Consider the following 288358-nt stretch of genomic DNA (forward strand, 5'->3'; position numbering starts at 1 on the left):
CAAGGAGTACCTACACGGTCCACAGCTCAAGTTGGGATGAGGATGATTCCTGTACAAATACACATCAACAATTCTCTAAAACCCAAGAATTCTCCCAGCTGCTCAAATGTGCCTTTGGTGCTGTATGCAAGATCTGCTCTCCAACACCATCTAGTGAAGGAAAACAATATTCCTATCAAGTGGATCTTATTGACTGAGAATTTGTAGTGTAGACAAAGAACAGCTAAAAGAATTCTAGAGCTCCATCTTACAGTTGAGTGTTAACAAATCTAAACAAGATAATGAAGACAGCAAATCTAAATCTCACTGATTTTACACATGGGAGCTCTCCTTAAGAATTACAGAGCTAGCCGGGCGGTGGTGGCACACACCTGTGATCCCAGCACTCTGGGAGGCAGAGGCAGGTGGATTTCTGAGTTCAAGGCCAGCCTGATGTACAGAGTGAACTCTAGGACAGCCAGGCTATACAGAGAAACCCTGTCTCGAAAAAACCAAATCCAAAAAACCAAAAAAAAAAAAAAAAAAAAAAGAAGAAGAAGAAAAAGAAGAATTACAGAGCTAGCCCACATCATTCACTTATAACTCATTAATTTCCTCATCATTATTCCATCATTTATGAACAAGAGCAATCTTTCCCTTCTTCAAAGAGCTAATTAATCATTAATAGATTGTTACTAAGTCCTTATGATATGCAAAGAATATGATATAATCAGGTAATGTAATTACCAAAATAGACTTTAAAAACAAAGACTGGTAGGGCGGGGCCGTGGTGAAGAGCATGGATCTATCTCACCGCATGCAGTGTGTCAGCACTTGTCTTGATCCACAGGAGTAAAATCAGATGCAACACGCCAAGCAAACCATCTTTGCCTTTTAACAGCAACATATGTGTAGAAGAATATGACTAAACAAGTCCCTAAATTAGACATATTTTTTTTTCTACTGCACGAATTCATTTGGTCAAAGACACAGTAGTCTGCTAGTGAGGGTGAATGCCAAACATTTAGGGAAAAGTTACAGGGAAATCCTAAGTCCTGTGAATGACCGCTTCAAAATGCTAATTTCAGAAATATTGTAGCATAAAAAAAAAACCCACACAGAAACAGCATCTTTTTGATATTTGCATTTTTAGTACCTACTTCCAACTTTACCTGGAAGATGCAACCACAGTATATTAGAGGACTCCGTGGCTTTGGGAAGGCGTGGGCTGAGCCTTAGAAGAAGGCAGCTGACACCTAGATGATCAAGATGCTGAGCAGGAGATATAAAAAGGCATGAAGCGCTATAAAAACTTAGCTGATGTTCATAAGGCATAGCCTATGCTTGTGTCCTGACACATACTATATCAAAGATAAGCCCTATTACTTGGGACACTAAAAAGGATGCTGAGAACAAAAGGTAAGACTGAGTCAAGACAGGGTCCGGCCTCAGGAGCTGCATGCCATTTGTGTCACTTCTCAATCTCAGGTGACCTACATATCATGTAATGGTTTTCCCTATAGAGGTCTATGTAGAACCCGAGGTATTTAATGATTCAAAATATGCTTTATATATAGAAGGCTATAGAATTATGTTCACAATGGCAAGTATATTATCTTCTAAATAATATAAGATAGTAAAAACAATTTTGCCACAAGAGAGCAAGATCTATCTCCTGGAGCCAGTAGAATTTATTTTCCTTCTGATTTGTTACGGGTCACCCAGCTCAGCAGTCTGCCACCCAGTAAGACCATGATGCCCAAGTAAAAGTTTGTTTCTTTTCTCCTAATGCAGTATGCCTAACTCAAGTACAAGTCTCCGCCAGAGCAAGGCAGGAGAAGTTTGCCTTCCCTTCTGTCCCTCAACCTGCAATGCACATAACCAAGCACGAGAGGAGAACACACAAGCAGGATGGCTGGGCTTATATCTGCAAGCTTGTGTTATGCCAGTCTGACCCTAGCTTGAGTCGTCTGAGACGTGAGGACCTCAATTGAGAAAATGCTCCATAAGATCCTGCCGTAAACAAGCCTATAGAGGATTAGTTAGTGACTGATGAAAGAGGGCTCAGATCACTGGGAGCGGGGCCACGCCTTGGGCTGGTGCTCCAGGGTACTAACAAGAAAGCTGAATGAGCAAGACATAGAGCAAGTCAGTAAGTAGCACTCCTTCGTGGCCGCTGCATCAGCTCCTGCCTCTAGGCTCCAGCCTATTTATTATTTCCCTGAATCCCGCAGTGGTGGACTATTTGTTACCTACAAGTGTAAGCAAAATCAACTCTTTTCTCTCCAAGTTGCTTTTGGTCATGGCGATTCAGTATAGCAGTAGAAACCCTAACCAAGACAACCATTAAAGGGAAATTTGAGAGGGATACCTCTTAGTCATACTTCCTGTGTTTATAGGTAGGTGTTAAGCTATTATAACAGTGATAATAGCTTCTTTAGGCATCCCTGAAAAAAAGAACACAAGAAAAAAATATGGGCCAGTGAGTGATGGAAAGTACGGAATGGACTGTAAAGATAAAGAGAAGGTGTACACACAGAGGCATCACAGCTCATCTGAAGGGGTGGATGTAATACGAAAGGAGACTGGACCATTCCCACCCAACTTCTCCAACCTGGAAAGCACAGCCCTTGTTATTGAGATATAGCTACGGTGTGGACTTTGGTACTTATCCCTGATGAATTTAGTATCAAAGAGTGTTGTTTCATTTTAAAAGTAAAAATTGAACCTAAATGCTCAAAACTAGTCTTCCTCCCTAGATTTGCCAGTAAACTTTGCAGTTTATTCAGTATAACCTCAGTAACTTATTTATTCACTTTTTAAAAAAAGCTTTACAGGACTACATTTCTATGTTCCACTTTCATGAGTGACTTTAGAAGAAAAAAATAGTAATAACTAAAACTGGCATTTGTGGGTTTTTTTTTAAAAAAGAATTTATTTTATAAGGGCTGACTTGTTGTTTTGGCATATACCAAATATGAGGTAAAAACAATCTATCAAAACTAGTAATAAAAATAATTTTTCAGTACTACAATTACATAAACTCTTAAATTAGTTTAGTTTCTTTTAAATAATCATTTAAAAAATAGATTACATTGGAAGCATTTTTTTTTTTTCTATATAAATTCCAACACTCCTGGCTTTGGTTCTCTGAGTGGATAACTGGAGAACATACTTGAGAAAGAAGCGGCGGACATTCTCACACCCACCCATCTAGCCATTTTATTCTCAAAATTGCAATTAGAGCAAGTTCTTCTGCATATGTATTAATATTCTTAAGCTGAACTGCAATATACATTTTCAATTTTTAAAGACACTGCCTAGGTAGCAACTGAACTGAGATCAGTAAATACGTGAGCCAATCTCGAGAGAGAAACGAGAAGCCCAGGCGTGGACGGAGAGTCGTGGGTCAAAGAGGGAAGAAAGAATTAAGACACTGCTTAGCAGGAAGGAACTATACAATTATCTTATACCCAAAGGAATGCCGGCTCTTAACAAAATAAATAAAACAAAAGGTTTCTTATAGACTTTTAAGCTATAGATGAAGAATACAGTTAGCCAGTCAGTTCATGCAACTATGGCGTTGAGAAAGAAAAGCAATATTGCACTAAAGGGAATTTCTTAGGATGAATCCACCTCTTTCACTGACTCAAAGTCACCAGCCATTTCCTGTATGCATTGGCATACCTGGCTTGCTCTACATTCCGACAAGTGGACAATACTTGATCAATAAACCTGTGCTCCATCTCTAGGCCTAGGGAGTCTGGAGCTGGGGTCCGCTTCAGGCGCTTGGTTTCCTGGGAATAGCCTGGCTTGCTAGCGTCGCTCAGTCCGTCCACTTCCATTGCCTGAGATAGTTGAGGGCTTGTTGGGATCTGGTGCAAGTCATTCAAAGCTCCCCCAGAGCAGTCTGCAGGTGACCGGGGAGTCAAGCAGGGAGGAGACCTGCCATTTAAGTGATGTTGAAGGTAGAAAATGTGCCGCCTGCGATGGGGGAGGGGAGTGGGAAAAAAATCATGAGAAAACTCAAAATTCTCAGGTGAAAGACGGTGATTACTAATGTACAGTACTAGCTCACACCCATTTTATAATCCACACAAGTGTCTAGGGTAAAAGAAACTGACAGAGATCTCAGGGTTTCACCCCTTGTCCTGCCTGGTGCGTGAGAAAATTGCATTGCTCTAAGACTTTTCAATAAATGTTTACTTGGATCACACTGAGTTTTCAGTTCTAACTCTAACATGAATTAGAAACAGTCAAAGATCAGTATTCACCATAAATTATCATATAAAACAAAATACAAACTTGATATAGAATCTTACAAGCAATTAAAAAACAAGGTACAGTAAATAGTCCTTCCAGACTACAGATGCAGGTCATGGCCTCTACGTAGTCCTTTCTGAGGATATCTCTATTGCATTTGTTTGTTTATGCAGGAGCACGTGTGTGTGTGTGTGTGTGTGTGTGTGTGTGTGTAGAGAGAGAGATGTGTGTGGATATAGAAGGCAGTTCTCTCTTCCACCATGTTCCTTGTCTAGTTCAGGGAGCAGAGGTCATGGCATCAGGCTAGCTGACAAGCACCTTTACCTGCTGAGCTGGCCCGTCAGTCCCTAGTCTTTTTTTAAAATTAGAATACACCCAAGGTGTCTTATTTAAGATTTCTCCTAAACTTCCACTTTAGTCTTACATATCAGTATCCAGCAGAGGTGTGCTGGGTTCTGAGCAAAGCACATAAAAGATACTATTCCTATTTTCAATCGCGGAACAGCCTGGAATTGCTTATTAAAATGAAAAATTGCTCTGCATAATACCCAGTTTTCCCAGGGTGCACACCTACTACACAAACTGTGACCTGACATATGACAGGTCCTAAGCTGTTACACCCCATCATTCATTCAAGGCTAAGGCTTCAAATATCCACATTTTAAGTCCCCAAGGCCTTGCTGTTGCGATGAGGAGATAAAACACAACAGCAAAGTCTCTAAACAAGAGTCTCACGTCCTGTCTTTCCTAAAACCGTACAATCAGAATGCTTTGCTCTGGAAAGAAAAGGCCACTGTCTACTCTTGAATGCTCTAAAAAATGAAAGATAACTTCTGCCTTCTGAATGTACTTAGTGTGGATGGGCAGCTAACAGACTAAGCAGCCATGAGAAAGATTAGACTGGAGAAAGGTGTGAGGACTCAGTTGACTTAGAAAATACACTTTTTACAATCTTTATTCTTGACTAGCAAAGACAAGTCTTTTGTTTTAAACAGAATCCTATGACTAAAGCAGGCTTTGGACTTGTAAAGATAGAGATACTTCCAAATAAAGACCCAAAATAACTGAAGCAATGCGTTAGCTCACCTGGACTTCATTCCAACATGAACTTTATAATGTCAAATGACTCAAAATCCAGGTTAATAAAATTGATGGCCTATTTGTTATTATACTTAATTAATTTGAAGATCACTAGAGTAGGGGCAAAGATAAAGCTTACTTATATCCCATGATCTAATCATTAGTTTTGATCCTGCCTATATTAAAATGATCTGGAACGTTTTACTTTTCTTAGAAACACATGGTAGGTAGCATTCTATCCAGGATATGCTAATGTCAGGATCCTCAAAAAGTTATGAAACATTTTTATGTTTTCTATTGTTTCTATTCTGTGTTGGAAGTAACACAAGTCATTCTGTTGTGTAGTTATGGGTGAACCTAAACCACAGGCAGAGATGTGAGAACCTCGTGTTAACAAGGACAATGGTGGTGATGATGAACAAAGCCCTTCCTCACTCAGCCAGGAAAAGTCTACAATCAGATGACCACATTCACACACACAGACAGAAGGCAGATACATCAGGTTCCACAGCCTCACATGGACACAGCCAGCTAATTACAAGAAATGGGTTTCCTCTTTCTTACCTGTGACACCAAAGGGTTTCATGTCCTGGATAGGAATCAATAAGATCTGTGCAGAATCCCACTTCCTCTTCTAGGAGCCGGGGGAGACTCACACTGGGCTCCTCTGCTGAAGCTGCTGCAGCTTCATCTTTTGCGTCACTTTTCAAAGAGCTGCGCTGCGGCACAGCACTGTCTGTCGTAGTCTGGCTAATCAACGACTTCAGCAAGAACTGGCGGTAGTGAAATCCACTGTGGTCTGAAACATGCATGGACGCCCAGTGTTTAGTAGAAGATAGTTCATCAAGAAGGATCTTGTAGGAAGAAAAAGGGAAGTGAGAAGAACATTCACAAAGGCTTTTCCTTTTTCACCAGCAGTGTTCAGCATCCTGCATGATGCTCTCCTGGAAGCAGAGTGCAGCTAGCCAGCTCACTTCCCTCTTTATAAGGCAAAAAGGACTTTTTTTTTGAGCACAGAGTTTACAGACTCACTATTCTTTCCCGTCACCTTACCACACTGTGGATAACCATCACCACAACCACTACCACCAAAAACCAAAAACAACAAAACCCAAACAAACAAACAAAAACAAATTCCAAATTAATGAATTTTTAGGTATTTATTTACAAATAATACTGTTGCAGAAGGCAAAATACATAATATAAATTCAGAGGTGGTTTTTAATTCTTTTTTTTGTCTTTGTTCTTTTTTTTTATTCGATATAATTTTCTATTTACATTTCAAATGATTTCCCCTTTTCTAGCCCCCCACTCCCCAAAAGTCCCATAAGTCCCTTTCTCTTCCCCTGTCCTCCCACCCACCCCTTCCCACTTCCCCGTTTTGGTTTTGCCGAATACTGCTTCACTGAGTCTTTCCAGAACAAGGGGCCACTCCTCCTTTCTTCTTGTACCTCATTTGATGTGTGGATTATGTTTTGGGTATTCCAGTTTTCTAGGTTAATATCCACTTATTAGTGAGTGCATACCATGATTCACCTTTTGAGTCTGGGTTACCTCACTTAGTAAGATGTTCTCTAGCTCCATCCATTTGCCTAAGAATTTCATGAATTCATTGTTTCTAATGGCTGAATAGTACTCCATTGTGTAGATATACCACATTTTTTGCATCCACTCTTCTGTTGAGGGATACCTGGGTTCTTTCCAGCATCTGTTTTAATTCTTATTACATTTAATACTTCTTATATTCAACTTGTACAAATATGCACTATACTTTCAGTAAGAGACTCAAAGTAACTACTTTTCACAATAAATGCCATAAAGGCAGAGACTGTTTGGTCCCACCTGATAAATCTAAAGGTACGCACAAACTGATGCACAAACAAAAGAACTGCCCAGAGCTCACAACTGTCATTGTTTGCTTCAAACTCCTCTCAATGGTGATGATAATGATCCTGTAAGATCCACTTCAGTTCTAAAGTATTTAAAACATTATATTACAAAGCAATGCATTAAATGAATAATGCATTAATGAATATGTTGAGACAGGGTCTCACTCTGTAGTTTAGACTTCTGGAACTCTCTATGTAGCCCAGAGTGGCCCCAACCTGCAGGGTCCTCCCTCCTCGGCTTCATAAGTGGTGACAGGTGAGTCAGTTGAGAGCCATCACGCCTGGCTTCTAGAACAAGGTACTCAGCTGAGCTAAGGAGAGGACCACACACCCGTGAGCAGAGACCACTATAGACCACGCCATCCCAAATGACTTGACCCGCTTCAGGATTCCAGGCACCGGTTTTCCAGCACTGACTGATTCCCACACCTCACTTATCTTTTCCGTTGCATACGTAATCTTTCCCTCGGAACCTCATAGTACTTGTACATATCACATAAACAACAGTTGCAGCTGTCTTCATTATCACAGAATTTTAAGAATGTTTCAGTTTTTAATATAACAACAAATTGGTACAGGATACTTATCCAGCCCAACTGATGCTTCCATTCTCTTCTGTCCATTAACATCAGAGTAGATTACAAATATTTGGTGTATGAATTAGAAATTTAATGAAGCTGGGGGCAAGTATAAAAGACGAAGATTACTGGCCTATATGGGAAAAGTATACATTTAAATGTTTTTTGTATCTTCTTTAAGGTTTTATTTACTCTTTTAAATTTTACTTTTGTTGAGACAGGACCAGTCTGGTGCCATAGTCCAGCCTGGTCTGGAACACAGATCTTTCTGCCTTAGCCTTCGGGGGCTGGATCTTTAAGTTCTGAGGGGTTCAATCATCGCCACTATATTCATTTACAAAGCTATAGCTGATAAGTCTCCAAGAAAAACATTGGGTAAACCTACAGCCATTTCTACTTGAACCTCTATCTTAAAAATATCATTAAGATTATTATTATTTTTAGGAATCAGCCCACTGTCTATAGGACAGTTATTTGTCTTTAGAGGCTTTTTTCTTTTAGTGTGGCTTCTCAATATAGACTGCTAATACCACAGCTATCTAAACTGAATGTATATAATGTGGAAAACTTTTAGATTATTTCTGACTACATATTTTTCTATATTAAAAAAGATTTAATTTATTGCTTAATTTGAGGCAAATACAACACATAGATGAAAGTTTTTCAGTAAGACCAATTTAGTTATTTTAAAACCATTCTTAACTGGGCTGGAGATGGCTCGGTTGGTGAAGTACTTGCCACACAAGCATGAAGACCTAAGCACAGACCCCAGACAGGGAGGTAAAGGCAGGGGATCACAGAGGTTTGCTGGCCAGTTAAGACTAGACACTTGAGGTCCAGTGTGAGCCTTATCTCAAAAAAGTAGGGGCTGGGTAGATGTCTCAATGGAAAAGCATTTGTTCCATGAGCATGATGACCTGAATTCAAACTCCCAGTGTCTGTGGAGAAAGCCAGGCATGGCTACATATGCCTGTAATAGGTAGATGCCAAGAACTTACTGGCTGGCCAGTTAGCCAGGAGGGTGAGTTTCTGGTCCAGTGGGAGATCCTGTGTTGTGATCATAAAAAGAGAAAGAGGTTTGAGAGAATGTGGTATATGGAGTTACTCCCATCCTCTGCCCTGAATAAATTCTATTCTATACCATGTTGGTCTGGTCCCTTGGGGGCAGGTATGCCTCGGCACGGGTCCGCTGGGGCACCCCCTTCCCCCACACCACCATATACCATATTCTCTAAACCTCTTTCTCTTCTCTTTTTATGATCACAACATTCTGTAGTAAGGTAATTGAGAGAAAGATCAACAGACAAAGCTGCTTACCTGTTTGCTCTGGTGTACACAGGCAAGCATGCACATATCATGGGGGTGGTGGAAAGACCCCCAAATCAACCTCTGGCCTCTACATACACATATATGCATGAATGTTTCCCAGCTTAAGACTTCTTAAGGAAACACAACCTATGCTATTCTTTTTTCTATGTGTAAGGATACATATTAAGTAATATAACAAACCAGAAATTTCAGAGCATTTTCTTATTTTAGGGTATTTTTTTTTTTACTAGAATAAAATGGTATATAGGCAATGATTTAACAGCAAAGACAGGAATTACTTGTAGATGACTTTAAAAACACAGAGGAATGGCTTCAAGGTCAGGTGCTGACAAGATGAGCGCCTTTGTAGAATACACATTAAGTGTCCCTACTCTTTTCCAACTTCCATGTAAAAAGAAGAACACATAAACATAGCAGCAGGCTATAGAACAGAGGAGTTGATTGGTCTAGAACAAAGTATGACAACACCCATGCCAGCAGTTGTATACTTTTCTAGAAACCTTTTCTCTGATTATAGAAGTGATTATCCTGGTTAGGTTCTTGTCAACATGATACAAACTAGAGTCATTTAAGAAGAATGAATCTTAATTAAGGAAATTCCTCCATAATACTGGCCCATAGACAAATGGGCCCTTGTCTTGGTTAATGATTGATGTGGCAGTCCCATCCTATGGGAGCAGTAGTCCCATCCCATGGGGGCAGTAGTCCCATCCCATGGGGGCAGTAGTCCCATCCCATGGGGGCAGTAGTCCCATCCCATGGGGGCAGAGCCTTTGGATGGTGTAAGAGGACAGGCTGAATAGCAGTGTTCCTGTACAGCGTCTGCCTGAGTCCCTGCCCTGACTTCATATGGTGATAGAGTATGACCTGAGAGTTTTAAGGTAAAATAAACTGAACTTTAACTAAGACAGTGGTAAAAAATGATCATTATAGAAACAGTAATGATATGGAAGAATGAAAAAAAAAACCCATATTGCACATTAATCCACTGGGAGATAACTTTTGAACCAATTCTATTCTGCTTAAATTTTAAGTGCGCTAGTGATGGCTAATCTTCAGTGTTAACTTAGCTGGATCTGCAATCAATGTGGAGTAGACTTCTGGGTATATCTATGTGGGTCTTTCTACAATTATTTAACTAAGGGCAGACCATCCTCAATGCTGAAAAGCGGCATTCACCTTGCTCTACGGCTGACTGAGGACTCAATGTAGCCAGCTGCCTCATGCTCCTTCTGCCATGATGGACCATGTCCCCTCAAAGCTGTAAGTCAAACCCCTCCTCCCACATGTTTCTTCTTATAGGGGTCTGGTCACAGTAACAAGAGACACTGGTCAATAGGACACTGCTCCTGAAATAACATTCTGCGACGGCACCTTTCACTATCACCCGGCAGTTCATCCTCAAGACGAGCATCTATCTAACTATTCCCTTATTTGTACTCACATACAAGTCACCATGTGCAAATCCAACTTCCTATTCAGGAAGCTAAATGGTACAGCCTTTCAAGAGGGCATGTTATAATATTTGTCATCAGTCTTACAAAGTTATCTTTGTTGCCAGAGTCCAGCCTGGCACCAGTACTTTGAGGAAGGCAGCGATAGGGTATGGAGTCTGTGGAGAGGCCAACATTTATTTATCTTTGGCAATTCTTCTGTCTACAACTCTGCTATTCTAAGACTAGTGGATGATGCTTTTGCATTGGTTCATCTTTCAAATCTCTCCTGGTCTTCACTGGGCTTTGCCTATGCTGGTCTTTGCTGACTACACTCTTGCATTGTTCACCTTACTTTCTTCACTCATCTTTGTTTGTTGTGACTTTGTATAGAGAAGCATAGCAAAGAACATCTGGTGGTATCCCAGCTACTTCATGTAGCTTCCATGGACTCCTGTGCTGATCAGCAGAGCCTCCCCGTTGCTTCTGGATGAGCTGCTGCTACTGATTTGTGTTTGGTGATTGCTGAGTGGACTAGACTGCCACTGCTGATTTGTGTTTGGTGTTTTGCTAGTGGACTGGACTCTTGACAAAGAAGATTGGAATCACCCCAAAGAACTAGTTTTAAATTGGCCCACAACCTCCATATTTTATTAACATTTCTTTACCCCTACTTCTGGTAGGCAGGAGTCTAGAAGAGAGGCTGGAGTGCTAAAGTAGCATAATTAAAGTAGGCTTTGAAAACTCTAAGCCTACAAGTAATTGATTAAAAATGTATACACTTGTGATATACAATGTAATCATAAGCATGTATACATTGAGGGATTATAAAAACCAAGCTAATTATCTCACAGAGTTATCTCTTTTGTTTGTTTGTTTTTTGTTTTGTTTTGTGTTTCGAGACAGGGTTTCTCTGTGTAGCCCTGGCTGTCCTGGAACTCACTCTGTAGACCAGGCTATCCTCAAACTCAGAAAGCTACCCGCCTCTGCCTCCCAAGTGCTGGGATTAAAGGGGTGCACCACCACTGCCCGGCAAGTTATTATTTTTTTTAAATCATGAGATTATTTAAGATATCCCTGCAGCAAGTTTTATATATATGAATGATACTTTTCTTTTAAAATGTATTGATTTTTGTGTCTGAGTGTTTTGTTTGCATGTATGAATCTTGTGCCTGTGGAAGTCAGAAGAGGATGTCAGATCCCTAGGAATTGGTGTTAAAGGCCAATTGGTGTTAATGAGCCACTACGTGGGTACTGAGAAACAAACTCCAGTCCTGTTAGAGCAGTGAGCGCTCTTCACCCCTGAGCGATCACTAAGCAATTGCTTCTTACCCTACATAAGATATTATTATTCTGGACACTAAGCTGTCTGAGGTCTTTAGGGCCTATTCATTCCACCTAAGTAAACTCCCCTTTCTTTATCACTTCCTCAACTTTTCCAACTATCATTCTACTTGGTTCCCAGTGAATTCAATCTATCTTAGATTCCACATAAAGTGAGATTATACAACATTTACATGGTTTATTTTTACCTAGCATACCATGCTCAAGGTCTCTATTTTATTCTCAGATTTTTATAAATCTATTTTAGTTCAGTTTATTCCTAAAAAAAATAAAAAAATCTAACTTAATTATTTTCTAAAAAGTCAGTCCAAATTTTATTAGTTATCACAAACTGAGCAAAAATTCTTTTTTTTCTATGTAGCATGTCATATTTAGCATTAATGGAAACTTCACATAATTATATATACTAAGAATTATTTCTGGAGTTTATATATTTTTATCATTACCCAGTTTATTTTTTTTAAAAAGTCCTGTATTTTAATTACTTAACATAATTAAATATCTAATGCCACAGTGTCTGCTTAATTTTTTAGCTGTTTTGTAAGCTTTTCTTTTCTAATCAAAGTTATACATTTTTTGCATATTCAGAACCGTGTTAGCATTACTTGCTGATTTCAAGTGTTTTTTTACATACACACACCTGCAAAAAAGGCCCCCATTACCAGGGGAATAATTTCCCATCCCCCAACTAGTCTTGGGCATTCAATAATCTTTGACTATCTGAACTTATCAAGGAAATGATCATATGGTCTGATCTTGAATCTGGTTACTTTTAATCAGGTTTTCAGATTCACTTACATCACATAGAGTTCCAGTATTTCATTCTTTATTACAGTCAGCAGTCCACTGAGCTGTCCGTCACCTTGGGCTTTCCTTTTCTCATTCAATATGCATCTGAGCTGTCATTAGTCTGGGGCTATGAACACCCTCACTCACACATGGTGTAGTAGGAACAACCTATGGTTCTCCAGAGGCATAAAGAACCATTCTTTTTCTACCAAGAGTACAATCTACTAGTTTTAGCTATACCTGATCCCTCCCATATACTGTAATTCTACGATTTTCTCTTTTTTAATGCTAAGCTGTTTTCCATAGTTGATGGCACCAGATTATATTCCTACAAGCCATATTAAGGACCCCCTTTCTAAATCCTCACTGACACTTGCTACTATCTGCCATTACTATAGCCATTCTAGTTGGTTTGAAGCAATGTTTCACTCGCTGTGGCCATGATTTGCATGTCTCTCCTTTGTTAACGATGACAATGTCTTTTGTGTCTTTATTAGACATTTGTTCATTTCTATTTTTTTCAAATGGAATGATAGTCAATCTTTAGTTGGCTAGTCACAATAAATTTTGCTTTATCTGGATCATTTTCCTCAACAATAATTTGTAACATTTACAAAAATGTTTATTTAAACAAAATAATGTTATTAAAACAAAAATGTTTTAAACATAAAACATAAAATGCCGTGTTTCTACTCCATAGCACCATTACTCATCATTATTCTTTCATCTTTCTTCATGACTAAAAAACTATTATATTTATTATTAAAAAGAAACACATAAAGCAAACCATAATGGCACAATGTATGTATATAAACACATGGTGGCCATTTACAACAGCCCAGCCACTGTCCAACCATTCAAAAGAATCTGTTGTCTCATTAAAACGTTAATGTACTAAAGCTGTGTAAAGTCTACACTATATTTAGTTTTATTCCAATAACCTACTATAAACATTTTTCTTTAAATTGTCTAATAAAGAATGATCCTCCGTAGATTAAAACACTCCAGTTTGTGATGGACTATAATGTTAACGAATCCCTCACTTCAGAGGGCAAGTCTTTCTAATGTTTTACAATAGTAAATGCTACTTTACTATATCAAACCTTCTATTTAATAGCCAGCACTGAGTACCAAGTAAGAACACTATGACAATCAGTAGTTCATGGGACTGCTGTTGAGGAATTAACATTACACTCTTTTCAGGGGCAGGAAAATAAGGGTGAGGGAAGCTGGGGAGGTTTCTCGAGGCTACACAGCAAATTGGAAGACCAGCTAGAATACAAATTAGGTCTGCATGCCCACAGAGAGGCACCTTAACTATGCCATACACATTGTCTCTGTCATTGTTTTATTAAATGAGATGAAGTTCATGAACAGAAATTCTCTGACTCATTCTCTCACTAGCACGGCAAGATACTATTAACTTTCTACACTTGCAGTGTTGCTAGCTTGTGTGTATGTCCTTTGTTGGTAAATGTCTATTTCTTTTTTTGCAGTTCTGGTGTTTGAATCCAGTGCTGTACTACTCAGCCATGTCTTCTCTGATCTACTCACTTCTACTTTGAGATGATACTTCACTAAGTTGCCCATCCACAGTGGCTCTGAGTTCACTCTGTAGCCCAAATTCCATTCCCTTGCTGGTCCTCCTGCCTCCCATTGAGGAGCTGTGAACCCAAGTGTATACCAGCACACTCTGAGTGAAATACACTTCTAAGTTGGTCCAGACAACAGGTATTTTTGTTAACTACAACTTCTCAGAGATAAAGTACAAAGTCTGGAGGCTTAGAACAACAGAAACAGGCTTTAAAAAATTTCAGTACATTTTACTGAAACAAATAAAGAGCAAGCAATGCTAGAGGAGCGGTGTCAGTGACGGGAGGCTCAGCAAGTCCTCCTAAGACAGCTCAGGGAAGCAGACAAGATGTGAGCACAGCAGTAGACCCAGAGAGCTGAGTCAAAATCTCATCAATTAGCTATGTATTTTAATATAAGATGGCCTCAGATAACCAAGACCTTCTCCTTGGTGCATTACTTCTGATGTTATGAGAATGTGCTCTGAAAGGGTCCAGGACTAGCAGGCAAGTTTCCTGTCACATGTCATCTCACTGACCTTTCATTCCCAAGTCCCAGGCTTCCACCGCACTATCATTCTGCAGAGCAGAGATGAAGACCTGCAGTAGTCAGTATCCCTGACATTAACCACACGACCTGTACATCTCTGCTCTCAGAAGCTATTTCTACCAAACCACTTCTGGTGCTTCCACTGGACTTGGAGCTCCCCAGACTCTCCAAGAGTTATGCTACTTTCTAACTGGTGGTTGGCTCTCTCAAATAGAGCTCATCTGGTAGAAAGTACCAGTCTAGCACCAGCAGCTGGGAATGACAGCCCAGGAGCATTTCTCATAAGGGCTAAGCTGATGAAGGTGGCTGCAGCTCATTTCGCCTAATCTTTTTATTGGTAGGACAGAGAAAGAAACCTGTGTGAAAGAAACCCAGGTTAGCCGGGCGGGGGTGGCGCACGCCTGTAATCCCAGCACTTGGGAGGCAGAGGCAGGCAGATTTCTGAGTTCGAGGCCAGCCTGGTCTACAGAGTGAGTTCCAGGACAGCCAGGGCTATACAGAGAAACCCTGTCTTGAAAAAACCAAAAAAAAAAAAAAAAAAAAGGAAAGAAACCCAGAATGTTCAGCACAGTGACTCAGGCAATCCTCACACTAACATCAAGATAGTCTTCACTTTAAAACTAAAATCTCAAAGGACTACTTACCACTTAGGGGTCAATATGAACCAGGCTGATGCAATGCTAAGTGTGTCCGCCATGTCTGCCCCTTTGGGTAGCTCCCTCCTAAACTCAGAGCCATGAATAGAGATAGAGAGGTCTACTCTCCTCTGTCGGCTTAAATTCCCTTGGAAGTAAAAACTACAATTACCCTGAAAGACTAGGAAACTAGGAAGAGGGAACTTTGAAGAGTGGCCATAGCTGGTGAAGCACGGCAGGCCGCTCTCTTGGAATGCGCTGACCTTCAACATCACCTCTTTCAATTGCCCCAACCCCAGGAAGCTTTTAGAAAAGAACCATACATTGTTATGGAATCCTAACACCATACACAACAAAGGAAAAATGGAGATGATTTTGTAACAGAAAAAGGAACATAGGGGCTCTCGCTCTGACTGATAAGTACTAAATGTTCCGAATGATCCAAGTATAGCTATGTCTAAGTCTCAAAATTCACCAGAAACTTCCATCTTTCCATTTCTAAAGGGAAAAAAAATGCTGTGAGAGGGGAAAGCCACACTGACCTATGGAAATGTCACCTGAGTCTGACCTGCAGAGACCTTGGGAACCCAGGTGATTTATAGGCTTTTTTCCAAGTCTGTCCCTGCCCTCTCCTTTCCTGGGAACAAAGGATATGAATCTGAACCTGCTATTTCAGTTCGTCGACATGTGTCCAGAGAATACCATGAGATAATTTCAATTCTCAGTAGTTTAGTAATCTTAGTGAGTTGTACTGACCCTTTATATTGGGTTCTTTATGCCTTTGGTCTACCAACATATTTCCTTTACCAATGTCTCAAGCTGTACCAGTGGGAGATGCAAACCCTTCTGTAATTATGAGGATTTCTCGGGAAACCACAACTGCCTTGATCCTCTGGGGCTGCTGGAACATTACTTTCAGGATTAAATTACTCCCGAGATTTAAAGGGTAGATGGGCAGCACTGGCCATGGGCAATGAATAATATTCCTACCTTCAGATCCAGCTTGGCCACATTCTGTAAAACCCAGATGCGATGAGACCAGGCATTATAGTTGCTGGGATATCTCCCTGCTGCTTCACTGCAGACTTCCATCTCTTCCTGTATTATCCGCTGCGTCCTCTCTGCAGGAACTGCACTTAAGCTTCCTTTGGCCACAGAGGAAGGCAGGGACGTTTCCTGACTTAGCTGCTGCAGCACCCAGCGTCTATTAATATAGCACAGGGGAAAGAAGAGGGAAGAACATGGGTGAGAGAGGAAAACTAGTTTCCATGTACAGGTAGTACAGAACCAATCTATAAGCTCGAATACGGGGATATCTAGGGGCTTCTGCTGCTGTGCTCTGGAATATAAGTCAACTTAACAGTGTAGGCCAGAAGAGGGGCATGAGAATGACAGACAGAAAAGGGAAACTTTTCTAAAACTTAAAATCTGTCAAAAAGAAGTCATCAGTTCCAAAATGTCAACTTCCAAACTCCACTGGACCAAGAAATATAGAGGGAGCCAGTGTGGCTGTGTGCGTGTGTGCACCTGTGCATGTGTGTGTGTGTGTGTGTGTTGGGCACAGGGCTGAGGGTACAGTGAGGAGGCAGCTAACTCATGTGTCCGTTATGTGTGCACGCCTCTCCTGCATTTGTTTGCAAACAAAGGGCTCTGTTTTGATAGCTTCCATTAAGCAAAATTTCTATATTTCAGCATAAAATGTAAAAAAAATATATAGTGAAGCATCAAGGTTTGCAATGTGCTTAACCACAGATTTTCCTTTTGTCTATGTATATTTTGCATCAGCATACATTTCAGTCAAAAGCAACAGAAAAGGTTTCAAATCAGTCTATAATTTTATGGAAGCATACTTTTCGACTGAAAAATTTCAAACCTATAGGTACAGAAAAATGAGTAAGAAAATTCATGTCACTGTTAAACAATGAAGTTTCATAACAAAACAGTTTTGCTTTTAAGCTACAGATCTCCTCCCCAGTCACTGAGATGTGTATTTAATAGTTTCCTTAGGCACCACCCCTCCTCCCCTCTTCACCCCAACACTAGCACATGGCTCTCTAAGGCACACCATCCAATTTTTGGTAAGGAAGAAAATACAACTAACTGTGTTTTGGTAAGAGACCACTCACAATGCTAGCCCAAGGTTACAGCTGTGATGCTTCAAACCTGCCCAAGAACCCAACAGTGTTCATGACAGAAATGTCTGAGGTGTAAGGAGGACAAACTGACTGAGAATGACTTCTCCAAACCTGCAGGCCACACTACTGTAGTTTATCGAAGAGAGAGGAGTTACATGAGACCTCAGAAAAGCGTGTTTCCCAATTAACACACTTTCAGAGTCTTTCCTTGTATCCTGGCTGTCTCCGAGCCCCACCCTAAAGAAGCTCTTTGCATTTATGCGTTTAATAGCTTTTCATTTAGTCCAAATGCCAATCACCTCAGTTATCTTTAGCGTCTTTAAAATTTATTTTTAATCATCTCACCCACTAGACCACCATGCTTACCAGGAACTCAAGCTTATAGGGGGTTGGTCTGTTGCTGGGTATGCAAATCCTGAATTCTAAAATCTAAAGATCTGGTTGTCATCCAGCAGGGCACACACACCCTCACATGCAGTGGTCTTTGTTGTGTGGACCTTGCTTCCCAGTGTAAAGCGTTGGTGAATAAAAGGCTAAAGCCTGTGACTTGGCAGCAGAGAGAGATTTTTCAGGTAGGACCTGAGAAATCAAGTGAGGGGTCCTGGGAGAGACCATGGGAAGAAGGAGAGAGAAGATGGAGACAGCAGGAGGTCTCCATTAGACAGGGCGGACCAGGAGCATGTGGCTGAGAGAAACGCCCCCTTCGGACAGACTGATGGAGCAAACCAGCCTGGACAAGACTCAAGCAGCAAGTAACAAGAGGACTATGGTTTGGCTACAGATGAGAACAGCATAGAATCTGCTGAATCTAGGCTTACAGTTTATAAATAACATACCAAGATTTCTGTCTTTCGTACGAACTAGCTAGAATATATAATTCATTTACACAAGCCCATGTATTATATTATAGTTAAGTATTAAATGCAATCTCCCAAACTGTTACAGATGGCTGAAAGCAGCCAGCATCAGCGAGCTTTTATTATGTGCCAGGCACTGTATCAGTGCTTGTCTTCAGGATTTCAAGAGCACTGAACTATGAACTCAATGAGACAAGATTGAGTATTGCTCATGTTTTGTGAACATGAAGACTCAGACTTGGAAGAACTTGCTACCATGGGCACTCAGGTAGCAAGTGATAATCCTTAGAATCAAATGTATGTAATGTGACTTTAGAATTCAAATTCTAAACAAACCACCATGTTTCATAAGCTATGATCTTAAATACTGCACAGGAATACAAAACTATCAACCACACCTGTGAATCCATGTCTCTGGACTCTTGGGAAACTTAGTTAAGGCCAATTTCCCCAGATGTAGATCCTTAATTGGACTTAAAGTGCCAGAGAGGATGAGCTCTTTCCTGTAACAAAAAGAAAACTGTTACTTTTCTATTCAAGCATTCCTTATTGCTTTTAATAAAATTCATGGTGAATCACCAAAAATTATTAAAGAACAGACATCAAAAAAGAGAGGCCTAGGAAAGGGTTCAGTCGGCAAAGTGCTTCCTGTGTGAGTGTGAGGGCTTGAGCTTGATCCCCAGAACCTCCATAAAGATCAGGCCACAGCAGGAGCCTGTAATCTCAAGTGCTAAGAGCGGGGGAGATCTGGGGTTGTGTCCCCACATAGGCATCCTCTGTAACACAATAGATATACAGTTAGCTATGTCTCATTCCAGAGAAACTAAACCAGAAATGATATGAGTAAACCATATTAAAGTTTAAAAATTATTGCTTCAGATATATCATGTGGGGTAGATTATTTGGCAACTTGGCAAAAGCTACGGTCATCTGGGAAGAGGTTTCAAAAGTGAGAAAAAAAGTCAGCAGTAAACTGGTGGATGGGCAAATTCGTGGGGCATTTTGCTTTGTTTTGTTTTGATTAATGATATGGGAGGGCCAGCCTCCTGTGGGCTGTGGTACCCTTGGTCCTGAGTTATATATGAGAGTGGGCTGAGCAAGCACGGGAAGCAAGCCAGGAAGCTGTGCTCTTCCACTTCTTCAGCTTCAATTCCTGCCTCCAGGTTCCTTCCTTGAGCTCCTGCCCTGACTTCCCTCACTGAAGTGTATGTGACCCGAGACTTCTAAGCAGATAAAAATCCTTTTCTCTCTGAGTTGATTTGGGCCATGTGACCTGAGACTTCTAAGCTGAGATAAGCCCTTTTGTCTCTGAGTTGATTTGGGTCATGAGTTTTATCACAGCAATAAAAACTTGACTAAGACAAGAGTCAACCATGGTTTGGACATTTTAAATGGTAAATTTTAGAAATAATCCCTAAATGTTAAATGCTAGGTGGCCCCGAGCACCTGATGAAATCTCATACTATATGATTCATGCTGTATACAGACAGGAGTTATGGGGTAGGTCTGAAGGTACGGGGGGGGGGGGGGGGGGGGGGGGGGCCCTCGGGGCATATCTTCCTAGGACAAATAGGGACCACTGTATGTATTTTTCTTCTCAAATCCTTCTAGCTTTTGCTTCCAGAAGTTCTCTCAGCCTGTTCCTCCACCCTTTAGCAACCCCTACTGTATTTTATTTTATTTTTCATAGTTCACTTTGTTGTACATTCTGGCTCTAACACTCTCAGGCCCACCCTGCATACTTCCTGCCTTGGTCTTTGAGTCCGTCATTTCTCCAGTAGGTCCAGTTCCTATTACTGAAAACATAAGTGCCAGATCCAACTGGTTCTGATAGGCTAAAAAAGGGTTTCATATGGGTCAACCAAATATCTACATTTTACAGATGTGAAAAAATGAAGTGTGGAGGCTCAGGAACTTACTCAAAGTGGCAGAACCATCGTTCTTATTTAGACATCTCAGAAATGTCAATAATAGATGTTACTAAACTCTTAAAAATCAGTCATAAATACAAAACTCAATAAACAGAAATTTAAGTAATATATAATTTAAGTAATCTCTAATCATAAAGAATTATAATTTGTATGGCTCTGTCCTGTTGGAAAATTTTAAATTCAGAAAAATATTCAACAGACTTCACTTTTACTTATCATTCATATTCTTTCTTTTAAAAAATTTTCTTTGAGTCTAATGAAATACCAGTTGATTTAAACCAATATACACATTTTTGTTCTTTAGCTGAAAAACAAAACAAAACTTCAATAAAAATGTTTTTCGTCTGAATTGAATGCCATCTCTCAACCCCAACATGTCAGATATTTCAAGTGCTCACAGTATCACAATGGTTATGGCTAGATGAATACTAAAGGCCTGTGGCCTAAATGATCTTCCCATACATTCTCCCGGCACTCCAGTGCAGTTAACCTACCAAGCCATGCCTAGTGATCCAGGCACTCATACGAAGTGCCTGTCCTCCCCAAACAAGGGAAGACAAGAAGAAGGCATCAAATAATATATTGTAATTCAGCTGGACAATCTATATTTTAGGTGAAAAATGCTTATAGAAAATAGACAGTTACAAGGGGCATAGTACATGTATTAGAACTGTCATGGAGATATTATAAAAAATTTGTCTAAGTAAATACAGGATGCTATGGGCAATTGGTTTTTCAAGCAGCCAAAACTCACAGGGTTATGTCTTCAGAAATGTGGACAAACTTTATTTTACCACTGAAGAAAACAACATACCTCACATTCCACGCAGTGGTGAAGTCTGGGTTGAGAAGCAGCAGGGTGCAGGTGACATCTATTAGTTCTACAATAAAGAGAGGCATATAAGAACACAGACCTGCCCATCAAAGCCCAGTTTCTTTGGAGGTCTTCTTCCCTCTCTTTCATTACAACCTATATCTCAGGCCATATACATTTTAATAACAGGCATATCTTTGTAAGATGTCAGGGTCATGACTGTTATCCGCAGAATTTTCTTTTATTTGTGATATGTATAATTCTTTTAAAAGTTAACATGTTTACAATATGCTCATAAGGATAATTCATCTTCCATTCTTTTAGTAGATTTGGCAATTTACACTAAATAACAATTTTGAAACCACCATTCCTATAATTCCACCACTTTCTCAAACACTAATTTTCAAAGAGAGGTGAGGAAAAAAAAATATCACCTATAATCTAGTTTACATTCTGCTGCAAAAAAATTTCCTTCAACACATTTTACATAGTCATAGCAATGATAAAAGTACAGTAATCATTTTAAAAAGACTTTTAATGGTCTACTTTCTTTGGATATACTTCCTGAAAGAGAATCACCAGGGCAAAACAATATAAAATCAAATACAAAAATCAGTGCGACTCCTACTGTGTTACAGATTGTCCTCTAAATGGACTGTGACTATTTTATATTGCTAGAGAGTTATGTGACTACTTGTCCTGATTCTAACCTATTATACTTTAAAACATCAATGTGATGACTTAGAAGAAAAACAATATTCTACTATGTTTTAATCTTACATGTTTAACCTTCAACTGTACATCACTTTTCCTTTTTGCTTACTATTTGCAGTTCACTTAGGACATGCTATTCCTAGACACCAGTTACTTTTCATGGTTTAACAAGATGTTCATGGGTACAAGTAAACTCCATACATCTGCTGTTAAAAGAACAAAATTGGCTAATTCTGGGCATTTTTTGTTTCTAAAACTGAAGATCACTTTAGGATTGCTATTGTTAATCTAGAGGCATAACACTAGAGTAGGTAAGGGCAATGAAACACCAAGTGTATACAGTGTAGAAGTGGCTGATACACTTTACATGGCCCTGCTAGGCCAGCACAGTCTAAAGCTATAGTCCATCATATTAGTTCACTTCAACTTCAGTGAGCCAAGCTACTTTGAAACGTGAGTTCTTCTGTAAACTTGAGTTCTTAAACATTATTTTATGTATATGGATGCCTTGTCTATATTATGTATCACTTATGAATGTATGTATGCATGTATGCTTAGTGCCAGGTCTTTGGGAGCCGTGGAACTGGAGTTACAGACATTTGTGTGCCACCATGTAGGTGCAGGGAATTGAACCCAGGTCCTGTATTAGAGCAGCACTCTTAATGCACTGAGGCATCTCTCCAGCCCTGAGATTTAGAGTTTTCATCAATTAGTTCATGACAAGGTTAACCCTGATACTTTTGGCATGTCACGTGTACTGCAATTAAAATGCCTGTCTATAACAGATAAATAAAATGTTTTCAGTGCTTAGCACAGGATAAACTTCAAACACTAGAGCAAACACTTAAGTATCTCATGCAACCACTTAAAATAGTTCAGTTAACTTGATTATTCTCACATAATGTCAATGAAAAGATTACAATTGTTCAGCACCCATGATTCCACTGTTACTGATCACTCTGGACACTCACACCTTGAGAAGCTGGAACTGTGACTTGTGACCTACATTTCCCCATTGCAAGTTCCTACATGCAAACATGCTAGACAAATAAATATAATTTAATTCATCTCTGTTTCCTTTCATTTTTTAATAGTTTTTGACATTAGTTTAATGTTTATCAAGGAAACTAATATGATGTTCTATATCACTATTAACTCAGTTCCACAAAGATTCTAAGTATCAACAATGAGTAAAGATTAAACAGAATCACTTGAAGAATGGGCATAATTCTAATAAGACCTGGTTTTATGCTTCATAAGGTTATCTTCTTGCTGGGAAGGGCAAAAAAAGGACATATACTACATTTGGGGCCTTCCAAAAAAAAAAAAAAAAAAAAAAGCTATGCCTAATTCTTTTTTTTAACATAATATATTCATTGATTCTTTGAAAATTTCACACCATGCACCCCTATCACAGTCATTTTCCAGTCTTCCCATGTCTGTCCCCTACCCTTGTGACCTCCCCCATAAAAGAAAATAAAAAGTAAAAAAAGTAAAAGAGAAAGAAAAGAAAAAAGGAAGGAAGAAGAAAGAAAAAAGAAAGGAGAGAGAAACAAGAAAGACAGGAAGGAAGGAAGGAAGGAAGGAAGGAAGAACAAAAGAAAGAAAGAAAGGAAGGAAGGAAGAAAAAGAGAGAGAGAGAAAGAGAGAGAGAGAGAGAGAGAGAGAGAGAACAAGTTGTGGCCAACCTCTCAGTGGCCAGCCTCTTTAACAGATCTGAGTCTTCCTCACACACCTCTACCAGACGCCATCAGTTGTGAAGAGCTGCTCTTCCACATCCCTATCACACTTTTTTAGAGTTCTCTTTGATTGCTTCCTGTTTAGGCTGCTACTTTGGGAATAAGGGTTGGGGAGACGGAGTTTGGGGGAGAGGTTTTCGCCACAGCCTTCTGTGTCCCTCTTCCTCAACTGTGCATCTATAGTCACCGATCTTATCGTAAACGTAGCTTCCTTGTTCCCTACAGTCAGCATGGAGTGTGGGCATCCACATGGGTTCTGGGGATGGCACAGATCACAAACGTAGGCCCCAACGCAGGAGAACTACAGATGCAGACAAGGCCCTCAGAGGCATCCCGGGCCACTCATGTTAATATGGCCTCTAGAGTCGGCACAACACAGGGACATCACTATGGCTTCAGGCGGCAGCACAGAGCACTGACATACACATGGCCTTTGGTGGTAACATAGGCCATGAACGTCAACACAGATACAGGCTGCTACTAGTAGGACCTTGGACCCAGACAAGGCCCTCAGGGGAAGCATGACCCTGGGCATCATCGTGGCCTCAGGTGGCAGCACAGGCCACTCACATCAGCCTGGTTCTCCGCATAGGACATGTACTGCTCAGTTTTTCCAACTTTCCCATCTCCATCACACATTCGTTCATCACAGTGCTGGAGGTGGGTGAGGGGCTGGCTTTAGCCCTGCTAGTTCTTACTAGTGGACCCATGGGGACTAAGAATGAGTGCAATGGGAAAAGCACTGCAGACCGCAGCAAACATGGGAAGGCCAAAGGACTACAGAGCACAGACAGCTACAGCAGAAGAGGCAAATCATGTGACACCTAAACTGGCTAAAACCTTACCCTGAAAAACCAGTTATCAGTACCCGGCCCCAGCATGCCCTCATGGCACAGGAAAGGCTTCTACGTGATAAGGAAGCTGTGGAGTTTCTTTGATGCTTGCAACTGTTCCAAAAGCTGTTCTCTGAGTACATTGGCTCTCGGCCCCTGTGATTCTTTCTACATTACAGAAAATGCACGAGAGTTACTTCTGTTTGTGTGTTTAGTGCAACTCCTACTCCCTACAAGTGAGAAAAATGCTTCTGTACAGCAGCATAGGCAGAGCTAATACACATACTGAATCTGAATTTCTCAGTATTCATGTTGCTCTTTACAGTCAGTGGGAGTGCGGATCCTGGCCCATGAAGCCATGTTGCTATCTAGGGGCCATGCTAATCTGAGTGGCCTGTACCTCCTCCTGAGGCCATGGTGATGTTCATGGTCTGCCTCCTAGGGCCTTTTCTGGGCCCATGTTAAAGGTCTGTGCTGTCACTGGAACCATAAAGTGAACACCAAAGCCCCCATGCTTCAGCCACAGGTTTAGAAGAAGACTCGTCAATGTTGTGCTTCCTCTGCTAGTGACCGCAGCTGCTAGGACCACAGTCCTCCTCCACCCCTCATGGGGAGTTATGGGCGGAACAAACACAGAAGTAAACCACTTCATCTCACTGTGCTTTATCTTCTCATAAACAAAACTCACAACAGAACTACCTCCTAGAAGTGTTAAATGATTAAAACCACGAAGTATCAGGACTATCGTGTTTTATAAAAATAAGGAGAGAAGTAATATGTTTGGTGGAGGTGTGGTAAGGTGTGGGAGAAGGGGGTGCTTCTGCGGGCCCATGCTGAGGCATCCCTTCTTCCTGAGGGATCAGCCATAGGATAACAGTATAGTATAGAATACAGTTTATTCAGGGCATGGGAAGGTAGTAGAGACAGAGAAAAGCAGAGGGGGGGGGGGGGGAGAAGGAGGAGGAGGAGGAGGAGGAGGAGCAGCCAGCCATGAACACATGGAGAGAGAGGGGAAGGGGAATGGGGAGAGATGGGGAGCAGGAGCAAGAAGACAGAACAAGAGCAAGCGAGTGAGGAGGGGAAAGCAGGCCCTTTTATAGCGAGTCAGGCACACCTGGCTATCGGCAGGTAACTGTGGCTCAGAGCCTAGACTAAATGCCAACAAGGTCAATGCTTGACATAGAGTGAACACTGAGTTCTGGATGATACTTTTCATTACAAAGTATTCATTTGCAAACTCTTAGTTCCACAAGAGCTACTAAGAATGGATGCCTAGGAGGAAGCGAAAGCGACAAGCTTGGCAGTGGTTACTGTGCAGAGGGATACCTAAAAACATCTAAGAACCTTGGGATTTAAAACCCCAGAAGCGTAGACTACCATCAGTGGTGCCTAGTAATTAAGTACAAGCAGGGTTTACCCCTCCTCAAGATCTTCTCATCTTTCCTGATTCTGAAGTCAGTTCCGAGGCAAGTGGGGGTGGCATATAATGTAAGAAACAGGAACGGGCCAACCATGACAAAGGAAGAAAGAGATTAAGTAATTTAACCTCAGACTGCAGGTCTATCTTCTGGCAAAGCCAATGCAGGCACACTTTTGGCAAATGCTTTATCCTGTACAGGAAGGACAAACCAAGTTCTAAACATAAACATGTGTAAATAACAGTTGACTGTAATGATTTTATACTTTAAATTTCACTGGCTACAGACCATTTCTTCTACAGCCTTACACAAAAGACAAGAGCTTTCAAGAAAGTCCTACAGACTCTTGAAATCAAGCAGGTCTCTCTCCAAATCTAAAACACAGGCCAATAAATACATGCTTACTATACACATTAGAGTGTCTGACTAACCCAACATCACCTTGCAGGCAGAAAGTGAATTTGGGCAAATCACTCACAGGAAGTAGCTGAATTATAGCTGGGACAAGAAAAGCACATTCAGATACTACAGAAGTCAGAGGTCAAATCAACACACTTTGTTTGCTGCACTTTGTTCTGGCGCTAGTCCTGGTTTTACTACTATCTCTGACAGAGAATGGTTTCTATGCATCTAAAAACTAAATAAATTCAAGATAATACACTGGTTAACCTTCTTCTAAAACACATTCAAGGACCATATAAAGAGAAGCTTAAGGTAAAGCTATTTATGACAGTACACAGACCCTGAACAATGGACTGAGCTAAGAATTCTTTCTAGTCACCTGACAAGGGCCACTTTGGCACTTAACAGTATTGAGTAACAAGCTATGATACACTGTGGAGAGTGACAGCTACCCGAGTAAAGGACCCCCTAGAGTGCAGAGATGGCTGGGTCTTCTCAGGGAAGAGGGTAAAGCCAGCTGCTAATGCAGATCCAGGCTGCAGATGACAACACAAAGGGAGACTCACAGTGATGCCAGGATGCAGTGAAGACTGTGGCTGGACTAAGGTTAAATACTGTAAATGCAAATGGGGTAGGGGTCAAATAGGAGTCAAAACATCAGCAAAACAATGGTTGGCAGCAAGTGGCACTATTCCCAGAGTCTAACTGCACGAAGAAAGTATAGTCCGCTAGAAGCTCTGCTCAGTTAAGAAAATAAGAAATACTGTTGCTGTGTAGAAATTTAAACACTCAAGCCAACCAAATTTTTCAAGTAAGGACAGAAATTCAAATGTCCATCCTGATCTTAAATACTTATTCAACTAGTTAAGGACAGTTTTTGAAACATATAAGCCAAAATGAAATGGGTCTGTAGATAAGTATCAGACGAGGGGCCAAGAACCTGCAATCTCTGATGCCAAATAATGGAATGGAGACAACACTGGCAATGAGGCTTTGAATACATGGTTAAAGGCCTTGAAATGCATCTAAAGAATTTCAATACTTCATTAGCTCTGTTCATTGGCTCTGAGAGAATAACATGGTGTGAGTATAATAATGTAACAGGATATAGTATACTCATGCATGTACATATCACAATAAAAATCAGAGGAAGAGGCCATTAAGTTTGAGAAAAGATTAGGACATACATGGAGAAACTAGAAGGACATGGGAGGGGATGATGGGAGAAAAAGGAAGCAGGAAGTGGTAGAATTATATTTTAAATTTAAAATAAAAATCGAGGGAGGAAGATGTTGAAAAGTGTTATTTGAAGTGGTTGGTTAGTGCCATGAAGGATGTAAATTACAGAAAAGTCTGCAATGGGATCAATCAGCTATGAGGGATTATTATTTTCCGAGCTGAGAAATAGAGGTCAGGTCAGAAAAATAAAAGAGAGAGAAAAAGAAAAACAAAACACAGAAGGTACACTTAAATATATTGAGTGTTTCGGACAGAGCTCTGCCCTTGTGGGGCTATTCATGCTGTTGTGCTGGCTAATTGTCAATTTAACACAAGCTAGAGTCATTTGGGAAGAGGGACTCTCATTTGGAAAAAATGTTTCCATAATTTACCTGTGGGAAAGTCTGTAGTGAACCTTGCTAATTAGTCCTTGATGTAGGAAGACCTGGCTCACTGTAGGCAGTGCCTGCCATTTGTGGGCAGGTGGCCCTGGGTGTATAAGAAAGCAGCTGGGCAAGGCATGAGGAGCAAGCCGTAAGTAGCACCCCTCCATGGCCTCTTCTTCAGCTCCCGCCTCCAGGTCCTGCTGTGAGTTCCTTTGAAGATGGACTGTGATGTAGAAGTGTAAGCAGAATTAACCTAACCTCCCTCAGCTGCTCTTGGTCAAGGTGTCCATCACAGTGACAGAGACCCTAGACAGCTGTTCCATTTTTTCTTGTCTTCTTTTTGTTTGATTGGCTGGGTGGGTGGTTGGTTTTGGTAGGTCAATCAGAATTATAATATCATTCTTCTGCCAAACCAAACATAGCTATTACTATATTAGGCTTTTAAATACCACTCCCTAACTAAACAAGAGATCTTTCAGATATCTTCGATATTTGATCATTGATGATACAAGATATAAACTTGGGTGAAAAAAAATCTATTCTGATGATAAAAGTCACCAAGCTGTAACTCTATTGCAGGATTCTGGCCCAACCAGGTAGATATGGAAACACTTAATTAAAGAATCAACTTTCTACCTTTGGCTTTTCTAATATACAGAGTACTTCCTACCAAAGGGGGACAAAAGTTTCAAAGAAATGGCATTTTTAAAAAAACTTTTGAATATATCTTTCTTTAGCAAGATTCAGCTGTGTTCTAAGTGTTTTGGTTTATAACGTGGTGTGCAATGTTTGTGTTAGCATTCCAGACATCAAGACAGGTTCACTTCTTTTCCTGACAATGAAACATAAGCACGGGCTGAGTAGGCGGTGGCACTGTACTGAGGCCTCCCCTCCTACACAAGCCTTAGGTTATCATATGACTCCCTCTTCTCCAGACCACTGAAGATAAATCAAAACCTGCCTCCGCTGTCCTCCAGATAGTGTCCTGTGCGGCTATCAAGACCGAAATCTTATGAATAAGACAGCCAAGTCTGCAGTGTGACACCTACAAGAACCTGAAATGCAGAGGAGGATTTGGATGGCACAGGACAGAGGTGGGTAAAGCTTGGGCACGCGAATGGGCAGAGTCTAATGCTATCAGACAGCTTAGACCTGATCTTCAAAATCTGTTCCTTCCGTATGAGACAGTTGTTCTGCCCCATCAGTGTGCACTGGCTCAGTTCCACCAGGTTAAAAACAATACAGCTTCATTTGGCAAAACATAACTTGATAGAGTCTCATGGCTCTTTGAACTCCATGCTATGGTGACAGAGTAAAGAAGGTCTAACAAAAACCAAAATGGCCTTACATTTGTCTGAATTGTGTGCCCCAAGTCAGGTCATTCTGTTAACATCACACCAGGTTTAGATAGCACTTGTGACTTAGAAATACGAGTCAGAGGACTGATCCAATGAAAGTAGTCGCAGAGAAAATCAAAACCACTTCTCATTTAAAAAGTCAGACTACTTCATAGTTCACATAGGAAAAAGTATTATTAACCTATTTTGACAGTCTTTTAAGGATAGTACTAAGAAAAATTCAGGGAAATCAGATGCAATACATCTGCAACATACCTTTCCCCCAAAAGAGGCTGTCTGGATCTCAACTCAAAACTTCTTAAAGGAAACATGCACTACGCATCTTGTATACCCTCTGTCCTCAGAGAAGCTGCTGGTAGGAGAAGCCCCCCCCCCCCAATGACTACTGAACTGATAATTAAACTTACTTAAAAAACAAGTTCTTACTCAATTGGAATCCTCCTCCCGGCACATTGGGCACTCTGTAGCTGCTGCTGTATAAGGAAGAGGAAGGACTTACCAAAGGAGGGAGGATGTGGTCTTACATGAGCATGGCCCAGAAGTGACACCTGAGGTCATGTAGAATTTGTGCACTCAGAGGCTTGGTCTGAGGGAACCCCGGAAAGAGAGGCCAGGTGGTGTACTTAGGGATGATTGGTGATGGAGACAGTTGTCACAGAACAATGGAAGAAGTAAAAGCCAACATTTTCTTTCTTAATTTTCACTCTCTCTTTTCGGCACATAAGACTCAGAAGGCTTGATCTCAACTGGGACTCAACGCCCATGGGGGTGGGGGTGGGGGTGGGGCGTCACTGCAGCTAGGAGAGCCCGGACCTATCTCTGAATTGTTATTGAAGAAAGTTCTGCTGGCTAAGGAGTCAGAAATCAGTTGCTTATAGGATCTAGAGGCCTCTTTGATGATGGTCAAACTTGCTTTTATTTGTTTGTTTGTTTTTTAAACTAAACTAAAGGATGCTATCCTTAAATAAAATATATATGAGGTTATAAATGACCTCAGCATATTAACACATAAATCACTGTGGTGACAGCAGGTGGCTCGCCTCCTGCCTGAGACACTTCCATTACAATCACTGTGGTTACAAACAGGAACACTGATGATCAAGTCTAAGCTCCTCCCTTGACGGAGAGGACAAACACCTGCTCAGGCAGTGCAGAGGAGAGCCAAAACTGGAGTCCAGGAATGCCAACCCCAGCCAGGGCTCCTCCCAGAGGAAGCAGACCGGTCCGGTGCATACTCACCATCTTTGTTTAGCCATTGTTTTCTCGTCCTGTACAAAAGGAGCTTGTTGTGGACATATGGTAATAAGAACTTGACACACCAGCTCTCCACACCAAGTTTGTTCTCAACCAGGACAATGGGACTCCGGTTATATCTTGCTTCGGGGCATGGGATCAGGCCAATTTCATCTCTAAATATCAAAGACATAAAAAGAAATTGAAGATATTACTGGCTTTTAATTCTTTTTTCTAGTCCCACAAAGCATTTTAAAAACCTCACATATTTAATTCTCTTAAGAACAGAACTAAGCTCATCTGCATGCTGCATTACAGGCCAGCCAGGGTTACACACAGTGAGACCCTGTCTCAAACAAACCTAAAATTAGCACAAGCAAATGAAAACAACAACCCCTAGATTTACTCACTCAGGAGACTGTGTGCTTTGAGGTCTAATAACTGTTTGCAGCACTTTAAGGAACCCCGGGAGCTAAAAACATAAATGCTACATTAGCTGGAATAAAGGAATCCCAGCTTCCAGACACACTGTTTGGGGGTAGGTTTTTAAAATTTAAATTCACAATGTTAAAAACAAGTTTTGTTCACTGTGATGGCTATTCCTGGTTGTCAACTTGAGTATATCTGGAATGAACTACAATCCAGAATTGGAGGGCTCACTGGGGATCCAGATCTTGAGGCTGGAAGACACAAGTTTCTGACCTGGATCTTGGCATGGAGATCTTGAGGCAGAGTGGCTATGAAACCTTAGGCCCAGGCAGGGTAATTACAGGAGACTGCTGAGTTCAAGGTCAGCCTGGGACAAAACTAGTCCCAGATGCAGGCGTGGTGGTACACACCTTAAATCTGAGCTACAACTTCTGCTGGAGGCCTACATAAAGACAATAGCAGAAGAAAGATTTGCTCTTCTTCAATGCTTGCATTTACTTGACAGCACATCTGCTGGAATCTTCTACAGAACACCAGCTGAAACAACTAGTTTTGTGGGACTGAGCAACTACTAGATTCTTAGAGTTCTAGCTGACCATTGTTAGGGAGTTCAACTATAGACTGTAAGTCATCCTAACAATTTCCTTCAATATAGAAAGATATTACATACGTTCTGTGACTCTAGAGAACCCAGACTAATATACTCACTATAGTTGTACTAGAAATAAAATATCTAAGTGCTAATTTAGTACCTAAATTATAGGACAAGCTGCAGAATTAAAAAACACACTCCTGTGACTGATTACCCTTCCAAGAAACTTTAAAAAACAGAATCTTGTGGACAGCTTGTGTTCAGTAACTGCATCTGAATGGATGGCCACCCTTGCTCCTTGGTGACATTCACCCGGCTTCCAAAGGTCACTCTAAGAGAATGTTACCTCCTCTCTCTGCAGCGCACTGTGCTGCATGGGCCATCTATCAGTCACCTTTAGCTTTGACAGATTTTTTCCCATCTGTAGGAGGGGTAGAGCTGTATTCTATCCCTGATAAAGAAAATGAGCTAGAGTGCACGCAGCTTTCCACGTAAAGAGAATGAGTCATAAGAATGTAAACCTTTGAAGAACTAAAGAAAAAAAAACATCACAAATGAAAAGAGATGCACTGTATAGACAAGCTCTTGATAAGAGTTCCTGGACTAAATGATTTCCTTCCTACCATTAATGGCCAGTGTGGTATGTTAAGTGCTAATCCTCTGGACTGCTCATCTGAATACAGAAATGGTATCTTCCCTGTTAGGTAAAGCAAAGGTGAGGAAGTGGCAAATGGTGAAGTGCTAGGCAAGGATAAACGGTATCCGTTCGTTGAACAGCAAGCGGCCAGTGTCAAGCTTTTGGTTCGTAGACGATGGATAGCTGAAGCAAAGAATGTCAATCATTTGGCAAGTTATTTTGCCCTAAGAAAATGGCATTTTGTTACTTCCAAAAAAAATTAACAGCATTTTCTTTAGAAAGAGATGTTGTCTTTAAGCTTCCAAATAACAGAATATTTCAATTTAGATTTCTCTATCTATTCCTTTAGATCACCGTCTAATTTTTCCAGGCAACTTTGGATTCCAAAATCATTTAAAAAATGACAAAAACTCATTCTTCTTGAGTCTCCTTTTATCGCTGAAGTCCACTGAGCTTAAGGGGAAATACAAACTAAAAGCCCATTTCTACTGTTACTAACATTTGGTACACATCTTTTTGCCATTCTTAAGTATTTTTTTACAGAAAGTGAGATCACACTGGGCATAAGCTTTTGACAATACTCAACATGAACTCTGTAAAGTGTCACAACAGACAAAAAACAGCCCAGGTTCCAGAAATTGTATAAATACCTTTATTGAATAGTTATTTTTGTCTTATAAGTTATAATTCTTTCTAGAATAATTGAAAAGGAAACAGTAAAATATCCATAGGAACTGACGCTTGCATATTAATATTAAACCCCTAACTGGTAGTGATGCTATTGCAGAGACCTAATAGGCCTCCTCATTAATTTTAAAGATAACTAACTTTGTATACCACTGAAACTATATTACTGACATTATTTAGAAAAAAACAGAAATTGCTGTTTCTTGTATGCCACAGTCTGTGTTTACTCTAAGCAAAAATCTACAGTAAAAATCTTCACCCCATTTTACAGATAAGAGAGTCTTATCTAAGTCTATTGGGCTAAAAATAAAACAAGATTCAAATCTAGGACTCAAATTCTAAACAAGAACTTTAAAAACTATACTATCACTAAACTACAGTAAATTACATGTGTAAGAGCATTATATTCTTAGCTTCATATTCATCAGCCTGCAGACAACTTTAAACTGTGTTTTATTATTACGCCCTTACTTAGTAGCCCTCCCATGGATTAAAAGTGTCTCAGTTCAATGCTAGTCTGAAAGAACTATCTTGATCTTGTGAGTCAAATAAAGTCTCCTGGGTATCACTATTCCTGATGTCTTTCTTACCTTGCTGCCTACTTTCACATGTTGTATGTTCATTGGTTTGAAGTTCCAGTAAGGACAGGGCCCTTTTCTCAACTATGTGCTGCTCTACATGCTGAGCTCCTGCCAGGATTATCCCCAGATAAGCATCTGGCCTGTCAAATGTGAGGGGTTTTGCTACACACACGAATGCAACAATTAGGCCAGAGAGTCAAGAACTTCTATCACCCACTTCTGTGTGATACTTACAATCACATCTTGCTGCTTTTGATCCATATAATGCCCCCAGTTTCTTATGACACTGTTAGTCCCCCAGACTTTGATGTTCATGTTAAATGTTGCCCCCCCATGGGATACACCCAGCCTCCCTTCTCTTCCAATAGACATAACACAACATGGCTGACGGATCTTCACTAGGAACTTACATTGTAGGGTTAATACACTGTTCATACAGGTTATGTCTTAACAACACAGTACTTACTTCTCATATGATCATGCTTGAAATCAAAAGTTCAGTTCTCATTCATATTAAGAACATTCCGAGTGTCCAAAAGCTACATATGGCTGGTATAGTGCATGTACAATTTAACCACACCAAAAATTTGGCTTCAGTACAAACTATATTTTGTACTTCTTGTCTCACATAGTGATTATGCACCTCAAATCAATGTAGATATTTGTGGAGGTTTGTACAAGCTTGATCTAGTAGGAGGTGTGGCCTTGGAGTGGGTGTGTCACTATGGCTTGGGTTTAAGACCCTCATCCCAGCTGCCCAGAAGCCAGACTCCTAGTAGCCTTCAGATGAAGATGTAGAACCCTCAGCTCCTCCTGGACCATGGCTGCCTGGATGCTGCCATGCTCCTATCTTGATGATAATGGACTGAAACTCTGAACCTGTAAGCCAGCCCCGATTAAATATTGTCCTTATAAGAGTTGCCTTGTTTACAGTGGCTGTTCATAGCAGTAAAGCCCTAACTAAGACAATATTCAATCAAAAAAGAAGAATTTTCTGGATATGAGAATATTGACATGATGACCTAATTAGGCTGTACAGTAGACAGCTGCCTTCCACATTAAGGCACAGTCTATATACCTCATGGTAATAAATATTCCTGGGTCAAGCCACTAGTTGAAGAAAATCCAAAAGGATTCCTAGTCACCCATGCAAACTGTATTTATGATGCGTTTTCCTCTTTGCAGCGTGTTCTGGCAAGGAGTGGAGGGTCAAGTTAACTCTGGGGCTCTGAATTCTCATTAGCCTTTCAAGATCAAGAGGGCACTGAGCCTGGGAGGAGTCAGTCATACCTGACAGAAACATCATTCCTATGTCACTGAGCCTTTGGCTGCTTCAGGTAGATACTTCTACAGAAACAAAGTTAATATATTCAAGAGAGGAGATGTTAACAAATAAAATGGCAACCTATCCTAAGTTGGAGAAAATGGGAAACAAAGGTAAATAATGAAAAACTTTTATAATACTGTTTTTAGATAATAACTTTAAAGATAGATAATATCTGTTTTTTAAAACTAGAAATACAGCCTTCTTGAGTCTAAAAAGGCTAGATTACGCAAAGACATACTGGCACTTCTGAAAAGTCCAACACACATTTTAAAAGAAGGATAGAAGATACTCCTACTGTATGGAATGTATACTAAAACACAGCTGCTGACAAATACTAAATAATGAATTGAGTGATTTAAATGTTTATAGCTTACATAACTTAGTTCAAATACCCAACTTCTCTCAAGCCTTCATATTTCACATGACCCAAATACTTACGAATAGTCATAAATTATATGTTCAGAGTATACATTAGTGAGACCGCAAAGTAAAATCATGATGAAGAGAGAGGCACTGAAGCCCTTTAAGAGTTTTTGGTGATCCAGAAAAAGAGACCTGCTCCACACTCCACTGGGTCAACCTGCCAAACTAATTAATCTTAATTTCCCCAAATATAGTATTTTTAGTCTACCTCAAAGACTAGAAACTGGAGTGGTCACTATATTAAATGTCTAACCTTTGCTACAATGTTTCAGGAAACAACACCAATGATAAAAAATAAGCCTTTCACTTGCCCAACTTTTTTTTCCCCTCTAAAGGATGTGTCTCTTACTTGCACTGCAGCTGGAATTCTCAAAAAGGGCCTCAAAGACAGACACACAAGACATCAAAGCATTCCTTAAAAGGCCCGGCAGCCACTATGGCTACTGCCAGGAAATCACTCCAAACACTCATTCTGAAAAAAGTCAGCAGTGAAAAGAGGAAAGGAGGAGGACTTAGGGGCTGTCAGAGCTGGCAGGTCTGTTTAGAGGCCAGTAGTCTTTTGTCTTGAATGAAGTACAGTTTTAAGTCCTTAATTGACACGAGGGAGCAGGCCATCTGAGGACTTCTAAATTCTTTTATGAGATCACCTTGGAGGAAAAGAACACTTTGTTAAAATGTACATTTGGCCTTTCATTTAGTCAGAAAAGCTAAGGAGGCTAGAATGCTTAAAAACAATTCATGTGTTTTAGATAAAAAATTAAAATATTAAAAATAAATTGTATAACCAATGAGAAAATTATACAAAACCAAACTTCATGTTTGCTTCCCAGGGGGACAAGAAGAACTGGGCTACATTCTGGCTTCTTATTCTTTTGTATACTGGTGTAGGTAACTCTTTAGTAGCTTCCTTTTCATTCGTTAAAGGGAGAGTACCAGAAAAAAAAATCTTGAGAGTATCTTCCTAGAGATTCACACACAAAATGGAAAGGGAGGAGAAAGAGATAATATAGGTGTCAGTTTAATAGTGAACTTATAGAAGGCAACAATGCTAGGTAAGAATGCCTTAAGAGGCTCCTCTGTAACTTCTGACCAGCTACTGATAAAAAAAAGTATCCAGTTTGCAACAGCTTTCTGAGATCCACCCAGGTCACCTTCAAAAACTGTTACATCCGATTCGCTTTGCAATTTTGTGACAAGCGAGTGGAAAAGTCAAAGGCAGCCTCCAATCCCTTTTAGTTAACCCGAAAGAGGGGCTAGGGAGTCTGATGGGGTCGATAAGCCTCTACAGCCACGCACTGGATGCAATCGAGAGTCGCCTCCAAGGCACAGAGACCCACAGCCTTGGCCCGCGGGGCAAGCGCACCCCGGCGGAGGGCGGCCAGGAGAAGAGTTGCCACAACTCCCGGGACGCGCCGGGCAGGGCAGAAAACTCCACGCTCGGACGTGGCTCTCGGAGGTCGCTCCCCAGCACTGACCCGCCACGCGTCCTGGTAACGGCCAGCTGGCCGGGCGCGACAGTCCTAGCCGTGCTCCGCCTGTCGGAAGCGCGCATGGGCCCCGAGCGGCCGCGGCGAGTGGACTAGAGCGCGGCCCCGACCCGCCCCAGACGACCCCGGCGGGGCAGGGCACGCAACTCACATGTGCGGGTTCCTTCGGAAGGCGTTGGTGATGTCCTTCACCACCCTCTGCACCAGCACTGCCACCTCCTCGTTCGTCTCGGCCATGTTGGCGGCCGCCGCGATCGGGCGCGCCTCCGGGAGAACCCAGCCGCCGGCGGGAGTTCCGCGGAGGCGCGCGCGCGCGCTGGCCCAGGCGCGTTCTCGCAGAGGCCGCCGAGCACTTCCGGGTCAGGGAGGGCCGCAGAGCTGCTGGGTTGGGCCGCCTCTTCAAGTTCCAAGTCTCTGATTGAATTTGGTTCACTAGGCATGGAGGAAGGAGGGTTCCCCCCGCACTTCTCTGAGCAGGCTTGTCCCGGAATGGCCTTTACCCGGGGACCTCCGGACCGCAGCGCCATGCCCGTTTCACCGGCCCACCCCGGGAGGAGGCTGGTTGCTGACCACCTTTTGCACTCTTGTGCTACTTTGTGCCTCAAGTTTAAAGTAGCCCTTTCAATTAGATCGTGTAATGCATTAAGCAAAGGAAAGAAAGTACAGGAGAAACAACCCTTCAGATCTAGGGGAAAAGGTTTTAAAAAGTACTGTACTTTTAGCATTTTTGATACGTTTGGTTATCACTGCGTTAATTTGGAGTATAAAAGAAAAATAAAAGAAACAATGCTTTGACAATTTGTTCCTGGCGTCTATTGCTCCACAAACTATAAGATTGCTATGTTCCATTTGGATTTTATCTTTTTTTATATATCAAAGGTTTATTGTCCCTTCTAAGAACAAAATTCTGACTGCCTTAAACTGGTGATGGTTCCTCCTCCTTCCCCTCTTCTCCCTCCTTCCCTTCTTCTCCCTCCTCCCCTTTCTCCTCCCTCTCCCCCCTCTTCTCCCACTTCCCATGCTTGAAGTCTGTATCTTTTTAAATTTTGGTGTTTCTCCCTGGCCAGGTAGTGTACAACTGTGATCTTGGGAGGTGAAAACAGGCTTGACGTTCAAGGTTATCTTTGGCTGGCCTATTTGAAACTTGGATCTCTAAAAACCAAAAGTTTTGCAAAGCACACTATGGTTGGTCCTGGTCCTGGTGAAGAAACAAGAGAAAGTCTACAAACCTGTAGAAAGCCAGACAAATCTGATTATGACACTGTAAAATCTTAAGACTCTTGACAAACCCTAGGATGAAGCAATGAAACAAACAGGGTATGTTACATCCCTAGACCAAGAACACGTTCAAGAGTCCTGTTGGGTGATACTGGAGGCTGGAGATAAGAAAGCTTAGCAATGAAGAACACTTGTTTTTAGTACCCACAACCACCTGTAACTCCAGCTCCAAATGATCCAATATCCTTTACTAGCCTCCATGGGAACACACACACGCGCGCACACACACATACACACACACACATACACACATTTTTTATATTTTTATAAAAATAGTATGTACAGGAGATTCCTCAGAAAATTGGAAATAGATCTCCCTGAAGACCCAGCTATACCACTCTTGGGTATATACCCAAAAGATGCCCCACCGTGCCATAGGGGCACATGTTCCACTATGTTCATAGCAGCCTTATTCATGATAACCAGAAGCTGGAAAACAACCCAGATGTCCCACAATGGAAGAATGGATACAGAAAATGTGGTTCATTTACACAATGGAATACTACTCAGCTATTAAGAATGAGGACATCCTGAGTTTTGCAGGCAAACGGATGGAACTAGAAAATATCATCCTGAGTGAGGTAACTCAGGCTCAAAAGGACATGCATCATGGTGTGTACTCACTAAGTGGCCATATGCCAAAATAGTACAGAATACCCAGGACACAATCCACAGAACTCAAGAACGTTAACAAGCCGAGGGACCCAAAGGAGAATGCCTTAATCCTACTTGGGAGGGAGAAGAAAGCAATTATGGGGGTGGGGGTGGGCAGAGGGATGGAGTAACCTGGGTGGGAGAGGGGACAGGGAAGGAAAAGGGGGAACATGATCAGGTATTGGGGGGTGGGGTGGGGACAGGACAGAAGCCCTGAGGGCCAGCAGAAAGAACGGGAACAGGTAGGAGGTCAGGAGGTGGGGGACCCTCTAGAATATACCAGAGACCTGGAATGTGAGAGACTAGAAGGACTCAAAGGGAGGGACCTTAGATGAAATGCCCTACAGTGGGGAGAGGAAACTTGTAGAGCCACCTCCAGCAGAAAGACAAGGAAGGCATCAAGTGGAGGGATGGGGTTGCCATCCCACAGTCAAAAACTCTGACCCAGAATTGTTCCTGCCTAATAGAACTACAGGGACACAAATGGAGAAGAGTCTGAGGGAAAGGAGGTCCAGTGACAGACCCAGATTGGGATCCAGCTCAAGGGGAGGCTCCAAGGCCTGACACTGCTATTGATGCTATGATGTGCTTACAGACAGGAACCTAGCATGGCTGCCCTCTGAGACCACCACCCCCATCCCCCAGGCAGCTGAAAGAGTCAAATGCAGATGCTTATACTCAACCAATGGACAGAAGTCAGGGACCCCTGTGGTTGAATTAGGAAAAAGCTGGAAGAAGCTAATAAGGAGGGCTTCCCCATAGGAAGACCAACAGTCTCAATTAACCTGGATCCCTGTGATCTCTCAGACACTGAGCCATCAACTAGGCAGTATACACTATTTGGTGCAAGGCCCCAGACACATATACAGCAGAGAACTGCCTGATCTGGCCTCTGAGAGAAGATGCAACTAACCCTTGGGATAAAGCCTTTCTCAACCCTAACTTGAGGCCCCAGGGGGTGGGGAGGTCTGGTGGGGGAAGGGGCAGGTGGAGGAGGCATGGGATGAGGAAGAATTGGAGGGCAGATCACCTGGAGGAGAATAACAACTGGATTGTAAAAAAAGATTAAATACTACTACTACTACTACTGCTGCTGCTGCTGCTGCTGCTGCTGCTGCTACTACTACCAATACCAATAATCATAATAAAATAATAATAAATTGATATAATGAAATAAAGGATTTTTTTGTGCAAAGTGGAAAAAACTATGCTACAATCCTTCCATGGCTTCAAGTAACTGGCAAGTCTGGTCAGAACCGCTTCCCCTTCCCTTCGTGACACTAGGGAAGAGCCCCCAGTTCTGAGAGCGGAACTGAAGGAGGACACTGAGAAATAGAAGTGTTTTCAAAGCCTTTCTTTTTAATCTTAAAAATTAGATTTTTTTTAACAAAAATGTTTCCAGGATGCTACAGTTTAACAAGAAAAATCCAAGCTTGATCCTCAAATCTCAAAATAAAACTGATTCAGAAAGATAATATCTCAGTGCAGTTCTGTATTTGGCCTCCCTCCACTCTCTGTACTGATGTGAAAGCTGTGAATTATATGCCTCACCGTCCTAAGTGTTAGAAATGGTCTCACCCAGTAGTTACAGGTCTAATAAGTATAGACCTTAAATGTTTAGAGCTGAATGTTTTAGAATGTTGGTCCAACTCACTTTTATAAATAAGGGCTAAAATCCTAAGAAGGTTAGAATTGAAGTTCATGAGTCCTAACTAGTGATATCTGAATAGTATGGAGCTAAATTTAAGAGAATTTTGTTTTAAGACTAGAAGATCTTTATTGAGGGTCCTAAAAATATGTAGTAATGAAATATAAAGCAAAGAGTTCAAATGACCAAAGATGGAAGATTGATTGAATTATTGCAAGGAGCCAGGGGGATGACTCAGCAAGTAAAAATGCTAACCTGAAGACCTGAGTTCTGTCCCTGAATCTGACAGTAGAGGGGGAAAAATCCAGTAGGTTGTCCTCTGGGCTGAACTCACAGATGTATCACAATCACATACATATCATTATCATGATCATCATCGTCATCATTGTCATCTTCCTAAATTGTGGTTAAGCTTTGTAAGAAAATATTACTGCATCATTGAATTATAACTCAAGAACTATGCAGTTGAAACTCTGTATCTACAAATTCTACCCATGGCTAGGTGAATCCAAAATAAGTAACTGTATTTGAAAAAAATAGTACCTCTGCACCAAACTTGTACATATTTATTTTATTTACAACTGAGTAGAAGTCTATAAACTAAAAAGGTTGCTAATGATTATCTCTGTTTGATAGAATTAATGGATATAATTGGACCTCTAAATAAACATCCTAGGAGCTGGAATACTTTAAACTATTTGAGTGCCATGTGGGTATTGTACTCTGCATGTAGATCCAGTACTGGATGGTGAAGGCAGAAGATTCTTTAAGTACACTGGCCAACTAGACTATCCAAGTTGGCTAGCTCTGGGTTTGAGGGAGAGACCTTGCATCAAAGCATACAACGGAAGAGTAATTTAAGAATATTCCTGGCTGGGCAGTGGTGGCACACACCTTTAATCCCAGCACTTGAGAGGCAGAGGCAAGCGGATCTCTGAGTTCGAGGCCAGCCTGGTCTACAGAGTGAGTTCCAGGACAGCCGGAGCTACACAGAGAAACCCTGTTTCCAAAAACAAAAACAAATCAAAAACAAAAAACAAAAAACAACAAAAAAGAATATTCCCAGTATTAATTGGGGACCTCCATATGCATTCTTAAACAAGCATATGTGAACACATACATAGCACATCACATATGTACCTCAAACAAATAAAAAGAAAAAATATGTATGCATACATACATGTTCTAAGCCTTACTGGATACTCCAAACACAAAGAAACAAAAATCCTAATGTATATGTCAGGTCCTAGAAGGAACAAGGCTGGATAGTGGACTAGATTTAATGACCTGTGAAAAGAAGAGGCTTTGGATTCTGGTCATGTCTTTACTCTTTGTATTAATCTACTTACTTTGTATATGTATTTCACCTATTTTTATTTGAAGTCTACCTTGTGATAACATTAAACAAGGTTCATATGCTCTTATAATATTTGCTAGATATGTTTACTAACATAGGAAGCTCATTTCATCACCTCAGCAAGGTGGCCCAACTGTGCATCTCCACGCTGTAAAGGGGAAGGACTGGAGAATTGTGAGTTCAAGCCCACAATGGACTACATAATAAGTTCCAGTCTACCTTGTGTTACACAGTGAGTCCTTGTCTAAAAATCCAATAAAGAAAGTGTTGGCTCAAAATATTACTCATTGAGACAGTGCCTGCCTAGCATGTGTAAGACCTTAGCATTGGCCTCACACCTAAAAACAAATATTCAATTTTAAGTACTTGGTTATGATATTGTGATTAAATAAAGGTATGCAATGAGTGTGGGAATCTTGGTAAATACCTTGGTTTGAGTATATTGCTTTATTTCCACTAACACAAGACTTCATGTATAAGGGCTACTTTTAAAAAGCCACAAAATTGCTGGAGAATGCTAATGTCATCTATTGTTATCTTTAGTTGACACATCTAGCATTTCATTAGACTAATTGTTGGAATACAGTTAAGAGAGCCGTGTTAGCATCTTTAAGCTGGGGGGGGCGGGGCGGCACTGGCCTGATGGTTGCTTATGTCTGTGAATAAGGGAAGCAGTATTGCTCATCAATCGGCATAAAAAGAACAATAGTAAATGGAGAGCTAGGTAAAACACTATCGAACTGAAATAGGCTTACCATGTGCAAAGAGCATTAAACCACAGTGTAAGCAATCTCATAGAGCATGAACTGCTTTTAACCTGAACAAGTAGGTGAATGCTACCAAAAGACCAATTTATGCTACTGTTAGGATTCATGAAGATACTAGTCACGTGAATGGCTTTGCTGCTAAGAGATGACTCTTTTCATTAGTATTTTATGGTTCCAAATGATCCCGTTCCTTTACTTTGTTTTCTTTGCCACTGAGGCCCAGGAGACCCCTGATGTAATCATTAGGAAAGAACAGGGGAAAATGGCTAGAGAGAAAAAGCCAACCCAGGACTTGCGCATGGAAACAGCAGAGGGAAAGTTTCCTCTCCTAGGGCAACCCAATACATACTTCTCATGTGTGAAAGATTCCAAATGGTCATAGGATATTTCTTAGTATTATGCCTTTTAAAAGGATGAATAGCAGGGCGGTGGTAGCACACACCTGTAATCTCAGTACTGTGGGAGGCAGAGGCAGGAGGATTTCTGAGTTTGAGGCCAGCCTGGTCTACAGAGTGAGCTCCAGGACAGCCAGGGCTATACAAAGAAACCCTGTCTCCAAAAAACCAAATCCAAAAAACCAAAACAAACAAACAAACAAAGAAAAAGGATGAATAAATAATTTTAAACAAAACTGACAGATGAAAACATTAAGTTATAGCCAAAATTGTAAAGGTAAGTAGAAGTTTAATTGTATTTCTCTTAGTTACTGTGATGGTTTGTAGATGCTCAGCCCAGGGAGTGACACTATTAGAAAGTATGGCCCTGTTGGAGTAGGTGTAGCCTTGTTGGAGTAGGTGTGTCACTATGGGTGTGGGCTTTAAGAGCTTCACCTTAGCTACCTGCAAATCAATATCCTGCTAGCAGCTTTCAGATGAAAATGTAGAACTGATGTCAGCTCCTCCTTCACTGTGCCTGCCTGGATGCTTCCATGTTCCTGCTTTGATGATAATGGACTCTGAACCTGTAAGTCAGCCCCAATTAAATGTTGTCCTTTATAAGACTTGCCTTGGTCATGGTGGCTGTTCACAGTAGTAAAACCCTAAGACCAGACCTTTACTTTTTCTGTTGCTGAGATAAAATGCTGTGACCAAAGGGAAGTTAGGGAAGAGAGAATATATTTTGGTTTAGGGTTAGGGGCGGATAAGATAACAAGGGGGGTAAGATAAGCAAAGCAACGGGACCAGGAGATGATGATGGCTCACATCTGGGAACAAGGAGAGGGAAACTGAGGTGTAACAGAAGTGGTGTGAGGCTATTCATCTCAAAGCCGGTCTCCAAGGCTGCACAAACTAAACCTCCCCAAACACCACCACACAACTGAAACCAAATACCGAAGACTATGGGGGACAGTTTGCATTCAAACCACTATGGTCTTTGTATAATTCCTCTTTCCAAAAAATTTAAGAAATATTGTAATAAAAATACCTTATTTCTCAGTTTCCTCCTTTTTCCATGTTTTAAACCACCTCTGAGACCCATCAACATTAATATTAGGCTAAATTAGCTATAAAAATGATGAATTTTCCCTGGGAAATGTTGAATTATCCTCTTGACTTGCAGTATAACCTTCATAGAGATGTATCGTCTGAGATTTAGGAAGGTATGCCAAAGACTAGTTCCTTACTTGATGTCTACTGATTGTAAGAACTATTCTTCCTGTGGTCCCAGCTTCCAAGTCATCAGAACAAGAAAAAAAAAAACAGCATCAGCAACAACAACAGCAACAACAATGGCAAAGATGAGATATGGGAATATGGATAGGAAGGTCTTAAAAAATCATCTCTGAGATGACAAGGCCTAAACCAGTTTTACTTAGTTATTCTACAGGTTTTAATAAGCGTATTCTTGAGTCTAAAGCATTGTGGTAGATGCTGGGTATCAGATGATGAGAGAAAATGGTGGTCAGCCTGTAATGTAGAGCTTACATTATCATGAAGAGACAGAGACAAGAGACAGGTTTGTAAATAAAAATTCTAATATATGACACAAAGGCAGAACCCAAGTTATATACAGCACCAGCGTGAGTCAATGAGTCAATGTGTATACAGCTTTAGACAGTGTTGTCAGAAAAGCCTGCTTGGTGATACCATTGAAGCTTAAACCTGAAGAAGGAGAGAGGACCTGGCTTATCAGACGCAGGGGAGGAGCTTTCATGACTGATGGGAAGACCGACTCAGTGACGCTGGAGAAAAGGAGCTTACTGAGCATGTCTCTAGAATCAGAAGAAGCCAAAATGAGTCAGTCCACTCACAGAGCATTCATAAAGCGATTTCAGGTTCAGGGTGGTTGGCACCTGGCTGCCAAAAAGAAGCATAGTTGCCTAGCTTCCACCCTTTCTTCCTCTCTGTGCCCTTTGCATTCTTTTCTTTTTTCTTTTTTTTTCTTTCTTTCTTTTTTTTTTTTTTTTTTTTTTTTTTTTTTTTTTGCTACAAGGAACAGTTCTTGGGAGTAATTATTAGTTGGGTATATTGGAGGAATTAAAAAAAATAATTGCAGGAGAGGGGACCTGTAGATATGGCTTAGAAGGAAAGTATCTTCCACAGAAGCATGAGAACCTGAGTTGGATCTTCAGCACCCACAAAAATCTGGGCACTGTGCCTCTCATTTGTAACCCTGGCAGTGGGAAGGGTTGCATGTGGTAAGATCTGAGAGGTGGAGCTTATTGGACAGCCAGGCTGATTCAGTGAGAGACCATGCCTCAAAAAAATAAGCTGGAGGGCAACTGAGGAAGACACCCAACATCGACCTCTGACCTCTTTACATACATGCACATGTGCATACATATACACAACATACATGCAACCCCACTCCATCACATACACACACACTCATGAGTCCTAGATATATTGGTTAAGGTCCTCTTAAGGAAACAGAATTCACTTTGCATTTTAAGGAAGAATAGTCTAAGACTCGTCATCTGAGGTTTACAAATTACTAGGAAACTAAAAGTGGCAAGAGTCAGGAAACCTATCAGCAACTCTCAGCTTACAGCAACAAAGTCTGTGACTATAATCTGTTCAAAAGATACTGCAAATTTCAAACTCGGTGAGGCTCCCAGCAACCCCCTCTGAAGCACCGATCAGGTGTACCCCGTAAAACTCAGGCTTCTCTTTGCAGTGGCCTCCTGGAGAGTAATGGTCTCTTTTCCCGAATTACAGAATTGCGTGTTCTTGCTAGCAGGCCTAACTGTTTTTCAAAGGAGAGTTTTAAAATGGCCAGTGCTGCTGACTATGTGGTAATAGTCCCTGGTTGGCAAGAGATGATCCGAAGCAGATCATCTTTCTTTCTTTGGCGAGAAAAAAGTGAGTTTTCCATTACAAGTACTGGAAAACAAACAAACAAAAACAAAAAACAAAAAACAAAATCCCCTGTTGGTCCTTAGATATGTAACAGTTGGTTATGGAAAAATGGCATTGTGCATTGGTTGGTGCTTTGGACTTTCTATCATGGAGTGTAACACCACAAAGCCACACGGTGCTGTCCCATCTCACAGTCTTTGAGTCCCCAGTAGGTTCACTGTTTTATTAAGCTAACTGCCTCAAAGGACAGGTGTATATTACCATCAACGACTCCTATTGATGTGAAGCCTATTCTCCTGGTCCTTTTGTTGTTAAAAATGAGAGCTTTAATAATAATAATAATAATTAATAAATAAATAAAAACTATAGACTGTAACATCTCTCTCTCTCTCTTTCTCTCTCTCTCTCTCTCTCTTACACACACACACATACACACACACACACACACACACACACACACACACACACACACACACAGAGTCTTAATTAGAGTTTCCATTGCTGTGAAAAGACATAATGATCATGGCTACTCTTATAAAGGAAAACACTTAATCAAGGCTGCCTTACAGTTCAGAGGTTTAGTCCATGTAGAGAAGGATGCTGGCATAACTAACTAGAGCACCATGGGGTGGGGTATGGCCCATGTTTTGAAGATAGGTATAATATTTTTATTCACTTTCTTCATGAGCCCATGGAATAATTATCATCCACTATGGCTGTAGTCATAAGGGCAGCATTTTTTTTTGTAGTTGTTTTTTGGTTTTATTGTTGTTGTTGTTGTTGTTGTTGTTGTTGTTGTTTTTTGGAGACAGCATTGTCCTGGAACTCATTCTGTAGACCAGGCTAGCCTTGAAATCAGAAATCTGCCTGCCTCTGCCTCCCAAGTGCTAGGATTAAAGGCCTGTGCCACCACCACCCAGCAAGGGCGGCATTTTGTTTGGTGATTATTAGTAACTTTTTTCTGAAATGGATGTTCTTTGGTCAGCATTCATATAAACTAGCCACCAGAGTCTGTGCCTACGCAAAAATATTTTTCATCATCTCTTGAATTAAATTACATACTTTTCTATTGCTGTGACAAGACACCATGACCCAGGCAACTTATAGAGGAAAGAGTTTATCTTACAGTCTCAGAGGTTTAGAGTCCTTGACTATCCTGGCAGGGAGCATGGTAACGGGCAGCAGTGTGGTGCTGAAGGAGGGGCTGAAAGCTTACACTTTGATCCATAGGCACAAGGCAGAGAGGAGGAGGAGGAGAGAAAGAGAGACAGGAGGACTATGGCAAGCACTTCCTGAAACCCCAAAGCCCACCTCAGTGACATAACTCCTTCCATAAAGCCACACCCCCTAATCCTCCCCAGTCAGTTCCACCAACTGGGGGCCAAGTATTCAATCATCTGAGCTTATGGAGACCATTCCCATTCAAACCATGACATCCTTCTTCATCCCAAATTATCAATTCCTAAATTTTACTAATTCCTATATAATTTTTCATACATTTACCAAAGTCCGGGCTAACCAAGCTACTTGCTGCTATCCATAGAGCACTTTAGATCACTCTTCTGGTCATGCTTTCTTCCAATCTGAGTGGACAACTAGACACCCAATCTAATGTTCACACAGAGAATCTCCTTTTTACTTGGTTCCTTAAGGCCACAAGTAGGCTAAAATGCTAAAACACAGTGCCAACAGAGTATGAAAAGCTATTTGGAACCTAGACATGTTCAGTCATGTGTGTTGGGGGAATTCTCCATGCTGCTCTAGGGCATAGCTCAGAGAAAGGCATGTCACTGCAGCATAGGTAAGTGGTAAGGATGTCTGAGTCACACATGCTATTTGTGTCTTTGGAGACCAATTAAACTGATCTTGTATACCCTACTTATAACACTGTGGCTATGTGAGCCAAAGAAGCATCTTAGATCACTTGGTGTCTCATGTCTTCAGTCCCAAGGACTCAAGAGCAAGGTTAGAACTCTCTTCCAAACAATAATACTTAGCAACAGAAGATTGACTTCTCCAAACACATGAGAACATTTTTTATTTGCTGCTGTGTGAGCATTCTGATCTGCTGTTTCAAATAGCATTTGGCATTCTGTGTTGTATGGTCCAGATCAGCTTTCACGGAAGCTTACATCTGCTTCAGAGTCTCCAACTTCTCTGGAAACCACCCAGAACTATGGGTATTCAATAGGCAACTCCAAGAACTCAATTTAAGGATGCTACACCCAAGATCCAAACAGACTCACATGTCTCAGTGATAAGAGTCTGTAAAGTGAAGCAACTTGCCCTTCCCTTCAGTGGAGTGAAAGGGGGTGCGCCTCGGAACATCGTCAAGCTGGCAAGGCCCTGGATGTCTCTCCTCGTCCATCCTCTGTGACACATGTGATAAGGCAAGGGTACTTGCTATTTGCCGTACACAAAATCAAACCCTTTATAAAAATGAAGAGCTAAATATCCTCATTGCACACACATAAGCATTTGTACATATAATGAATAGAATTGTGTAGTTGTCCATGCTGGTCTACAACTTTGCACTTGAGAATGTAAACACAAAAGTCAGAACCCCATTAGACTGTGTGGTACTGTGTTCTCCATTTCTTTCTCTGCAGGTAGAATCCTTCTTCAACTGATGCTTAAGTGAAGAGCATCTTCCATGAAGAGATGGAAGAAGTGATGAGGTTAACTGGTGAGCATAAGACAGCCAACATGAAGCATATAAATGAATTACATGAAAATGTAATAGTGGAGCATTTAGGAAGTCCCCTAGGAACTCAACCAGATGCCTGATCACAAGGACTCCAAAGGCCATATTTTGTCAGTTGAGTTTTTTCTAAAAGATTGTCCATAGATATTAACATGTTTGTGTATTTTATTGAAATGTACTCACCCTTTGGGGTTCCCATCACTTTATATACTTAACATTGGCCACGCACACAAATGTATGTACACATTAATAAATGCACACATAAGTTTATTCTCATATCCACACTCTCAAGCTTTATCAGAGAGTGAGATGAGTGACCATTTGATCTGAATTTTGATCTGATTTTTCTCTCCAAGCATCTGGCACAGACTTGAATGTAGCAAGCACTTTCAATATTTGCCAAATAAACAAAATAAAGGCTCAACTAAAATGCCAGCTTAAAAATTCCACCTTAAAAACACCACTTAAAAAAAGTCACCTTTAGCATGAAGCCTTCTTGGAACACTGTAGTTGGAAGTGTTCTCCTGCAACCCTGAGCTTCATTGTACTCAGTAAGCTTTGGAACTTTCTCACGCTGTCATATTTTACAACTATCCCATTATGTTTTACGAAGTTAGGATGGTTGTCAAATTCATTTTTTGCATCACCAAAAGTAGTGTATTTTCTTATATGAGGAGAATATTAAGGGAATATTTATTGAGAAAAAACATGATTATTCTCTTATTGTTAGTGTTATGTATGGCAAAGACAAGAAAAGAATCATAATTGTGAAAATCAATCATTCATTTGTTATAAATATGTAAGTTGGTTGCAATGAATTATTTATTGTTATTTTTATCAGTATAGGAACTATACAAAGTATAGGAAAAACTATCAATAATTATATGTCTTTTAAGTTAACTGAGGGAATCATAAACAAAATTTTCACCCTTTTAATGTAAATAGTTAGCTTAGTGTTTTCTTGTGTATTTATGAGCTGGGCTATATAACAATCACCATCTAATTCCAGAATAGCGTGATTCCTCCCCCAACCATGTGGCTCTGATGTTTGCTATGCTTCTTCGGATTTATTTAATTTTATATATTTATTGGTGTTTAGTTTTGCTTTTGCTTTTTTCCTTTATAATTTTTAATTATAAAGCATGCTTTATAATTTTTTATGGAAAGCTGAGTATGGTATCTGGTATGACAACATAAATTTCTCACATTTCTGCAAGCAAAAGAAATAAAGGTTTCTTGCTTGCAGGCAGCTGCCTACTTACTCTACCTTCAGTTCGAGCCTTCTCTCTGCACACACACACACACACACACACACACACACACCAGCATCCGTGTTTCTTCTTGACGTGAGAGCATAAGTCATGTTGGCTTAGAGTGTGCAGTACTGTGATTTGAATTTACTGACCTCTTTAAAGGTCCTATCTCCAAGCCAGTGAAATTCTGATTTACTGAGAGTTGTGTGCATGGATAGGTATAATCCAAAGTTCACTATATATCAACTGTCCTCTTTCAACTGTGTTAGTTGTCATTACCCCAGAGTGTAAAGATAACCATCCTCAAACAACCAAAGCTCCTCCCCAAAGGACATTCTTCAGCTTTGAGGGTGTTTAGTCTAAGTTCTTCAAAGCAATGCATTGTCGTTCCTCCTCATGGTGTCTTGAGACATTGCTATTATTTATTTCTCTTATCTATGAATGATAGTTTGTAACTGCCCGCAGTTACATCAACTGGATTACCTGGAAGGGAAGCTGGTGATGTATGGGAAGGTGGCAAAAAAGAGATGGAGACCAAGATAACACCTGGTCTTCAAGGACTCAAAGTTTAATGACAAACTCCCAATATATACAGGTGTGTGTGGGGGGGAATATGGAAGCTTCTCAGCAGAATAAGTTCAGTTGCTCCACAGGTGGCTAGTGTTTTTCAGGAAACTGCAGGTCCTGGAAGAACAATAGGCTTCACCTTGGTTTGAGCACTCCACCCTAGGTAGAGGGATTATGGCTGATACAGGAGTTCCCACTCAAAGGCTGGGAGAGAAACTTCACATATGGTCAAAACCAAGTTCCCACCAGGTGGCATGGCACCTCAATAAGGCTCTTTACAATGGTTATCAAATACAATACTGGCATTATTGTCTTGAATATACTTTTCTTTCAGATAACTATAAGAATGTGATTCATTTTAATTTTGTATTTTCTTTCTCCATGATCCATCCGTTCTTTGTACAAACCCAAATTCTCAGTCTGTGTAACTTTATTGCCCCCTAAAGAGCATTCATAATAACAAATTGCCCCAATTTTCTTTGTCTGAGGACGTTTTTATTTCTAAAGGATTACTTCACTGGTACTGAGTTCCATGAGTTAATTGTATCTTCATTAACTATCTTGTTTTCTTGTAGCATCACTTCTGAAGAGCTGTGTGACCCACTTCTGCAGTGTGACCTACTTTTTATCCTCCTACCTCCCACAGGGAAGGCATTCCACACACTTTCAAGTTGCCCTGCTGTTTATTTTCTATAGTTTGAATAGGAAATATAGTGTGTGCGTGTGTGTGTGTGTGTGTGTGAGAGAGAGAGAGAGAGAGAGAGAGAGAGTGAATGCCTCTGTGTGTGTGTGTGTGTGTGTGTGTGTGTGTCCATCCTCTTATTTAGGCTTTGCTGAGCTTCTTGGCTTTATGGCCTTTTGTCTGTCATCAATTTTGAGACAATCTTAGTCATCATTATGCCAACCATGTTCTCTCTCTTTCTCTCCTTTTCTCCTCTTTTTCCCTTCCTGCCTTCTTCTCTTTCTCCCCCTCTCATTTTCTCTCTTTCCCCTCCCTCTATTCCTCCCAGTTCTTCCCTTCCTCACCTCTTATCCAGATCTACTCCATTTATGTCTTTCATTAGAAAACAAATAGGCTTCTAGGGGATAATAATAAAATAAGATAATATAAAACAAAAACAAACACATTGGAGTTGGACAAGACAAAGATCAGAAGGAAAAGAGCTCAAGAGAAGGCCTAGAGTCGGAGACCCACTTGTTCACATATTCAGGAATCCTATAAGAACACTAAACTAGAAGCCATAGCATATATGCAGAGAGTTGATGCAGACTCATGCAGGCCTGTGCATGCAGCCCCACTCTCTGTGAGTTCATATGCATTTTGATAATATTGTTTTAGGTGACCTCTTTTCTTGGGGTCCTCCATCTCCTCCGGTTCTTACACTCCTTCTGCTTCCTCTTTCATGGGTTTCCTGAGCTCTGAGGCAAGGGATGTGATAGAGACATCCCATTTAGGGCTGGGTGTTCCAACATCTATCAGTCTCTGCATAATGTCTGACTTAGCTCTCTGTATGCATTTCCATCTGCTACAGGAAGAATCTTCTCTGATGATGGCTGAGTAAGGCATGATCTATGATTATATTGGAATGTCATTCAGAGTCATTTCATTGCTACTTTTTAAAAACAGTAGTGTTCAGTTTTATCCTATGCCTCTGGCAAATATAGTTTCCGGTTCTTGGTTATCCAAGCAACATTAGGTATGTGTTCCATCTCTTTGAATGAGCTTTAAGTTAAATCAGATATTAGTTAGTTATACAACATTAGGGCCACCGGTGTCCTAGCACATCTTGAATCAGTCCACCATTGTAGATAAAAGGTTTGTGGCTGGGTGTTTATATTTCTCTTTTGATAACATGCAGAGTACCTTCCTATACCAAAGATACTAGAATGTCAGGGTGAAGGCTCTATGTAGGCACCAGCTTAACTCCCCCAAGTTCAACAAGTTATGAAGGTGTTGTCTTCAGCAATGGCGCCTTGCTGGAGTACAAGCATGAGTACCTGATGTTGGACCCACAACACCCATGGGAAAGGGCAGAAGTGTCAGCATGTGTCCCCAGTCCCAGTGCTGGAGAGGCAGGAATATGCGGCTCCTTTGAGATTGCTGCTGGCCGGTGAGTCTAGCCAAGCACTGAGCTTCAAGTTCAGTGAGAGACTGTAGTGGCTATTCCTGGTTGTCAACTTGACTATATCTGGAATGAACTACAATGAAGAATTGGAAGGCTCACCTATGATCCTCATCTGGAGGCTCAGAGATACAAGTTTCTGACCTGGATCTTGGCATGGAGATCTTGAAGAACTAGTTTTGATTTGGATTTTCCTAATGACTTAGGGTGATGAACATTGCTTTGAAGTTTTTCTCAGCCATTTGAATTTTCTCTCTTGGGGTGGAGAGAAACCTATAGTTTCAGCAGCAGCCTTGGGTATGTAGAGAGTTTCCATGGTATCCCTTTGACCAACAAACAACTCAGATATAACTCAGTCCTGGTACTAGAATCTTCATTTTGGTGACAAGAATTGTCCAGTTGGGGATCTGCCTCCTCCATTGTTTGGCAATTTCAGTTAGATTGCCTTCATATGTGAATATATTTTGTGAATCCTCTACTCTGTTAGGTTTCTACACTACCCCTCAAATGACCCTCAACTTTAGCTGTCTCTCCCTATATCCTGTCCCTCATCCTCTCTGTCCCTCCTACCCTCATTGGATCCTCCTATACTAGTATCCACCCCCATGTCCCCATCTATCCATAGCCATTCTATTTCCCTTTCCTACGAAGATCTGTCTGTCCTCCAGTCCCTTACTCTATATTTAACTTCTGTGGCTAAATGGACCGTAACTTGGTTATCACCGAATTAATAGCTAATATCCACATAAAAGCAAATGCATACCATGCATGTCTTTCTGGTGCTGAGTTACCTCATTCAGGATTTTTTTCTCATTCCATCCATTAACCCCAAAATTTTATAATTTTAATGGTTGAGTAAAAATCCACTTTATAAATGAATCACATTTTATTTATCCATTCTTCTGTTGGGGACTATCTCAGTTGTTTCCAATTTCTGGCTATTACTTATTTTTTATTTTATGTGCATTGGTGTTTTGCCTACATGAATATCTGTGTGAGAATGTGGGGGAATCCCTCATACAGGAATGAGAGCCACAGACAGTTATGAGCTGCCATGTGGGTGGTGGGAATTGAACCCAGCTCCTCAGGAAGAGCAACTGGTGCTCATAACTAGTGATTCATCTTTCAAGACCCTGCCCCATTTCTGGCTATTATGAATAGAGCAGTGGTGAATGTGGTTGAACAAATGTCTCTGTGGTAGAATAAGGTGTCTTTTGGGTATGTGCCCAAGTGTGGTATGGCTAGATCATGGGGTACATTGATTCCTATTTTCCTTACAAACCACCACATTGACGTCCACAGTAGCTGTGCAAGTTTGCAGTCCCCATTCACCTCACTCCACATTCTCTCCATCATGAGCTGTCAGTTGTTTTATTGATCTTAGCCATTCTAACAAGTGTAAGATGAAATCTCAAACTAGTTTTGATTTGGATTTTCCTAATGACTTAGGGTGATGAACATTGCTTTGAAGTTTTTCTCAGCCATTCGAATTTTCTCTTTTGAGAATTCTCTGCTTAGATCTGTACCCCCATTTTAAATTGAGTTATTTGGTTCCTTGATACCTAGCTTTTTTTTCCCTCTGAGTTCTTTATATATTTTGACTATTAGTCCTCTCTTGGATGTGGAGTTAGAAAAAAATTTTTTTCCCATTCTATTGGCTGCCAAAATGACAAGAAAACATATTTTCTCAAGAACAAAGAAAAGTCAGGAGATAGATTGAGGAAACTTAGTTCAACTTCATTGATTCATCCAGTCATTCACTCATTTGCTATGCAGCTGTAAAAGATTTTTGTCTGTGGGAATTTATATGTGTATGAATATCTATGTGTGTTTCTGTGTACACATGTGTGTGCAGGCATGTATACATCCATGTGTGCATGTAGAGTCAAGACGTTGATATTAAGTCTCTTCCTTGAGTGGGCCCTGCCTGATTTTTAAAATTTCATTTGTTTCTATTTTATGTACATGTGTGGCTCATTGTGCATGTGTAGCACATGCATACAGGTGCCAACAGAGGCCAAAAAAGGGTGTTGAATTTCCTGAAACTGGAGTTACAAGTGGCTGTGAGCAACTGTATGGGTTCTAGGAACCAAACCTGAGTCCTCGGAAAGAGCAGTACACACTCTTAACCAGTGAGCCATCTCTCCAATCCCTCTACCTGACTTTTTGAGTGGGTCTCTGTATTAGTCAGGGTTCTCTAGAGTCACAGAATGTATGGGAAGTCTCTATATAGTTAGGAAATTTGTCGATGATTTACAACTTGAAGTCCAACTCCCCAACAATGGTCAGCAGCAGCTGTGGATGGAAGTCCAAGGATCTAGCATTTTCTCAGTCCCTCGAGGCAAGCAGGTAAGGAAGATTGAATCTTCTTCCCAATGCCCTTATATAGGTCTCCAGCAGAGGGTGTGGCCCAGATTAAAGGCGTGTGCCTCCATGCCTTTAATCCCAGATGACCTTGAACTCGGAGATCTCCTTGTCTTAATCTTCTGGAATTCATAGCCACTATGCTTCAAGATCTCCGTGCCAAGATCCAGGTCAGAAACTTGTATCTCTGAGCCTCCACATGAGGATCATAGGTGAGCCTTCCAATTCTTCATTGTAGTTCATTCCAGATATAGTCAAGTTGACAACCAGGAATAGCCACTACAGTCTCTCACTGAACTTGAAGCTCAGTGCTTGGCTAGACTCACCGGCCAGCAGCAATCTCAAAGGAGCCGCATATTCCTGCCTCTCCAGCACTGGGACTGGGGACACATGCTGACACTTCTGCCCTTTCCCATGGGTGTTGTGGGTCCAACATCAGGTACTCATGCTTGTAGATCAAGCAAGTTACTGGCTGAGCCATCTCCTGCTTCCTTAATGTGTAATCTGAGGGATTGCCTACTTTGCCTTGGTTCTCCAAATGTCAGTTTATATATAAATTATGTCCTTTGAGCATTTCTCAGCAGTGACAATTTCACCACACTGGTAATGAACCAGGAAGTAATAATTCAGCCTTTCACTGTTCATTTCCAGGTCTTAATAGAAATCAATTGGATGAAAAATAACATCGAAGCCTGCTAGGAGATTCTCAGCTTTTCCATAGAAAAAATAGATACATAATTGCTGAAATTATTATTTACTATGACTTCATGTTGCCTTTGAAGGAAAAGTGGCTGTGTGGTCATGAAAATCTATTGAACAGTAAAAAGTACCTATAAATGAACAACTTTTGTAGGTTACACATAATTTGTCATGATGAACACATGTAGAGAGGGGGAAATATGTTTACATGTCTTAATTCTTTACCATTAAAAGGAAAAGCTTAGGGCTAAAAGTATAGCTCAGTCCTTTCCTGCAACACACAAGGCCCTAGGTTCAATCCAGAAAAATGAAAAGGAAGAAAGAGAAAAGAAAACATCACAATTTACAAGAAGGAACCAGGAATCACCACAGATGGCTTCACTTTCCTCCTGAACATGATTCTTTTCACCATATGGAGTCACACATAAACAGTGGCCTGTTCTTCAGTCTGAACTAGTCCTTCAGAAAAGGAAGTCTTAACAGAAACGACATGTATTAATAACAAATACAAATACAGAACAGTTTTTGACTTATTGATTCCAAATCGTATAAATGGAAAAGCCTTCCATATCTGTAAATATTCTTGTCTGCTGAAAAGTTAGATAGTGTGCCCAAGGATGACTCTTTGTGACCAGGAAAGGTGACTTAATTTTCTAATGTGTTGCAGTTTGCAAAGGAGCAGCTGGACTTATGTAAGAGTATCTTACCTTAGCTTAGGTCAGAGCCTTAGGCAAAGCCGGTGGCATGTCACTCAGGCATCCTACTGAACTGAGTCTCAGAGGAAAGCTGAGACAACTTGTAATGAATTCTGGAATTACTAGCTCTCTCTCTCTCTCTCTCTCTCTCTCTCTCTCTCTCTCTCTCTCTCTCTCTGGCAGTCTTTATTTTTTAAATTATTCACACTATGCAAAGACCGAGGTGCTCTGTGTTGCTGAGTTGCTGATAGAGGTTCGTATCCCTAGGGTGAAAGAGTCTGTGTTTGCTGTTCTAAAGAATTAAGGCTTTAGAAGCAGATGCTTTGGCTTCAACTAAAGGCTCCACAATTCTGTGATCTCTTCTAAAAATTGCTTCAGTTTCTTCTTGTATAAAATGAGTGTAGTATTTCAAGGCTTTATTGTACTTATTAGCTAAGATAATACCAGAAATGCTTCCAACAATGCCTGTCTTAATATAGACTAATGGTTACACAATCCAAAGTAAAAAATTACAAAAAGCATTATCCTGTTGATAATTATTAATATAAGTAAAATTGATTTGACTTTATTTTTTTTTTATATATATTTTGGAAGAGTACACAGAACTTTATTGATGGCATTCAAGAAAGTAGTGTTCCCTAAGCCACTTTCTTTCTTCTGGGGATCTGGGATGGAAACTCTGAAGAGAGATGCTTAGTGTGGGGGGCTGAGTTGGGACGGAAACTCCTCAGCAGCTGAGGGTCTCTCTTTTCTTCTCATGTTGTTGCTGGGGTGGGTGGTGCAGGAATTATTACTCCTTGGAGGCCATGGAGGCCATGAGGTCCATCCTCATGGTTGATATAGCTGAGCTGTATCTGTTGTCATACCAGGAAATGGTATTTACAATACTGTCATCAAAAGTGATGCCAACCCCAGCAGTAGAGCTGGAAGAATCACAGGAGACAATCTGATCCCCGTTGTAGTCCAGAATGCCCTTTAGTGGACTCTCTGATAACTGCTTCATCACCTCCTTAATATCATCATACTTAGCAGCTTTCTCCAGGCAGCATGTCAGATCCACTATGAATACATTGGGGATAGACACACAGAGGCTGGACCAGTGAGCTTCCCATTCAGTTCTGCAATGACCTTGTCTACAGCCTTGGTAGCACCCGTGAATGCAGGGATGAAATCCTTGGCAGCCCCCTTGGCTATCAGGCCATAGCTTTCCAGAGGGGCTGTCCACAGTCTTCTGGCTATCAATGATGGCATGGACTATGGTCCTGAGTCCTTCCACAATGCCAAAGTTGTCATGGATGACCTTGGCCAGGGGGGCTAAGCAGTTGTTGGAAACATTGCTGATAATCTTGAGCAAGTTGTCATACTTCTCATGGTTCACACCCATCACAAGCATGGGGATGTCAGCAGAAGGTACAGAGATGATGACCCTTTGACCCCACCCTTCGAGTGGGCCCCAGTCTTCTTCATGGTGGTGAAGATACCAGTAGACTCCACAGTATACTTGGCACCAACATGACCCCATTTGTGGTTGGTGGGATCTTGCTCCCATTGATGACACGTTCCTCATTCTCATCCTTGACTGCCATGGACCTTGACATGGGTAGAGCTATCCATGGGATAGCTATCTCTATATATAGAACATATAGATCATGTAGTTGAGGTTAACAAAGGGGTCACTGGTGGCAACAATTTCAGCTTTTCCAGAGTTGAATGTAGTCTTGGTAATCAGGTTCATAATATAGCTGAATCCATTCACTCCAATCTTCAGCATCCTGTCTCAGGGATGATGCTGGCACTGAATGAGGAGGTGTGGCTGTCTCTGGAGTAGGGTGGTTGCAGACTTTTATTATATGTCAAAAGCAATAAATAGCAATGTCATATATGGGACCTTGAAAGGCAGTCTATGTTCTGGTTGAGTGAGGCTTAACCTCTGGAAACCCAGTAGATATTCTACAAGGAAAGGACCTTTGGCAATGCTCCCAGACACTGGGCTTCTGACACGAGGCCCTCAACTCCATAATCCTTCTGCCATCAGTCACATAGGGCAACACCCCAAACCCCTAGCATTCTGTCTGGACTCTACCTCCACAGTCACCTGGCAACAGCCAGGTATGCTCGTCCCCCATGGTTACCTGCTACAGCCAAGTAGGCCCAGCCCACTATAAAAGGGGATTCTTGGCCCCTCCTCCCTCTCTTGCTTCTCTCTCTTTTTTTCTCTCTTGTTCTTTCTCTTGTCCCCTTGCTCCCTTTCTCTCCACATTCCCTTCCTTCCTCTATGACCATGACCAGCCTCTACTTCTCTACCTTCTCCCTCTCTCTACTTCTCTATAATAAACGCTAAAACCATGGACTGTTTCTTCTCATCTGGACCTGCCGTACTGGAACAGTGGGGCAGGTCTTCCCCTGAAGAACCACATCTAGTCTCCTGCTAGAAGGCCTCCCAACATCCCCAGCCTCAGCTGCTACCAACCCAAGCAGTCCCCTGACCAAGCCAAGGACACTCTCAGCCAGTGCTCTCTCCTGCCCCGTCCCCTAGGGCCCCGACCCAGTTCTCAGCTCTCCTACTACATCCAGTGGTGTCTGGGATGTCCAAGACTGAGAACCCCAAGACTGTACCTTCACTACCCCCAGAGCGAGGTCACAAGGCCTCCTGAAGCCTGACACTCACCCAGCAGTTCCATGGGGATCCCTCGCAGGCAAACTCCCAGTGTCCACCTGCCCATTGGCCCTAGCCCTGACAGGACTAAGGTCCTTCCCTCCAAACCCACAGTCAGATGCTAAATCAAGCGCATTAGCATAGAAAAGTTTGAATTAAAAGTAAAGTATTATGCTACTTCATGGATAAACTTTGAAAATATTTTACTAAGTAAAAAGGATATTTATAAAGACGTCTATATGGTGATTCTATGTCAGGAGGCCAGAATATATAAATCTATTTAAACAAAAAGTTGAATAGAAGTTACACAGAGTTGGGACTATACAGGAAGTTGGAGGGCAGAGGCTAAGGGAAGAGGGGGAATTATTTTTTAATGAAGTAAATATTCTGAATTCACTACAACTGACAACTGTAGCGGAATGGTTGATTTGTCTATTTTGAAGGGCACATGATGTTTAATATGTGACATGTGACTCAAACTATTTTCCAAAACTTTTTATTGTTTGTACATGGCCTTAGGCCATGTAGGTGTGGCACCTTCGGAGGTGACAAAAGGGTGCCAGATCCCCAGGAGCTGGAGTTACTGGCATACATGCCACTACTGGGAACCAAACTTCAGTCCTCTGAGATAGCAAAATGCTCTTGACCAGTAAGCCTTCTCTTCAGCTCCTCAATATATTTCTTTTAAATGCAAAGTCTACCACTGCATACTCTGTTCCCAGCCCTGGGCTACTCCTCATAGCTACCCTTTGGTCCTTCTGAAGGGTTTTGCTTACCAACTTTGGACTGTTGTTTCAAATTCGGTGATGGTTAATACTCTGTAGGATCTGGGACTACCTGCTAGACAGGCACATCTGTGATGTATTACTTAGATTCTTTTGACCATGAAGGATTTTGTTGATTGGATTATCTGAGATGGGAAGCTCTACCCTACAGGAGGGTAGTGCTGATCTCTGGTCTTGGATTGTATACAAAAGGGAATGTGAGTGTCCACGAAGACTTGGGAGCCAGATACTGGGCGGAAGGCCTGCTAGCTCAGAGAGGCAGAGAAAGTACCCAACTGACCTTCCTCCTTAGCTAGTGAATGCCTTAAAAGGAAAAGGAAGTTCTCCTGCTCCACAGAGTCTCAAAATCCCTCAAATTGAGTATCCCTCCATTTTACTGTCTCTATCTGTCCTCCGGACTCCCTCTTGTTACATACGGTTTTTCCTTATTTTCATTCCTTGTCAACTGGCTGCTTGCTCCACCTTTTGACCTATAGTTGACTTTGTTTAATCCTGTTTACAACAAATAGAAGGCTCTTAGATTAAAGGTGTGTGCTAAGGCTGAGCCACACCACAACTAGAAACAGATTTGTCCAGTATATAACACAATCTTTGGGTTCACAGTGTGATCAACACCCTCCTGCAACATTCTCCATACTACATACACCCTTGAACTGTGACTTAAAGTAAACTCTTGAAGTGGCTTTTGTCAGGGCAATTTTTTTTTAATCCTAGTAGCATGAAAAGTTATTAGTGGAAACCCCCATGAAAGCTCTTTCTTACAGATCTAGTTCTGACCGTCACCCCTCCTTCCATAATATCTTCAAGTCTTTTACTTATTTTCAAGTCTTAGTTTTCTAACCTCCCCCCCATATATATCACATTAGACTAAATGGCTGAAAGGATACATACATACCAAAATGTAAATCATGTCTCTTTCTTAGAGGTAGGACATGGATAATTGATTCTCCTACTTTGCTTTCTCCATCTTTTCATTTTTCATTAATTGTACATGTTAATTATGTAATTGAACACAAATGTTAATCATATTTAATGGACTATTTGATGCTCATCATCTTTAATAGGCATAATTCAAATCTTACTTTTTCTTTTCTTGATAATTTTGATTATATACATTGTACCTCCAAGTTCCTCTTAATGTCTATACAACTTTCAAGATGACTTTTCTAATATAGGAAAACGACTAGACTTTAAAACTTCTAGTTGCTATGTATCACTGACTTAAATAAAAACCTGTTCTTGACCAAGAGACTTTTCATGATGCAATCTGAGCTAGTTTTCAGAGTCATTTACTAATGTAGGTGCCTTGCATGGCTATGAAGAAGGCAATGAGGAATGGTTGTATAGAGATGTCACAGATTTCAGACAGGTTCCTTGCTTAGCCTCTGAAATGCTCTGAGTATCACATAGAGCTGGAGTCACCATGGTTCAGAACCCTGGGTAATTAAGTACAATGAATGAATGAAGGTTTCTCATCTCTTACCTATGTCAGTCAAAGTAAGGAAGCCTATAGCTGTAATGTGTATGTGGAAAGTGGGCCTTGAAAAATAGTGGTGGTGACAGCAGTGGCAGTGGTGGCTATTGAAATAACAGTATGGCCACACCTTTGTAGTTGGAATAATTACATGGATCTGTGGAGTGTCAGAGTCTATAGAGGGCTTGTGGGGTATGTGTGTGTGTGTGTGTGTGTGTATGTGTGTGTGTATGTTTACATGAAAATACTGTCTTGTAGCCTCCCATTTTATTTAGCCCACAAAACACCTATGAATATTGATACATTCAATTCAGAGGTAAGGAATGGGTCTACAGAGATTAAATTGCTAATTGGAAATCATACAGCAAATTGAAGTCTGACTTCCTTTGTCTCAAAGGTCTGTGATTTACTCTATGATCCAAGAGCAAGGACACAGAAGGAAGAGACTCCAGTCTCTGGAATGGAAAGACATAGAAGCATCTCTTGGAACTGTCTCACTCCTGCTTCTCACTGTGATGAAAACCACCGTGAGAGATCACAGTGCTTAGCATGTGTCCAGCATGGCACCAAATCTCCCTCCACACCACTAACAATCATCCTTAGCAGTGCTGAGTGCTGGTTGCCTTATTTCCTTTATTTTTATTTTCTAGAGGAGGGAATCAAGGTCTAGGAAGCAGCTTTGCCTCACCGGCAGAACAATGGATTGTCCGAGATGGGACTTGAATTTGTAAGAGCCTACTGTCTTCCACTGGGCTCTGAAACCTTCTGCATGCCTCCCAGGATGCAAATGGCTGGCTTTTGGTTTTGTTTGTAATCTAGGATAGCTTCTTCTAGCATCTAAGTGTCACACATGAGTTTTGTTTTGCACCTGTCTTCTCTTTTTATGCCTGAAAGCCAGATGAAATAGAAGGATTATGACACCACGCCTGTGGTTTTTCTCATGTCAGTCTTACTTGCTTCATGCTCCACTGTTACCAAATCATTGTAGACATCTGTAGCCAACTGATTAATTATCCTCAGTATCAAAACCCTAGACACTGATAACTTGATAGAACACAAAATAAACGGAAGACAAATCAGAGTTAGGATCCCAAAGCCTTATATCTGGTTCCAATTATGCCCTTTTCTAGCTGCGTGCCCTTGGTCAAGCTGGCATTGATTTTCTGAAGTGTCACATCTTATTTTCTTACCTTATCCCTGGGAAGATTCCCTTTTGCCCTTTCTCACAGAACACCCAGAAAATCTGAATCCAAGCATTTTATTGTATTGTTTGTCCAAAACAAAGCAACCTCAAAAACATGCATCCTTAATTCTAGATCAATTTCTTTTTGTTTTTACATTTTATATTTTCTTATTTTTTGATCCATTTTTTATTAAATATTTGCTTTATTTACATTTCAAATGGTATCCCCTTTCCGAGTTTCCTCTCCAAAAATCCCTTATCCTCCCCCTCTCCCTACCCAGTTTCCTGACTTGCATTCCCCTATTTTGGGGAATCTAGCTTTCACAGCACCAATGGTCTCTCCTCTCATTGATGTCTGAAATGATCATCTTCTACTACATATGTAGCTGGAGCCATGGGTCCTTCCATGTGTACTCTTTGGTTGGTGGTTTAGTCCCTGGGAGCTTTGGGGGTACTTATTGGTACATATTATTATTCCTCCTGCAGGACTGCAAACCTCTTCAGCTTCTTGGGTCTTTTCTATAGCTGCTCCATTGGGGGACTCTATGTTCATCCTATTGGTTGGCTGTGAGACATGGGTATTTTGATCCACTTTTCTATAAGGATCAAAGTATTCCCACTTTGGTCTTCCTTCTTCTTGAGCTTCATGTGGTCTGTGAGTTGCATCTTGGGTATTCCAAGTTTTTGGGCTAATATCCACTTTTCAGCGAATGCATACCATGTGTGTTCTTTTGTGATTGGGTTACCTCACTGAGGATGATATTTTCTAGCTCCATCCATTTGCTTAAGAATTTCATGAATTCATTGTTTTTAATAGCTGAGTAGTACTCCATTGTGTAAATGTACCACATTTTCTGTATCCAGGACATCTGGGTTCTTTCCAGCTTCTGGCTATTATAAATAAGGCTGCTATGAACATAGTGGTGCATGAGTCCTTATTACATGTTGGAGTATCTTCTGGGTATATGCCCAGGAGTGGTATAGCTGGGTCCTCAGGAAGTGCTATGTCCAATTTTCTGAGGTACCATCAAATTGATTTCCAGAGTGGTTTTACCAGCTTGGAATCCCACCAGAAATAGAGGAGTGCTACTCTTTCTCCACATCCTCTCCAGCATTTGCTGTCCCCTGAGTTCTTGATTTTGGCCGTTCTGACTAGTGTGAGGTGGAATCTCAGGATTGTTTTGATTTGCATTTCCCTGATGATTAAGGATGTTGAACATTTCTTTAGGTGTTTCTCAGTCATCTGGTATTTACATTTCAAATGCTATCCTCTTTCTTCATTTCCCTGCAGAAAATCCCCTATCCCCCCCCCCCCCCCCCCCCCCCCCCCCCCCCCCCCCCCCGTCACTAATCCACCAACTCCTGCTTCCATTAACCTGGCATTCCCCTACCCTGGGGCAATGAGCCTTCACTGGTCCAAGGGCCTCTCCTCTTATTAATGCTGACCAGGCCATCCTCTGCTACCCATGTGGCTGGAGCCATGGGTCCCTCCATGTGAACTCTTTGGATGATAGTTAAGTCCCTGGGAGCTCTAGGGGATCTGGTTGGTATATATTGTTGTTCCTCCTGTAGGGCTATAAACCTCTTCAGCTCCTTGGGTTCTTCCTCTAGCTCCTCTGTTGGGGACCCTGTGCTGTGCTCAGTTCAATGGTTGGCTGAGAACATCCTCCTCTGTATTTGTTAGGTACTGACAAGGCCTCTCTGGAAACAGCTATATCAGGCTCCTGTCATCAAGCACTAAATCAAATTTTAAATCAATTTCTAAATCAATTTCTTAAAAAAATACTATGTAAGAATATTACATTTATTTTCATTAACTGTTTTTGAAAATTGAGACTAGCTGATTCTTTTTAATTTATGTTTTATAGTTACACATTTTATATTTTAATCAAAGATAATGTTTTCTCTTTTACATAATTTATTTTTTTTATGTGCATTGGTGTTTTTCCTGGATGTATGTCTGTGTGAGGGTGTCAGATCTGGGAATTACAGATAGTTGTGAGCTTACCTTGTGAGGGCTGGAAATTGAACGTGGATCATCTGGAAAAGCAGTCAGTCACTTAACCAACCACAGCCCCAAAGTTATATTTTTTTTATGTACTGTATTTTAGTTGCCTTTCTATTGCTGTGGCAAAATACTATGACCAAGGCAACTTATAAAAGAAAGCATTTAAATTGGGGCTCATAGTTCTAGAAGGTAGTAGAGCTCATACCATTACAGTGGGGAACATGGCAGCAGACAGGCAGGTGTGATTCTGGAGCCATAGCTGAGAGCTTACATCTTGATCCATGAGCCTGAGACGGACAAAGACACTGGGAATGGCCAGCATAACTGAAATTTCAAAGCCCACCACAAGTGACATACCTCCTCCAGCAAGGCCACAACTCCTGGTCCTTCACAAACAGTTCCACCAGCTGGGACCAAGTATTCAAACACAGTGAGGGCATTCTCATTCAAACTGCCACACTTAGAAAAAAAAGAGTACTAGTCTTTGGGGGAGAGGGAGAAACAGATATTTTAGGTAAACTTACATGTAAATCACTTTGAATACGGTTTTTCTCCCATCCAGTTCATAAATTACAATTATGACAGTTAAGTGTTTCTATTTTAATTGTTATGAGAACCCTAAAAGCTGATTTCCCTACTGGTGCATATTTTGAGAACGAACAATGAAAACTGTTAATTTTCTGGCAATATCTGTGTTTCATGAACCTGCTAGTGCTTAATGCTAGGATCACTCTGACCTGGTCCAGGGCATAAGAAAGTCAATGAAATGAAGACTGCACATCTATGGTAAAGGGCCAATGCACCAATGAAGGGAGCTTAAAAAGAGAGAAGGGGGGTTTAGAGAATGTGACACGGTGGTGTGGGGGAAGGGGGGGCTTAGGCAGGCTCGTGCCCAGGCACCTCTTCTCCTGAGGGACCACACGCACACAGGCATGGTATAGAATAGAGTTTCTTCAGGGCAGAGAATGGGTGTTGATGGTATAGTGGAAGTAGAGAAAGGCAGAGAGAGGAATAGAGAATAGAGAAGTGGAGGCCGGCCATGACCATGTGGAGAGAGGGGGAGGGGAGCCCAAGGGGCAGAGAGATGAGAGAGCAAAGAGCAAAGAGAGAGGAGGGGCAAGTAGCCCCTCTTATAGAGAAGTGGAGTGGAGGCCATGTGGAGAGAAGGGGAGGGGAGGAGAGCCCAAGGGGCAGAGAGGTGAGAGTGCCAAGAGGTGAGAGCAATGAGAGAGAGGAGGGGCAAGTAGCCCCTTTTATAGTGGGCCAGGTCTATGGGGTGGGGCATACCTGGCTGTTGCCAGGTAAGTCTGGGGTGGAGTTTAGACAGAACACCAACACTTGGCACTTCTCCATGCAATGTTCCCCCTCATGTATGCTCCCTCTGACTTACTGTTCCTCTTAGACTTCTCATGGGCTTGAGATTTCTTGCACATGTTGGAATGGACATCTGTATCTGGTGGCTGCTTCTGTGACTGTGTTAGCTGTAAGTGATGAGGGCAATGTTTGGCTGGAGTGGACCAGTATGAAGGAGACCTAGCAAAGCACTATAGGAAGCCATCATTGCTCATGCTGATTTTGATGTGAATCAAGTAAATTTCTATATAGCACTCACAAAGTTTTCATCAGCTAAATGTTAAAATGTACACATAAATAAATCCTACATTCACCTAAAATTAGGTTTGGGATTCTTTGTGGAAAATTGTGGATATTTATAATTGATCTCAGTGGATGGGAGAGTCTTTCTAAACATGTCACCAAAATCTAAAATGTAAGACTATTGATAGAATATCTATTTATCTTTCACTCATGTTAATAAAGTCCAAAGTACTAGCATAAAATAAGGGAAAGACTTGGGGATACCCGTGACATATAATCAGAATTTTAATATATGAACAGTTCCTATATTAATAAATAAGTGGTCAACCAACCAGTAAAAAAGCCAATGAATACTATTGTTTGAGGGAGATATTTTTAAAGAGAAAAATTAACTTCTTAGTTATTACAATGAAAGTGATTAATTGACAATAAGAAGGAAAATGTCATTAGGAAACACATCAAGGAGAAATTGCAAAATATAGTCCAACTGGATTAAAATATTGACATACATTATCAGTGGTATCAACCATATCTCAAATTAATGACTTTAATTAAAATGCATAATCAAGCAAATCAAACATCAACAAGCTAGAGACAAGCATTTTGTTTCCTTCAAAGAAAGATATGGTGGTGATTTGGTAAGTAGTCTGGGACATAGACTACAACACCACACCAAACGAGAAGGTTCCAGAGTTTTCATACAACTTAAGAAATTTATTGTTGATTTGCAGTCTTCTGGTTTCTCTTGATATAACTGTCCAGCAGCCTCGGGCAAACTGGGTTTACATGAAAGGGAGGCTGGAATTAAGGTGGGGGGATGGTGTTGAGAGAAGAATGGAGCCAAGACAAAAGTTCTGATCAAGGCTCAAGGTTTAATTTTCAGTTCTGTGTTGATATAGGTAAAGACCCATCCTTAGTTTCAGCTGTGGTCTTGTTTTAAAACAAGCTTCAGCAGGCTGTCTTGTTTTTGCAGAAATACTGTGGATGTGGTAAACAAAGGACTTCCACCTGGTCAGAAGAATCCAGTCCAGGTGGGCTAGGCAACTATGGCAAACAAGGTCTGATTAGCCTGCTCAAGGCTGGGGGAAGAGTAAAATTCCCTCCTTTTTATTTATTTATTTTTTAATTTATCTGGACTGGGGCATAAGATTTACTTATGCTCCATGATCCTACCTCGGAATTATGGTGGCTGGTGGTCGTGGCTGGCTTAGGTTTGAGTCTATACTCTGTTACTCGTCTCTGAGGACATGCATGGTTTGTGTTTATTTGCACAAACACAGCCTTTTGGTGTTTAATATGAACAAGCATGGCCTTTTGACACATGCCTCTGTCTTAGGTTGATAAGAGTCAAAGAACATCAGTGGTCCATTGACTACTGGTCCTCATAGCACACCCTTATTCCATTCAGACCAAAGCGACGAAGGACTTATCAAAGCTGCAGGCTGCATATGCACTTAGTGCATTTATACATAACGATGAACAGCTGCCATCGTGAATAGCTGAGCTTGCTGAAAGCAATCTTGTATGGAAGCAAACAACCTGTTTAAAATACAAGGTCCAAAAATTAAAAGCAACAAAATTATAATTAATGGTCCAAGCAATGTAGAAATTAAAGTTGTAAGCCATGGAGAAGTGGAAAACCAAGATTCAAACCATCCCTGATTCTGTTTCCTTTCTGCGAGTCCTCCTCAAACTTTAGCCTAAGAATCCTTTATTATTCTTGAATGATCTATGTAAAAACAACATTCTTCATGGAAAGCTACATACTGTCCCCCCTGTTGAAGGAATAAAAGATCAAGCCCCCTCCTATTCTGAAGAACTACCTCAGATAAGGATGTTAGAGACTGTTGCAAATAAATAGAAGTTTCTATCCTTTCTATCCTGTATCTATTGCTGTTCTAAGAAGCTCATATTTTTTTTCCTTGCAAAACTAGGGCAGAAGCACCTGTAGCTGCTCCTCCCACAAAAGCATATGGAGTCACTAGTTCCCAATCCTTGGTAATTAATTTCTCTGTTGATAGTGAAATTTCCTCCAGCAGGCATATCCATCAACCTAGTGTTGTTTACCATTACCACAACTTCTAGGCCTTCCCATACTGTTGGATATTAAAAAAAAAAAAGGTGGATCATGAAGAACATAGGCCCAATATCCCTATCATCATTGTCAGGACACTCTACAAACTCATGACCAACAACATTCTTTGTCTCAGAATCAGCATGTCTCATTAACCAGTCTGGCAGCTAGCATGTTCCTTCAGCATCCTGCAGAAAAACAAACAAACAAACAAACAAAAACAGAAAACACAAACATACCCTCTTCCCCACACTCAGAGAGTTCCTTGGCATCAAAATTGTAAATCTTTTGTGGTGTACGGGGATGTGATTCCCCCCTTGATTACTCTTTTTTGTTTTGTTTTGTTTTGTTTTAAAGCCAGTTTTTCAGAGTGATATTCACGTTCAACAATTCCTTGTTCTATTATAAGGAATTCTAGTTTTATGTTCAATTCCAACATCTTTACAAAATCGTATTTTGGCATCAGCTTCATGGTCCCAGAAGCTGCTTGCTGTGGATGTCTAGGGGCCTGAGGCTGACCCCTCTGCCTGTTTCCTGACAAGGATGGCCCTAGTTACCTGTTTTAGATTTACAATCCCTGGCCCAGTGAGTATCCTTATTGCACTGACAAATGCCTATGGCATGATCTGATTGTCCAAGCATACCTCTGTTTCTTTTAATTTATTTTTTATTACATATATTCTTTATTTACATTTCAAATGTTGTCCCCTTTCCTTGTTCCCCGCCTCCCCTGAAAATCCCATAAGCCATCTCCCCTTCTCCAATCAACCCTCCCCCACTTCCCTGTCTTGGTATTCCTCTACACTATGGCATCAAGTCTTTCCAGGACCAAGAGCTTCTCCTCCTTTGGGTGTCTAACAAGACCATCCTTTGCCACCTATATGTTTGGAGCCATGGGTAACTCCATGTGTACTCTTTGGTTGATGGTTTTGTCACTGGAGCTCTGGGGGTACTGGGTGACTCATATTGTTGTTCTTCCTATGACACTGAAAACTCCTTCAGCTCCTTGGGTCCTTTCTCTAGCTCCTTCATTCATACCTCTGTTTCTAGGATAATCATTCTTAAAGTGAACCTGACCTCCACATTTAAAACATCCTTTATTCCCTCATCTCTGTGAAAACATTGCCTGTACAGTGGTCCTCTGTAAGGCAGCAGTCATAGCTAGACCTTGATTGTATGAAGGTCCAATTTCTGCACAAAAACGAATGTATCCAGATAAGTCTGTCTTTGCGTTGTATGGCCTAATAGTGTCATGACATGCTACATTAGCATTCTCATAAGCCAATTGTGTAACAAAAGGAACTTCTGCCTGGGCATCTCCAAAAATTCTACCAGCTGCTTTTAATAGTCTATCTACAAATTTCTGATATGGCTCATTAGGACCTTGCTTGATGCAATTCAGAACTCCAAAGTAAATAATCCACCTTGACAAAGTAGCCTTACATGTTGTTTTCCAGTCTTGAGTTAAATTTGTTTCCATTACAGTATCCAATAAAGCTTGTGTAAAAGGAGCAGCAGGCCCATACTGGCCACAGCTGTTTTTAACTTTTATCACTCTTGAAATCATCCTAATTACAAACTATGGGTGAGTTAAGAATCATGAGCCTGGGATCGAACTGTAAGCTGCAGTCAATGGAACATTGGCAGCTTAACCACAATTCTTAAGTTTCTTTTGCAATATTAGAGCATAACCACAACTTTGGAAAACAAAACCCAATTTTAAACAATCTAATCTCTTTAAAATCAATGCCAAAGCATTACTTTCACATTACAAAGTTTCACATTACAAAGTTTGACTGCCAGTTCTTATACATGAATGCAACTTATATAAATGACAGTGCAACTTTTAATACGTCATTAAAGAAACACTATTTTACATCTTACCCCTTCTAAGCCTAGTTTCTAAGATAAGAATTACATAATATATTATCCCAATTTAGAGGAATCTTTTGAGGCCTGATTTCCTGGGCTGCTTCATGCCACATCTTGTTGTTTAAAATGATTCCAACCCTGAGTTACCAATTTTAAGCTAACTTTCTTTACCGACATTATACATTTTAATCATACCGAATGACTTATAAACCAATACTCTATAACCAAGACATGCAGGACATATTTATACCTTTAAGACCAATCAGAAACAAAATGAAGCAGCTACACAAATCTTATACATTTAAACCAAACAAAATTTTTAATTTTTCTAACTGTAATCTCAATAGAGGAGATCCTTGTTACCTGCTGAACCCAATAATCACAGTCACAGAGATTTTTGGAGGCTAAACAGACACCAGTTCCCTTACCATAGAGGCCGAGAAGCTTCTGGCCCCTTTAAGATGGCTTGTACAGAGAAGTTCCTGGAAGGGCTTCTCAGCTGTGCTAGACTCTTAACTACAGGTACAGGGCTTCAAAGGCCAATTTAGACTTCCATTTATTTTCTCTCTCTCTTTTTTTGCCTCTTTTGAAATAAGTTAAAACTAAATCAAAGGGTGAACAACCAGAAGATAAAGTTTTTAACATTTTTTCTTTCCACATGAAACATGGAACATTCAATCAAACCACAAAACGGAAAACACAGACTTAAAACAGTCAGTTTTAAGGTGTACAGAGCCATATTGGGGCAGTCTTGCACTTGGTCAGAGTTTGACTTTGGTCAAGGTTAACTTCTCCCAGTTAGCCAGGATCCTGCTCCACCTAGGGTGGAGTGCACGTAGTAAAGGTCAAGTTCATTGTTCCTCCAGGTATAGGGATTCCTGAATTAAACAGGTGACCCACCCAGCTGCCGGAGCAGTCAAGACGAAGACCTCCAAGAGAAGCTAGACAACTTCCACCGGAACTCAGCCTGGAGTCTGGGGGGAAGGGTTTGCCCGAACTGTTATAAGGTCTGGCGCCATTAAAGTTTACGGCTTTGATCAGTGAACATTGACTTGGCCGTACTTTCTTTTCGCTGCTCTTCCCTATGACCCCAAAATTCTCTCAACAGGTAACCCGGTTTACATGTAGCTGCTGGCGGCTACATAGTGGCGCCTGAACGTGGGAAGACCTGGCACGAGAGAATTCCTGAGGTGGCCCTATCCAGCGAAGCTTCGCAGAAAAAGGTGAAAATTAATGGTGTCCGCACGGTAAGCAACATAGAGGGCAAAACTAGCGCTAGTGAATTCGTGTCTATGGTTGTGAGTGCAAGGAATGGATACAGTTTTTCAAGCATACTGCGTGGACCCAGCGCAGGACTGCTTGGGTTGATAAGATAGGGAAATATGGGGAAGGAATTTGGTAGGCATTTGCCCAAAGCTCGTAAGAGCTGATTTCGGCGAAAAGAAAGGGGTTTTTAAAAATAGGCATATGTCCACAGCTTCTAAGAGCTGTTTAAAGAGGAAAATGGATGCAATTGCTTAACAAGCACGCTTAACTTTCTGTGTATCTTTCCGTGTTTGTCCCGGTGCACCGTCTGTCTATGTGTATGTTTATGTCCTCTCTGTGTCTTTGTGTGAATGACTGTTTCATGTTAAAAAGAAAAAATTGGTAAAGATTACATCTGCTGGTAACCTCTTGAGCTAGCCACAGTTTGTGTGGGGATTGATTCAAAGCCACGCTGCAGCAGCGTAGCTCACTCACCCAAGACAGAAACGTGGCTGGGGAAAAAGCCGCTCTTAAAGCCCAGAAACCTCGAGATTTGGGAAGACTTTGGTTTGGCTTGTGAAATTCATGTAGTCGCTTTATACTTGTTTTTAATTGGTTTTAATGATATAAGGCTTTACATTTCTTGACTAAAGAGTTATAAATTAATTGGTTATTATGTAAAAGGTATAGTGTTATTAAGAAAAGGTTAGTTTAAAACTGGTGATTCAGTGTTAGAGCTATCTTAACTAACTACACGTGGCCTAACGCCACTCATGCCTTGTTCTTGTTTATAATTGGATTTAAAGGTATATTTTGCATGACTCGACTATAGAGTATTGGCTTAAGTCACTGGACATGATTTAAAAGGTATTATGTTATTAACAAATGTTAGGTGAAAGCTGGTAGTTTAGGGTAGTCGCCATTTTGAACACGTGGCATGATGGTTAAGGCTGGTAGTTTAGGGTAGTCGCCATTTTGAACACGTGGCATGACGATTAAGGCTGGTAGTTTAGGGTAGTCGCCATTTTGAACACCACGTGGCATGACGCAATCCAGGAAATACAGGCCTTTGGGACACTCCTAAATTGGCATGGTGTTTCATGTGAATCTTGGCCTGGAGATTAGACTTAATGAAGATTAAGATTTAAATTATTGTCTCTTTAATAAGTTACACTGTTATACACTTGAACATAAGAACTGGCATACAAACCTTGTGCTGTAAATATGTGTTTGCCATTAATTTTAAAGAAAATAGATTGTTTAAAATTGAGATTTGCTTCCAAAATTACAATTGTGCTCTAATATTGCTAGAAAACATTGAGTTACAATAAAAATCAGTGTGTCATTGGCTACAGTTTTCAGTTTGCAGGCTCGTAATTAACATTTTGTAATTAAGATAATTTTGAGAGTGATGCAGCTATGGGTTTTAGAGGCCCATTGCCTCTTTTCCACAAGTTTATAGGCTACAATGGTAGGAGCAAAATTTAACCCTCCAAGATTAAAAAGGAGATCTCTGTAGAAATGTATTTGATATCAAGTAGGTTCCTTTGACCATGAAATTACAGGTTTCTTTTGTTTAATCCTGAAAACGTCCTAGCAGGTTTGGGTCTGGTCTTAGTTAAAAGGCTCAGGTCTAGTCCTTGCCAAGGACTAAAGGTGGATCCTAGGGCAAATAAAAAAAAAAAAAAAAAAGAAAAATGTGTTTTGTCTCTGTTTCAATACTAGAAGTTAAGATCTTAAAATTTTCAGTGTATAATGTTCATAGAATGTTTGTTACAGGCCCTTGCTCCTATAGACTTTTAGAATTTTTAGGTAAATGGCTTTCAAAGGTTAAGATATATTAATTGGCTTTATCTTATATTTACCTCATTTTAAGCTTGCCACAGAAGGTCTTAAACCTCTGTTTTCAAGGTAGGAAACGTTTGTTCCTTGCTTCAAGCAACAATCAAATTTATTATTAATGGTTGGTCTATTACATGGCAAGCATTTTTAGGCAAAATTAATAATTGTTATCCAAAAGATAATTTGTACTATCAGATCACATGTTTATTCCTTTAAGTTTCTCCCTGCTTCAACACAGATACCTGAATTGGGTGCTATAGCAGCTATTTTTAAGATGTTAAAGATCAAGCTTTTAATAATAGTAGATATACATAGCTCATGGTCTATAATTGCTTAAAATTGGTCCATTTTTAATACTGCTAATTCTTAATATTTACAGTTTGTACAAATGTGATTCAAATTTCTAAGAACAAAGGATATGTTCTCTAAATGACTGTCCTTTAGGTATTTGAAATAATTTTATATTTTGTGCACATCAAATTATAAAGATTTGTTCTTGATGTCCTCAATTTCTACCTCTACCACGTAATGGTGTTAATCCTAGAGGACTTAGTTATTACAGATAATGATATTCATATTTCTAATTTAAAAGATTAAAAAAAAATATGTACATGTGACTAATGATTCATTTTTAGGCTGTCTAGTTGCAACTGCTCTAACAGAAAAAGCAACTATATTTTATATAATTACATAGTTATTGCCTATGTTATGGTTTATACTTTGTGTTCCAACTTAAATTAATAAAACAATATCTTCTTGGAAGAAAGAAGAGAGGGGAAATTGTGTCCCTGTGCATATAATTTAAATTATGCTTGCATGTTTTTAAGAAAATTTTAAAATTTAGATGCCAAGAAACTCCTTGCTAAATGTATATGACATCTTGTAATTAGACATATTGATGTCTAGGTGAAATGAAGGAATTCACTTACTAACATATGCCATGATCCTGATTTAATATTGGGGGAGAAGGCATGTCCTCTGTTTTTTCCACAGAATGCGGCAGAAGATATGCTGACTGTGCTTGCTGAATGCCCAGACCATGGTAACATAAGAGCTATATTGGATATATGTTCTTGACTTACCTCAATTGTTAAATGTCCCAGGTTAGATAAATTGCCTAGCTTCAAGCTTTTAGACTTTGTGGGACAGAACATGGAGACTGTTATGCTAGCTTAGGAAAAATTAATTAGAAGAGTTAAAATGACTCTTCTCCTTATTGTGCTCAGCTGACTCAACCATAGACTGGTCTAGAAATAATTCCAATTTTGAAGATTCCAATTTTGAAGATGGCTAACAATCTTCAGCCAGCTGTGTTAATTTAACATATAGTCTCCACTTTTCCTGAGAAGTAACAGCATATCTCTTGATTCACAAGGCTACCTCTCCCACCTCAGAGGCCAAGCTTTGTGTCCTTAAAGTTGTTAATTTACAACTGAATTGGATACTTCTGGGACAAGTTAATCCTATTCCACCTTTAACTCTTGACCTTGTCTGTTAAGCAGACTGGCTGTCTCCACCCAGGCTCACCTGGATGGAGAGATTACATGTCTGTTAAAGACACTTGCAGACCCCCCTGGCTTCAAAACTTACACAAGTGGATCTCCAAAGAGGGAGCCACATAGAACTCAGATCTATGTGTGTTTGTTTTTGAACAAACATGGGTACCAGCGAGACGTGCGAGGCAAAGCACTGCATGGGGAGGTGAATTTCTGCTTCTGAGTCCCCAGGAAGTACACCTAATTGCATAGGGGTTAACGTCGAGAGGCTGTCCTTAAAATAATAAGGGAGCCTATTACCCCTCCTCTGAAAAAGACGTTATACAATATTTAAGAGGAATTACGGTCAATGCTTCCCCTCCTGGTTAAGGCCCGCCTTCTTATGAAGGATATTTATCCACTTGTTTTCTACCTCCTCGTGTTCAAATTAATAAAAAAAGGGAGGACATGTACAGAGCCATATTGGGGCAGTCTTGCACTTGGTCAGAGTTTGACTTTGGTCAAGGTTAACTTCTCCCAGTTAGCCAGGATCCTGCTCCACCTAGGGTGGAGTGCACGTAGTAAAGGTCAAGTTCATTGTTCCTCCAGGTATAGGGATTCCTGAATTAAACAGGTGACCCACCCAGCTGCCGGAGCAGTCAAGACGAAGACCTCCAAGAGAAGCTAGACAACTTCCACCGGAACTCAGCCTGGAGTCTGGGGGGAAGGGTTTGCCCGAACTGTTATAAGGTCTGGCGCCATTAAAGTTTACGGCTTTGATCAGTGAACATTGACTTGGCCGTACTTTCTTTTCGCTGCTCTTCCCTATGACCCCAAAATTCTCTCAACAGGTAACCCGGTTTACATGTAGCTGCTGGCGGCTACATTAAGGGATATGGACAGATTGGCGCACCAAGGACAGACAATAGACAGAGAGAGAAGAGAACTAGAGGTCCCTAAGGGACCCAGAACCAAGCATTCCTCCAGTAGGAGCCAGAGGAGGCAGGATGTCTCCTGACTTCCTCCTGCCCCTGGGAGAGCTCTGAAATAGCTTATATCCATTTTCCTTCTCTTGCTAAAATGTCCCGGACAACTGCTTTTCTGAAACCTATTTTCTCTCTCTCTCTCTCTCTCTCTCTCTCTCTCTCTCTCTCTCTCTCTCTCTCTCTCTCTTGTTCAAGATCTTACTCTTCATCTCCTTCTTCTTCTGGGGATTCTGCCAGAGAAGTGAGAGGAGGCACAGTGGTAGCTACTGATAGTTGCTCCCCAGAGCCCTGCTTTTCTAACTTCCCCAATTCCTCTTCAACACTTCTAATTCTTTCATTTATATATTTACCATTCTTACTTCTGGGAATTAAAGACAACATAAATGTACATGAGCTAAGAATCTTTCTAACATTTGTTTTTTTACGTTTTATTTTATTTTATTTTAAACCCTACTCCTCTCGCCTAGAGCAGCTCTTGGCTGCAGACAATGCCTTCGCCCAATGCAGTTCTTAAGGACTGCAGACAATTGCCTGAATTCCTCAGCCCCATTCATTACATTGCCACACCTAGGTGAAGTCAGTGTCCGGCCAACACTTCTTCAGCCTAGCTTGTATCCCTCTGAATGCACCTTTTTACTGCAACAGTTTCAAATGATAAGCACTAGCATTGATTCTGTATGTTGCTTACTGTGCTTCTTGGATACTTTGGCTTTTCTTCTGTTTTCTGTGGAGCTCAACCCAAGACTGTTTCTCAGTAGTTCCTGCCCCGCCCTGTTTTTCAGGCTCCACTTTGGGTGCCACCTGTCACTGTCCAGCAGCCACGGGCAAACTGGGTTACATGAAAGGGAGGCTGGAATTAAGGTGGGGGGAATGAGAGAAGAATGGAGCCAAGACAAAAGTTCTGATCAAGGCTCAAAGTTTAATTTTCAGTTCTGTGTTGATACAGGTAAAGACCCATCCTTAGTTTCCGTGGTGTTCTTGTTTTAAAACAAGCTTCAGCAGGCCATCTTGTTTTTGCAGGAATACTGTGGACGTGGTAAACAGGAGACTTCCACCTGGTCGGGAAGACTCCACTCCAGGTAGGCTAGGCAACTATGGCAAACAAGTCTGATTAGCCTGCTCAAGGCTGGGGAAGGGTACATCTTGATAGTAAAGCTTTGAGTCTGGCAAATAATGTTCTGTGAGTCTTCCTTAAGAAGGTTACGTAACACCTACCAGGCATATTGTTATTGTGTACAGCATTAAGACTACTCTTTGCATTATTCTTTTTATTATTTGAATGTTGATGTCTATGTCCCCATGTCTGGTTGTAATCCTTACTCCGATAATCTCCTATTTCAATTTATCTAAACATTGCTCCCCAATTGTCCCCTGCTCAGTGATTGGCTGATCAGCTTCTTCCCAAAAGTTCTGATGTGGGAAATATCCAGCTTTTATCACAAATTCTAATATTAATTATAACTAGTTAGTTGTAAGCAAGCTGGTTTATTCCTCTTACCTGAAATGTTATATCATTTGAGTAACATTTTTCCAACTCTCTACTCATACTGTATACTCCTGGTGACCATGCTTCACCTTTGAAGATAACACATATATAATAAGAGGTTTAGGAACTTCATTATTCTGTTTTCTGTTGCTATAACAAAATGGCCGACACTGTGTACTTTATAAATATATTTGTTTAGCTCACAGTTCTAGAGGCTCTACATGGTACCCATGTCCCTGCTCAGCTCTGGTGAAGAAAGATCTTCAGGTTAAACGACAACATTATAGATGTATATGAAGAGGAAAGTTACATTGTAAGATAGGAAGCTGGAATGAATTTGCAGTCGGGCTTGTTCCATTATATATCTCATTTTTACAGGAATTAATTTACTCTATGAGTCCAGCATTAGTGCTTCTGATAGTTATAAACCTCTCATTTGTCTTGTATTTGGTTCCATCTCTTAAAGACTCTGCTATCTGTCAACATTATTACAACAACAGTGGCACATGGACCTTTGGGGACACTCTTAATCCATATTGTCAGTATTGCAACATCTAGGTCGAATCGTGATACCCTAAAGAGGCTGCAGAACACTGGCTTCTCTCTTCTACGGGGCATCTGTCACTATACATTGAGTTTTTTTTTCCAGTAAAACATTTAAGATATCTTGCTTATTTTCTCCATTGTCACCAGAGTTTTCTCTATGATGATTCCTGTGTAAGTCATCTGTGTATCCTGAAGAGACTACATCAGTTATGTCATTCCCATGACAGGGGAATTGCCACTAGAGGTTGTATGCAACCTCCTACAAGGCTGACTTATAATAGGTTGCTTTGTCCAGGCTAGCAGATTTTGTGAGCATATTGTTACAGATTGTGGGCCAGAGTTCTACTGTTATATGTGATCTGGTTGTTCATTTGCATTCCCGGTGTCTCAATACAGCAATACAGTTGCAAGGGTACTGTAAACCCAGGAATGGCCAGTCCCGTTTGTTGCCTTTAATCGTCCAGACTGCTGCATTCTAGCACAAATGTATTTTTAAACTTAGCCCTGTAGAGACAGAATAAATATTTCTTCAAAGCCTCTGGGAATCACATGACTAAAATTTTAGGTCTTCTGTAAAGATTTCTGCAACTGGAGAAATAGAATGAGCCAGAAACACAAACAATTGGCCACCATTATTTCCCAAACTACCTTCATGAGCATCAATTTTATCTCTACACACTAATCTTTGAGGCTGCCCTCACTGTGCTTAGGTTTAGGATTGTATCATCTGAATAAAACTGTTGCTGCTGCTGCAGTAATGAGTTGGGCATCCTACTGAAGGGCTTGACGATGTTTTCCTATAGCCAATCTGCCCTTGGAAAGGACACCATGTGCAGGGCTCAGAGGTAATTCTAGGATTTAAAAGATGCTGAAGTCCCTTGAAGGAAAATAAACAAGTCATTCTCCTTTGGGGTTTGTTAGAACAGGAAGAGAGATAACTGTCAATACTGAATTAATTTTTACACATAGATTGAAATCATCCCACTTTGATGGGTCTCAGCAACTTTCTCTTGAATAATAAATAAGGAAGGAAACTTTCAGTCTTGTCTTTCCATTCAGGTAGAAACAGTTCTGCTTTCATTATCTGGGGCCATTTCTTTTCTTTTAGAGATGCCTGAGATATTATATGAATTTCACGTCTCAACTAATTTCAAATGGGATTGAAGACAAACTAGTTTTATCTCAGTCTAATCGGATAAGTGTCTATTGGTGGCACAGCTTCATCTCAGCCCTGTCATTTTCCATAATGTCAAGGATAACATTTCATTCTTGATCTGGATAGAGAACTGCAGGCTAAAGAGAATGCTCAAAGAACTTCACAAGAGCTACTAAGGAAACAAAAGGAGTTTTTATTGATGGGGAATGGGCATGTACCATAAACTAGGCTGAAATGAGAAGACATCAGGAAAACATTATAAGAGGAGAAAAATGATTTCATTATATAAAACATGAATTGTGATCATCAAAATGAGCAGTTTAAATGATTTTATAAAGAGAAAGTGTTCACCACATTCTTTTTGTGAGTTTAGCTCATGCTAAATGAATGTAGAAAGCTAAGTGCAAACAGGTTAAGCCAAAGTATGGGATGGGTGTGTGTACCTGCAGTCCTGGCACTAGGGAGACTGAGGCAGGAGGCCTGAGAATGAGACCAGCCTGGACTGCAGGGCAAGAACCTGTCTGAAAAAGCAAACAAGTCAACAGCAAAAGATGCTCCCCAATTCAATTGTAGATATTACAGTATTAATGTCAAAGAAGAACACTCAGGGCCAAAAGAATTAAAATGGAAGAAAAGATATCATTTGAAATAAATATATTTCCTGACAAAGAAGATAAAAAGACTCATTCACACAGTCAGAGAGAATGTACTAGTAGGTTCTTCTGGCCCTCCTCTACTATGTCAGTCACAAGAAGGTTGCCTAGTAACATACTCCATCCTCCTCTCTTTCCAGTGTGGTTTCTGCCCACTATGCATGGCTCCTACACTACATCTTCAGGGATTGCTTTTCTTAAATGATGCTTTCTAAAATGTTACTTCTTTTAATTCAATTGCTGCCAAACACATTACTACAGATGCAGTGAGCTTCACATGAACGTGTATTAATTTAAATTTTCGAAAGACAGAAGTCTGGCTGCACTTGGATAAATTACTAAGGTCTTATAAATCTCAAATCAAGGTGTCAGCTGAATCACCTTCTAATCTGGATGCTATGGAGAGGGAATTCACATATAAGGGTAGAATTCAGTTCTCCAAGGCTGTAGAACTGATGCCTGCATTCTTCTGCTAGTGGTCGGCTGCGCTCTACTCTTCGCCTCTGGATCCACCCTTCAGACTTTGAATAACCCTTTTATCGTCTATGCTGGCAAACGCACCTCATACCCCTCCAAAGTTTTCTTCTGCCACAGCCAGTGAAAATGTCCTCATGAAAAGAATCTGTATAATCTCTTCTGATTAACCCAAAGTCAAGTAGCTGGACCTTTTAATCAGAAAAACCTTTTTTGTGTTGTGAAGTGATCTAACCACAGGGTCAACATTGCATCTGCTTCCTGTTTCTTTGGATTGGGCCAGGAAACCTAGAAATGGCTCTAGATTTTTAGGATCCTCACTGCTTCACCAGTCAGAGGCTGAAAGGGAGAAATGTCCTGAAGCCATCAGGCCTGGGAGTCTCATGTGTTTACAACCTCAGTATGGAATGCTGAGCTGCATACTGAGTTACAAGAGTCCAAGGATACCTGCTTGACCTAAGGAGTTTGAATGACTCAGTTCTCTGTCATTTGTTATCAAAAATGTGCCTGTTCAGTCACTGCCATAAAGGAACTTTATCTAGAAATCACTGACGTTTCTTGGGGAATTCCTAGACCTAACATTAAAGCAATTGCGAAAAGATTCCCCTGCCCCTCTGGGTTTTTCTTTCTCAATCAGGACCAGTAAGCCTCTCAGCTTCATACCTGAGCCCCTCAATCCCATGGGCAATATGGAGGCAGCCCTTTTTCTTAATAAATAGCCAAGAACTGGCTGGACTCATCAGATCCTCTGTCTGTTCCTTACCCACCATGCCCCTGAGCATCTATGGGCAGGGCTTACTGGGAAAAGAAAAAACTGTCCACCTTCACCAGTAGCAAATAGGTATCAGATTCTTCCCTCTCCACTTGAGCTGCTTCTTCTATGGGAGATGCGAGTCCTTTATCCAGATTGAAAAGCATGAAGAACAAAAAAGTTTCAAAAATGTTGACCTGAACTTCTTGGTAGTTAAGTCGTCTCCTCCTTGCTACTGGCAAGAACTTCCAGAAATCAAAGTCATACTGGAGGAAAAAAAAAGAAATGAAAGGCTCCTTAGTCTGCTGGTGACAGCGGATATTTAGACCTTAAATAATTAAGGCTATACCATTTGTACAATATTAAGGAAGGCTCTAATCTACACTTACATTAGAGCATGTCATTACTATTCTACAAAATTAAATTTTTATCATTACAGTTAGGGACATTTCTGCCAAGGAATTTTACTTATCGGCTAGATTAGATATTAAAATAAGGGAAATGATAAATTATATAATACTAGATGTTGAATATTTAATAAATCAATCCCATGTTGCCAATGAAAGTTTCTGGGAAAAAAATGCCTGTTGCTTTCTAACACGTAATCAATACTAGTTAATGACACCAGCCTGAGGGCAAGCAGAGTCTGAACTGGTTCACAGTCCAAACTAGAAGCACAGAGGAATCACACTCAGATTTAAATTTGTTCTAAAACAGGCAGTTGGAATTGAACTGTTGGTAATTTTCTGGAAGTTAGAGGAAAAGAACTAAGATTGATGCCTTTGTCAGAGTTGATTTTGTCAGTAGTTCCTGGATCATAAAATTAGGCTCCAGCTTATAGTACTGTGTTGATAGGTCCAGCTCTTTTTCTTTCAGACTTTTATATAACTTTGAAATGTGCCAGTTTCCTCCTCCTTTTCCTCCTCCTCTTCTTCCTCTTCTTCTCCTCTTCCTCTCCTCTTTTCTTCATTCTGAGAAATGATTTGGACTCTCAAATTCATACTACCTCTAATCATAAAAAGAAGAGGGTAAGAAATAAATGAATTTAATAAAATAAGGGCTGAAAAAAACAAGCAACAGGACTTTGAAAAGTAAGAAACAAAAGAAGAAAAGGTCACAAAAGGATGAAGGAGAGGGAAAAGAAGAGGGAGGTTGATGATAGAGAGGCTCAGAATAAATAAGAATATATTATTTGATATGACATGTGGGCTCCAACACTTGTATGTCTGTGATGAGAGGTCCTGTTGGTGGAGAACAATAACTATGCCATCCTTGATTAATTCTTAATTCTTCAATTATAAATATGACACAATTTAAGTACAGTTCTAAGTCTACTTAAACTGAATTGGCATAAAGATAATACAAATGAATTTTCAGCCATCCTAAATTTTTTGCCTCTTAGCTTGATAGAGCAATCTTTGGTAGATGCTGGAGAGACAGCTGAGCAGCTAAGAGCACTGAATCTTCTTCCAGAGGACTTGGGTTCATCAGTCTCCAGTACCCACATGGCAGCTCACAGCTCTCCATAGCTCCAATTTGAGGGGATCTAATACACTCAGATAGACGCACGTGTGGGCAAAACACCAACTCTGGGATTATGGATGTGATGCACATGAAATAAAGATAAATCAGTAAAAAATTAAAAGAAATGTAGGCAATTCTAAAAGAAAAAAATAGATGGATAGAAAGGAAGGAAGAAAAGAAGGAAGGAAGAAACAAAGAAAAAGACTTGGTGAAGAAAAGTAATTTTAGTAACTGGGTGAGTGCATGCTGCTGTTGATTTGGAAGGTCCTGAGATAGGACCCCCCCCCCCCACCATGATAAGCAATAAAGGAAACCATCAACAACAGATGATTGATGCAAATGTTTTTAAATGTTGGGTCCAAGTTCCAGCCCCATTAAGCACCAGAACTTGGTAGTTTCAGCAGAGTGATTCTGGCTTTAGAGTCAAGAATACAAGAAAAAGGGTTATGGAATCTCCCTCCTTGACTAAGAAGGCCAGGTAGGTTTTAAGGATATCCTTGCCTAGGGGCCCAGAGAGGTCACTGGGTGAAACTGTGAAGGTGAAGACTGGACTGTGTTGAGACCTCAAGATGTTGGAGATGCCAGAGTCATGGGATACCTGCTGAGGAGAGCTGCAAACTGTGTGGAACCAGCTCAAGAAACAAGCATGCTTCAGGCAGCCAAGCTGAAAGGAACTGGAGATCTGAAGAGCTCGTTGATATCAGACATGGAGATGCAGTGTAATTTGCCCAGCTGGTTTTAAGTCTCGCTTTGGTCCAGTATTTCCTCACCATGCTCCCCTTTCTCCCTTTTAGAATGGTAATATATTATGTAGTATTGCATGTTAGAAGCACATGAACTACTTTTTAATTTTGATTTTATAATAGGTTACAGTTAAAGAGATTGTCATGACTTTCAGAAGAGACTTTGAACTTTTAAATAGTGTTGATATTGTTATGCATTATGGGGACTTTTAAAGTTGGACTGAATGCATTTTAAATTATGAGATGATCACAAGCCTATGGGTGCCAAGGGAGTATAACATGGTGGTTTTCATAAGAAGGCCCTCACGGGCTCATATATTTGAATGTTTTTTAGCAGGGAGTAGGTATTTGAGAAGGGTAGAAGGTACAGATTTGGAATAGTTGTAGCCTTGTTGGAGGAAGTGTATCACAGGGGATAGGCTTTGAGGTCTTAAAAACCCTTGCTAGGCCCAAATTCACTCTTGCTTACTCTTTCTGCTTAGGGGTCAGGATGTAGAACTCTCAGCTCCTCCTCCAATACCATGTCTCCCTGCACCCCCCCCCCCACACACACACACCATTTTCATTAATGGACAAACCTCTGAAACTATAAGCAAGCCTCCAATTAAATGCTGTCTTAGTTAGGGTTTTACTACTGTGAACAGACACCATAGCCAAGAACTGTAATAAGGGCAATATTTATTTGGGGATGACTTATAGGTTCAGAGATTCAGTCCATTATCATCAAGACAGGAACATGGCAGCATCCAGGCAGGCATAGCGCAGGAGGAGCTGAGAGTTCTACAACTTCATCTGAAGGTTGCTAGCAGAATACTGCTTCTTGGCAGCTAGGATGAGAGTCTTAGCCCATGGTCCACAGTGACACACCTACTCCAACAGGGCCACACCTACTAATCAGACTGCTCCCTGGGCTGAGCATATACAAACCATCACAAACGCATTCTTTTATTTATAAGAGTTGCTTTGATCATGGTGTCTCTTCACAGCAATAGAGCACTGACAAACACATATAGGGAATGTGGTTATGGTCTTGTTTTGTTTGGTTTTCTGCAGGAGCACTATTCTCTGCCTTGATTGGATAGACTTGAATATATGGTTTTCATGAACCCGTCTACAGGTCATTTCTGTTCCTCCTTTTATCAAAAGGGAAAGGCTGAAATAGCAGCAGTTGGCACTCTATTGACATTTAGCTGAGAAGTGGAGACTGTATATTTGATTTTGGGTAGTATGGATTGGCATCTTAGCTTACCTCAGGGCCCCACACCATGACCAAAAGGCCATGGAAAAGCACTTGGAAGATGTGTGTAGTCAAATTTGCTAAATAAGATCCAGAATTACTCAATATAGAACATCAATATAATAATCTTTTATAAGTGAATCAATTTGTAATGTGAATTGTTACTTTACATGTTTTCAGTATGAATTTTTCTGTGGTTAAAAAATATACTCATTTTAATTTTTTCCAGATTGTATATTTGAATCAGGAACCAAATAAGTTCTTCTATTCTAATTGGTTGATATGGGCTTTAAGTCTTCTTTAAAAATAGTCATTCGATGATGCCCGTGTGTATCTCAGTCTCCCCACCTTAGACTCCTGAGTGCTAGTGATGTCTGTCATGCCTCGTCAGACAAGCATCAGTACCTTCTGGCTTCACTGGAAGTCTGAATAAACGGTGGTCAATAACATATTCATTTGTGCATTTCACACAGGGGAGACCATGTACTGGGTATAAGCACTACAATAATGACACAAATTAATGTTACAAAGCGTCAGATGTTATAATGAAGAGATTTTGGAGTTGATTACCGGTCTGAAACTGCCGAGAGGTAGTTTGGCCTCCCTGATCTGAAGACAGACTAAGAGCACCTCCAACACTCCCACCCTTCCCCCGCCCCCGCACAGTTCCTAGCCTGGCCTGTTTGTCAGAGGAAGAAGACAAGGCTTAAACAAGGTCATCTGGGACAGGAGCAGAACCTTTGACGGCTCCAGCTCTTCAGCTGCTTTGCTTAATGCCTCTTTAGGCAATTGAACTGCACAGAGAAATCATACTCTAGGGCTGGGGTTTTCTTTTGCTCTCTGTTAGTCAAACTCAACTGTGAGTGGAGGTGTGATGGTAACAGAAGATGGGCTGTCAAAACAACTGCTACAGGTTCAGTTCCAATCTCAGGCTTGGAGCTGTGCTATTGCTCCTTAACAGATTCTCTGCGTCACCTGCCTTTATTTTCCCTTGCTTAGGTTAGGTAGGTGAGCCCAGGTAACTACAAATCCTAGTATGTGGTCCTCTTTCAAAAATCTTCGAACCCTGTCTCTCTCACTGTATTCTGGGAAATGTAGTTTAACCAGTACTCAAAAGACAGGCAATCAGGATAGTAAGGCTGGAGAAACCCCACCTTCCACTGACCCCGCCCCTTCTTTTGACCCCTCCCAGGTTGCTTAGGAGACAAGAGACGCGGAATCTTGGTCCGTGTAACGGTAGGGCTGGACTAGCGTTGCCGGGAAGACCAGTCTGGCTTCTCAACTGCAGGCAGGCATGGGGACCTTTGATAGCTCATGTCACGAGTGTTTCGAGCATAAAGAGCGGTGGTATGAGATTGGACCCACGGATTTGCTGGAGCGCAAAGGCTCCCTAACTCTCCGCTCTCATGACAAGAAATACTCGGAGCCAGTGTTGGTGTATTCCTGGTGAGCCAAATACTTGCAGTTCTTGGGTCCTAGGGAAGGAGGAGGAGAGAAGGATATGACAGGAAAAGGGAAACAAAATAACAGCATAAACAATAGCGGGGAAGAAAGAACGGGGAAGAGGAGAAGAAAATCAAAGAAAAGGAGGGCAAAGAGATCAAAAGAACAAGAGAGAAGAAAGAGGGGGAACCGATCTTTCACAGAGCAGTGGTCATATCAAAGTGAACTAGGAGAGCTTTCCAGGACTGTTCCCCAGTACACACCAAGACCTGGACCGGCCAGGGCTTTGGCCAGAGGAACTTAAGCTCATCTACACAGGACTGGGAGTCACTTAATCAGTTGGAAATCGCCTCCCTGAGGCAATGCATACTTGTAAAAGAAGTCCTGTTAGAAAGTTCTCTCACTGGCAAGAGGCAAGGTCCATGCAGAGCACTGGGCTGTCACTGTTTGGGGAGGGGGGCACATTGAAAGCAGTTCCTCAGCACCCTGAAGGCTATCTATTATTCCTGAAGACCCTCCTACTAGAGGTAGTGTAGTTTAGCCTCTCTTTGGATAAGGCAGTGCGCTTGTTTGACATGTTCTCTGTTCTATTTAATCTTTTCAATTACTTAAAATCCAAACAAAGATCCAGGATTATGTGTTCTTTTGGAACACTGAAAGACCTGGAGGGCTTTGTTCTAAGTTCGTCCTCTTCTGAAGACGGGACTCTCAAGACCCCAGGAAGCCTTTGGCCTACTTTTGTGAATTGGGAATTGTGCTTAGAATTCACTTTTCTGTCTTGGTTTCTGTTTCTGTCTCTGTCTATTTCTCTGTGTCTCTCTCTGTCTCTCTGTCGTGGTCAATAGTTGTGATGTCAACACTAGAGAAAACTAGACACTTTTAAGAGCGTGTGTGCCAAATTTATTGCAATAATTACTTATAAAATATTTGTAACACTGGGGCAGGGGAAGTGAGAAGACAGAAATGAAGTCACAAGCCTTGACTTTATGCTGCTGTTGCCTTTGAAGAAAGACGAATGATTTTGACTTTAGGCCTGCTTGCACATAACCATTCCTGGACTGTTTGTGATGCCTTTGCTTTTCTGCAGACTTTTAACAGCCTGTCGGCTCCATATATTCCCAAGGCCTATTCCTCCTGCCTTCATTTCTCATCCCAAATTGTGCTCTCTGCCCATGCTAAACTCAGCTCGAGAGCTTGAATAGTCACAAAATCTAAAGCGACACAGGGAAACAGACTCTTTTTCAACAATAAAATTTATTTTGGAAACCGACTTCACATTAATGGTTTACTTGCTTGGGCAGGGGTGGAGTCCCAAGCAACCTGTTTTGGCTTTATACATACAGATCTTATTTAGTGGCTCTTATGCAAATATACTTGCTCTTCTGTGGACCTGTTATGCCGTAAGGATTTGGGTCATAATAGAAATTACTTCTGTAAGTTGTTAATGAGAAAGGGTTTCCAAAGGGACAGCACTTCTGTTCCCTTCTGCATTACTGTCACTTTGAAGTTAACTTGTAAGCAGCATGGATATCAGTAACAGAGAAGAAATTTGAACAGTGTGGGGTCTGGTAAGAAAGAAGGGTAGGGAGGACTGTAAGCCACTTCAGCCATTCCCAAACATGTATGAGGCTTTTATTTTATTTACAAGTTCAACCCAACACGTATTTATATGCCATGCATTTTGGAACATATTAGGGACACAGAAATAGAAAAAAATCATTGATATTTTTATAAGGCAGTTTGTTCTAGTTAGAGTTTCTATTGCTGTGATGAGAAATCATGATCAAACCAAGTTGGGATGAAAAGGGTTTTTTGGCTTACATTCCATATGTCTATCATTTTAGGAAGTCAGGATTGGAACTCACACAGAGCAGGAATCTGGAGGCAGAAGCTGATGAAGTAGCCATGGAGGGGTGCTGCTTACTGGCTTGCTCCCCATGGCTTGCTCAGCTTGCTTTGCTATAGAATCCAGAACCACCAGCCCAGGGATGACTCCACCCACAATGAACTGAGCCCTCATACATCAACCACTAATTAAGAACTTGTCCTTACATGCTTGCATACAGCCTGATCCTATGAAGTGGCTGTGAATGTGTGTGTGTGTGTGTGTGTTTCAGTAGGCTCTTAAAAAAGAATAGGAATTCCAAAGATAGGCAAGGAACTTAATAGTAACAACTCAAGGATTAGAAGGAGTCCCTTCTTCATGCAGGAAATACAGTTGACGCTTTTTACGGATTTCTTGTGTAAATTCACCTATTTGGTGACGATTACTTGCAAATCACAATCAATACTTGAGATAAATTTTCTCCATTGCACACATGTGTAGAGAGGCAAAAAGGCTCAATGCCTGCCCCCCAGGTGCATGTTCAAAATTAAGGTTAAATAAGGCAAAAGTCTACCTTCTTCTCTTCCTCTTATAGATGTCATTTCTGTGGTCTGCTTCATGTTACTTGCTCTCTGGCATTTTTGTGCTTTGTGTTGCTGGTGTTATTGTTAGCATGCCCACAGGCACCATGATGAAGTATTGCCTGATGACTCTAAGCATGAGAAAGTCATGTGGATGTATGTATTGTATGAAAAAAACCATGTGTTAGACAAATTTTTGTTCAGGTGTGAGGTCTAGTGTTGTCAGTGATAAGTTCAGTATTAATGAAACACACACTTATATCAAATAAGATGTCTTTAAGCAGGTGCACACCTGGGCTGGGGGTGTCATCTAGTTAGTAGAGTGCTTGTCTGGGAAATGGGAGGCCCCAGCTTCCATCCATTTACTTCACAAGAAAACAAAGAGGAGCACCTAGACAAGGTTATACACTGATTGATTCATGGAAACATGGCCAGGAGGTCACAGGGACCTAGACCTGTTTCCTCGGGAAGAGGTTGTTTCAGTGCTCTTGAGTGTTTACAACACCTCCATAGAAAGGCACTATAAGAATCTGCTGTGAAGTTTCAGAAGCAGCAGCATCTTCTGAAGCTGGCGACATCCTTCTCTCCTTTCTCCAAACCAACCAGTCGTTAACATCTATGCTAACCAGTGTAAAGTTGAGTGTGTGCACTTATGAAAGAATAGTCAGCAAACCGATGATTGTTAGCCTCTGTTTGCCTTATCTTGTGGCTCATTTAAATGGTTCTTGAATTATATTTATTAGCGATTTTTAAATTCAATTGTTTAGGTCTAGGCTTACCATTGTGGTGTCTGCTTCAATTGAGTATTTCATCAGGGACCTTTTACGTTTGCAGATACATACGCAGTGTGTAACTAGGAGAAATTCTGATTTACTCTTCATGGTTGTTTAAACATGGATTTTTCCTGCGTCTCTCTACCTGGCATGCAATGGAAGTCTGTTTGACTTCACTGCATATATCCAAATCAGCTTTGTAAGGTAGACGTGACAAAGGATGGAGGTTAAGGGATAACTCTGGACCATTTTTAATCTATGACATCACCTGAGACCCACATCCTCCTTGCAGCTAGGATGTTAATGAGACAGAGCCTATTACCCTTGTCATAGCCTGCTGCTTTCGAGTTAGAAATACCTTTCCCAAAATTCATCATTGTCCACTCCTTTCTGTAGCATTTATGGAACTACATCATAAGCCATTTCCATTAGAAATTCTGAGGCAGAGAAAATTATTTCCTGGGGTATTTGTCCACTCATTGGAATAATCAGAAACAGAACAACTTATACTTACTTTAATAAATTCTCTCATGAGAGAAGAGTTTGTTCATTCATTCTTTCGTTTGTTCATTTGTTCATTCATTTTCATCTGTTCCTTGGCCGATCTGACACCTGGTAACAAATTATAATAATTTAAAGAAAAAAATTCCTCCATATCTCCATGGAGACATCTTCTCATCTCCATGGCAATATCTCGTTTTAAGGACTCAGATTAATTTTACAAATTTGTAATTTTAATTGTTTTTCTTCTTCGCCTCAGCTACAGAGTAAAGACCTTGAGTGTTACACTTTCCCCACGCCATCCTCCTACCTCAGAAGAAGAGGAAAACGAAAAACAAAAGGGAAGAAGGGAGTTAGATGTCATCAGTGTGGGGGCAGGGAGCCCCATTGTTTCAAAGATTTTTATGAAAAAAAGGGGAAATTACTGTTTCTGTGAGACCCTCACGTCTCTGCGTGGCTGTCATCCTGGCAGGGAGTACACGTGTATTTAGGGCCTTTCTCTGGAGATGGAAAGCCATTGCAAGGCACAGGCCTATCTTTGTGTCCTTAAGTAGAAAACAGAGGGTCTAGATAATTTGATCTGTCACTCTTATTGTGTTTTTGTGGGTACTGACTAAAGTATTTAGAGTCTCTATCTAACCAGTCGTTAACATCTATGCTAACATCTCTGAGGGCCAGACTACAGTTATGTAAAGCTCTACTGGTCAGCCATCTTCCTGACCCCCCAACCCCCTGCATCTCCATTACATCCTAGGATTAAAAGACAGAGAAAAAGCCCTTCCTAACCATGTGCTCCAGCTTGTACAACACTGAAATCCGTGATGGCTTCCTCTTTTTTCATGCCTTTAACTTTAACATAGCAACTCAAGAGAAATCTTATTAACCTTTTACTGAACATTTGGAAAAGACTCAGTTATTTGATCTCCATACATTGAAGCATTTAGTTTGAATTCAAGATAGGAAAAATTAAAAGGGCCTTTTTTTTTTTTTTTTTTTTTTGGTCACTGTCACAGAGTGAGAAGACTGGGGCCTGGGATATGGGATAAGAACTCAGTGAGAGATGAGTAAATGTTTATCACATAAATGAAAAGGTGTTTTGAAGCGTTCAATGGAGAAGACTAATCGGATGTGGGTTTAAGCCAACAGAAAGTCTTTATTAGTCAGCCAGTTACTACACCGGGTGTTCAGAACCCAAAGTGTGCAGTCTGAACCTTTTTGAATGGTGAATTTTTAAGTACAAAATCCACATCCTAGTTTGACACATCTCAGTTAGCAAGAACAGATAGCTAGAAGTGAAACTACAGAAACCTAAAAGCAAGGTTAGGACATTAGAAACTTTCCCAGAACTGTGGACTTGGGTGGATTAGGTCTTAGTTCTCATTTTGACAGGTGTTGCTTCCTATGTGCTACCAAGACCTGACTTGAACTTCCATCATGACGTCAGTTGTGCTAAGGTCTGGGGACCTGTTACAGAAGGAACAAGTAGAGAGGAGACAGAAATGCAAAAAACACAGAGCTCCAGTTCTGTGGTGGCACAACTACGAATGGCCCTTATAGGCTTATATATTTGAATATTTAGTTCCAAGAAATGTTTGAAAAGGACTAGGAAGTATGGCCTTGTTGAAAAAGGGGTGTCACTGGGGGTGGGTTTTAAGGTTTCAAAAGCCCACACAAGGCCCAGGCTGCTCTCTCTGCTGCATGTTCATGGATAAGATGTAAGTTCTTAGCTACTGCTTCAGTGCCAGGCCTACCTGCCTGATGCCATGTCTCTGGTCATGATGGTCATGGACTCATTTTCTGAAAGTGTAAGCAAGCTCCCTTTTAAATGCTCGCTTTTCTAAGTTGCCTTGGTCAGGGTGTTTCTTCACAGCAATAGAAGAGTAACTAACACAAGTCATATCTCATTGCTGTAGCTTTTCATGCATACCTCTTCTAAAACTCCAATTAAAAAAAAATCTCCAGAATATCATTCTTCCTGAAATAAAGAATAATACTCAAATTGTTAATAAATAGCTCCTGACTATTGTTGGAATTTTAGACTGCTGAATCAGATATTTTCCTAAGAGCCTAAAGAAAGAGCTATACTATAGCACAAATCCTTAATAAAACTAGTGTTGATTTTCATAGCTAATCTAGTTCAATAGGATAAGATTTGAAACATGTTGGTTGCCCTCTGTGTAAGTGAATTTAGAACACAATGTGTGATTAATCATCTAATTATGATTTAATCTAGAATGAGCTATGAAGAATGCCACAGAGTAGACTTGCCTCTGAGGGCTTTTCCAGAGAGGTTTAACTAAGTGGGGGAAGACATACCCTGACTCTGAGCCACACCATTCCACAGGCCATGCATGGCACTGAAGATGAATGAACTGAGTGACATGCTGGCATCCCCTCTTTGTCTTTGACTGCTGCACCAGGACTAGGTGTCCCAGTGTTTGTGGCTATGCCTTCCCCTCCATGATGGTCTGTGTCTTCACTGTAGATACCAAAATAAATGTTTCCTGCTGTAAGCTGCCTTTTGTCAGGTCTTTGGGCACATAGAACAGTAAGTAATGAATTGGAGAAGAATTTAAAAACAGGGCTGCACTTGTGCGAATCTTTATGTACATGACACACCATCAGTGACTGGTGGATCACAAGGGGATTTTGAGTTAAGGGAAGTGCAGGTACTCATACTGTAAAGAGCTATTTTTTATTTCTTATAAATGTGCAAATTATAATGCCACATGTGCATTTATTACAATGTAAAGTCAATTGAGGACATGGAAATATATTCACTATCTAATGTGGGTAGCAAAATTCAGCATTTGCATACTGGTGGGCTTGGTGGCGCACGCCTGCAATCCTGGCACCTGGTATTCTGAGGTGGGAAGATTGCCATGAGTTCATGGTCTTTCTGGGCTACATATAGAGATGAATGTGTTTCAAAAAAGAAAGTAAAAATTTGTATACAGTCCAAATGCATATAATAAGATTTATTTTCTACAACTGATCCCCATAACTGTCTAACTATTGGCTACTTCAGAAGAATTTGAACGTACCAGTTCTACCTTGCCTACTTTAAATGGCTTGTTTTAGATTAAAATAGTTGACTTCAGAGCAGTTGTACTCTTTCTAGGTCCATCTTCCTCTGCATTCTCCTTCCTTCAGATCCATTTGTGTATCTCATGGGAGCAGGGTTATGTGACGGTCAGTAGTGGGGGTGAGTTTACCTTCCAGAACTGTGTAGGCATCCTTGTCCAGATTCGTATTCTTGTCCCGGTATCCTGCCTGCTGCTGGTGGTGAATTTATTCCCTTTTGAACACTTGAGATGTCTGCTGGCAGATTTATTCCTGACTTGGCTTTTGCTGGTTCTTCAGATACCTGCCGGCTCATTCTTTCCAGTCTCTGAATTAGACTCATCATTCCATAGTCACTGGTGGGATACGCTATCCCTCAGTGTCGTGGTCTGAAGCTCACTGACTGCTCTGATTCCATCTAAGTGAACTGAATATGCTGTATTGTGTCAGCTTTTCTTATCATGGTCACCAAACTTGAGACAGATGGAAATTAGGGAAAGAAAGATTCTTTTTGGTCAGAATGGATCAGAATGTTGGCCATGATGGGGAAGGCATAGTGGCTTCAGACTTGAACCTTGAGGAACAGTTTGTATACATTTGAGGAAGCCTACTCCCACCACACACACAATGATCTACTTCCTCCAGCTTTGCCTCACCTAAAGTTCCCAAAGCTCTCTACAACTTCTCCAGCAGCTGGAGACCACTTGCTGGAAAACCACAAGTCTGTGGGAGACCTTTCACATTCAAGCTATAACATCTGCCCAGGGTAGCTCCCTCCTGTTGGCCTACGTATATATCACAGCCTCTTATTCAGTTCTGTAGTGTTTTTCTTCAGAAGGCAAAATATAAGATCACTCTACCTGAGAACTTCCAGCTTAAAGAAATTGTTTATTTCTCACCAATGGTGGCTTTTAAGTATCTCACTCAGGACTAAAATTCTTAATTTTATTTTCTCAGAAATTAATCAGCAATGCTTTATCGCTTATTTTATTTCTTGGAAATTAATCCTAATTTGTAGCAAAGCAGATGTAGAGGCCTCTGAGTCATCAGAGTAGAAGTTATTTTAAAGGGAACCCAGAAATATATGAAGACTAGTGCCTGGCAATACAAGGTCTTTATAAGAAAGTTTTAATGTTATAATGTTTGGATGGAGCTAGAGATGTTACAGTGTCATGATAAATAAGCCAGACTCAAAAAGGAAATTCTGAACAATCTCACATTTGTGGAATGTCCTTAATAAAGAATTGAAAGCAGAGGGAGAGATAATTGGAAACAGGAAGGAGATCTGTGGGAAGGAAGGAATGTCCCGAGAAAGAGATAGGGGTGCAATGTGACCAAAGAATATGACATACAGGGATGAAAATGTCACGATCAAAATCCATTACACTGTACAACACATGCCTACTAATTAAATAAGTGAAACACATGTGCTTTATAACCTTTTCATTTAAAATAAACATGAGACTTTGTCAGAAGGATATTAGGTACCTATGACAACAACATACGTATTGCAGATAGTTTGGTCTCTTCTTTCTTTCTCCTTGCTACTTCTACATCTTCCATAAAGAATATATATTGTTATTGTAGTAAAAACAAGTCAAAATCGTTTTTTTTCCCAGAGCTTTCCCTATAAAGCACACATTCTCTAAGTGATCAGAATGTAGGGATGATACTTTATCTTTTTCAGAATCCGACTCACTCCAAATGGCTTATTACGAAGCTTTAAAAATATCCTTTTAATTGCTAGTGTTTGCTGGGTAAGAACCATGGCGCACATTCATCCTGCTCTGCTCCCCTTCCATTCTCGTCTGCGCGCCACAGCAGCTCCTACGCCATGGCTATTTTAAATCTAGTCTACGCTTGCTTTGGTTCCTCAATAGACTCACGCTGCCTCCAACTGCTTTTTGAATGAAGTAGTTTGGGGAGTGAAGCACTTTCTTTATTTTTTCTTTTTTAAATAAAATTCGGGAGGCTTTGTCTTCTTCATCCTGGCTCCTATCTCCCATCCTCTGTGTGATGGGATTCCAATCAAATCCTTTCTCGGGAAGCTAATGGCTATGGAGCTTTGAAGGTACCGCCTGCATGAAAGTCTGCTTTGTTGCCCTGGCATTTGTGAAAACATCAGTTTTGTGGGAAAGATCACTGTGGTTTCAGTGTGAAATTGTCTGCCCAGATTTCCGCACCTCAGTTTAAACAGCTGGTGCTATGTGGGGTGTGTGTGTGGGGGGAGGTTTCTGATACTCCATGTAAGACCTACCTGGAGGAAGTGGGTCCCTGGTGGCTGGCCCTTGGGGGGATATCTTGTCCCTGTCCCCTCCTGTCCCCCTTTGTTTCCTGCTGGCAATTAGGTGAAGAAGCCCGTTCACACATGGACTCTTCCTTGCCATAGTGTCTTGCCTGAGCACGGGTGTGGGGGGTAGGGGTGGGGGTGGGGTGGGTAGGGTGGTGGGGTAGGGTAGGGGATGTGGGGTGGGGTGGGGGTAAAGCAACATAGATTGTAGCCTGTGGAACTGTGAGTAGAACATGTAATCCCTCCTCCTTGAGTTGCTTATGTCAAGGATTCTGGTATAAGGGCATAAAACCAATGACAAAGCCTTGTGCCATGTGCATACACATGTAATTATAAAGATTATTGCTGTGTAGGGAGAGACCTCTGCCTCCAGCCAACTCCTTATCCTCATGATATCCTAGCTGAACTGATTGGGAGATCCACCAGGGTCCCCTCATCATCATTATGCTGATATTAATCTTTCAGAGTCTGATGAGCACTTAGATTTGTGGTTCTCAACCCTTCTGGGGGTCAAATGACCCTTCCATGAGGGTCACACATCACATATCCTGCATATCAGATATTTACATTACAATTCATAACCATAGCAAAATTACAGTTATGAAGTAACAATGGAATAGTTTTATATTTGGGGGATCATCACAATATGAGGAACTATATTAAAGGGTCACAGCATTAGGAAGGTTGAGAACCACTGTTCTAGATGAAGATATTAGGGCAGAGGAAGGGGTGAAAAGAATGTGGAGTTTAGTGATCATTTGATACTGAGAGCTTTAGGCTATGGACACACACACACACACACACACACACACACACACACACACACACTAAAATCCAGGCTCAGACTTTTGAGATATAGTCTCACTATGGAGCTCTGGCTGTCCTGAAACTCTGCAGACCAGGTTAGACTGCAACACAGAGATCCGCTCCCCTCGCCCTTTGGTGTGCTGAGATTAAAGGTGTGTGCCATCATTCCAGGCTCCTCACACCTTTCTCTTTCTTTCCTTCTTTCCTTCTTTCCTTCTTTCCTTCTTTCCTTCTTTCCTTCCTTCCTTCCTTCCTTCCTTCCTTCTTTCTTTCTTTCCTTCTTTCCTTCCTTCCTTCTTTCCTTCCTTCCTCCCTCCCTCCTTCCCTCCCTCCCTTCTTTCTTTCTTTTCTTCCTTCCTTCCTTCCTTCCTTCTTTCTTTTCTTTTCTTTTCTTTTCTTTTCTTTTCTTTTCTTTTCTTTTCTTTTCTTTTCTTTTCTTTTCTTTTCTTTCTGTCAACAGCACTAGAAGAGCTACTATTAAAGAAATATCTCTGCAAGTCCCTCGTCCTTGGCACCATCTCATGGGTTCCTCAGTCAGATCCCTCTTGGTTACATTTGTCAGATAGCTTGCACGAACTTACACACAAGATGAATGGAATAACCCATGACATCAAGTGTAAGACTCCAGACAGCCTTGGATTTCCGGGGACCCCCTGAGTAAACAAGATGGAGGCAAGAGGAATTTATTATTCCAACGCATGTTGGGGTCATCCTGCACCTGAAGGAGAAATGGAGACACCCCCCCCAGCCTGCTTGATCAGTCTTTATACAGTTTGTCCTGTGGAATGTGATTACCTGATCCAGACCTCCCCCACCCCTGGAGACCATGTTTACTGGCTCCAGACCTTTCCTTTCCAGAAAGAGGGGGGAGGTCTCTTTAGGGTCACTCCTCTGCAGCCACCTGGGGATGGTTCCTGAACCCCTTTGCTTACACCCTGCCAGTTCCCAAACCTCAGATGCTTCAGTCCCTTATGTAAACTATCCTAGTATTTGCATGTAGCCAACACACGTCCTGATGCACACATATATGATCTCTAAATAGCTCTCTTCACAGATATGGTTGGCTACTGGAGTTTAGGGACAATGGGGACACAGGGCACTAGTTCCTAACTCATTTCTCTACTTTCATTTTTTTTTTAAAAAAAATAACTGTTTAGTGGTTCTTTGTGAATTTCACATCATGTGCCCCTCTTCCCACTAATTTCCCCCTCCCCTCATATCCACCCTTCACCCTGGGAACACCCCCCAACAGAGAAAAAATATCTCATTGTGGAAGCTGTAGTGCATTGTCACAGTGTGTCCCACAGTATACCCTTTTGTCCACACTTTGTTGTTTACAGATATTCATGGCAATGACTCCTTGGTCTGGTACAAGGTCTCTGGTTTCTGCTACATTATCAGTACCAGAACCTCACTGGGACTTCTCTCAGATATCCTGTTGTTGCCCTGTGCCATGGAGATCCTGTGGTTTTGGATCTGTAGGACCAGCCCCTTTATGCATTTTAGCATGGGGTAGATGATGGGGTGGGCCAAAGCCCTAGACCTGGGTCTGAGATTTGAGCTGCTCAGCCCACAGGATCTCCCACTCTCATGCCCTCAGGGTTGTCTCACATGCAGCTTCTACAACCAAGGCTAACACAACCTGATGCCCAGGCAAGGTGTAGGACACGCAGTCCCAAGTGATGCAGCTAGTGAGGGACAGGGCCACTTCTCCCTCTCTCATGACCCTGGGACCAGCTCTCCCATCTACCATAGTTGGTGAGGGAGGAGAGAGGAAGAGGACATCTCTTCCCTCATCCAAGCCACTGTCCAGCAGACAGGAGGCAGGACCTGCTCTCCTGTGCTCAGGTCCTTGGGGTAGCTCACCTGCAACCCTCACATTCAGGGCCAGCTCTACAGTGCTGCCCAGGCAAGGTGCAGGGCCCGCTCTCTCCCCACCATGGTCCCAGGTGGCATCAACAGCTTACTCACATCAGGCTGTTCCTCACTACCCTCAAAACCCTGTTCCTGTCTTCCTTGTGCCCATATCCTTCTGTTTCTCTTTCTCTTCCATTTCTCCACCACTTGCTCCTCTTAGCGTGCCCACGTCTCTGAGTGTCTGGGGTCGTCTCAGAAGAGGTCTCTGGAGTACAATATGGTGCTGGGCAGGGTCAGCTTGGGCATGGTCCGCCCCTCCTCTCTGCCACCTACTGACACAACACAACAGCTATACCTCTGATGCCTCTAAAGGCAGGTCATTTCTCTTGATGACTATTACTCATCTTCTTGTGGAATACTGGGGACACATTCTGCTGTAGTAGAAATTAAAAAGTTAACCTCTATCTCAAAAAGAAAGTCTGGCTTTAAGATATTTTCATCTCCAAATGTAAAGATCCTATGTTGGTTGTATGTCTCTGGGCCAAATGTCTGTTTGGGGTCATCTGTTTGTCTGTTTATAATTAATTAATTAATTAATTAATTAATGTTGCATCTTGATCACAGTCCCCTTCCCTTCTCTCTTTCCAGTCCCACTTTTACAAATCTCCCTCCCCCATTACTCCTACCCATTAGAGAAGGAGAAGCTTCCTTTGGGTACCACTGCACCATGGGACATCCAGTCTCAGTAGGCCTAAGCACTTTCTTTTTTTTTTTTTTAAACATTTTTTTTAATTTATTGATATATTTATTTACATTTCAAATGATTTCCCCTTTTCTGGACCCCCACTCCCCGAAAGTCCCATCAGTCCCCTTCCCTCCCCCTGTTTTCCCACCCAACCCTTCCCACTTCCCTGTTCTGATTTTGCCGAATACTGCTTCACTGAGTCTTCCCAGAACAAGGGGCCACTCCTCCTTTCTTCTTGTACCTCATTTTATGTGTGGATTATGTTTTGGGTATTCCAGTTTTCTAGGTTAATATCCACTTATTAGTGAGTGCATACCATGATTCATCTTTTGAGTCTGGGTTACCTCACTTAGTATGATGTTCTCCAGCTCCATCCTAAGCACCTTCTTTCACACTGAGGTCCAACAAGGTAGTACTTTTCAGGGAAGGGGATCCAAACGGCAGGCAGCAGAGTCAGAGATAGCCCCTCCTCCAATTGTTAAGGGACCCGCATGAACCTAACCAATGCATCTGCTACAAATGTGTAGAGGACCTAGGTCCAGCTCCCACATGCTCTTTGGTTGGTGGTTCAGTCTCTGTGAACCCCCATTGGCCCAGGTTAGTTGACTGTCTAGGTCCTCTTGTGGTGTCCTTGACCCCTTCTGCTTGCTCAATCCTCCCATTCTTTCACAAGACCCTCTGAGCTCTGCCTGTTGTTTGGCTCTGGGTCTGAATCTGTTTCCTTTAGCTGATGGAAGAAGCCTCTCAGGAGACAGCTATGCTAGGTTCCCATTTGCAAGCACAGCAGAGTATATGGCTCTCTCAAATGAGATGGGTCTCAAATTGGGGCCGTCATTGGTTGGCTCTACCCTCAGTCTCTCCTCCATCTTTATATTTGTGTATCTTGTAGGTTGAAGGTATGTGAGTGGGTTAATGTCCCTCTCCCTTCGCTGAAAGTCCTGCCTGGCTACAGGAGATGGGCACTTCAGTCTCCATGTCCCCTCTCCCCCACTGGTAGGAATCTCAGCTAGGGTCACCCTCATAGGCTCCCTAGAGCCTCCCTTATCCCAGGTCTCAGCTAGTCCTGGAGATGCCCCCCTACTGATTTCCATTCATCCTCCCAGCCCTCTCCCATCCCCCATCTCCCCACACCTGATCATCTTTTAAAGCAAGATCAAATCCAAACTTGGTGCCTCTCCAGTTGCCATGGAGACATGTACACAGGAGAAAGAAGACATGATGGATTTGAGATTCTACTGACAGCTACCTTTCTGGAGAAGGATCCCCATAGTACATGCACTTAGTTTTATAGCAAATGTTTAGAACAAAACATATTGATATTCTGAGAATTTGTCCACATTTGAAGTTTCTTTTACTTTAAAAGTCTCCTCTATTGCTAAGCTGCATATTGTAAATATTGGTTAAAACAAAACAAGAAATTACCTTAGATGTAATGAGTAGAAAAAGAAATCTTGTACATAGATTAGGCAAAAACATTTTCCTGGTGCGTTGAAAAAGTTAGTATGATTAAAGTTGAATATTGTGATACTATTTTGGTAGACATTAATTTTCCTTTGCTCTGTTTCTTTCATCTCATTTTGAAATACAATTATGTTTTAATTGTTATTAGTCACACTTTATACTTTCTCTTTTGATTTAATCATTGGTGCATTGACAAAGATAATTGACAGGCAGGAATGCAATATGCTTCTTTGGTAAAATATTAGATCTCTAATCAGATTATTAAGTCTTCAGTAAAATGGAAGAATTAATATACCATTATTTTTCTCTAAATAAATCTCAGTGCATATAATTTAGTTTCCAGACACAAAAAGTATTGGAAAGATTATTTTGAAATTAAAATGTAAGAGTGAATAACTTGTTACGATTTTCTCTACCCAAACTAGGTGTAGTGGTACAAGCTAGAGATCCTAGCATTCTGAGCCAGGAAGCCTGAAAGATCTGGGCCAGCCTGGGCTATATAATAAGACCTTACATGTAATAAGCAAGCAAGCAAACATACAGCCCCCTACCCCAAAGTAGAACATCCTCTCACTTCCTCCAATCAAAACGCAAAAAGCAGAAAGTCCAAAGCCAAAAGCAAGCAAGTAAAACAACTTTTAAATATTTAGGAAAACTTCAAATTGTGCATCCAGGAGTTAGGATTGTTAAGTGAATTTTTAAAAACAAAATCAAACTTTTTCACAAATATGTCCTCCTTAGATAAAGAGCTTTTTTGTGTGTGTCATTTATTAAAAATACATTTAGTGAGGTTGGTACTATATCTTGGTGGTAGAATGTTTTCCTAACATGCACAAAACTCTGGGTTGTATTTATAGTACTGAAAAAAAAAGTCAAAATATACTTATTGTTATGCGTTTCAAAGGCACACTGCTGGTTTAGGGACTTGGCTCAAGGTCCCTGTCCTAAGGATGCCCTTAGGATATTACTTATTATTACTATGAGGCAACTGTGGGAGGGCCTAAGGAAATAACTGCAATGCTGATGGCCTGTGTTACAGTGAAGGCTAAAATAAGCAGGGCGTCCTGGTTATCAGACATGGATCAGAGTCCAGATCTCTTCCACTGATCTAGTTCTGTGACTCAGAGCAATGAATTAGAAGAGACACACAGACAGTGATAGTAATGGCTTATTAAGAAAGGGAAACAGGGATACACATGGAATGAAATCATTGATAAGTGGATATTAATTATCCCTGAAGCTCTGAATACTGAAGACACAATTAGCATATCAAATGATTCCCATGAAGAAGGAAGAAGAGGGCCCTGATCCTGGAAAGGCTTGATCCAGCATTGTAGGGGAGTACCAGGACAGAGAAAAGGGAGGGGGAGAGATAGGAGAATGGATGGAGAGAAGAGGACTTATGGGACATATGGGGAGGGGGGAACTGGGAAAGGGTAAAGCTTTTGGATTGTAAACAAAGAATATAGGAAATAAAAATATGTATATATATAAAAAAGAAAAGAAAGGGAAACGGTTCTCTTGAGGGAGGAACTGGGAAGACAGATGCTTAAGAGCCCAGGGCCACATGAGTTCTTATGCTTTATAGGTTGTTTCCATGCACCCGCCCTCTGTTTGTATACTGGGGGCTTTTCTGCTTCATACTCTGTTGTTATGGAGCCCAAGTGGGGAAGGGCTGGAAGGGTTTCTAGCTATGCCAGTTGGCTTGTTTCATATGCTACACTCTCTGTCTCTCTGTCTCTCTGTCTCTCTGTCTCTCTGTCTCTCTGTCTCTCTGTCTCTCTCTCTCTGTCTCTCTCTCTCTCTCTCTCTCTCTCTCTCTCTCTCTCTCCATATGCTTACTCTGCTGTCACATTGAGAGCATCTAGAAGCTTGTATCTTAGCCATGAGTTTTTCAGAGGAGACCATCTTGCCCCTACCATCCATAGAAGAACGAATGTGTGGTATGTTAGTTCTCAACCTAGGCCAGTATTACTTGTTTTTCAACATTTGGCATTCAACATTATGACTGGTATCATGTGTTGTACATCATTTTGTAAGACTTAGGACTCTTGGTCCTAGGAATGGCTATGACATCTTAATATTTATCCGACTATGTGGTGCCTCGTGACTCTGAACCTACAGCCTGATGGGTGGAGACGGTACAGCTAATGTGCATCTAGAGCTAACACACTGAGGTCCATGAGGTTTCAAATGGCCATTCCCAGAGTAAGAAGAGTGGTATTGTTAATCAATGCAGTAATTCATTCAGCCATGAGCTGCCAGTTCCCTTCTCCTTATAATGTGAGAATCTTTTACTGTTAGAATTCTGTGGCCCCTGGTTTCCTTGTATAGATGCATGACATAAAACAGCCAAAGAATCCATTGCAAGCTTTCTCCTAGGGGGTAAGATACTATGGCCTTAAAACAAGACCTTGAGAAAGCTGTTGATGAAAAGAATTAGTTTAAAATTTTGGCGAGCTAGAAGGGTGGCTCAGAAGATGGAGATCTAGCAGAGAAAACAAGCAGGAATCCTGGCTTTGGGGAGAGATCTTGCCTCAAAGGAAAAGGCGGAAAATGATAGAGGAAGACACCCAGTGCTCTTCTAGCATCTGTGCACATGCACAGCCACACAACTGCATACTCCGGTGTGTCTCATGCACACACACACACACACACACACACACACACACACACAGTAAAAGAAAAAAGAACAAGGTAGTCTGGAGGGTGAAATTGGTAGAACCCTTGCTAGCATGCACAAAGGCTTGGATTTTATGCTCAGTAAAGAATAAAACTATGTATAGTAAAGTGTCACATGCCAGAACTCTGGAGCTGGAGTAAGGGTGGGGTCAAACATTTAAGATCATTCTCTGTTACATAGTGAGTTTGAGGCTGGCTTGGCCTTCCCTGCCTGAATTAAAAAAACAAAAAACAAAAAACAAAAACATTACTCCATAGATGGCTTCATGTATTTGGGGTTTTTCTTTGTATGTTTAACAATCCTTTAGGAAGTAGAGGTGTTCTGGGGAAGCTACCCTTGGCTGGCATGTACTTATCTCAGACTCAGGCTGGTGAGTTCAGCTTCATTTACTGGCCTATTGTCCTGGCTAGTTTTGTGTCAACTCAACACAGCTAGAGTTATCTGAAAGGAAACCTCAATTGAGTTTCCTTAGTGATGAAGGGGGAGGGTCCAGCCCATTGTGGGTGGTGCCATCTGTGAGCTGGTGGTTCAGTAAGAAAGCAGGCTGAACGAACAAGAGAAGCAAGCCCGTAAGCAGCACCCCTCCACGGCCTCTGCATCAGCTCCTAACTCCAGGTTCCTGTCCTGCTTGAGTTCCTGTCCTGACCTCCTTGGATGATGAACTACAATGATGTGGAGGTGTAAACCACATAAACTCGTTCCTTTGCAGCTTACTTTTGGCTATGGTTTCATCAGAGAAATAGAAAGTAACTATAGGATGTCCCTCTTCACTGTGCCAGTTCTTGCCAATGCTTTTCCACAAAGAGGTTGCACAATTGTGTTAGACACACATTTGAAGTGTCCTACCTATAAAATTATGTGGGGCTGATAATGTCCTGAAAGTTAAATATTCGCTACCTCAGAACTGTCCCTGTCTCTTCCTTAGTAATTATGTCTTTTGGCTTTTTGTCTCTAATGGGGGAAATTTGGTAATTACTTTGTAATATCTGTATGTAGTTGAGTTTTCTAAATGTATATGCACAGAATTGTGGAAATGTTGGCTTTAAGACTTAAGGAATGTTTTGTACACACACACACACACACACACACACACACACACACACACACGCACGCACGCACGCACGCACACATGCACGCACGCACACGCACACGCACGCACGCACGCACGCACACGCACACGCACGCACGCACGCATGCACGCACGCACGCACGCACGCCTATGCCTACATGTATATGGACTGTCCTTGAACTCCTTATGCAGCTGAGGATGATCTTATATTCCTGATGCTCTTGCCGCCATCTCCAGAGTTGCAGAATTACAGATGCGCATCCCAAACAGTTTTATGTAGTGCTGAGGATTGAACTCAGAGCCTTCTGCAAATCAGGCAAGCACTTTACTATCTGAATGGCATCCCACTCCCTAAATGGTATATTAAGTTATAATATAACTATCCTATCCTTTAAAACACAAAATTAACAGAGTTGCACATTTACCACCATGGCAAATTTCTTCCCTCTGATATGAATATATTGAGATCCTACCAGAACCATAAGACACACACACACACACACACACACACACACACACTTCTCTCTGTATGTTGTCTTTGTCTTGTAATGGCAGGAAAGTAATCAATACTTTCCTGTCTAATCTTGCCCCCCTCAGCCTTCCCTTTCAGACATTCCACGGCCCTTAGCCTAAAGCCCCAGCAAGCACTAAGCTACTTTTTGCCCTTACACAGTTGCTTTTCACTTCATAGAAATGGAACTGCAGAACTGATATTTTTGACAAAGCTGGATTTCTTTTGTTGTGACTTAGTATAATGTTTCCAAGGTTTGTTGTTGTTTTTTTTTTTTCTGTCTGATAATATTCTATAGTGTGGCTATTGTATGGTGTGGGTTCCAATTTCCCGGTTTTACATTGACTTTTCCTAGATAGTGACTTTTGTGTTGTATTTACCAATTTATTTCTTGGTTTTGTTTTTTTTTTTTTTTAATTTGATGTTTTATTTCAAAATTTCCCACTGTTCTTATTTAGTGGTTAGTTAATAGTCCTGGGTACTTCCTTAGGGAGATCATATGCGTTCTTGTGAGTGTTTTTTTGGTGTTGTTGTTGTTTTGTTTGTTTAATAGGATCTCTTGTAGCTCAAACTATCATTGAACTCACTATCTAGACAAGAATGTTCTGACCCTCCTGTCTCTACCTCCCAAGTGTTAGAATTATAGATACGTGCCACTGCTTTTAGATAACAAGTGTTGTTTTTACTGTCTGCATTTCCAAGGAGTCTGACAATTTAAGCTTGTACTGATCTTTGACGCAAGTAGTTTGATAAACTGTTTATATCTTTCAAAATATTTGTTAATTCTAGTTTTATCTCCTGTTATTCAGTACCTAGAGAATATAACATAGTTTCAGAAACAGGGAAATATAGTTTCCTAATTGTTAAGAATATGTATTTGAATTAAAGCTCTTTGGAAAGCAATCTGAGAGTAGTTTTAGTTTTCTGCCTGTGTGCAACGCAAGCTTACACACTTGGCCAAGGAAGGGACCCAAATTCTAATCACAGGTCACAGGTCTCAGATCTGTTAAACACTAGCTTCACAGATTCTAGCTGTGGTGGGTGGTTAGTTCTAAACCTGGAGGACAAACATCTGAAGGCTTTGACTGTTGTAATCTGTCATTTCTCTTTCCTCCTCCGTGTAAGGCATCTCAATGATTTTCTGTATTCATATTTCTATATATTCTATTGTAATTCATAAAAAGAAGCAACCTGTCTGCTCATCTTTTTGGTTTCATGGGGCATATGGCTTGACTTCCTTCTTCCTGTCAAAGAGTTTACCAGCCTAGTTTCTTATTATCCTTGTCCATCTTACAAATAATGCATTGTGTTTTAGATTTTTGTAACACCATGTCTCTCCCATTTCTGGTTCTAATTCCTTTGGCAGTTTAAATTGGGATTGATATTTGATAACTAACAGCGCCCTCCTCCTCCAATCTCGGTGGCTTATCATATAAACATTTATTTTTCCAATGTCAAAATAGCCTTTGTGTTTGCTGGTGGTGGGGATGAACCACTGCCCCCTCTGAGGCCAGTTCCTTACTGGGGTTTAACCATCCTCCATAAATGCATGTTGAACGTTAAGTGTTAATGAGATGGTAGTGGAAAATAGGCCATTTATGAGGTCAGGAGGTCCCTGCTTGAATGGATCGATGTTATTATCTTGACAAGAGTCTTTTACAAAGAAGGCATTCTCCTCTTCTCTTGCCTTTGCATCACTTTGCATTGTGGGAAATATCTCACAATCAGGGGCTTTTACACTATCTTTGATTATTCAATTCCCACATAAAAGATACATGTGAACTTTCTTTAATTTATAATAAGTCTTTATCAGCCTTTAAAGCTGAGCAGTTATTCTTATCAGTGAAAGAACTTCTGGGGAATCACCATTCCTGACCTCTAGCTCCACTACAGAGCAATAGTGATAAAAACCACTTGGTATTGGTACAGTGACAGAAAGGTCGAACAATAGAATAGAATTGAAGACCCAGAAATAAACCCACACACCCATGGACACCTGATCTTTGACAAAGAAGCCAAAATCATACAGTGGAAGAAAAGAAAGCATCTTCAATAAATGGTACTGGTCTAACTGGCAGTCTGCATATAGAAAAATGAAAATAGACACATATTTATCACTTTGCACAAAGCCCAAGTCAAAGAATCAAGGATGGGAGGAGATGGAGAAGATGTACAGAGGGTCAGGAAATTGAACAGAGATCTGTAGCAATGGGGAATAGGGAACTGGGGTTAACAACCTGAAAGTCCAAGATGCCAGGAAAACAAGAGCCTCCTAGGACCCCACGTGGAAGGCATTAGTTGAAATACCCCACAGAGGGGAGGGAGAACCTGTCGAGACTATATCCAGAGGTTAGGCATGCCTCCCCACCCCCCACTGAGGAATGGGGCCACCCACCCATCTCCAAAATTTTAACCCAGAATTGCTCCTATATAAAGGAAATACAGGGACAAAGAGTGGAGCAGAGACTGAAGGAAAGGCCATTCAGAGACTGCCCCACCTGGGGATCCATCCCACATGCAGATACCAAACCCAAATCCTATTGTGGTTGCCAAGAAGTGTTTGCTGGCAAGAGCCTGATACAGTTGTCTCTTGAGAGGCTCTGCCAGATACTGACCAATACAGATGCAGATGCTTGCAGCCAACCATTGGACTGAGCACAGGGACCCCAATGGAGGAGTTAGGTGAGGACTAAAGGAGCTTAAGGGGCCTTTCTGGCATCAGTGGGAGGAGAGGTCCTTGGTCCTGTGAAGGCTTGATGCCTTGATATAAAGGAATGCTAGGATGGTGAGGCAGGAGTGAGTTGGTGGGTGGGTGAGCAGGGTAAGGGGGGATGGGATGGGGGTTTGCAGAGGGGAAACCGAGAAAGGGGATAACATTTGAAATGTAAATAAAATAAAATAAGAATAAAAGAGAAAGTGGGAAAGAGCTTCGAATTCTTCAGCACAGGGGGAAATTCCTAAACAGAATGGATCAGGCTCTATGATCAAGAATTAATAAATGGACCTCATGAAATTGAAAACCTTCTGTAAGTCAAATGACATAGTCAATAGGACAAACTGGCAACCTCCTGAATGGGAAAAAAAAAACTTCACTAATCCCACATCAGATAAAGACTAATATCCAAAATATATAAAGAACTCAAGAAGCTATTTCCAAAAAAACCAAATAACCCAATTAAAAATGGGGTACAGAGCTAAATAGAGATTTCTCAACAGAGGAATCTTGAATGGCTGAGAAGCACTTAAAGAAATGTTCAAAGTCCTTAGTCATCAGGTAAATGCAAATCAAAATGACCCTGAGATTCCACCTCAGCCCAATTAGAATGGCTAAGATCAAAAATTCAGGAGACAGCACACACTAGTAAAGACATGGAGAAAGAGGAACACTTCTCCATTGCTGTTGGGATTGAAAGTTAGTAAAAACCACTCTGGAAATCAATTCGACAGTTCTTCAGAAAATTGGAAATACACCGCCTGAAGTCCCAGCTATACCACTCTTGGGTATATACCCAAAAGATGCCCCACCATACCAGAGGAACACATGCTCCATGATGTTCATAGTGGCCTTATTTGTAATAGCCAGAAACTGGAATCATCCCAGATGTCCTACAACAGAGGAATGGATAGAGGAAATATGTTACATTTACATAATGGAATGCTACTCACCTATTAAGAATGAGGGCATCATGAGTTTTGCAGGCAAATAGATAGAACTAGAAAATATCATCCTGAGTGAGGTAACCCAGACTCAAGAGTATGATATCTATTCTTTATGATATTAGAATTGCTTTTCTATCCATTAATTCCAAGATTCTTACCCCTTGGCATCCTCTCTCTCCACCTTCTCTCTTCTCATGGTCTCCTCAGACTCCAAGCCTAAGAACCCCAAGCCCTACCTATCTCAAACCTGTTCAGTTATAGACTGTAGGCATCTTTATGCACCAATAAGGAATAACTTGAGGGCAAGGTCACATAGCATTGTTTGGGTCTACATGCAGACTCTCTTGTCTCTGGGGGCAATCAGATCTTAGGAGTCAATATTTAGCATTACAATACAAGCAGCATCAGACCAATCCATTGCAAAGTTCCTCCCCCCCCCCATATGATGCCATCCTCTTGCTATGATATAACAAGAAATCCTTCACCTTTGCCTTAGCCCCTCAACCATGTAATTTCTGCTCATAGTTTTTTATTAACCAGATCAGCTTAAATACCACTACCAAGCACAGGGGCCAAGGAATCATCTATTTTTATTATATATGCTGATTATACATAACAGTAGGTTTAATTGTGGAACTTTCCTAGATACATGTCATGGATTTCTACCATATCCTCCCCATCACCCTCTCCTATTCACCCCCCATTCATGTTGATCCTTGTATTAGTCAGGGTTCTCTGGAGTCACAGAACACATGAAATGTCTTTCTATACAGAAAGAATTTATTATGATGACTCTTGGTCTGTAGTCCAACTCTCCAACAATGGTCAGCTGTGAATCGGAAGTCCAAGAATCTAGCAGTTGCTCAATCCCACAAGGCTAGTTTTTTCAGCTGGTCTTCTGTAGAAGTAGATTCCAACAGATGTTCTGGCAAGTAAATGCAAGTGGCAAAGAGCGAATCTTCCTTCTGCCAATGTCCTTATGTAGGTCTCCAGCAGAAGGTGTGGCCCAGATTAAAGGTGTGTACCACCATGCCTGGATCTGGGATTTGTTTTGTCCCAGGCTGACCTTGAACTCAGAGATCTCCTTGCCTTAGTCTGAGATTAAAAGCAGGTACTACCTTGCCTGGGCCTAAGCTTTTCACAGTCACTAGGCCTTAAGATCTCCATGCCAAGATCCAGATCAGAAACTTGTGTCTTCCAGCCTCAAGATCTAGATCACAGGTGTACCCTCCACTTCTGGACTGTAGTTCATTCCAGATATAGTTAAGCTGATAACCAGGAATAGCCATTACAATCTTCTTCTTTCCATCTTAGATCCTCTTCCACTTTCACGACACAGTGAGTTTCACTAGGGTTGCTTACATGGTCCTATTTGAAAGATTATTATTACAGGAGCAAAAAGTGCCCAGTGATACTCAGGGAGGGGTGGAGCCTCTTGAGCCCCCTCCCACCCCCAGTTAGGTTCTGGGAGTGGGGAGCTCAAGGGTTTTCTCTCTGACATGTTGACAGATCCAGTCTTACACAGGGCTCATGCTTGTATCCCAGATGGTGTGCAATCAAGAGTCAACGGTGAGGTTACATTCCAAAGTGTCCTGGCTCACTCCACTCCTTTGTTTGGCTCTTACATTCTTTCTACCTCGTTTTCTGTGATATTCTCTGAGCCTTGAAGTGGGTGATAAAGAAACCCCATTCATGTCTGCATATTTAACTGTCTCTGATTCTCCCACTTTAACCAGTTAGATGTCTCTGAAGTTACCACCAAAGGCCTTGGAATTCTGGTCTCTTGTATTCCCAGGAAAGCATGGGGTGTTGTACTGGTGAGCACAATGTCTGTCCCGTATAGAAGACTGACTTGTAAAACCCCCATAGGTCAGCTCTAGGATAGGTTAGCACCTCTTAACACCCATCACCCATGCTGAAGAGCAGTGTTGGAAAACACTAAGGGAAGGCTTGATTCAAAGTTTCTTCATATCTTTCCATGGCTTATTAAAAACTATTGACCTGGATATTCAGCTCTTAAGAATTACTAGTATGCGAGACAAAATTTAAGTGTCTTCTGTCTCACATTTTTCAATATTACAGAGAAAGAGTCCTATGGGCACAACCACAGGAAGTGTGATCTAGTCCAGTCAGTACTGCAGGTTCCCACCTGTGAGCCCTCTCATCAATGAGAACTTGTCTAAGCCAGGGTCACTATCATTATGACGAAACACCATGACAGATGAAAAAGGTTGGGGAGGAAAGGGTTCATTTGTCTTAGACTTCCACATTATTACCATTTGTTGAAGGAAGACAGGAACTCTACCCGGGCAGGAACCTGGAGGCAGGAGCTGATGCAGATGCCATGGGGGTTGCTGCTTGCTGTCTTGCTCCCCAGAGCTTGCTTGGATCACTTTCTTATAGAGAAACCAGAACCGCCAGCTCAGAAACGGACCCTCCCATATAGGAAACACCCCCACGAACCCTTCTCTCCCATATCACTCACTAATTTAGAGAATGCCTTACAGCTTTGTCTGCAGTCTGATCTTCTGGAGACAGCTTTTCAGTTGAGGCTCTCCCGTCTCAGCTGACTACACGTGTCAAATGGACACACAGGCAATCTGCACAGAGCCTTCTCTGCCCGTCTCCTATTTGAACTCAGTCTTCACTGGGTCCTGCTCCTTTTCGATAGCTCAAGGACTTGGTATATTCTGGGGCTGAGAGTTCCTGCTTCTGCCCAGATTTTAGCTTCACTCTTAACTATCCTCCCACTTTTTTTTGTTTTTTGAATGAGTTCTTATAAGAAAAGGGGGAAATGTGCATTCTTTAGCAAGGTTTGTGATGAAACTGCTTTAACTCTAGATCCTATTTCCAAAGAAAATCTCATTCGTTTTGATTTTAAGTTTCTAATGTATTGGAGAATCTAGCTGGCTCTCCAGGGTAATTTTCTTTTTAAAGTCTTAGATAGTGGAGGATTAGAAAGAAAATGAATTGCTCTGAAACCAAATAACCTTGTATTATCTATTCAATGTGCACGGCATGTGGAATCATAGAAATACACACTAAAACGGACATTTGACTCTCTTAAAATGGCCTTCTGATATTTTCTAGCATGATATTGAGAGCAGAGAGAAGCATATGGAAGCAGGTGCTGTTTGCTTGCTTGCACCATGAAGGACAACTCGTTTCCACGCCAGCCAACACACTCTAGACCAGCGGTTCTCAACCTTCCTAAGGCTGCGACCCTTTAATACAGTTTCTCATGTTGTGCTGACCCCCAGACATAAAATTATTCTCGTTACTATTCTTAACTGTAATTTTGCTACTGTTACAAATTGTAATGTAAATGTCTGACTGCAGGATATCTGATATGTGGACCCTGTGAAAGGGCCAGTCAGCTTCCATAGTGGTCACAGCTCACAGGTTGAGAATCGCTGATCTAGGTGTCTTTTGTACGATAGTGAACCACAGTGGGTGTATAATTTATGTTTAAAGACTTTCTGATTTTCTCGAGTCCCTTTCTTCCAATAGCTCCCAGAACACCCGTTCCCTTCTTCTTTTAAGTCAAAGTCTCTTACTACATAGCCACAGCTGGCCTTGAATTCACAACCCTTCTGTGCCTGCTAGGATTACAAATGTTAGGATTACAGGCCTGAACTACCTACCATAGCAGGCTCAGAGTCTCTTTGGTCAACAGATACAGGCTATTTTTGGAGGTGAAGCCCACAGAGACCCTGAGAAGTGTACTAGAATGTGAAGGTAATTGAGGTCTAGTTTTCCCAGTGGGAGCAGGATGGCTGTCATTGCTTCCACAGGATGTCTGATCATGAAGAGTGACCCAGGTGGTGTAATCACTTGTACTGTCACCTTGCCTGATATGTGTTTCTTCAGATATCTGTGAGTCACATGTTTGGCAGTCAATCAGACTGACATTTCCTTAACTGTTTATGCCTCCAATTGCTGTATTCATTTTTTTTCCCCTCACAATATTCTCTATGGGATTTCTTGGTTTTAGAGATTTCTATGTAGAAAATTTGTAAGAGTGAAAATTCTTGATTTGCATGCCACTCAATATATGTTGAATGAAGAAAATATGCTGCACCCACCTTCATCGGGTAGTTTTCTCTAGAGCACAACTTAGGCTGCACATTTTAGGGTCATGCTGCAGATGTGCAAATCATAGAGCACATGGGATACACTGATCAAGTCCCTGTTCACTACCCTGAGAAGTCTCGATTCCTCCTAAGAACATAACATTTCCTTTACAATGACTCACGTATGTCTAAACGTCCTTGTTGGTTTAATGTATAAACCACTAAATAACACTGGCTCGGCATGTTAATCTTTTTGCCTAGGTAATCTTTAAAAGGATCATTAAATCTCTCTCTGCAGTATCTGCCTGTATTGGTTTTAAGTTTTCTGATCTATCAAGGAATATAGCTGACTCTCCAGGGTAATTTTCTTTTAGATCGCTGAGGATTGTGAAACTTAATAGAAAAGCTATCTCTCTTCTTATTCGCCCTACATTTACAACAGAAAATACAATGGCTGACAGCATAGCTGTGAAGAACTTCATTAATAATTCTAAAGCCTAAAGTTAATATATTCTGCCATCTGGAGTCTTAGCTAAACATTTTTAACATCTTTGCAATCTGCAAAGAAAATGTGTCTCTTGTCAAGTAACCAGAAGCTGGAACTGGGCTCAGACTTTCATTGTTCTCATGTCAAATACTTCTCATATTTCAAACCCTTTGCAATCGGTGCGATGCATATGTATAGCGAGAGCGTTCCAGTTTAGCAGGTAGATTTACAATTCCTCCGGAGCAGGCTGTTGCAGAGAGCTAGCTTGTCTATATGCATGATCACCCCCTCCTGACTGGTGCATTTGAAAACTGAGCCGGGATACTCTTTTATCTTTATGGACACGTTTGAAAGCCTCTGCTTTCAGCATTTCTATTAGGGTGACAGTAACAGAAGGTAGGAAGATTCAACCTGTCCATCAATCAGGAACAATCTAATCATTTATAATGTGTCAGACTATGCGAGTCACCAGATCACCAAGATGAATCAAAAATAATCTCCACGTCTGAGAAGGCTTCAGTCTCAGGAGAGGTGGATACATTAATGGATGGTTATAGAACAGTATGAAATGTGCCACAGTGAGGGAAAAAACCCATAAAACAAAAGTTTCTTTGCAAACTTCCACTCCCTCCCCATTCATAATAGGCAAGAGACCACAGAAACCCCAGATTATAACCTGTTCCCTTCTGTAGAGAAGAACCCTATGCCTTAAATCCAGCCCTTCTTCCAGCAGCGGTTATCAGGGTTCTTCTGTGGTGAGGCAGCCTGAAGGGAGCTGTGGCTTCCTGCTTCATCTGAAGCTCTGAGATAATTTGTTGAGCATTACAGCTCACGTGGAGTATTATCCAGGTTTGCGTAAGAGCAGCTTGCAGATCCACAGGATGGAGAATCATACAGAAGTCATGACAGGCTCCTCAAGCTCCCACAGAGCCTTAGTAGCAGCTCAACCAGATAGATCCTTTTGAAGAATGGAGGCCTGGAGGGCTCCTGTGATTGCTGGTCGAGGTTCTGCTCCAACTCGATGTCATCTAGCTTGGAATCTGCTTGTGTTGGTCTTTGCCCTGAGCCCTTGATCCCTTGATCCCTGACAATGGTGACAGAATTCCAGGCTGCTTGTTATATAGCTTGCAATTTGTAATCTGTCTCATCAGCCCTCCTTCCATTTCTAATTCTACATATAATGTGAAAATAGAAAATGACAGTAAAATTTGTGTAAGAATCAAGTTGACTTTACTTCTAATTCTACAACTAGGCAGTATTTAGGAAACAGTGTCCAATTGCCCCTAGCACCAAAAACTAGTTCTGTGGGACTCTTCATCTACTCCCATCTGTTTCTGGATGGAGTGTGTGTGCTCTCTCTGTTGATGATCATGTGTGTAATCTCTGTTGATGATTATGTTGAGTCTCAGAATACTATGTAGCCAGGACAAACCATAGGTTGAAGATTTTGTGGCTAGGTTGGTGTCCCAACCTCTCCATTCGAGCAAGGTCTTGCCTGGTTACAGAGGATGGCCAGTTAAGGTTCTGTGTCCCGTGACTGGAAATCCTCGATTAGTGTCACCCTTGTAGATTCCACAGGTTGTGGTGTTCTTGGTTTCTACCTCTTTCCCACAATGCCCTTCAAAATCCAGTTATCTCTTCTGGTATTCTCTCCATTCATCCTCTCCTCCACCCATATCCGATCCCTCCTGCTCCATCCCCGCCTGCCCCAACTCCACCTGAGAAAGCTATTGCCTCTTCTCTGCAAGATCCTTGTACCTCTCACTTAAGCCCTCCTTGTTACTTAGCCTCTCTGGCTTTGTGGATTGTGGCATGATTATCCTTTTAAATTAAGTTTCTTTGTGCATCTCTATTGTACATGATAGAGACTTTTATAAGGACATTTTTCATACAAATATATGGTGCTTATTAAAGCATACTCTCCACAATTTCCCTTTACCTTCCTCTTTGTCCATCTGTCCTACCTGTCCCTTTTGTTGCTCTAGCCGGTTTTGCTTCTGCTTTCATGTCCTATATGTGTGTGATTTTTATCTGTCCATGTAGAATCTAGGAATAAAAAGTAAAATAACATATCTTTGCCTAAGATTGGCTTAAATGATCATCCCTAGTTGTCTCCACCTTCCTGCAGAGAGTTTCACTTCATCCCCTATGGCTGACATCCGTTCCTCTGCTGCTGGCACCTGAGCTGGTTCCATGACTTGGCTACTGGGAATGTTGCCACAGTGAACACTGATGTCCATATGTTTCTGTGATGTGTTCACTTAGAGTCCAGTGAGCAAATACATACCCAGGAGCAATAGACCTGGATCATACGTTAGCTCTACTCCTAAGTTTTTGACAATCTTCCATCTGGCTTCCATAGTGGCTGAACTAGTACTCTCTCTTCAGCAGTATATGTCGGCTCCTCTTTGCCCACATCTTTGCTAGCATTTGTCATTGTGATGAATTCTAGTGAGGCGAGATGAATGAAATGCTAGTGTGGTTCTAATGTGCATTTCTACTGTGGATGGCCAAATTGGATGCTTGCTATTTCGTGTGTGTATTGATCATTTATTTTGCATCTTTTCAGACCTGCCTATTTCATTCATCCTTTATTGGTTTTGAGCTCCTGTCCTTTAGGTTTTTGAGTTCTTTGTATATGCTAAATAATATTACTTCTTTGTCAGACGTATACATGCTAAAGACTTTCTGTACGTGGTATTTTTCACTTGATAAACTATTTCCAATTGACCAATGGAAATGGGACCTTGTGAAATTAAAAGCCTTTTGTCCTATTTCCTCTGTTTCTTTATCGATGATCCATATCCCATGATAAGAGAATTTCCCATATCCCTTGAAAGATTTCCTCTAAAAGTTTCAGAGTCCCATGTGTTATATTGAGGTCTTTTATCTACTTGGAATTGATTTTTATGCATGGTGAGAGATAGGGATCAGATTACTTTTTTAATAGTAATACCTAGCTTACCCAGAATCATTTGTTGATAAGATTGTCCTTTTTTTCTATATGTATTTTTGCCATCTTTGTCAAAATTACATGCTTGGAGCAGAGTGGGTTTGTATGTGTCATCCTACATGCCTGCTTTTGCGCCAACGCTGTTCTACCTTGGTATCTATGACTCTACAGTACACCTTGAAACCATATATAGAAATGCTAGTTGCATTACTCCCTTTGCTGAGAATTTCTTTGACTGCCAGGAGGCTTTTGTATTCACCTATTACTTTTAATGACATATGTTGCATTATTTCAGAATTCTAAAATAGTTAAATGTTAAAAAATTTCTCTGTGACTTTTCTGCTCTGCTTTTATATTTTATATTAAAATCTTCATAACAACCTAGTGAACTTAATACAAAGAATTATTATTTGTTAAATCTGAGCTTCAAAACAACCTGTCTAAGAATTTTAAAAAGCTGCTGGTTTTAGAACCAGGACATACATTTTCTAGGTTTGCATTATTTCAAGTCCCTCTCCCTCAAAAGAATTACAGAACCAAAAACACAAACAGATGAACTAGATTACATCACTTGAAAAGCTTCATCACATCATTGGAAACAGTACAGGGAGGGGAAATATTAAGCAACTATTCATCTGGCAAAAGGTTCGTGTCCAAAATATACAAAGAACTAAAAAACTAAACAATGCAATTTAAATAACAATGGACATTAATAGATGTTTCCCAGTCATACAGATGGCCAACAGATATCAGGAGTGGATCAATAATGGGAGACCATAGGGAACTGGGGGGTCCTTTTACGGACAGGTGACATGACACATCTGGGTCACACATTGGGTAACATAATATCATAAAACTCTCCTCATAGCTGGAAGAAATTGTTCAATTTAAGGTTTTCCCTCCTGATTACTTAGTTATGTCAATTTCTACAGAGGCTTGGAGTAGCTGAAGGAATTTCACCATTAGGTTTATTCCTTCAATGCATTCTTGTTCCTGTTGCAAATGTAGCCCAACAAAATGCAGCACACTCTCAAATATGGTTCATAATGATTTGTTGTCTTCATTTGATTTTTCCAGACATAGTTGCTCTGTGAAGCCTGGCTATCCTGGGACTTGCTGTGATCAGGTTGACCAGGCTGGCCTCAAAATTAGAGATCTGCCTCCCTCTTCCTCCTGAGTGCTGGGTGTGCACCATCACCGTCTGGCCATTTGTTGTTTTGCGTGTTTGTTTGGGACAGGATCTCTCTTTGTAGCCTGGCTCGTGTAGAACTTGCTCTGAATATAAGGTTGGTCTTGAACTCACAGAGATCCATTTGGATCTTACTTTTCTGTGCTGGAACTAAAGGTGTGTATCATCATCACTCCAGGCTTGATTTGTCTTCTGTTGCCTTTAGTGCTGCACAGAACTACATGGCATGATATCTTTAGAAATTACCAAATTGTGTTAAATGTGGTGTTTAATGCCTATTATTATTATTAAATGTGTGTTAAATGTCTATTACTTTAGCATTTAGGAAGTAGAGGCAAACAAAACAAAACAAAACAAACAAACAAAAAAAACCCAAGCATTTAAGGATAGCCTCAGCTGCAATAAGTTCAAATCAGCCTTGCCCCAAGTATGGGGGTGGGGGGAGAAAGAGAGAGAGAGAGAGAGAGAGAGAGAGAGAGAGAGAGAGAGAGAGAGAGAGAGAGGGGTAGACAGAAAAGACTACCTATTTTACTAAGTCTTTGCTCAGACAAAATGCTGGTGGCTGGGTGTATTCATTGTTTCCTTTGTTGCTGTGACCATAGGCCTGACAAGAGGCAACTTTAGGAAGGAAGGAAAGAAGGAAGGAAGGAAGAAGAGAGGGAGGAAGGGAGGGAAGGTGGGAGGAAGGAAGGAAGGAAAGAAAAAATGAAAGAGAAAGAATAAAAGAAAGAATGAAAGAAAGAAAGAAAAGGAAGGAAGGAAGGAAGGAACAAAGGAAGGAAGGAAGAAGGAAGGAAGGAAGAAAAGAAAGGGCTATTATGGCCCACAGTTCAAAGACATGCTGTATATTATACCTGAGGAGACATGGGGTAAGAACCTGAGCTGACTGGTCTTAACGTATCCTCATCCAGGAAGCAGAAAGCAGACAGGAATCAGAGATTAGATGTCAAACTTCAAGGCCAACCTGTTAGGGTTTCTGAGATAGGGTATCTTGTCAGGTGAGGGCCAAGGTATACTGCAGAGATCACACCACACAATGGATCTCACTCAAGAGCTTTCTTACCGGACAAGGAGTTAAAGGCTGTCTTGGATTGGAGGCATGAGGGACAGAGACAGAGACAGAGACAGAGACAGAGACAGAGACAGAGACAGAGACAGAGACAGAGTCAGAGACAGAGTCAGAGTCAGAGACAGAGACAGAGACAGAGACAGAGTCAGAGACAGAGACAGAGACAGAGTCAGAGACAGAGTCAGAGTCAGAGACAGAGACAGAGACAGAGTCAGAGACAGAGTCAGAGACAGAGACAGAGTCAGAGACAGAGACAGAGACAGAGTCAGAGACAGAGTCAGAGTCAGAGACAGAGACAGAGACAGAGTCAGAGACAGAGTCAGAGACAGAGACAGAGTCAGAGACAGAGTCAGAGACAGAGACAGAGACAGAGTCAGAGACAGAGACAGAGACAGAGTCAGAGACAGAGTCAGAGTCAGAGTCAGAGACAGAGACAGAGACAGAGTCAGAGACAGAGTCAGAGACAGAGACAGAGACAGAGTCAGAGACAGAGACAGAGGCAGAGTCAGAGACAGAGACAGAGACAGAGACAGAGACAGTCAGACAGAGCAAAAGAGGTCTGTGATGGCAGGGGGCCTTTGAAAGGGGGACACACATCACATTTGAAGACTAGTGGTGATGTCACGGCTGGCGTTGGCTGAGTCACTTAAAGCTGGATGGAATTAACATTTCTCCCTTTTGTTCATTATAAAAGTTGAAGAAACAGGAACTGTTGATGGCGAGGCAGGAATATAGGCGCTGGGCTCTTTAGATTGCTTCCTGCTGTCTGGGGGCATCACATCTTTAGGGACTCAAGAAAACTGGGTTGCTGGTCAAGTCCTGGAAGAGTAGGTTATTTCACTCACCATCCAGGCTCTGTGGGACCATCTGGGGCTAGGGATGTGCAGGAAGCAGCTGTGAGACTGGGCCACCTGGGGCCAGCCACTTTGAAGCTGTCCGAGATGCAGATTTTGAGGGAAAAACTGGACCTGGCAGGATGCTGGAACACATACATGTTAGGGGCGGAAGATAAAGTTAAGAAATTTAGGGGGAAATTTTTTTCTTAGATGTACATTTGAACTTTTAGGTCCATGGTCCTGGTAACTGGGGTAGGGGAGCCCCAGGATTAGGGAAAGAGGAAAGAGATCCCACTCTCAGGAGTAACAGAATAGGCAGGTGGGAAAGCAGTTCTCTGAAGCTTCCAGAATCCTTTAAGTTTACAAAAGAGATAAGTTTTAGATATGCTATCATTACCATTGTTTGGTAATCTGTACTGAAATCCACATTGTAGAAATAGCAATAGACTCATGTCTTTGAGTCACAGTAGAAGCTTGGGGACCCCCAGTGATTTTCAGTTAAAAATATGAGCACTCTTTCCTCTATCCAGATGACTGGGGGTATAGAGATTAGACAGATGTTTTTAGCACAATAAGAAGCACTTTTAAGACTCCACTTAGAAGACAATCAAAGAAAATGTAAAATCTTGAGCTTGTGACTGTGATAATAGTAGTCAGTGCTCACTGATGCTAAATTAATAGTTTATCAGAACTCCACTGGTTATTGTTAAAACTCTAAACTTTTTAAGTCTTAATACTACAAAGAGGGAAAGAGATATGAAACATTTTTCATATTTTATATTTAAGTCACTTTATTATACCTTTACAAATTGCATTTACACACTTTAAAGCACCTTCTTAGACCCTTACAACTTAGGCCTTTGTATCCTCAGACCTTTCATAAACTTCACATCATGTTTCTATCCAGCCATTTGCCCTGAGACACAGGTGGTTGATTACTGAGAGCAGTCATTGCAAAGAGCGTTTTGTTAAAGTAAAAGGTTACTTTGAAATCTTTTGTGAGTTTATCTCATTTTTGAGTTTTCTTTTTTTTTTATATTCTTTGTTTACATTCCAAATGATTTCCCCTTTCCCGGATCCCCCCTCCCCATATGCCCCATAAACCTTCTTCTCTCCATCCCTTCTCCAATCACCTCCCTCCTTTTTCTCTGTCCTTATATTCCCTTCCCATGCTAGATCAATCCTTTCCAGGATCAGGACCCTCTCCATACTTCTTCATGGGAGTCATTTGTTATGCAATTTGTGCCTTGGGTATTCAGGGCTTCTGGGCTAATTAATATCCACTTATCAGAGGTTGCATTCCATGTGTATTCTTTTGTGATTGGGTTACCTCACTTAGGATGATATTTTCCAGATCAAACCATTTGCCTAAAAATTTTGTGAATTCATTGTTTCTAATTGCTGAGTAGTATTCCATTGTGTAAATAGACCACATTTTCTGTATCCATTCCTCCTTTGAGGGGCATCTGGGTTCTTTCCAGCTTCTGGCTATTATAAATAAGGCTGCTATGAACATAATGGAGCATGTGTCTTTATTGCATGCCGGGGAATCCTTTGGGTATATGCCCAGGAGAGGTATAGCATTTTTGAGTTTTCTAACAAGGTAAACTGTGTCTAGACATAGTAGCTCTAGAAAGTGAGCTGGTGGCCTGATTTTTACATATTAAAAGAACTGAGAAGGCAGAAGAATTGAGAAATCAGCTAAAGCCTTGGGGGAGGAGCTGGACGCTTGTTACTGTTAAAGCTACAATAAGTCAGTCTCATTAGATATCTGAGAAGGATAAATTATAACTGGACGTATAATCTAAATATCCTGTGTATCTATTAAAACAACAGGGATCTGTTACCTAGAGAGATACCTTATGCTTTGGTTGTCTCCATAGTTTTGTTGGGGGCAGTAGTCCTAGGTCTTTGGCTGCCATATAGCACAGAATTTAACCTTCAATTGCTATACAGAGCATAGGGCCTTTGACTGTCAGACCCAGGTCTGGGATCTTTTTCCTGTAGAACAACTTGGGAAAATTGATCTTTCTTTGACTAGGCAGAGTAGGGCAATCAACCCAAAAGTTTTGAGCAGAGCCCTGACATCAGATGAGGCATGGGACAGTTTTCCCCACTAGTCAGTGTTACCACAAGGCATTGTTGAGCCCCATTTATCTTTGGAGACCTTAAGGGTTTCTGCTAGGAGGGAGCAGTTCTGCCTATTATGGGAAGCTTGAATGTTTTAAATGTCATACTCAGCGGATCTCTGAAGAGTCAGAGGACTATATTTAATATTCCTTATTTTAGGCTATATATATATATAATATTATATATATACTATATACTATGTAATAAAAATACTACATACTAATATATAATGTATAATATATATTCATATTTTGTAAGCATTCATCCTTCCTTACTGGGTGATTGGCTTTAATAAAGATCTGATGGCCAGTAGCTGAGCAGGAAGTGGAAAGTGGAACTTCTGTGCAGAGAGGGGGTGAAGAAGGAGATGCAGGGAGCTCACCAGTAGGACACAGAGAGAAACAGGTATATCAGGGCCGAGAGAGAGAGAGAGAGAGAGAGAGAGAGAGAGAGAGAGAGGAGAAAGGAAGGAGAGGGGGTAAATGGTGGGTATGTGGGCTCGAATGTCAGGATAACTTCGATGAGTTAGCTGAGAAGCTGCCCAACTACATGCCTAAGCTTTAGTAAATATTAAGAAATCTCTGTGTCATTCATTAACTGCTGGAGATTATGAGGAAGTCCCAACATATCTGCACCCCACATTAAGCTTCAAATATAGTGGGACTTTCACAGCCCTGACAGGTATATAAATAATGACAGAGATTTTTTTTTTTTAACATTTTAATGCTTAGGCCTTTAGCTAGGGCAGTCTCTGTCACCTATCTAAAGTTAACCCAACTAACTTGTCTATGACCCACTACATGGCTAGTTCTGTACACACACACACACACACACACACACACACACACACACCGCCCACCGTGCTCCACTGTAGGTCTGTCTGTTCCCTCCTGTCTGCATCTGATTTCTTCTCCCAGAGACCCTTTCTTTGCTGGAAGTACAAGGCCATTTGACTGGGAGTGAGTGAGAGAGAGAGAGAGAGGGAGAGAGGGAGAGAGGGAGAGAGGGAGAGAGAGGAGAGCAGTTCTGTGTTGGGATCTCTTAAAGATGATGACAGTGTCACCTGTCCCATTATGTAGCTGCTGGTGCTGAGGGGCTGAGGACAGGCTGGGGCTAATACAACCTCTCACCTCTGCAATGACTCACTTTCTCCAGCAAGAGCCCTTGTCCTAAAATGTCCCATAGCTTTCTTTTTTCTCTTTCTTTCTTTCTTTCTTTCTTTCTTTCTTTCTTTCTTTCTTTCTTTCTTTCTTTCTTTCTTTCTTTCTTTCTTTCTTTCGTAAATATTTAATAAATGTCATTTTTTCCTTTTTTTTAATTGAATAGCATCTTCATTTACATTGTCAATGGTAAAACCTTTCTCAATTTTCCCCCTCCCCAAAGACCCCCAACCCCTCCTCCCTCCCCCTGCCTCCACGTATATGCTCCTCCACTCGACACATTCCCTCCTTTCCCTCCCCCACCCCTTGGTTTCCCTACAAGGCCTTCTTCTGCCACATTTTTGGCTAGAACCATGTGTGCCCCTTGGTTGATGGTTCAGTCCCTGGGAGTCTTGGGGTGTCTGGGTGGCCAAAATCATTGTTCTTCCCACGGGGAAGCAGGGGACCAAGGGTTAAAACTCATGAGCCCATGGGAGGATCTCACATCCAGGCCACCATTCTGGGTAATTCATGAAAGAAAGATCATGGCTTTTAAGGTTGGAAAGGACTCGAGGCTTCAAACAGGAGGGTCAGATAAGTACAGCATAGGCCAAGTCCTGCAGGTGATAGTTTCATGTAAGTCTGCTCTTGTGGTAACTAATCCAGTCTCTCAAGAGGGAGAATTCATCTCCTATTGCCAAAACTAGCTGAAAGGCTAGAGTGCATCTTAATGATCTAATTATCTCTTACCCACTCCCACACCTCCCCCATGTCCTGTCTCCCAGCACCACCACTGAGGAAATCAAATGTATGCCTGAGTTTCAGAGGGGACACACCGTGTTCAAATCTCACCAGGCAGGACCTTACAAGTTGTAGCTGAATAAACAGATGGTTGGATGAAATTTTGAGTATCCAGTGCACAGTTCTTGTCCGGATCCATCCGGGTCTCTTCTGCAGGATGCTTGGTCTCAGCTTCCTTTTTTTAACAACAACAAAAACAACAACAACAACAATAACAACAACAACACCCTAGGAAAACTTAGTCAACCACAACCCTTCCTTTCCCTGTCTTGTCACACCAAATTTCTCCCTTCCAGCCTCCTTAAAAATTATCCCCAGCCACCTTTTACCCAAGATAATTTGAATGCTTATCTCCACTTTCACTTTTTTTATTCGATATATTTTTTATTTACATTTCAAATGATTTCCCCTTTTCTAGCCCCCCCATTCCCCAAAAGTCCCATAAGCCCCCTTCTCTCCCCCTGTCCTCCCACCCACCCCTTCCCACTTCCCTGTTCTGGTTTTGCCAAATACTGCTTCACTGAGTCTTTCCAGAACAAGGGGCCACTCCTCCTTTCTTCTTGTACCTCATTTGATGTGTGGATTATGTTTTGGGTATTCCAATTTTCTAGATTAATATCCACTTATTAGTGAGTGCATACCATGATTCACCTTTTGAGTCTGGGTTACCTCACTTAGTATGATGTTCTCTAGCTCCATCCATTTGCCTAAGAATTTCATGAATTCATTGTTTCTAATGGCTGAATAGTACTCCATTGTGTAGATATACCACATTTTTTGCATCCACTCTTCTGTTGAGGGATACCTGGGTTCTTTCCAGCATCTGGCAATTATAAATAGGGCTGCTATGAACATAGTAGAGCATGTATCCTTATTACATGGTGGGGAATCCTCTGGGTATATGCCCAGGCGTGGTATAGCAGGATCTTCTGGAAGTGCGGTGCCCAGTTTTCGGAGGAACCGCCAGACTGATTTCCAGAGTGGTTGTACCAATTTGCAACCCCACCAGCAGTGGAGGAGTGTTCCTCTTTCTCCACATCCTCGCAAACACTGGGGGAATCCGTATCCCTGACCTCAAGCAATACTACAGAGCAATAGTGTTAAAAACTGCATGGTATTGGTACAGTGACAGGCAGGCAGATCAATGGAACAGGATTGAAGATCCAGAAATGAACCCACACACCTATGGCCACTTGATCCCCGACAAAGGGACTGAAAACATCCAATGGAAAAAAGATAGCCTTTTCAACAAATGGTGCTGGTTCAACTGGAGGTCAGCATGCAGAAGAATGCGAGTTGATCCATCCTTGTCTCCTTGTACTAAGCTCAAATCCAAATGGATCAAGGACCTCCACATAAAGCCAGACACTCTGAAGCTAATAGAAAAGAAACTGGGGAAGACCCTTGAGGACATCAGTACAGGGAGAAAGTTTCTGAACAGAACACCAATAGCGTATGCTCTAAGATCAAAAATTGACAAATGGGACCTCATAAAATTACAAAGTTTCTGTACGGCAAAGGACACCATCAAAAGGACAAATCGGCAACCAACAAATTGGGAAAAGATCTTCACCAATCCTACATCAGATAGAGAGCTAATATCGAATATATATAAAGAACTCAAGAAGTTAGACTCCAGAAAACCAAACAACCCTATTAAAAAATGGGGTACAGAGTTAAACAAAGAATTCTCACCTGAAGAACTTTGGATGGCGGAGAAGCATCTTAAAAAATGCTCAACTTCATTAGTCATTAGGGAAATGCAAATCAAAACAACCCTGAGATCTCACCTTACTCCACTTTCACTTTAAGGAGTGGGGCTTTGTTAGTTTTTAGCTTGTAGCCACCGGCCTCCTAGGGTGTTTTTTGGAAACAGGGACCACACGGGTTACCAATCAATGTATTCTGCCTCCTTTGAAAAACAATGTAATTAAAATTCACGGTAGAGAGAATTTCTAAAGTGACAAGTTGCCTTTTAAAGCTATTCCCATATCTTATTTTAGAATTTACTGTCAGTAATTCATCTACATTATTAAATAAGTTTCAGTTCACTGGAGCTACAGAGTAATTACTGTGTTAGTTAAGTGGTGTTTCTGTGACAGTATTAGCTTTACTGAGTGGGCCAGGTTGTTTACAGGGAATAATCTCAGCATTCCTTGAAAAGAGGAGAGAAATACATCATTCAGCATGACTTTGACAAATTTATAATTGAAATAATAGCATGAAATATAGCAAATTTAAAGGCTTTAATGCAATGCATGATCAGTAAGGATTTTCCTAAGGGACTTTAATTTCTTTTTTTTCCCCCTTGTGAAGGCACCGTAACAGAGAAGCCTTCCCCAAAGATTATGATATAGAGAGTCCTGATACGGTGACAAATCTGTGTATATCAACGTACAAGCGATTTGGAACTGAGAGTCCAGTAAGTGGTTGCTGTTAATTTTTTTTTTGTTGTTGTCTGAAATCTTTCTCACACTGAAACAGTAAAAAGTAAAGTTAGAAGTATTTTTTCTACCATTGTTATTCATTTGTGGAATTAATTAGGTAACTTAGTTGCAATGCCCTTACCAAACTTATATAGTCCACCTACTTCTTAAGTTTATTGGGTAAATTAGATACACAATGAAGTGCTTAGCATGCTGCCAGCCTGTATTAGTTAGCTTTCTGTTGCTATAACAAAATACCTGACACATGCTGCATATGAATTAAGAGTTCTGGAGGGTTAAGTCCAAAACTGGGCCACCTCACTGATCTGAGAACAATGGGATGCCATCGGGAGATGCATGCCAGGCTGGTTAGCCACATTTTGAGTCACGAATAAGTGGGAAACTGAAACTGGGCCATCCAATTTCTTTTGAGAGTACACCTTCAACGGCCTAATGGCTCCCTTAAAGGGAGTCTGTTACCCCTTCTAAAGATACCTGGTACTCCCCAGTACTACCTTTGGAGGACTGCGAGTCTATGCCGTAGCAGCAACTTGCTCTGTCTTCTAGAATAACCTTGTGAAGCAGGCGTTTATCTCCCTTTTATAGAGGCAGAGAGAAAGAATTCTGAGGGTTAAGAAGTCCATTCAGAATCACCTAGCCCAGAAGTGGGAAAATAACCTTTGAACCTAGATTTCTGATTTTTTTTTAAATTATTTTCGTATACTTTTCTCAAGGTACATGTTATAAGAAATCAAACCTGCTATTAGTATGATCACAACATGTTTGGATCCAGTTACAGAAAAAAATGTACATTTGTATAAGCAATTTCTGTTTGAATCATGCAGAATGGATTAATGCTTGTCCACTTGGGTATCTCTGTCCAGTCAATATCATCATTTTTTTCTTTTTATGACAAAGCTACAAAGTTGTCAATAAAGATACCACTCTAATTCTAAACCTACCCTTATGAATCCTAACTTCATTCAATGTCTCCAATGTTCATGGAGATGTAGACACCAGTTTGGGTCTTCCCAGCCACCATGTGATGAATCAATTCATCTCTTGTTGTTGTTGTTGTTGTTGTTGTTTCCCAAAGTTTTGACACAGGCCTAAAGACTGGAACACTCTTTAAATTTCTGTCCATCCATCTATCCATCTATCTGTCTGTCTACCCTCCTGTCTGTCTATCTATCTATCTATCTATCTATCTATCTATCTATCTATCTATCTATCTATCTATCTATCCCCATCCATCCATCATTCCATTCGTCCATCTCTGTTTGCCTGTCTATCTATCTATCTATCTATCTATCTATCTATCTATCTATCTATCTATCTATTGAGTTAGTGTTTCATATAGACCAGGCTAGCCTTAAACTTACAGTGTAACTGAAAATAACCTTTACCTTCTAATCTCTCTTCCCCCACCTCCTAACCTCCCAAGTGCTGTCATATACCTAGCTGTGAACTCATGATAGTTGTCAGGGAGCGCAGAACCAAACAATCTAGTCCACCAATGCAGAACCATCTGAAAACTCCAAACTAGGGTAAGACAGTATTGGCTGCTATGTTTTCGGAGAGTGCTGACCAAAGAAAACATTTGTTTACTTGAGGATTGCCTCTTCCTTTTCCCCCAGTTAAAAAGGATGTCGTGGAAACTATTCAGAGAGACATGTGTCCTGATATTTCAGAGATGTAGAGACCTGGTGTGCGACACTAGCCTGAGGAGCTTTGTGTTAGGAGCTGTGCCTAATGTGGCAGGAGAGAGAGAGAGAGAGAGAGAGAGAGAGAGAGAGAGAGAGAGAGAGAGAGAGCGCTACTCTCAAAGTGGCTAAGTACTCTGAATGCATTCACCTAGATGAGTCATGAGATAAGATCTGCTGGAGTCTTCTGAGAAAGACAGTAGGTCTAAGGCAGAGAGTAAGCAACCCAACACAAATACCAAAGGTCAGACTAGGAATAGATGTTACTGAAGTGCTAGGCCAGAGGACTGGACTCTGTATGTGGTGGGGAGGTTTTCTCACAGACCATACTGTCTCCAAAGTCCAACTGGACACATGGTAAATGGCAGGGAGAATTTATCTGGTGTTGGCACACTGGGAAGGAGCAGAGATAGAGTCACTCTAAACCCTCATCAGTGTACAAATGGGAACTTATACATTATATAGAAAATAAAAGGAGAAGCCAAGAACTATACAAAGCCTGTCTTGGTGAAACTATGGTCTTGTTGGTCATGATCTCAGGTTTGGTTCCATGAGATCCTGCTGGCACAGGGGAAATCATTATTGAATGATGGTGGTGGTTCACTTCCAGCTGTGACGTGACTGCTTCTGCCTGGAGGTGGGGACCAGCCTGGTTAGTTGCTGCATTTGGGCAGCGGGGTTACTACTTCAGGGATGTGAGATGAACCGGAAAGGAATCAGATCATAAGTGAGGGCAGTAAAAGACAATCAGTCAAGACAATGACTGGGTTGCCCCTTTAGGGAAATAAACGATGAACCAGCCTGCTTCCATTTTAAGCCTGAAAGCTGTCTTATAGTAAAGATAAACTAGGTGCATCCCTGATTATGAGTAAACCTGTGTTTCTCAAGGATTGGGCTATGCCCATCTGGTAACCTTAAGTGCAAATAGTTCTGTACTGCCCTTTCGAGGAAAAGACAACTATCTCTTTGTTTCCAAAAGTTGTTATGACCAACTTGCAACCCTGCCTTTGTTCAAGAGATTATTATAACTGCCTGTTGTTATGATAACCTTGTTAGGACTACCTTCTTATGCTTAGGTTCTGTTTATTTTCCCACCAAATTCCCCATTTGGAAAGCCCCTACACCTGAGCCATCCTTATCTCCCCCACATCCAATGCTGACTACTCAAACCTTGCCTTAAGTGGAAGGCAGCCTATGCACAGGAAAAGAAAAGCTTGCTTTAATTAACTGTTTGCTGTAATAAATTTTGGCCGTTGGTGGTTCAGGTCGGTGACCTTAACATCAAGAACATGTGTGAAGTAAAGGACACCAAAGAAGGAGCTCCTACTACCTTGTTTGAGCCTTGGAAGGGGTGGATAAGGGTGTGTGTGTGGGGGGGGTGTTGAGAGGTGTGAGGCTCTGCCTGCCTCCAGCAAGCTGCAATTCTCAGTCAAAGAATACCAGAAAGCAATCTCAGAAATGTCCTAGGAGAGTTGATTTTGATTATCAGCCAAACCCATGCTCTCTGGCTCACACGAAGGGAGTAAGAGCCACTTAATATTAAATCTTACCACCCAATCACTCCCCCTCAGCCTGACCTGACAGGCATCTAAGAGTAGAGGATGGGGAGGGGGCAGCAAAGGGAAGCAGCATCAGTCCAAAGCTCAGTCCTTGCAGCTGCTGGCTCCCAGGCTGCAGCCCTGACCTGAGAAAATGGGCACTCAGTGTAATAGAGAGTGCCAATCTCACTGGACTGGGGACTCTCATAAATGGAATTATATCCTCCTGGAAACATGAAGGACTCATAAAAGCTCCAAAACTCTCCTAATTCTTCTGTTGAGTTAAAGGTGAGAACACACTGGGTGCGGGGCAGGGACGGGAGGGGCAGTCTGGCTAAAATAGTTTTGTGATCTTTCCTATCACTGTGATAGCTCAGTTCAGTATGAAAAGTGCCTGGTTTCACCGTTTCACCCTCTACATGACTCAGGCAGAAACCATCTGTGACCTGTATTGTACAGAGAAGACTGAGACCATGAGACATCACTTGGTCAAACATCTAGACAGTATATAGAAATGGGCACTAAATTCTGAGGTGTTAAATACTCTTCCAAGCTACCACTTGGATTTGCCACACTGTTTTACAGTGAGTCTAACAGCGTGTAGATCCCCATACAATTATACACTGACTATTCTGTAGTCTTGCTTGAAATAATATATATGTGTATTATATGTAGTTATCTAAATATATACTTATATATAACACACATATGTGTGCATGTAGGCATATATAATAATATACATTATTGTAAACAATGTATATAATATATATTATATATCACTATATATGTTTGGACTTTGATGTCCTGCGTCGTCGCTCCAGCTTTTGTCCTCTTGAGTTATGTGTACAAACATGCTGGCTCACTCTTTTCCCATCTGTCTCCCCTCCAGAATGCTTTCTTAGCATTTTTCCTTGTTTTTCAACAATTTCTGCAGAGTGGCTGCCTCTTCTGTCCAATAATATTTCTGTTTAGCTGGTTAAAGTCTATATGCTTGAATTCCCTGACTGTGTGGATTACTCTGGGCATCATTTATTTGTAACAGTTTGTATTCTGTCTATATTTGGCTAAGGCTCTAGAAGGATAAGAACAAAATAGAAGTTTTGCAAACTGAAGCGAACCATGAACTTATTCCGGCAAAGTTCTCATATACGATAGTGCCATTAGGGCTCTTAGTCACACGGATGGTACAGGAAACTTGGGATCCAGGATGCTCAACGAGGAGTTTGAGAATACTCAACAGTAAGGCTGTGTTCTAAATTGAACCCGAAAAGGTCCTTGGTTGATGGGGAATTACAGTCACAAGGCTCTGGTGATTTACCTGCCGAAGCACAACAGAAGGGAGCTGGCTCTGTATCTGCCGGGGGTGGAACAAGGATGCCCTTGAGCCAAGAAGTGACCTTTGTGAATCCAGTGTGTACCATGAGGAAAGAAAAACATAATATGTGGTCATTTCAGAGCCTGCCCTCACATAGAACAGGAGAAAGACCACCTGGATTTCCAGGGATTGAAGCAGGATGTTATTTCATTTAGACTTTCATTTTTTTCAAACTTTCACACAGGTATACCGCATTGGCATCATTTCCATCCCTCTTTCCCCTCTACTTCCTCCTGTTTCATCTCCACCTCAAATTCATGACCTTTTGAACAGTATTTTTTGTTTTGTTTTGTTTTTTATTTGATATATTTTTTATTTACATTTCAAATGATTTCCCCTTTTCTGGCCCCCCCACTCCCCGAAAGTCCCATAAGCCCCCTTGCCTCCCCCTGTTCTCCAGTATTTTAAAACCCGGATAGTCATCCTGCATCCTGAGAACTACCTTTTATAATTCCCAGGGAGGATCTCAAAGCTATCAGAACATTCTAAGAAGGTCATATTTGAATATTCATAAATATATGTCAGGGATAGGTGATAAAACATAGACATCCCCTGATGAAGCAAGAACTGGATTGCATCCTGCCCTTCTTGAATCTGCCTCACACCCCCTACCCTTTCACCAGCACCCTCTCACTCCCACCCAGACAGGATGGATCTGGAGAGTAGGGACCAATTCCAAGAGTGCAGAGAGACAGCTGCACCCTCTGTTCCCACCGAAGTAGATCAGGCCAAAACAAGCCCAAGGCAAAGATTCTTCAACTTTAAAGGAAGTGTGACCTTTGTATGGGCATTGAGTATGTTATCTACCTAGCATGACTACTCTTGGGAAAGAAACAGCCAGAGAAATTATATAATAATGCGAGGGTAATGGTAAAAGTCTTGAGGTTAGTTTTTTTATTCATCCAAGCATAAAAAAAAAAACCAAAAAAAACAAAACGACAAGCCCATGGTTGGAGGAGGAAGGATGGTTGTTTTCCCATTGTTTGCCAGGAAGAAGCCCTGCCTACTCAGTGACCAGTTACGGTTTGCATGTAAAAGGACAGCTCAGTCTCTGAGCCCTCGCTACTACTCTCCATCCTCTTCTTGGGTTTCTTTGCAAATAAGCAGACACTTTGCAGGGCCACTTCTTGTTTCTGTCCACCACATCCTCCTACCACTAGGTTGATGGTGGCCGCTGTGCCTCCTCCCCTGGACTCCTTTGGATCATCTTTTCTAGCATCAGCATGACTGCATCTGCCTTTCCTTTTCAGAAGCTCTAGATGCATTTTGGGCCATTGAGTGCTCCTTGCCTGATTTCTTCTGCATCTGTGGGTTTTTAATTTTTCTACCAAATATCTTCTCTGCAATTTCTAAAAAAAACTGGGACAGGAATAAAAGCAGGACACACACCATTTAGATCACACCACTTTTCTTTGCTGCTCCATTTCTGCACCAGTCACCACACCTTAATTTAGCACTGGCATAAACTAGTCCCCCCCCCCATGTTTATGTATATCAGTTTGGTTAAGCAGGTATAATGATTCTATTTGATTAATAGGACTTAAAGGGTGTGGTTACGGACATACACACATGGTGGGATGTGCACACATCTGTAGTCTTTTGTGTCTACCCTCTGTTGACATTGCTTTGTGTAAGTAATCTTTTCTTTATGCTTATATAAAGTCATGAATTTGAGAAGTTGGGATGTCATGGGAGGAGTTGCAGAGGGGGCTGGGAATGACACAAATATAGAACTCACATATAGAATTCTCAAAAGTTTAAATTAAAAATTTTCAATTCACCATTGCTTCACCCTCAATTTAGTTACTTACACTGAGGCACTGGCTACCCAAAGCAGGTCATAATTTATCTCTAAGATTATTTTCTTTATTTAAATATTTTGTTTAAAATCAGCCTATACAGCCACAGCTGAGCCAAAGATGGCTCAGTGGTTAAGGGCACTTTCTGGACCCAGGTTCTAAGTATCCACAGGACAGCTCACAGCTGCCTGTAACTCCAGTTCCAGAGGGTCCAGGGCCCTCATCTGCCCTTTACAGGAACCAGGCATACATGTGGTACACAGGCATGTATGTACGCATACATACACATAAGATACAAATATTCAAACAAATAAAAAAAAACCAAAGTTACAGCTTTATATATGACATTTTCAGACATGCTTCCTTTTGGTTGATTCTGTACCTGCCCACCACACCACCTCAGTTCTCCATCTCCTTTCTCCCTCTTTCTTTTGCCTCATATTTTCTTTTCCCACTTAGTCTATTGTCTCTCCCACACACCTCTTTCCTTAAAGTGTATTCCTTTTTTTCTTTATAATTTCATGGGAGTTTCAAAGGAGTTTCTAGTTTCCTGGCCTTTCCATGCTTACTCCCACGTAGATATAAATATTTAACAGTTACAGACTACAATCTGCATGTGAGAGAGAGCATATGGCATTTGTCTTTCTGAGCCTGGGTTGCATTGCTTAATACAATGTTTTTCCATCCAGTGTCTTGCTAGCTTCATTTTTCTTCATGGCCAAATAAAATTCCACTGTATATATGCAAAATAATCCTGTGCAAGTATCATCAATTTTATGGTCAGTTCTGGCCCATAAAAAGACTATTGGTTGCATTCCAATAATTAGAATAGCACATCAAAATGATGAATTTCATCTAAAGCCAAAGCTTATCTCTTCTATCAGTCTACATAGCTCACACTAGGTCTAGAAAAGACTGCAGAGGGGGATGGGAAGCTTAGGTAGGTGGTGAGACTGACTGATTTTCAATTTTCCTACTTGCTCCATACCCTCTCCCCTACCAGCACCCCAGACAACTGAACAAAAGCTGGTAGGTACTTGATTATTTGTCTACTATTAATTACCTAACAACTATTTTGTGACAGGAAACTGTTTTGTTATATGTCAGAATGATTGGAGGGAAAAAAATAGAGATTACCTAGAATTTATTTCTTCTAAGGAGAAGAAAAAAATCTTATAAAAGCCTGATTGAACAGGTAATGGGGAAAATGAGCTTATTTTTTCTGATGTGTTCTATGAGTTGTATTTGTTCTAAACAAGGATGGTTTTATTTGTGGGAACCTCTCTGAATTCCTTTATATTCTGAATTAGCCTAGATGTGGAGATGAGTTAGGGTTTTCAAGGGCTCTTCAGAAACAAAAACAGCCTTTCTGTTGATTTAAAAAATTTTTTTTGCAGATGGAGCAGGTTGTATTTTTTTTCATTTTTCACTTTTTAACTTCTTTTTTTTAATTTATTGATATATTTATTTACATTTCAAATGATTTCCCCTTTTCTGGACCCCCACTCCCCGAAAGTCCCATCAGTCCTCTTCCCTCCCCGTTTTCCCACCCAACCCTTCCCACTTCCTTGTTCTGATTTTGTTCAATACTGCTTCACTGAGTCTTTCCAGAACAAGGGGCCACTCCTCCGTTCTTCTTGTACCTCATTTGATGTGTGGATTATGTTTTGGGTATTCCAGTTTTCTAGGTTAATATCCACTTATTAGTGAGTGCATACCATGATTCATCTTTTGAGTCTGGGTTACCTCACTTCGTATGATGTTCTCCAGCTCCATCCATTTGCCTAAGAATTTCATGAATTCATTGTTTCTCATGGCTGAATAGTATTCCATTGTGTATATATACCACATTTTGTGCATCCACTTTTCTGTTGAGGGATACCTGGGTTCTTTCCAACTTCTGGTATTTTTAATTAAAAATATTTCATTCAATGTATTTTGATCAGGCCTCACCTTCCCTAATTCCTGCCAGCTCCTCCCACCCCCCTCCCCATCCAATTTCAAGTGTCTGCTCACTCCTCTCTCAAAAAACAAACAAACCAAAACCACAAAAAAACAAAAGGAAAATTAAAAAACAAAACAAAACAAAAATGAAGCAGAGACCCTACCAAAAAACAAAACAAAACAAAAAACTAACATCAATACACACAGGCAAAAGACCAAACGAATGCCAAAACACAGAAAAATGAAAAAGTTCCTAAGAATACCACTGTCTTTGTTGGTGTGGCTCGCTACTCCTGGGTGTGAGAGCCGTCCTGAAGTGAGGTCTTATTATACCCAGTAAGACACCACTGGAGAAGACTGGATTTCCCTTTGCCAGCAGGAATTAGTTGCAGATAATTTCTTGCTTAGGGGTGGGACCCTCTTTCCACTTCACCCTCTTAGCACTGGGAAGCTGGCTGGCTTTAACCTGTTCAGGTATTGATTATGCTGCCACAGTCTGAGTTGATGTATTCCATTGTGTCTAGAAGATGCTGTTTTCTTGGAGTTATCCATGATGACTCTTTCTTGCAGTCTTTTTTGCTTCTTCTTTCTAGACCCCTCAGCTTTGAGGGGTTTGGTGAAGAAATTTTATTTATGACTGAGTCCTCCAAAGTCTCTCACTATCTGCACACTGTCCAGTTGTGGATCTTTGTGTTAGTTCTAATTGATTACAAAAAGCTTCTCTGATGTGGGTGAGTAAGGCACTATATCATTAGGAGTCAATGCTATATTCCTTTAGCAGGATAATAGTAGAAGATTTTCCTTCAGGGCCATGACCTATCTAATCTTAGGTTTGTGGTCCCTTTGGCAACATGGGTTTGATTTCATAGAGTGAGCCCTAAATTCACCAAGAGTGGTTGGTTACTACCATGACATCTGTTCCCCTCTTTTCACCAGTGTGTCTTGCAGGTGAGTCAGTGGTAGGTCTTAGGGTTTGTAGCTGAGTTGGTGATTGCCTTTTCCCTCTAATGGTGTAATGGTGTACATGGTACTAGTACGATGACTATTGCTCAGTAGGGGTAGAGCTTCTAGTTAAGCACCAGCTTGATCTCTCTGTGTTCAGTGACATCAATGCTGTCTTCTGTAATAGGACCGTACTATGAAGGTGCAGAGAGCAACCAATAGCCTTGGCAACAGCCTGTGATGTTTGGAGGTTCCATGGGGACCCTTAACAACCTATTTCTTGGACAGGAAGTTTTACTTGGTGGCATAAGATGTCTAGTTCGTACATTGTATTCCCTGTTATTTGGTGGCTCCATTTACATTCCTTTCATATATATATAGTTTAGAAAGTTTCTACGATGGTAGATTTCCATATGTTTTTAAAATGGCCTTTAGTGTTAGTTTTTCCTTGCTATATTCCCTAATTTACCCTTCTCTCCCAACTCCCCTCCCCATTTAATTCTGCTTTTCTAGTGTCCTTTACCAGTCCATAACATTATATTCTAATTCTCCTTCCTTGGGAGGTTTTCTCCTCCCACCTGGTCCATTCCTCAGTATCTGACTCCAGTGGTTATTAGGATTGCAGCACACATATCAAAGGTTTGTAAGTTAACATCCACATATAAGATAAAACAAACAATAACTGTCTTTTGGGGTCTGGGTTATCTCATTCAAGATGATTGTTTGTAGTTCCATCCATTTGCCTGCAAATTTAATAATTTTATTTTTCTTAGTAGCTAAAAATATTCCATTTGCATACATGTACCACATTTTCATGATTCAATTTCCAGTTATTATGAAAGAGTATGTTCTTATGGCTCTCTTGATTTCCTTGGTCTCTGTTGTAACGCTCCCTTTTCATTTCAAATTTTATTAATTTGGATATTATCTCATCTTTTGGCTAATTTTGCTAATTATCAATCTTATTGATAATTAAAGATTTTCTCAAAGAACCAGATCTTAACTTTATTGGGTTTTGTTTGGTTGATTTCAGCAAAGTTTGATTATTTTTTTCCACCTACTATTTTTAGGTATTGTTTTGCCTTGTTATTCTAGAGCTTTCAAGTGTGTCAGTGAGTGGTGAGTATGAGATTCCTCCAGTTTTTATGTAGACCTAGTGTTGTGAACTCACCTCTTAGAGCTGCCTTCATCATGTTCCATAGGGTTGGGTATGTTGTGTTTTTATTTTCATTCAGTTCCAAAAAGTTATTTTTCTTCTTGATTTCTGTCTTGACCCAATTTTTATTCAGTGATGAGTTGTTTAGTTTCCATGAATTTGTATACTTTCTGCTGTTTCTTTTGTTTTTGTTATCCAGCTTTAATCCACCGTGGTCTGAGAGGATTCAAAAGTTTATTTCAAGTTTTTTATATGTTGATACTTTGTGTCTAAGTATGTGTTCAATTTTGGAGAAAGTTTCATGAGTTACTGAAAAGAAACTATATTCTCGGAATATACTGGTATATTAAAGTCGCCCATCACTACCTGAAGACAAATATACTATTTTAGTTGTAGAAATGTTTCTTTTATGAACCTGGTTGTTTTTATGTTGTAAACATAAATGTTTGGGATTATAATATTCTTTGGTGAATTCTTTAAGTATGTAGTGTTCTTCCCTGTCTCTCCTGATTAGTTTTGGGTTGAATTCTATTTTGCCAGATACAGAATGGTGACACCTGCTTTCTTCTTGGGTCCATTCACTCAGAATACATTTTCTATCCTTTTTTTTTTTTTAGATTAAAATGATATATATACTTGAAAGTGAAGTGTCTTTCTTTGATCAGCAAAAGATGAGTCCTATTTTTTTTTTACCACATTCTCTTAATATATGTCTTTTTATTGGGAGAATTGAGGCTATTAATATTGAGTTATCAATGAACTGTAGTTATTAATTCATGTTGTTTTGTTTTTATGGTATGTGATTCCCTCTTCTTTTTTGATTTATTATTCTGGGATTATTTATTTTGTGTGTCCTCTTGGGGATAGTTAACTTCTTCAGACTAAAGTTTTCCTTTCAGTGCTTTCTGTAGAGACAGATTTGTAGCTTGATCCTGCTTAAGTTTGTTTTTGTTATGGAATGTTTTTCTGCCCTCTATTGTGATTGGCACTTTTGCTGAATAGTAGTCTGGGCTGGCATCTGCAGTCTCTTAAGTTTTAGAGCACTTAGTCAGGCCCTTCTGGAATTCAGAATTTCTACAGAAGAGTTAGGTGTTATTCTAATGTGTTGTCTTTATATGTAACATGGTCTTTTTCACTTTGTTTCAAACATTTGGTGTTTTGGCTATTATGTGTTATAGGGAATATTCTTTTTTCTAATATTGTCTACTTGGTATTCACTCAGCTTCTTCTACCTTCATAGGCATTTCTTTCTTTAGATTGGAGAATTTTTCTTCTATAACTTTTCAAAACTATTTTTTCTGCCTTTGACCTGTGTTTCTTTTCTCTCCTCTATCCCCAATATTCACACTTTCAGTCTTTTTTCTAGTGTGGTGGTTTGAATAGGTTTGGCCCCACATACTCATGTGTGTGCTTGGCCTATAGAGAGTGGTACTATTAGGAAGTATGGCTTTGTTGGAGTATGTGTGGCCTCATTGGAGGAAGTATGTCACTGTGTAGGTGGGCTTTGAGGTCTCATATATGCTCAAGATCTGCTCAGCGTGGAACATAGTCTCCTTCTGCTACATTCAGATCAAGATGTAAAAACTTAAGCTCCTCCAGCACTATGTTTTCCTGAACACTGCCATGCTTACTGCCATGACAATAAGGGACTAAACCTCTGAAACTATAATCCAGTCCTAATTAAATGTTTTGTTTTGTTTTTAATGAGAGTTGTCATGGTCATGTTGTTTCTTCACAGATGTGGAACCCCTAACTAATACAGAAGTTGGTACCAGGAGTGGGGTATTTCTGTGATAGGCCTGAGCATACTTTTGTTTGGAGGATTGTAAATTGGGGATTTTAGATTTTAAAAGCACTGGAGCCAGGCACTGGTGCCTCATGCCTTTAATCCCAGCACTTGTGAGACAGAGGTAGGCATATCTCTGAGTTTGGGGACAGGTTGGCCTACAGAATGTATATAAGGACAAACAGGGCTTCACGGAGAAACCCTGTCTTGGAAATAAAAGCAAAAAATTAAAAAAACAAAAAAAGAAAGAAAGAAAGAAAGAAAGAAAGAAAGAAAAAGAAAGAAAAGTAAGCAGTATAATGCTTTAAGTGGGGCTTAATCAGCTATAATATTAGAAACATGACAGACAGTGGTGATTGAAACTTTGGGGACCTGGCTCAAGAGGTTTCAAAGGAAAAGAATTTTAGTATGCTGCCTAGATATCATTATTTTGATATTATTTTGATATTATATTTGATATTATTTTGGTGAAGAATGTGGCTGCTTTTTACCCTTGTCTGAAGAGTCTGCCTGAGATTTAGATGAATTGCATTGGCAAAAGAAATCTCAAAACAGCCTAGTATAGACTATCCTGTGTTTCATAGTTGGGAAGAAGAGATATAGGCATGGTTTGGGGTTCCTGGGCTTGAGGTCAGAGGAGAACCATGAGAGAGACAGAGACAGAGGCACAAAGACAGGAGAGGGGAGAGGGAAGATAGACACCATAGGTTAGGAGGGAAGAAAGCATGGCCATGATGGCTGGCCAATTGGAGTTAAGAGAAGCTGAGATGAAACATAGTAAGGAATATCTAGGGGTTATCAATAGGAGATAGATTTTAATAGCATAGAGGTTAGATATCTGCCCAACATTAGTGTTAATAAAGGCTTATTATAAATATAAAGATAGTGTGTGTCTTTTATCCTGGAATTAAATAGTCAAAAGCAGGGTAGAAACTACAGATTGAGATTAAATATAACCAACAACAGTGACCTCAGGCCAAGAACCCACCTAGCTAAGCTTGTATCTTACGAAAAGGAATTAACGAAAATCTTAGGTCCAAGTGTGGTGGTGCATACCTTTAATTCAAGGATTTAGGAAACAAAAGCATGCAGATCTCTGAGTTCAAGGCCAACCTAATCTACAGCACAAGTTCCAGAACAGTCAAGTTTAGGTGATGAAGAAAACTATCAAAAACAGAAAAATTGGTGAATGTGTAATTGAGTGGGGTGTGGGGGGAGCATGTTTCAGCTCCAGCAAACAGCAGAATTGGCAGCTTTGGCCATATTGTCTTAGGATTTCTATTGCTGTGATAAAACTCTATGACCAGAAAATCAAGTTGAAGAGGAAAGGATTCATTTGACTTACATGTCTAGATCATAGTCCATTATTGGAGGAAGTCAGGACAGAAACTCAAGCACCACTGAACCTGGAGGCAGAAACTGATTCAGAGGCCAGGGAGGGTGCTGTTTACTGGCTTGCTTCCCCTGGCTTGCTCAGCCTACTTTCTCCTAGAATCCAGGACCACCAGCCCACACATGGTACCATCCACCATGGACTAGGCACTATCCCACTGAGTACTAATTTAGAAAATGCCTTACACCTGGATATCATGGAGGCATTTTCTCAACAGAGGCTTCTTCCTCTCTGATGACTCTAAATTGTGTCACGTTGACACACAAAACTAGCCAGTATACATGTGGTTCTAGCTTTAGAGTATAGAATAGAATAAAGGGGTTACAGCAGGTGTGTAGCAGGGGTTTCCCTCCATGAGGGTCTTGAAAGAAAGGGGTTATGGAATCTCCCTCCATGACTGAGGAATGTCGCTAAGGCCAGGCATGTTGCAGGGGTGTCCCTGCATGGAGGCACAGAAAGGCCATTGTGTGAAGTTGTGATAGTAAAGTCTGGATTGACTTGGAGACCTCAGGATCTTAGAGATGGAAGAGCCATGGAATACCTGGCAAGGAAATCTGCTAACAGGGAGTGGAACCAGCCCATGAAAAAGCAGTCAACATAATTAAAACCAGTTGGAGATCTGAAGAGCATTTTGACATCAGACATGGAAATTCAGAGTTTGGAGTTTGCCCAGCTGATTTTTGGTCTCGCTTTGGTACAGTATTTTCTCACTACACTCCTTTTCATACATTTTGGAGCAGTAACATATATTTTATGCCATGATATATTAAAAGTATGTGATCTGACTTTTGATATTTATAAGGGATTAATCTCAGACAGTACTTTGAACTTTGGACTTTTAAACAGTATTGAGACTGTGATAGACTGGGAAATTCTGAATTTGTACTAAACATATTTTGCATTATGTTATGGCTATAAGCCTATGAGGTGCAAAGAGTGAAATGTGGTAGTTTGAATAGGTATAGCCCTCATAGACTCATGTGTTTGAATGCTTGGCCTGTGGGGAGTAGCACTGTTAGAAGACATGGCCTGTTGGAGTGGGCGTGGCTTGGTTGGAGGAAATGAGTCATTGAGGAGGCAGACTCTGAGGTCTCACACATGCTCAAGCCCTTCCCAGTTTGGAACATAGTCTCTTTCTACTGTTTTTGGATCAAGATGTAGAACTCTAGGCTCCTCCAGTACCATGTCTGCTTGCATGTTGTCATGCTGTGATGATAATGGACTAAACCTCTGAAACTGTAAGGCAGCCCTAATTAAATGTTTTCTTTGTAAGAGTTGCCATGTTCTTCATAACAATAAAAACCCTAACTAATACATCTAGTGTCACAGGTTTCCTGAAGGTTTATTGCCTGAATTTTTTTTCACACTGGGATATTTATTTCTTCTACCCTGTTTCCAGACTTGAAATTCTCTCTTTTGTTCCTTGTAATTTGTTGATGAAGCTTATCTCTGGGGTTTTTGTTTGACTCTCTTAAGTTTTTCATTTCCATTTTTATTTGTCTGGGTTTGCTTTTGTGATTCTATTTCTTTCTTAAGTATATTTTCACATCTTGAACTATCTTCACTGTTTCATTCAATAGTTTGTATTTTCATGAAGGCAATTATTCATGTTCTTAAAACTCTTTGAACACGTTTGAATTGTTACTTTAAAGTATTTGTCTTGTACTTCAGCTAAATTGCTTTTTGCTGGGCCTATTCCAGTAAGGTTGATGTTTTCTTGCGGAGGCATCTTGTTGTGGTTGTTCATGTTTGTACTTTCTGTGCTGAGATTTAGGCATCTGTAGTTACGATGTTTGGGATGTTTCTTGATGTAGCTATCTGCTCTTATCTTTGTTGGATGGGGATTCTGTCCTTCAGTTGCTATCGTCCACTCTAGATCCTAGGAAAATGTGATGGCAGGGCAGTACCTAGTAGAGAGTGTCTCAGGTATTTAAGTGACACAAAGCAATGCAGATGGGGTAGGAGTCAGAAAGAGCATCAGGAAAAGCATCAGGAAAGAGCTCATGAGACCCTGGATTCACACCAAGAGGCAGAGTCCCCAGGGAATGGAGATGGCTGGGAGGAGGAGATCCTGGGGGCTGAAGCAAGATGAAAAGAATGTCTAGGAATACTGGAATGGAAGAGCTGGTGATTTTTAAACAAAGGACATTTTTACAATGTCTAATTATTAATATTGTAACTATCTGATAATGATGATGATGAGGTTTTTTGGTTTTTTTTTTTTTTTTTTTTTTGGCAATGATGCAAAAAACCTTTATCCTTGATTAAAAGTAGTGTTTGTTTGACAGGCTTAAATAAGACCTTCTTTGTTAGCAACCAAAGAACTAAGATCTCATCTTTATTCCAATTTGAGATGGCATGCTACTCATACAAACTGTGAAAAGCATTTGGGCAATAACTAGATTTCAATGTTTTAGCCTCTTATTCACTCAGAGCATTTGAATAAACAAACAAGTTGAAATTGAAAAGAACTGGCTAACTGTGTTTGGAGCGTGGAGGAAAGAAGGTAGTCAGCACACCTGGAAGGGTAAACTGTAGGAGTTAAGGACTTGAGACTATCACAAAGTGAACATAAGTGTTCCTTGCAAGTTGGGGTTTTGCTCATGCTTGTCAAAAGACTACAGCATAGAAGGTTCCAGAAGCAGCCTGTGGGAAGGTTTGACTTGGGAAGCTATTTCTACTTCCTTGAGAGGACTCAGAGGATGATGCGTTTTTTAAGTCTTATAGGAATCAAGAAGAACTCAGTGGAGGAGCTTCTGACATGAGCCTAGCCACTGGGAAGTAGATCACACTGAGCAGAGTGTTAGCTTCCCTCACATGTGGACTATATAAGGAAGCCATAATGGGACTTTCCCGTTTCCCCTATCCTATGTAATGTGTGTGTGTGTGGGTGGGTGGGTGGGTCATTACCAGACCTTCCCATTCTCGATAACCTGTTATACAGATTTTATACTGGGTTTTCTTAAGTGTAGCACACATAGCGGAATATATTGTGGAAATTAAGAAACTAGGATCTTTAAAAAGTTGACTCTCAAGAAAACAGGAAATATTAATGATATTCTGAAATGAGCTTCTTGGAAATAATTTGATTTTTAAAAAATAGTATCACTTGACTCAAGCTAGACTTTATTATGCAAATCAAATGGAAATTTAGTGATTATTCCTGCATTTTTGCTGTGTTGATTTAGCTATCTCATGCACCAAATTGCCAATCTCGAGTTTGTGATGTATATATCCCCAAAAAACTTTTGAACATATGGAAGCGCTTTTACAAATTCTGCTTATGTTAGGCTCTAAAGTGATTTTAACATTAAGATGGTGTAGGATCAGATTTGGCTACGAGCACCCACACCCAGAAATCAACAGAGGCTGTTCACATAAGGTTTTATACTCTCATGTAAAAAGTCTGGGAGATAGCAGATTAGAACTATATGGAAGTTTCACAGATGGTCACAAGAAACCTGTTTCTTGTAGCTTTCTGCTCCACCCTCCCTTGAGAAAGATCCAAAATGGTGGCTGGATACCAATCACAGTACCCACCCTCTGTGTAGCAGGAACAGGAATAAAAGAGACTGCCCAGGAAGCTGTATAAATGACTTCCACTAGTGCTCCATAGTGCAGTGTAGACCTTGTCAAAGTGTGAAGGAAGACTGGAAAATGTAGTCCATAACTCCATGAGTCCAGCTCAAATATGAGATTCTATTACTGAGAACGAGAAGGAAGCAACACCTAATATCAGTAGGTAACTTTGCCTCTCTTACATAGAAGTGTTGAGTAGGCTCTGTGGCCAGACAGCTTCTTTACCTCTTTGTCTACCACTCGCTGTAGTCTAATGCTCTTGTGGACACTGTACTGGCTTGTTTTGTGTGTCAACTTGACACAAGCTGGAGTTGTCACAGAGAAAGGAGCTTCAGTTGGGGAAGTGCCTCCATGAGATCCAGCTGTGGGGCATTTTCTCAATTAGTGATCAGGTGGGGAGGGCCCCTTGTGGGTGGTGCCCTCCCTGGGCTGGTGTTCTTGGGTTCTATAAGAGAGCAGGCTGAGCAAGCCAGGGGAAGCAAGCCAGCGAGGAACATCCCTCCATGGCCTCTGCATCAGCTCCTGCTTCCTGACCTGCTTGAGTTCCAGTCCTGACTTCCTTTAGTGATGAACTGCAACATAGAAGTGTAAGCTCAATAAACCCTTTCCTCCCCAACTTGCTTCTTGGTCATGATGTTTGTGCAGGAATAGAAACCCTGATGAAGACAGACCCTTAAACCTTTCCATATCTGGAAACAACTTTGCTTCATATAACCTTCAGAGGGTTAGGAAGTTAAATTTTAAAAATTAATGTATTTTATGTGCATTGGTATTTAGCTTACATGTATGTCTGTGTGAGGGTGCTAGATCCCCTGGAACTGGAGTTATAGACAATTGTGAGCTGCCATGTGGGTGCTGGGAATTGAATCTAGGTCCTTCTGGAAGAACAGCTAGTTCTTCTAACCACTGAGCCTTCTCCAACCATAGGAAGTTAATTTTAAAAATCTTATACCTTCAAACAAAATGATGTCTTCTCACCTTTCCCCTAAGATACATTTAAATTCTTTTTATCTTTGTTAAGATATATAAGGCTTAATACAGTTTTCCTTGCTCCTAATTTGTGAGTAGGAAAATCAAAGAATAAACATATGTGAGCATGTGGATCAGAGCTGGGAAAGTGTTCTAGGAAGGCCATGCTATTCAGGAGGTTGTGGTCTTCTGAGATCAGTGGTCAGAGAAGTGAAGAGTTAGAAGGCTGTGACCTAGATGAGGGAACCATGATCAGAGGCACTGGTTAGAACTGCCTTGAGTGGATATAGCAGAGCATGTGCTAACAAAACTCTACTATAACTATGCCTTTGACTATAACGGTGATAATTCTGCAATGAAAGACTTCAGGTTTCCAAAGATTGGTTTCCTCCACTCCTCTTTTTTCTTTTTTTAATAACATTCTTTGGGGGAAGGGTAAAATGTATTCTGGAGTTTTGCTGGCTGTCTTGGGAAATCTAGTCTTCTAGCATAGAAAAATAATGCATTTTCTTAGTGATAAATTCTGCTTCTCTGTGTCGAGCCTCTAGAGTTCTGGTCATCTGCAATTGTACGGTAAAAATACTGACTCCTTAGCTCACCACAGTCTCCTGCTCTTCGAAACAAGAACTTCCATTGCTAAGGTCCCCTAGATGCTACCCACAATGCTTCCTCACATTATCTAAGTAAGTGTACCTTGTAATGTGCAGATGATCCCTCACAGTAGTACTTTCTTGATAATCTCCTGAATTACCCCTTGGAAAAGAATGAACAACATTGATCTGACAATTAAATTCTGAAGACTGTGAAAACCATTTGGATTTCTTTTTTTTTTTTTTAAATTAGATTGTATTAAGGTTCTCTAGAGTCACAGAACGTATGGATAGTCTTTATATAGTTAGGGAATTTGTTGATGACTTACAGTCTATAGTCCAACTCCCCAACAATGGTCAGCAGCAGCTGTGGATGGAAGTCCAAGAATCTAGCAGTTTCTCAGTCCCACGAGGCAAGGAGGCAAGGAAGAGTGAGTAAATCTTCCTTCTTCCAATGTCCTTATATATCTCCAGCCAGTGTATAGCCCAGATTAAAGGCTGTAGGTCTCCAGCAGAGGGTGTGGCCCAGATTAAAGGCTGTAGTTCTCCAGCAGAGGGTGTGGCCCAGATTAAAGACGTGTGCATCCATGCCTTTAATCTCAAATGATCTTGAACTCGAAGATCTCCTTGTCTTAGCCACTATGCTTCAAGATCTCTATACCAAGATCCAGGTTAGAAACTTATATCTCTGAGCCTCCAAATTAGGATCATAGGTGAGCCTTCCAATTCTAGACTGTAGTTCATTCCAGATATAATCAAGTTGACAACCAGGAATAGCCACTACAGATATATTCTTTATTTACATTTCAAATGATTTCTCCTTTCCTGGTTCTGCCCCCACCCCAAAGTCCCATAAGCCATTCCCCCCCCCCCCCCGTTCCCCAATCAACACCCTCCTGCTTCCACATCCTGGTATTCCCCTACACTGCTGCATTGAGCCTTTCCAGGACCAGGGGCCTCTCCTCCCTTTGATGTCCAACAAGGCCATCCTCTGCTGCCTATGCATCTGGAGCCATGGGTAATACCATGTGTACTCTGGTTGATGTTTTTGGGGAGTTCTGGGTGGCTCAAATCGTTGTTCCTCCTATGGCACTGCAAACCCCTTCAGCTCCTTGGGTCCTGTCTCTAGCTCCCTAATTGGGGACCCTGTGCTTAGTTCAATGGCTGACTGAGAGTGTCCCCCTCTGTACTTGTCATGCACTAGCAGAGCCTGCCAGGTGACAGCTATATCCAGCTCCAGTCAGCAAGTACTTGTGGGCATTTATAATAGTGTCTGGGTTTTGTAATTGTATATGGGATGGATCACTAGATGGGGTAGTCTCTGGATGGTCTTTCCCTCAGTCTCTGCTCTATACATTGTCTCTGTATCCCCAACTGTGGGTATTTTCTTCCCCCTTCTAAGAAGGACCAGAGTATCCATACTTTGTTCTTCCTTCTTTTGGGGCATCATTTGATATGTGAATTGTGTCTTGGGTATTCCAAGCTTCTGGGCTAATATCCACTTATCAGTGAATGCATACCATGTACGATATTTTGTGATTGGGTTACCTCACTTAGGATGATATTTTCCAGTTCCATTCATTTGCCTAAGAATTTCATGAATTCATTGTTTTTAATACCTGAGTAGTGTTCCATAGTATAAATATACCACATTTTCTGTATCCATTTCTCCATTGAGGGACATCTGGGTTCTTTCCAGTTTCTGGCTATTATAAATAAGGCTGCTATGAACATAGTGGAGCATATGTCCTTATTCCATGCTGGGGAATCCTCTGGGTATGTGCTGAGCAGTGCTATAACAGGGTCCTCTAGTAGTATCATGCCCAGTTTTCTGAGGAACCGCCAGACTGATTTCCAGAGTGGTTGTACCAGCTTGTGACCCCTCCAGCGGTGGAGGAGTGTTCCTCTTTCTCCATATCCCCACCAGCACCTGCTGTCTCCTGAGTTTTTGATCTTAGCCATTCTGACTGGTGTGAGGTGAAATCTCAGGGTTGTTTTGATTTGCATTTCCCTGATGACTAAGGATATTGAACATTTCTTTTTTTCTTTTTTCTTTCTTTCTTTTTTTTTTTTTGACATTGAACATTTCTTTAGATGCTTCTCAGCCATTCAGTATTCCTCAGGTGAAAATTCTTTGTTTAACTCTATACCCCATTTTTAATTGGGTTATTTGGCTCTCTGGTGTCAACCTTCTTGAGTTATTTGTATATCTTGTATATTAGCCCTCTGTTGGATGTGGGGTTGGTAAGATCTTTTCCCAATTTGTTGATTGCTGTTTTGTCCTGTTGACAGTGTCCTTTGCCTTACTGAAACTTTGTGATTTTATGAGGTCCCATTTGTCAATTCTTGATCTTAGAGCATAAGCTATTGGTGTTCTGTTCAGGAAATTTTTCCCTGTGCCCATATATTCAAGGGTCTTCCCCAGTTTCTTTTCTATTAGTTTCAGTGTGTCTGGTTTTATGTGGAGGTCCTTGATCTACTTGTACAAGGAGATAAGAATGGATCAATTTACATACTTCTGCATGCTAGCCTCCAGTTGAAGCAGCACCATTTGTTGAAAAGGCTATCTATTTTCCACTGGATGGTTTTAGCTCCTTTGTCAAAAATCACATGACCATAGGTGTGTGGGTTCATTTCTGAGTCTTCAATTCTATTCCATTGATCTACCTGTCTGTCACTGTACCAATACCATGTAGTTTTTAACACTATTGCTCTGTAGTATTGCTTGAGGTTCGGGATACTGATTCCACCAGAAGTTCTGTTACTGTTGAGAATAGTTTTAGCTATCCTGGGTTTTCTGTTATTCCAGGTGAATTTGAGAATTGCTCTTTCTAACTCTATGAAGAATTGAGTTGGAACTTTGATGAGGATTGCACTGAATTTGTATATTGCTTTTGGCAAGATGGCCATTTTTACTATATTAATCCTGCTAATCCAAGAACATGGGAGATTTTTTCCATCTTCTGAGGTCTTTTTGGATTTCTTTCCTCAGAGGCTTGAAGATCTTGTCATACGATCTTTCACTTGTTTCGTTAGAGTCACACCAAGATACTTTATATTGTTTGTGATTATTGTGAAGGGTGTCATTTCCATAATTTCTTTCTCAGCCTGTTTATCCTTTGAGTAGAGGAAGGCTACTGATTTGTTTGAGTTAATTTTATATCTGGCCACTTTGCTGAAGTTGTTTATTGTTGTATTCCATAGCTGCCTGCAGCTATTATGAACTGGGTTACTGGAACAGAAGCTGAGGGATAGATGGGGAAGGGGCGAAAAGAAGAAGGCCAGGACAATATTTTACTGATTGAGGCCCCAACTTTAATAGCTGTCAGACCTTTTAACAGTTTGGGCAAGCCCTTCCCCAGACTCCGGGGGCTGAGTTCCGGCAGAAGGTGGCTAGCTTCTCCTGGTGGTCCTTGTCTCGACTGCTCTGGCAGCTGGGTGGGTCACCTGCTTAATTCAGGAATTCGTAGACCTTGGAGGAACAATGAGCTTAACCTTCACTCTGAGCTTCTTCTCCAACCTAGGATAAAAATTCCTGCTGTAACCTACTTCCCTATTGTCCTAAGGTCAGATTCCTGCCTGAAGCCAGGGATTGTCTTTGGCCAATGTCAAGTTCCTACCAAGTGGTATGACTCCCCAATATGGCTCTGTACCTTTCCTCCCTTTTTTATTAATTTGAAAATTAGGAGGTAGAAAACAAGTGGATAAACATCCTTCATAAGAAGGTGGGCCTTAACCCTTAAGGCGGGGGGGGGGGGGGGGGGGGAGGAGGGGGGAGCATTGACTTCAATTCCTCTTAAATATTGTATAACATCTTTTTCAGAGGAGGGGTAATAGGCTCCCTTATCATTTTAAGGACAGCCTCTCAACGTTAACCCCTATGCAATTAGATGTACTTCCTGGGGACTCAGAAGCAGAAATTCACCTCCCCATGCAGTGCCTTGCCTCGCACCTCTCACGGGTACCCATGTTTGTTCATAAACAAACACACATAGATCTGAGTTCTATGTGGCTCCCTTTTTGGAGATCCACTTGTATAAGTTTTGAAGCCAGGGATCTGCAAGTGTCTTTAACAGACAGGCAATCCTTCCATCCATGTGAGCCTGGGTGGAGACAGCCAGTCTGCTTAACAAACAAGGTCAAGAGTTAAATGTGGGACAGGATTAACTTGTCCCTGAAGTATCCAATTCAGTTGCAAATTAGCAACTTAAAGGACACAAAGCCTGGCCTCTGGGGTGGAAGAGGTAGCCTTGTGTAACAAGAGATAAGTTGTTACTTCTCAAGAAAAGTGGAGACTATATTTTAAATTAACACAGCTGGTTGAAGATTGTTAGCCAATCTTCAAAATTGGAATCTCCAATATTGGATTTATTTCTAGACCAGTCGATGGTTGAGTCAGCTGATCACATTAAAGGAAAGAAAAGAGTCATTAGATTAATTTTTCCTAAGCTAGCTTAACAGTCTCCATGTTCTGTCCCACAAAGTCTAAAAGCTTGAAGCAAGGCAATTTATTTAACCTGGGACATTTGACAATTAAAGGAAGTCAAGAGTATATACCCAATATAGCTCTTATGTTACCATTGTCTGGGCATCCAGCAAGCACACAGTCAGCATATCTTCAGCATGCCACACCAATCACTCTGGCAGCTAGCATGCTTCTGCAGCATTCTGTGGAAAAAACATAGGAGACATGCCTTCTTCCCCAATATTAAATCAGGATCATGGCATGTGTCAATAAGTGAATTCCTTCATTTCACATAGACATCAATCTGCCTAATTATAGGATGTCATATACACTCAGCAAGGAGTTTCTTGGCATCCAAATTTTAAAATTTTCTTAAAAATATGCAAGCATAATTTAAATGATATGCACGGGGACACAATTTCCCCTCTCTTCTCTCTTCAAAGAAGATATTGTTTTATTAATTTAAGTTGGAACACAAAGTATATACCATAACATAGGCAATAACTATGTAATTATAGAAAATAAACGTAGCATTTTAGTTGCTTTTTCTGTTAGAGCAGTTGCGACTAGAAAGCCTAAAAATGAATCATTAGTCACATGCACATATTTTAATCTTTTATATTAGAAATATGAGTATCATTTATCTGTAATAAGTAAGTCCTCTAGGATTAACACCATTATGTGGTAGAGGTAGAAATTGAGGACATCAAGAACAAATCTTTATAATTGGATGTGCACAAAATACAAAGTTATTTTTTAAGCCATTACCCTTTTGATGATATGAATAATATGCTTGTACATCCAATTGTTTCTATACAGCCTGTCTGGGATACAAATTTTATGTCCCTTGCCTTAAGGGATCTTGTCCAGTCACCTTTTAAAAGATTAATTATATAAGTATATTGTAGCTGTCTTTCTAGCCTTTGGGTTAGCTTTCAAATACCTAAAGGACAGTCATTTAGAGAACATATCCTTTGAAATTTGAATTACATTTGCATAAACAATCATAAAAATTAAGAATTAGCAGTATTAAAAAGGAAATAATTTTAAGCAATTATAAACCATGAGCTATATATATTTACTATTATTAAAAGCTTGATTTTTAACATCTCAAAAATAGCTGCTATAGTATTTGTGCTGAAGCAGGGAGAAGGAATAAACATGTGATCTGATAGTAACAAATTATCTTTTGGATAACAATTATTAATTTTGCTTAAAAAGGCTTGCCATGTAATAGATCAACCATTAATAATTTGATTGCTGCTTGAAACAAGGAACAAACGTTTTCTACCTTAAAAACAGAGGTTTAGGTCCTCCCAGGGCAAGCTTAAGATGAGGTTAATATAAGATAAAGCCAATTAGTATATCCTAACCATCTTTAAAAATCATTTACATAAAAATTCTAAAAAGTCCATAGTTAGGAGCAAAGGCCTGTAACAACATTCCATGAATATTATACACTGAAAATTTTAAGATCCTAGCTTCTTGTATTGAAACAGAGACAAAACATTTTTTCTCACATGAGGTAAGACTATTAGCCATTCCTTGAGGCAAAAACCTTCTAATGAAATTGCTTTATTGTTTCTTTAAAGTTAGAAGCAAATGCTTTTATAATTATCAGAATGTAAAGCAAAAACCAACCCTTTAAATCTATAATAATTTTGTATGGAGTAGGCAGGCCAAATTTCAATGCCTTTATACATAGAGAGTTCAGGTTCTACATAGCCTTATTGACCTTTCATAGATTTGAACTGCATTTTAAACCACACCTGGATAGGTCTGTCAAGAATTTTTTTTTAGCCAAACACACTCCCTAGGTGGGGCCTGTAAGGCAGAAACAATTTCTCACAACCTTCCTCAGTAGCTTCCTCTGAGGCAGCTCTACGCTTTGCATTAACTCAAATGTAATTTTTTTTTCTTTTTCCCCCAAGGACCCACCTTGAGTCCTTGGCAAGGACATTATATGAGGTTCCTGAAATGTATTATCTTCTAATCTCAGCCTTTTATCTAAGACCAGACCCAAACCCACCTGTCCTGCAAGGACATTTTGAGGAGTAAACAAGAAAAGAAACCTGTAATTTCAGGGTTCCCAGAAAACTTCTACTCGCTATTTTATAGTAGTCAAAGGAACCTGCTTGATATCAAATACATTTCCACTGAGATCTCCTTTTTAATCTTGGAGGGTTAAATTTTGCTTCTACCATTGTAGCCAATAAACTTGTGGAAAAGTGGCAATAGGCCTATAATGGCCACAGATGTATCACTCTTAAAATTATTTTAATTATAAAATATGTTAAGAATCGTGAGCCTTTTACCAGATTGCAAACTGCAGCCAATGTCACACTGGCAAGAGCATAACTTTAACTTTGGAAGCAAATCCCAATTTTAAACAATCTACTTTCTTTAAAATTAAAGGCAAACGCATTATTTTTACAGCACAAGGTTTGTCTGCCAGTTCTTATGTTCAAGTGTACGACAGTGTAACTTATTAAAGAGACCTTATTTTAAATCTTAATCTTTATAAGTCCAATCTCCAGGCCAAGATTCACACTAAACACTATGCCAATTTAGAAGCATCTTAAAGGCCTGTATTTCCTGGGTTTCGTCATGCCACATGTTGTTTAAAATGGCTACTACCTTAAACTACCAGTTTTAATCTAACTTTTTGTTAATAACATTATACCTTTTAAATCATGTCCAATGACTTACAAGCCAATACTCTAGTCAAGACATGCAAAATATACCTTTAAGACCAGTTATAAACAAGAACAAAGCGTGAGTTGGGTTAGGCCGAGTGTAGCTAGTCAAGACGGCTCCAACACCGAATCACCAGTTTTAAACTAACCTTTTCTTAATAACACTGTACCTTTTAAATCCTACCATGTGGTATGACTCCCCAATATGGCTCTGTACAGTTTATCAGTTTCGGAGTTCTCTGGTGGACGTCTTGGGGTTGCTTAAGTATATTATCATATCATCTGCAAATAGTGACAATTTGACTTCTTCCTTTCCAATTTGTATCCCTTTGACCTCCTTTTGTTGTCTCATAGCTCTAGCTAGAACTTCAAGTACTATATTGAATAGATATGGAGAGAGGGGGCAGCCTTGTCTAGTACCTGATTTCAGTGGGATTGCTTCAAGTTTCTCTTCATTTAGTTTGATGTTGGCTACTGGTTTTCTGTATATTGCTTCTACTATGTTTAGATAAGGGCCTTGAATTTCTGTTCTTTCCAAGACTTTTATCATGAAAGGATGCTGAATTTTGTCAAATGCTTTTTCAGCATCTAATGAAATGACCATGTGGTCTTTTTCTTTGAGTTTGTTTATGTAGTGAATTGCATTGATGGATTTCCATATATTGAACCATCCCTGCATCCCTGGGATGAAGCCTACTTGATTGTGGTGAATGATCATTTTGATGTGTTCTTGGATTCAGATGGCAAGAATTTTATTGAGTATTTTTGCATCAATATTCATAAGGGATATTGGCTTGAAGTTCTCTTTCTTTGTTGGATCTGTGTGTGGTTTTGGTATAAGCATAATTGTGGCACCATAGAACGAGTTGGGTAGTGTTCCTTCTGTTTCTCTTTTGTGGAATAGTTTGAAGAGTATTGGTGTTAGGTCTTCTTTGAGGGTCTGATAGAATTCTGCACTAAAACCATCTGGTCCTGTGCTTTTTTTGGTTGGAAGACTTTCAATGACTGCTTCTATTCCTTTAGAGCTTATGGGACTATTTAATGGTCTATCTGATCCTGATTTAACTTTGGTATTTTGTGTTGTCTAAGAAATTGTCCATTTCATACAGATTTTCCAGTTGTGTTGAGAATAGGCTTTTGTAGTAGGATGTAATGATTTTTTTGAATTTCCTCAGTTGCTATATCTCCTTTTCATTTCTGATTTTGTTAATTTGAATACTGTCTCTATGCCCTTGGGTTAGTCTGGCTAAAGGTGTATCTATTTTGTTGATTTTCTCAAAGAACCAGCTCCTGGTTTTGTTGATTCTTTGTACAGTTCTTTTTGTTTCAATTTGGTTGGTTTCAGCCCTGAGTTTGATATTTCCTGCCTTCTACTCCTCTTGGGTATATTAGTTTCTTTCAGTTCTAAAGCTTTCGGGTGTACTGTTAAGCTGCTAGTGTATGATCTCTCCAGCTTCTTTTTGGAGGCACACAGAGCTATGAGTTTTCCTCTTAGCACTGCTTTCATTGTGTCCCATAAATTTGGAAATGCTGTGCCTTCATTTTCATTAAATATTCTAAAAAGGTTTTGGTTTCTTTCTTTATTTCTTCCTTGACCAATGTATCATTGAGTAGAGCATTGTTCAGCATCCATGTGTATGTGGGCTTTCTGTGGTTTTTGTTGCTATTGAAGATCCCCCTTACTCCATAGTTATCTGATAGGAGGCATAGTATTAATTCGATCTTCTTATATCTGTTGAGGTCTGTTTTGTGACCACTCATATGGTCACTTTTGGAGAACGTACCATGAGGTGCTGAGAAGAAGGTATATTCTTTTTATTTAGGATGAAATGTTCTATAGTTATCTATTAAATCCAGTTGGTCCAAAACTATCTCTTAGTTTCACTGTGTCTCTGTGTAGTTTATGTTTTCCTAATCTGTCCATTGAGGAGAGTGTGGTGTTGAAGTCACCCACAATTATTGTGTGAGGTGCAATGTGTGCTTTAAGCTTTAGTAACTTTGTTTTACAAATGAGGGTACCCTTGTATTTGGAGCATAAATATTCAGAATTGAGAGTTTTTCTTGGTAGATTTTTCCTTTGATGAGTATAAAGTGTACTTCCATGGGTTTTTTTTTTTTTTTTTTTTTTTGATGACTTAGGCTGGGTTTTGTAGAATGATAATGTGTAAATTTATTTTTGTCATGGAATACCTTGGTTTCTCTATATATGGTAATTGAGAGATTTGCTGAGTATAGCAGCTTGGGTTGACATTTTTTGTTCCCTTAGGGTCTGTATGACATCTGCCCAGGCTCTTCTGGCTTTCATAGTCTCTGGTGAGAAGTTCGGTGTAATTCTGATAGGTCTAGGTTTATATGTTGCTTAACCTTTTTCCCTTATTGCTTTTAATATTCTTTCTTTGTTTAGTACATTTGGTGTTTTAATTATCATGTGACGGGAGGAATTTCTTTTCTGGTCAAATCTATTTCGAGTTCTGTAGGCTTCTCGTGCGTTGATGGGCATCTCTTTCTTTAGGTTAGGGAAGTTTTCTTCTATAATTTTGTTAAAGACATTTACTGGCCTTTTAAGTTGGAAATCTTCACTCTCTTCTATACCTATAATCCTTAGGTTTGGTCTTCTCATTTTATCCTGGATTTCCTGGATGTTTTGGGTCAGGGGCTTTTTGCATTTTTCATTTTCTTTGACTGTTATTTCAATGCTTTCTATAGTATCTTCTGCATCTGATGTTCTCTCTTCTATCTCTTCTATTCTGTTGTTGATACTTGCATCCATGACTCCTGACTTATCTTCTAGGTTTTCTATTTCCTGAGTTGTTTCCCTTTGTGATTTCTTTATTGTTTCTACCTCCATCTTTAGATACTGAATGATTTTGTTCAATTCCTTCACCTGTTTTGTTGTGTTTTCCTGTGTTTTTTTTTTTAAGGTTTTTCTCCCTGTTTACTTGTGTTCTCCTGTATTTCTTAAAATTATTTATGTCCTTTTTGAAGTCCTCTAGCAGCATCATGAGCTGTGATTTTAAATACAAATCTTGCTTTTCTGGTGTGTTGAGGCATTCAGGACTTGCTGTTGTGGGAGAATTGGGTTCAGATGGTGTCATGTTGCCTTGATTTCTTTTAGCAACGTTCATACATTTGTCTTTTGCCATCTGGTTATCACTGGTGTTAGTTGGTCCTGCTGTCACTAGCTGGTGCTTATGCCTCCTGTTTGCCTGCAAGCCTATCTCAGCAACCCTGGGTGACCTGCTTTCTCCTGGCACAGATTGTTGTGCCACTGAGCTCCTGGATGCAGGTAGAGTCCTGACGGGGGTGTGTCCCTAGCAATCCTCTACTCTGGTCATCTTTGCCTACCAGTGTGCCCCTCCCCACTGTCACAGGAGCCAAGATGGTGGTGGCCTTACCTCTGAAAGCAGGACTTCCTCTAGCCATAGGACTCCCTGCACATGAGGTGCTCCATGGTAGGATAAGCCCCACTGCTGTGGGGCTGCCCAGCTCCTAAGTGCAGAAGGAACCCAGGTGGGCTATGTCCTGAGTGATCTTTCACTCTGATGTTCCCTGTGTACCTGGCTGAGCTTGCTGCTTGGTCACAGGAGCAAAGATGGTGGCAACCTCAGACCACAGGGCTCCCTCTAACCATGGGACTCCCTGGAGGTCAGATGCTCCCTTGCAGGATATGTGGCCAGACAGCTGTGGGGCTGCCCAGACTTTTGCCATCTGGTTATCTCTGGTGTTAGTTGGTCCTGCTCTCTCTGGCTGATGCTTGTCCCGCCTGTGTGACTGCAAGCCTGTCTCAGCACCCCTGGGTGACTGGCTATCCCCTGGCACAGAGGGCTGTGGTACTGCCCAGCTCCTGGGTACAGGGGGGCCCTGGCAGACCGAGTCCCAAGTGATCTTATACTCAGGTGTTCCCTGTGCTCCTGGTTGTAACAGCCTGCTCAGTCTCAGGAGTGAAGATGGTGGCCTCACATCTAACCTCGGGACTCCATGCAGACCAGGTGTCCTCTGGCAGGATAGGTGCACAGACAGCTGTAGCGTTGCCCAGCTCTTGGGTGCAGGTGGTGCCCTGGCGGACCGTATCCAAAGTCATTTCTTTAAGTTCTTTTTTTTAAAGGTCTTTTTTAAATTTTCTATATTCTTTGTTTACATTCTAAAAGCTTTCCCCTTTCCCAGTCCCCCCCCCCCCATATGTCCCATAAATCCTCTTCTCTCCATCCATTCTCCTATCTTTCCCTCTCCCTTTTCTCTGTCCTGGTACTCCCCTACAATGCTGGATCAAGCCTTTCCAGGATTAGGGCTCTCTTCTTCCTTCTTCATGGGAATCATTTGATATGCTAATTGTATCTTCAGTATTCAGAGCTTCAGGGCTAATTAATATCCACTTATCAATGATTGCATTCCATGTGTATTCTTTTGTGATTGTGTTACCTTGCTTAGGATGATATTTTTCAGTTCCATCCATTTGCCTAAAAAATTCATGAATTCATTGTTTTTAATTGCTGAATAGTACTTCATTGTGTATATATACCACATTTTCTGTATCCATTACTCCATTGAGGGATATCTGGGTTCTTTCCAGCTTCTGGCTATTATAAATAAGGCTGCTATGAACATAGTGGAGCATGTGTCCTTATTCCATGCTGGGGAATCCTCTAGGTGTATGTCCAGGAGAGGTATAGCAGGGTCCTCTGGAAGTGTCATGCCCAGTTTTCTTAGTAACTGCCAGACTGATTTCCAGAGTGGTTGTACCATCTTATAATCCCACCAGCAGTGAAGGAGTGTTCCTCTTTCTCCACATCCTCGCCAACACCTGCTGTCTCCTGAGTTTTTAACCTTAGCCATTCTGACTGGTGTGAGGTGAAATCTCAGGGATGTTTTGATTTGCATTTCCCTAATGGCTAATGATGTTGAACATTTCTTAAGGTGCTTCTCAGCCATCCGAATTTCTTCAGGTGAAAATTCTTTGTTTAGGTCTGTACCACAGGATTCTACATTTTGTTGCATACAGGAAACACACCTCAGTGTCAAAGACAAACACTACTTTAGAGTAAAAGGCTGGAAGAAAATTTTACAAGCAAATGGTCTCAGGAAACAAGCCAGAGTAGCCATTCTAATATCAGATAAAATTGACTTTCAACCTAAAGTCATCAAAAGTGACACTGATGGACACTTCCTGCTGGTCAAAGGAAAAACACAACAAGAAGAACTCTCAATCCTGAACATCTATTCTCCAAATGCAAAGACACCCTCATTCATAAAAGAAACTTTACTAAAGCTCAAAGCACACAGTGCACCTAACACAATAATTGTGGGTGACTTCAACACTGCACTTTCCTCAATGGACCGATCAGGAAAACAGAAACTAAACAGGGACACAGTGAAACTAATTGAAGCTTTGGACCAATTAGATTTAACAGATATATATATATATAGAACATTTCACCCAAAAGCAAAAGAATATACCTTTTTCTCAGTACCTCATGGTACCTTCTCTAAAATCGACCATATAATTGGTCCCAAGACAGACCTCAGCAAATATAAGAAGATCGAAATAATCCCATGCCTCCTATCAGATCACTATGGAGTAAAAGTGGTCTTCAATAGCAATAAAAACAGCAGAAAGCCCACATACACACGGAAACTGAACAATACTCTTCTCAATGATACCTTGTTCAAGGAAGAAATAAAGAAAGAAATCAAAGACTTTTTAGAATTTAATGAAAATGGAAAATGAAGACACAACATACCCAAATCTATGGGACACAATGAAAACAGTGTTAAGAGGAAAACTCATAGCCCCCGAGTGCCTCCAAAAAGAAAATGGAGAGAGCATACACTAGCAGCTTAATGACACACCTGAAAGCCCTGGAGCAAAAAGAAGCGAATTCACCCAAAGTCATGTTATACTCAGGTGTTTTATGTGTTCCCATCTACACCTGTCTGCTCAGTCACAGGAGCAAAGATCACCATTTGCATTTCTCAAGGAAGTTGAAAAACAAACCACTCCTGAAGGGGTTAAAAAACTAGGAAGAGTCAGTACCTAGTTGAATGAGAACTTCCCATTTTATGGGAGAAACTAATTGGTTTTTATTTTCCAACAATGCATAGGAGTTACTATTTTCAGATACTTATGATGAAATAATCTGTGGCTATGAGCTATTTTTCAAGTTTTAAATGTCATCTGGAGTCAGTAATTGAAATAAGACTAAATTAAAAGAAGAATATGCTGACATTGTTGGTGATTAATTAATTTTTCTTGTATGTGGTTTTTATTTCTCCAGAGGTGGATGTCGGAAGCACGTGAACAGATGTCCCAAGTTTATGTAAATAAGGACTTTGTGGAGAAGAAGAAAAATGCCTTGGTAAATGACGAAACACTATGCTCTGGGATTTTGGAAAGGTATTTATTGTCTCTTCTTTTGCTTGTGGAACCCACACACCCCAGGTTTTATATTTATAGGAAAGAGGCATGTAATCCCAGGCATGGGCCAAATACTTGGTGGCAAGTATCTCTACTTCTGCTTAATCTCTACCCTGTTTGCAAAAGGAGTCTTTACTCTTAACTGTCAACTGTTTGAATTATTTAAGGTTCAAGTAAAACTCACATTTGATTTAGATAGTTTTCTGGCTCAGGGTTCTTACTACCTGAACCTTACTTACTTAACTATTTGAAGATTGCTTCTACAATTTACTCATGAACGTTATTTGGTGTCTATTGGTCCTGTTTGCACGTGTGTAAAATGGCATTGTTTAAATGCCTACTTCAGGGGCTTGTTCTGAAGTTTAGAAGCAATAAAGTATGGAATGTGCCTAGAAATATCACCTGATAGAATTAGGCATGTGGTCACTAGCCAAGACTGTTTGCTCTGCTGTTCTTGCAGTATTTTAAGTGTCTTTCACAGGTATTTATTTCTTTGTGGACATTCCTCCAGAGAGAGACAGAGAGAGACCTTGAGCATAGGAACTGTTTGTGGTCATGTCTGCTGCCCTACAGTAGGAGAGTGCCCCTCTAGAGAAATACTTTGAATAGACTTCGTTTTATATTGTAATTATTGAAAAATGCAGCCAAAGTAATGACAAAAGATGGTAAAAACCTCTTATCGTTTTATTATTGTTTTCAAAGTATATAAACATTGTAAGTATAAAAGTTTTTGTCCCCAAATTAGTCCCGCATGACTTTCAAATGTCAAATGTGATGGTTTTCTACATTTCTTAAAAGTTACTGTCTTGCTTACAGGGACCCTGAATTGCCTCCCACAGGCTTTCGGGAAGCTCCTATGTTATCCCCAGCAGACCCCAGAAAACCGTAAGTTGTTCCCAAACTGCTGCTGATTATATGAAATGTTGATTCAGCAACTTAGTTTACTGGAGTGAGGAATGTCCCAAGGTCAACAAAATGTCCTTTACGTGATATCTGGGACTTTACCAACAGACTATTTTTGCCCATAAAGAGGTATAGCATCAGTTAACAAAAATGACAATAGTAACAGTAATGGCTACAATAAAGAAAGTCGTGCTTATTTGTGAATTCTCCTCCTCTTCTAGCATTTACTTGCAATCTTGAAATGATAGCAGGATGGCATATGTTTGTATTGCCAGCACTAGAGACACTCCTGTGAAGGCATTGTTCCAGGTCAGCATGGGTTACATAGTGAGACCTTTCTCCAAAACAGGGAAAACAAAGGTGCATGGAAAAAAAATCAGTACTTTGTGAAGCTGATGAAATCATATGCACATGAGCAGATGATCCAAGTCACCTGTGCACACTTCTAGCCGAGGTTAAAATAAGCCGTTTAATCCCAGCACTTGGGAGGCAGAGGCAGATGGGATTTCTGAGTTCCAGGACAGCCAGGGCTACACAGAAAAACCCTGTCTAGAAAAAACAAACAAACAAACAACAACAACAACAAAACAAAAAACAAAAACAAAAACCAGAAAATAGTGTGTTGTTACCGTGATTCTCACACATGAGCCCATGTCCTTTCCATAGTGGTGTGCTTTGCTAACTTCCATGTCTTTGTTAATCCCATTTTCCAAAAGTTGCCTAAATGTATATAGCTGGTGTGGTGTCTTTTTTTTTAAGTGCCAGAGTGCTGTGGCATGCCTTTCGGAGGGGAGAAAATTTAGGCGTTAAGGAAGTTTCATTCAGGCAAGAAATACTGCCTGAGTAGTTGGTACTTAAATTCACCTGAGTTTGACTGTACAGCAAGATATGGGTGTTTTTTTATGGTTAAAGAAATGTATTTATTTGAAGGTAGCAAGAATTGCCATTCCCCAAACAATTTGTTCCTGAACCACAAATATATTCTAAATGAGGCGTCTTTAAGCAAACACATGAAGTAAGATTGTGCACTGATCAAGTGTGACCAGAGGGCTTACAGATGTTTCTTTCAACCTCTAATTGAAGCACACTGTGAGGCAGAGGCAGGAGGACTGCATGTTTGAGACCATCTGAGCTACACAGTAAGACTGTCTCTAACACACACAAATTAGGAACAAACAAAACCAAACCCACCAGGGGCTTGCAAGAATCTAACCTGCATTTCTTCTCATGATACATGGTTGAGTATTTGCTAATTTGGCATTTGTGACAGTGTCCTGGAAAGGGGCACAGCAATAAACAAAGACAATGACTGTGCAGCAAGATACAGACATTTTTGTGGGTACAGATATACATTTATTTTGAGGTTAGCAAGAATTGTCGTTCAGACCCACTCATCTTTCTAAAGAAGACACATAGCTTATAATGTTTAAGTACATGACAACATACTCAGGAGCGTGATGAGAAGTATCCTGTTACTCTTGCAGCGCTCACAGTGGTAACTGATGGTGGCCTTGTGACCATTCTGTTGGTTGCTCTACTCTATAAACTCACCTGAAATCAGCACCAGTTAGGGACTTATTCCACCTTCTCTGGTCTCTGTCCTGCAAATCCTTCATTTGGAAATGGTGTTGCTTGTCTTCATCCTCTGATTTTCTTGGCTATTCTCTCTCTCTCTCTCTCTCTCTCTCTCTCTCTTACTTTGTTTTATTTTGTAACATCTATTTTTCTTTATTTTGAATTCTCCTTTGTTACCCGAGTTCACACCCACAGGAAGTTTTCCTCTGTGTTTGGGATATTAATAACTATTTTTCTTAATTTTCTTCCTCTTGAATGTGTGTGTGTGTGTGTGTGTTTCCAGTTTTTTCACTTGTGAGTTTTCTATTCTGGAGGCATTTTCTAAGCGGGCAACCATTCTTTGGCCAGTTATGGTTGTGATTAGTGGTGGGACCAGAAGCCCTGAGGCTTCCTAACTTGGAGCTTCCCTGGAGGGATCTACAGGAGGCCATTCTTTCAAAACAACTTCTCAGGGCAGGTTCCAAAGGGAGGCTCCTAGTCTTTCAGTTGGTGGGTGACAACCCTTTAGCTTGGAAGGCAAGGGCAATCTTGCTGGGACATCAGTACTAAATCTGCACTGTATAGTCACTAGATTGTGTAGTTGACCAAGGGCTTTCTCTTTCCTGTGAGAACATCTCCTGCTGAGGAGGGGTGGGGCTAGGACAGAGGGAGGAGGGTTAAAGCTTTACAGCAAAGCAAATATTTTCTCACAATTCCTTTGCTGATTTAGGATTAACATTTCTAAACTAGGGATCAACTATTCCTCTTCTCTTGAGCTCTAAAAGGTTGTTTCTCTTGTCTCTTCTGTTCTCTGTATTCTTGTGGGTTCTAATTTCTAAAAGATGGTAAAAATAACATTTTTAAAAGTTTATTTTATTTTTGAGATTAGAACATAATTATACTGTTTTCTCCCTAAAAAACAAAACAGTTCCATGTATTCCATACTCTCTTTCAAATTCATGGCCTTTCCCCACAGTAATTGCTGTTCTCTCTCTCTCTCTCTCTCTCTCTCTCTCTCTCTCTCTATGTCTCTCTCTGTGTGTGTGTATGTGTGTGTGCATATGTATATTTCTAAATAAATAAATACAATCTGAAGTTTTAATGGTGTCTTTGAGGAAGCAGGATTGATGTACATCTTCAAGTTTAATTCTGATACCATGCGGTCTCTCCTGACCACCTTCTTACACTGTCTCCCCCATTCCTGTGACCTGGTTAAGTCCTTCCTTGGGGGTGACCATAGCACTGTGCTCCTCTTTTGTCTAAGCACTGCTCATATTTTTGTGTAATGATTTTGATTCCTGTCTTTCTTGCTAAGTTCCATGCTCCAAAGGGCAAGGCTGACACGCCTCCATCCCCTGTGGGTTCTGGGCTGTGACGAGCTATATGCTATAGCTATGGCATTGTTACATCTTTGACAAATTGTTTATTTCTATGGCTGCACCACAAATTACATGGGAAGAGGAACGTCAAATTCCTCTTATTTGATTTAGGGATTCAAGGCCTATAGATTCAAAATTTTCAAATCTATTTTAGTAAATGCTTTAGAACACAATTCTTCTAGAAAGCAGCACTAGTTTGAATTGCAAGAATTACTTGTTTGTGTAATTTGATTTGTGCATATGAGCAAGTAAATAAATATGTGAGCAACTTCTAACCCTCTTCAACTAATTCTATATGAAATTCTTCCTTTCAGTGAATGTGCATTAATTACAGGATGCCACACACAGCAGAATTCTGCGCTGGTTTGAAATCTACTCTCTTGAATATTAAAAGTCCTTTTGCTGTTTGCTAGCGGTACAGTCGAGAAAGTTAAATGTCAGCTTTAAAAGGCAATGAATAAGAATGAGTTTGCTCAATGGACCAAAATAATGTACTGCAGCTTATAAAAGAAAAGCTGTATTCATAATGTAAATTTAAACTTCATGCTACCTCTTAAGGAAAAAAATTAGAATGTGGATATAGCCTTATTCTTTAGGAGCCGTTGTTACCTTAATTTCTAGGTAATGCCATTTATGTTACAATGGTGCTGGCTTGTCTGCTTTCATTATCTTACAACCCATGGCGGCTACATCACTTTGCACTAATATGAAGAAAACACTATTTATTCATAAATTGGTAGCAGATACCTCAATGAAACACTAGATATAAGAACAACTATAGTATTTGCTACCATTGCCTTAACATTACAGACTTTAGCTAGGGAAAGAGGCTCTTTGAGTAATGTGTTCTTCACAGGCTATGGGCTGAGGAAAAATTATCATAGAGAAATGTGATGGCTTGTCTTGATTTGTTAATTTGATGGTATCTGTAATCAACTAAAACAAACCGTTGGGCACTCCTGTGAGATTTACTTGATTAGATTATTTGAAGGAGGAAGACTCATCCTAAAATTTGAGTTGTACCTGTCAGAAGCTGTCCTTTGTTGATGTGAGAACCAATTTCATTGGAGTTCTAATACAGACCAAACCCCAGCATCTCTGTAGAAATCCTCCAGGCCTTCAGCTCCATCTTGGGACCACTGGGACATGCAGCATCATGTACCGAGCAACTGATTATTCCCGTCTCCATTATGAGACAGACAGCCATTGTTGAACTGCCATCGCATCCTGTAAAACAATCTATTAACTCCCACTTTTATAAATATATTTTTTCTATCAGTTTCGTTTCCTTCGAGGACCCAGAGTAACACAAGAAATCAGTTAGATGGAGACTACAATCGACACTGAAGACACAAACTTGAAATGACATTTGTAGACTTGGAGGCCGAGTTATCTAGTGTTTGCCTTGAGATTCAGCCATATTCTTTCTTACCAATGAGTTTCCCAAGGCATTGGCCATGACCAGTGATGGGAAAGTTGAAAAATTAAGGATGCTCCAAGAACTTTTAGATACTAACAGTGCTCTTTTGCTTCTGGTTTTCGAGATACAATCTTGAATATATGTTACTTTTATTTCATGTATACATTCAAGGTAAAGACAGTGGTGGGAAGGCACAGTTCCTTAATACATATAGGGAAGAGAATGAGAACATGCATTACAAAATATGCTAACTTAAGTTTTTTCTTTGCCTTTAAAGTAAATTTAACTTAATTTAGACGTACTATTTATGAGGAATGGGAAACTTGTAAGTGGGTTCTTGACTCTCTGATTATCTAAGACAAACTCATTTTATGTGAAGGTCTTAGCTATCAGAAGACACACACATACAAACACACCCATACACACATACACATCTACACACAAACACACATCTATGTGTAGTTCTTAGGAGAAATCAGGGCTGCCTACCTACTACCTGCCTGCCTTCCTTCCTTCTTTTTTTTCCTGTTTTGAATAGTGAAAATTCAATTCTGGCACAAGGTATTTGTGGTGTAAGAAGTAAGAAGCTGGCATTAATTGAAAAAAATCCAGTACTGAGCACCCATTGTGAGTGGAGAAATACCCAAAGAAGGCTGCACAAGGTCAACTCTTAGTCCTACATCTCATCATTGTTATATCTCCTGTGACAGCAATTGAAGCATATTTATTGAAACTTTGTAATAAATACGTCTTGTTTCCATAATATAGAAGAAAAATTAATAGTATATTGGTCACTGGGTAGCTTTTGATACAAATGACTTCTCAGAATAAGAACAGTATAATAGGGAACCTGGAACCTGCTTCTGGGCCTGTCCAGAACCTACTAGGTGACCTTGTTCTTGGCTAATAAACCTCTCTTGTTTCCATCTGGAACATGAAGGGTTTGAGCCAAATGATCTGTTAAATCCTTTTCCTGTACTAATTTAATGGCTGCAAGGGGAAAGGTATCTAAATAGGCAAATTAAATGAGACCAAAAGGTAGTTGAGGCAGTTAAGTGCCCATTACTGACAAGGAGCTCCTCTCCATTTGTGTGAAGTGGGCTCTTTACAGCAAGCTCAGACGACTGCTGCAATTCTGGTAGTTCATTCCTCTCGTGAGGCAGCCAGCATCTCTAAAATCTGCTGCACTCCTGGGAGGAAAGGGGAACTGCATATAAATCACAAGACTGTTTTTATTCTCTTTGTCTTTTCCCTTCTAGAAGTATGAAGGAAGGCATTTGTTTTCTTTCCTGCTTACTGCGTAATGGCTTGTCTCTTGGTGAAATACCATCTTGTTGCTGAACATATTTTGAGAAAGAAAACATTGTAAGAAAAATGTCCCTGTGAAGATGCGGAGTAGATGATAATAAAGAAATCATGACAGGAGTGTGGGGGTGGAGGAAAATGGCAGAATGAAAAGGAAAGAGATCTGAACCTCATTCTTCTCTCCAGATCCTGTAGGACCTTTACCTTTGTGTGTCTAGGCTTGTTCTCTTGGGAAGCCCTTGCTTTCATCCATTGTAATTCAGCTAGGCCATGTGATGTCTAGGTTGAGTCTGTTCCTTTTACCCTCCCATAAGCCCAGGTGTTGGTCACATGATCCAGACTGGGATATTTAGGAGGCACATTATAATAGTACATGGAGTTTGGGGACATTGCCTCTTCCTGCTCTAGTTTCAAGTTCAGAGGACATTCTGCTCCTGGGAAATAGCTATCTCTAAATAAGGTTAAGCAGACCCAGAAAGCAGACATTTTTAAGATGACCTGTTGTATATGCTAGTATTTCCCTTCATTACTCAAGTTTTAGTTGGTCTCCAATAACTTGTAAATATGAGAGTAAAACTAATGAAAGCTAAGATTCCCAAGTAGCTATGTATCAACACTATTCCAATGACTTCGTGTATGTTAATTCATTTCTCATGAGAGTTCTCTAAACTGATCTCATCATTTTCATTCTGTGTAGAATAAAACATATGCACAGAGACCAAACTAATATGTCCAAACCCTCACAGGTGGTATTTAGTAACAAGCCAGGACCTGAGTTGAGACATTTAGATGTTGATGAGATGACTCAGCAGGGAAAGGCACTTGCCACCAAATCTGATGACCTGAGTTCAATTCCCAGGATGTACATAATGGAAAAAGAGAACTGATTCTTGGATATTGCTTTTGCATGTCCACAACCATGCCATGGCATGTGAGCACATCCACCACCCACACACAACAATAAATATAATAATTTATTAACACCAAAACTTAGGGTCTGAGATGTGTGTTGTTCAGCAGAACATGGGGATAATAATTGCTACATTAGGCGGGTTGTGCCCTGAGCCCTGGGGCACTGTTTGTACATGAGGATGTTTTATTTCAAGAATCTGATCTGATTGCATTTAAGAAGGCCTGTTTTCTGAACCAGATAAGCCATTGGTATAATTTATGTACAGGGCAGCATAACCCCTGAGTCCAATTCTCCAGGCATGTGAACTTGGGATGGGGATGGAGTGTAAGTTGAGAATCCTAAGTCCTGAGGACAAGGAGCTCTGGGTGTCTGAGGGTGGAAGACTATGACATCCCAGCACACGGAGAATAGAAATGGTCCTTGTGCTTTGGGTTCAGTTAAGACTGTTCCTGGACTGGATGATGTGCACTCACATTCAGTCTCATTCAAATACTAATCTCTTTCAGCCCCACAGGTATACACAGAAATAATGTTGTACTAACTCTCTAGGTATCTATTGGCCCCATCAAGTTAACTAAAATTAACTATTATGGACACTAAGCTTCTAAAATTTATTTTTTAAAGAAGTGGAGCTATTGGTTACTTGGGCATGCATAGATTATAGCTAGATACTTTTTCTCATATAAGGCAGGGATCCTGTGATTATCCTTCTGGGCCTGGAGTTGGCTGTCTGCGGTACAGAGTGATGGTTCCTTTCTAGTTGACTGAATTTGTTGAAATGACTTCAGAGCCAACTAATTACCATTTTTCTTCACATTACTCCTGTCTGTGATGTACCCTTCTCAGCTGATGTATATGCTCCCAAATCAGTGAGATGCTTTTCCTTATAGGAATATTTGGGGTAGTGGTACAAGTCCTGATTTGATATGAGATTTGGGTTCTGTGTCTCGGCAAGGCATGTTTTATCACTTAGTAATAACTTGTTCCATTTGCTATCATTGCATGATAATTCAAATAATTTGATAACAAAATTTATGTCAGAGCACATGATACAGTGACTCTTGGATCTAGAGGTTTGGTTTAATAGCTGACAAATGGCTGATTCACACTGTGCTTTGTTCCCTATTTAGCATCTACATCCAAATCCATTACAGTAGCTTTTCAAGTTCCATCAACTAAGTTGGATCTCTTGGGTTTTCAGATATGCTCAACAAGGTAATCAAGAGAGTAGAGTTAACCATCCTTGATCGCCTATTGTGGTTGTCAGCTTTTCAGGTGGCTACAGTAGTTCCTCCTCTCCATTTGACAGAGTCACCAGTTATTTGCCTCCCTCTACTGCTGGGCTGGCTTTGTGAAAGTTGTGACAGAGTGTTGCAGAAATGAGGTTCCAAACTTCTCGGTACAGACTTATAAAACCAGTTTCTGATTCTTGGATTCTAACTGATATCCTGTGAAGCTTAAAATGCATACAGCAGTCACATGGAGGTAAGATAACAATCTATATCAACATCTCCCGCTGAATTCTTACATTATAATAAGAAAAATTACCAAGAGTCAAAGTGAGCTGTCTTGGTTAGTACAGTGGTTCTGACGTCACATGGAACAGAAAACACAGCTGAGCCCAATCACCCCACCAAATAATCAGAGATAATAAAGTGGCTGTTTTGTGCTACTAGCTTTGAATCTACAGAGATAGATAATTGAGAACCTTCATGTATCTAAGCAACATGCTTATGTAGTTATTTCTTCCAATATTTAGACCTATAGGAATATTTTTCCATTGCTATGTTAAGATATATGCAGGTCAAATGTCAGGGACTCATGAACTAGTAAAGCAGGTGGATGAGAGAATAACTTAAAATGGGCTAAAGACTTATATAATTCTGGAAACTATGAAAATCCCAGAGGAAAACACAGGAGAAAAATCCCTTGTCTTTGGTCTTGACAATAACTTAGTGAAAAGAATATAAAAGCATAGACAATGGAAACAAAATTAAGTAAATAATATTTCATCAAACTAAAGAGCTAATGCACAGCAAAATAACCAGCAAAATAAGAAAGTGTTTATAAGTCTTAACTGACATGGGGTTAATACCTGAAATAATTAACTCTTTTATCATTTAAAGTGGGCAATAAATCCAACAGCCATTTTTAAAAGACGTATAGATGATGATGGGGATATGAAAAGGTGCTCAGTCTGCCTAATCAGGAAAATTAAAATTAAATCCAAGCCCTGAGTATTCAGTCAGTAAAGTGGTTGCATGAGTTACCTGAGTTTGATGTCTAGTACACTTGCAAAAAGTTGGGTATGGTATCATGTGCTTTTAACATCAGTGCTGAGGAGGTGGAGTCAGAAAGACCCTGGAGCCCAGTGATAGGAGGATTCGTGGTGCTCATTGGTCAGTTGCAGAAGGACACCTGAAGCTCATTGGTCTGTGTCAGGGGTGATACCTGGAACTCATTGGTCAGTTACAGGACACCTGGAGCTCACTGTCAATGAAGGAGGATGCCTGGAATTCAGGCTAGCCAGCTAGTCTAATGGGTGAGGCCGTGTCTCAACAAACAGGATGGCTAGCTCCTAAGGAGCAAAGCCTATGGCTGACTTCTGACCTCCATATGCACATGCACACATATGCACACATACACACACAACCAAAGCCATGAAGAAATACCGCCTCATTCCTGTTAAGATACAAAGAGACAAAAGTGACAAGTTTGGCTATGCATATGGAGGAACTGGAACTTTTTTATGTGTCTGGGCATGTAAAGTTTATAGGATGTTGTGAAAAACAGTGTAGCAATTACTCAATATTTATCAAATACAACCATTCTATGATGTGGTGTCCCCATTTTTGTGTATAGACCCAAAGGAAATGAATTGATATTTCACAGAGGGTTCTATACACTGGATTTTATATGTATTTTTATATTTTATGTATAGTGGTATACATATACAGTGGAGCCTTAAACATAGAAATTCTATTTTGAAAACATAGGTGAAATCAGAAAGCATCATGTTAAGTAAACTATGATTTTTTAGTAAAAATCATAGTTTAACTATGTTAAGTAAGTTAAGTATGTTAGTTAACTATGTTAAGTAAAAACACAAAGCTATACTGAACTGTGTCATTTATATATGAAATCTAAAAGGTGGAGTTCCTAGAAGCAGATTATAGAATGCTAGTTACCAGGGCCTAGAAGGTGGAATATGTGGAAGAATGTTGATCCAAGGGTATACAATTTCTATCCTGAAGAATGAATAAATTCTAGAGATCCATTCTACTGTTAGGAGTTTTAGTTAATGCTTTAGGATTGCAAATGTGACATTTGCTAAGAGAGTACATCATGAGTATTCAATCCCCAAAATAAAAGGCAACAGTGAGACAATATTTTTGTGAGCTTCACTGTACTGATAGTGTTAATATTAATTAATTATTAATATTAAATAATTAATATTAATACTGTATTCATGGATAGCATGAAAACATCATACAAACATAAGCATTCTTCATTTAACAAAAAGAAAAAAACAGAGCCCATGAAGAGGTGTGAAGATTTTCAAATTGTCATAGTGGGGGGGGGGGGGCTTCACACACATCTGTCATTTCCTAATGTCCCAGGGCAGAGTTCTAGGGAGAGTAACACCTGAGCTGCCAGATCAGTGGGAACAAAAGACATAGGGAAGATAGGGTACACAGAGTCAGGGAGAATGCGGCCTACATTGGGGTGAATCTGCAGTTACAGTATCATAAGTTAAATAGTTGTCATTTGGCCAATACTTACAATCACTTCAAGTCTTCAGCTTGTCTCTATGCACAGAGATAGAGGTAGAGCTATGGTTTAAAGAAAATAGGAACCCTCTAGAATCACAGAAACCTTTGTTGCTGTCTATATTTGATTCTGTGCATTCATTTACATAAAGTAATACTTAAATGTGGATGCTTTCTTCTTTTAAATGGCTTCCAAAACTTATTAGGCTTGAGGAAACAACCCTTTGAATGACTGCCTACCTTGCACCAGGATGTTTGACATTGGTAGTATAGATGCAGTAGTCAGGCTGATTTGTCTGATAGTTGAAGCTGGAAAAGTAATCAATACTGGTGTTTTGGTAAGAAAGAGGCTCAGCTAAAATAACAGAAAACTTAGTAGGTCCTGAGTAAGGGATCCAATTGGCCACCTGGCATGAACTCTAAGGGCAAGGAGTCTAAGACTGGTATCGTTAAACAACATCTTAAAGGACTGAAGTGAGCAAATTTTCATCTTTATAGTCTCAGGATGGTTCCCAAACTGCAAGCACAAAGCTATTCTAGAAGGGACAAAGTCAGGAGCTGAAAGGAAGCCCTCTCCAAGATCTTCATCTCACATTTTGTGAACAGACTCTGGAAGGGAGCTAGGCAGAGAAAAGTAAGAGAGAAGGGAGGCTAGACTAATGAATGGACCAACCTCCCAGGTGGTGTGTGCTAGGGGTAGTAGCATTGTAACTCAGACTGGGAAAGGCTTCCATGTAGAAGTGACATCTAAGCTGTGAGATCAGTGGGAGAAAAGGACACTCTTCAGCAGAGGACATAGGACATCCTGAGATACAACAAGCATGGCCTATCCTGGGGTGAGTCTGCAGTCATGACAGTTAAGGGAGCAGAACCCGAGGAATTTGGGGTTGATCATGTCAGTGATGAGAAAGGTTTTCAAGTACGGGGGAAAACCATATATTTGTGTTTAAGGAAGCACAAAGTAGCAGACAGTGGAGACCATCATTAGGAGGCTCTTGATTGCAAGTCAGGAGCCTGCTCTCCAATAATGGCAGCATGGCAGGAGAGAAGGATACAGGTTCTTGATGCATCGAGAAAGAACTGGCATTTGCTGGATTACTGGTTAATTATGGGGGTGAGGTAACTTCAGGTTGGTTCCTTGCCTCCCAGCTTAGGTAGCCAGAGGAGGACGAAGCCATGTGCTGTGGCAGCATCTCAGTCAGGTGACTGAGACTGGCGAGCAGACAGACCCATCCTTGGTTCTACTATCAGTGTCAAAGCTGCCTCCTTTCCCCAGCTTTGTCCCTTTGGTCCATTCTCCATCTTACAGCTGAGTACTGTCTTTTAAGAGTAATGAGATAATATCATTGCAGGATACTCTAGATGCAGCAATAAATCTCACCAAATAGGGCTCAGTGGGATACAGTAACTTTCCAAAAATCAGGAAGGGACCTAGAAATCAGTAGAAGTTGGTTTTTATTTTGTCTGGTCCAGTCGATGGTAGAGTGTTTCATCAATCATTATTCTGTGTTTCACACTTTAAATGTACATAACACACCCCTCATGTTTTGTCTGCATTCTCTCCTTCCTAAAGGTCATCCAAGGTCACTTGGGTGTGGTTGACCTTAACTGTGTGGAGGAAGAAATTAAAGCACAGAAATTAGGGATCTGATTGCATGTTCATTAATCCACTCATCTATTTTATAAATATTTATGGAATAAATACAAATGGGAGGTGTTAAGATGACAAGAGTTTAAATGACTGTCTGAATGTTCCAGAATGACTTAAGGGCAAAGCAGAAAGGAGAAAATTTGGCTCATGTCATTGTGTCCCTGACAGGAGGGGAGACGGCTTACAAAGCTGCTAGCGATTTTTTATCAAGTACTGACCTTGGATCAGGATAACTGCAGATTCAAATAGTCCTGCCGTTCATCTTTGCTCTCCATCATGTACTTATTAGCTTCTTAGCAGGTAGTTTCTAAAAAGCTCCCTGTATTTGGAAGCTGCTGAACTGCTAATGAATTTCATCTGACTTAATCAGGAGGTAAATGCAGGGAGAAATGACAAGAGAATTCAAATCAGTTCAATGTAAGAATGTCAGGGGAAGATGGTATCTCTTGTAACTCAGGCTAGTCTCCAACTTGCCATGCAGCCAAGAATGACCTTGGCCTCCTGATCCTCCTGCCTCTACTTCCTAAATGCTAGGATTACAAGTTGTAACCCCTGCATCTAGATCGACATGCAATTTAAAGGAAAATAATGGTTAAGAATGGGCTGTCATTTCCCAGAGCACATAAACTTTCTCCTCTCACCGGTAACATGGATACCCCTTAGCTATCAGTGGCTAGACTTGTCTTAGTAATAGGTTCTTCTACTGTTACCAGGGGAAAGATTAATTTGAAATTAATTATTTGTTTCTTTGAGTCACTCATATTTAGATAAAACCATGTGATATGGTAAGTATGTTATATACATGTTCTAGCTCTGAGGACAAAATAGGAAATAAGCAATTAAACATTAAGGTTTTCGCAAGCTAGGGGAACTCTGTGGGTTGGGGTGCACCGTCGTGTCACCCGTCTACACTTTGCCTTGTGTTCATGCTCGCGTAGATGGATATTTTAATGAATGCCACTGTTCTAATGATAAGTATCAGAGTTGCTCATCTCACAAAGCACCTTTGGTTATTCTCTGCACCTGCTAAAGGCCAACGAGGGTATGTGTGGCAAACTGTGGGTGGTAGTGGATGACAGCCAGCTGGCTGTCCAGCATCCAGACATCCCGACAGGACAGCATTGTCCTCACGGATCTACCAGCATCTGGTGTTCAGTTTTATACTTCCAGAAAGGCCGTTTTTATCTGTGCTTCACCATTTATCTGACTCATGGAGACTGACTTGTGCTCACTAAGCTAGCTTGCTCTCTCTCTCTCTCTCTCTCTCTCTCTCTCTCTCTCTCTCTCTCTCAAACACACACACACACACACACACACACACACACACTCATCCAGAATTCTAATTAGTTAAATTTGAGCACATCAGATAATTGTGTCAGCCTAATGAAGCATTCTCCCTCTGTGGAAGCCATATGGAGAGCCAGCTTATGATCTGAATGTTTAGACTCTGAACAAGGGGAATTATATGATCACAGTGATTGATGGCCACAGGGACTCTTGCAGTTGTAGGTAACAGAGACACAAGGTCATTGTAGACAAAGGGTAAATTTGTCAAAGGACCCCATGGCAAAACTAGTGGGAGAGCCTGCAATTAGGATTCCAGTCCTCTAGCATTTTCTTCCTGAAGCTTCTTCCCTGGAGACATTGCATTCTGTAGCTCCTGTCTCAGAATAGTGACTGGCCCTTTTCTTTAGGATTCTACTAAGAGAAATACCAAAAAAGATCCCTGATACTGTGGGCCTGAGTCTGACTTTGGGTCTATCAGCTCTAGACCAGGAGGGCAGAGATAAAGCTGATCCACAGGGCACAGGGTTGCTTCCAGTAGTTCCCAGTCATGGCCCAACTCTCTGTAGGCTGCCATTGAGTCTGACTGTGTATTGACACAGAGGTCTTCCAGCTATACTCTAGGCCTGACAGATCTACCTTTAACCCCATATTCACAGGATTTCTGATATACCAAGAGCATATGATTACTCATTTTTTTCACATCTTCATAGACGTTTATAAAGGTTCTTTGTTAATAATCAAATGTAGATAAAATTGTACTGCATTGAATTTTTTACTTTACACTCCACTAACTACTGGATGTATAATTGAATTTATTGTTCAACAGCAATGACCCTTCCTGATTTCTTCTGCAAATCTTTTTTGTGTAGCTTCAGCTGATTTTCCTTTTGGGATTTTTAAAAACTCATTTACAAAAGTTTTAACGTTTTTATTCTGGGGAGTAATTCTGTCTAGGTAAAATGTATGCACATATCTTCTTTGAACTTTCTTTGTAACTTTATGTGTGGCTTTGTTTTGACCATTAGAAGAAAAGACATACTATATGAAATATCAAACTGTCAACCTCTTAGAAGCTGCATATCTCATATATAATGCCCATGCATGCTTGTAACATGAGACTTGCTAGTTGTTGCAGCATTATTGTGTTCACCATTTTGTCACTGAGCCCTTTCCATCAGAGCTGCACAGCCACACTTAAACAGCTGGATTTCTGAGCTCTGGAGTCTATCCTGCTGGTCTGTTTGTATACTCCTTCAGCAATAGCACCATCTAATTACTGTGACATTGTACTACTCCTTTGTACCTTGTGGAGTGAGTTTAACCAGTTTGTTCTTCTTTTCCAAATTGTCAACATTCCACACCATATTCTGTGGAATATGTGTCTATTAGGAATTTTTTTGGCAAGGTCCAAGAAATGCCTTATATTCTGATTCAGGACATTTAATCAGTCAGGTGGAAAAACTGTCATCATCTCATTCATAAGTAAACAATTATTCTATGGTCAACAAAATTTTGTAAGTTCTCCTTTGTATATGTATCCTATAACTTTCATTATATCTATTCTTCTAGGAGACTTGGAGAATGTGGTACAATTGTGAGCACTTTCTACCTTCACATTGGCCATTCTTTGTTTGCTGGTACATGGATAATCTCCATTTGTATAACAATCTTGTATCTTATAACCTTGTTTGGATTTGCTTGGCATGATTTGTGGATTCTCTGGGATTTTTTTATTTTTTTCATCTTTGGAGAGCAACATTTTGCATGCCTACTCTAAGTATTGTAGTACACTTATTCTTGTTTCATTTTCTGGGCTCTGCAGTACACCTTCAAAGAAACAGACTGAGAGAGGGCTCTGTCAGTGATGGGGAGCATTTCTGGAGGAAAGGATATTCATGAGCATAATTTTGATTCTCACTGTCCTCGTAGTAGAATTACCTATTTCTGCTTATTTTAATTATGTTGGGTTTCCCTGGACAACCCCAGGTCATCCCATCCAGGTAATACTGGGATGTGTGGGAAGTTTGCTCATTATCTTAGTTCAAGGGTGCCATCTTCTGTTAGACCACTGAAGCAATGTTTAATTGACACTTGGGGTGGGGCAGGAAGTGGAGCCTGCTACCACCATGGGGCTGCATTACAGCTCCAAGATCCTCAATTTCTTAGTTGCCTCTCTGTTCCCAGAACAGTGACTTCTCAGACCTGTCGTTCTGTTCATTCCTGCTTGAAAACAGTGGTTCAAATCCTCCCATCACACAACTTCTCCCCATCAGGGTAGGATGATGTTTCTGGAGGTGAAGTCCATGGTGTTCTGTCTACCCACAAGCCCTTGCTACCTTCTCTTACCCTGTAATCTCTGCCAGAATCTGGTCCTGTGTGGGCTTTGATTTAGCTCTATAGGTAGGATTTTTAAAAACCTATCCACATACAATTTGAAGCTTATAGGGTCAAAGTCAAGATGATAGTAAATGTGAAGTTCCTCTCTAGTTTTTATTCACAATTCTAGAATCAGAAAATCCTTCTCCTATAAAAGAAAATGGAGTGCTCCAGTGAGCTAAGTGGACAAGGCTGTTTTGATAAAGGGTACTGAAGGGAACAAAGACAAAAGACTTGAATCGCTTTTGTTCCTTGTAAAGATTAAAATAGTCTGGGTCCTCACGTCCTTGAAATAACATATGAAATAATTTAGTTGGGGCTAGCTGGCATGGAGTTTGGCACAAACAGTTCTGTTTCGATTTGATCTGTTGGGTCAGTATGAGGATTTAATATTTTTTGAGTTGCTAAGTTTTTCCTACTTCTTTAATTCTTCCTTCTTTCTTTCCTTCTTTCTTTCTTTTTCATTCTTTCTTCTTTCTTTATTTCTTTTTTTTATTTCTTTCTATTAAATTGGTCCTTTAAATTTTATTTACTGATTTGAAGATTAAATTGTTGGACATCTGATTCATTTTATGATTTTTAATTATTCTTTGATAATTTCATGCATTATAGAATTTATCTAATCACTTTCAATCTCCTCAGTCCCCTGGCTCCTGTGCCACTTGCCTGCCTTCCACCTTTTTCTTCTGGTCTTACTTTTCCTTCTTCCTAACTTTTCTGTTTTTTTCTAGCAACCCACTGAGCAGTGGGTCCAGTTAATGCTGCCTGCATACTCCCTACTATAGGGCTATTCACCAGAGCATGGCCAAAACCCCAAAGAAGAAAAATGACCTCCCTCCCCTAACAGCTACCACTTGCCAGTAGCTCTTCTCTTCATGCTGGAATGTTGATTGACTATTCAGGTCTTATGCCAATAACCACAGCTACCTTGAGTCCAAAAGAACAATGACTATGTCATGTCCGGAAGACATCATTACACAGAAGTTCTCCCCATCTTCAAGATCTTCAATTCTTTCTGCCCCCTCCTTTTGTGATATTTTCTGAGCTTTGAGGTATGTGGATGGGTATTGATAAGTAACCAATTTAGATTGAGCACTCAACAGTCACTTATTCTCAGCATGTATGACCAGTTATGAGACTCTACATTGATTGCTTCTTAGTGCAAAAGAAGCTTTCTCTGACAAAGGTTGAGAGCTGTGCTAATGTAGACATAAATTTTTACAAAATAGTTTGACAACATGACCAATTATCAAAACAGTATTAAGTGCCATCCTAGGGTCTTTGACCTCCCTAACTATGGAGTTTTTAACTATGGAGTTTTATCAGGTTTGTAGTACCAGGTATGAATTCCCTTCTGTGGAGCAATCCTCAAATCCAATTGGAAAGCTATTGGCCATTTCCATAACAGTCATGCCACTGTTGCTATGGTAGATAAGTTGGCATTATAGCAGGCAGAGTTCACTATTAGTAAGTCCATTGATTGTTTTTCTCTCCCAGTGGCTTACATAGCATCGTCTAGCACTATAAAAGCTATCTAGCAGGAAGAAAGTATCCAGGTTAGTTTTTGTTTGATTTCCTTTGTGTTCTTCAAACACTGTGTAATTGTGTCTTCAGCAAGTTATCTTACCTGCTAATTATAATCAAGACAGCCAAGAGAAATGGTAGTAGTTTGAGTTGTTTATGGAAGCCTCTAATTTAGTATCCTATGTTTCCCCCCTTAAAGGCAACCTATGTTCAGACTCCTTTTTAAACTGTATTTTTAATTAGTTTACAGAGCAGTGGGTTTTCATAAGACTTATTCATACAGTCTTAGTTTTAGTTAACCCACCCCAACCCCTCTTCCTCATTCCTTTATCCCCATTTTTGCTTAAACCTTTAACCCTAGCCTGCCCCTGTACACATACTGTGACTTTCATATTACATATGTTCTATTATCTCTACCCCCACTTTTCCCCTCTCATGTGAATTTCTATTTTTGTTCTTTCACTCAACATGTATCAAACTCAAACTCAAGCATGTATCAGAATTATCTAGAGGGATTGTTAAACTGCGGGATGCTGGGCCCTGCCCATAGAGGTTCCAATTCAGTAGACTTGGGTAGGACTTAACTGCAATAAACATCCATGGGTTTCACATCATCAGATTCAACCAATCATGGAATGAAAATAATTGAAAGAAAACTAACTCTTGGCTGAACATGTACAGACTTAAATAAATCATTATTCCTGAAACAATGAAATATTCAAACTACTTAAGATTTACATTATGTTAAGTAGTATAAGCAATCTAGAGGTAACTTAAAATATGTAGAAGGATGTAGTTGTGCTATACACAAATACAAATGTACAGAAGGTCCTTGAGCATCTGTAGAGTTTGCTATCCACTGTGTCTTCCTCCAAAACTCAAGAAAGACTGAATTCTCATGACTCTCAAGCTGTGCTGCTACTACTCAGGAAGCAACACTGAGAGAACTAGAAGCATTTGGTGGTTACCACCAGGCTAAATTTACCACCGGCACCTAGTAGCCTGCATGAACTGGATTTTGTTGTTTTGAGATTCTGGTTGAATGCTCTTGCTTTCCAAAAGAACAACAAAACCAAAATCAAACAAAGAAAAATAATAGCAAGAAGAAAAAACCCAACAAAACAACAACCCCCCCCCAAAAAACCCTAGCTATTTTCTTTGACTATCCATTTCTATAATATTGCTGAGAACACAAGTACAGTTTAATTTTTATAGAACAACTTCGTCTTTACCCAGAATTCTATAAACATAAGTTTCGTTGGGCTTGTAACTGGGATTGCCTTAGTCTCCTTAAGGTGTAAGTGTGGTGAGCCTAGGATCACTTTGCTTATTCATTACCTATAGTTAAAACTCTGAGACGGGCAGTGGTGGTACACACCTGTAATCCCAGCACTCTGGGAGGCAGAGGCAGGTGGATTTCTGAGTTCGAGGCCAGCCTGGTCTACAGAGTGAGTTCCAGAGTTCCAGGACAGCCAGGGCTATACAAAGAAACCCTGTCTCAAAAAAAAAAAAAAAAAAAAAAACAACAACAAAAAACCAAAAAAACAAACAAAAACAAAACAAAACAAAACAAAACAAAAAACAAGAAAGCTCTGCCCCATAGACTTAGGATGTCAGCTTTCTTGGTTTCCACAGTGTGTGTCTTCATCTCAATTACTCTAGGGATTTCCTTTTGAGCTCAGATAGGCATTTATACCTCGTGGAAGACAAATAATTCATCTAGCATTTCCGTGTGGTTAGGAGGTAGAGGCTGGGGCTGGTCTGTGATCTTAGACACCCGGGTGTCTATCACAGACTCTTTAGTCATTATCTAGCAGAGAATGTGGGGCATGAGGTCAAAGGACTTTTGAGGCAAAAAGTGGGTGATAGAATCTGGAGGCCACAGATCACCTAAGATGCAGACATGGGACTTGGTAGCTATAAGTATTAGTACAGGAGCACATTGAGTTGTGAAGAATTAGAAGTAATTAGATGAATGCTTGCTGAAGACAGGTAAACTGTGGAGGGCCTGGTAAGACTGGACTTAAAATCTTTCCTGAAACATGTTTGTTTCATGTCGGTATCTTTCTTTTGGGACACATTGGGTTTTTGTTTCTGACATCTTGGCTTCTGCTTCTCAGGTGTTTTTCAACAACGTACTCTGAAGATTATGTGCCACAGTATGAATATCCGCCGCCTGTAAGTACAAGAATTACATTCTAATTCTACCTGTGTATGTGATTAATCACATTTAGTGCATAAGTCAGACTTGGGGAGAATGGATTGCAGAAATTTATGATGTCTTATATTTATTAAGAGATACTGTCTGCTTGTGAGAATCAATAGGATGTATAATAGCCATGGTTGATTTTGGAAATTAATGGATGTTTTAGGGGAAAAGTATTGCAGTATCTAAGACATATTTATCACTTGTTTCTTGTTTGTGTATTGCTTACGCCCTGAATGGGACTTGCTGGAATGAAAACCATCTTCCTATTTACTTTTCTCTTATGAGCATATACAGGTATGGAACTTAATTTAGCTCTGGGAAATTGAGCATTGATTTTTTTTTTAAATCCAGTGTATTATAGATTTGAATATATTTATATTTTAACAATTAGGTAACACTACTGACTGGAAAGCCTTAGTAGTCTGTGAAAAGTGGTGGGTTGACCTCGAAAATGAAGAGCTGGGGAAGAAAGAAGAGAAAGAGAGGGAGAGAGGGGGAGAGGGAAAAAGAGGGGGAGAGAGAAAGACAGGGACAGAAGGGGAGAGGGAGACAGAAGGGGGAGAGGGAAGGGAAGAAAATATATAATAGAAACTAAATAAAACTGCATTCCTACTATATTAATGTGATTTATCTTAGCCAGTAAAACATCTCTGAGATAGATTAAAATCTAAAATAACTTAACTATTGACAAATAAGGAAAATGCTATTGTTCTCTCAAATAGTGTGGTTATCTTCTTAGAAGAATTGAGGTATTAAACTGAGAAGTAACCAAGGATGAATAAACATTTTCATTCATCCAACACTAACTAGTCGGTAAATTGTAAAGAAGCAAAACATGCAAATAATAATAGCAACACAGCATGAAATACTTTTTGAAGAGAATTTTTTCAAGGCCTATGCAAGAAATATGGCAATTTAGACCCAAAGAAATAGATTTTCTAACTTGAAGCGCTAGCTACTTCATCTTTTGTGGTCTTAAGTAACCAGGCTACTGTTAAAGGGAGAAGCAGTGGAAGAACACTGAAGGACAAGGTTCAAGATAGAGAAAACCATCTTGGGTCTCCATCTTGGCTAAGGCTGAAGTCTAACTGCAGCTTCTGGTTGATTCCAGCTCCAGAGGAACTCAAGAAGAGGATGGAGCTGTTGAGTTCTTTCATTTGCTTAACAAAAACAAAATGAAAGGTCCCAAGAGAGCTGTATGAAAGAGACAAGACTAGAAAATTAATTATAAATGAAATGCATATGTTTAATATATCTAAAATCTCCATGGATTTTGATTTCTATTAGAATTTAAGATAATAAGAATTATTTGAAAGAACAAATAGAATAAGCAAATAGGAAGGTTTGGAAAAAGTTGTAAAACTGATTTAGCTTTTATCAGTTTAGATAAGAAAACAACTTATGATACCATAAATGTTACATTCTTGCTAACTTTTCCAGTTAAAAATAACTATTTCTATGTAAAAACAGGAAATATGATAGCTTGTAGGTAGATAAATTTAACACATATAGGAACAATTAAAGCAAGAAAAATGTTGAAGATCCTATAGAAATGAACAAAAAACATGTATAGGCAATTTATATGGTTGGAAATACAATTAATCAAAAAGTAGGAAATATGAGTTAAATTAAGATTTCTTGCTAAATAAAATTGGCAATATTTTTACAAATAATGAGTGGGGATAAAGTTGGAATGAGATGGCTAGTTTTATTTCTTGTTAGGCAGAGTATGCATGTTTTCGTTCTTCCTGGAAGGGAATTTGTCGGTCTATATTAGGTTACCATTTAACCCAACAGGCCTCCTTTAAGGAAATTTCTTCAAATAAAAATAATTCAAAATAAGGATAAACGTACAGCCAAATACGATGGTCAGTGTATTATTTATAGTAGCAAAACCCAGAGAGTGCATCAATATATAGTATTAGGGATAATGTTAGTACTTTATAATCACAAGTAGCATTGTGAAGCATTTACATTGTTCATGAATAGTTCTTAATAAATCTTCACTGAAGGCTAAGAAATTAATTATGTGTGCATTTCATCAAAACTATATGAAAATATGCATAACATTAAAAACATGGAGAAGCTCTCAAAATGTTGGCAAAATTTTCCATTGAATCTGAAATTGTGATTTTCTTTGTCTTTGTATTTTTTAGAATTTTTCAATGCAACAGGACTTATAATAAAAAATTATAGTCCATGTACACATGCAAAAACTTGTTTTTAAAGGCCAATGAGATGACAAAGTATGGAGAGGCATTAACCACCAAGCCCGACAACCTAAGTTCATCCCTAGAATCCACCTGGTGTGTGTGTGGGGAACTGACACATGAAAATTGTCCTCTCACTTCCATATGCTCCATGACACATGAGTTCCCCATCCAGAATAAATAAACACAAGAAATTGCTTTAAAGCATAAGGAAATGAACACATTATTTCAAAATCAATTTCAGACCTTGTCCCTTATTTTAACAAGATCTGGTTCTATCTTTAAACAAAATGAAGTTGTGAGTTCTAATTTCATCTCTGTTGCTGTGATAAAATATAAGCTAAAAGCCCAGGTTGCAGCCCATCACTGTGGGGAAGTTACAATGGCAGGAGCTTGAAGGAACTAGTCATACTACACTGTCTTCATTATGTTTCTATTACTATGATAAGACACCATGCAAAGGTAGAGTTTATCTGGTGCTGTGTTTTGGAGTGTTAGAGTCTGAGTATCATGGTGTGGAGCATGGCAGCAGACAGGTGGGCTTGGTACTGGAGAAGTAGCTGAGAGTTTACATCATCTTGATCTACAAATATGCTTGTGTATTAGAGAAGGAGGGTTGGGCAGAGAGAGGAGAGCTAAGAGAGAGAGAGGATGAAGAGGAGAGGAGAGAAGAGGGAGAGAGAGAGAGGGAGAGAGAAGGAGGGACGGAGGGAGGGAAGGAGGGAAGGAGGAAGGGACTGGGAATGGTTAAGTATCTTCTGAAACCTCAAAAACTGCTCGCAGTGACATACCTCCTCCAGCAAGGCCACACCTCCTAATCCTTCCAAAACAGTTACACTGACTGGGTACCAAGTACTCTAACTTAGGAGTCTATGGGGGCCATTCCCATTCAAACCATCACACGCATATAAAGCGAAGGCAGACAGAAACAAATGCTGCTGTGCCACCTGCTTGCTGCTTTTGCTCGGCTAGCCTCCTTTACCCTTGGGCAGCCAGGCCCCATTCTATATAATGGTGATGCCCATGTTAAAGGTGGACCTCCCATCTGAGTTAGTAATCAAGACAATCCCAGACAATGGTGCTCACATACCAACCTGATCTAGACTTCAGTAAGACGATTGAGATTCCCAGACATGTGAGAAACACAAATTGGTCTTGAAGGATTTAGAAAAACAATAGCAACACAATGCTGGGTGGGTAGGGAAGTGAGGGTGGATCTGAGAAGAGTGGGGGATGTGAATGTAATCAATACATGTGTACAAAACTCTCAATATGGAACAAAAACAAAAAATAAAACCAAACAACAACAAAAGCCCTCTCTTCCCACACGACTAGGAACTCAACTAGAAAATACACCTAATTGTAAACCCACAAAATTTGAAGGACAAAATATAAACATGAAGAATGGGAGCTGTGTTTGTGGAGCACATAAGTCCTCACAGTCCGTGTTCTCACATTCCCAGCATTCTTTCTAACATCTCTCCCTCTGCTCCCATGGTAGCTGCAAAGCATGCCAGGACATTGGTTCGGCTTTAACTGCAGACTTTTGCCCATTCACTTCAATTTTGATGCCAGAGTAATTGATTTTGAGCCTGATTTTGGTGCTGCTCTTCATAACATATTAACAAATGGATATTGTGATAGAATACAAAGACCTTTTAGATTGTAACAGCCAATGGAATAGCCCTGAACTCTTACAATGATGTTCATATGCAGTAAGCAAGTGCATGGTTAACAGAATACTGTAAAAGCAAAGAGAATATCTGTTACCTGTTAGAGACTTCACAATGTGGCCTTACATAAGTTAGCTTCTCCACTCATTTAGCCTATAACCTTTACATATGCAATTCTTGAACAAATCTGAAAACGTTTAGATTTACTTTGTTTCAAATGTTTGTGAATTGAGACTTTACTCATTTCTATACTGGTTTCTTATACTACCTTAATCCATATCTGTAGGGCAGAGTGTAGGAAATAAAGAGAATGCAATTGGTTAAGAACTGAATCAATATCTTTGGATGTGTAAGGGAAAGAGTTCTTTGAGTTAGGACTAACAAAATGAATGGATTAAAAGAGAGAGGGGACCTGTGAGATGGCTCAAGGAGGTAAAGTTGCCTTCCACCGAGCCTCATAATCTGAATTTTATCCCTGGAACTCCATGATGGGAAGAAGAACTGACTCCCACAAGTAGTCCTCTAGCCTACACACACACACACACACACACACACACATACACACACACACATGCATGTGTGCATGCGTGCATGCATGCACACACACAGGCACGTAGGCACACATGTATGTATTAAATAAATCAGTGTAATTGGGGGACAACAGTAGTGGTGTAATAAGATAGGAGGTCTTAGTCAGAGAGTTGTGTGTGAGTGTGTATGTGTTGGAGGCAGGGCTTGGGAGAGATTTTTTCAGAGATAGGACAGTTCTGGAGAATGACAGTAACTTGAGTCTCTAGGGTGGATTGAATCTACTGCCCTGAGCATGTGATGGAAAGATAAACCAGAATATTAACAAGTTTCAAAGCATGCATGTTGGAAACTGACCTACAAGAGGGTCTGGCTGAAGAGTGGAGACAGAGACTGTTGTGATCATAAAAAGAGAAAGAGGTTAGAGAATATGGTGTACGTTGGTGTGGGGAAAAGAGGTGCCTCAGTGGGCCCATGCCGAGGCATCCTTTACCCCAACGGACCAGACACACACTGGCATAGTATAGAATAGAGTTTATTCAGGGCATGGGATGGGAGTTAAGGGGGGTAGTAGAGGCAGAGAAAGGCAGAGAGAGGGAGAGAGTAGAGAAGCAGAGGCCAGCCATGACCACATGGAGAGAGGGGAGAGGGGAGAGGGGAGGAGAGCCCAAGAGGGGCAAGGGAGAAGCTGAGAGTGAGAGAGGCAAGAGAGATGAGAGAGAGAGAGAGAGAGAGAGAGAGAGAGAGAGAGAGAGAGAGAGAGAGACAGAGAGACAGAGAGAGAGAGAAAGGGGGTGAGTAGCCCCCTTTATAGTAGGCCAGGCCTACCTGACCTAGGTAACTGTGGGGAGTGGCATACCAGGCTGTTGCCAGGTAACTGTGGGGTGGAGCTTAGGCAGAACTCTAACAGAGACCCTTGCAGGTGATGGCCCTTCCCGGTTGTGCACCTTCTATCTTTTCAGTATCCGTTGTCAAGTACTACCATATTTTTCCTAAACAATATAACCTTCTAAATGGTCATTCAGCTATCTGAATGTTTTTAATCCAAAACTTGCTCTGGAACGTGGTGGGGTGACAGTAACTGTCACTTCTCTGTACTATATTGGCACCCCAGTGAATGCAACAAATGCAGTAAAGAAACCACTAGTCATGGCCAGGGCTATCTGTGAGAGAGAAGAGGAGAATGGTAGGAGAGAATAGTGGAGATATCAAGGTAGCAGAGGGGAGATGGCGGGTAGGGGGTGGGAAATGCTACCATTAAATAAAGAACAAACATATCTGGGAGAAGGGAAGCCTTGGAGGGTGAGAAGGCCAGGACTATAGTGTGGACTTTGAAAATAACAAATACATGTAAACAGGGACAGAGGGATCCTGGAGGCCAGCGTGGGCTTTGACAGTCAACCACAACTATATGTCAATGGTGAGCCCAGCCACATGGGAAATTACTTCCTTTGGTGGACAAGCAGGTCCCTAAGTAATGCTGGCAGTGTCATAAATGGCTTGCATTTCATGCAGTGACCCGTAGATCAAATCAGATATAGGTTGGTCACTCCCATGAGCTTTGTGCCACCATTGTACTAGCATACCTTGCAGGCAGGACACCATTTCAGACTAAAGGGCATGTAGCTTGGTTGGCATTTATGTTACTCTTCGGTAGCATGCAGAATACATTTTTGTATCAAAGATGCTAGTCTGTAGGGGCAAAGGTTTAGTTAGGTACCAGGTAGACTTCTCTGTGTCCAATGAGTTGTGTAGATGTTGTTTTCAGCAATAGAACCTTGCAGTCATTTTGTGGAGAGAAACGTATAGTCTTGGCAATAGCTGGGGTACCATTGGCCAATAACTCAATGAGATATAACCAAATCCTAGTACTGGATGCTTCATTCAATGACAAGAGATGGCCAGTTGGGGGCGCTGTCTCCCCCATTATTTGGTGATTTTAGTTAGATCTCACACACACACACACACACACACACACACACATACACACACACACATGAAAGCTTCTACTATACTGGGTTTCCGTACTACCCCTCAAATGGCTCTTAATTTGACGTGTTTCCTCATATTCCCTCCCTCTACACCCTTCCCCCCTTTCCCATTTGGTCCTCCCATTCCAGCTTCCAATCATCCATAACTATCTACTCTATTTTTCTCTCCTAATAAGATCTATACGTACCCCTTGTCACTTACACTATACCTAACCTCTGTGGTTAAACAAATTGTGGTTTTGTTATCATTGACTTCAGAGATAATAACCACATGTAAGTAAATATATACCATATTTCTCTTTCTAGGTCTGGGTTTCTTCACTCAGTATGATTTTTTTCTATTTCTATCCATTTACCTATAGAAATGTCATAATTTCAGTTTTTTAAAATCTAAGTAATAGTCCATTGTGTAAATATATCATATTTTTTAATCTGGTCTTCTGTTGGGACCATTTAGGTTGTTTCTAATTCCTGGCTGTTATGAATACGCAGCAATGCATGGGGTTGAGCAAAAGTATCTGTGGTAAGATGAATTGTCCTTTGGGTTCATGACCTAGAGTAGTATAGCTACATCTTGAGGTAGATTTATTTCAATAGTACTGAGGGACCAGCACACTGATTTCCATAGTTGCTGTACAAGGTGCACTCCCATGAGCAGCAAATGACTGTTCCCCTTGCTCGACATCCTCACCAGCATCAACTGTCACTTGTCTTACTGATTTTAGACATTTTAGTGGGCATTAGATGAAATCTCAAAGTATTTTGATTTTTTGCATTTTTCTGATGACTAATGCTGAACATTTCTTTAAGTGTTTCTCTGCCATTTGCCATTTGAACATCCTCTTTTGAGAATTTTGTTTAGATCTACATCCTATTTTAAATGGGATTGTTTTCTTGATATCCAGTTTTTAGAGTTCTTTATATATTTTGGATATTACCTTCTACCAGATGTGTAGCCTAAAAATCATTTTCCGTTCTGCAGGCTGCCACTTTGTCCTAATCGCGCTGCCCTTTGTTGTGAAGCTGTTCGGTTTCATCAATTGTTGGTCCTAGTGCCTTTTGTAAAGGTTTTCTGTTCAGAAAATCTTCCTGTGCCAGTCAGTTCAAGGCTATTCCTCGATTTCTCTTCTGTCAGGTTCACTGTATCTTTTTTTTTTATATTTAGGCCTTTGATCCATTTGTAGCTGAGTTTTGTGCAGGGTGATAAGTATGGATCTATTTGAATTTTTCTACAAGCAGCCATGCAATTTGACCCACACCATTTGTTAAAGATGCTGCATTTTTTCCAGTGTGTATTTCTGGCTTCTTTATCAAAACTCATGTGTCCATAGGTGTGTGACTTTATCTGGGCTTTCAGTTTAATTCCATTGATCATTGTGACTGTTTTTGTGCCAATACCATGCTTTCTTTCTTTCTTTCTTTCTTTTTTTTAAATTGTTTTAACTCTGTAGCACAAGTAGTATAATTTGAAGTCAGTGATGGTGGGTGGTACCTCCAGTAGTTCTTTTGCTATTTAGGATTGTTTTTAGTTAACCTCTTTGTTTGTTTTGTATGTATGTGTGTGTTTTCATATGTTGTTAAAAACTGTCTTTAATGATCTGTAAAGAGTTGTGCAGGAATTTTGATGAGGACTGAATTGAATCAATAAATTGCTTTTATATGATGGCTAATTTTATGATATTAATTCTACTAATCCATAAAGCTACCCAGTGGTGTCGTCAGTAGGAGGCCGGGTCAGCTCCCCTGCTCTCATGCCCTTGGGGCCAGCTCACCCACACCCATACCTCCAGAACTAGCTCCGCTGTGCTGCCCTGTCAAGGCATAGGGCCCACTCTCCCAAGTGCTGCATCCTGCGAGGGGCTGGGCCAGCTCTCCCACTTTCACACCTTCAGGGCTGGCTCACCTGTGTGCTTAGGGCCAGCTCCATCGTGTTGCCCAGGTGAGGTGCAGGGTCCACTCTCTTGAGTGCTACCACCAGTGAGGAAGCAAGGCTAGCTCTCCTACCCTTAGGGTTAGCTCTCCCAACAATAGCAGGTGGAGAGAGAGGAGAGGGAGGGCATCACTCCTGTACCCCCTCCACCAGGACCAACTCTATTGTGCTGTCCAGGTGAGGTGCAAGGCCTATTCTCCCAAATGGAGAACATTACTGCAGCTGTTGAGGGGCAGGGACAGCTCACCTTCTCTCATGTCCCTGGGGCCAGCTCTCCTGACTGTCAGAGGTAGTGAAGAGTAAGAAGTGTCTGTCCAGTGGCCATGGATGACCTGGGTTACCTGAAAGGGGGGCTGGAAATGAAAAAGGACAGGGTGTGAGTGAAGGATGAAGCCAAGACAAGGTTCTGATCAAGGCTCAAGGTTTAATATTCAGCACAATGTTTAAATTGGGAGAGCCCTCAGACCTATCCTTTGTTTCAGCTGGATTATGTTGCAAAGCAAGCTCAGCGGGTAATCTATTCCTCAAGCTCTTGTAGGAAATTGCAAAAGTGGTCAGGAGGAATCCACCAAGGTCTCAAAACCCATTAGCACTTAAGGTTTGTTTAGCCTACTCAAGGCTCAGGGAATGGCACAGAGAAGAAAGGGCATTACCCCTGCACCCACATCATCTCATGGCAAATGAGTTGCAGGGCCAGCTCTCCTGACTGCCATGGGTGGTGAGGGGTGAGACAGAAGGGCATTACCCCTGTACTCTGAAACCTCATGGCAGATAAGTTGCAGGGCCAGCTCTCCCTAGCTTTTGCCCTCAGGGCTGGCTCACATGCACCCCCTAAACCCTGACCAAGGCCAGCCCTACTCTGCTGTCCAGGCAAGGTGCAGGGCCCTGTCTCCTGAGTGCTGTAGCTGGTAAGGGGCAGGGCCAGTTCTCCACCGCCCATGACCCTGGAGCCAGCTCTCTGACCACCACAGATGGTGAGGGTGTTAGTATCGGAAAAGCCAAAACAAGCCAAGAAATCACAAGGGTCCAGCAAAGCAAGATCTTTATTTTGATGCCTAATTCATTATACAACAGAAACTGACCAGTCAAGGACAACAGCACAGACAAGGGAGCAGACCATGTCTTTGGACATTCATCTTAGTATTCAAGCAGATATAAAAAAATATCTATATCTATATCTGTATCTGTATCTGTATCTATATCTATATCTATCTATATCTATACCTATACCTATACCTATACCTATACCTATATCTATAATATCTATAATATCTATAATATCTATAATATCTATAATATCTATAATATCTATAATATCTATAATATCTATATCTATCTATCTATCTATCTATCTATCTATCTATCTATCTATCTATCTATCTATTGTACTCAGACTACTGCTGATCCATCAGGGGCATAGAACAGATTCAGGAACTGAACTGTGTCCCCCAAGCCAGACTGTCACAGAGCTTTTAAGACCAGAATCTATAAACATCTGTGCCAAGTTATAATTTCATTCTCCCACCAATCAGGATTTAGTGATAGGGGACGTTCTTAGGAACATGTCTTTGTGGTATACTTATCCTGTTCCTGCTGGTTGACTTATTAAACTATGGTGGGGTGACTCGCTTACCATTCATATCTGAACTTGCCAACGAGGATGTTAGGTACCTATGTACAGAGCTCTTTCCACAAGGCAGGATGTGGGTTACTCAGGGAGGTCTGGGAATTAAACTTTATTTGACCCCTATTCAAAATGGAATTTTTATTAAAAATTACTTCAGTTTGGTTCCTTTTTACAAGGGGCAAGGAAGGGAAGACATCACCCCACCTTCATACTACCTCATGGCAGACAAGTGTTGGGGCCAGCTCTTACCCTTGGGGCTGATTCACCTGTCCCTCTATCACCAGGTCAGCTCTGTGCTGTCCAGGTGAGGTACAGGGCCTACTCTCCTGACTGCTGCAGCAGGTGAGGGATAGGGCTAACTCAACTGAGCTCAGGACCCTGTGGGCAGTCTCCCAGATTGCCAAAGGTGGCGAGGGAGTGGGTGGGCAGCATCACCTCTGAGTCTGTGCTTCAGGACCAGCTCACCCATACCCCTGTCACCAGAGCCAGCTCTACTGTGCTGCCAGGGTGAGCTGCAGGTCCCATTTTCCCAAGTGCTGCCATGTGTAGTCACTAAGGATTCTTGGTAAAATATGTTTCTATGTATTGGAAGTCAACATTTAAAAATAGCGATGGCCAGGGGTGGGAGAGAATGGTGAGAGAGTCCACAGAAGGAAAAAAGCAGGGTGTTCTATAAGGATCCTCGTTAGGTCCCTGGGAATTGGGACAAGGGAGTAAGGAGAGGCCCCAACAGGAGTCTGCTACAGAGCTGGAGATGAGACTGGGAATTGGATATGGAGGACAGGAGGGAGAGTAAAGATCTGAGAATTGCCCTCGTCCCCATGTGGTCTCCTTGTTTCTCTAGAATGCTTGGCTGGTGGGTCCCAGAGAATGCCTGCTGGACTTGAGGTGTGGGATACAGGATGAGCAGGGAGGAAGGTTGGAGGAGATCTAAGTGATCTGCTGGGGATGGGGTCAGAGGGCAAGGGCAGGCCACAGCAGTCAAGCTGCTACAGATTTGGGAGTGGGATTAGGGGTTTGGATTTGGAGGAGGTGAGTTAGCTTCCCTCCAAGTTCTCTGTTAGTTCAACTCTTTGATATGATTTGACTCTGTCTCATTGGCTCTGTTCCATTACAAAAGTATTTGTTTTATGACTAAGTAATTTTTTTATTGAAGTCCTTGGCAGACAATTTATTCTGTCAATTTGAAAACTGGATAATAAATATTTTAATTTTCTGTTCATTTGGTGAGTCATTAATATTCCAGAAGTGTATTACCAAAAAGTCAGACTCTGAAGTGATATTTTGTGTCACATCCCTTCCATCAAAGGATGTCACTGTTGTCCTGATTATCATGTTCTTCCTAACAGTGGTTAGCCACCATGTTTCTTTGCCTCTAGATGAGGCTTTGGCACAGTTCTACATCAAAGAATTTGGGACTGTGAGAGATGTAACTTTCTTCTTTTCAACTGTTGATTTCTACAGAGGACACATGTGCCTTCTATAAAGTAAAAAAACATTTTAAAAATAGAGAGCCCTAGGTTTCAAATTTGTTTGCAATATATTATGTCATATAGTTATAATGAAAGATTATAGATTATGTGGAAAAGAAGATACAAATAAAGCATTGCCAAAGAAAAATGTCCTCACATAATACTGACCAAAGAATAGGAAAAATGATGCATGTGTGCCCCATGACTGAAGTGATAGGATTAATTAAAACATGCGCCTTAGAAAGAAGGACCTGTAGCTAGTGTCTCATAGGCTGCTGGGAGTGCTACTGCCTGGAACTTAAGTGGTGCAGTATTACTTTAAAAAGTCAGTTTCTCTTTTGAAGTAATCATTCACATAAAACCTTAGTATATTGGCTACATTTGTTAATTTATATTTGTGCGCACAGTCTAAGCTTCTTTATACCATTTGTGACAATTTCCTTGTGGTTTAATGTTTAGAATTACATAAATGGTTTTTTTCCTTTAAAAATGTATTAAGTAAAAAGAAATAGCAAATACTTCTTAAATATATAACAAAACAAACCCCACTAGTTCCATAGTTATTATCCCCACTAATTACACATTTATTATTGCCACATTGACTGATGACTATTATTTTTATTTTACAATATAACCATTGAAAGGAAATAACAGAAGGAACAAACTCACTTAAAGTTTAGTGAAGAAATGAGTGAGGTCTGTTCCCCAGTGTCCCCAGGGTAAGAAAGGAAGAGTCTTTCTCATTTCCTCACGTATTGCTCTGCATATATACTTAGAAGACTTTACTAAGAGAAGGCAGAGTCTTTATTTATGTGCATAGATAGAATTTTTATACATGATGCATACTAAAAATTATAAAAGAAGATCTCACAGGCAATCTATAAAATATATATACTTTGGTTTTGTCCATGCGACATTCATATCAGTCACATCAGATGCTAGCTGCTTCAAATGACTTTTATGAGTAAATGAGGTACCCAAAATGAGGGTACTTATGGGCATTCTTGGGAAGGATGGCCTTTGTTGTGCTAATGCCAGGCAGGTAATGGCCATCTTTACAGTGCACGCAAGGTTAGTTCCTAGTGGCTGACTTGGCCAGGAAACAACCCATTATGCACGTTTATGGATGAGCTGGATGGAGGGACTGAGACTGCTTTCGAATTATGACACAAAATTAGTCAGTTAACAATGTTCCAGAGGTCGTTGTTGGAGAGTCTGGTCTCCAACTGAAAATGACCTTGAAAAATAAAACTATCAAATTAGAAAGGACCCAAGGACATAGAATCAAATCCATACAAATATATCCTCAGAATGGCTTGTTGGAAGGTTTGGAATAGTTGACTGAGGGTTTGGTACATTTTAAGAACATTTCAAAAAATATACAAGGGATATCTATATGACCTCTAGTTAGCAGTGGATGACTGAACTATGCTGCTTTATCCTAAATAAAACCACATGCATGCCAGAGCAAGGACGTATAGCTGTGGTACAGTTTTCCAATGCAGGGAAATTTGTTGAGTACAATTATGTAATCCACGGTCTACAACAGATACCAGCTATGGTACCTGTGCTGTTCCCTATAGCTATTTTTTCCCCTGCTGATGATCACTGCTGCGTGTAGGGCATTGACTTCTCTCCAGGCCATCTGTCCCATCGCACCATCTTCCAAATAAACATTTTGTACTGATGCCATCTCAAATTAGAAATGCATAAAATGTGACTCATAATTTCCCTGCAGAAGATGTCCTCCCCCATCCCCATGTCTTATTCTTTTAAGTGGTGTTACAACTCTCCGCACCATGCAGATTTGATGCTATGAATCATCTTAGATTCTTTGTACCCAGTTAGCCATGAAAATGCTCTAAGCCCTTTCTGTGAAATGTCCCCTCTCTAGATCCTGCAGCAATCTCAGCGAAATAATGCTTATTACCAAACACACAAAGCATATACTTCCCAGTTAGCCTTGTCTACTCGAAGTGCTCTGAAAAGTCTATCAAATCCTAGCTCAACCTCAGAGAAACAGGCAGAAACCATGGTCCTGGTAGCTCTGTATCCGTGGCCTGCCAACAATGTGTAGCAATTCAAATGCCTGTTTCTACATAGAACTCTGAACTCTTCCTACAACCACTAAGGAAAGGCTAGATAAGAATTTTAGGTATTCTGTTGGAGTGCTGACATATGATAACTATGTTTGAGGGGGAAATGAGTCTAACTGGTAGTCTTTTTCTTACCAACTCTATCACTGGGGACAATTCTCTCTGGATAGAGACTTGTGATGCTTCAACTTAGTTACTATACAAAGTATATCTAAGACTCTCTTCCCCTCTTTCTCCCTCTTCCTCTCCCCTTTCCCTCTCCCTCTCCCTCCTCTTTCTTCTCTCTCTCTCTCTCTCTCTCTCTCTCTCTCTCTCTCTCTCTCTCTCTCTCTCTCTCTCTCTCTCTCCCACCCCCATTCTAACTATTTAAAATTTTGTAAAGACAAGATCTCACACTGTGGCCTAGGCTGGCTTCAAGACAGTCCCTGAGCCTTAGCCTACTAAGTGGTCAGCATTATATGAGTGATCCACTGTGTCCAGCTCAATCTCTCCTGAAAATATCCTCACTTTCTCAAAGATCTCCTGTGCCCTGTGTGCAGCCAAGAACTAATGAATCAAAGCCAAGACTACTATCTTTTCAAGGTTCTTGTTCTAAGGTTGGTCTGGATTGCATCTGGAAACTTGGCTTTCAGGATCCCAGTTCCCTTATCAGAGTGGCTCCTTGTGCCGAGGCTAATCATACGATCCTCATGGTTTGTGCCAAACACCTGTTTTTCTTCTTTAAGTATGAAATGTTGGTGCATGCAGACTGAAGTTGGATGTGAGCAGTGTCCAATAAGAACTCTGGCCATGCATTTCTAACAAGCTGTCCGTGTGTAGCAGCTGTATCCTCATCAGCTCACTGGGATAGTAGTCCAGGGGTCTCCACCTGGCATCCTCTGGACTTCAGCCCATGCACCTGTTCTTGGTGATGATTTTGCTTTATATCCTTGGGAGATAAACAATCAGAGCTACATGTAGAACTCCAAAATCACAACTGTGAGTTTTCCTAAATTATCAGACTCAAGGGAGATTTGAGGATCTTGGTCCAACTTTTTCTTGGAAAGAAGTATGTTAAAAATAACTCTAATTGGTGCCCCACACCACATGGATGAATGTCCTTTGCTGAGAAGCTGAGTCTGTTTCCTACCTTGGAATCTGGATGAGCTGTGTCTCTGCTGGAAATGGTGCTCTGTGACTTTGATTAAAACCAGGGCACAATCCTCTTGATTCACTTTGTGTCTTGTTCATTCTCAGCCCTTGGTCCCTCCCTACTGAGGCCCAGGCACACACACAGGAAAGGCCTGTGCAGTTATTCTAGCCAGTAGCCCAGAGCAGATCCCAGTGGAAACATACCATTAACTATCACCTGCAATGAGAAAAATGCTCCCAGGTCCTGGGTCTCAAGGAATCCTCAGTTTTCAGGTCATCCCAGCTGAAGCCCTAGGTGTGGGTTATGAGGTACTGTCTTTCATGTATCTTGTATGAATTCCTGACCTAAGGAAAGGAGTTTGCATGTGGTTTTCTCCTTGTCCCCATCTGGATCAAGGGACTGGTGATCTTTACTTGTCACTAGTGGCTAACATAGACCAAGTGTGTAACCCACAGCCATATTCCTTTCTGAGCTTAGCTAGAGACAGCTTGGCTCCCTTTCCACTCTCATTGGTATTAGAGATGCCCCAGAAGCCTTTCGGACTCAACTGTTGTCTCCGCTCCAGTGCTACCTTTATCAATACCAATATCAATGAAGTTCTTCTCAGAACGGCAGCTACCTCCAGATCTTGCCCACGCCACCATACCCAAGAAGCTCAGGAGAGATGACTCTTAGAGATCTCTTCTGCCTGACCATCCAAAGCAAGTAAAGGGTGGTGTGACTGGTCACTAAGTTTAGAAGTTCTCAACTGGATTGGGGCCAGGAGACATATTTTTCTTATAAATTATCTACTAGACTTCTTTCTGTCCAGAAGAAAGGGGCCCCTCATGGTTAAAGAGCAGGGATGGGGAAAACCCTGACCTTTCCTGTTGGCACAATTTCCTTCTCTTTCAGCTTTTTCTTCCCAAGGGTTCCCAGATAGACCCAATTAATGCCCCCCCACTTATTGGTTTTCATGGTGCTCCAAATTGCTTGCTTGTTTGGGATTCCCATGCCTGTAAGCCATCAGAATAAGGATATTTTCTGTATACATCTAAAGGAGCCCTGTGATCTCCTGTTTGACCACTGGTATTCTGACTCAAGACTGTGTATTTACAATGAAGCTAATATTTTGCTGGGAAAAATGTTTTTCATGCTGCAAACCAGCATCACTCTGGTCTTTGACTAATATTGTTCTGAACACATTTTAAACTTCATTTGAGCAAATGAGTAGTTACATACACTGATGGGAAAACACATTAATTTTTAAATTAACCCCCCCCCCCATTCATTGGTTTGCATGGTACTCCAAATTGCTTGCTTGTTTGGGATTCCCACAACCCCGGCTTTGCCTTTGGGCCTGAGCTGCAGTCACTGTGGGCTACCTGTTTCTTTCATGGTCCATCTCAGGGCTTTTATTTCCTTCAAAGGACTCCTCGTTTTATTTCCTAATGAGAAAGTTCATCTTCCCAGTTCCTAATGACTTAGTTGTTGCTTCTGAATGCCTGCTTTGTTTTAACCTTTCTGACTCCCCATCATCCACTTTATCAGACTCACTGTTTAGTGTGTGCTCTGCTGCAGTGGCTTCGACTCCTTTTCTTGTTCCAAGGGCTTCAGTATTCTCATGTTGCATGAGATATTATGTCAAGATGCTTTTAGAAAGATGCACACCATCTAGCTTAAACTAAATCAGGCAGTAAAAACAATCAATTGGCTCGCATTTTGGAGACGTTAGACCTCAGGAAAGGATCAATACTACAATGTATGCTGTTTCTTACCAGCTCTCTAATCTGCCTTTTACAAGTGTTGGCTTCAGGGGCTAGAAAGGCCCTGGGTTTAATACCCAGCCCTGAAAAATAAATAAAAAGAAAAGAAAACTTGATTTCACAATATACTGGCTGCAGGGGGCGCTTCCAGTTGCAATCTGGTCTTGAAGCTTTCTCGTTTAAGTTGGCAAGGTCTCTAATGACTTGTTCTAAGCTTTGAAGTCCTGCTGATTTGAGAATGAGGTGAAAATACATCACTTTTCTTAGGCCTGTTAGAGGCTTCCCCTACTTCTGGGATGAGGTCACCCTGCTACACACTGGCAGTTACACTCTGCAAGACGGAGCCCAGGGCGCGCTGAAATGAATGCTCTGCTTTTTGTATGAAAGATTAAGCCCACATCCTCCTTGGATCTCTGGCCTCTCTGGTCACTTGAAATTGGCATCAACTGTATTTATGTCATAGAGACTGGAGACCGTCACCCACTGGCTCATTTATTCAGCTGGCAGGTATGCTGTAATGTGAGTTAACGGGCAGAAATCTTTTGTTTGGTTTCTCTAACTTCAGAATCACTCCTGTCAGTGCACAAGTTGATTTTAAATACTTTTACTGAGATAAAATCCACATACTATGGAATCCATCCCTTCTAAGCAATTGGCTTCTTTCACTTCGAGTCACGTCTTCACTCAGGACATAGCAGTCATCAGTCCTTCAGTTCTCTTGGTACAGAGTAACATCTGTTTAATCCATCCATCAGGGATATCCATTCATAGGGAGGCGGCAGGGGCGGGGCTGCTGGAACTCCTTGGGTCTCGAGGGATTACAAAGTTTACTAAGTATACAAAATTTACGAAGGTCCACAGCCTGTCTCTTGAATGGCATGAGGCCAACATCGTGCTCAACCCATGATGGTCACATCACAGATAAATGGATCCTATGGTTGAAAGTAGGCTTAAAACGTCAATAAAAAAAATCTGAGATGAGAGTGTCTTTGGTGTTCTTTTAACAGTTTTATAGCTTGGGCAGTTTCATTTCAATCTTGTTCTGGTGCTTTAGACTTAGAACTGATTTAAAGCAGAAGTGAGGTGATGAGTTTTTATCAGGCCTTATGTTGCATCTCTGCTGTCACTCCTGGTATAGTCAGAAAAACCATTGCTTCCTTAGGAAAGGGTCAACAATAGCACCATATTTATGACTATGAAGCTTGAAGTGGCCTAAAGATAAGCATCTTCAGCTATATTGGGTTGGTTTGAGTCAAATTTCTCATAAGAATGAGTCTTGGAGCTTGATAACTTCCCCTGTGGAAAGCATGATTTAATATTAATTATTAAAAATTTAACACAAGATACTATTCTTCAGAATAATCCTGACTCACCAATAAAAAGTGTTGAAGAAAGTAGTTAACTCTAATTATGTTGGCTTTATTTAAATTACTATGATTATAAATTGGCCTGTATGCTTGTATATAGCTTAGAATTTTTTTACATGCATGCTACTATACATTTTTTAAAGTCTTATAAATCAAAACTGCAGTGAGCTTGAGTCTTCTTTCAGGATTGGAAGTTCTTATAAAATGCCTATCCAGTGTTTAGTAGTTCTTCATTAAAGCAGTTGGTAAAAACCAAATTAATCAGTTATTGAAAACTTCACCTCTAGTCATAAAAAACTTTTGGTGCATGCTTCTTTGAACATATACTTCAGTCAACTGACCATTATTATTATTATTATTATTTTCTCATTGTAGGCCTGCCCACGCCAAGACAAGTACTCCATAGTCCACAGGAAGTGCCGTTCTCAGTTCACAGACCTCGATGGCTCCAAAAGATTTGGCGTCAACACGTGGCATGATGAGAGTGGGGTTTATGCTAATTCAGAGGCAAAACAGAAACTCTACGCATTGGCTAGCAATCCTATCGTCCCACTCTAAAAAGCAATGTACACGATCAGAGGCTCAAGCTAATGAAAAATAACAAATGTGGTAGTTAATAATTTTCATAATAAACACAAAGTCTTCCAATCTCAGGAAATGTTCACTTCCATATTCTTATGAGCTATGCTGATATTTTCCCCAAATTTTGAATATGAACCACTAAGAAGAGGCATGCGATTCTAGGATGTAATTTTGGCTACTTTCTTTGTTGTAAGGAATATGTGTTTCTTTTATTGTTATAAAAATGGACTATTCAACTTGTGATTGTTTAGCATGTAGATCATTTTTTTAAGTGGTCCAATTTGATTTCATTTTGGGTGGTGTTAGGAATTATATGCAGGGCCTAGCACATGCTAGGCAAACACTCTACTACTAAGCTACATCCCCAACCAATATCCTCTCACTTAAAAAATTAGAAGTATGTGCCAACAGGACCCTGATATAGCCGTCTTCTGAGAGGCTCTGCCAGTACCTGACAAATACAGAGGCAGATGCTCACAGGTAATCATTGGACTGAACATGGGATCTCCAATGGAGGAGTTAGAAAAAGGACTGAAGAAGCTGAAGGGGCTTGCAACCCCATAGGAAGAACAGCAATATCAACCAAGCAGGTACCCCAGAGCTCCCAGGGACTAAACCACCAACCAAGGAATACACATGGAGGGACCCATGATTCCAGCTGCATATGTAGCAGAAGATGGCCTTGTCAGGCATCAGTAGGAGGAGAAGAGGCCCTTAGTACTGTGAAGGCTCAATGCCCCAGTGTAGGGGAATTCGAGGGTAGGCAGGTGGGAGTGGGTGGATAGGGGAACACCCTCATAGAGGCAGGGGAGGGTGGATGGGATAGGGAGTTTATGGGGAGGACCAGGAAATAGGGTAGCATTTGAAATGTAAATTAAAAATCAAATAAAAAATTAATGTAAAAATAGTGAAAACATAATAGTTGTTAAAATTTAGCCATATAATATGTTTTAATACAAGTACACTCTGTATAGCCAGGGGTGGCAAAGCATGACTATGATCCTAGCACTCAGGGGATTGAGGCCCAAGGATCAAGTGTTGAAGGCCAGGCTAGGCTACATAGCAAGTTTAAAAAGCCAAACAAAAATGAGTCAACAAACCAAACCAACAGCAAAAACAAAAATGACATATACCATGTATAATGTTCAAGTTGGATAATTTGCTTTTCAAAGTTATATCATTTCTCTGCATTAGAAGCATTCAAAGTTCTATGCTTTAGGTATTTTTAAGTATACAATTATCTTAACTAAATTTACCCCCCACTGCTTCATATAACACTAGAGCCTGCTCCTTCTTTCCAGCTGGTCCTGTTTCTGTTCTCTGTCTATTCCACCTCTTAGCATCCTCCTAGCCCAGTGACCAGTGTTCTCTCCACATTAAAGACATACATAAAAATAAAGATTACACTTAGATTTTAGATAAGACTGAGAGTTAAACTTTGGTTTACTCACTGTAGGCATTAGTCCTACAGTGATGCTGTGTGTGTGTGTGTGTATGTGTGTGTGTGTGTGTGTGTGTGTGTATGTGTGTGTGTGTGTATACAGGCTTTTTTTCTATGGTAGCTAGTTTTACTTCATTTATTCAAGATGAAATCTTTTGATTCTGTAAGATAGAAGGGATAAGACAGTGAGATCTTAGGAGGTTGTTGGAGGATCAACTAGGATTAGATTGAAAGAAATCTTAGGACTGTCTTGACTTTCCTTCCTATAAATTAGGTCCTATATGGTATTAGCCACATAGGGCTGCAGGACAAAGTGGCTTGTATAATTAAAGTCCATTTTTTTGCAGAGGCTGAAAATGTTTAAAATGAAGTTTCAGGCCAGCTTTGTTTATTGCATGGGCTCTTCCTGGTGTTTTGCTGTGTCCCCTGGTATAGGAAAGGGGTAGAGTTGCTCCATTCTTATAAGGCCACAGTATGGTTGAAATGGATCCCACCCTTATGACCTCCCTTAGTCTTAATTACCTGCTAAACACCATATCTCCCCAATAGTCATGCTTGGAGCCTAGGGTTCTGAGTATGAATTTGTGCAGGACATAGAGTAGCACACAATATATGCAGAACACATTAGACGAAGCTTCTATTAAGCATGTTCTGGATTCTGGCTGATTTTTTTAGGTAAATTTGAATCTGATGTGATGAAAGATGTAGGCAACTTATAAAAGACCAAGGTAACTTAGAAAAGAAAGTATCTAATTTTTGGCACATAGTTCACTTTGTCAAACTGACTTTTATTTCCTTTCACTATTTTTAAATTTTATTTTATTTTTAGTCGTGTGTGTGTGTGTGTGTGTGTGTGTGTGTGTGTGTTGTGCACATACATGCTCATCCATAGGTTTTTGTAGAGTACCTAATCATCAGATCCCTCTGGCTGAAGTTATGGGCAGTTGCGAGCTACCTGAAGTGGGTGCTTAGAATTGAAGTGCATCTTCCACAAGAACAGATTGTGGTCTTAAATGCTGAGCTGTCTTTCCTGCCCTATAATAACATTTTAGTTTTTAAAAAAGTGAGTTCATGGGCTGGAGAGATGGCTCCATAGTTATGAGATCTGGCTACTTTTCCAGAGGACATGGATTCAATTCCTAGGATCTACATGGCAATTCACAAATGTCTTGACTCTAATTCTAGGAGATCCAATACCTTCTTCTGGCCTCTGAAATAGTATGCAATGATAAATGCTAATTGAACACTGTGTACAGTTCTTGACTGCCAAAATGTCAGAGACTGCTAAGTCATATGAGGAAAAAAGTGATAATTTTAAAAATGTGATATGTCAAATAAGCATGTCTTGCCAGTTTAGTGTATGTGTCTTTGTTACATACAGACATATGATCAGGTACTCATAAGTGTGTATGTTATTCATTAATAAAAATTTGAGACAGGAATTAAGCTTCCTTTAAGCAGTACAGTGGGACTTATAATGGAGCATGAACTAGTTACATGTGACCATTCCCCTGTTGGGTCATCTCTCCACTGGGCAGGTGGAAGAGGTATGTGATGGATATGGAGACCCCTTACTGGTCCAACTTGTGATGCATCCTACTAAGGATGACCTTGACTTCATCCAATTGCTGCTGTAAATTCTATCAAAACTCTAATTCAGGGCAGCATAGTGACTCTCTTCCTTTGCAGCCCTTCTGCCTCTCAGGAGTTCATTCCCACCTGTCATATGTCTTAGTTTTCTATTGCTGTGATGAAACACATGACCAAGGCAACTTATAAAAGAAAGTATTTAATTTTGGGCACATAGTTCCAGAAAGTTAGATTACATGACCATCATGACAGGAATATGCCAACAGGCAGGCAGTCATGGTGCTGGAGCAGGCAGTACATGAAGGCTCAGGTCTTGATCCACAAGCAGGCAGAGAAAATTAAAATAGGAATGGCATCAAGTTTTGAAACCTTGAAGCCTGCCACCAGTGACACACCTTCTCCAACAAGGCCACACCTCTTAAGCCTTCCCAAACAGTTCCACCAGCTGAGGACCAAGTATTCATATATGTGACCCTATGGGGACCATTCTCATTCTAACTACCACACCTTAATAAGTATTTGTTCCCTGTGTAAGCTCCTTGTCAATGATTCCTTAATAGTTTTGAGAGAGACAACTTGGGAGTTACTGCCTGGGATGGTTTTGGTGAGCAATGGGCTTCTGGCTTCCTAACTTCCCAAGTAAAACTAACCAAAATCCAAGAGTGACTGTTGTACTTAAGACCACACACATCAGAGTTGCTTATATTGTGTTAACCCTCATCTGTTGGGTATTCCAGTTGATACCTGACTAGGAAAGCTTTTCTTTCTACTTATTGCTGAATTTCAAGTTTAATCATTACTAATATTCAGTAGTATGCCCAATCTTAAATATAGATGACCTTCATCTAATTTCTGCCATAAATACCATAAAGGCTTTAGTGTAAATGGTTGTGTGGAAAATGATTATCTGAACATTATATTGTGCCATCATTTGATAATTCTTTTTTATGGACAGTAAGTTTTAATGACCACACTCTTACCTTAGAACTCTACCTGTTTCCAGTGCACTGGCAAACATCCCACTTGGAGTAAAATACCTAGGTCTGCTACAAAGGAAAACTTTAATAATCAGTTTTGCTGTCGATTGGCAGAAGAATGAAATAAGAGATACTTCATTTAAAACACTTAAGGAAAACATTATATTCAAACACTGGTTACTTCTTCAACTAATCTATTCAGTTTCTCAGTGAATGTATGACCAAATGAGCTCTAAACACTAGCCTAGTCCAAAGCCTAGCTCTTTAAGAAGGAAATGCTTGTAGTGATGTCTATTTCCTTAGATAACTGATTTAATGACTCATCTCACCAGAACTAGATACCGTTTATTATAAAAAAAAAAATCCTGGACCTCAGAGCTGATTGGTATCCCAGACTGTCTTTTAGGAAGGGACTGTCCTGGCTCCTGAGTGATCTATATCAGGACTAGGCAGTATTTTGTCTAAGACTTCCCTACATTTGCTATTTTTAAGTGTCAAGACTATAGAATCCTAGTGGATATGGATTTCCTTAATATTAATTTTCCTAAATGATGATAATTGGCATTTCATTGCAGTCTTTGTTTTTCAAAATATTTTCTTTAGAAAATTGTCTTGGGGTTTCTAATTGTTGCAATAAAACACTGAGACAAAACAAAATTGGGTAGAAAAAGATTTATTCATCTTACACTGTTCATTATCAAAGGAAGTCAGGACAGGAACTGTAGCAGGACAGGAACCTGGAGACAGGAGCTGATGCAGAGGTCATAGAGTGGTGCTGCTTACTAGCTTGCTCAACAGGATTGCTCAACTTGCTTTCTTATATAACCCAGGACCACCAGCCCAGGGATGGTCCCACCCACAGTGGACTAGGGCCTCCCCCATCAATCACTAATTAAGAGAATACCATATAGACTTGTCTATATCATGATTTTATGTAGACACCTTCTCCATTGAGAGTCTCTCCTCTGTCTTGTGTTGAGTTGACATAAAACTAGCCAGCACAAGATTCCTTGCTTAGGTCCTTTGCCCATACTTGAGTCAGCTTATTCATCTCTAACTTTGATATTCAGTTTTATGTTGTGTGTATGCATATGTGTCTGTGGGAGTTTGTGTAGATGAGAAAAAGTTGCTTGTGGAGGCTAGAAGAGTGCATCAGATTCCCTGGGACTGGACTTAAGAGTGATTTTGTCCAATGAGGGTGCTGGGAACTGAATTAAGTCCTTTGCAAGAGCAGTCTGTACTTGTCACATCTGAGCCCATGCAGCCCTGTTATTTATCTTTTAAAATTATAAAGTTTTGAAACATAATTTTAAAATAAGGAACATAATCTGAAAAACGATTTATTTGACTTGAGAAGCAGCCTACAATACTTTAGTTAGAACCAATCATTTGAATTACTATCTAAAAACAACAGAAAATTTGAAAATGGAAGCCTGGAAGATCTTAAAGATAAACATGCAAGAGTGTATAGCACATGTGACTATGTCAATTTTTCTGATACTGATCATATAGGAAGTCAGGAAAGGGCTATTAAGCTTACTCACAAAATGCTGCAGGAACATATTCTTTACTTTTTCATAATATTCTTTTATATTTCCTTGTCAGTTACTTTAGACCTGATAAACTTACCAGTATTCCTATTGTGACAGAGCATTGGGAAGTCTCATTTATCATGTAATGAAAGCTTGCTTTTCAATTTAGAAGTGTGAATACTGAACAAGTAGATATAAATTTGTTCATTTCATGTGTGTGTATGTCTCTGTATACATGTATAAATGTAAATTTATACACATAATCTATAATGCTATATATTGTACAGAAAAAGAGAATTTGTGAGTTTTTCTGATACTTTTCTCTAACCACCTGGAAACATACTGACTTAGAACAACAAACAATATTTCTCATTTAGGGAATCTACTAGGTTCTCTAATCTTATCTAGGTGTATTGGGATCTAGAGGGTTCTCATTCTAATATCAGGCTCTTGACTCAAGGTTGACAAGGCTGAAGGTACCCTGGCCATGTGTAACCATGAGACTAAAGAATCAGATCCTGCTGACACAGCAGTGATAACAGGGTTCCCAAGAGCAGTGGGTAGGGTAGCCTCTGTGCCTAAGGGACTCTCAAACATCTGCTTGTTCCAATTTGCTGAGTCCTGGCTGGAGAAGGTCCTGGAACCAGCCAAGTCAGTAGGGACAAGCTTTGCAAAGAGACTTGCAAGAAGCAGGGCCATTTTGCAGTTTTCAGTTTATCATGGCACTGTTAAACATTTCTCATGACAAACCCTTCTTTATAAAGAGTACGATTCCTTCTATTTAATATTTCAATCGGAATAAAGACAGGCTTTTCCCAGTATCTTAGGTTTGTGACCTGCTTTGGTCCTTTTGGGTAACTTCAGGCTCTGGCTCTTAGAGAAACTGCTTAGGGTGAAGACAATGAATGACAAACATTTTAAACAATCATGTGCTGGTGTGGGTGAATGTCAGGTAATTAATGAAAACACAATCAATATGGCCTGAGTCTCTTATTTAATTAACATGCTTAGTCTATCAAGGATTTAATGATCTTGCAAAAAGGAAGGAGCTGGCAAATTTACCTTAAGTCAGTCTTACTTCCTGTACAGCAAGCCTGACTTCGCCAGAGCCTCCAGACTGCTGAGATCCTTGTGGAGTAAAGCATGGACAGCATGCTTGGGATGAAGATTCTGTGTGCCGCTTGCCTGCAGAACATACCTCTGACACCACTGCAGCAGATACACTTATCTGTAAGGTTTCAGAGGGCCGTGGGTGATGGTTTGTCATGTCTGTATTTGTGATGACACTTGTTTTATAAGCTTGAAAAGTATGAACAAAATACAGAATTTCATCATTATGCCTCATCAAACAGAGCTTTCTCATGTAATCTTAATTCTCGCTTCCATTCTGTCTGCCTAGAAAACCAGTACCACAGGAACAACAGTGAATTCTGCTGTCAGATGGAGCAATAGCCAGGCCCCCTGAACCATGGCTGCAGTGGCCTCTGATTGCCTAACCTTGGAAAACAGTTCCCTCAGTGGCCCCGTTCCAGTAGGACACCCTTTCTGCTCCCTGTGTAAACTGTATTTCCAGGCACTCTCTTTTTGCAGGAAAGTCTTTACATCTTTAAACTGTGTTTGCTTTTTTCTGAGCCTCCTTTGAGTGGGGTCTTGACATCACCACACTTTTTCTATTGTCCCATTGCAAAGAGTGGAGCTTCTCTGACGACCCTGTTCTCTAACAATTGCAATTACCTCCTGTGCAACATTTTTTTATTTCTTTTTTTTCTTTTTTTTTTATTATTCGATATAATTTTTTATTTACATTTCAAATGATTTCCCCTTTTCTAGCCCTCCACTCCCGAAAGTCCCGTAAGCCCCCTTCTCTCCCCCTGTCCTCCCACCCACCCCTTCCCACTTCCCCGTTCTGGTTTTGCCGAATACTGCTTCACTGAGTCTTTCCAGAACAAGGGGCCACTCCTCCTTTCTTCTTGCACCTCATTTGATGTGTGGATTATGTTTTGGGTATTCCAGTTTTCTAGGTTAATATCCACTTATTAGTGAGTGCATCCCATGATTCACCTTTTGAGTCTGGGTTACCTCACTTAGTATGATGTTCTCTAGCTCCATCGATTTGCCTAAGAATTTCATGAATTCATTGTTTATAATGGCTATCCATTGTGTAGATATACCACATTTTTTGCATCCACTCTTCTGTTGAGGGATACCTGGGTTCTTTCCAGCATCTGGCAATTATAAATAGGGCTGCTATGACCATAGTAGAGCATGTATCCTTATTACATGGTGGGGAATCCTCTGGGTATATGCCCAGGAGTGGTATAGCAGGATCTTCTGGAAGTGAGGTGCCCAGTTTTCGGAGGAACCGTCAGACTGATTTCCAGAGTGGTTGTACCAATTTGCAACCCCACCAGCAGTGGAGGAGTGTTCCTCTTTCTCCACACCCTCTCCAACACCTGCTGTCTCCTGATTTTTAATCTTAGCCATTCTGACTGGTGTAAGATGAAATATCAGGGTTGTTTTGATTTGCATTTCCCTAATGACTAATGAAGTTGAGCATTTTTTAAGATGCTTCTCCGCCATCCGAAGTTCTTCAGGTGAGAATTCTTTGTTTAACTCTGTACCCCATTTTTAATAGGGTTGTTTGTTTATCTGGAGTCTAACTTCTTGAGTTCTTTATATATATTGGATATTAGCCCTCTATCTGATGTAGGATTGGTGAAGATCTTTTCCCAATTTGTTGGTTGCCGATTTGTCCTCTTGATGGTGTCCTTTGCCTTACAGAAACTTTGTAACTTTATGAGGTCCCATTTGTCAATTCTTGATCTTAGAGCATATGCTATTGGTGTTCTGTTCAGAAACTTTCTCCCTGTACCGATATCCTCAAGGGTCTTCCCCAGTTTCTTTTCTATTAGCTTCAGAGTGTCTGGCTTTATGTGGTGGTCCTTGATCCATTTGGATTTGAGCTTAGTACAAGGAGACAAGGATGGATCAATTCGCATTCTTCTGCATGCTGACCTCCAGTTGAACCAGCACCATTTGTTGAAAAGGCTATCTTTTTTCCATTGGATGTTTTCAGCCTCTTTGTCGAGGATCAAGTGGCCATAGGTGTGTGGGTTCATTTCTGGATCTTCGATCCTGTTCCATTGATCCTCCTGCCTGTCACTGTACCAATACCATGCAGTTTTTAACACTATTGCTCTGTAGTATTGCTTGAGGTCAGGGATACTGATTCCCCCAGAATTTCTTTTGTTGCTGAGAATACTTTTAGCTATCCTGGGTTTTTTGTTATTCCAGATGAATTTGATAATTGCTCTTTCTAACTCTGTGAAGAATTGAGTTGGGATTTTGATGGGTATTGCATTGAATCTGTATATTGCTTTTGGTAAAATGGCCATTTTAACTATATTGATTCTACCGATCCATGAGCATGGGAGGTTTTTCCATTTTTTGAGGTCTTCTTCCATTTCCTTCTTCAGAGTCTTGAAGTTCTTGTCATACAGATCTTTCACATGTTTGGTAAGAGTCACCCCAAGATACTTTAGACAGTTTGTGGCTATTGTGAAGGGGGTCATTTCCCTGATTTCTTTCTCAGCCTGCTTATCCTTTGAGTATAGGAAGGCCACTGATTTGCTTGTGTTGATTTTATAACCTGCCACTTTGCTGAAGTTGTTTATCACCTGTAGGAGTTCTCTAGTGGAGTTTTTTGGGTCACTTAGGTAGACTATCATGTCATCTGCAAATAATGATAGTTTGACTTCTTCCTTTCCAATTTGTATCCCTTTGACCTCCTTATGTTGTCAAATTGCCCGAGCTAGTACCTCAAGTACAATATTGAAAAGATAAGGAGAAAGGGGGCAGCCTTGTCTAGTCCCTGATTTCAGTGGGATTGCTGCAAGTTTCTCTCCATTTAGTTTGATGCTGGCTACCAGTTTGCTGTATATTGCTTTTACTATGTTTAGGTATGGGCCTTGAATTCCTGTTCTCTCCAAGACTTTAAGCATGAAAGGATGCTGAATTTTGTCAAATCCTTTTTCAGCATCCAATGAAATGACCATGTGGTTTTGTTCTTTGAGTTTGTTTATGTAGTGGACTGCATTGATTGATTTCCGTATATTGAACCAACCCTGCATTCCCGGGATAAACCCTACTTGATCATGGTGGATGATCGTTTTGATGTGTTCTTGGATTCGGTTGGCAAGAATTTTACTGAGTATTTTTGCATCGATGTTCATAAGGGAAATTGGTCTGAAGTTCTCTTTCTTTGTTGGATCTTTGTGTGGCTTTGGTATCAGCGTAATTGTGGCTTCGTAGAAGGAATTGAGTAGTGTTCCTTCTGTTTCTATTTTGTGGAATAGTTTGAAGAGTATTGGTGTTAACTCTTCTTTGAAGGTCTGATAGAATTCTGCACTGAAATCATCTGGTCCTGTGCTTTTTTTGGTTGGAAGACTTTCTATGACTCCTTCTATTTCTTTAGGCATTATGGGACTGTTTAGATGGTCTAGTTGGCCCTGATTTAATTTTGGTATTTGGTATCTGTCAAGGAAATTGTCCATTTCTTCCAGTTGTGTTGAGTACAGGCTCTTGTAGTAGGATCTGATGATTTTTTGGATTTCCTCAGTTTCCATTGTTATATCTCCCTTTTCATTTCTAAGTTTGTTAATTTGGATACTTTCTCTGTGCCCTTTGGTCAGTCTGGCTAAGGGTTTATCTATCTTGTTGATTTTCTCAAAGAACCAGCTCCTGGTTTTGTTGATTCTTTGTATGGTTCTCTTTGTTTCTACTTGATTGATTTCAGCCCTGAGTTTGATGATTTCCTGCCTTCTACTCCTCCTGGGTGAAATAGCTTCTTTTTGTTCCAGGGCTTTCAGGTGTGTCATTAAGCTGGTAATGTATGCTCTCTCCATTTTCTTTTTGGAGGCACTCAGGGCTATGAGTTTTCCTCTTAGCATGGCTTTCATTGTGTCCCATAGATTTGGGTATGTTGTGTCTTCATTTTCATTGTGTTCTAAAAAGTCTTTAATTTCTTTATTTCTTCCTTGACCAAGTTATCATTGAGTAGAATATTGTTCAGTTTCCACATGTATGTGGGTTTTCTGTTGTTTTTGTTGCTATTGAAGACCACTTTTACTCCATAGTGATCTGATAGGAGGCATGGGATTAGTTTGATCTTCTTATATTTGTTGATGTCTGTCTTGTGACCAATTATATGGTCGATTTTGGAGAAGGTACCATTAGGTGCTGAGAAAAAGGTATATTCTTTTGCTTTAGGATAGAATGTTCTGTATATATCTGTTAAATCTAATTGGTCCAAAGCTTCAATTAGTTTCATTGTGTCCCAGTTTAGTTTCTGTTTTCCTGATCGGTCCATTGAGGAAAGTGCAGTGTTGAAGCCACCCACAATTATTGTGTTAGGTGCAATGTGTGCTTTGAGTTTTAATAAAGTTTCTTTTATGAAAGAGGGTGCCCTTGCATTTGGAGCATAGATGTTCAGGATTGAGAGTTCTTCTTGTTGTATTTTTTCTTTGACCAGCAAGAAGTGTCCCTCAGAGTCTCTTTTGATGACTTTGGGTTGAAAGTCAATTTTATCTGATATTAAAATGGCTACTCCAGCTTGTTTCCTGAGACCATTTGCTTGTAAAATTGTCTTCCAGCCTTTTACTCTAAGGTAGTGTTTGTCTTTAACCCTGAGGTGTGTTTCCTGTAAGCAGCAAAATGTAGGGTCCTGTTTACGTATCCAGTCAGTTAGTCTGTGTCTTTTTATTGGGGCATTAAGTCCATTGATGTTAGGAGATATTAAGGAATAGTGATTGTTACTTCCTGTTATTTTTGACATTATTTTTTAAATTTGATTGCTTAACTTCTTTTGGATTTGATGCAAGGTTACTATCTTGCTTTTTCCAGGGTGAAGTTTCCCTCCTTGTATTGGTATTTTCCTCCTATTATCCTTTGTAGGGCTGGGTTTGTGGATAGATATTGGGTAAACTTGGTTTTGTCATGGAATATCTTAGTTTCTCCATCTACAGTGATTGAGACTTTTGCTGGATATAGTAGTTTTGGCTGGCATTTGTGTTCTCTTAGAGTCTGCATGAGATCTGCCTAGGACCTTCTAGCCTTCATAGTCTCAGGTGAAAAGTCTGCTGTGATTCTGATAGGTCTTCCTTTATATGTTACTTGGCCTTTTTCTCTTACTGCCTTTAATATTCTTTCTTTGTTTAGAACATTTGGTGTTTTGATTATTATGTGACGGGAAGTATTTCTGTTCTCGTCCAATCTGTTTGGAGTTCTGTAGGCTTCTTGTATATTCATGGGCATCTCTCTCTTTAGGTTAGGGAAGTTTTCTTCCATAATTTTATTGAAGATATTTGCTGGCCCTTTAAGTTGTAAATCTTCACTCTCATCTATGCCTATAATCCTTAGGTTTGGTCTTCTCATTGTGTCCTGGATTTCCTGGATATTTTGGGTTACAAGCCTTTTGCATTTTGCATTTTCTTTAACTGTTGAGTCCATGGTTTCTATGGAATCTTCAGCATCTGAGATTCTTTCTTCTATTTCTTGTATTCTATTGTTGATATTTGCATCTCTGTCCCCTGATTTCTTCCCAAAGCTTTCTATCTCCAAAGTTGTCTTCCTTTGAGTTTTCTTAGTTGTTTCTACTTCTGATTTTAGATCCTGGATGGTTTTGCTTAGCTCCTTCACTTACTTGTTTGTGCTTCCCTGTAATTCTTTAAGAGATTTTTGTGTTTCCTCTTTCATGACCTCAGCCTGTTGACCAAAGTTCTCCTGTATTTAAGTGTTTTTTGTGTTTCCTCCTTATTGGCTTTTGTATTCTCCTGAATTTCTTTCAATGATTTTTGTGTTTCCCTTGCAAGGGCTTCTAATTTTTGATCCATTTTCTCCTGAATTTCTTTAAGTATGTCCTTCATGTGTTCCTATACCAGCATCATGACCAGTGATTTTAAATCCAAATCTTGTTTTACTGGTGTGATGGGATATCCAGGACATGCCGGTAGAGGAGAATTGGGTTCAGATGTTGCCATATTGCCTTGATTTCTGTTAGTGACGTTCCTGTGTTTGCCTTTTGCCATCTAGTTCTCACTGGTGTTAGTTGGTCTTGTCAATGCTGGACTCACCAGTGCAAGCTGCCCCTTCCCAGGTGGTCTCTGGTGCACAGCTTACCTCCTGCACTGCCTGGAGACAGGGTGCTGTTCCCCAGGCTGTTCAGATCCTGAAGCAGACACCCGAAGGCTCCTGCTGGGGCCTGCTGGATTCACCGGAGCACACCAACTTCTCCCCGCTGGCCGCCCGGAAGCCCCTCTTGCCTCTTGTAGGACCTGGAGATGTGGTGTTGCTGCCCAGGCTGATCTGGATCCGGAAGTGGAGAGAGCTGAGCTGAGGGCTCCCGCCAGAGGTCTCAGGACTGGTACCCAAGCTCTGGGCCACAGGAGCAAGCCACACTGTGAGCTCCCAGACTGCCTCTGGGTGCACACCAGGTCTCCCGCACTTCCTGGAGACTGAGCGCTGTGGCCCTGGCCGTTCAGATCCCAAAGCAGGCACCCGAAGGCTCCCGCTGGGGCCCACTGGATTCACCGGAGCACACCAACTTCTCCCCGCTGGCCGCCCGGAAGCCCCTCTTGCCTCTTCCAGGACCTGGAGATGTGGAGCCTCCTGTGCAACATTAAATGCACTACTCTTTTCCTCACTAAACTGCACATCTTTGTTACTTCTTTCTGTTCCATTTTTTTTTGTCCCAAGTTTGTAAATCTGACTAAAAGCAACAAAGAACAATCATGCCATAGCCTGAATGTTATACTGTCTTAAAATTTATTTGCCGAGTAAGTTACTCCATTGCTTTAGGATTCAATGTAACTAAAATCTTCAGACCGCTCGTGAAGCAAAGCCAGATTCTTAGTCAAAACATAAGACAAACCGCCTCTACTCTAGTTACCAGAATAGTCCTTGTATCTGTATGAGTTCTTATGAGCAAGGTCTTTGCAAGACACATTCTATCACAATTCTGGTCTAGCTGTTAGTGAAACTAACATAACAGGATAGTCCATGCGTTCTTCCTATAGCACTCTGCAGCTTCACTAGCCTACAGTTGAAAACCTTTCCAATTTCCTCCCATAGGGCAGTCTAAGGACTTAAAAATCACATGTTCAATTGCATGTTTATCACAGCAATGACTCCACCCTGGTGGCAATTTTTCTTATTAGTCATTCTTTGTTGTGATAGATGACTTGACAAAGCAAGGAAAGAAAATATTTTTTTTGCCTATGATTTTAGAGGATTACAGTCCATTGCAGTGGGAGGCTACACATTGGACCTTCTTTGGCTGGTGAGGGTGTGGTGCACCAGCTTGCTTATGTGGCTATCAACCATATGGTGATTTGAATGAGAAATGCCTCCCATAGGCTCCTGTATTTCAACACTCAGTCCCGTTACTGGTGCTGTCTAGGTAGGTAGGAAAGTTTTAGGAGGTGGAGCCTTGCTGGAGGAAACACACTGCTGGGGACAACCTTGGAGGGTTTGTAACCTGGCTCTACTTCCTAGTCTCTCTCTGCTTCTTGTGTGGAGATATAATGTGATCAACCAGCTTCCTGTTCCTCTGTGCCTTCCCTGTCTGTCCCTAGACTTTCCCCATCATGATAGACTGTATCCTGAATGCAAAAATAAACAAGGAAAGACACGACTGCTTATAAGTGTGGTGGAGGATACATATTCTAGGTAGTTTTGCAGATAAGAGAGAATAGCTATAGGCAGGAGGTCCTAGCAGAGTCCAAGGTAAACATGGTCAGGCTGAGCTGGGCCATGTAAGGAGAGGATGGAGGGGAGAGGAGCTATGGGGGCAGCCTGGACCAAGAGATTGGCCAAGAGGGTAAGGTGTAGGACAAAAAGGCCGGGTAACTCAAAAGGCTGGATTATATAAGAAAGCACCCCAGGAGGAAGGGCAGCTCAGTCTCTTGCCTAGGGAAGCTTACGGTAGGGGGTAGAGTTTCCTAACTATACCCTCTAACAGGTAAGAACCGAGGGATGCATGGAGAACGTTTCAGCCAAGTCCATTTTGATATGTTCAAGGGCACCTCACTTAACAATTTGTTTCAGGTTTGAGTCCCAAACTTATCTCCTCTGGAAATATCAGCTAAAATAAACTCTTTCCTCCTTTACTTTGCCTTTTGTTGGGTATTTTGTCAAGCAAATGAAAAGAAACTAGTAAATACCAGGAGGAAGAGAACAAAAGAAGGTACTAAGGTGTGAACACAACTTCACAGACCTTCTTCTAGATAGATGCAAGCTAGGCCACAACTCCTAAAGGTCTCATAGCTTTCACATAGAACCACAAGTTATAGATGGAGAAAAAACTTGAGCCTATAAGGTGGGTCATTTCAGATTAAATTCATAGCATCCTGAATCTTAGAGCATTTCAAACAATACTGTAAGTATGGGATCTTTTGAACAGTGATAGACTGGCTATGAGATGAGCATGAGCCCTTTGAGGACCAGGTATAGAATAGTTTAAAGTAATGGTTCTCAGTCTATGGATCATGACCCCTTTGGGTAGCATATGAGATTATCCTGCATTTACAACAGTAGCCAATCAACAGTTACGAAGTAGCAATGAAACAATTTTATGGCTTGGGGGTCACCACAACATAAAGAACGGTATTGAAGGACCACAGCATTAGAAAGATTAAGAACCATTGCTTTCCAGAGATGTGTTTGGATATCAAGTTACAAGGGGTAGACTTGTGATGCTTAACCTTCATTGCCAATTTGATTGAGGAGTGTGCTAGAAAGTCAGCAGAGCACGCCTCTGTGAGGATTATACAAGGAATTCTAGGGAGCGTTGCGAACATGGGTCACGCCATCTGATAGGCTGAGGAAAAGCAAAAGGATACTCGTATAGACACGTCATTCTGTTGGTTGCTGCCCCAGAATGAGTTGCCCTCCATGTCATCTCTATGACAATGGATGGAAACTCCTGAAATTCCAAGGCCAAGTAAACAAGGCCTGCTTTGACTTGTTTGTATGTTATTCTGTCAGTGTTGAACCTAACACAGACACTAGTGCATTCTTGATCACTCTAGTGGCAATTTTATCTTAAAGATTCCAACTTTTAATATTACAACAGCAATTAAACTCCAATATAAATTTTGGAGGGGGGCAATCAAGGAGAGAAGGAAAGTAGTGCGTGCAGCAATGTTGAAATATATTTATAGGAAAAAATGATAATTTAATTTTGAGGATTCTAGAAGATAAGCTATTTGATTCTCCTGAGTTCATTAATACTAATGAACACTGCAGTTAAAAGTTAATTATGAAATCTTAAAAGTTTCATCTATCTACATATTTTACTTTTTAAAATCGTTATTGTCCTAGAATCTTTTGTAGAGTTTCCAGGGCACTAGCTAGAACTACAATAAAAAGTAGGTCACTTTTGTTGGAAGAGAAGCATCCAAGTTTCATGAGTCAAGAGGAAAAGAACTCTGACTGCTCCAAATACACTCGTGATTGGTCCTTTCTGGGCCCTGATGCTGCTGAGAGGCACTTCTGTAGGTCCAGACAGCTCTGGTCTCTACTGTTGGGATTCAGTAAGTAAAAACAGGGGATGCCTAGATACATCTGAGTTGCAGATAAATGTAGCCTTTTAATGTAGGTATATTTCATATGTATATAGTATAAATATAAATATACTTATCTGAATTCATATTCAACTGGATGTCTTATATTTTATCTGGCAGTCTCATTCTGTCTCCCTTGGCATGATGAGAGCACCAGCAGGTGACATAGGAAGTGGACCGAGAACAATTTTTCCATCATGTTCCTTCTGGCTGATTGCATCCCTTGGCAGAAGATCATACTTGTCCATCAGTCCCCTGCCTTCATGTTGTGGTACCCTTTTTTTCCACGGGTTTCTTATGATCCATAGAAAATATATCTAGCATGCGTCTCTTGCTGGTTCAGGGCAACATTAACTTTCTACTTTCTTGCATTTCCTGCACTTCTTCTCTACCCCTATTACTACTCAGGTAGCTTGGGTGGGCATGCTGTTTCCTACCTGCATGCAGAAATAGATGCTCTTGTAAAGACTCCGTTTCAGAGGTGTCTTTTGGGTGTTGACAACTTTAATTTCTCACAGCATTGGAAATATTGAGTCTTGGGCTCATACGAGCTACCATGCAATACCCTTCCTTGTCCAGCAAATGTATCACAGCAGTTTCCAAGGACTGATCTTTTTCTGCTGCTTTACACAATGTCTTGGTTTTAGCTATTAAAAATTCATGCAAAATTGTCATTTTATTCTTTTAGTTAGCATGATATCAATGAGAAAATGCTTATAGATAATGGCACAAAAGCTTAGGAAATTCCAGAGATGAGATCTCAAGAAATTGGTTATGAAACCATAGAGTGGTTTTGATGACAATTATATATATATATATATATATATATATATATATATAATTTGCTAAGCAATACTGACCATACAGTCAAATATTATTCTAGATGTTTCTGTGAGTGTGAGAGTGTTTAAAATGGTTTAAGTTTGTGATGCAGCTTGCTCTCCAAAATATGGACAAGGCTCAGCTAGTGTGCTGGCTAGCTTCTGTTAACTTGATACAAACTGGAGTCAACCGGAGGAAAGAGCAACCCTTAGTTTTTCATCAGATTGGTGTGTGGGCATGTATGTGGTGACATTTTCTTGATTAAAAGAGGGCTTAATCCTCTGTGGGTATTGTCATCTTTGCGCAGGTCTTCCTGAATTATATAGGAAAACAAGCTGATCAAGTCATTGTCTCTCCTTTCAGTTCCTGCCTATAGGCTCCTGCCCTGAGTTCCTGCCTTGGCTTCCCTCGGTATGCACTATAAGCTGAAATAAACTCTTTCCTCCAAGTTTGTTTTGTTCAGTGTTTTATCACATATCAGAAAGCAAACAGGACAACTAGCTTGCTGGCAACCTGAATAGAACAACTGACTGATCTGGAAGCAAAAAAAAAAATAGTTCTTTTATAAATGGTCTTTGAACTTCAACTCCAAAATCAATTCTTCCAGATCTCTAGTCCTCTAGACTATATGCTGATTTTGGACTTGCCAGTCAAAATTACTACTATAGGGATATTCTAGTTTGCACACGTTTTTTTTCCTACAAGAGATAAAATTCTTCTGAGTGATACAATGTGCACACTTAACGATCTCATGCCACAAGGAGTCCAAGAGTAAGGTATATGTCTGCCTAGTGCATGGTCCAGGCTCTGCAGTTTTCTTGCCTCTGCACTCAGATTCGCTAAGTAATCATTGAGGGTATTTCAGGCTTCACTTCCACACCTAAAATATTCAGAGGAAAAAGTGTGATCACCTCTTCATGAGTTTGTTTCTTACATCTGGGAATTCTTTCCCAGGAGCCTCCTTAGTGTAATCTCTGCTTTATGATCTCTGCTTTGGTTGGCTTAAGAAGACTGGAGTCTTTGAACCTATGGCTAAGTCTGGCTTCCTCTAAATTCTATTGGGTGATCAACTGGGGAGAGGCAGGAAATAAAGGAGCAAGTAGATTTTGCAAAGGCAGCTAGAAAATGGCCCCCAAGGACTCATCTAGATATTGACTTTTGCTTGGTCAACATCTAGAATTGAGAGAGGCACTCAGAAGAAAATAAAGTCTAGGTATGGACTTCTGAAATTGTTTTAGAAAGTAAGATATATCCAAGTAAAGACAACATGGGCACCTCAAAATTATTCACATACTGTTCTAACATAGGTGAAATTGAGTATTTATGGGTTATGATTATTTTATTCTATGTGCTTACAATAATGTAAGAATTCAATAAGACATCTTATATTAATATTTAATGGGATTAATTCATATAGGTGCCTAATAAATTTCTCTTTATTGGAAGTGTGAAAAATATGGATACATTCCAATCAGAATCTCAGGTCCTATCAGGAAAAAAATGCATCTAACTAAATTTAATGCTGTACCTTGAGCCACCAGTATAATTCAAGTTGTAATTGCAAAATAAGGAGAGATACAGTAAAACTTTGTTTTTTCAGTACTGTATTCTTTAATGGGCTTGATTCACATTTTTATTAAAATTTTTTTGTAAACTTACAAAAGGTGCAATTCAAATAGTATTTCACATGGCAGTTGTTAAGATATCAACAACTAGAAAAAGGCTATTCAAATGAGTAAGAGTTGCCCATATAAAAGCCCATAGTCACTGCTTAAGGAAACAAACTGCATATTTTGATAGTAGCTTTTGCAAAATTGAAGTTCATCATACGAAGAAATGTTTCTAAACTAGTACCACACACACACACACACACAGAACCTGAAGGTGTTTTTCTGTTTAAGCCAGATGAAGAGAAGAACATTGTGAAACCATAGAGTGTTTCTGGCAAGTACCTTTTTCTCATAAGTAGTTTAAAGTCCAATGGAGTGTGTAAAGGGATCTTTTGTAGCACAGGTGAATGATGCTCTTTGGGAAGTGTTATAGTTTAGGAGAATGTCAGGAAAAGGTGAAGTCTCAGGCAGTAGAAGTAGACAGGAGTCAGATTATGAAAGGCCGTGTGTGTGTGTGTGTGTGTGTGTGTGTGTGTGTGTGTGTGTGTGTGATACAGAAGGCAAAGAGGTGGCGGTCTTTAACTGTTTTGAGATGACACAAAGGCAGTGAGGAGAGTAGTCAAAAAGGGAATGATGGGGGCATGGAAGAAGAACCATAGGGATGTTACTAGAAGTGAGAGAGAGAGAGAGAGAGAGAGAGAGAGAGAGAGAGAGAGAGAGAGAGAGATGACAGGGTGGAGTGAAAGCAGCAAGCAGATAAGATGTTGAGTTCAACAGTTTTAATGATTAGTTAGATGGAAAGGGGACCAGCTAGGAATTCATGATGACACCAAGGAACCATTAATGAAGAGAAAGACCACCAAGGGAAAGGGAAGATATACATGCAAAAGCATCCTGGTTCAGGTATAGCCAACATACACTGGGACATCTTGCAAGTGGCAATCCACAAGCCAAACCAGGTTCCTCTCATATGTTCTTTGCCACACCTTTAAATCAAGTTTTTCCCAAGGAGCTATAGTGCCAAAAAACTTTTAATGTCTATATCATGTCAAGCTGAAGTCAATTTTCTGTCATTCAATGTGAAAAGCCTAGAAAGTTTGAATAATTTTATTATTACTATTTTCCCCATGAATAGTTTCCCTTGTACCTATTCATCAACAACACTTTAGAGTATAGACAACCCTATACGCTCTAGCCTGAAAAGCTCTTTCCCAGTCACTAAACCCTCCCAGGTTTACTCCTTTCCAGTAACTAGCCCACTGCCAAAGACATCTAAGATCGTCCACCGTGTCAATGGCTTGTCAATGTCATGATCATTTGCTCTGCCTGCTTTCTCTGGAATAAGAGGCTTCAAGATTATGTCATTATCCACTTCATCTGCTTTCTTTCTTGTCTCATTCTGCCTTCCCAGTACCCATCTCCTTTATTTCTTTATTACACAGATGCTGTCTTGATTCTTAAGGAAACCCAGAAATGCCAACACTCTTTTTTTTTTTTTTTTTAAAGAAAATGCTCCTGTGTTACAAAAGCTTTTTACCTACTCCATTGAACTTCAAACTATGTACGGAGGTTTCTACAAGCAATGTCTTTTCTTCACCTGGCTTAAACAGAAAAATGGTTGACAGATGCCTCTACTCGGTTATAATGGGAATGCGTTTGATCTGTGGGAATTTTCTGTGGTAGACATGCAGTTTTCAATCCAAAGAACGTGAGGGCTGAGCTTACAAAAAGCCAGTGAGAGAGTCATTAGAGATGATGCTGTGTAGACAAAAGAGGGGAGGGGTTGGGCCTTCTGGGATTGCTCAAGTGTTTGGCTAAGGAATGAGTCTAACTTCTCCCAAAAGAAAGTGTGGTTGACTATGGGATATACAGTTTCCAAGAAAGTGTAAGTCCTACAAGGTGGCCTTCTGAGAGGCAAACAAACTTGGCAATGCGTAAACATGACAAAAGGAGCTTAAGAGCCCATTACTAAAGCTTTGCATATGTTTTGCGTGAAGATTTGCGTATAGCATTCATTTTGAGTTAGAAGGACAAGTTCCGTACAGTTAGAAGAATTTCCCATCTGTATTCTCCAGGGTGTGGGGTACACTTGTGTGGGTGTGCTTCATAATGGTGAGTGAGTATGAGACAGATTACTGAGGTAGACTGGAAAGTTAATGAGATGGATGAGGGGAAGGAAGTTTTCTTAAGGTTTTAGAGAAACTGAATGGACAGTTTTGATGTGTGTTTAGTTCATATCTTAACAGCTTCCTGCATGGAAAGTAAGTTGATGGTTACATTCCGAAAGTGACTATTTCTTGAATGATGGACATACTTAGAAGGCATATTTATTACTTCCTGCATTAGAGAGGAGATTGCTGTAGTACAAAATGTCATGGGACCCGAGAGTCAAAAGCATTCTATTTTGGGGACTTTACCAGACTACACTGAAAACTGTTTGCTGTGAAACAAAGACCATCACCTATGATGTGTTCTTGCTAAATATTTAACTTGAACACATAAGCTGTTACTTCTATTTTAGTTTATTGGAGATATAAAAAATAGAAAAAGCAAACATGAATGATACCACATCAAAATAACCAGATAAATATAGAAGATGGGGCATTCTGTAAAACAGTTGGCCCAGTTTATTTAGCAAGTTGGTGAGATTTAAAAGATAAAAAGGAGGGTGATTCTGCTACATTGAAGGGGGGGGGTGTTAGGTTGGGTGACTGTTTTGATCAAACAATTTCCAGAAGCATTTTGTAACATTCAGAGCCACTGGGTTATTGACTGAGCATGAGAAAAATAAAAGAATTATTTTTGTGGAAGTTGTGGATCATTTAGCAAACAAATCAGTATTTTTAAGATAAACATTTTTGTTAAAAATTTCACATATGTTTATAACTATGATATCTGGAGCAATAAACTCTTTATAGAGATTAGGCCTAGTTTGTGTGAATGGTTGCTTTATTGTCTTGTTTTTGTCTATCCATGTTTCCTAGTATTAACACTGCATTTATATTTGTTTGGAATACTCAAACACCTTTCTTTACTTGAATGACTAAAATGGATAGAAACTGAAGGAGACTCTTGAGAAGATGCTTCTGTTCTTAATGCCGCCAAACAATGAAATAACACCTTGCTTTTCTAGGACTGCTATAAGATACTACACTGTGAGGTATTTTAAACAACAGGCCCACTGTTCTGGAGGCTGAGGTTGAGGGGAATGTGTGTGTGTGTGGGGGGGGGGGGCGCAGGGAGTCTATGGGAGCTATGAGGGAATCTAAGCTACACCTCTGTCGGACTTCTACCTGCTCCCTGGCCTCACCCTCAGCTCCTTCGTCACCTTTACACAAGTATTGCATCTGTGTTTCAGTTCTGCTGTTCATTAAGATCTCAGTGATATGCTGCATTAGAGGATCTCCTATTTTAACATGACTCATCTTTCCTAATTAGCCCACTATATACTCATTCCCATAAATCTGTAGGGTATCTTTGAATCCAGTCTCTAATACCCATAGGTTAAAAACATACATGTCTTTTCTATAAGCATCCCTCCACTTCTGATGAACTCAATTCCAAGGAATTTGTTTTTTTTCTTTTCTTTTCTTTTCTTTCTTTCTTTTTTTCTTTCTGCATATGTCACTAGAAGAAAAATTTTGTAGAATTAGTATTGATCCTATAAACAGTCTATGCTTATAATATAAGACCCAGACATATTAAGTATCAAAATATGTTTTTTTTTTCTTTCTAGACCAAGCAATTTGATAAAATGATAGCTTTTAATTCTATGTCCTGGTTAACATTTAAGTCTGTCTCCCTCTACTGGATGATATGATAGCTTCCCTCCCAACTCTAAACTGGAGCCCAAAGCATGCTGAGCTCAGATAGGGATTCACAGATCGGATTTTCCATTCTTCATTCATTTGTCAATTCCACTTCTTTGACCAGCTTGTGTCTAGTAATGGTGGAAAGATTATTTCATAAATGACCCATCACTTGCACACCACCATCTCCTTGAAGCAGTGCTAACATTTAGCTAAGTCCTTAAGGTAAATAAATACCTGTGTATATCACCTTGATATTCAACCTTCCCTTCAGTGGAACAAAGGCCGCTGATCTAAACAGAGGCTTTCTGAACAGGAAGATATCCTGAGAGATTTTTCTAGGCTAACTCCATTTTCCTAACAAGGAAGCACAGATGCAAAGAGAGACAATTTCTTCCATTTGTACAACTTCAAGATGTGCAGCTTGGGTGTATCACAAATGTAAGACGCACTTCTCAAACGTTTTACAGAGACTAATTAGTGAATCCATTCAAGCTATCATAATGTTGTGACTGTCTATCCTATGTCAGACTCTCTGAGACATGCAAAGGCTTGTGAGGGGATATCATTGCACCTCAAAGAGCTTATTGTTAAGTAAGTTGTATAAATGGTGATTTTTAGGTTAAACATACTGCCAGGTCTACAACTTCAAATGGCCAATTACATGAAATTTTTCATGTTAATAAGTACTAAGTCTTGTCAGATGATTAATAATTTATGTGCATAATCTACTCCATTTGGTCTTAACTCTAGTACAACAGGCTTTGGATTTTGACCACTTTTCCCCCCTAAAAATTGATGGCTTTGAATAGGGGGTAGTACAATATACATGCTGGCGTGGAGGGATGGGCCAAAACTTTTATCTTGTTAACACAGAAAATTCCTTTGGACTGTCCTAGTGATTGATCAAAAAGTTGCTTTTGAGTGGAGCCATCAGAATCTTCCTAAATTCACTTGTTTCCCAGAAAAACATATCTGACTATCTAGTTGTATTTATTAGTCTACTTTTCCCAGCCTCAATCCATCTTCTGATGCTAAGAGTCTAGTCAGGCATTTTGCAGTCAGGGTATTAATTTTATCTGCCTACCACAATGACAAAATTCTTATATACTTGTATGCATATGTGGACTTCATGGAGAATTATCTAGTAAATAGGAAGATGGAGCCCTGAAGCAATTCTGACTTTATTGTCGGGACCACTATGCTGATGACTTACTGTGTTGCACGAAGGAGCAATATGAAGAGTTGCTCATATGGAGGTAGAACATTGCAGTGATTGTCTAGACCTTGGCTCTGACCAGCATATCTGCTCATCAGCCCTGTTCCTTCGTTGTGCCACTCATGGACTTGATTTCATAGTCCCACTGAGGTTCTTGTGATGAATAATGAATGAGCATGTGTGAGACCATGAACAGGTCTCAGTGCAGAGTTGGCAAGTATGTGTGTTCATGAATATTGTCGCTAAATTTGAATGTGCAAAGAAAAGAAATGCATGCATGGGTTCTAAGGAAGGATTTAAACATTGATAAATGTTAGTTAGGTAAATGTCATTGCCTACTGGCTTTGGATCCAGATGAGAGGGAAGGTATTCACCAGATTGGTTACTGTGGTAACCATAGGCACCAGGATGAGAAATCTTAGTTCTAAACTAATGAGCTAAATGCCAAGCTCTTGCTGTCCCTGTATCTTCTGCTTAGGAGATACAAAAGTATTATGGAAATAAATTCAAGTTCATCACGGGAGGAAAAAGTAAACCACTCTAGTGTCAATGTCAAAGCATGTATGACACCCCCAGGCACCCATGATACATTCTTCCAGTGATGCCTTTAGAAATCACAGGTGTGTCTATTTCAAATTCATTTGTAATTCTTGGATTTTAGTATCAAAGACAAGGGTGACATCTACAAAAGGACTCCTTTCTTACCATGTAAGCACAGCTGTGTCTGCCTGCTCAGCACCTAGCTCAAGACTATGAGAAGTGAAATGCCTTCAGGAGCCGCTTAGCATCCTGTAGTTCAGCTGTACTTCATTTTCATCAGGATGGATGTAAATGTAATTATTGCAAAGGATGAGAGCTTTTATAAGCATTATGCTTTTAAAACTCAGATGAGACTTAATCAACAGTTTCTCGTTTTACATCATCGATGCCTTTTTTCCACACAGCCCAGAAGTCAAGCTGAGTTTGAATTAAAATCTATTTGCTAGGCTACTTCTGAAAGATAAAAACGCTAATTGGTTTGCAGTTCCTTCAAAGGCAGCCCAACAGGTTGAGTTTGAGATGTCTAATTAGGTGTGGTCTGGAATAGTGTCTATCCAATTACTGACAAACCCAGGCCTTTGATGAGCTGTTTTCTGCTCGTGCCTTTGATCTCACCAGAGCAGATCACCAGTGCTTGCCATAAGCACCTTGTCACTATTAATTGGAGATCTTACCCCATGTCACCATTGCTGCCACCCCATTTAGCATTAATGAAGCTGCTGACATAGGTGCCACAGTTCTTTCACCATGCACCAGCAATGAATAAGGCCATTAGATGGCTCTGCCAGTGCTTGACAAATACAGAGGTGGATGCACTCAGCCAACCATTGGACTGAGCACAGGGTCCCCAGTGGAGAAGCTAGAAAAGGGACTGAAGAAGCTGAAGGGGTTTGCAGCCCCACAGGAGGAACAACAATATGAACCAACCATTCCCACCAGAGCTCCCAGGGACTTAACCACCAGTCAAAGAGTATACATGGAGAGACCCACAGCTCCAGCCACATATGTAGCAGAAGATGGCCTTGTTGTGTATCAATGGGAGGAGAGGCCCTTAGTCCTGTAAAGTCTTGAAATCCCAGTTTAGGAGAATGTGAGGGCCGGAAGGAAGGAGTGGGTGGGTTGGTGAGCAGGGGGAGGGGGGATGGAATAGGGGGTTTTCAGAGGGGAAACAAGGAAAGGGGATACCATTTGAAATGTAAATAAAGAAAATATCTAATTAAAAAAAGAAAAAAGAAAGGAATTTTCTCAACCAGAAAGGGGACACTATGCAAAGAGTAGCTAATCACACCACTAGTCAGCTAGCTAGTCCATTACTGATGAAGCAATCAAGATTGGTCAAGAATCCCAACCCGCGATTCCCTATCTGACACTGCACTAGAGATTCTGTCTAGGGACATTAAGCAAGAAAAAGAATTGAAAAGGAAGAATTAAATAAATCTCTATTCACAGATAGCATGTGCTTATATACAGAAAATTTTAGAGAATCTATCAAAAGCTATTAGGACTAAAGCAAAGTCAATTTTCAGGACACAAACCATGTTTAAAAATTTGTTATGTATGTTTCTGTGTGTTGTGTTGATGTGTGCATGTGAATGCCACTGGAGGTTTGTGGAGATCAGAGGACAACTTTCTGAATTGGGTTCTTTTCTTCCACCACAGGACTCAGGGGCTCAAACCCAGGTTACTGCCTTGCGTAGCAAGCACCTTTGTCCTCTGAGGAAACTCATTGGCCCTCAGTTTTATATTTATAGAAGTACAATGAGCAACCTGAAAATGAACTCAACAAAACAATTCCATTCATGAGTGTGTAAAAAGATTAAATATTTAGTGACAAAATGAGCAAAACAATGGCAGAATTTCTACTCTAAGAACTCTAGGTGGAAACCCATCTGATGCTTGTAGAGCAGGTGACCTGCACCATTGTAAAAAGGCATTGTCCTGGAACTAATCTAAAGATTCAACACCATTAGCATCAGAGTCACAGAAAACATCTTTGCAGAAAACCAAGTGGAGTTTCAAGAGACCAAAAATAGCCCAAGAAATTCTGGCAAAGGATAAAGGAAAAAGACGCACACTTAGTGCTTTAAAATTTACTACACAGTGATGAGTATGAAAACTCTATGACCCTGATACATATATACCACATACACCACATACACATACCACATGTACACATATACTTACACCACACACATACACACATAATACCTATATACATACCACATTTACACACACACACACATATATACCACACATGAATATACAAACATATATACGTATACCAGGCACAATACACACACACACACACACACACAGTATAAAATTCAGAGTCCAAAAATGGATGTATATGTTTCTAGTCAACTAATTTATGACAGGTGTGCTCTGACTATTCATTGAAGATAGAATGATCTTAGCAAATGGTGTTGGCATCCAACTGTGTAGCCTCATGTCAAAATGTAAATTTGAACCCTTATTTCAACTTATATATAAAAACCAGCTCAAAACAAATAAAACACATAGGTATAAGATCTGAAAGCATGGGAGGAACCTTTTGAAGAAAACATAGGGGCAAATTTTATAATCTTCCTATTCATGACATGACAGCCATGAATGACAAAATTCAGAACAGATAAATTTGGCTTTGTCTTGCTCTCTTTCAAACCCATGGTTACTTTTTCTTTCATTGGTGTTACATACATAAATGTGTGCATATTTTATTACATAAATATAACCTACTTAGTCTATAATGTTACTTTTTCCTATGTATTTTCAGACTGACCATTGGTTATTAGAAACCAATTGGTATACTCCTCCCTGAAAAGACTTTCTCCCACTCTCAGTATTCCTTAGTTACCTGTAGCTCTTTGTGCAGGGTTGAGGCCTCATGAGCCTTCCCCCATCCACAGACTTTCTTCTTAATATTCTGTAAATGTCATAAGATTTACTTTGGAGAGTTGCACACATTTGGGCATATATTGAAGACTGAAGTGTAGCATGAATTTACATGAGAGAATTGTCCTGGCTCATTTACAGAATATGATAACTGTGCCTCATACAGGATGCATGCCTCTCTCTGAGCAAGGAGCATGTGGCAGATCAAAGATACTTCCTGGAGCAAAGGACAGAGTGAGGGGATGCTTATAAGATACACCCTCCAAGGCCACACCCCAATGACCTACTTCTTCCAACTAGATCCCACCTCTGGGAGCTTCTGCCACCTTTCAATAATACCATGAGCAGGCAATCAAGTCTTTAGCTCAGGACCTTGGAGTGTGAGTTTATGACACTCCAGTAAGGCAGTTTTCAAACGAAAGAAAAGCCACTGAAAGAGAGATGGGAAATACAGAAATAAAATGTATTTGGTAAAGCAGCACCAGGAAAGACGCTGGCCCCTGCGTTGCTGAGTAGCAGTGAGGGAAGGGTGCCATGAGTTGTTCGTAATACTATTGATGTGCTGACTTCACATAGAAAATGATAAATGTATCTCTATACTTTACTCCTTAATATTTTGAAATAGAAGAAATTCAAAGCCAGAGGCCATAAAGCATTGCAATTTTTTCTGAAAAATAAAATCCATACAATATACTCTGATCATGTTTTTCCCCTCTCCATTTTCTCCCAGGTCCTCCCACCTCCCCACCCACCCACTCATATCTTTTCTTTCTTTCCATACGGCCTTCTTAAGAGAGCACAGTCTACTTAAAGTCCATTGTGCTCTTGTAGGTTTGCCACCTACAAGTAATGATTGCTTTACATTTAGAGAAAAGAAACACAGGAAACATATGATTGTACCTTCCCTATATTCCTAATTTCATTTTAAAATCTTACTTTGCCTCCCACTAGAAAGCAAGCTCCACAATCCATTTATTCAACAAATGTCCACTGGCTCTTTATAGTATTCCAAGCATTGCACTAGGAGCAAATTACATGTCTTCACGGGATTTATATTCAGTTAAGAGGAAACAGAACAGCACACATAAGTAAATCATGGGTGAGTTTGAAGGGGGCTGGTTTCCTGGAGAAAGCAAGCTAGGAGACAATGACTCAATATGTTCCCACCTGCGCTAGCCCTGGTGCCCAGAAAAGCTTCTGGCTCAGGGAATTAGTTAAGTGTGTGCATACGCAGGGTTCAAACTGAATCTTCTAAGGCTTTGTGTTTTGAACTTTGGACTGATTTTCTTCTCTTTCCTTTCCAGATATTGAGAGGGTTTGATATCTGTCTCCCTGACACAGACACTTGGCTTGCTCTCTCATGGGATAGATGATGTTTTGTCTAAGCACAAATGCCTTTACAGTATTTGTATATTCTATCTTCACATGTCAGCTTTGCTTATTGTTTCTGAAAAGTTAAATCATATTTATTTTTCTTTTCAATGATTTTTAATTATGCCAACTTCTTTAACGGTAGCTCGGAGACCTTGTGCTGTGAGGAGTTCCCTTTGACAGCTAATTCTGGTGCTGCTCATAGCTTGAGGCCTTGTGCTTTGAAAAGTTCCCTACTACAGCTAATTCTGATACTGCTTGTTAACATCATCCTGATGCTACCTAGTGCTTTTATATACAGTCAAGATTTATTACGTGTCAGTTGTTTTCAGGAAACTGTGCTTGATCCTAAGGGTATTAAATAATGGTGTGCCCATCACAGGTGATGTTAGTGATCTTCCTCTACTGTCAATAGGAAATTTGATATCTAGGTCCTAAGCAAGATTCATACGTCTGGCAGCTAAGACTGTCTCATTCACATATAACATCCTTAGAAACTTTCCACTGGCTGGCATGTGAATACATGCAGAATACTTGTTGAATAAATAAAAAGTTGTTATCTAGTAACATTAATCAATTATATATGCAAAGAGGAAACCATTGTAACTGGTTGAATGTAAAGTTTAGAATATCTTTGGATTGTTAGAAATTGGCTTACATTATCCAGATTCTTTCAGAACAGCTGTATTGTGATGGAGGTTGACCAGATGACCCATAGGCTTGACATGTGCTTAGGAGAATACTTCTCTACCTTGGACATTGGCTAACAACATGATTTATAGGGAGCAACTCATTTCTTCCTCAGAAATGTTGCAACCACTCTTTCATACACTACCTCCCAGCTCTGTAAGCTGCTTCTTCACATTTTTATACCTTGGTTAGATACTCTTATTCTTTCCTTTTGTTTTCCTATTTTAAAAGCAAACCAACCTCAGCTTTCTTAAGACATCTCATGTAGACAGCAATTTATTAGGCATGATATCAGGATATCAGGTAATAGTAAGCTCTTTGGCTGCTTATTTCCCTTATTGTGGATGGAAAGAGAAAGTGTGGTGATATTTCTTGTTGCTATGGATACCAAGCTATTCAGCTAGTAAAATCTACTTGAGTTAGATGACTTTTTTCTTGATCTGTCTACCCAGCAGACTTTTTAATATAATTTATTATAAGCCACATTAGAAAACGTTATTTACAAATGTTCCCCAACTTTCCCCTGCAGCTTCGATTTGCCTAAGATCTTCTCTGTTTTGCACCAGAAAAGATAAAATGGAGAAACATACAGCTACTCCATTTTTCCACCTATCAAAGTAGGAAACCGACACAGTTAATTCTACATAGTTTTATGTAAGGGTCACAAAAGGTTTGGCCCAGTTGTGATAATTGGCTTTTTAAAAAAAAAATCTTCAAACCCCTACTTAATTATAAAAAGCTGTCTAACTACCTCTTCAGCTCTCACCAGCTCATTAAGTCAGGTTTCCTTCCTTAAAGGAGTCTCTTTAAGGTGTATAAAATGGGACAAAGCACTAAGTTAATTGGTTGTGGTAAGGGAAAAGAAACACAAAGGCTTCAAAAGAAAATGCAAAAGATGTTCAAGGGTAGAAGAAAAATCTATTCCTGTGTATTAAGGCAATTGGGCTGTTTCTAAGGACACATATTTCCAAGGTTTAAAATGCTAATTAATCATTATCATTCATAACTGTAGAAGATTGTTTTAGTGCATTTATAACAATAAAGCTAGACACTGGGGTCAGTAAGATGGCTCAACAGGTAAAGGTGCTCACTGTGAAGTCAAAAACCTGAGTTCAGCCTGGAACCTACACAGTGACAGGAAAGGACAGATTCTGGCAATGTGTCTTTTGACCTCCACACATACTCGATGGCATATCCATGCACATGCACGTGCGCACCCCATCTCTCTCTCTCACACACACACACACACACACACACACACACAAGCACCCACACACCCATGTCATGCAGGAGTGTGAATGTGTGTTTGAACTCTTGCTTTGGTCCCTCATTTCTATTCTATCTTACTAGTCTTTGGAGAGGGGTCAAGTCCATTGCTCAAATTAAAAATTCTGCACAATAAACATTTTCTGGACTGTTTTGCTGGAGGCAGCCATGCTGGAGATGAAAGGGCCAGCCTATATGTCACAGGAACTGGATTTTAGCTGTAGCTGTGCCTCCAGCTGTGTGGCTTCCAATGAATCATTTAACTGGTGTGGTCTTCATTTCATCATCTGAAAGTTAGAGGTCAGACTATATTATTTTCCAAAGCCCCCTGACATCTTCAAATATCCACACCTCTTTGAAATATATACATATCTCCATTTTTATCCAACTGATACCCAGCCAGCATCGAGGCTAGAAACTGTTTTTAAATAGGTTACTAAGTTCAAAAGCAAATTAAAAAATAAAAATAAAAAAAAAACAGTTTTAGAAGTATAAGCCTGCCAGTAACTTTATTTCCATCTTGCACAGCATTTAAGATACTTTTAAATTTACAGTGGAAAATAGGAATTTTCCCACAAATGAGGAGAAACCGTTGGTATTCATGATGTTTTCCACAGCTGTGAGGTATTCCATCATAATCCTGTGTAATAATAACCTTGTAGTTTCTTAGGACACACCAGATACCTTGTTAAGTGTATGTGCTTCAGGTCACCAGTCCTCACAGTAAAGTATGAAACAGGTTTTATTGCATCTATTTTACAGATTAAAATGGATACAGGAGGGAAAAAAAGCAACGTCTCTGTCCCAAAGCGCCGAGCTAGTGTGGGACTAAGCCAGGATTTGATTCCCTACTGGTGCTTTTGTCCAAAGCCTAGAAACACCCCCCCTGCGCAGCCTCCAGTCTTCTGGGCTCCTGATGTCTCTGTGCTCTGTTTAAATGGAAACTCTATCTCCCATGCACTCTCCAGTCCAGCAGTCCTCTTCGTGTCTGACCTCAGTGACAGATATCAATCATGACACCAGCAGAGATGGGAATTAGGCCTGGCAGTTAGTTCCATTCCCTCTCCACCCCCTATGTCAGCCCCACCCACTAGCTTCCTTTACCATAGTGTATTTAGTAACTAAAAATGGGTGAGAGAGCAGTCAGAGTCCCAGAGCAAACCTGGCATATTACCAGGTACTTTAACGAACGTGTCAGAAAATCAGGATAAGATACAGTGACCACAGGAATACCAAGGGACGAATAACAATAAATGCTGATAGCATCCGTAATGGGTTTAATTATGTCTCTCTCTCTCTCTCTCTCTCTCTCTCTCTCTCTCTCTCTCTCTCTCTCTCACACACACACACACACACACACACACAGACACACACACACACACACACACACAGAGAGAGAGAGAGAGAGAGATACACAGTCATGAAGGTAGATCCAAATCCAGGCTGACGGTGTCTTTATAAAAAGAGGAACATCTGACATAGATACACACACACACACACACACACACACACACATACACACACACAAACACAAACACTCGTGCTCACAAACCAGGAAGAAATCCATGTCAACTCACAGGCAGGGAGCTGAATGGTCGTCCTACAAGATAAGGAACTCTCAATGGCCATGATGCCCATACATGAAGAAAATTTTCCCTGAAAGGCCCCAGAACCTGACATGATCATCTCGGCCTTTAGTACCTTAAGTCACTATAGGTATGGTGTTTGCTCTTAAAGTAGCCCCAGAAAGCACTGTCTCCTCAGTCTGAAGGTGCTGTAGAGAGCACCTTCAGCAAGCTAGGAGGCAGCAAAAGCTATGGCTATAGCAGAGGGGCCACTTTCCATGAGGCATGGACCAAGACATACATTTCTGAGCTTTTGCATAGACTGTTTGATTACTTTGAATAATAGAATTTATATGGGAAAGCTACAATACATGCTTGATTAATTTTCGCTGCTTAACTGGTTTCCAGAATAATGGATTGTTTTTACTAATAGCTCCTATATATGATTTGCTTTTCGAGACATGATAAACAGTGTTTTCATATGCTTGGTGTATTACATCTACCGCAAGCTATTTTAGTCTGTTTTCTGTAACTCTAATAATGACTGGAGATAAGATCAGCTTGAAAGAGGAAAAGTTTATTTGGGTGAATTTTGAATGTTCCTCTTTATCTATGCCTGTTGGCCTGCTGTTTAGGAAACTATGCAGAGACTGTGCATCATGGTGGGAGCATGTGTTGGGGGATTCTTCTCATCTCACAGTGGCTGGGAAGCAAAGATACCAGGGGCCTAATATCCCCCCTTTAAAGAGGGCTCACTCCTTTGTGTATTCTGCTAGGCTTAGCAATAAATACTTCTCTGTACTATAGGAAGTGCTTTTTCCTTAGTCTAAACTGTTCCCTGATTGATTTCTTTTGACTATAGAACTGTTTCTCCTACTACTTAGGAACCAATCCCCGTATTCAACAATGAAAGAAGCCCTCGTACTACCTCTCACATTCTGTGAAGCGACTGGGCTAGCTTCCTCAGCTCCACAGTGTCAATGGTGGCTGCCTTCATCTGGAGGGCTTATCTTGACTCAGACACCCATATACTCGGTGGCCAGCACTGACTTAATAGGAGCTCTGGAGGGGTTTTAGATGTTGTGTCTCCATAGGTTCTTTCCCATGTTGCCACTCCAGCTCCACTTGGTTATTTCACATAGTATGTCCACTACCTTCAGAGCTGTTTGGATGGCATTTGATGCTAGCTCTAATGGTCAAAAGTCTTGACGTATTAACCAAGGGAACATGTACATGTACATAAACATGTACATGGAATGGGTGCCTTCTGATTGGACAACAGAAAACAAGAAGAAAAGATCCAACTCCCCCTCCCCTGTTATTCTTTCTGTTACCAGAGCAGAGGCTATAAGGCAGTCTCAGGGCCAGAAAAACATGGATTAAAAACAAACCTACGGCAAAACATTTGAGCTCAAAAGACTGTTTTTATTGAAACATCAGACCATTATGGTTATTGGTTGGGAAAGATTAAGTGGGGTGATGAATGCGGATTGCATAACACAGAATGCCGGTTACATAACAGAATGCCTGACACAATTTTTAATTTTAATTTTTTTGGTCCTATTACTGTGGTTGGTACTTTGTACTACATTAGTAGTATAAAAAATTGTACTTTAAAAAAGTTAATTTCAGCAATATTTTTTTATTCGGGGTGTCTTGTATTAATTTTATTAATTATTTTACTCCATATTATTTACCTGTGGATGGAATAAACATAATATACCTCATATGTTATTTGAAAACTAATAATAATATGAGCTGGGCGTGGTGTCTTATGTCTATAACCAGCCTGTAGAAGGCTGAAGCAGGAGAATTCTATGAGTTTGAGTTTGAGGAGGCAGCTTGAGCTACAAAGTGAGTTCCAGGCCAGCCTGGGCTACAGAGTGAGTTCCAGGCCAACCTGGGCTACAGAATGTGATACTAATGCATGCAAAGTGCTAGCACTTACCAGCATTCAACAGATAGCAGTTTGGCTGTGGCGGGGTAGTGAGCAAGAATTCCAACCACGGGTCTCCAAATCATGCTCCACTGTTTTATTCAATGACTGTTATAAACAGAAAAAAAAATTCCATCACAATTTTGCTCCAGTTTCCTCCTATTTGCTCTAATTTCGCTTCTCAGCGAATGTGCAAATTGGAAAATAAATTCTCAACTCCCTGAAACAATAATTTTTTTTAAAGGATCATGATGCTAAAAAAATGTAAAATGCTATTTTTCAAACTATGTTAAGGTTCTGGTTTAGAGCTAAGAAAGGACTTTAAGAGAATAAACAAGGATCAAAGGCAACATCTGGAATCAATTAGGACTCAGTCAGAAAACCCAAGAGGTTAACCCTGGGATTAATCCCTAGGGATGCTGGAGCAGCAGATACCAACTACTGCTTTACTGATTCTCTCCCAGTGTCCACTGTCTCTCTAAGATGTATTTATAATTTCAAATGCTTATTAATAAGTTTGTTATGCCAAAATAGTCAAGAAAACTATGATGCTTCATAATTGCAGAGGACAAGGAGTTTGTCACACTAACCTTTAGGATCTGTGAAAACAGAATCTGCCACTCACATTTTAAAGATTTGTTTTTGAGTTTTGAAATTACATTATGTATCCATTCACTTATTTACAGTGTTTATATGCATGTGTGTGTATGTGCATGCCTTGGAATGGTTTGGCGGTCAGAGGACAACTTGTAAGACTCAGTTCATTCTTTCCAGCATGTGGTCCCTGGGGATGGAACTCAGGCTGCCAGGCTTGGTGGCAGGTGGCTTTACCAAGGGAGCCACCTCACCGCCATGACCGCTAGCTAGGATATACTAAAGAATGCTTTGAGTCTAGGGCTTGGGGGCGGCTTTAGCTCAGCACAAGATCACTTGCCCTGTAATCATAAGATCCTGGATTTGGTCCCTGGGCCCAGGGTGTGTGACAGTTCTTAGAATGAGAAAAGTTGTAGGTATGGGGCTATCTGAGAGTTGATTTCAGGGAAATTCCAGTGAAAACCACCCTTCAGAGTGAGAGGGGATTCAAGGAGTGAAGGAAGAGAGGAGAGAATAGGATTTTAATAATAACATAATTGAATAATAGATATATTATTATATGTTGGAGAAAATGTGTCAGGTATGAATCTAACTTGTACAAGAATAAAATGCTATTATTTTGTGTTTCTGGGAGGCATAAAAATCACCCATTTGACTAACTCTTCTTCCCACTGGTACTGTTTTAGAGGCTTTATAGGTTCACTTCCTCAGTTTTAACACTTATCTGAACAGATGTATATGACGTATGGTTAGGAATGCTCCCTGCAGGGTACTTGGTAGAGGAGAACGGGTCTCCATCCTTTAAGCAGACCAATGGTCATGGTGGGCATACTATAAACCATTATCTAAGAACTGTAGTTTTCTCCCTGTCTCTAAAATGATCTGTGTTTTATGCACTTGGCAACTCAAGGAGTTGTCTTTTCCTCCTTCTTACATTCCTTTTTTTCTTTCCTGGCTAGGGTTAGGCTCAGAGCTCATTTAGTTTTGGGTCTGGGAGTCTGCCTGACAGCCGCAGTCCCAAAGCCACTGCTTGCTCACCAAGCTGGCTTTGTAACATGGCTCCTTGACAGCAGAGAAACCCAGGAGAGCCAGAAATTTCTTTCATCGGCTCTTGGGAGCTGTGACAAGGGTTCTGGGAACTCACAGCAGGCATTCAGAGTGTCTGGTAAAGGTTTATGGCTGCATGATCAACATTTCCCTATAATGACTTTGGAGTACTTAGAGAAAGCTCCAACTTCTTATGAAAGAAATGTCATTTTAGAAATGATTATAAGTTACTAATGGTTGGGAACTCATGGAAAGGCCTCATGCCATGAGGAGACTTCCTGGCTTGGGGGCGGGGAGAGATGCCATGTGGTCAAAGTTTACAGTCATTGATGAAAAGATCTGGGGATAGGTGATCCCCCCCCCCCCACACTACATCAGAGTTCCCAACTAAAATCATCCTGATGTTGTCAGAGGACAGAAGTCATGCTGTACAGAACCTGGTCCTAAAAGCAATTGAAAAGGGCTGCAGAGATAGCTCAGTGGTCATTGCTCTTCCAGAGGACTCAGGTTTGGTTTCAGGCACCTACAGTTAGCAGCCATAGACTCCTGTAACTCCTGTAACTTCAGTACAGGGGGATTCATTGCCCTCTTCACGCATCTGTGAGCATCTGCATATATATACGTGTGTGTGTGTGTGTGTGTGTGTGTGTGTACATATATATGTACATATATATATATGTTTGTGTGTGCATATGTATATGCATATGCACACACACAAATATACATACAAATAGAGAGGAACAGAGACAAATTTGTGAAAGACAGAAGCAGAGAGAAGAGAGGGAGAGAGAGAAACAAACAGGCAGAGAGAGAGAGAACAAAGCAGTTGGAAAGAACCGTAGAACTGTTAAGGGTTTGAGCACAGAAACTCAAGAGCAGCATGCTGGGTGTTGGCACCTACGCTCAGGGCACCTAGGGCAGTAAGTTGGCTTTAGAAGCTTGGAGCTATTCCTGAAGACTCTATAGTGTTGTGGGCTTATGAGTCCAGTTTATGAGCCTCTGAAACTTGGAGCTGTCAACACAAAAGAAGCTGCTCTGTGCCCCCCCGCCCCCCAGGAACTTCTACCTGGATAGAGGCAAAGAGTCCTCAGCCAGCAGTTTAGTCTGCACCTAGGAATGTACTCCTCTCGTATGCAGTTTCTCAGCAATCCCGGGTGCAGCTAGCATCCCCAGACACAAGGTTGAAATTCTGTCTCCATCCCTGGGAATAGCTTCAGAACAACCACTAGCTTCGATTCACCTGCATTTATATTTCACTTACTCTAGAAGTTAAATGAGGATAACAAACTCATGGACTATGGAGGGCCCTACCCCTAGCAAAACAGTTATCCCAAACATTACCACTTCTGATCAGATAAGATATTAACTGTTTTTGTACATACTAGCAGATTGGTGTCAATATTCCCGTTTACCAACATCTCTCTCTTTTTTTCATATTATCTGAATGTCTCCCTGGTTTGTGCATTAACAAGTTCATGTTCCACACATGTTAATTTTATATTGTTTGAAAGCATGTAATATTTGAAACTTTTTGAATGACTATATTTACATTTGAGACTCTAGATTTGGGGATCTTGCTTTTGATGTTACAATGAAAGGGTTGCTAAGCTCCTAAGAAACTAATCAAAACTCCAGGGCTACACAGACAGCTTTCAAATGTTCTTCTTTGACTGGAGTGGTTTTTCCTCCTTCAAAACACGAGAATGTTGCATGTTGCTGCTTTATAGGTGAAATGAAACAGCAGGTAGCTTTGAATGCCAAGGAAGGGCTTCGGGGTTGTGGCAGAAACTCAAATAATTCAGTGCAAAAACTCAATGGAATCTGTGTCCTCAATGCCAGAACTGGAGGAAGACCCCTTGGAAAGGCCACAGAGGTTGGACCTCATTACCCTGAGCCTTATCTTTCTGGTCATCTCTTCTTTAAGAATATTCTATTATTTTCTACCACAAAGGCCATTCTGTTTGGGTCCCTGCAAGCTGCTCAGATTTTACTAATTCTTCTTGAGAATGCATGATAACCTAGACATTTCACATCTCTGCCTAGGGTTAAAACTGCCGAGATGGTGCTAACTGTCAAGAGAATAATGGAGCTTACAAAATATGGCCTCCCTTGAGAGCCCTTAAGAGACCAGGCTTTCCATTCATCTTTGCTTTGTATTTCTGACCTTGCATTCACATTGCTGGAGATCATAATGGTCATGGGAAAAGGATGTGTGAGCTACCTACGAATGCTGGCATTAGGCAGTGTGGAGGCAGCTTGTTACAGAAATGGCAGTGTATAAGACCCTCCTTCTCCCACATGGTTTCTGCTATCAAGTGTGCTGTTTCTTCGATTTCCCCTTGAACAGCTCATTCTTGTCATTGTACTCATTGGCTGCAATAACAAACATTCATAGACTCTGGCTTAAAACAGCATAGGTTCATTATCTTTGTTCTAGAGATCAGACTCCAACACAGGTCTCCCCAGCAGAAATTCACAGTTTGGACAGAGCTTCATTCTTGAGGCTCCTGCTCTCCAGAGTTTTCTCAACACTTTTCTGAATTTCCTGGACTGTCCATATTTCTTGTTCCTCTCTCTCGGATCTTCAAGGCTAGTAATGCCATTCATTGCTCTCTTAACTGTAGTCACATCTCCCTCTGACCATAGCTGGAAAAGGTTCTTAGATTTTACTAACATCAGTGAATGGGGTCTATCTGGGCAACCTTGGGTGAACACCTTATCTTGGAATCTTGAATCATATCTGAAAAGTTCCACTTGTCATACAAGATAACATTTGCAGAATTTAGACAGTAAGGTGCCAACATCTTGGGAAGCTATTCTGTTGATTATGGTCATGCAAAGTGTGTTTGATGCGTGGAAAAACTCTACCCGACATATAAAATTACCCTCACCTAGGAAGATGATAAATCTGTTTAATTCGGAGTAGGGCTTCCTGTTTCGTTTTTTGTTTTTATGTTTTTTAGGAAAACACTCTGGCATATTTATTCAGCCATTTGTTCTTGCTATATGGGTTTAAATATGATTGGAAGATTTCAGGAAAAAAATGAAAGGTGTTCTAGAGAACTGTAAGTAAGAACATACACCAAATGTCTCTCACAATTCTTGACAGCTCATTTACACATTGAAATTTTCTTTTTCTTTCTTTGTTAACAGGGGCTCTCTAGAGAGTTCCTACTGGAAACAAAGACTCAGGAGGGAATCTTTGAACCCCCCCCCCCCAGTAAAGCAAAAGAAGCCCTCCAGGACCTCCCTGATATATGCAGGCAGCCTAAAGGGAGGAGTCCCAGAGAATGCTCCTGTAAACAGCCACAAAGAAAGAACAATTGCAGAATGTTAGTCGCATTAGAAAAACTAAATTAGAGGGCTTAAAATTTCAGTGTGCAAAGCCAGGTGCAGTGGTGCAAATCTTCAATCCAGTACTTGAGGAGGCAGAGGCAGGGAGGCAGAGGTAAGCAAATCTCTGTTTGAGGTAAGCAAATCTCTGTGATTGAGGCCAGTTTGTTTTAAACAGTGAGTTCCAGGCCAGCTAAGGGTACCTAGTAAGATGGACTCCTTTTTCTAATCCACTTTACTAGTCAGGCTTTGACTGGGAATTGAGATCATTAATCTTAAAAGTTCTTGTTATCCTATCATTTTGTTTCTCTTTGATGTTTTCTTGTACCTCTTTTGATTAACTATGTTCTATTGCTTATTAATCCCCCGTGTTCTCTTTGGTTTATCTTTCTCTTTAGTCCTATTCAATTATCATCTTTAAAGTAGCTTAGGTTTCATAAACTCCTTTAGCTTGCCTTTAATCATGTAAAATTTAAATTAATTATAATAAATAGTTTTGCTGGGTATAATAGTCTGTTGGCAGTCATGATCTCTCAGAACTGGGAATTATCTTGCCAAGTCCTTTTATCTTTAAATGCTTTCTGGTGGACCTGCCTTTGTAAATGACTTGACACTCTCATGCAGGTTTTTAATATCTTTCATTATTCTGTGTTTTAGTGTTTCAACTATAAATTGCTATGGGGAGTGTCTTATGTAGTCCTGTATATTTGGTATTCTACAGGTTTGTAGTCTCTGGATGAGCATATCCTTCTTCAGGTTTGGTGAATGTTCTTCTTGTATGAGTTTATTGAAAATATTTTTATGCCTTTGGTGTGATTTTCATTTCCCTCTTTTATGCCCCAAAATACAAAATTTGCTCTCTCTCTCTCTCTTTCTCTCTCTCTCTCTCTCTTACACACACACACACACACACACACACACATAACGTCACAGAGAGAGACAGAGACAGAGACAGAGACAGACACAAAGAGAGTTTTACATTTTATCATTGACCTAGTCTCTATCTTGTTTTTAAACCCTGATAGTGCTTTAAATGTGCCCCATTCCATTAGTGAGGTTCATTGAACTTTTCACTTCTAGTATCATTTCAGTTTGGTTTCTCTTCAATAGCTCTATTTCCATATGGAACTTTGTTTTCCTGTCTTAAATAGTCATCTTCACTTCCTTCAGCTCTTTATTTTCATTCCCTTGAGTACATTTATATCTTTTTTGAGTTGTCAAATACAGAGCCATTCTTCTGAAGTGTTTTTCTGCAAGTTCTTCCAGGTCATTCTTACTGGGGGTCTAGTGTTAAGGGAATAGTAATTGTTGAAAACGTGTTGTTTGTCATTTCATGCTATTTTTGTTTTTGCACTGGAACTTATGCATTTGAAGAAGTTTGCTAGTTGAGTCTTTTCTTTCTTCCTTTTACTCACTTTTTTCCTTGAAGGTTTTTACAGTGTTCAGAGAAGATTAAATAATAGGGTAGAGAAGTCGTTTTCCTCTGTGCAACTGGTATTCAGAGCTCCAGGCTCTTTCTGTAGTTATCTTCTGAAAGTCAGCTACCATTTGCACTAACAGTTGCTATCCAAAGGTCAAAACACCCCTACATGGTCTCTGCTTCTGCTGCTGTCTGGTGTGGCTCTCCACACCTGAATGCCCTTTAGTTTAACTCTCACTCAGTCCTAACTTTCACAGCCTGCTACATGTGGTGTGGGAATTCTGTGTACAAGGTCCTTTACCTAGCTCTTCTCACTCCTTTCCAAGGCTACATCTTCCAGTATGAGTTGTGAAACTCCCCTGAAACTGTATCTCCTTACCCAGGATCTCCCCTTATATTTATTACTTCATTCACAAGGGCTCATGACCTAATTACTTCTCAATGGCCCACCTCTTAATTCCATCACATTGGGGATTAGAGTTCAATGCATGAATCATGGGGCATCAACTTTCAGTCTACAATGAAATGTGTTACTTACTTTCATCTCTGGGTTTTTATGTGATTTAATTAATGCTAAGCAGATGCCCCTAAGAACTTTGGAAGACAAAAGTTCTATATCATGAGCAGTTTTAGAGCAAACATGGTAGGCAGATGTTTGGGCTTTCTGTAGCAGTTGCAGCTGAGGGCTCAGTGGTTTTGAGGGTGTCAAGAATCAGAATGTGGAGCACCTACTTTTACAGAGATTAGCAGAAGTAGTAAGTGACCTTCTGATGATAGCAGAAGTTATGAAGTGTGGTTCTGGAAGCCGGTCCTGGAAACTCAACTTAGTGCTTGATTCTAAGAGTAAAGAAAAGATCAGAGGTCACAGAGTAAGACATGACAACAGATGTGTACTTTCTGCTTGGATTTGCAGAGGTTTTTATGATGTGCTAATGTGCTCTGATATATATATATATATATATATATATATATATATATATATATATATAAAATCTCTTTCAATAGTCATACCTAAAAGTATGAGAATGTTCAGTGGTTTTTGTCACTGTCTGAGAATGCTTATCTGCACAGACAACCTTATGTCAGCATAGATGGCTATGAGGATAGGAATGAGGCAGACAATACAAGTCATATAATAATAAATCCCCACTCTCCATGAGATCCCGTAACACATTATTTTTTCCTAATTTTAATGCACACCATGCTTTTGATCTTGAGATTCCTCCGCCTTGACTCCCTGCACACCCTTTTTCTTTAGACTCATTCAAAGCGGATATTTGCCACTAGGAGATAAAAAGCTCATTGGAATCAGATTGAAACATGATCCTAGAGACACAAATACTTGGGCATAAACTTTAAATGATTAGTCCATTTAGTATAGTCTCCTCTCTCCCCTAATCAGTCTTTGATTGTTTATGTTTGCCATCTAGATCTTAGAGTAAGGTCAAACAGAAGGTGGAGAAGTAAATCTGCTCCAACCTGCAGCCAAGATTTCATTCTATCAACTCTTCCACTACCTTGGAATCGCCTCAAGCTAGCAGCCTGCAGTGCTTAGGTCAGACACACATTAAAGCAGAAATGCCAGAGAAGGGAACACTTATTGCTGGTAGGAGTACAAACTGGTATGGCCTCTGTAGAAATCAGTGTGGAGGTTTCTCAAAGAGCTGAAAATATATCTACCATAAGATTCAGCTATGCCCTTCTTGTGCATATATCCAAAGAACTCTCTATCTCACTACAGAATTGTTTGCTCACCCATGTTCACTGATGCTCTGTTCCTAATAGGGCTGTTAAGAATCAATCTGGAATCTGCCTAGCTACCAACTGAATTACTACCCCTATGTCATTCTCATGTCCACCACTGGGTGGCACCAGCTGTCAGGTGTCAGATTGGCTACACAGGACACATTTCTTGGGGCTGCTTGTGGCTTTCCCTGTGCATCACTTTCCAGGAGTCGGATTTCTGTCACAGATTTGCTGAAAGCATGTATTAGGGGCTCATGTTTGACCACTTGACCTCTTCTTCCTCAGGCATTTCTGTTCTTCAAATCCTGTCTTTGTCCTTAGAGGACTCAGTTACTGACTAGCCAGTGGCTGGTTAGATTTGTTCAACAGGGAAGTGACAAAGAAACCATGCAGCTGCTCATGAAGACTGGAGTTCAGATGACTAAAGCAATTTGAATTCATCAAAAATAAAAATGTGCACCAAATAACATTACTGAGAAAGTAAAGTCAACTTTAGAATAAAAAGTGAATTTGCAAATCACATATAAAGTGACCTGAAGAGTAAAGAATTCGTATGGTATGACAACTAATAGACTAGAACTAATTAGAATAATCTAATTTAAATATGGGCAGAAGGTAGGACAAAGTCTAACATATATACATAAAAAAATAGCAAAGAAGACAGAAGATGGTCCACATCATTAGGCCTAGGGGAAATCAAGCCCTAAAAAGACCAGACTTCCTATCCGGATGGCCATCACTTACAAAAACTTATGAATATTTCTGAAGAGGAGATGCAGAATACTCATCTGTGCTACTGGGGTATAAAACACTTGCAGCCACTGTAGAAAAGTTAGGCAGTCCTTTTAAAAGTTATGCATTTCTCAACAAAGAAGCAAAATTATTCATAGAGTAGGGCACAGTGGCTCACACCTGTAATTCTGGCACTGTTATGAGGCAGAAGCAGGCAGGGCTCTGTAAAATCAAGAGCAGCAATGGTATCCTAGTAAGGTCCTGTTGAATAAAAAAGAAAGTTAGACTTAAAATCACTAAACATGCCCCAGCAATCTTACATATGACACAACACACACAAAGACACACACATACAAACACACACAACACACACACAAACACACACACATACACACACACACACACACACCACTTGGCTACTGTTGTAGCCAAAAAAAATAATGAAAATACCACATATCCAATAACTGAAAACAAAGTACAGTATGCCTGTGAGTGGAACTTCTAGGTCACGTGACATTCCATGCTTGGCTTTTTGAGAAACTGTCACCCCATTGTGGGAACCCCCCCTTTAAATCTGCTTCTTCTACTGCCCAAGGCACATGATGGCAGGTTTCAGGATATCAGCTGTGAGTAATAACTGTAGCCAAACACTATGTAGAGACTTCCCTTCCAAATGAGCTTTTACTGAAGGCTTGCTATGTATGCCAGGTACTAAGGACATGCAGATTGGCAGGGTTCTGCCCATCCTTTGTAGTGCTGTGGCTCATGGCTGGAGGAGCTCATACTCTATTGGGGGAAAGACTATAAAATATATGAACACAAACAGAACCTTATATGTAAGCAGAAACTGAGTTGAAACAGGAGAGGGGTTTTATACAAATGATGGATATTAAGTCAAGTTTGCTTGAGGGAAACATGCGCTGAGAATGGCAGAGATGGAGAAGCTCCCTGGCTGTGGAGAGGCAGGCGTGTGTAGTGATTCTGAGTCTGTGGGGCACTGCGACAGTTTGGGTCATCTCTAGAGTTATTTAAGATTTTTGCAGGTTGCTTTCCTTACTGTTTCAGAAGATAAGATTTATTAAAATAAGGTAGGAAAATTGTGGGGGAAAGATTATAAATTAAATTTCTGTCTGATTTGGAGCCATTGTTGGCACCTGAAAGGGGTTGTTTCAGGGGGTTATCTTTAGAAGGGTTGTATGACTGACAGGACTTTATGAGCAGTTGGGACAGGAGGGAGAATCAGATACTACTGATTCTGACTAAATGCTCCCATATTGTCTAATTCTTGGCACGACACACTTGTGACTCAGACTGAGGTTACAGCAGCAGGAGTTGTTCTGGGAGATACAACATTTTCCTTGTTTGTTTGGAGACAATATCTGACTATGTAACTCAGGCAGATCTCCATCCCCATACCTTTGGCCTCACCTCGACTGCTGAGATATAACAGCCAGGTACCACATGGCTGCCTGACATACAATGAAAAAAGTCTGCTCATTTTCCTTTATGTAGCATTTACAGAAGCCATACAGAGGGCATGATGATAAAGCCTTCTGATGGCCAGAGCTCAGAGCTTACCCTCTGGCCATACACTGTCCTGTCTACCTCTCCAGTTCTTTTCCTTGCAGACTTACCTTCTCACCTATAAGAAAAGATCATGTCATATATATGTATATGTGTGTGTGGTGCATGTATATGTATATATACAATATATATTTTACATATATACATATACACACATAATGTATATTGTATATATATATGTTTTTATATAAACAGTCAAATGAAAATTAGAAAAATAAGTTTTAAGACAAGAGACTAAAAGTCTGAAGGCTTGGCTTTCCAGCTGTCAACAATGCCCTAAAGACCTGAGTGCTTCTCATTCCCCTCCTACGATGTCATCTTCTCAAATGAGCTCTTCTTGGAGTCTCAAAATGGCTGCAAGCTCTGGCCTATGCGCTCCCTGTCCGCCTCTACAGCATAGGGAAATTTCATCCCAACATCCCCCGTGGAAGTCCTGAGATCACACTGCTGATCTCGCTGAGGTCACATGCTCCCCTCTAATCTGGTTGAGGTGTCTGTGAGGTGAAGGCGGAGCTCCCCAGCCCTGGTGGCATGCTTCATGCCTTTGAGCAGGAATCATTTCTGAAAGCATAGAGCTGTCCTAAATCAGATCCGAGGTCTGTCCTTTACTAGCATATTTCCAAGAGCAGCAACTTGTTTCAGACCCACTTCCAGACACAGCTAAGGCTTATCTCTAGCTGCTTAGTCTTACTTTTCTCATCCGCCTAAGCATTCCTACTTAAGTCAGAGCATTATCCACAAACAAGAACCATGTGGAAGAGTCCAGAACTGTGTGGAAGCGTGTGGCCAGAGACACATGATCACAGAGAAGTGGTCAGCGGTCAAGACTGCTTTCCCGTGTAACAGTGATGAGGTGATGTCATGACTTCAACTCTCCAAACATCTGTTGGGAGGCTCCTGTTGCTAAAAGTGGAAGGACTGATTAGAGGACAAAGAGCACAGCCTCCACTCACCTCTAACCAAAAGGGAAAGCCAGTTGGTGTCACAGAAGGCACGGTGACCATAGGAGGAAGTGACTGAATCATCTCGGAATTCATAATGACAGGGAAGAGGGACAAATGGTCATGTATAGACACACCCATTGGCTATGTTTTTTTTTCTTTTATATGAAATCAGTAAAATGAGTTTGTAGTGTGTTTCTAAAAGGGACCATCACTTAAGACAAATACATAGCTTAAAATAAAAGAATGCTTAGTTTGTAATCCTGGCTTATTCTAATGATAGGGATGCAGGGAGTGTCCCTTTAAACCATCCAAAGAGAGGGACAGAAAAAACAGAGACAGAATTTTGAAGGAAAAGCACATAGGCTGAGCATGAGGCCATGAGTGTAGATTTGTACCAATAAAACATACAGAAAGGCCAGCAGGGAGTAAGCTGAGACTTGAAAAATATTAAGACCTAAGATTCTTTCCTTCCTACCTTTGTGTGTGTGTGTGTGTGTGTGTGTGTGTGTGTGTGTGTGTGTGTGTGGTGTATTTGTGTATGTGTGTGTATCTGTATGTGTGTGTGTGCGCGTGCATGTGTTGTATGTATTTGTGTATGTGTGTGTATGTATTTGTGTATCTCTCTCTCTCTCTCTCTCTCTCTCTCTGTGTGTGTGTGTGTGTGTGTGTGTGTGTGTGTGTGTGTGTGTAGATGGGAAATGGTTATTGGAATAGGCAGTGTCAAGTCAGACAGGGGAAAGAAGAATTATCCAACTGTTGCTTTGCTTGCCCCTGCCTACTGTCTTTAGAAAAAGGCTTTTCCATGTAGAAAGGCTAGCATTGCAGAGAAAACTATTCCAAAAGAACCAACACCCCAGGAAAAACATTAACCCATCCAGATTCATTTCTGTAAATGACAAATAAATGACATCCCAAGATAATTAAGCAGTTATTTCGAGTCATGGGATGTGAATGGTCTCTTTCAAAGAGGCCCACATCATAATCCCTGAAACCTGTGACTATGTGACCTTGCATGGTGAGTAGGACTTTACAGATGTGGTTAACTAAGGCTCTTGCGATGGAAAGATTCAGCTATCTAAATGGGTCCATTGTAATAACAAATGTTCTTATGAGAGAGAGGAAGGTTGGAGGGTCAAAGGAGCAAAAGAGGATGTGGAGATGGGAACAAAGGTTGGAGTGATGCCTCTGACGGCTGGGGGCACCAGCCAGGGACCATGACCAGCATTGAGAAGCTGGAAAGGCAAGGGCAAGAGTTGTGCCATCTGAGGCTCCAGTCCTGCCAACACCTTCATTTTAACTCAGTGAAACTGTTTTTGTTTTTTATTATTTCAGTGGTGTACTATAATGAATATGTGTTGTTTGAAGCCAGAAAGTCCATGGAAATATGTTGCAGCAGCAATAGGAAACTAATACAAGCCCAGGGCTTCAGAACTAGAAAACTAACATAAGAGGAAAGGCACAGAAGAGAGGCCGTGGGCACATCCCAGTATTATGAGGTGGTACAGTAAGCCCAAGTATGACACTTGTCATTGATGAAAGTTTGAATTTGCTTATTAAAGAAGTCGCCTGAAAACACTAGAAAAGAATGTTAACACCAGAAGCAAGCAGATAAAGGAATCTATTCTTTTCAAACAGGATGATTCTGGTTTTAAAGTTATTAGGTTTATTTTCAAGGACATGTCTGTATCAAACAAACAAACACTCAAAGAAGGTTTGGATAAAATCCCCAAGTATAGTAATTTGCATATAAGAGAAACAAATGTAGACCAAGTCATGAAAGATTTAGGGAGATTCATAGTTGACTGAACAGATGTACCAGAGTGTGTTGTCTGCTGGAACAGAGCCATTTTGGAAAAACAAAAGCAAAAGGCAGATCAATCTTCTCAGCTATTGTTCATTAGTAATGTGCATGATGCTATAAGGTACATCCTTACTGCTTGGGCAGCTCTGTAAAGAACATCCTTATTACATGTGAGGCTCTGTAAAGGACATCCTTTCTACATTTTGTGGATAAAACAGTTGCTAAAACCACAACTGACAGGGCTAGAGAGATGGCTCAGTGGTTAAGAGCACTGACTGCTCTTCCTGAGTTCAAATCCCAGTAACCACATGGTGGCTCACAGCCATCTGTAATGAGATCTGATGCCCTCTTCTGGTGTCTGGAGACAGCTACAGCATACTTACATATAATAATAAATAAGTCTTTTTAAAAAAATAACTGTGAAGAATTCATACTAAAAGGGAATTCCTAGATTAGAAAGAGTGAACAGATGCTAGAAGCAGGACAGAAGGGAGTGACCCTCAGTTCTGGCATCAAGCTTAAAATTTGTGAACTACAGACAATGTAAGGAGACCTGGAACGGCACGGATTCTTATTTCAGAAGAAAAAAAAAAAAACACCTTAGTGACTTTATTTGGTGATGAATGGAATTCAGGAAGAATGTGGTCAAATTACAACTTTATTGGGGTGGCAGTATTAGAAACTGCATCCGGGATCCACAGTTGCTGGAGAAAGTATCAAGTTTTGCTCACCACACAAGCAGACTAATGTGCCAGGTTCTGAAGAAATACAGAGTATGTACTTAGGTTAAAAAGAACAGCTTGGCCATAGTGGAGGTCAGTCACTGGTCGGTCATGTGAGAAGAACCATAACTGCAGTCACTGGGTGCTTAAGTCTAAGCCTGAATTGTGAGCCTTGTCTTCTTGACAGCAGAGATTTGTTCTGTTTGAACTTTTTTTTAACAATAAGTTTTTTAAAAAGTTAATTACTTCTTTTTTCACGTCATGCACCTCAGTTCTACTCATATCCCCATCCCTTAGTATCTGCCTGCTGCCCTTGTAACTCCCCAACAAAAGGAGAGTAAAATAAGACAGAATTTTAAAAAACAACTTTGTCCTAGAAACTGTAACATGTCACAGTGTGTCCAACCCTTTTGTCCACACTTCTTTATTTGCAAATGTTCATTGGTCTTTTTCGAGGCCTCTAGCTTTTGTTACACCATCAGTACTGGATTCTCACAGGGACTCCTCTCGAATATTTAGTAGCTGCCCTGTGTCATGAAGATCCTGAAGCTTGGGATATGTAGGACCAGCCCTTTCACATGTTCCAGCATATCATAGATGACACAGATGTTGGGGTGAGCCAACGCAAAACCCTGGATCTGAGCCTGGGAGGAAGGTGATTCGGTCAGCCCACCAGTTCTCCTTAGCCCTCACCGCCAGGGCAAGCTTTCCAGCAAAATACCCTGGCTAGTTTACCCAAATGCTTCAGCTGACAAGGGGCAGGGGCAGCTCTCCTCAGGGCTGGCTCACCTGCACAATCTCCACCAAGGCCAGCCTTGCTGTGTTCCTCAGGCAGGGGGAAGGATCTGATCTTCATGTTTTCTTGAGAGCAGACACTAGTGAGGGGCAGGGCCAGCTCTCTTGCTCTCGTGACCTGGGACCAGCTCTCTCACATTCACCACCAGCCAGCTCTACTGTGCTTCCCAGGTGAGGTACAGGGCCTGCTCTCCCTGAGTGATATAGATGGTGAGGAGCAGAGCCATCTTGCTTTTATTCCTGTGGGAGCTGCTCTCCTACCTGCCCCATTCAGTGAGAGGCAATAGTGGGAAGGCCTCAACTAGGCCACCCATGGCCTAACCTACTAACACACTAGATGGACCAGTGTTCAGGGTCTATAATTGAGACCAGATAGAATGCTTGTCTTCAGGTTCCTCATATCTAACTACTGCCAGAACTAGACACACACATCTCAGTGTTTTTTTCCTCATCTTTAAGATGTACCTAAGGACAGAATTTGCATATACAATTATTAGAAGAATTAAGTAAGTTAAAATATATGAAGTACATATATTGTTCCTGACATGCAATGGATCTAAGGAAAAAAAAAAAAAAAAAACCAAACTAACAAGTAGCTATTGTTGTCATTCAAACTCCATGCAATAAAAATCCAGAAACAAAGGAACAGTCACACAGAGCATGACGAAGGCAAGAATCCAGGGGCTTTGCTGTGTGTCTGAGCTCTAATGATCTGCTCTGGGTCTTTCTGAAGCATCCCAACCTTTGCTCCTGCTGTGGCTGCAGGGTGGCGTCTACAACGTCCTCATTGTCTGAATCCTTCCCCTTGCAGACCCGGAGTGATGCTCTTTAGCTCTGACATGGCATTTCCTTAACTGTTTTCTCATGTGTGGACATGTCTCACTCTACCAAGTTTTACATATGTCCTTCTGTTTCCTACAACACCTAGCAGAGTTTTATACAGGTAGTGTTATCCCAAACTGAATGCAGTTCTCCACTATGCAGAGGATTGTTTTCAGAGCTCCCCCCACTCCCACAGGTGTCAGACTGCAGTAAATCAAGTCCCTTCTATAGAATGGTATAGTATTTACAATTAACCCATACATTACCTCCTCTAAACTTGAGATCATTTTGAGATTACTTTCAAAACCCATTACAATGTAAATGCTATATAAATAGTCACTTCTATGTATTGTTGAAGGAACAATTAAAAGAAAACTGTTCAAGTTCAGTTTAGACACCAGTCTTTCCCCCTCATAGTTTTTATTTGAAGTTGGCTGAATTCTCAGAAATGAAGTCTACACAACTGGAAATAGGAACTAAGCTAAGCCAAATCTGAAGTTTTGTATCTTGTCTTGGGCAAAGCCATGGCACATGTAATGGCAGAGATATATACAAAAGAGATGATATTTCGACTCAAAAGTTCATGAATTCAGATTTGGCATAGAGATAGGTTATAATTGACTTTGGCTTAAGCTACAGAAACACTAAGATAGACAGAACTCAATTCTTTGGTTCTTTCAGACAGTCTCTTTTTAAGTCAAGCACAGATGAAATTATTCAATACATTACAAGAATATTCCTCCATGGAAAAAAATGTGTGTGTGGCCATGTGAGGTACTGGTGCTTGACATTGGTATTTGTCCAAAGTGAGTAGTGTGAAAATGTTAAAGCACTCCTCAGTGCTTGTGTTTGGGTTGCTGCATAATTCTGTGGCACCTAGTAAGATGTGCACTGAGTTTAGGTATGACATTTAATGCTCGTGGCTCTCTGTAGTTCTATTTTTCTTTTCATGGTGATAAGCTTTTGATGCAATCTTTGGGAGGCATGACCATTCTTGGGCAACACAAAGCTGTCTTTAATAAAAGGCGGGCTTCAAAGACAGCTCAGAAGGAGAAGGCAGGATGAGCTACACTCTTCTTAATCCTTCCTTTGCCCATAATGAGGTCTATGCCTTCTGTACTGTCCCAAGTACCCACAAAGGAAAGGAAAATAACATTATGGGGATGCTCTTTATTACTTCAGTCCACGTGGACCACGTAATCAACCACCGGATTTACAGACAGAGGTAAAAAGAGGACCATCAGTCTAACACAGTGTGCAATTATCATGATTATAAATCAGAAGAGACGTTCTAAAAATATCAATTTCCTTTGAAGGGAAAAGTGGAAACCAAAATGCAATGTTTCATTTTTCTAGACTGTTAGAGATGTTTTTCGTGACTCTGACGGATGTAGAAGCCAACGATGAAAAAAAATCCAATTAGGCAGAAAAATGTAACTCTCGTCACAGGAACAATCTGGCCATGTGGTAACAGTCAGCAGACAATAGACGGATGGCTGATAGGAAGGAGCCATGAGGGGAGCTCAGAGAAGATTACCATAGGGTCCTTCACCTCAAGTGCCTGAGTCAGGCTGCCTTGTTTTGTTGACACTGGTGTTAAGGAAAAAGAAGATCATGAATCTGGACACCATTCCTCCTAATATCAACCATCTGCCCAAACGTAACCTATTTAGTTCCTGGCTGGCATTCAGCTTCTGTGGTTCTTTGCTTCATAGTGATTATAAAGCATCCCTACTGGTGACCAGTGCTCACTAATGTCACAGAACAGTAGTTTGGAGGCCAGTTCCCTAGTTCTTTAATGACAGGTCCCTGTCCATGCAATGAGAATTTGAGACTTCCAAGCGGGTGGCCACTTTCCTTAAGGAAGTCTCTCCAATGAAACCTGTTTTAAAAACAGTTTTTAGAAGGTTAGAAGGACGAGTTGAAGGAAAGGGTACAAGGCCAAGGTTAAATACCTCTAGCTGAAAAGGAAAGGGACCAAAGGCTATTTTTTCAAGGTTCCTCCACCTCCAGAAGCTGGGAAGAATCATTGTTCCCCTAATGCACCACAGCTGTTCAAACAGAGGTGCTAACCCCAACTGTCTTAGCCAAAAGTGACTGGAAAAACAATCTTTGAAAGAAGCGGTAAGATGCTATCTCTAAAGTCGAAGGATTGTTCAACAAAAGCAGATTGGATAGGCAGGAGTCTCTCAAGGACGCTTCTCAAACGACAGCATTTTGCTTAAGATTTGGCTTTCCTCTGATTTGTTGCTCATAGTGGGTGATTCCCACCTGAGTCTATGAGATCACACATGTGGATTACATAGCTAATTCTGGGGACATGCTAAGAGATTTGGGGGGCAAATCCACAATTAGCCTGACTCTCAGTTTTATAATATGCCCAAAATTGAACTGAACCTTAGACCATTAAAAAAGGACGTATTCCTTTTGGTCAGCTGTTTCCACATATAAAGAAAACTGTAATGCAAAGTAGGGCATGGTTAGGGTTCTCTCCCGACTTGTGTGTGTGCATGACTGTGTATGGAGGTGCATTTTATATGTAATCACATAGATAACCTTGGATGTGATCCTCCGTACTAACACCCACACGCTTTGATACAGGGTCTTCAGCACTGGGATTACAAGCACATGCCACCCTACCACGCCCAGCTTTCTCCGTGACTGCTGGGGATCCAGGTCCTAAGGCTTATGACACTAGATGTTCATTGACTGAGCTATCTTCAAAGTTCTTGGTGGGGGCTCTTGCTGCACAGTCCTCAGGACAGGGATGTATTCAGTTTGCCTCTATTCATCAGACAGCATTTATCTGTAACTTTTAAAGCATCAATTCAAGGTGTTCTACTGGTACTGTCTTGGGGCTGAGTCTCAGGCATCTCTCTTGATGTTGTCTCCATTTCTACCTTTTCTGTTGTGTTATTAAGTTCATGAGAGAATGCTACAAACATCTAGGCCCACAGCAGAAGAGCTGATGACATCAGAGGATGTGGAGTGGTGGGCTTCATCTCACACTTACGAGGTTACTGGAGATGGAGGCGGAGGCTGAGCCATGAGGCTCGAGGGAGGATGCAGTTCACTCTAGAGTTCCAGTCTATTTCCGTGGAATCACTGTGTGATATCTGGGTGGCTGGCGAAGGCAGCCATCTGTTCTCTTACAAGGATTCTGGCTTTTGTTCTCAAATCTCAGTTGTGATTTCAAGCCAGTTGAGATGAAGACATTGTATTGTTCTAAATAGCTTTTCTTTTCCACGGGGCATTGAGCAATGTAGTTTACCTTTTTCACCTCTTCCTCCTTCAGATGCAAGACATGTTACAAGAAGTTAACCGTTTAGTGGTAATGCAGAGGGCAGCATTAAACAATAGTGAGCTACTTCTGTACACAAACGTCTAGTTAGTCCTTTTTTTCTGAGGTGGAAACCTGTGCTCTGGAGGCAAAGGAAAGGTATCTGCTACAGAGTTGTTTGGTTGACAGTTTTGTCCTAGCTCATCTAAAAGGCCCAAATCCAGGTCATCAAACTGTAGCTGGACCTGGTGAAATTTGCCATTCTTTCTGGCTTCACACTGGCCAATAGGACACACTTAGGATCCAGGAAACAGAACAAAAAAACTCCATGTCAGTCTCTCCAGCCACTTGAGTGTTTGAATTATATTAAACCAGCAATAACTATCTTCAGCTAATGATGGTGATTCTGGCAACTTAATATCATGGAGGAGATGTTTTGGTGGGAACTGGAAGAGGGGCTGCCACTGAAGGTTTGCAGAACAATTGTAGAAAGCAATGGGCAAATGAATACACAGAAAGATCAGTAGCCACACACTCATCTCTCAGGGGATTTTTATTGGCTTGGAATGAGTAGGAGAGTTTATAGTACTAAAACAGAGACAATTTTTTATTTGTTTAAGAAAAAAAGAAACTTGTGGAGATGTATAATTTAGACTTTCTTCTTAAAAAGCAGAAAGGAGCCCAAGAAGATCAGAGGTGTTACAAGTGTGTGCAATAGAATCAATGCTATGACTAAAAACTTGGCAAAGTAGGAAATAAATGGAATATACGCCCTCAAGTCAAATAGGGCTGGGATTGAATTCTTGTTCTTCAACACAACAGATTTGTAATGATGGAGCAGGAAAAGTCTACTTACACACATACACACCACTCACACAAGCCTTTTGTGTTCTCGTTTGTAAAAGAACAGAATACTACTTTCTTATTGACTTGATAAGTGGGTTAAAGATATCTGTAAATATGTCTTCAACACAATAATCTATAAGGTAGATGAAACAGGGCATAGTGAACCAATGCCAGTTTTGGATTATGGAAGAACTAAATAGAATTCAGCTGTGCCTAGTAGGATGTTTGGTCACAAGGGACAGAGATGAGCTTTAACAACAATGAGTTGGAATGACCAAACTCACTCCAGGTTCTACAGAGACCCATGGAAAATAGACCATTATGAAGAAGCAAGCTCTTCTTCCATGCTAACAATCAGGCATTTGGACATCAGTGTGGTCCTCACCATGGCCTAAAGGTTTAAAAGGAAAGATTGTCACTTTGCATGTGCTACTATGATCTGGGATCTCTGCCTCTGCTCTGGGAAGACCTAGTGTTTACATGTTCATGCTTGCCTTTTCTAACATTATCATTTGTTTGCCAGTGGGGCTGATTGAGGAGTAAACCAAAGTATGAAGATTGTAAACATCATGTCCATCATTATTCTTATTGATCCTCAAATTTGGACCATTGCTTTGTGGTCTGGCCTCGTTTACTAACTTAAGCCTGTCACTGAATTGCAAGGATGAATTTTTGGATTACACTATAATCACTCTTTCTAACTTGGACTATTCCTTTTAAGATCCAAGCTACCAGAAGAAATAGGATTGGTCTACCAGAGTCATATGTCTAAGTTCCCACCTACTCCTCCCAAATGAATGAAAGGTGTTTTCTTGAAGGATAGGGAAAATGAAACTGTGTGTCTATCTGTCATTTAGTTGAGACTCTTGGTAGAAAATTTTGATTGCCTGGTGTTGGAGGCTCACAGTCTCTGGAGTGAGATGCCTTGGCAGAGGACAAGAAGACAATAATCAACTGAAATCTGTGTGCTGCCACTCCTGACTCTTAAGCTGTCTTAGTTATGGTTTTACTGCTGTGAACAGACACTATGATCAAGGCAAGTCTTATAAATGACAACATTTAATTGAGGATGGCTTACAGGTTCAAAGGTTCAGTCCATTGTCATCAAGGCAGAAGTATGGCATCATCCAGGCAGGCGTGGTGCAGGAGGAACTGAGGGTTCTACATCTTTATCCAAAGGAATCCAGGAACAGACTGAGCATCCTCAGGCATCTAGGAGGAAGATCTCCAAGCCCATCCTCACAGTGACACACTTCCTCCAACAAGGCCACACCTCCTAACAGTGCCACTCCCTGGGACGAGCATATACAAACTATCACATAAGCTATCAGTAGCTATACAGCTTCTATAGGGGCACCACACAATTCAGACACAGCAGCCCTGTATTTTTGACAAGAGTCTGTATTTAGACAGCCAGAAAGAAGCTAGCCTCCTGGAGGTGTGCAGAATCTAGACCTTGCTGAGGAGTGGCATCTAGCTCTACAGCTAGAAGACAAGGGGCGCTAGAGTTGCAGACGTAATGGTAGGCCTCAGCACTCTAGGATAGTGACCAGCAGCCAGAAACTGCTTTGGGGTCTGTATTTTTGTGGCACAGTGTTCTAGTTTATCCATGTCTCCAACTCCCAACCTACCGCCCTAGGCAAAGTAACTATATTCCAAATCATGGATCTCTGTCATATGTACTTTTATCTATGGAGGCCAAGGACTCCATCTTTGTACAACCCACTCAACCTGTTTCTATAAAAGTTTATAGGGTACTTATTCACACAGGATAAATAGTGGTTAATGTCTGCAAAAAGAAAAGTATTCTAACAGCTGGAATGATCCCCTGCCTCCCTTCAACTCTACCATCTCACTGTCTTCTTCTCTACTCCAGGAGATTGACTTCTATGAACTATATCAATGGGCTTCTTTGGCTTTGGTTTCTGCTGAGCTTTTATAGAAGGAAGACAATGGCATTGATGTTGGCATTCTCACTCCCATTGTGTGGCCCTTCCCTCCATGATAGCTGCAGCTCTCTCTCTCTCTCTCTCTCTCTCTCTCTCTCTCTCTCTCTCTCACACACACACACACACACACACACACACACACACACACACACACTAAGCCCTCTCCTTTTTCTTCAGATGAACTGGTAAAAGGCTCTCTGCTTTGACCTGCCTCATTATGCTTCTGCTTGTCTTGCTGGTGTCCCTTAACCCTAATCACATCTTGGTAAATAGTTTCTAAATGAGCTCTTTTTTACTGCATTGGAATGCACTATCTATTTGTTGACCAGTCTCCCTTGACAACTTGGTATTGTTGTCTTACTTTAGAGATGAGAAAGTATGGCCCATCAGCTTGATGAAATGCAATGCTAACCTGAACACCCATTTGCATAGTTCAGACTCTATGAACCTAGGCTACCCACTGTCTTGGTGTTGAAGCCTTTCCTGTTTTACCCTCCAGCCTCTCAGGCATTAAATAATATGTAAGGATATAGTTTTGAAAAAGTGGCCTTTTCTTGTGTCACAAACAAAAGATGCAGCTTTTTCCTACCTCCCAAACGAGATCTGGGTGTTCATTATCACATTTTGAAGGACATTTTCTGCTACAGTTAAAAAGAATTGCCCCCAAATCCCTTCTTCATTCAGAAACAACTCCTGAGATTTCAATATCTGAAAACCTATTAAGCAGAGCTCTTAAATGTAATTATTGGAAAACAACTTTAATAAAATCTAACTCAAGGCAAGCCATGAAATACAGATAGTGGAGGAACCTAATTAGCCACTTCACCCTCTTCCCCATACCACGGAGCACGCTGGAGCTGTGAATAGCCTCATAGATTATTCAGGCTCTTAGCCTCATTTTGAGTAACACAGGCACTCTTAAAATGTGAAAAGTCTTTCTATCTTCTCCGAGGACAATTTTACAATTGTATACTATGTATCACTCTTGCTTTCTTACACACACACACACACACACACACACACACACTTACTTGTAACCATCTTGTTTTCTATCACTGTCTTCCTGAAAGCTATTTCTAGCCCCTGGATTAATGTTTCTCATTTCCCTGAAAAGCTAGTATCTTAGTTTTGCATGCAAAATAAATGACTTGCCTAGGGTCACACAGCTTATTAATTGGCATATTAATCCGATTTGGCTAAACTTCTTTATGTAGTAACGAAGGTTTCTTTTCCTACGCATGTGGTCTTCTTCATGAGTTAGCTCAGGGCTTCTGTCTGTACCACTTTTACTCGGTTATGTACGCTACCTGACAGCATCTGTCATTGTGGAAAGAGAGCTGGAAAATATAGTGCTGTTTTTTTTTTAAAGTGACACCTCAATTATGCTCATACTCCACTGACTGCAGCAAATCATACAGCCATGCCTAACTCCCAGACTGGAGGAGTATCCATTGTAGAGGATAGTTCAAATGACATCAGAGATTGGAAAAGAAAAGGAAGAGCTAAGAAATTGAACTGTTTACCCCATGTGTTTCACTCTTCCCTGGCTATCATATGAGAGACTCTGATTTATCTGGTTAAACACACACACACACACACACACACACACACCTGCTTAGAAAGGCTAAATATCCTGTATAATGTTAAGACTAATAATTTCCATAGCGCTAGAAAGTGCTGTGAAGTCTTCTGGAAAAGTCACCAACAGTTTTTTATCAGCTGTGAACCCTGCAAACCATAATCCAAACTAGACATTAGCATATTCCACAGTGGCATGACAGCTATGGGTGTAACCAATGATATTCTGTTTGGATTTGAAGTTCACTTCGCAAGAAGAATTGAAAATCACCTGGTATTGTAAACCTACTTAAAAGCCCATGACTAGGGAGTTCATAGACTTTAGGGAGAAACCTAGCACTATTGCTTTCCAACTGAGGATATAGCCTCAAACTACCTTCTAAATATTTATGTTTTTACCCACAGATTAACAGATAAAGGCTCTGAGCCTTTATCATAGAAACTTCTGTTTGCAACAGGCAATGGTTAATGCAGTGACTCATAACCCATCAAAATACTGAGAGTAAGTGACAGTCAGGGGCTTAGCTGTAAACAGACTTCTATACCCTCAAGCTCAGAGAACATCACAGAAGAAGCAGGGAGAATATAAGATCCCAAGATGGGGGAAAGTAATGTGAAACATTATCCAGAACATGGCATGATTATTCCACACTCATTGTCACATCAGTTACCTGATATGAGTTACCTACATAAGGCCTGCACAAGACCAATCCTACCAATATTCTATTATGGATGGGGAAGAGACGGTGATAAAAAGATAATGGTGGTAGAGTAGATGATCAAAGTATATTGTCTCTGTGCATGGAGTTATGAATAAAGAGCAACAATAAAAACTGGGCCTAGCTCAGGTTTCTTGTTTATCTCCCTTGTAAAGTTGTTTTTCTGGCACAGTTCATTCCACATGCTGCCAAACCAAAGAAGACGTGCCCCGTGGCCCGCCCGGGTCACCATGGACTTCAGAAAACACTGATTTTCAAACTAAAACATCTTCTACAGTCTGAACTGCCCCCATGCTTCTGGTCCTCGCATAGCTCTCCTGTTCCTCTGTAGTGCGGAACCCAAGGTGTTACCAACACGGCAGACACGGGGTGGCACGGAGCTTTTCTTATGATGGTAATTCACGCTGTTCATTCATTCATTCCACAACTTACTGAATATCTGTTTTGCTCTGGAGGTTCTAACAAGGGCTGAATTAGGGTCAACTCAGACTTTGGCATAGAGTAGATATCAAAATATGCAAACTGGTGTGTGTGTGTGTGTGTATGTGTGTTTATATCTTGAAATTAATGTGAGATGATAATTAAAAGCATATATCCTCTGACAGATTAGGTCAGCATCTTGTTGTCACCACTATTGTGAAAGTCCTAAGGTGTAGGCTGTTGGGGTTTTGTGTAAGCTCCACCCCACACCTACCTGGCAATAGCCAGGTATGCCCCGCCCCAGAGATCTGGTCCACTATAAGAGGGGCTACTTGCCCCTCCTCTCTCTCTTTGCTCACCGCTCTCCCACAGACTCTCACCTCTCTGCCCCTGGGGCTCTTCCCCCCCCTCCACGTGGTCATGGCCGGCCTCCACACTCTCTCTCTCTCTCTCTCTCTCTCTCTGTCTCTCTCTCTCTCTCTCTCTCTCTCTCTCTCTCTACCACTAACTCCCATCCCCTATTCTGAATAAACTCTATTCTATACCATGTCCGTGTTCACTGACTCCTTCACTGACTCCTGCACCGAATCATCCTGATTTACTCCTTCATAGGCTATTTAAATATTCATGTTCGCTCATCTGTTAGATAGGGAATGTGGATACTATAAAACTCCTTTGTCTATGATACGAACTAACTGAAACAATATATGCAAAGCATCTATCATAATACATGGATTAAATAATATAGTTACAATTCTTTTGTTTGTTGGTTGGTTGGTTTGTTTTTGTCTTTGTGTTTTTCTTTTTCGAGACAGGGCTTCTCTGTGTAGCCCTGGCTGTCCTGGAACTCACTTTGTAGACCAGGCTGGTCTCGAACTCAGAAATCCTCCTGCCTCTGCCTCCCAGAGTGCTGGGATTAAAGGTGTGTGCCACCACTGCCTAGCTTACAATTCTTACTGTTATCAGGATGCTTGTTGGAGAACAGCAGTGTTTGCCAATTCCACGGTGTAGTGAGGAGGAATGTGCCCAGGCTTTGAATTCCAGTAGACGTGCGTTGGGTCTCAGCTCAATCGTGGTGTGGATTTGGACCAATCACTGCTCCGGAGCGCCTTAGTTTCTCAGCAGTGTGTGCTCATCCTTGTCTTGCAGGATACTTGGGAGGCACCTGTACAATACTGCAGTGTCTCATGCACAGAGGTATGCTGGGGACCAGAACGAACCAACACTGGTTTCTCTTGATGCTATGGGGCATATGATGGTAAACAAAGGAGGTAGGCCTCTCCCTTTGCCTTCCTAGAGTTCGGAATTGCACCATGGAGTTTGAACATGCTCATGTATAATAAACCATTGGTAACTGCCAGGAAAGAGTTGTAGCTAACAGGTGAGGAAATTTGTCTAAGTAAGTAATGTGCGCTGGAGAAAAGGTGCTTTTTACTAAAAAGAGATTTTAATTTACAAGCCAGTTTCTTTCACCTCTCTTTCTCCTACCCACTCCTTCTTTGTGACTATGAAAAGCTTGTGTGGAGAGAGCAGCGGTCCATGGTCCTCCAGCCAGCCATTTACAGATGCTCTCTGCTTCAGCTGGTGATATTCAAGGCAGTCGGTTAGGATTCAATTTTTGCAGGTCTCATTTTTCATTTGCTGTCTGAGATTCGATGCCCTGGCAACTGAAACACTGCCAGAAAGACTTACTTAACATTCAGAATCGATGAACAAGCAAGGGAAACTTTTTTTAAAATTTTTTCCTGGAAGCAGACAGCAAGTGCTATGGGGCTGAGCTTTGGATCTCAGCAGGGGTTTAAGACACTTCTTTGTGCTTTCTGTGGCCAATTGCCTCCCGCCAGCCACTTCATTACCAAATAAGATGCCTCAGAAGCATCCCTGGGCTTCCTCTCCTGAAAGCCCAGGATCTTTGGGTGTCATTATTGCTTCCTTTTAATTGTGGCCCCTGGACTTACGTTCGTGGGAGCACTCTTTTTTTTTTTTTTTCAGTTCCTTTCCACGAACTCTTCCGGGACTTGCCCTGTGAAACAAAAGACTTTGTGCAAAAGATCTCAGAGCCAGCAGGCCATTTCTTTGCCTCATCATGTGTGGATTCAGGCTGCTGATTAATGCAGACTTGTACTCTAGAGTTTCCCCCAGCCCTTGCCTCTTAAGATTGGCCTGCACTGGTGGAGTGGTTTGGAATGACCCCTCCCCCGTTTGTTTGCAACTACAGATAATGAACTTGATGTTTACTTTGTGTCCAGGCTGACACTTTCTTATCCCGCTGCCTTTCAATCTCATGTCCCTCTGAGGTGGTAGAAGCACCATGGTTGTTCTGGGTGGATCACCTCCCCAACCCCATATCAACATCATTGTGGAGCGAGCAGCCATTTTATATATTTTTATACACATTCCCGGCTGCAGTTCATGGGTGGACTACAATGTAACAGGACCAGCGCCGTCAATCTGTTCCCTGAGATTTAGAGTTTGGGACTGAAAGATTTAGGCTAGTCCCCTCATGAGGACTGGAGCTAAATAAGATGGTGAGGAGAATTGGATGATATTTTTTTTCTTCTGCATGGTAACAGTGAGGTGGAAATGGAGCTGCACACAGACCAGAGAGGAAGAGAGAAACAGATGAGGGAATCCCTGAAGGCACCCGCAGCCTTTCTAGCTGCGGGGTAGACTCTTCACCAGGTACCAAAGGTGACCTCAGCCATTTCTGAAGTGTTTTGGCTCAGAATAGCGCAAGTTGATTTCTGTCTCAAATAACCAAAAGCTGCTAATTAGTACAATATCTTTTTAAGCTGTAGCCAGTTTTATGGTTTTGAATAGCTTACAAGGAGAAACTTTAAAACCATCAGCAAATTCCATAAATAACATTGTGATTTATGGGATAGAGCCAAAAATGGTAGAATTAACCTTCATTGTGGGTGAAAGGTCCAAATTCTCTTTGTGCCTTTGAGCTCTCTTGTCTTTGTTTCATTTTTGAGATGGGTCTTTACTATGCTGCCCAGCCTGGCCTCAAACTCACAACCTTCTCACCTGAGCTTCCCAAGTAGGGAAGGGTTTGGTTTTATTCTTGGTTGCTTGCTTGGTTGCTTGCTTGGTTGCTTGCTTGGTTGTCATTCTGAGGATCAAACTAAGAGCACTTGGACAAGGGCTCTACCACTAAATTGTATCCCCTAACCTGGCTTTGAATTCTGAGAAGTTCATTATGATGAAGCTTGGACTACAGACAGGGATAAGAACTTTCTTTTAGTGGAAGATGGGACTAACTAGGGGAACCTAGGTTGGTTGATGGCTGGACCATCAGTGGATATTCTGGAGGCAGTGATATTTTCTGTGACTTCAATTGATCACCATTGTGGAAACAGGACCAAGGATTGGGGGCTTGGAGAGTGTAGAGAGATGACAGACTCATGTGACAAATCCCTGGAATCAGACTCCAGTTTCAGACCAGCATCAGGGTGCAAGTTTGAGTTTATTGTGCAATGTTATACAGTGTTTGAGACAATCCCAAGCCCCTAGATCCTCCTCGGCCAATCATGCCTCGCCACACTGTCACCATGTCCCAATAAAAGCCCTGCCTGATTAGGTAACTCAAAAGGAGAGAGGTGGAAGGACTTTTGTGAAGATGGGGTAGGGGTGGGGAAACAGCCACCACCCCGGCCTCGGTTACTTTTTGCTGCCTTACTCTATTCTGGGATCCATCTTAGATCTAATGCCATATGTAGATCAGGACTCTTCAAGGAGTCTCAGGAGCCTGTGGTACCTTGCTCTCCATTCCACTTTCTTCTTCACAAGGTTGACCTCTACACCCCCCCCACCACCACCATGTGCATCAAGAATCTCATTAACAACATCTTGGGGTATGGTCTACACTACATGCCACCCCCACCCCTGCCCCTAACAAAATGACAGTGCTGTGGTTGGTGAAAAAAACAAATCTTATTTACAAGAGAGGCTTGCTGGGATTAGGAGGAACATACCTTCTCTGACTTTTTATTTGAGTTGTTCTGCTTATCTGGTGAGTTTGGCTCACTTGGGAGACATGTTAGTCCCAATAAAAGACTCCTTTGGTTAGGTGTTTTCTTGTCCACCTCTAGATAAGACAGTAAGCTGGTAACCTGGACATAGTAACAGCAAGGGCCGGTGGGTAGCATTGATGGTAGAGAGGTATCAGGAACAGCTGAGCAGGTGTGGAGCCACAAGACTGGCAGCCAACAGCAGAAACAGAGTGACAATAGGCACAAGACACCCATGGGGTCAACTATTACAGCAGCCTTAGCAAGAGTCTATCGAGTAGGTCAAGAGACAGTAGAGCACAGATAAGGGGATGGTGAGGTAGAGAGAGGGTAGAAAGCCGAGGCTGAAGAAGGATTGGAAGCCATGTAGAGCCCAAGAAGAGAAACTGAAGTTCCTGGTCACTGGAAGAGAGTTCCAGAGAACTCTCAAATCTTTAGGGCCAAGAGGCTCTGATATCTCAGGCTTAGGAGTTCTAATACTTGTCATTTTCATAGGCTTTGGTGCAGGCTGTAACACTTGTAAAGCTAAGATCTGCTCCACGAGAGAATATTACATTAGAAAGCTTTAATGGGGCCATTCCCACCTGCTTGGTTCTACCATTTGCTGCTGCCAAATGGCAAGACATATGAAAGCTGCTGACTCTTCCTCTACCTCTTTCTCCATCACATGATCTTTCTGTCTATCTATCTATCTATCTATCTATCTATCTATCTATCTATCTATCTATCTATCTATCTATATCTACATCTACATCTATATCTGTCTAGATCTACATATACAGAGTGGGAAGAGGATTTATTAGACTGGTGTATAGACTGTGGTTGAGGTCGCCCAACCATGGCTTTCTGCCACAGACTGAACAGAGAACACTTGACCAGAGAAGATAGGTAAAGAGGAAGCAGACTAAACAGCTAGGAAGTTATTATACTTACATATTTGCTCATGTAATTATATAGTTACATAGCATGAGAACATATATCTTCTTGACTAACTTGCAGCAGTATCCACTCATGGTGCATTCAAACAATAGCTATTGACCCACTACAGGCAGGTGTATGTTCTACATGTTAAGAAGATGGCAAAGAACTAACCAAGTGTCTACTTTTGTCAAACTCAAACTCTAGAGGCTGCTTGCTGTTCATAATTGTCAGGAACACAAGGACTCTGAAATAGTGTGTGTGGTATGATCCCATCTTATCATGTGTGAATATATGGCCATAACACATTATTAAAATGAGGCTGTGTGCACAGTTATACACAGAGGGAAAGGGAGAGAGCTACACAGGAATTTTGGAAAAGCAGATGTAATAGTGTCAGCTATTGGTTGGATGCCAGTGGAATAAGTGTTACTTTGTATTTTCTGTACAGGGAGGCAATAAACATGCTTTAATGTACCCGTTTAAAAGTTGTATATAATGTATACAGTCAAACTACTGAACACTAAAAGTACTAACTTTGTAGAATTGCAAAGTACCCCACCCATATTCTTTATTCCCGTCTCCCAAATGGTTGTCACATATCTGACTCTTGATATTCTACAACCCCACTGCATCTGCTATCGCTTCCTCATTTGTGGGCCATAAATCCTTTATTTGATCAAATAATGTCTTTAGCTTGAGGGGAGTGCTTTCCCCAAAGAACACTGTACTGGAAATCTGAGGTTTGGAGCTTTTTAGAAAGGCACAATATGCTATAACTGCAAATGCTTGCTGTTTCTGCTTGCTCTGTAGGCTGTTAAAGAGTGTAGATGTTCAAATAAAGCCAGCTAGGAAAAGGAGCTCATTGGATTTATAGTGGAAACAAAAGAACCACAGAGTTCAGGATCCCTTCCTGGAACTATCTTCATTACAAAGATGGTTGAGGCACAAGTGTTATATTCTGTAAACAGTAAAGTGCATATTCTGCTGGCCTCGATTTACCAGCACTCAGTGGGGAGGCTTAGCCACTGGGTGAGTTAGCACAGCTATACTCTAGGTGGCCAGCAGTTCGAGGAAAGGTTTGTTTGCTGTGGCATCACTTCTGCCAACACAGATGTATCTTTTCCACTGAGGACACAGTTTGCCAGTAGGACCTGCCTCACCTGGCACAGCCAGTCATCACTGGCTGGTTTTCCAGAGTGGCACTTGCTGTCCAAAGCCAGGGTGTGGCAATTTTAACAGACCCAGGGTTTTGGATATGATTTTTTTTTCAATGTCTTTCACTTATTTGTCCTTCTGTTTCCCAGTCTAACCTTCCGGTGATTCCCTCTCAATTTCAAACCTGAACATTTGTAATGGAAAATCTTCAGTGCATACATTTAATTGAAAAATTCTGGTTGTTCTGTTCTGTTCTGTTTTGTTTTGTTTTGTTTTTTTGGCTCCAACAGCCAACTTGTAATTATGGATCCTGCTACCATTTTCAGTTAAAACTCAAATAATTTGCCTGTGACAGATTTTTTTTTTAAGTTGAAGATTCAGTGGAAGTAGAAATAGCTTGAGAAATGATTTGTATAAATTATGAACAAATGAGAATGAGTTACTGAAATATTGAAATGAAAGCATATAAATAAAATTAGACCAATGGGGAGAACCCTCTAGGTTTAAGTAAGAAAGAATTCCTCATCAGATACTCACGTGATTGCTTTGTTGGTTACTTAAAATTCTTTTTTTTTTTTTTTGTCTTGGAAAAAACATTTTTTTCTTTTTTTATTTGATATATTTTTATTTACATTTCAAATGATTTCCCCTTTCCAGAATCCCCCCTCCACGAAAGTCCCATAAGCCCTCTTCCCTCCCCCCTGTTCCCCAATCAACCCCTTCCTGCTTCCCTGTCCTGGTATCCCCTACACTGCTGTACTGAACCTTTCTAGGACCAGGGGCCTCTCCTTCCTTCTTGGGCATCATTTGATATGTGAATTTTTTACTGGGTATTCCAAGCTTCTGGGCTAATATCTGTTTCTCAGTGAGTGCATACCATGTGTGTTCTTTTGTGATTGGGTCACCTCACCCAGGATGATATTCTCTGGTTCCACCCATTTGCCTAAGAATTTCATGAATTCATTGTTTTTAATAGCTGAGTTGTATTCCATAGTGTAAATATACCACATTTTCTGTATCCATTCCTCTGTTGAGGGATATCTGGGTTATTTCCAGTTTCTGGTTATTATAAATAGGACGGCTATGAACATAGTGGAGCGTGTATCCTTAGTACATGCTGGGGAATCCTCTGGGTATATGCCCAGAAGTGATATAGCTGGGTTCTCCAGTAGTGTTATGCCCAGTTTTCTAAGGAACTGTCAGACTGATTTCCAGAGTGGTTGGACCAGCTTGCAACCCCACCGACAGTTAAGGACTGTTCCTCTTTTCTCCACATCCTCACCGGCACCAGTTTTCTCCTGAGTTTTTTATCTTAGCCATTCTGACTGGTGTGAAGTGAAATCTCAGGGTCATTTTGATTTTTATTTCCCTGATGATTAAGGATGTTGAACATTTCTTTAGGTGTTTCTTAGCTATTTGATATTCCTCCAGTGAAAACTCTTTGTTTAGCTCTGTACCCCATTTTTAATAAGGTTATTTGGCACTCTGTAGTCTATCTTCTTGAGTTCTTTGTATATCTTAGATATTAGCCCTCTGTTGGATGTAGGGTTGGTAATGATCTTTTCCAAATTTATTGGTTGCCCTTTTGTCCTTTTGATAGTGTCCCTTGCCTTAGAGAAACTTTGTAATTTTATGAGGTCTCATTTGTCAATTATGATCAAGAGCATAAGCTATTGGTGTTCTGTTCAGGAACTTTTCCCCTGTGCCCATGTCCTCAAGGGTCTTTCCTAGTTTCTTTTCTATTAGTTTCAGTGTGTCTGGTTTTATGTGGAGGTCCTTGATCCACTTGTAGTTGAGCTTAGTACAAGGAGATAAGAATGGATTGATTTGCATTCTTCTGCATGTTGACCTCCAGTTGAACCATCACCATTTGTTGAAAAGGCTATCTTTTTTTCCAATGGGTTGTTGTAGTTCCTTTGTCAAAGATCAAGTAACCATAGGTGTTTGGGTTCATTTCTGGGTCTTCAATTCTATTCCATTGTTTTACCTGCCAGCCACTGTACCAATACCATGCAGTTTTTAACACTATTGCTCTGTAGTACTGCTTGAGGTTGGGGATACTGATTCCCTCAGAAGTTCTTTTACTGTTGAAAATAGTTTTAGCTATCCTGGGTTTTTTGTTATTCCAGATGAATTTGAGAATTGCTCTTTCTAACTCTTTGAAGAATTGAGTTGGGATTTTGATGGGGATTGCATTGAATCTGTAGATTGCTTTTGGCAAGATGGCCATTTTTACTATAATAATCCTGCCAATCCAAGAGCATGGAAGCTTTTTCCATCTTCTGAGATCTTCTTGGATTTCTTTTTTTTCCAAAGACTTGAAGTTCCTGTCATACAGATCTTTTACTTGTTTGGTTAGAGTCACACCAAGATACTTTATATTGTTTGTGACTATTGTGAAGGGTGTCATTTCCCTAATTTCTTTCTCAGTCTGATTATCCTTTGAGTATAGGAAAGCTACTGATTTGCTTGAGTTGATTTTATATCCAGCCACTTTGCTGAAGTTGTTTATCAGCTGTAGGAGTTCTCTGGTGGAGTTTTTTGGGTCGATTAAGTATACTATCATATCATCTGCAAATAGTGATAATTTGACTTCTTCCTTTCCAATTTGTATCCCTTTAACCTCTTTTTGTTGTTGAAGTGCTCTAGCTAGAACTTCAAGTACTATATTAAATAAATATTGAGAGAGGTCCCTTATTTTTATGGGATTGCTTCTCTCCATTTAGTTTGATGTTGGCTACTCGTTTACTATATATTGCTTTTATTATGTTTAGGTATGGGCCTTGAATTCCTGTTCTTTCCAAGACCTTTAACATGAAAGGATGCTGAATTTTATCAAATGTTTCTTCAGCATCTAATGAAATGACCATGTATTTTTTTTCTTTGAGTTTGTTTATGTAGTGGATTACATTGTTAGATTTCCGAATATTGAACCATTCCCTGCATCCCTGGGATGAAGCTTACTTGATCATGGTGAATGATCGTTTTGATGTGTTTTTAGATTTGATTGTCAAGAATTTTATTGAGTATTTTTTGCATCAATATTCATGAGGGAAATTGGTCTAAAGTTCTCTTTCCTTGTTGGATCTTTGTGTGGTTTTGGTATCAGTGAAATTCTGGCTTCATAGAATGAATCGGGTAGGGTTCCTTCTGTTTCTATTTTGTGGAATAGTTTGAAGAGTATTGGTGTTAGGTCTTCTTTGAAGGTCTGATAGAATTCTGCTCTAAAACCATCTGGTCCTTTGCTTTTTTTGGTTGGTAGACTGTCAGTTACCACTTCTATTTCTTTAGGTGTTTAGGGACCATTTAAATGGTCTGTCTAATCCTGATTAAACTTTGGTAGTTGGTGTCTGTCTAGGAAACTGTCCATTTCATCAAGATTTTCCACTTGTGTTGATATAGGCTTTTAAATTAGGATCTGATGATTTTTTTTTAATTTCCTCAGTTGCTGTTGTTATTTCTCCCTTTTCATTTCTAATTTTGTTAATTTGGATATTGTCTCTGTGACCTCTGGTTAGTCTGGCTAAAGGTTTATTTATCTTTTTGATAAAACCAGCTCCTGGTTTTAATTCTTTGTATAGTTCTTTCTGTTTCAACTTGGTTTATTTCAGCCCTGAGTTTGATGATTTCCTGCCTTCTACTCCTCTTGGGTGTATTAGCTTCTTTCTGTTCTAAAGCTCTCAGGTGTGCTATTAAACTGCTAGTGTATGCTCTCTCCAGTTTCTTTTTGGAGGCACTCTGAGCTATGAGTTTTCCTTTTAGCACTGCTTTCATTGTGTCCCATAAATTTGGGAATGTTGTGCCTTCATTTTCATTACATATTCTAAAAAGGTTTTGATTTCTTTCCTTATTACTTCCTTGACCAAGGTATTATTGAGTAGAGTATTGTTTAGCTTCCATGTGTATGTGGGCTTTCTATTGTTTTTGTTGCTATTGAAGACCACCTTTACTCCATAGTAATCTGATAGGAGGCATGGAATTAGTTTGATCTTCTTATATCTGTTGAGGTCTGTTTTGTGACCAATCATATGGTCGATTTTGGAGAAGGAGCCATGAGGTGATGAGAAGAAGGTATATTCTTTTGATATAGGATGAAATGTTCTATAGATAATTATTAAATCCATTTGGTTCAAAACTTGTTAGTTTCACTGAGTCTCTGTATAGTTTGTGTTTCTCTGATATGTCCATTGATGAGAGTGGGGTGTTTAAGTCACCCACAATTATTGTGTGGGGTGCAATGTGTGCTTTAAGCTTTAGTAATGTTTCCTTTATGAAGCTGGGTGCCCTTGTATTTGGAGCATAGATGTTCAGAATTGAAAGTTCTTCCTGACAGATTTCTCCTTTGATGAGTTTAAAGTGTTCTTCTTTGTCTTTTTTGATAACTTTTGGTTGAAAGTCTATTTTATTGGAAATTAGAATGACTACTCCAGCTTGTTTCCTGGGACCATTTGCTTGGAAAACTGTTTTCCAGCCTTTTACTCTGAGGTAGTGTTGGCCTTTGACACTGAGATGTGTTTCCTGTATGCAGCAAAATGTTGGGTCTTGTTTAAGTATCCAGGCTGTTAGTCTATGTCTTTTTATTGGGGAATTGAGTCCATTGATGTTAAGAGATAATAAGCAATAGTGATTGTTGCTTCCCAGCTATTTTTGATGTAATTTTTAAGTTTGTGTGGTTATCTTTTTTTGAGTTTGTTGAAAGAATATTAATTTCTTGCTTTTTCTAATGTGTAGTTTCCCTCCTTTTGTTGGTGTTTTCAATTCATTATCCTCTGAAGTGCTGGATTTGTGGAAAGATACTGTGTAAATTTGTTTTTGTCATGAAATACCTTGGCTTCTCCATCTATGGTAATTGAGAGATTTGCTGGATATAGCAATCTGGCTTGGCATTTGTGTTCTCTTAGGGTCTGTATGACATCTGCCCAGGTTTTCATGGTCTCTGGTGAGAAGTCCGGTATAATTCTGATAGGTCTACCTTTATAAGTTACTTGTCTTTTTTCCCTTACTGTTTTTAATATTCTTTCTTTGTTTAGTACATTTGGTGTTTGAATTATTATGTGACAGGAGGAATTTCTTTTCTGGTCAAATCTATTTGGAGTTATGTAGGCTTCTCGTATGTTGATGGGCATCTCTTTCTTTAGGTTAGGGAAGTTTTCTTCTATAATTTTGTTGAAGACATTTGCTGGCCCTTTAGGTTGGAAATCTTCACTCTCTTCTATACCTATAATCCCTAGGTTTGGTCTTCTCATTTTGTCCCGGATTTCCTGGATATTTTGGGTCAGGAGCCTTTTGCATTTTTCAGTTTCTTTGACTGTTGTATCAATGCTTTCTATGGTATCTTCTGCATCTGAGGTTCTCTCTTCTATCTCTTGTATTCTGTTGTTGATGCTTGGATCCATGATTCCTGTCTTCTTTCCTAGGTTTTCTATGCCCCAAGTTGTCTCCCTTTGTGATTTCATTATTGTTTCTACCTTCTTCTTTATATCCTGGATGACATTGTTTAATTCCTCCACCTGTTTTGTTGTGTTTTCCTTTAGTTCTTCAAGGTCTTACTCCTGTTTACTTGTGTTCTCCTGAATTTCTTTAAGGGAGTTATTTATGTCATTTTTGAAGGCCTCTATCAGCATCATAACCTGTGATTTTAAATCCAAATCTTATTTTCCTGGTATGTTGAGGTATCCAGGACTTGCTGTTGTGGGAGAATTGGGTTCAGGTGGTGCCATATCACCCTGATTTCTGTTAGTAACTTTCCTACGTTTGCCTTTTGACATCTGATTATCTCTGGTATTAGTTGGTGCTGCTGTTACTGGCTGGTGCTTGTTCCTCCTGTTTGCCTGCAAGTCTATCTTAGCAACACTGGGTGACCTGTTTTCCCCTTGCACAGATTGTTGTGGTGCTGCTGAGCTCCTGGATGTAGGTGGAGTCCTGGTGGGGGTGTGTCCCAAACCATCCTCTGCTTTGGTGATCCCTGCCTACCAGTCTGCCCCTCCTCACTGTCACAGGAGCCAAGATGGTGGCATCCTTACCTCTGAAAGCAGGACTCCCTCTAACTGCGGGACTCCCTGCAGGTCAGGTGCTCCCTGGTAGGATAAGTGCCCAGACAGCTGTTGGGCTGCCTAGCTCCTACGTGCAGAAGGAACCCAGGTGGTCTGTGTCCTGAGTGATCTTTCACTCGGGTGTTCCTTGTGTACCTGGCTGAGCTGGCTGCTTGGTCACAGGAGCAAAGATGATGGCGACCTCAGACCACAGGACTCCCTCTAACTGTGGGACTCCCTGCAGGTCAGATGCTCCCTTGCAGGATACATGCCCAGACAGCTGTGGGGCTGCCCAGCTCCTATGTGCAGGTAGAACCCAGGCGGGCTGTATCCGAGCAATCTTTCATTCCCTGTGTACTTGACTTAGCTGGCTTCTTGGTTTCAGGAGCAAAGATGGTGGTCTACTTAAAATTCTAGAAGTTTTCTTTTGTGCTTATGCTCAAGTTCAAGTGCATAGGGCTAGCCTACACACCGCCTGTCTTGCTCTTCCCCACAGCCCGAGCCCTCCCATTCTAACTGCTGTATAACCAAGTTCCTTCATTTTCTCATGGCCTGGGCTGTCGTACTTGGAATTCTGCCCATTTCCTTCCATCTGTGTGACTTCCATTTGTCAGGCCTTAGCTCCCAAGAGGGTTTCTCTGAGGAGCCTTCCCAAATCTTAGTCTAGGACAAGCTCTTCTGTGTTGTATCATCGTGAGAGAGCATCACCTGTTGTGTTCTTTCCCTTGTTAGCCCATCAAATTGCTCAAGGATAAAGATGCCCTCTGTTACCATTTTAGCCTAGCACAATAACTTGGTGATACTTAGTGGATACACAATAAATATTTCTCATTGTGTGTGTGTGTGTGTGTGTGTGTGTGTGCATATCTGAATGCAGGTGCCTCCAGAGGTCAAAAGATAAGGCTAGAGTTGAGTCCACTGCAAGAGTAACGTGTACTCTTAACTATGAGATATCTCTTTAACACTCAACAAATATGTCTTAACTGAATGGGTACATGGGGAACATATGTTGAGAAAGGGAATCACAATTGACGTAAATTTGAAAGATCCATGCTGTCAGTAGGGTGAGCCCCTAGATTATCCAGTCAGTACAGCTGGGCAAATATTGGACACAGCTGAGCAGCGTGTGCCCAGGACTGTACTTCATCTTCTCTTACACTGTTTATTGCTGGTGGCACTTGGGCTCAGTGAGCATGAAGAACACACGCAGAACTCTGAGTTCCAGAGGCCTCACTCAGGGCTCTCCATTCTACAGTAGGGTGCTACTGCTTCAGAAATGTGATGCCATTTTCACAATCTGCTAAATTTTCCTGTTGGAACAGCCCTTGGGTTTGTGTGTCTAAGAGGGAGTTCTGAGGCAGCCCTATTGAAGTGCATTCCTGTAAAGGAGGAGAGCAAAGAGAAAACTTTGGTCCAAGAATCCAGGCATCCATGGCTTGGTCTTCCTTTTGTTACTATTTGGCTATTTTCACACGTACAAGTCACCTAGACTCCCATAACCATTGCTTTCACAGCTACACACAGAATGAGAGTCACTGGATAATTTCTTAGAGTTGCTTCAGCTTTAAATTTTCCAGTGCTAATTATATCAGTGGGTATAAGACCTCAGGACAGCATAGGGATTACTGCTCTGGGGCTCATTAGGACCTTATGAGATATTTCATCTGTCAGGGGCTCACCTGAAGAATATATTGAATGAAGACAACAAACAAAATTCCATACTACCCACCTATTGACTCTCTGTCTGTCTGTCTGTCTGTCTGTCTGTCTGTCTCTCTCTCTCTCTCTCTGTGTGTGTGTGTGTGTGTGTGTGTGCACAAGTAACTAAATAAAGAACTCTGACTTGGGGAGAACTAAATAAGAATGGCTCAGAGGGAACAGGGCATTCCTCCACAACCTGTCTGCTCTTATCCTTCCGATGAGCCCCAGGGGACTGTCTCCTCTTCTGAACACCCTTCCACAGTTACAGAGCACACTCCTTCTAATGGACACTTACTTTCAGATAATTGTTTATAGTTATGCATCTCTTGAAATTACTTTGTGTATTTAAGCAATTAGCAATCAGATCTTGAATCTTATTGCTGCACATGCAAATCTGAAACATAAAAATGCAAATTGTGGGGAATGAAAATAGATTTGAGATTGTTTGCACATAACTTGATCTTTATGAACAATTAAAACTTAGCAGATTTGTAATGATCATTGCTGGTACAAAATAAATAAAATAATTATATCACCTATGAGTGAATTTAGTAAAAGAGAAGGAAAATTACAATTCTGAATTTTAAAAAAGATAGCCAAGTTTAGCTTTGATATGACTAAAGACAAACACTACAGGGTAAAAATTTTAAATATGCATACTTTTTAAGAGCTGGCATTCTTACAGGTTTTATATTAGTGACTTCTTCAGGATGCCCTTAAAAGCCCCACATTGTGAAGGAAGAAATGGAAAATAAAAATAAACAATTTGAACTTGAGAATTTGTTTGGGGTTGAAACAGTAGCCATTGCCAAATGATAGAAAGTGACATAGAAAATAAGAATATTTATTTTTATCCCATTTACTTTCTGTGTGTGAACTTGAAACTGCATTACCAGTCAAGAAACTCATTTTTTTTTCTGTCACCATCTGCCTAGGTTAATTTAGGTAAATCACTTTAAGCTCTCCAGAGAGAATCATTGCTATGCATGGAATTATTATTTTATAAAAGGGCAACTAGAAACTTTAAGAAAATGATGAAAATATGCTGACAGGGATGTAATTTGCTGTCTTGTTGCAAATTAGATAAATTCTGGAAGTATATGTTCACATTTTATAGGCAAACAAATGATCCTGTTTCTTTTCTGGATCAACTTCATATATTGAGATGGAATGTCTGTTCTGGAAAGGGCTTGGTTTATGGCCTTGCGTTGTGGATGTCTGGTATAAGTTCCAGATCATAGGTGGTAGAATTCCGGAGGTTGTTGATCTGTACAGCATAGTGGGAAAGTGGAACAGCTCTTCCTAAGTTCCGGGTCAATGCTGCCAACATGTTGGGACATCTCCTGGAGATGGACCTCTTTTCCATCTCAGAATGATGTATATCTGTTAACTGTTAGAGATCTAAGTACCTTCCCCCAGAGAACATATACAAACGAGCAGTTGAATATTTTCTTTATCATAAAAGTGTATGTTTGACTTGTCTCAATAAAAATATAAAAGGATGTGCCACCTGTGGACTAGAGAATTTATGCTATCTTGTGAAACTCAGACTGTTGCAAGGAATGAGGAAAATCCGGTCTTAAGTTATACAGAGGAAAATCACTTGGGTTTTAATGCATCACTGCCACAGAGGTTAGGGAGCAGGCCTCATGTTGAGACTGAGCTTTGCTGCGGCCTAAGTGACCCAGCTCCCCTCCAATGAAAGTGCTGAATTCCTAATCCCCAAGGTGATGGCCCGAGAACCGGTAGGGCTCTTGGAAAGTGATAAAGTCATAAAGGTGTCTTCCTTAGCCATAAGCATACTAATAAAGGAAGCCACACAGCAAACTTGTCCCTCTTGCCTTGTGATGGTACAGCAGGAAGGCCCTCCCTTTCTACTGAGTTTGCAGGTCCCCTTGCTCTGGACTTCCTATCCTCCAGAACCAAGAGAGATGCATCTTTTGTATCTTAGAAGCCCACCCAGCTTGTGCTGTTCTTTTGTTATAGCAACCAGAGCCGACTGAGACAAGCTAAGAGCAGATGGTGAGGAATGAATTCTCTGGAATACTGGGAACACTGGGAACACTGGGAACACTGGGAACACTGGAATGAGCTGGGGGAACCAGTGAAGGAGGAAGAAAGATGCATAGCCAGAGGAGTTTGTTAAGTTCAGGATGGGGTGGCTCTGAGGGCTGATTGACAGGGCAGCACGAGAAGGAAAGGTTACCATGGTTACAAATGGGTGGGCAGAGTGTGAAGGGCCAATGAAAATCAAGAGTGTTGACCATCAGTGACTACTGTTGACTGGCTACCAAAACTGCATTTCTCAGATGCTGTGTGAAAAGGGATTCCCTTAATCTATAAGCATGCCTAGTAGTAGCCTAGTAGTTATTTCAAAGGAAGTGATGCCTGCCCGGGAAAGGGCACTTGGATAACTCGAATTCCCGTTTTCCAAATTACCTCTTTTCAATTATGTCAATTTTCATAGGATGATGGACAACAGAATGAAGCAGCTATAAGAAAAATACTCAATTGCTTTAGTTTGGGGTGTGGCAGCAGTGAAGCAGACTGTTCCCAACTGAAAGAGGCCCTTTCCCTAAGCCAACTCTAAATCTTCCAAGTGGGAAAAACACAGATGAAGTGTTCAGGGTCAAGCAGCATCCTGAGCCTTACTGAAGGTTAATGGCTCTGCATATCCCAGAGCTGGCTGGGCAGCTAGAGGTGGGATCCCACGTTCCTCCCTCGAACTCATTGGCTCTTCCTCTGCACCGACCAGGGTGTGGCATAGGGAGAGGCAAGCACACCTCACCTCCACACAACTCTCATTCTTCTCTGGTGCCTTTGGTCTCCAAAAGCCTGTAATGGTTCATCAGCATTTTAAACCCTGCTTCCTTAAAAAACTTGTTTAAAAGGATTATAAAACTCCGAAAGTAAAAAAAAAAAATCAAATAGGTAACTGTTCTTGGCTTCCTGATATGACCAGGGACGGTTGTAATATATCTAACAGAAGGAGACAAATAATGCTGCGGGGGGCGGGGGGGGGGGGGATGTATCTCCCAGAAAGCAATAAAGCTTTAAAACTGAGTGCAGAAGAAACACTGCAGCTCAGTTTTTCCACGGCTCTTCGAGAATTTGTCAAGAATGACATCCGGAACTGAGCCAAGTTTCATACATCCCAGGAAACCACAAGCGAAGATGCCGTGTGCCTCTAAAACATGTCACTTTGCTCTGGCTTTCTCTCTAGTGTTCCAGAAAGGAGCCCTTTATTTGTGAGTGTGGAGAGTGCATCATGCGCGGATTCCGAGGGAGAGACAGAGAGGGAGGCGACAATGTGTCTCAAGCACATCTTTATTCTCCGTAAGCACCATCATGCCCATCCACGAGTCATGGATTTTAAAATCAGAATTTGAAAGTTATTTTATTTTTAAGTAGCAGCCTTACACCACCTATTTCTTCCTTTAAAATAAAACATGTTTATTTATCCTTTGGAAAATTTCATTTTTGCATACAAAGAAGGTACTTTGATAGTTTCCTCCCCAACTCTGCCAGTACCTTTCCACCACATCCACATCCCAACTTCATGCCCTCTCCTTTTGAAAAAAAAGATATATCCAATCCAATCAGTGCTACCAATATGTGTATAGGTATAAGGTACCCATCACAACATGGACAACCTACCAGGACCACAGCCACAAAGAAAAGTGAGGAATCCACAGAAGACATCAACTGCTAACAGCTCCTCGGCTAGGGGCGGGGCCTCACAAGCCCCTCCCACCTCCTTACAGGGATGTTGACTGGTTTCATCCTGTTCAGCCCTTAGCCAAAGCTGCTGTGAATTCCTGAGTGCCACGAGTGAGTGCATCATGTCCAGGAGACACCATTTCTAAGCAGTCATCCTTGTCCTTTGGCTCTAAATGGTTTCTCTGCTCCATCGTCCTTGATGCTCCTTAAGTTTTGGGAAGAAGTGACGTGATATGGATGCCCCCAGTTCGGCCTGAGCACTCCAGAGACACTCATACCTGCCCTTTGACCAATCATGAGTCTCTGTATTTAGCACCACCTACTGGGTGGGGGGGGGGTCTCTGGTGAGAGCTGAGAACGGTATTAGTCAATAGGTAGATAATTTAAAAAGCAGGTTGATGCTATGCCCATTTAGCAAACTATAAGTAGAAGATTCTCTCCTAGGTCCTATGACCTCTGTAGACATGGGTTCTTGACTAGATTTCTAGTACCAGGCATGAATTCCCTCCTTTGGAGTGGGCTTTAAATCCAACCAGATGTTATCCAATGTTCTTAGGTGGGCACCTAACTCAGGTCTTCATGCTTACAGGGCAAGTTCTTTACCAGTAGGCCATCTCCCAAGCCCAGCACTGAGCTGCTGTTATACTTCTTGTTATTTGTGTTTTTTAAACCCTGTTTTATTTTTGAACAAGATAAAACAGTTTCTCTTTTTTAAAAATTGAAAATAGTTTTTTATCCGATATATTATGATTAGAGTTTCCCCTCCCCATATTTCTCCCAGTTCCTCCCCACTGCCCCTCTTAACCATATCCACACCCTTCCTGTCTCTCTTTGAAAAACAAATGGGACATCTAAATAATAATAATAATAACAATAATAAACAAATCAATTTGAATAGGTCTGAACAAACAAGGAAAAGACCCTCCCCCCAAAAAACGCAGGGAACACAAATGCAGAAACACATACATTTGCACACATAGGAATCCCATAAAAACATGCTTACACAGCAATGATACACAAAAGACCTGTGAGGTTAAAAAGAAAGACAGACAGACAAAAAGAATGCCATGACTCAGCATAATGAGACAAGAGCCTCCATAGATGCTGTTGAGTTTGTCTTGTGTTGACCATCTCCTGCTGCGCAAGCAGCTTACCCTCAAGAGTGGTTTGTTTTGCCAATGAAGCTCCTTTGGAGAAAACCAATTTTTCATTTGCAAGTGGTTATCAGTTAGAGATAACTTCTGGGTTAGGGATGGGTCTGGTACAGACCCATCCTGTGCATGCTGCCTTGGTCTCTGAATTCATATCTGAATTGATCCTGTGTTTTAAAAGTCCTTGTTTCTTTGGTGGCTTCTGCCCTCCTCTGCCTCTTGCATTCTCCTTCTTGTTCTTCTTCTTGTTCTTCTTGTTGTTCTTGTTCTTCTGGTTGTTCTTGTTCTTCTTGTTATTCTTCTTGTTTTTGTTCTTCTTTCTTCTTGTTCTTCTTGTTCTTCTGCTTCTTGTTCTTCTTGTTCTTCTTCTGCTTCTTGTTCTTCTTCTTATTGTTGTTGTTGTTCTTCTTCTTCTCCTCCTCCTCCATCTCCTCCTCCTCCTCCTTCTGTTTGTTTGTTTGTTTGTTCATTTTTTTTTGAGACAGGGTTTCTCTGTGTAGCCCTGGCTGTCCTGGAACTCACTCTGTAGTGTAGGCTGGCCTTGAACTCAGAGATCCACCTGCCTCTGCCTCCCAAGTGCTTGGATTACAGGCATGCGCTACCACTGCCTGGCCTGGCTCTTACATTCTTTCTGCCTCCTCTTCCACAGGGTTCCCTATACCCCTAGGGAATACATTTGATGGAGTGATGGAGGCATGGCATTTAGGGCTGAATGGTCCAAGGTCTCTCATTCTCTGCATACTTTCTGGTTATGGGTCTCAGTATTTATTCTATCGTCTGCAAAGCAAAGTTTCTTTGATGATGGCTGAGCGAGGCATTGATCTATAAGTATAGCAGAATGTTGTTGGGAGTCATTAATGTTCCTTTAGCAGAAAAGTAGTATTTGGACATCCCCAAGGTCACTGGCTCATCTAATCTCAGGTGCTTGGCCACCAAATCAGTGCCAGGTATGAGTTCCATCTCATGCAGTGAGTTTCAAATCTGTTAAGGAGTCGAGACCACTGGCAAAATAACCAGACTCAATTCAAAATGTAATTTGTCAAATTTATTAAAACTTCCAGCAGGGCTGCAGGCTCCAGCTCAAATCAGCGACTGCCAGACAGAAGCAGGTACAGGAAGGACTTTTAAAGAAGAAACCACAAGAGCTGTCCTGCTCTGCCTAGATGGTCAGGTTGACTTTAAAATAGCCCTTTAATGTCTGCACAAGCAAGTGACAGAAATGAAGGAAAACAGCAGTTAGTCATATCATGACAATGCACCCATAACACGTGGGTGCACACTCTGGGAAGAGGTAAGGAAGCCAGGCTTGTAGAGAAGTTATCTTCCAGGAACTTAAGTCAGAGAGCAATAGCTATTAGGTACCAAAATGGCTGCCTAGCACAGAATGGAATTTCTTTCAGCCATTACAAATCTAATCAGATATTGGTTGGTTACTCCCACAAGTTTTGTCTAACTATTGCACCTATATATCTTACAGGCAGGTCACCAGTGTAGATAAAGGTTTTGTAGCTGGGTTGATGTTTACCTGTCTCCTTTACAAATGAGCAAAGTCACATTTTACTGATATTTTTCCTGCTTAGATCTTTTGTGCATGTGAGTGAGTGTGTGTGTGTATGTGTGTGTGTGTGTGTGTGTGTATGTGTGTGTGCTGGTATGCCACAATACAAGTATGGAGGTCAGAATACAATGAGCAGCTTCTCTCTTTCCAATATGTGGTGGGTTCCAGGAATCAAACTCAGTCAGACTTGGCAGCAGGCACCCTCACCTCACTAGCCAGCCCCACTTCTTTTTTCTTTTCTTCCTTTCCCCTTTTACTTTCTGTCTTTTTCTTTTCTTTAAATAGGATCTCACACTGTATCTCAAAGTGAACTCAAATGTAACAATCCTTCTGCCCCAGCCTGCAGAGAGCTGGGCTTACAGAACTACAGTACAACACCTGGCTTTATTGTTGTTGGTTTTGTTTTAAATGTTAGACTCTGGATTCTAGTTCATCTTGAGCCCTTCTTCTTTCTTCTTTCCAAGGCTTAAAGATCCATTTGGAGAGATTTGAAGTAGGCTTTCTTATAGCTGGTTTGTCTTTCCATTAAGCTGTGACATTTCTGAGGTTCTAACAGATTACCTAAGTACTCTGTTTTGGCTGATTGGTTACATCATCAGTGTCTCCAGACCATGTGATCTATAGAAATTGCCCAGTTTTTCCCTCAGCCATTCTTTACTTGACCTAATTCAAGCAAATGTATAATTCAAGTAATGTGCTGGAGAACCTTCACCTTGTCCAGTACAAAACCTTACTCAGCTTACTGGGCAATGGAAAGCAATTAGTTAAAAGGCAAGAGGCTGGGATGGCTGGAAGGTGGTGGAGCATGAGGCTGTTTTGTAGGCAAGTTGATTTAGGGTTGGATTACATAGGAGATGGCGGGTTGCACGGTGATAAGTAGAGATTTGTGTTCTTACATATTTAATCTTGATCACTTTGTCACAAGATGTGGTTTCCAGTCCTGCAGATCTTGAAGAGGAGGATCATCACTTCCCTAGTCTATTCTTGTCATTGTTTACTTTGACCACGTGAGGTTCCTGATTAATTTCACAATGAACAAGCTAGAGAGGGCAGCTGTCCAGAGGCTCTGCTGATCTGAACAAACTCCCCCAAAAGGAAAGACAACAGATCACATCTATGTATTGTTAAAGACAGGGGTCTGCAGGAATTCAGTTGGAAGTTGGGCAGAAGATGAACTCAACACCCATTTTCCCTGTGAACCCCAGGCTTACAGTTCTCTGTGTCTCAAGGTGAACACTGAGCAGGTATCTGGAATTCTGTCTCTGTCCTGCAGATTCCAGCTATTTGTGTTGCCATGATTTTTTTTTTCAATTCTCTCTCTTTAGCTCAGTAATTCTCCTGTACTCTTCTCGTGAATCCCTTTCTGTTAGGTTTTTATTTGCTGTGAAGAGACACTATGACTCTTATAATAGAAAACATTTCATTGGAGCTGGTTCACAGTTTAGAGGTTTAGTCCATTGTCACAGCAGGCAGCATGGTGGAGTGCAAGCAGATGTGGTGCTGGGGAGGTAGCTGGGCATCCCACATCTGGGCCAATACGCAACAGGAAGAGATTGCCACACTGGGCCTACTTTGAGCATCTGAGGCCTCAAAGCCTGCCTCAGTGACATACTTCCTCCAAGAATGCCACACCTATTTCAACAAGGCACCGCTCCTATTCATTCCACTGCCTACGAGCCTATGGGGGCTAATTTCCTTCAGCCACCACACCGCCCTACAGTACTTTCCACTAATGAACTCCACAGCTAGAGCCAGGGCAGCCCTAAGACCCACCTCTATTGCCTTCTTTTCATCTAACAGCAGTCTTGCTGCCCCTTGTTTAGAAAAAGTTGCTGAGCATACCCTTCCCAGAAGCCCATGGGCCCCTCTCTAAGACAGATCATACTCTAGGTCCCAAAGCAAGTCTTAAAAATATGAAACAGTTGAAGTAACTAACCTCTTATCAGATCGCAGTAGAATAAAACTAGAAATCACAGAAATGAGAGAAATTACAAAAGCTACGCAAACACTTGGAATCTGAACAGGATGTTGGATGGCTGGTGGCTCACCAGTGAGGAAACTGGGGAGGAAATTAGAAATGAACCAACTGAAAACCAAAGCACAACTTACCAGGACCTACGCAGTACCTCTAAGGCAAGACTAAGAGGAAAGTTTATGACTCTGAGTGTTTATGTTAAAATGTTACCTATACATCAAATAAATGAATTACTGTGTACATCATCCTAGAGAAGAGAAAATACAAACAAGCAGAAACAGAAACAGAAGAAGACAAACCCCAAAGTACTAGATAGCAAGAAATAACAAAGATCAGACAAGAGTCACCACATAAATCAATGAAATGGAAGCTAAAAGAGCAATACACAGGTATTAGTTTTTTTTAAAAAACAAACAAGTTTTACAAGCCCCTACCCAATATAATCAAAGAAAGAGAGAAAGGTCAATTTGGGAAATTGAATATAAAAGAGGGTGTCACACTAGATTCCCACAAAATTCAGAGGATCACAAAGGAATACTTTGAAAACCTGTACTTACAAAAACTGGAAAATAAAGAAAAAATGAAGACATTTCTAGATGCCTAAAACTTCTTTTGAGATTCCATCTTACTCCACATAGAATGGATGCTATTAAGAAAATAAATACTGGCAAAAAGATGAGGAAATAATTTTGTATCCTGGCAGCAGGGATGTAAACGAAGCTACCGACTCTAGGAGTCGGTATGGAGGGTCTGCCAAAGACTAGAAATAGTAACAAGAACACAACATCATAATTCACATATGCATGTGTCAGTGAAACACGTGTCCTTGTATGCTGGCCAAAAATTTAATACTAAATAAAACTAACTGGATTTCAGAATACTTTGCTGAGTTGAAAGTTATGGTGAGGAGTATATGTTTATATAATTACTTATTGCGGCAGGCAGCTGACTCTCCGGCATTAGTTGTTTTACAATTGTGCAATCTTTCCCCAGTTGTGGTTAAGAGCGTATTTTGGCCACTGATAGCTGTGGAGAAGTGTGGGCAAGTGAGGCCCTGTCTGGGTCCCACACTGTAGAGCAACAGAGCATTCGAACACGTGAATTGATGGGGAGCACATGACAGAGGTGCCTTCTGGGTGATGCTTAGCCCTGATTCAGCAAGACCCACAAACAAGCACACTCCTGTGACTTCCACCATCCAGCATGCAGCAGATGCCTCTATGTATCTCCTGCCTTGTGCTCCTGAGTCAGAGAGCTGCAAATTGTCCTCCTCTGAATGCTGTTAAGGTTTGGGGGTGATAATTGCAGAGACAGACACTATGGAGTATTGGGAGTATTTGAACATTAGAAGTCAAGACAAATTAGTTAGCAGGCCATATTCTTCCTGTCAAGTATCTAGAATATAATAAACTGATCATTTATCAGTAGCACCAAATAATTATTTTCTTTATTTTTTTTAGATTTATTTAATTTAGTTATTTATGTGTACATATGTTTTGTCTGCATTCATGCATGTATGTATCTACGTGTGTGTTAAGAAGAAGCTGTTGAATCCCCTGGAAGTGTAGTTTCAGATGATTCTAGCATCCATGTAGGTGCTGGGGACTGAACTCAGGTCCTCTGCAAGAACAAGTACTCTTAACTGCTAACCCATCTCATCAGCCCTCAAACACTGAGTTTCATGCTTCCCTTGTTTCAATATGTTTCATCCAAAGTATATATAAAATAACTGCCGTGCACATAAAATAGTTCAACATGGCAGCTGAAGAATGCTTGGGAATATTTTAATAATTCCTGTTATGTTTGTGTACATGCAGATGTGGTCATAAAATGAATATAATGTCACACACTCTGTACCTCACCAATGAGACAGATGCTGAGTCCTAGAATTCTGAATAGGTTAAAGTTAAGATACTTGTATATTTATTAAGACAACGAATTTATATAAAGACAAATTGTTTTAATTCCAGAACCATTTCAATACTTTAATATTTTAGGTTAATAACTTATGGGTATACTGACTTAATTTTAATATGTAATTTGAATATCTCTGAAAAATAAAATTTCAGAAACATGAAAAATATTTTATGTTTAATTTTAATAATTGATAAGACATATCCATATCTATACACTTTGAATGTTGTTTTAGTATCTTTGAAATAATTTTATAATGGGTATAAATTGGAACCATGGTAAATATAAATAATATAGTCTGTGTATCTTCGTGTGTGTGTGTGTGTGTGTGTGTGTGTGTGTGTGTGTGTGTGTGGTTCTGGGGGGTTGAGTCTATGGTCTTCCACATGCAAAACAATTGTTCTATTGTTGTGGTAAATATTAATTGGGAGTTTCTACTCCACCTTTGATCATTCAGTTCCCAAATAAAAGACACAAAACCTTTATATTTATAACATAAGGTTTTATAAGCCTTAACGCATTACAGCTGGGCAGATATCAACCTTTTAGGATATTTTGTCAACTTTCCTGTTAACAATTCTGTGATATCACTTGCCGCTCTGCCTGGGCCACTCTTATTCCAACTGGCTGGCCCTCATGGTCATGGTCTCACGATCCACCTACCCCATGGTGTCTTCTGTTCTCTTCTCTTGATCTCTACTTCAGACCCCAAGTCTGGGAACTGAAGCTCTGCCCACCTCTCTTCTGCCCATCTACAGGCTACAGACATCTTTATCCAACCAATAGTTTTACATTAAGGAGCAAGGTTACATAGCATCATTTGGTGTATGTGAGAATCTCCTCATCCTTGGGGGCAACCAGACCTTGGGGGACAGAATTTATCATTATAATACATAGCAACAGGCCAAACCTCAACACTCTGCTACTGAGCTGCATCTCCAGCTATCATTTTACTGTTTACCAGACTACCCTTAAACTCACTACATAGTAGGCTGGCCTTGAACCTTTGACACAGCTGTCTTGGCTTCCAAAGTAGCTGAAATTACAGCCCTACATCACCAGGGTTGGCAGAATTTCAGTTTTAAAGAGCCGTAGAGGAAAATATGAGAGTCGTTATAAAGATGCAAATCTGTCAAGGCAGGAGGATCTGTCAAGGCAGGAGGATCTGTCAAGGAGATTTGCCCTGATTTGTGAGTGCACTGACAGAAACACTTCAAAGGGAAGGAATTCACAGGCAGAGGCATCAACATCTGGTCAGCTCAGCCATGTCTAGTGCCACACTGAGGCAGAGCATCCTACCACAGCAGAGCATCCTAACACGGCAGAGCTGCTCGCCCCAGAACAGCTGGGAAGGAGAGGAGGCACAAGGGTAGAAGAAGAGAGAAGACAAGGTCTGTTTTTCCTAGACATCCCCCAATGCTTGCTTATTTGCCTTTTCCAGTTATCCCCACCTCCCAACAATACCGTGCTATGACATATATGTGTATATATTTCATATGTATATCATGCTATGAAAGCAGCCAAGGATTGATCCATTGTTTAGACCAGAGTCCTCTGGAGCAAATCACTTCTCAGTGGTTGGGTTTACCAGACAGGGACCAAGCCACTAACATACAATGCTTTGAGGGGATGTACTTTATATCCAAATTATAACTGTTTCTATTGTAACTGTGTGTGTTGATCTCAGTTTAGACAGAGAAAGTGGGGAGTGTAGGAAGACTGATTGGAAAATGCTTGTTTCCTAGACTGTTAATTACCTCTCTGCAAGCCGGCTACCTTTTATTAACCAATCCTTCTGTGGCATGGGGCTGAAGGTGACAGGCTTGGCTTTGGGACAGGACTCTAGATAATGAAAGACTTAACCCCAAGCAGGGTCACTAAGGCAGACAATTATCCCTACATGGGTATCAGAGTTTGAGATGGGGCAAGTTGGGTTATGGATGGAAGAAAAACAGATATGAATCACCTGTCCCACTTCCTGCCCAAAGGCCTCAGGGATACACCCACAATCAACTATTATGCCAACCTCACAGAGACTCTTTTAGCCACTCTTGCGACATTTCCTCCTCAGAGCAGGATTGACCCAGGCTCAGAGCTAGTGGAAAACATTGTTGACTCCTGCTCAATAGGGTGGGAGACAAAAATAATTGAGATATTTTTTGTCTGTCCCACATGATTAAGAATAGTCTTTGCAGTAATGTTTTATAAACAGTTTAGTCAGAAGCACCTCGCTAGGCATGTCTCTCAGGACAAAATTTATGGTCTGCCTGTGATCGGCTCTGCTGGGTTATTTTGGCTGAACCAAGATTGATGCAGTGTTGTCTTCAAGCCAATCACCAAACTAGGCACAGGGAAAGCTTTAGGAAGGAGACACTGGCTATCAGCTTTGAATGGACTGCTCCAGCTGTAGGAGGAAATTGTGTCTGTGAGGACTAGCCACAGAAACAAATCAGAGAAGCAGGAGATAGGGAAAAAGAGAGCTGGGGCCATTTATTTAGCTCTCGGAGAGTGCATCTCTCTTACTGAGGCAATCATCTGAGTGAACCTCGTGTGGATTACTGTCTGCTCACAGTGAAATGTTGATGTTGGCTTACAAATGAGTCAAAGACCATGGACTAGAGGATCTGTGCCTGCCCCAGCCTCTAGATGAGTTGCTGCAACCTTAGCTGTCCAGTCCCAGCACTAGGACAGCTCTTAACGACACTCTTGCCGACATCCACTCCAGTGACACTGTTTTGGATACGAAATGCTGGCACATTCTAGTTGTTGAAGCTTCACAGATGATTGCAACATGTAGCCAGGGCTGGCTTGGCTACACTGGCCAGGGAACTTTTGGTTGCATGGCAATCACTTGGCAAAAATTCAATAAACTGAAGTTGGAGCAAGTAATTTTTGCAGGTACCACTCTGAGAGAAAGATGGTGAGGAGTGAGCTGCCCCCTTACAGTTGCTGAACTGCAGAGAGAACAGTTTGTCTAGCAATGCACCCTACTTCTATAAAACCGTGCGTGTTGGGAGCAGGGCAGGCTGAGTGGTTTTCCTCTCTGTTGGGAAGCAACAGTGCGGCTAAGGCTTTCTTTTCCAGCAGGGCTGTGATGAAATCACTCATGCTTTAAAGTTGTACCGCACGATTGCCTTTTGCAGAACAAATAGCCTCTGTTCAGATTCACTTGTTACTCATTGGTCAAAGAGAGACGTAACTTCCTTTGGTACCTGGGGGGAAAGCTGAACTGATAGACCCTGGCAAAGGAATGAGAACGGCTGGTCTAGGTAGACTAAAAACACTCTAAATCACTCAGTTTTGTACTTCACATGTTTACCAAAATATGGCTCTGGAATTAGGTTAAAATATAAACATTAGATAACTCACCTTATTAAAATATTTATAATCCATGAAAAAAAACCAGGTGAATAGATAGGTGAATGACCAAGTAATAACTTAAGCCCCCGTGGCTGCCCCATTTGCTCTGTAAAGTCAAACTGATACAAAGTGCAGCCTAGTATAAGAGTGACAGGGTCGCAGACACAGGCGGTAACCAGGAAAAAGGGGGAGATGGCCAGGCAATGAAGAGAAGAGCTGGCGTCCCTGAAACAAAAGACCAGAGGGGCTGACATGTAAAGTGGCGAGGGCGAAACCTAAGTTTCAGTAGAGACTTCAGGAAGCCCTAAGTGCCAGGAGGGTGGATTGAAGAAAGCTGCCAGTCGTGGGTGTAGCTGGTCCAGGAGAGAGGTCACAGGTAACGCAGATGGCAGACCTATAGAGGCAGGGTCACACCAACCCTTTAGAGCTAGAAGAGGTCTGTTTTACAGATGCTGGATGAGGAGCTACAAGTTTTGGTGTTCACGTTGCTGAGTTTCCAACCTTGCTTTGGTACAGGATTACCATCCTGTCCTTCTTTTCCTTACTTATTGTATATCACTGGAAATTGAAAGCATGAAACTTAGAAAGGATTTCACAAGGGCTCATGGTAAAGAGATTGCATTGAAACTTTGGGCTCTTGAACAATGTTGGGGTTGTTAAGAATCTAAGGGCTCTTAAATTGCAACTGAATGTATATTCATTCTGAGGAATTCTGAGACCAGGGGTGGAAGGTATGGTTTGACTATAAAGTGTCTCCCATGGGCTCATGTATTTGAATACTTGGTTCCCAGTTGATGATGCTGTCTGGGAACAAGGGAAAACTTTTTGAACATGGTGAACAACTGATAGATGGGGATAGCTAGCAGTGAGCCTTAGGGATTATAGTCATGCCCAATACTGGCCCAAGGTCTCTACTTCCTGATCTGTGCTCTGTGTGAAGCTAACACTGCAAGTTCCCACCACTGCAGGCTCCCACCACTGCACACTCTACAACCACAAACCAACCCAATCTAGTCGTCACTCAGTACCTGGCATGACTGTCTGGATTTTCTGAGATTATAAATCAACATAAATCCTATTGGTTAAAGAGATGTTGAGGTCCCTTGATAGGTGAGAAGAAGATGGTGAATGGGTGAGACACTGTCTTTGTTAGGAGTGAGATTTCTCATCATTGTTATTAATATCATTCCCCCCCAGTTCTGTTCACCATCAGGATTTTCATACACTAGAGCTCCAAGCCACTTGGAAATAATTGAGATGTGTATTTACTGTGAGTAAACCCACCTTATTGATCACAGAACCAGCTTGGGATGCCTAGAATCCCTAAATCTTTGACATAAACTAATTGTGATGCTAATGCATATTGCAAGAATGTTTCCTAGACCATGGAGCTCCCTGGTCCATGGGTCAGAAAGCCAGTAGAAACAGTCCTCCATCCCCTACACCAGCTCTGAAATGTTCACATCTCTAGGTCAGCATCAGGGCAGTCCCTGAACTGCCTGTCTGCTCCCCTAGTAGAAGCTGTAGGTTCTCCTACTATGACATAAGTAAGGACTCCTTCCTGTTTACCACGTAATTCAGTACCTGACAACCTGAGCAGCCAATGAAGACTATTTGTAGTGTGTCTGAGACCAAACATGTATTAGTGAGTTTGTGTTAGGTATAAGAATGGAGGGTTAGCAGTCAGTTTGAGAAAGCAGCTGACACATAATTACCTTTCTAGAATGTACTGTAGTAGAAGGATATCAAGAGGATCATCTGACATAGAGATAGAAGAATATTAAATAGTACATTGTATTAAAAACAACAAAACAGGGTTGTGAAGGAAAAGAAAGGCTTCCCTTTAAAGCCAGAAAAAGAGCTTCATTAAAAGGGACAGCTTAAATTAAGAGTGAAAGAACCGCAAGCGGGATTGGAGACAACAGAGGAGTCAGGTACTGGGATGGACCATAGTTCAAGGCTGTAACCTACAGCAAAGCACAGCTTAGCTGTGCCACGGAGAAGTCTGAAGAGGGGATGTGGCTTGATTTCCCCAGGCCGTGAAATACGGGCTCTTAGCGTGACCAGGATTGTAAAATGAGAAACGCATCATTTCTCAGCTTAAATTTAATGTCATGGTCTGCTTTCGTAAAGATCAATTTCATTTTGAGAATTTCCTTAGAATTTACCATTGGACAATGTGCTAATTCTTAAACTGTATATACCTTGATAAAACCATCAGCCAGTTAGCTTAGTAAGACCTAATCCCACTGGCTTTCTTTTCTTTCTCTCTCTGAGTTATGAGTGAACTTTGGAGAGGAGAGAGAAGCCAGAGGGTGAAAGATAGTAACAATCTGTGTTTATTACATGCCTGAGCTTAAGACTCTTGCCACCATTTTACTGAGAAGGAAGCAGGTTCACTGTTTGATATAGATGACTTATGAGCAAATTTATTAACAATTTTTGAAACAAATGGAAATCTCTATTCTGTTTCTTATTTGAAAAGCTTTCCATCCTCCAATGTCCTCTCCCTCTGTGGCCCAGTTAGGAACGCACCTATCCTTTCACTATTGCAGCCACATCTCCTTGGTTATATGCCTTCATTTCTAACAGCACATCATCATCCCCAGGGTTTCAGTCAACATACCCCAGTGCATGTCCCTTCTTATGGGAAATCGGAAGCAGAAGAACCATACTTCTTAAAAGCTTTTTCGGTCCACAAAATAGGGAAAACTCCTTTTCAGAGTCTCTATCCATCTTCAGACAAATGAAATGTGTGTCATATTAGCGGTCAGGACCCCTGGGAAAGTCAGGATTCCTAGGGTCATGGAGCAATTTCATGGACCACCTTGGGACTGAGGAGACACTGGGTAAAGGATTTTTAACCCCAGATGACTCTCAATCCCAGCTCTACTACTTCCTAGCTGATTTTTTTGGGGAAACTTCTCCCTTCTTCAGCCTCACTCTCTTGGTCTGTAAACAGTTTCCACCCACTGCTCTGAATGTTAAAGGTATTAGCTTCTGTATTCTGGGCATACTTCTGCATTGATTGGTCTACTTTTCTGAAAGTGTAGCCTTGTGTGTGGTGGCTAGACACTATTATTATGTGATGATAAAACCACAGCCTTAGCCAGAAGCTATCTCTGGTCTGAAACCAGCTTGGGTTTCTGAGTCATTGGAAAGTCCAAATGTTATGTTGTGTGCGGAAGGACTTGGAAAACTGTGATTTAAAGATGTCAACCTAGAGAGTTGACCACCTCAGAGTCAGACAGGACTCTGGCTGTGTAGCTGGTGGTAGAGAGCATGGTGATCTGCCTCCCTGAGTCTCAGTGGCCTCCTGCAGAAGCAGACAGGATCGTGGCTTCTCCATGTTGATAATGGGAATAATTATAAATTATTTCTGTGATGCTCTCAGCATAGTTGCCAGGATACCAGCTGCACATTCGTGACCATTACTGTTGATGGGACCATGACTTTGAGGTAGAGGGCAGAGAATATTTCAGTAACATGGAAGGAAGCTTGTGGTATTCACAGGAAAGAAAATTGACCTAACATTACTGGGCCTCACTTGGCTCCCAGCTGATGGTGTCAGGAAACAGATAAAGCCAACATTGTCTACTGAGGACTCCATGTTTGTCTACAGACATCTCCAGGAATGATGCTAACTGCTGCCTTCAGACTCCCCCGTCTTTGCTAAACCTAAACAATGTCCTTCATAAGGATGTTTATTTATTAAAGAAAGAAATAACTTTATTATAAATTACACTTTGGGAGCAGTGTTAAAATGAAAGAGAGGTTTCTTGGACTTCATTGTAAAGAGGTTCAACTGTGACTCTCCCTTAAGAAGTCCATTTCATATTTGTGTGTGTTTCTTATTCCTTCTCTGTGTCTCTTTACATTTGCTGTGCTTAAGATTAAAACATCTCCCTCTAATGCTGCTTCATAATGGCTAACCTTGAGATTATCTTCTTCCCTGAAGCCACAAACATGGCTTTAACTGAGTGCAGACAGGTTCCTAAAAAGAAAAGGCACTCTTTAGAATATTGCAGGGAGGTGGATTAAGGCTGTGCCTCTCTCTCTCAGACATGGATGACAATTTTAAGGTATTGATCCTAAAGGAGAATAGACTCAGCTTCTTCACAGACCTTTCCTTATCTTTCATATGCCGCCTTTCATTCCCTCCTTATTCCTATTTAAGTGTAATATCCACAGGAACACTGATTGCTACCATTGATTTCCAACAAAAGCACCATGTACTGTGTGCAACAAGTGCAGAAGCCTCTGTCTGCTTCACTAGAATGAATGAAGTTCTGCACCCAGAGACAGTACCAGGACAGGGACCTCTCTGGCCACGCCCACTCTTTACCATCATGGACAGACAGGGGTCTCTCTGGTCACGCCCACTCCTTACCAACCTCTCTGGCCATGCCCACTCCTTACCAGCAAGAACCAGAACAAAGGTGCTTGCCTGCCTGGAGGTCTGCTTTGTTCTATTTGTGCCTAGGCTCTGAGCTGTCAAGTCTCCCTACTCTCTCTTTTGTGTTCCCCCTTCATTTGCTCATCCTTGGGCTCAGCACCCCTTAAGCATCACTCCCTGTTCCACAGTCTCTCTTGTCTCTGCAAATGAAGTCATCCCTCTTGTATTTAATGGCATGGAGCTCTGCTTTACACAGGACTGCGTTGTCTCACCTTGCCACTCCACATTTAGCTCTCTTTTGATTCAACAGGGAGGTTCATCCAAAAAAAAAAAAATCAAAATCCAGTTTAGGCTCTAACTGTGTCTCTCGGAGTCAGCCCTCCAGATGTTGCCAGCACCCCAGGAGTGTCGGTCATGGAGCTGAGTTCCTGTCCTTTTAGGTAAATCCTTAACCAGTCCTCACAATTGGCCTCTCTCAGATAGAGACTATAGGTTATACTAGTTAAGAGCAGGATGACTGCCAGGCTGTCGTGGCACATGTCTATAATCTAGGTGCATGGGGTGTAGGAGGTGGAGGCAGGAGGACCAGGGATGAGGGATCCAAGGCCATACTTAGATACCTGCTGTGTATGAAACTAGCTTGGGTTACCTGAGACCGTGTACTGGAGATCTTGTCTCAAAAATAAATAAAGGAATGGAGAGAGAGGGAGAGAGAGAGAGAGAGAGAGAGAGAGAGAGAGAGAGAATCTCATGACAGACTAACTTTGGAATTTTCTTTGGTGCAAATATACACCACTCCCCTTTTTTTAAAAGCAGCTGGAAATAGTCTTTGCAAGTTAGTGTCAAAATCCAAGTAGTGGTTAAGAGTAATTACTGTTCTTCCAAAGGACTCTGGTTCAGTTCTGTGAGCCCACATGGGGGCTCACAAACGTTTGTAACTCCACTTTAGGGGATCAGATGGCCTCTTCTGAGGGCACCATGAGTGCATGCGGCGCATACATGTATATATATATATATATATGTATATGTATGTGTATATATGTATATGTATGTGTATACATATATGTACATATGTATATATGTATGTACATATGTATGCACACACATTTTTAAAAATGTCTTTAAAAAGCACCACCAAGTATTCTTCAATGCACACATGCTTTGGCAACGGAGAAGGGAAGGTGCGGCTGCACCCTCTCAGGCCTTGGCAGTGGTGCTCTTCAGACAGCCTTCTCTCTCCTCAGAAGCTTCCAGGGCATCTGTACACCTTCCTTCTCTCTCTTCTGCCCAGGCTCATGGGGCAAAATAGAAACCATATAATCTGCAAAAAACAAAACAAAACAAACAACAACAACCAAACACCTCACCAGACCCGAGGATGGCAGCCCAGCTCTTCCCCTCACAAGTGTGTGCTCCAAGCGAGTGTGTGGTGTGTGCAGCTACACAGATGCACGGTTTATGGAGCACAGGAACTGCCACCCCAGAACAGAGCATCCTGGCATTAGAGGGAAAAAACACATCAGCAGAGAGTTTACCCTTTCTTCCTCTGGAGAGGATCCTGAAATTTCTCACTAGGAATCCTCACAGTGCACAAGAGGAAAAAGACACAGTTCCTGTGTCTGAAGACAGAAGAAAACAGAAGAATTTTTGCTAAGATCCTGACAAGTTATTGCCATATGAGCACATTCCCAACCCCACCCCTTTATGGGCACAATTCTGTCCACCTGCCCTCTTCATCAGATTTACTCAGAGGAAAGACATACAGCTGTCCCTGTCTCTTTGGGTCTTCATTTTTGGAAGGCTCTTGTATTACATAAAGCTTGAATTAGTAAGTGTTCATTCTTTTCTCTTGTTTTATGGTAGGATTCTCAACTGTTTTTCCAGTAGTGAGTGGAGACATCTTTCCCTCTGTGCAGCATCCTTGTGTCTCTGAAGGTTTATAAGCTACTTGATAGCGATCACCAAGATTATCTGATGTCTAACCTCAATTCCAGGGATTAAAAAAAAAATGGGAGCCGGGTGGTGGTGGCGCACGCCTGTAATCCCAGCACTCTGAGAGGCAGAGGCAGGCGGATTTCTGAGTTCGAGGCCATCCTGGTCTCCCAAGTGAGTTCCAGGACAGCCAGGGCTACACAGAGAAACCCTGTCTCGAAAAATACCAAAAAAAAAAAAAAAAAAAAATGGGGCTTGCAAAATGTTTTGAATGTTTTCATCACAAGGAAATGATCGATGTTTTAGCAAACGTGTATGTTTAATTGATTTAAAGATGATACAACATATGAACATACTGAAATATCACACGAAACTCTATAGATATGTACAACCTATATATCTTGTGTATGAATGAAATCTGCAGAAAGAAGTAGACACCACAGTAACAAGAAAGTGATATTATAATACAAATGTTGATGACAGCAAGCCATTCCATTGATAGGGACATTAATTGCTTGGGCAAATTGCTTTCACAATCAACAACAAATTATTTAAAAAGTAAATGTGCAAATTATGAAAATAAGAAAAGGATATTAATAAATTAGAATATTTTCTGTCCAAAAAGTAAAGTTGTCACTTTAATTTTTTTTCCTAATGATTGCCTTGTTTGGACACTGTTGGATATCTGGGCTTGTTCTGACGTGTGTGTGTGTGTGTGTGTGTGTGTGTGTGTGCGTGTGTGTCTGAATCCTCAAGTTCTTTCCATGGCTGTGGTTGGGCTGGGTGGTGAGCTGGCTCCAGCTGTGCTTCAGAGTTTCCGTTGGCCTCTAACGGCCACGCTCCTGCAGTGTGTCCTGAGCTGCTTCAACCCTGACAGCCTGTGGACAAAGCAAATGCCCCTCAGTGATTTTGTTTTTTTGCAAAAAGTTTTTAACAGTGTGATTTTTTTTCCTGCTTTCAAAAACCAATTCCATGGTGCTTGGCAGTTGAGAGCAGCAGCCTGTCTCTGTAGTGAAAAAAAAAAATATTCCTAAAAAATACAGCCCTTGGGGTGAGGAGACTGCTAACAGTGAATGCACTCTGTGTCACTCAGCCGTACACCAAGACTGCTACAAGCATAAGATGTTTCTTTATTTCTGAG

The 288358-nt window shown here is 40.8% G+C and overlaps 2 protein-coding genes and 1 pseudogene across 4 annotated transcripts; 1 reads left to right on the forward strand and 2 right to left on the reverse strand.

Moving 5' to 3' along the window:
* Positions 1-2970: 2970 nt before the first annotated feature.
* Positions 2971-36935, reverse strand: Ptar1 (protein prenyltransferase alpha subunit repeat containing 1). Of its 3 annotated transcripts, XM_052188244.1 has the most exons (7): positions 36793-36927; positions 30485-30654; positions 21178-21244; positions 18831-18935; positions 16431-16644; positions 5887-6176; positions 2971-3963 (listed from the first exon to the last, which is right to left on the reverse strand). In XM_052188244.1, exons 1-7 carry the CDS (start codon positions 36876-36878, stop codon positions 3621-3623), a joined length of 1275 nt encoding a protein of 424 aa, XP_052044204.1. In that variant the 5' UTR covers positions 36879-36927; the 3' UTR covers positions 2971-3620. The 3 variants fall into 3 exon arrangements, with proteins under 3 accessions (XP_052044204.1, XP_052044216.1, XP_052044210.1); XM_052188256.1 differs by lacking the exon at positions 2971-3963 and having other exon boundaries at positions 5987-6121; positions 36793-36935; XM_052188250.1 differs by lacking the exons at positions 2971-3963; positions 5887-6176 and adding an exon at positions 7037-8836 and having other exon boundaries at positions 36793-36935.
* A 48174-nt stretch (positions 36936-85109) lies between these two features.
* On the forward strand, positions 85110-195154 carry Cfap95 (cilia and flagella associated protein 95). Its single transcript, XM_052188270.1, has 6 exons — positions 85110-85261; positions 124078-124183; positions 156395-156513; positions 157351-157419; positions 176737-176794; positions 194972-195154. Exons 1-6 carry the CDS (start codon positions 85110-85112, stop codon positions 195152-195154), a joined length of 687 nt encoding a protein of 228 aa, XP_052044230.1.
* Positions 97235-97332, reverse strand: LOC127676592 (uncharacterized; annotated as a pseudogene).
* Positions 195155-288358: the final 93204 nt, after the last annotated feature.

The sequence above is a fragment of the Apodemus sylvaticus genome, chromosome 1 (assembly GCF_947179515.1).
Source record: "Apodemus sylvaticus chromosome 1, mApoSyl1.1, whole genome shotgun sequence".
NCBI classification, from domain to species: Eukaryota; Metazoa; Chordata; class Mammalia; order Rodentia; family Muridae; genus Apodemus; species Apodemus sylvaticus.

Coding starts and splice junctions, on each gene's coding strand:
- Ptar1 (XM_052188244.1), bottom strand. CDS start 36,878: ATGGCCGAGACGAACGAGGAGGTGGCAGTGCTGGTGCAGAGGGTGGTG. Junction 18,936..21,177: donor ACCACTGCGTGGAATGTGAG/GTATGTTGTTTT, acceptor TTTTTGTTACAG/GAAAGAGCTCATCCTCTCTG. Junction 3,964..5,886: donor GAAACCCTTTGGTGTCACAG/GTAAGAAAGAGG, acceptor CCCCCATCGCAG/GCGGCACATTTTCTACCTTC.
- Cfap95 (XM_052188270.1), top strand. CDS start 85,110: ATGGGGACCTTTGATAGCTCATGTCACGAGTGTTTCGAGCATAAAGAG. Junction 85,262..124,077: donor CCAGTGTTGGTGTATTCCTG/GTGAGCCAAATA, acceptor CCCCTTGTGAAG/GCACCGTAACAGAGAAGCCT. Junction 157,420..176,736: donor CCAGCAGACCCCAGAAAACC/GTAAGTTGTTCC, acceptor TCTGCTTCTCAG/GTGTTTTTCAACAACGTACT.